Source organism: Trachypithecus francoisi, unplaced genomic scaffold, assembly GCF_009764315.1.
Source record: "Trachypithecus francoisi isolate TF-2019V2 unplaced genomic scaffold, Tfra_2.0 Lachesis_group2, whole genome shotgun sequence".
NCBI lineage: Eukaryota > Metazoa > Chordata > Mammalia > Primates > Cercopithecidae > Trachypithecus > Trachypithecus francoisi.
This window is the reverse complement of record NW_022681465.1, coordinates 172914617-173146213: the sequence shown is the minus strand read 5'-3', so window position 1 is coordinate 173146213 and position 231597 is coordinate 172914617. Positions and strand designations below refer to the sequence as shown.

At 41.1% G+C, this 231597-nt stretch overlaps 2 protein-coding genes, 1 long non-coding RNA gene and 1 pseudogene across 7 annotated transcripts in view; 2 read left to right on the top strand and 2 right to left on the bottom strand.

The window, feature by feature from the left end:
• Positions 1-9886: 9886 nt before the first annotated feature.
• Positions 9887-141533, top strand: TNFAIP8 (TNF alpha induced protein 8). 3 transcript variants are annotated; one of them, XM_033181469.1, is made up of 2 exons: positions 9887-10094; positions 140405-141533. In XM_033181469.1, coding segments are annotated over exons 1-2 (567 nt in total). In that variant the 5' UTR covers positions 9887-10093; the 3' UTR covers positions 140971-141533. The 3 variants fall into 3 exon arrangements, with proteins under 3 accessions (XP_033037360.1, XP_033037359.1, XP_033037358.1); XM_033181468.1 differs by lacking the exon at positions 9887-10094 and adding an exon at positions 71351-71996; XM_033181467.1 differs by lacking the exon at positions 9887-10094 and adding an exon at positions 96496-96912.
• Positions 89718-96613, bottom strand: LOC117065974. 2 transcript variants are annotated; one of them, XR_004430117.1, is made up of 3 exons: positions 96488-96613; positions 95047-95158; positions 89718-89976 (listed from the first exon to the last, which is right to left on the bottom strand). It is a non-coding gene; the product is annotated as an uncharacterized LOC117065974 (long non-coding RNA). The 2 variants fall into 2 exon arrangements; XR_004430116.1 differs by lacking the exon at positions 89718-89976 and having other exon boundaries at positions 93533-95158.
• A 38048-nt stretch (positions 141534-179581) lies between the features above and the next one.
• HSD17B4 (hydroxysteroid 17-beta dehydrogenase 4) overlaps positions 179582-231597 on the top strand; it is a 97437-nt gene continuing 45421 nt past the window's right edge. The window contains exons 1-13 of one of the 2 annotated variants that reach the window (XM_033181465.1): positions 179582-179769; positions 183417-183470; positions 205468-205575; positions 205957-206016; positions 207249-207270; positions 207365-207411; positions 208960-209044; positions 210745-210932; positions 220090-220181; positions 223101-223125; positions 224723-224851; positions 227450-227550; positions 230220-230456. In XM_033181465.1, coding sequence (XP_033037356.1) covers positions 179712-179769; positions 183417-183470; positions 205468-205575; positions 205957-206016; positions 207249-207270; positions 207365-207411; positions 208960-209044; positions 210745-210932; positions 220090-220181; positions 223101-223125; positions 224723-224851; positions 227450-227550; positions 230220-230456 — 1206 coding nt within the window. In that variant the 5' untranslated portion in view covers positions 179582-179711. Of the gene's footprint in view, positions 179770-181557; positions 181577-183416; positions 183471-205467; positions 205576-205956; positions 206017-207248; positions 207271-207364; positions 207412-208959; positions 209045-210744; positions 210933-220089; positions 220182-223100; positions 223126-224722; positions 224852-227449; positions 227551-230219; positions 230457-231597 lie in introns of those variants that run through there. The other variant, XM_033181466.1, reaches the window with a different exon arrangement.
• LOC117066297 lies at positions 200467-200592 on the bottom strand (annotated as a pseudogene).

Below are 231597 nucleotides of genomic sequence, written 5' to 3'. Positions count from 1 at the left end.
TTCTAAAACACTTTGGAAGAAAAGATTAAAGAATTTAAAGACATGGCAAGTGAAGCTATTCAAGAGAAAGCAAACATAGTAAAAAAACATAGTAAAAAAATTGAAAAAAATTAGAAAAAAATACAAGAGAGCAAGGAACACTGATCAATTAATGATTCTATAATACATCTACTTAGAGACCCAGGAGAATGAAAATAAGAGGAAGAAAAAATACTTCAAAAATAGCTTTAGGCCAGGCGCGGTGGCTCAAGCCTGTAATCCCAGCACTTTGGGAGGCCGAGACGGGCGGATCATGAGGTCAGGAGATCGAGACCATCCTGGCTAACACAGTGAAACCCCGTCTCTACTAAAAAATACAAAAAACTAGCTGAGCGAGGTGGCGGGCGTCTGTAGTCCCAGCTACTCAGGAGGCTGAGGCAGGAGAATGGCGTGAACCCGGGAGGCGGAGCTTGCAGTGAGCTGAGATCCGGCCACTGCACTCCAGCCTGGGCGACAGAGCAAGACTCCATCTCAAAAAAAAAAAAATAGCTTTAAAATTTTCCAAATTTGGTGAAAACTATAAACCTGAAGATACAGGAAACTCAAAAACCCATAGTTGAGACAAGGTCTGGCTCTATTGCCCAGGCTGGAGTGCAGTGGCATGATCTCAGCTCACTGCAACCTTCCATCTCCCAGGCTCGAGTGATCCTCCCACCTCAGCCTCCTGAGTAGCTGGCAATACAGGCACACACCACCATGCCTGGCTATTTTTTTGTATTTTTAGTAGAAATGGGGTCTTGCCAGTTGCCCAGGTTGATCTCAAACTCTTGAGTTCACGGGATCTGCCCGCCTCAGCCTCCCAAAGTGCTGGGATTACAGGTGTGAGTCACTGTGCCTGGCCTCCATAACTGGATTAACACACACACATACCGCCATGATGCTTCATAATGGCATTGCTGAAAATCAGTGATAATGAGAAAATGATAAATGTAGACAGAGAAAGCAATATATTATGCAAAGAAAAACAATATAAACAAGTCTTTTCTCAGAAACTATGCAAGTCAGGAGACAATGGAACAATACCTTTAAAGTGCTGAGGAAACAACAAAGACAAACAAAAAATCTATATCCAGCAAAAATATCCTTCAAATATGAGGGCAAAACAAAGCCCTTTTAGACAAAAGAAACTAGTGAATTTGTAATTTGTTGCCAATGCATCTGAACTACAAGAAATACAAAAGGATATTTTTTAAAGATTCAATGCTATTCCTGTCAAACTACCAATGACATTCTTCACAAAACTAGAAAAAAACTATTTTAAACTTCATGTGGAACCAAAAAAGAGCCCAAATAGCCATGGAAATCCTAATCAAAAAGGAGTCAACTAGAGGCATCACATTACCTGACTTCAAACTATACCACAGGGCTACAGTAACCAAAACAAGGGAAAGGACTTCCTGTCAATAAATGGTGCTGGGATAACTGACCAGCCATATGCAGAACATTGAAGCTGGACCCCTTCCTTACACCATATTCAAAAACTAACTCAAGATGGATTAAAGACTTACATGTAAAAACCAAAACTATAAAAACCCTGGAAGACAACTAGGTAATACCATCCTGGATATAGGAATGGGCAAAGATTTTATGACAAGGACACAAAAAAACAATTGCAACAAAAGCAAATATTAACTACGGTGATCTAATTAAATGTAAGAGCTTCTGCACAGCAAAAGAAACTATCAACACAGCAAACAGACAACCTATAGAATGGGAGAAAATATTTGCAAACTATGCATCTGACAAAGGTCTAATATCCAGGATCTATAAGGAACTTCAAAAGATTTACAAGAGAAAGACAAACAACCCCATTAAAAAGTGAGCAAAGGACATGAACAGACACTTTGCAAAAGAAGACATACATGAAGCCAACAAGCATATGAGAAAAGCTCAGTATCACTGATCATTTGAGAAATGCACATCAAAACCACAATGAGATCCCATCATCATTTTTTGACTGTTTAATAAAGTAAAAAAATAACATGCTGGCAATGTTGCAGAGAAAAGGGAACACTTATACACTGTTTGTGGAAGTGTAAATTAGTTCAACCATTGTGGAAAGCAGTATGGCGATTCCTCAATGAGCTAAAAACGAACTATCATTTGACCCAGCGGTCCTATTACTGGGTATATACCCAGAGAAATATAAATCATTCTACCATGAAGACACATGCACATGTATTCACAGCATGTGAATTATTCACACAGCAGCATTATTCACGATAGCAAAGATATGGAACCAACCTAAATGCCCATCAATGACAGAATGGATAAAGAAAATGTGGTATACATATGCCATGGAATATCATGCAGTCATAAAAAAGAATGAGATTGTGTCTTTTGCAGAAACATGAATGGAGGAGAAGGCCATCATCCTTAGCAAACTAACGCAGGAACAAAAAACCAAATACTGTATGCTGTCACCTATAAGTGGGTGCTAAGTGATGAGAACATGTGGACACAAAGAGAGGAACAACAGACACTGCGACCTACTTGAGGATGGAGGGTAGAAGAAAAGAGAGGAGCAGAAAAAATAACTATTGGGTCCTAGGCTTATACCTGGGTGATGAAATAATCTGTATGACAAACCCCTGTGACACAAGTTTGTCTATATAACAAACCTACACAGGTACCCCTCAACCTAAAATGAAAGTTTAAAAGGAAATGTTAAAACCAAAAAAAAAAAAAAGCTTCTTTTTTAGTTTTTTTTTTTTTTTTTTTTTTTTGAGATGGAGCCTCGTCTGTCACCCAGGCTGGAGTGCTGTGGCACAATCTTGGCTCACTGTAACCTCTGCCTCCTGTCTTCAAGCGATTCTTCTGCCTCAGCATCCTGAGTAGCTGGGACTGAGGCACCCGCCACCACGCCTGACTAATTTTTGTATTTTTAGTACAGACAGGGTCTCACCATATTGGCCAGGCTGGTCTCGAACTCCTGACCTCGTGGTCCTCCACCTCGGCTTCCCAAAGTGCTGTCACGGTGCCTGGCCAAGAGTTCCTTTTTTTAAGGAGTCAAATTTTTTTAAAAAAGAAAAAAAAAAAGGAATTTCTTGGACGCTTGGATCTACATTAAAAATTAGCAGTCCCAAATACACTAAATAAGTGAGTATATATTTTAAAAATGTTTCTTAATTTTTTCAAAAGATGGCTAGGCACAGTGGCTCACGCCTGTAATCCCAACACTTTCAGATGCCAAGGTGGGCAGATTGCCTGAGGTCAGGAGTTCGAGGTCAGCCTGGCCAACAGGGTGAAAACCCATCTCTACCAAAAATACAAATATTAGCTGTGCATAGTGATACGTGCTTGTAGTTCCAGCTACTTGGGAGGCTGAGGCAGGAGAATTACTGGAACCCAGGAAGCAGAGATTGCAGTGAGCTGAGATCACACCATTGCAGTTCAGCCTGGGTGACAGACCAAGACTCTGTCTAAAAAAAAAAAAAAAAAATTATATATATATAATTGTTTAAAGCAAAAAATAACTATTTTTACAGTTATATGCATAAGTCAAAGTAAACTGTATGGCAGTCATAATATAAAGGGCTTTATTTTTTAATATCCTTTGCAAAGATGACTCTTACGACTTGAATTATGTCCCTGACAGAATTCATATATTGGATCCCTAAGCCCTACTGTGACTGTATTTGGAGATAGGACTTTAAAGAGGTAATTAAGGTTAAATGAGATCCTACAGGTGGGGCCCTAATTCAATATGACTGATATCCCTATAAGAACAGAGACTAAAGAGAGAGAGATATTTGACATGTGCATGCACAAACCAAAGACCATGTGAGGATACAGCAAGAAAGTGCTCATCTGCAAGCCAAGGAGAGGCCTGTAGAGAAATCAGATGTATTACCTCGATCTTGGACTTCCAGTCTTCAGTACTCTGAGAAAATAAATTTATGTTGTTTAAGCCACCTGGTCTGTCGTAGTGATCATGTAGTTTTTTTAGTTGTGCCAGAACAAACCAAAAGCGCTTCCACTGGTTAAATTTACAATAATTTGATCATCAAATGTAATGTTAATTAAATGTTGAACTTTGTATGCTGTGTAACCAACTACTCTCTAATTTAGGGGTTTAAAATAACACAAATGTATTACTTTACAGTTCTGTAGGCCATAAATTAGTATTAGTCTCACCAAGATAAAATTAAGGTATCAGTAGAGCTCAATTACTTTCTGAAGACTCTGAGGGAGGATCCATTTCCTTGCTCATTTGGGTTATTGGCAGAATTCAGTTTCTGCTGTTGTAGGACTGTGGAAGAAATGCAAATCTAGACAGATAAAGAAAGTCAATTTTTTGTTGGCTGTCAGCTAAGGTCTTTTCCCAGTTCCTGGAGGCTATCCACAGTCCTTGGTTCATGGTTCAGGTTGAGTCCCTCTCACGCTTTGAATCTCTTTGACCCACCCTTCTTCCATTTTAGGGGATTCATGTGATTAGATTGGACTCACTGAAATAATCCAGGATGATCCCCCATCTCAATGGCATCAATCTTCATCACACCTGCAAAATTTCTTTATTTTCTTTTTCATGACCGAATGAGAAGGTAATACCTGCAATAATTATTTTGCATGTAAGGTAACGTATTTACAGATTCCAGGGAGTAAGAAGTGGACTTCTTTCTGTAACTCTACTAATTCTGCCTACTGAAGTATCTCACCCTGACATATTTCAATATTTCCTAAGCAAGTTTCTTGGTTCTGGGATCTTCTATGTTTCCAGATTAAACTTTCTAGAACCACATCTGACATATCTCCTGTGCTTAAAACTCTTCTGGCTTCCTACCTATCAAAGGTCAAATTCATGTTGTTTAGTTTCTATAGGAAAACAGCCCTTGAGTTTCGTCCTGTTTTACTGTTTTAGCTTCATTCCGGCCACCATTCCACTTCTCCTCCATCCTTATTAGGGCTTGAAAAAGTTTTCCGTGATTCTTCTTCACTTATAGCTGCCTTTGAAGCTCCCATTTCTTCTTCCAAACCCAGCTCAGATATCACCTACTCCAGGAAGATCTCCCTGACGCCCTTCCCCAAAGTTACAACCACAGGACAAAGTCCTCTTTTAAAAATCTCTGTACCTTGTGTATGTTTCTATCTTTTGCATTAAACCCAAATGTGTTGTGATTTTGTCTATTTCATCTATCAAGGGTTTACTTTCTTCTCTCCAAGCCAAACTTGGCCATTTCCCAAACGTCTTTCTTTGGGAGGGATATTTACTTCACGATGTCTCCCTTTCCCTTTGTAAACCAGGGATAGCGACAGGATCTATATCACAGATTGTTGTGAGGAGTAGAACGGTGACTTACACATATTAAGTTTTACTAGTATTGAGGAAAGAGAGAGACCCTCTCATATTGTTTTATACTCAGTACCTGTTTTAAGAAAAAACAAGGAAGTAAAACCAAAGACAGGCAGCCCAGCACCAGGCCTGAAACCAGGCCTAGGCCTGCCTGGTCTAAACCCAGTAGTTAAAAATCAACTCATAACTTAGAAACCGATGTTATTCGTAGATTCCAGACATTGTATAGAAGAACATTGTGAAACTCCCTGCCCTGTTCTGTTTCTCTCTGACCACCGGAGCATGCAGCCCCGTCATGTACCCCCTGCTTGCTCAGATCAATCACCACCCTTTCATGTAAAATCTTTAGTGTTGTGAGCCCTTAAAAGGGACAGAAATTGTGCACTCGCGGAGTTCGGATTTTAAGGCAGTAGCTTGCCCATGCTCCCAGCTGAATAAAGCCCTTCCTTCTACAACTCGGTGTCGGAGAGGTTTTGTCTGCAGCTCGTCCTGCTACATTTCTTGGTTCCCCGACCGGGAAGTGAAGAGACTGACAGACGGACGGCCGAGGCAGCCCCTTAGGATGCTTAGGCCTGCCCTGTGGAGCATCCCTGCCAAGGACTCCAGCCAGCTTGAGGGGCACGATCCAAAGAGCGCTCCCGCCTCGCCAGAGAAGCATGTAGCAGGCCTCCGCAGAGGATTAACACAGTGGCTGAACACCATGAAAGAACTGGCACTTGGAGTCCAGACATCTGAAACTTGGCAAGACTGGTCTTTGGAACTTGCCCACTCCATTTGAGTGGAAGCATGGCCTGATCACCCACGGCGTGCCTTTAGTGGCACGTTGTTATTGGTTTTGGTTTTGACTTGGTTTGAATTGCTTGACAGGACTGGTCTTGGGAACTTGGCTACTCCATTTGAGTAGAAGCATGGCCTGATCACCCATGGCGTGCCTTTACTGGCACTTTGGTGGACCGGTCTTGGGAACTTGCCTACTCCATTTGAGTAGAGGCATGGCCTGATCACCCACAGTGTGCCTATACCAGCACTTTGGTTTTTGTTTTTGACTTGACTTGGATTGCTTGATACTTTGGTTTTGGTTTTGACCTGGCTTGGATTTCTGGATACTCTGATTTTGGTTTTGATTTTGGTTTGGTGTAAACTGCAGAAGTGTGTGTGTGCCCTTTCCTATCTTTTTTGTTTTGTTTGGTTTTGTGGTATGCGTGTGGTATGAGCGTGGTGTTTTGTCTCGAAGCAGCATGGGTCAGGCACAAATAAGCTCCCCCCGCAACTAGGAACAATGTTAACAAATTTCAAGAAAGGGAAAAAAGGGGGAGGCAGAATTTGTATAAAAAGAATGTTACATGGTAAATTCTTGTTTTGAAATAAATTAACTGGTTGTTTAAAAAAATGTAGTAAGTCAGAAAGTTGAAACATGTCGAAAAATTGTCTGCAAAAGTTGTAAAAGAAAAAAGTTTTTAAAAAAATTTTTATGCAAAAAATGTTGTATAATTGAAAAGTAATTAGGCCTCCTGCGTACTATTGAAGAAACAGTTTATGTGCAAGCTGTATAAGAAAAGTAAAATATACCTTTGGTAAAAAGATTATAAGGAGGCATAAATAATGTGGATTTTTACCTACATTAAAAGGCTAACAAAATTATTGTTTTAAAAGTTTAGGCAAGTTTTAAAATGTTAATTGTAAAGAAAATTCTGTGTGTAAACATATTGGCTAAAGTTAAAAAGATATCATCCAGTTTTTCTGTGAACTGGACATTAAAGTAAAATGCAACAGGTTTTTCTTAAAGCATCAACCTGCTCTTTAACAAAAATTATAAAAGGTTAAAAAGAGTCTATAAAACCTTACCTTATGGTCAAACATAAAAAATTGGAGAAATATGTCCATAAGGTTTTATTAAAATTAAGTTTAACATTAATAACACACTAATATACAGGTAAAATTTAGCTTATCTGGTATAAAAATCATACAGGAAGCATTATTAAATATAAAATGGTGTTTAACTTTCTTTGATCTAAAAACTAATAAAAATAGGTCTAAAGGAAACGTTCATTTTACTAGAGGATCATAAAAGTTAAAGACTTAAACTTTGCCAATTAACACAACATACCAAGATGCAAATGCCTGGTTGAAATGGATCAAATATTCCATCTGCACGTTAAATAAAAGCAATTGTTATGCTTGTGCACATGGCAAGCCAGAGGCCCTGACTGTCCCCCTTCCATTAAGGTGGTCCTCCAGTCGACCAGGCGTGGGCTGCATGGTAGTTCTGTTACAGGATTCTACAGCCTGAAGTAATAAGTCGTGCCAAGCTCTCTCTGCTATATCCTGAAGTCCCTGTGGGTCAGCCCCCAAGGGACATCCAGCTTCCATCTCCCAACACTAAGTTCATTTCGTGTCTCTCACAGCAGGGAGGAAACTTAGCATTCCTTGGAGACCTGAAGGGATGCAGTGAGCTTAAGAATTTTCTTTTTTTTTTTTTTTTTTTTTTTGAGATGGAGTTTCGCTCTGTCGCCCAGGCTGGAGTGCAGTGGCCGGATCTCAGCTCACTGCAAGCTCCGCCTCCCGGGTTTATGCCATTCTCCTGCCTCAGCCTCCCGAGTAGCTGGGACTACAGGCGCCCGCCACCTCGCCCGGCTAGTTTCTGTATTTTTTAGTAGAGACGGGGTTTCACCGTGTTAGCCAGGATGGTCTCGATCTCCTGACCTCGTGATCCACCCGTCTCGGCCTCCCAAAGTGCTGGGATTACAGGCTTGAGCCACCGCGCCCGGCCAAGAATTTTCAAGAGCTTATCAATCAGTCAGCCCTTGTTCATCCCCGAGCAGATGTGTGGTGGTATTGTAGTGGACCTTTACTGGGCACTCTGTTGAATAACTAGAGTGACACTTGTGCTTTTGTCCATTTGGCTATCCCTTTCACCCTGGCATTTCATCAAGCAGAGGAAAAAATAATAATAATAAGACATTGTAAAGCGAGAGAAGCCCCTTATAGGTCTTTCAACTCTCACATCTATTTAGATGCAATTGGAGCCCCGCAAGGAATACCAGATCAATTTAAAGCTTGAAATCAAATAGTTACAGGATTTAAGTCAGTATTTTGTTAGATGACAGTCAATAAAAATGTAGATTAGATAAACTATATTTATTACAACCAACAGCAACAAGCTTTTCATGAGTTAAAAAGAAAAACTCACATCGGCCCCAGCCCTGAGGCTACCTGACCTGACAAAACTCTTTACACTCTATGTGTCAAAAAGAAAAAAAAATGGCAGTTGGAGTTTTAACCCAGACTGTAGAGCCCTGGCCAAGGCCAGTGGTCTATCTCTCAAAACAACTAGATGGGGTTTCCAAAGGCTGGCCCCCATGTCCAAGGACCCTGGCAGCAATGGCCCTGACAGCACAAGAAGCAGATAAGCTAACTCTTAGGTAAAAACTAAACATAAAGTCCCCCCATGCTGTGATAATTTTAATAAATACCAAAGGACACCAGTAGCTCATGAATGCTAGACTAATTAGATACCAAAGCTTGCTCTGTGAAAATCCCTGCATAACTACTGAAATTTACAACACCCTAAACCCCGCCACCTTGCTCCTGGTATCAGAGAGCCCAGTTAAACATAACTATGTAGAAGTATTGGACTCAATTTATTCTAGCGAGCCCAACCTCCGAGACCATCCTTAAACATCAGTAGGCTGGGAGCTGTATGTGGATCAGAGCAGCTTCAGCAGCTCCTGCAAAGTGACTCTGAAGAAGAGGACAAGCGAAGCTGACTGGTCCACACATGGCCGAAGCATGAGGAAACTCATCGCGGGACTCATTTTCCTTAAAATTTGGACTCACACAGTAAGATTCTACTCCGTCCTGGCGGTCACGGGTGGCCCCTGAGAAGGGCAAGCCTTCGGCTCCCCAGGCAAGGACAGTCACAGCTAAGTCCGCACAGGGGCGGCAGAGAGCCAGGGCTTTCCAGGAGCCAATGAGTCTTTAACTCCAAGAGGAAGCCCTGCATTGCCCGCCAATGTAAACCAGGAATCAGGAGTGCGTCAGCTGTCATCGGGTAGACTTAAGGCCAGCAGAAAACGAACAGCGAAAGAGCAGGCGGAATTCAGGGGCTTTCACGGATCATCATCGTAGTAGTCAATAATGATGGCAGCAGACACTAACATCCACGCGTTCTTAAGTGCAAGGCACAATGCAAATGTGTATGGCCCCATTTTACCATCTCAACACACTACGAGGGTTGGCGTCTCATTTTTACAACGGAAGAAATTGAGGGGCTAAGGAATAGCGTATCCTCTGCCTATCTCCCAAGCGGGTGCTGTTCTCCAGCGCCCCAGCGGTCTGGGTCTCGCGGTCCGAGTCCGGTTCCCAGGCCGCCGCCCAGCCCTTCTCCGCGCTCTCCTGCGCCTGGGCCACTCCCGACCCCTGCTGTCCCCACTCCTGCTGTCCCGACCCCTGCCGTCCTCAACCCCGCGGTCCAGACCCCTGGCTTCTCCTCTCCCACTCCGCCCCGCCCCAGACGCTGGGCTCCTCCTTCCCTGCACGCTCCGCCCCCGACCTCCCGGCTCCTCCCTGGCCTGCCCGCCACACCCCTGGACCCTCCTGTAAGTTCCGCCCCTGGCTCCTGGCTCCTTTTCTCCCGCCGGCTCTAACCCGCGCTTGGCTAAGGTCCGCGGGAGCCCGCGAGCCACCGAACGAGTGAACTCGGCGCCGCCAAACAGCCCAGCTCGCGCCTCAGCGTCCCGGCGCCGCCGCGCCAGTCCTCCGAGTAAGTGGCTCCTGGGCGCTCCAGTCCCGCGCACACCCCGCGCGCCTCTCCCGCCGCTGGGCTGCGGGCTGTTCTCGGGGCGCCTCCGGCTCAGAGAGTTTCTGAAGCGAGTGTGAGTGAGTGTGAGTGGGTGCGTTTGAACAACTTGTGTAGGTGGGTGTGCGTACGAGTGTGTGCAGGAGCGCACAGCCTCGGAAACTCCCCGTAATTTTACTCAGTTCCAGTGCCGCACTGAGGATCCAAGACCCCTTGCTAGGAACAGTTCCCTATTCAGGGCGACCTCTTCACCACCTCCTGCTCTGAGCCTCATTCCTTCCCTCGCTTTGTAACTCGGCTCCCGCTATTTGTCACGTCCTCTTGTAACCGCACATGCTGGCGAAAGCACTGCCTGGGTTATCAGGGTGCCCCAGATTGCAGACTGAGATGCTGGCCTGAGATTGTAATACAACCTTGCATTGTAAAACTGGCAGAGACCAGAGCCCTGCTTTCAGATCATTCGATGGAGACTTCCTTTGAGGAAGAAAGTGTGTGTGTGTGTGTGTGTGTGTGTGTGTGTACATGACTGCACATGTGGCACTGCAGCCCTCAGCACCTGCTTCAAAGACACCTGATGAGCGCCCAGGCTCCTCGGACTCCGGGCGACTGATAGGCACGTTCAAGACCAGGCTGACCCAACAGGCTTAGGCACCTTGAATATGTTTATTGCTTCAGTGACACTGTATTGCTAAACCAACAGATTTTCTAAAACACAGAAGCTCTATGTAGAAAGAGCAGTATCCCTAGAGGAATCATGGAAGGAATCAAACAGTAGTTCAGTGCCCAGTGTTGAAACAAGAAAATCCTTGGATTGCTTAAGACTGATAATTCTATCCCTACATAATTATTTTTGTAGGGGGAGGTGGAGGGGTCAGTACTCCCTTAGTGCAGAACATATTTCTACGTTTAAAAAATTAACTGGAAGCTTTACTATCATAACAGCAGTATTATACAAATGGTTTCTTCATCTATAAAGTGATTGCCTGGTTGTTGGGGTCCTATCTAATTTTAATAGTTGCTCTGAGTTCTTCTACATTTCAGTCTATTCTTGCTACTTTCTTGCTATGAAAGTAGAATATTCTCCTACTTCCTTGATAATAATCCATTTGAGAGATGCTCAAATCACATTCTAATTAGAAACTACTCGTTGAGGGTAAGGATAACAAAGCTGTGTGGCCAAAGGAAATAACCAAAAAGGGTAGGCTTTAAGAAGCCATTGTGCATTGGCATATGAAAGGTAAGAGTTGATAAATCACTGTTAAGTGCTGCTTATCGCAGCCGATATTTTTATCCTGGTTTGAATCCTGTGTTACACAGAAGTGTTTCCACACTCTTTTAACTAAGGAAACATTATGCTTTGCAGTGTAAACATATGACTCCATCTCTCTTTAAGGAAAGAAATAATTATCACATTTAATTAAACACTTAGACACATTTATTGCCACTGTCTAATTAGATCTGTCACGAGGAGTTAAGTCAGCAAGCTATTGTTGTTGTTTTTAGAGATAAGGTCTCGCTATGTTGCCCGAGCTTGTCTTGAACTCCTGGGCTCAAGCGATCCTCCTGCCTCAGCCTCCTGAGTAACTGGGACTACAGGGGCCCTCAAGTAATTGTTAATATTCTAACTAATAACACAATTTGCTTTTTTGTGGATTTTTGGATGCCTTTTCTCCTCCATACACATTTAATTGCCTCCCCCATTCGCTGCCCATCTTTTGAGGTTTTTTTTTTTTTTTTTTTTTTTTGAGGCGGAGTCTCACTCTGTCGCCCGGGCTGGAGTGCAGTGACCGGATCTCAGCTCACTGCAAGCTCCGCCTCCCAGGTTCCCGCCATTCTCCTGCCTCAGCCTCCCGAGTAGCTGGGACTACAGGCGCCGCCACCTCGCCCGGCTAGTTTTTTGTATTTTTAGTAGAGACGGGGTTTCACCATGTTAGCCAGGATGGTCTCGATCTCCTGACCTCGTGATCCGCCCGTCTCGGCCTCCCAAAGTGCTGGGATTACAGGCTTGAGCCACTGCGCCCGGCCTAATCTTTTGAGTATTTACTTGTAATCTGAGTAAATAAAGTTTAGGGAAGTAGACTACCACCTACTCCTCTGTAAAATATGAATCCCTTAGATATTGAATGTGTTGTATTAAGCTCTTTGGTTTGACATATGTAGACTTATAAACCATTATATTAATTATATTATGTGATGATTTAAGAATCATTAATAAATCAATGAATAAAACAAGGTTCTACCAAAAGCACAGTGATCCTGCACAAATGGGCCTTTTAAACATTTTCTTTAAGGGCAACTTTTACTCTGTGTGCCTTTTGTTCCAGTGTGTTTAAACTCACCAAGAAAAGTTGGTGTGAGTTGAGAAATCTCATGTTTGTTGTCTCTTGATTTTCTATGTCAGACTACATTGCTAGACATAGTCGTTATGTATGTGTTGAGCTGTTGTGAGGACAGGCTGTCCTGGGATCCTAAACAGAACAGCAGAAACCTGGGGGTGAACAAACGGCAGAGGCCAGGAACAGAGTATTTTATGAGGCCAGTTCTTTGCAATTCTCATTCTGTCGAAATGGAGGAAAGGGTGTGTGGAGAGGAATGATTGCATCCAAACAGTACTAATTAGGACATGCTGAGTTGGAGGAGGAGTGAATTTCTATGTGACTTATGGCTTGGAGAACTTCACAGAGGTAATCTTTAAAGTTGAGTCTGCTGCATGCCAGGCACTGCAGAGGTCTCATATTGAATTGATCCAGTTAATTCTCTTCTGCAGGAGATAGCCCAGTGTGGTAGTAACACCCTTCCTGGAGATTTCATTCGCTCTCAGAATTGAGCTTTGCTCTACATCATGTAGAGTGGTCCATTCCCCACCCCTCCATTTATGCCTGATAGCAAGTGAAGAGGCTGAACATGAGATAACCTCCAGGAGACAGGGGAGAAACAGTGATGATAAATAAGCCCTATGTGCTTTTTCACATAGGGCTATTAGTACAATCCCAGTGCCAGGGGCATTGACTTTGGCAATGGTTACATGCACAGGAGCCAACCTGGATAACCAAGTGGACGATTTCCTCTGCTTTGGCATCCTCAGGGATCTCTGCCTCTGATACAGAAGTTAAGGGAAGGAATTGTGTGGTGCCAGATTAACTTTTATCAGCTCACCCGTCCTCATACTGCCCGCATCCTGCATTTAATACCAAATGCACACAACAAGAACTCAACAAACACCGAAAAGGCCCTCGTAACACCCAATGTTTATGTTTCCCTGTGGCTAAGAATTTTCTTCCCATACTCTTGTCTCTGGTTTCGATGACTGGCCCCGGAGTCTGAGCCCACTGCAGTTTCTGAGTTTTTATACTTCAGTTGTGCTGCCCAGTAGCTGAAAATGAGTGATTTGTAGAGGATAAAAAACAAAAACAGAGACAGAGAACCATGTTGCAAAATGTAAAGGAGGTCAGTTCATTTTTAGCCTACAGTTTGGCCTGAAGAGGAGGAAATGAGCTACAAGTGGAAGGTAGATAATTCTAGAATGGCAGAGCCAAGGGGCATCTTGGAAACCACCTGGTCTGTGGCCTTATACCCTATGGTTGCTGTTCCTCAACTTTAGAGGTGTCCACCTCCTTAGTCCAGCTTGCAGGAGGAGAGCACCATTCATTTACACAGCAGGCATTTATTGAGCTCCTGCTCTGTGCCTGGTACAGCACACCCTTCTCATGTTTACATGAAAGCCTTGGGATTTGAGAAGGCAGGTAACTTGCGTAAAGATGCCTGTTGATAAGAAGGAGTCCCCGAAGGTAAGTTGCTAATGGCAAAAATGGGTTTGGAAGTCTCTTGTGTTCCACCAAGGAAAGTAAAGGGACTTCCTTAGTCAGGACAGTAGAATGATACTCAAAATATTTGTCTTTCTCAACAATAAGAAACTCAAAGAAGCACATTTCTTCCAACATCTGTTTCAAATAACCAGTGGTATTACTGAAGCAAACCTGATGCCATAGGATTTTGTTTTACATCAGACAGAAGTTACCTGAGAATTGTTTGAAAATGTCACAGGCTCAGCAATAATCAAATCATACCCAGCCCATCCTTTTAGAGAGCAGTTGCTTTATCTCTGGAAGCAAGTGTTTATGGTTCAGAACCAAGGTGGCTGAGGTTCAGAACCGGCTGCAAAGCTGGGTGTGTGCCAAAAAGGTTGTTTTCCGAGGCTTGCCCTTTTCCGTATAGGACAAGGGGGGATTAAAAAGCAACATGGTGATGTTTCTGGCAAGGCGACTGGGGGCTAGGTGTACAGATCTTTTCCACTAAAAACAAAAAACAAGGGTTGCGGGGAGGTGGTCACAGGAATGAGACTCCAGGTTAACTTGTGAACACCTCTGGGTTAGTTTCTTTAATAACAGATAATGAAATTAAGTTCAAAATTCCACTCGTAGTTTCCTTAAACATCGGGAATAAAGATGGCTTTAGTCAAGAAGTAGTTGGTTCAAATGACTTTGCTGGAATCAGCACCTCATGTCTCAGCCCCTGCTGGCTGTGTGGCTTTGGACAATCTACTTTGCTCTCTGAGCCTGTTTCTTCACCAGAGTAAAAACTGGGGATAGTATTTACATTGTAGGATTGTTGTGCAGATTAAAGCAGATGTTCCTCTGCTGTGTCAGTGTGCAGAAGGCTCCTATTAAGTGGAGGACTTGGTTAGATTGGCTAAATAGGTCTCATTCCAGTAAGCCTTAGTACTGAGCCACAGTGGAGTAGAGAGGGAAAGTAGTAACTTGTGTCATATGTGATTTTAGCATGAATTCTTTTTTCCTTTAACGATGCCAGAGGAGCCCAGAGAATGGGGTGAAGGGAGCACAACTTCAATGATTGCCAGCTGCAGGGTCACATGATTATATAAGGGAAATGTTGCCGCTGCTGCCAAAGATAAGTGAGCCAAAGCGGGGCATTGGAGTTTTATGTGCCTGAGAACGAAGAAGAGCCATAGAACCCATTAAGCTTCTCTGCATGAGGGAAGCTTTCAAAAGACCTATTACAGTTGAATTGTGAGCAGTGGGTTGGCCTTTCACAACTCCCATGTTTAAAACAGGTAGTGAAGGAAACTAGGTTATCTAAGACAGACAGCTGCCCTTGGTGTTGCAAAGGGAATCGGGCTGGCATGTCTTCAGGGGAAGCTGCGTGAGTTCCGGGAGGCCCAGGACAGGGACCACATCTGCAGGGTTAGGCACCAGGGCAAGGTCTTTTGGGAACACAGTAATCAGCAAGGCACACAGTGACTCTTGAATATTTTAAAGGAGCCAAAAAGTAAGCAACAGCCCACTCAGTCCATACCCTCTTTAAGCCTGGCTTCAAACCAAATTCATTTAGCTCAAGCCTTCCTCATTCCCAACTCTTATTTATTACTCTTATTTATCATTTGTTTAACAAAATGAGGTTTGTTTTGTTTTTTTGTTTGTTTTTACAACATGACTGTCAACAAAAACAGGGGAGACGGAGACTGTGGTGTGTGCCATGTAGGCCTAACTACACTCATCCTTTCCTGTCCTGAGCTCTCATCTGACTGTGTTCAGACCCTCACACCCATGCAGACACGAAAAGGAATGCCACGGTCTTCTGAGAAAAAAATGCATGGACAGTGTTGGTGACAGAATGAAAGTTACAGAACAAACTTTGGTCACGTAAATCTTTGGGAAGTAAGTGCAGTACCTCATTCCATCATTCAGTGGTCAGGAAACTACTCTCTTATTTTTCCTTCTTCACTCTTTAAAGGGTTTTTTTTTTTTTTTTTTTTTTTTTTGAGACGGAGTCTTGCTCTGCCACCCAGGCTGGAGTGCAGTGGCCGGCTCTCAGCTCGCTGCAAGCTCCGCCTCCCGGGTTCACACCATTCTCCTGTCTCAGCCTCCCGAGTAGCTGGGACTACAGGCGCCCGCCTCGTCGCCCGGCTAGTTTTTGTATTTTTTAGTAGAGACGGGGTTTCACCGTATTAGCCAGGATGGTCTCGATCTCCTGACCTCGTGATCCGCCCGTCTCGGCCTCCCAAAGTGCTGGGATTACAGGCTTGAGCCACCGCGCCCGGCCAAGGGTTGAGATTGTTTTCTGGAAAATGGCAGGTGTTTGGTTAAATCCTGTTTGACTACTCTTGAAAGGCAGAGCAGTCCTCACTTAGTGATGGAATTCCTTTTGTCTTGAGGCAGAATTAGGCTGCTAGTGACTCATGAAGTATACCTGGAAGAGGTGAATGAGCTCAGGCCTTCTCAACATCCGGTGATGACCTCTGTTTGCACACACGTAGCCACTTTGCGCCTTCGCTTTTATGACCTGGAATGACTGATAGTGCCTGAAGAACAGCTGCTATTACTTGCCAGGGTAAGAGACCCAGTGTAAATAGGGAGCCTCCTGAAGAAGCAAGGATTCCCTGCCCTGTGTACCTGTGGTGCTTATCACCTCCCTGGCAAGGAAGCTCTGCCCAGGTGGGGTAGTTTGAGGACATCATTTTCTGGGCAGCCACAAAAGTGATACACCAAATGAAACTTTGAACTTATCCAATGTGCTATATTTGAGAGCTCTTCTGGGACTATAGCTCTGAACCTGACTGTAAGTCAGAATCACCAGTGAAGCTTGATGCAAATTGAGAACCCCTAGCCTGGGATACTTATGTGACTCATTTTCCTGTCTTGTTCTAGAAAGAAGCTTATTCAAGCAGCAGCTAGCTGTAGGGATTTTTTTTTTTAATTATTATTATTATTTTTTGGCAGTGGAAAGAGCTCTTGAAAGTACAGAATGACTTTAAAGTTTAAAGATTAAAATGAACGGCCGGGCGCGGTGGCTCAAGCCTGTAATCCCAGCACTTTGGGAGGCCGAGACAGGCGGATCATGAGGTCAGGAGATCGAGACCATCCTGGCTAACACGGTGAAACCCCGTCTCTACTAAAAAATACAAAAAACTAGCCGGGCGAGGTGGCGGGCGCCTGTAGTCCCAGCTACTCGGGAGGCTGAGGCAGGAGAATGGCGTGAACCCGGGAGGCGGAGCTTGCAGTGAGCTGAGATCCGGCCACTGCGCTCCAGCCTGGGCGACAGAGCGAGACTCCGTCTCAAAAAAAAAAAAAAAAAAAAAGATTAAAATGAACACAACATATAAAATGAACACAACATATAAAATGGACACCTGTGTCCCCATCTTAAGAAATAACAAAGTTGTTTTTATAGGTCTTCACTGGCTGGCAAAATATTGACAAGCAACCAAGTCAAGAACAAAAAATAACAGCCAAAACAATTAGTGGTGTCCCACAGATAGATCCAGGAACTGAAGGCCATGAAACAGAGACATTGGAGAGTCTGCCCAGTGTTCATTAGTTGAAAATCTAGACTTTGAGTCACTGACAACGCTGACATCAGAAATCCAGTATGGCGGCTGCCTTAAGGATAACTCAGGTGGTTTGTAGATACTGAACTGGGATGGGCGCCCTTATTTCAACAGCGGCACATGTTTGGAAGAGCCCAGACCCAACTCAGGACTCAGAGTTGCCAAGCGGACCGTTTACCCTACCCCAGGCCTGTTCCCTATCCTGAGGTCCTGGTACCTCCAGGAATCTATTCTGTTCTCAGAGTGTCCCCCTCATTTTATAATGGTAGAAAATGAGCAAATGAAAAACAGACCATTTTTTTTATTTGAAGCCATATTCTGTAACTTCCTCCGTCTGCTTTTGCATTTTGGGTTTTGCCACTACTTGAGACTTCTCTATTTCTGAATTTTAGTCAGTTTTTAATTTATTCTTACAGGGGCCATGGAAATTATGAATAATAAAGGTCTGCTACTGATGATACATAGTACTAATTTTAGAAGAATGACAGCTTTTTTTTTCCCTCCAGATTTAAATATTTGAACAGAGAATGACAGGTATGAAACTGACTAATTCAGGTCTGGCCTGTGCCTTCCTCTGTAGTCAGCCATCCCCCAGTTTGCTGCCCTGGAGTTGAGCACACCAGGACCTTCCAGCCTCACCAGTAGGGAAATGAGGCAGATAGAGGAGGTTGGGCAGTGACTTGTGGAGACAGGTGGCAGGGGCAGAGGATTAACCACCCAAGTCCTATAAGCATATCCACACTTAATTTTACCCTTTAATCAGTCTTTCGTAAGTTCTGCTTTCTTTTTCTCTCTCTCTCTTTTTTTTTTTTTTTTTTTTTTTTTGAGATGGAGTCTTGCTCTGTCTCCCAGGCTGAAGTGTAGTGGTGCACTCAGCTCACTGCAACCTCTACCTCCCGGGTTCAAGCGATGCTCCTACCTCAGCCTCCCGAGTAGCTGGGATTATAGGCACACACCATCACGCCTGGCTAATTTTTGTATTTTTAGTAGAGACAGGGTTTCACCATGTTGGCCAGGCTGGTCTCGAACTCCTGACCTCAAGTGATCCACCTGCCTTGGCCTCCCAAAGTGTTGGGATTACAGGCGTGAGCCACTGCACCTGGCCTGAAAGTTCTGTTTTTTTATGGTTGCCTTTAGTGATGATAGGGTACCATGTAAGTGTATTAGTTTGCAAGGGCTGCCATAACAAAATACCACAGACTGGTGGCTTAAACAACAGAAATTTATATTCTCACAGTTCTGGAGAGTGGAAGTTCAAGATCAAGACGTCAACAGATTTGGTTTACCTGCGGCCTCCCTCCTTGCCTTTCAGATGGCCATGTTTCTGCGGTATTCTCACAAGAACATTTCTCTGTGCACATCCCTGGTGTCTCTCCCTCTTCATAGGGTATCAGTCATATTAGATTAGGGTCCCACCCTTATGATCTCATTTAACCTTGATTCTTTATTAGAGGCTGTCTCCAAATATAGCCATCAGGGAGATTAGAGTTTCAGTATATGAATTTGGGGGTTATATTTCAGTCTGTAACAACTGCCTTTATAAAGGATATTAGTTGTTCCCCTTTACACAGGGAGGATCATTTCAAGACCTCCAGTCTATGCCTGAAACTGCACGTAGTTCTGAGCCCTATGTAAGCTATACTTTTTCCTATACATGTGTACCTATGATCAAATTTAATTTTTAAATTAGGCACAGTAACAGATTAACCGTAATACCAAATAATAAAATAGAACAATAATAACAATATATTGTAATAATAGTTATGGAAATGTGGTCCTTCTCTCTTCACTTGCTCTCAAAATATCTTGTATACTGCACTCACCTATTTTCAGACTGCGTGCTCTATGATCACACTGCAACTGTGGAAACCGAGACCATAGATACGGGGGCCTACTGAGGAGACCACACCGTTTGTGTTGTGATTGTCATATGGTTTATTTCTATATATATGTATAATCCCCACAAATTATTGTTATTTTTTTCTTTAAACAATGATGTTTTGAAGAAATTAAAACAGAAGAAAAATACCCACTTCCTGTGGGTGGGGCTTTTGATTTTTTAGTGTACACTCAAGTTTCTATCAGGGATTTTTTTTTTTGTCTTTCAGGCTGAAGAGTAAAAATTTTTAATATTTTAGCTCACATCTGCTGGCCACAGATTCTCAGCTTGTTGTGTGCGCACACCTGGGGTCTGTGTGTCCAGCTCTCCTCTTACAAGGACACCAATCAAATTGGATTGGGGCCCACCGTAAGACTAATTTTAACTGAGTCACCTCTTTAAAAATGCTGTTTCCAAATGCATTTGCTTCCTGAGGTATTAGGAGTTAAGGCTTTAGCATATGAACTTTTTGGTGTTTCTTAGTCTGTCTGTACTGCTGTAACAAAATATCTGAGACTGGGTAATTTGTAAATAACAGAAATTTATTTTCCACAGTTCTGGAGGCTGGGGGTTCAAGATCAAGGCACCCACAGATTCAGTGTCTGGTGAGGGCAGCTCTGGGCCTCTAAGATGGTGCTTTTTTGCTGTGTCCTCACATGGTAGGTGAGACGGGAGGTGGAGGGGCAAAAGGCACTGGGGTAATCCTTTCAACCTCTTTTGTAAGAGCACTAATCCACTCATAATGGTGAGGCCTTTATGACTTAATCACTTCTAACCACCTCTTAATACCACCACCTTGGTGTTAGGTTTCAACATATGAATTTTGAGGGGACATACACCTTCAAAGCCATGGCAGGAGGGACGCAATTCAGATCATTACAATCAGGGTGCTTTAGGCTGCAGTTAAGCGAATGCCAATGAACAGTGATTTGATAGTAAAGACATTAAATTATCTTATATGAAGGGCAATCTGGGATTGGGTAGATTCAGGATTGGATCCTTGGCTAAACAGTGTCATCAGGGATCGGTTCTATCCATTCTCATCCTTAGCGTGTTACATGTTTATCTGCAGACTTGCCACTTTGTGGGCAGAAAATAGCTTTGTCAGCAACAGGTATCACAGGTTCCTGCCAACCTCTTTTTAAGACAGGAAGATGTGTGTGTGTGTGTGTGTGTGAAGGGTGGACACAGAGGGCAGCAATAAAGTGGTTCTCCTGTAGTGTTTATCCCTTTTCCTCCAGGAGTAAAATCTTTCCTAAAGCCTCCTTAGGCCTCATTGGCCAGAACTGAGTCATAGCCTTAAGGGAAGCTGTAAAAGTGAGTATTGGGCATTGAGGGAGAACCTCTATTGTGGGAGGTTGGCTGTGCCCATAGAAGAAGGGAAGGGGCATGGTTACAGGGTGGACAAGAAGCACCTATACTAACCCTGAGCTCCCGTTCCCTAGAGGCCAGTTACAGCCATCAGTATTCCTGATACTAATACTCCCAGGTTTCATTGGAGTTAAAACTAACCACCCATGATGGTAGTTGGGAGGAGAAAACAAAATAATGATATGGAAGTTGTTGAAAATCACATATACTTAATTACTAGTAGCTGTGACTTTTTCTTATTCTTTTTCATTTTAAAACTGACTGGAAGTATCTTGAAGCAGTGATTTTTTAATGTTAAAGATCATAGGTTTATAAAATAGCACTACTTACTTTGGAGAAAGCATCCTGCATTCCAACCAGAAAGGTATCCATCATATAGAGAGTTCCTTAATTTTCCGGAAATGTTTATCATCCCAGTAATCATGGCAAACACTTATTGAGTACTTAGGGTGGGCCAGCAGGTACTGTGCCGAGTACTTTCTACACATTATTTAATTTCATCTTCAGAAGGGATCTGTGAGAAAGATACTATTGTTAATCTTTATTTACAGATAAGGAATTGAGGCTTAAGGAGTTAAGTAACATGAGGTTAAGTAACATGCTGTGAGTGCCTGGCCATGCTGGGATTTACACTCTGGTGGCATAGCTCTCCCCTCCCATACTTGTGCTATAGGGTGTTACCCTTCAATAATAGTGCCACAAACACCCTCCTTTTCTGTGAACTCTCAAAGGCTGTCACCTCTCCAACCAGCCTGGTTCTGCTACAAAGCTTGTCTCCATGTTTCATTCAACAACAAAATAGTAGAAGGATGAACCATGGGGTGTGCAGAGCTGCTCACACCACATCTCATGGAGTGTGAGATGTGTCATCTTATATTTGTGAGAACCCAATGCCCAGCTGTTCGTTGCAATTCTGGTAGGTATCTAAGAGGTTTTTTTTAATTTAATTTTATTTATTTGTTATATGTGTTTTTTTTAGAGATGGGGTCTTACTCGTTGCCCAGGCTAGAGTGCAGTGGCTATTCACAGGTGCAATCCTAGCACACTACAACCTCAAACTCTTGGCCTCAAGCAATTCTCTTGCCTCAACCTTTTGTGTAGCTGTGAGACTACAAAGGTCCATGCCACCACACCCAACTCTAAGAAGTCATATTGAATTGAGATTGCTCTTGAGGTATTTTGGAGCATATCATTTGTTGTACACTTTTTAAAATAATTTGAAGTGTTATAAGGCAAATTTTAATTAAACAATGTAGATTCAGTTATTTACCTTCAAAGTGAAAAGTTCATTGAAACAGAGTTCATAAGATGCTGGTTCCTGTCTGATTTATTGCTGGGTCCCTGCACTTTCCACTTAGCACTGAGAGACACTTTGCAGCTTTTTCCGTCAGTTGGCTACTGTGCAGATATGCCTAGATTTTCTTAATGCTTTTTTTGTACTTTTATTGTAAAATAAAACATAAATATCAAAAAGCCACACAAAGCAAATGTACATAACTTAGTGAATTATTACAAAGCAAACACTCATATATATCACTAGCATTTAGGTCAAGAAATAGAACTTTGCCAAAGGGACCAAAATCTTACATCCCATCCTGATCACATTTCCCTCTGTTCCTCCAAAGGTAAATGCCATTCTGACTTTTATAGTAATTACTTCCTTGCATCTCTTTATGGTTTTATTACCCAGATGAGCAGCCTGACCCACTGAGTTTAGTCTTACTGATAAAGAAAAAAAAAAAAAAAGATGTATTTTAAGTCTCTTTTAATCTACAGATCCCTCTACCGGAGTCTCCTTCCTTTAATTTTTTTTTTTATTTGTTGCAGGACCTGGGCTGTTTAATCTGTAGAGTTTCCCACAGTGTTGATAACAAGCAAGGTGCACACTCATGGTGCAGTTTAACTTACTACTTTGCCCTCTGTTTCCTGTATCTGGATCCAGACTCTTGATCAGATTCAGGTCTGATCCCTTTGGCAAGATTACAGATGATGGTGTATTCTTTCACTGGGAGACACATGGGGTCTGGTTTTTCCACTCTTTTGATGTTAGCAGCTGTTGCTCCTCAGTGTCTAAATCTGTTAATTCAGTGGGGCAATTGCAGAATGGGGATATTCTATCATTTTGATTTTATTTATTAGCTGGAATAATTTTATAAGGATAGATGCCTTTTCAATCTGTTATTTGATTGCCCAGTGGTACAATTCACATAGGAAAGGGGTGATAAATGCTTGATTCTTTCCTTTGATTTACTCAGTTTTCAAGAATTGATTTCATGTCATTCTTAGAAGATCACTGATTAGGTTGTTTTTTTTTTTAATTGTTATAAGCTCATGGAATTAAATCTATTTTATAGGTTTTATTCCATTGAAATTTTAGTTTTTACTGAGACTCAAATTGTCTGATCTTTGATGAATGGGAGCCTCTTCAGTTGGCCCCTAAGTCCTCCTGACCTGACCTTAGTATTCTTAGTTTCCTGCTGTTTGATTTGTTAAGGTGGTCCATGCTTGTCTTGTACATTTCTTGCCTATACCTGGAGTCAACCATTTTCCCAAGAAACCCTGGCTTTTTTTTTAGTAAGAAATGGTATTTCAAGACTATAATCCAGACACTGGGAATCCTCATTCACTGGAATGGTTAGTATAGGCCTTTCATTGGTCAGAGCTGGGAAACACATACACACACACACACACACACACACACATACACACACACATACACACATACACACGCACACATACACACACACACACACATACACACACACATACACACATACACACGCACACATGCACACACACACACACATACACACGCACACATGCACACACACACACACATACACACGCACACATACACACACATACACACACACACATACACACGCACACATACACACACACACACACACACGCACACATACACACACACACACACATACACACACACACACACGCAAACATAAATACTCATATAAAGATAAAATACTTGGTGAGTTCATAATGCTATTTCCAATTCAAATTCAAGACTATAGGGTTTCTGTTTAACCTCTTATATATTACATTTTTATTCCTTTCCTTCTGCACTTAAAATCCTGGTTTTTTGGTCACAAGGGAAATAGACTATTATATAATTACCTATTTGATTACCCCATATTACACACACAGTAGTCTCCAAATAATGACATTAATACTACCATTACCAGCTATGATTAATGAAAACAATAAAAATAATTTCTTTGGCATATGCCATACTAATTCTGCCCCACGTTAAAAAAAAAGGTTTAGTACTTCTGCATCATCAGATCTTATTATTGTTATATATTAAAATATCTCCCTTTTAATACTCATTTGGTCTTATTTGTACAGGTTGTTGTATACATCATGCTTATCACTTGTCCTCATATCAGTGTCTCTAGACATTTTGATTGAAGCTCTCTCTCTAGTAGATTTAATAGGAAGGGATCATGGGAACAATATTCCCTAATTTCTTGATAAAACTTGGTCTGTGACCTTTATAATTAAGGGTCACTGTTGTCTGATATAAAATCCTTGGCTCGCATTTTCTTTCTTTGAGAATTTTAAATATGTCACTCCATTTTCTTCTGATGTAAACTATTGTTGTGCGAAAGTCTAATGATGATGATCTCAATGTTTTCCCGCTATACGAGCTACTCTTTTAGCACTTTTCAGAGTATCAACTATATATCATTTCATTCAATTGACAGAGTGTGAGCATTTCAGTACTGTAACTAGCGAGCTGTTATGTTACCAAATCTGAGTGTATGACTTGGTCAACTCTGGTGCCAAATAATCTCTTTCTGCTCTTGACCCAGAATAAGCCACTTACTCTCAATAACTGTAGGTTTTTTATCTTTGTAACCTCCGCTGGACCTTGTCAATATACTTGCTTCTGAAATAAATGCTGTGGAAGGATGTGGGCTTTTTTCTTGTTCTTATTAGCCTGCTGGGAACGGTCCCATCCCTTTGCCTCTTTTCCTCTGATCCGGTGAGGCTTTGCCTTTGTGCTCCTTGAGATAGGCCCTCCCCCTGAGCAGAAGGTATGTGGGTACAGCACCCATCGGTTCTGGGTTGTCCTGTGTCAGGTTTTCAGACTGTGTTCTTGTGGTATTGCATTTTCAGTACTAGCATGTTGGGAACTCCTGGCTTACAGAGTATCTGACTCCACAGTAAGGCCACTGTGGTCCCCATGCCTGCTTGTCCTTTTCTTTGTCTATACCTTGATCTATTCTTTCCTGGGTTTCACAGCCCAGGCCCCTGGCGTGTGGGACATAGATCTCAGCCTCTCTGTGACCTTCCTTTTCTGGCCACTGCATCAGTGGGTGCTGGGGATTCCACCTGCCCAGACAGGCCCTTTCTTCCTCCCTGCCCTTTCCTTTCTTGACTGATCTTTTTGGTCTTCATTTCTTGCCCATCAGAACCTTTTGCAGGGCACTACAAAATGAGACCCTTGGCCAAGATATAACTCAGATGCATTTTGCTCAACTTACACACTGTGTTCAGCTTTTAAAATTTCCATCTCACTTAGCGGGGCATTTATGCCAGTTTGGCCAAAGACTCTGCTGCTCCCTGTTGTGTTCCTCCTGGTAGGTCATGCATTTCGTTTATCTGCCTGGCTTCTAGAGACAGGTGAGTTGGTGACCTCTGAACTTTGGTATCTCTTGCTTCTCAAAGCATTCACCATATGGTAATGACCTTGGGCTGCCCTATTTTATTCATGGCCTGCACTAGGTTAGTAAGACATTCTTGCCCTGATTCTCTCACGCTGTTAGGTCCTGGCCTGTGGGCCATTCCGACTTTTCTTTCATCCTCTTGAGTATCCCAATCACATGTAATAATAGGAAAAAACCAATCGTACGACACTTAGCTTTTAAAAGCATTCACTCTACAAAAGCAATGATGAAAATGATCAAGGAGTGATAGGCTAGGCATAGTGGCCCACACCTGAAGTCCCAGCTACTCCAGAGGCTGAGGTGGGAGGATCCCCTGAGCCCAGGAGTTTGAGACCAGCCTGGCAACATAGCAAGACCCTGTTTCTATTAATTTAAAAAAGGTAATGGAATAGTGGTTCTTCCCTGATGGATGTAAATGCTTAGGTGATATCTTATTGCAGGTATAAAGAAAAAGGGAAACTCTTAGCCTTGGTCACACCAAGGAGATCTTGCTGTAAGAGAGTCAGGGATATGGAAAAGCTGCCTGTGACTTGAGAAATTGCTCTTACTCCCTCCTTTTCTGTTCCTGGTCAGTGCCCTGAAGTGAGGAGCTCTACAGAGAACTCTACAGAGTTGGGCCCTTCCCTCTGTGGCCGGGCCTGTGGGAGGCAGCTCATGATCCTGACTGCTCTAGTGAATTTCTTCCCAGATCTAGTTTTTCAGGTCACAATTGAAACAGTCCTGGAGATGACTCTTTGCTCCTAAGAATCTTTGAGACAAATAAGTACTTGAGTTAAAAAACAAAACAAAACAAAACTGTTTCTATTCTGTTTTATTAGTTCAGCAGAAATCATACTGAAGACTTGTTCTTCTTCTGTTCTCAGCTGCCTGTCTTTTTGCCTTTTGCCTCTGGTTGGCCCATGTATGTGCCAAGTGTGGCAGTAAAGGCTCAGTAGTTTTTGACCACTTACTATGTGCCAGGCACTGTACTAAGATCTCTCTATACATTGCCACATTCTTCAATGACAGTTTGAAATAAGTTCTATCATTATTATCCCCATTTTAAAGATGGGAAAACAGACTGCAAGAGCTTAAGTTTTTACCCAAGGTCAGAGGAAATTTGATATTCAAATCCGGTGGTTTCTAACCATATTGCCGTAGTTCCTCTTGCAGGAACTATGCCACCCAGCCAGCTTGAAGGGGCTTGCTGTAGGGCAGTAACAGAGCTGGGATCCAGGGGTTAAGGGATGGAGATCTTAAATATTGTAGAACAGTTCTTCAACCGAAAAAAAAAAAAAAACTTTTGAACAGATTTTTCTCAGAGCTTTTTAAAAAATCCCTGATTTAGACCAGGTGCCTGTAATCCCAGCACTTTAGGAGGCTGAGATGGGTGGATCACTTGAGGCCAGGAGTTCGAGACCAGCTTGACCAACATGGCAAAACCCCCTCTCTACTAAAAATACAAAAATTATCCCGGCATGGTGGTGCATGCCTCTAGTCCCAGCTACTTGAGAGGCTGAGGCAGGAGAATCGCTTGAACCCAGGATGAGGAGGTTGCAGTGAACCAAGATTGCACCGCTGCACTCCAGCCTGGGTGACAGAGCTAGACTTCATCTACAAAAAAAAAAAAAAAAAAAAATTCTGTAGCATAAAAACATGACTCCAAGTATCACAGCCTGAGTAGCCCCAGGTTTATAAATCCATTGTCAGGGCTGCAGACAACTTGAGAGCAACCTGTCTTGCTAATAGCAAGTCAGCAGTGTTACTAGCATTTGCTTATTAACAATACCTCAATAAGGGACAAGAAGAAGGGAGGTGAAAATTAAATGTGCCAATTTTGAAACTTGCTGGCATTCTAGTAGTGGGTTTCATAGAGAAAGAAGTTAAAATTATCTAAAAATGAGGTTTTTGAATTTCTTTTTTTTTTTGAGACGGAGTCTTGCTCTGTCGCCCGGGCTGGAGTGCAGTGGCCGGATCTCAGCTCACTGCAAGCTCCGCCTCCCGGGTTTACGCCATTCTCCTGCCTCAGCCTCCCAAGTAGCTGGGACTACAGGCGCCAGCCACCTCGCCCGGCTAGCTTTTTGTATTTTTCAGTAGAGACGGGGTTTCACCGTGTTAGCCAGGATGGTCTCAAACTCCTGACCTCGTGATCCGCCCATCTCGGCCTCCCAAAGTGCTGGGATTACAGGCTTGAGCCACCACGCCCGGCCTGAATTTCTTACTATCTGTGCTATCTCTCCATATGTTGTCAGAATCTTTTTTTTTTTTTTCTAATTTAAAGCATCATTTATACCCAGAGGAATATCATAGAGAAATTTTGCTTACATGGTCTTTTTGAAATAGTTAAGCAAAGGATGCAGCAATTATTTGGTACTAGGTAATAGGAAAAGCTCTGGACAGGTGAGCAGGGGTTGGTCTGTGCAGAGACTGGGTATGTAATATTGCTGAGATGCTCAACCCCTCTGGGCCGTAATTGGTATATCTAAGAAATGTGAGTTGTCAACTATAAATCATCTCTAATCCCTCAGTGTGAAAATTCTGTATTCCGATAATGATCACATGTACTTTTCATTGTCATTTGAAGCATGGGAACCAGGGAGTCCGAAGCTACTGGTGGAGCCAGAAGAGTAGTATCCTGGGTCCCTGTGGGAAGGAGTGCTGACTGCCCCACTGTGGAATGAGAAATTCTGCATAAGTGGCTTTGGGTGGGAAGCCAGGAAGAACTCTGGCCCCAGAGTCTTCCCAGGAGGCTCCAGAACTACAAAATGTTTGCCTTGAGATAATCTTGTGAGTAGGTTTATTTTTAGGCTATATTTGTGTTCCCTCTCATTGCTAAGATAAGTGACTGTTAACTCTACTAACATACAAGGAAACTTTGCTAAATTATGTTTTACACAAGAGAGCCTATCTGTGAAAGTATCCAAGAAGCTGATACAAGTGACCACAAGTGAATTCATTTTGATACCAAAAGGGTTCATTACAGCATTGTTTTTAAGAATGAACGAAACAAAAACTCAAACAACTTAAATATGGGTCAGCTGCTTTTCCATACATGAGGGCGCTTCCTTGAGATGAAACACTGCAGCTTTAGAACGAGTTGGTCTCTGTGCACTGATATGGAAAGATCTCCAAGACAGATTAACTCAAAAAACAAAATACTGATCTCATCATGTGTAAAAAGCATATTGTAAGTTTATGAGTACATAAGCTTTTTCTTTTTTTTTTTTCAGAAGAATGAACAATATACTGTTAGTAGTGGAACTATGAGTTGAAAGAGAGGAAAAGAGTTTAACTTTTCATTTTATACTGTCTCTGTGTTTAAATTGTATAATAAAAATATATTTGGCAAAGGAGGGAATTTAGATTTCAGTTGAGGTTTTGAGGCATTCTAGTACTTTCTTAGAAAAATCTGTATAAAAAGTGCATGCTGAGAAAAGGTAGGCGTTGTCTGGAAACTCTTCAGGTCCCAATGTTGGGTAACTCCCACACTGCACTTCCCCAGCCTTTACTATCCTCCTCTCAAAACACAAATCTCTGTTATTGATTCCTCTAAACCAGAATAGTCAATGACTCCCAGTGTCCATTTTAGAAAGTCCCGGCCGGGCGCGGTGGCTCAAGCCTGTAATCCCAGCACTTTGGGAGGCCGAGACGGGCGGATCACGAGGTCAGGAGATCGAGACCATCCTGGCTAACACGGTGAAACCCCGTCTCTACTAAAAATACAAAAAACTAGCCGGGCGAGGTGGCGGCGCCTGTAGTCCCAGCTACTCGGGAGGCTGAGGCAGGAGAATGGCGGGAACCCGGGAGGCGGAGCTTGCGGTGAGCTGAGATCCGGCCACTGTACTCCAGCCCGGGCGATAGAGCGAGACTCCGTCTCAAAAAAAAAAAAAGTCCCAAAGAGCATCATGGCACAGCAGGCAGGAGCTGGGCCTGGCCTGTGAGTTTGTTATCTTGCATTTGGGCAATGTTTGTGGTGGCTCTGCCATGCCCCAGTCGCAGTGTTAGTGCGGGAATACAGAGGGGACCTGCGTGCTGTGAAACTGGACGCAACTTCCTCTAGCCTCGGCCTTCCCACTTACAAGACAAGTTGTTAGGATTAAATAGAACAACAAATGCACGGAGCCCAGAGGACAGTCTTGGCTCGCCTGCCCCATCCTTCTCTCCATGCCCAAGGCCAGATGTGATGCCTACTCTTCCTCGGAGTGTTTCCCTTGGTTCCCATTTCTAAACCCTGCATGGTTCCAGAACACGTCGCACGCATCCCTTCCTTTGCCTGATTGTATCGCCGCGTTCCTGCACTGCTCATTGCTTCTCTTTCCTGAACCACATTAGCCTACCCTTTAGGAGCCAGTTCAGATGCTGCCTCCTCCAGGAAGCCTTTTCTGGTTCAGAAGTCATCTCTTCCTCTTAAGGTTCTGTGTAGTTCTTTCTAGTTTCCTTTCTTTATATTGATTCTATCACTTCTAGCATTCCACCTTAGTTTGCAGCCTTCTGTGCCTTACTTACTAGGATAGCCTCCCCGGGGGCAGTAACCGAGTCTTTGTTTTGCTTTTTTTTTTTTTTTCCAGCTTTACTGAGATATAATTGACAAATGAAAATTGTATATATTAAAGGGGTAGAATGTGATGATTTGATGTGTAATGATTACCACAGTCAAATTAATTAACAAATCTTTCACCACACATAGTAACCACGTGTGTGTGTATGTTTGGTGGGAACACTTAAAATCTGCTCTATTAGTAAATTTCAAGTAAACAATACAGACTTATTAACTATAGTCGCCGTGCTGTATATTAGGTCCCCAGAACTTACTCATCTTATAACTGAAGGTTTGTATCAACATCTCCCCATTCCCCACCCTCCAAACCCAGCCCCTGGCGGCTGCTATTCTGCTGTCTGCTTCTAGGAAGTAACTCAGTTTTGTTATCTCTGGAACTCATCTTTGTGCCCATGTTCTCAGTAAATATGTGTTCATGAATGACTTCATTTTTAGGATTTGCCTAAATATCATTTTTACTTAAGGGGTTATTTTAGTTTCAACTAAAAATGAGAACATTTCCTTGAAATCCACTCTGTTTAGCGGGCTAGACACAGTTTCTTTCCCCCTGCAGGGATTAAACTTGAAAATTGTGGCTTTACTAACCCTGAGGAATTTTTAGGAGGAGACCAGGCAGGCGTCTTATCTCGGTTGGTCTAGACAGTCACCACCTTGTATGTGAGTAATTGGCCCATAAGCTCTTGTCTGATGAGGTGAGATGTTAACCTGATAATTTAAAAAGCAAACATACTACACCCATTACTAAGACAACTCCCAACAAAAGTAAAGGAAATTTATAAAGAAAAAAACAGTAAGGTTATAGAGGTGTGTGTGAAAACATATGTTTCATTTCTCATATTCCTTTCCATCCTCATCTATGGTTATATATAGCTGTGACCATAGAATATACACAATTTAATGTTCTGTTTCCTCTTAACATTATTTTGTACACCGTTTTGCATGTTTTTATGGACACTTGATATGTTTCTAAATGAAACAATTGGAGTTCAGTTGATTGTTGCCTTTCCTGAGAAATAAATGGAGAGTGTGAAACAAAGATGTACCTTGAGGGAATGTAAGCATCATATATTCCTAAAAGGCATGGTCTTATTCTGATGTTGCTAAATTTTACGGGAGCAAAAACATTAACAAATGATTTGATTGATGTTTGCAGCACAATCAATGGGATTAAGGTCTTCAGCCACTGAAAAAAGTTTTCTTTAATTAAATACACATCTTTAAGAGATTAGACAGTTTCACTCAAGCAATGGCTCTTTATTTAGAAAAGCTGTTGGGAACAGCTGCAAGGCAGTCTTTCCTTATCGACAGGCTTGTATAAGTAGCCCCAAGTTGTTTGCTAATAAATTTCAGGTCTCTAACACTAATAGGATGAAATAATTTTACATAGAAGGATCAATCTCTAACCTCCATTTTCAGAAGAAACTAATCTGACTGGTGCCTATAGGCAATGAGGTGTGTTTAACATATGGAAAGAATTAGACTAAATACCAGAATCTCTTTGAGGTTTGTGGACATAGTCTCCAAAGAGAGAGAAGGGCATTTAAAATTAAACTGCACAGAATTATAACAAGCACTAACTACTCATTCTTGGAATGAATCTTGCTTTGGCCCTAGGCTAAGTTGACTGGATTTGTGTTCCTTTTGTTGGCTTAAAGCCACATTCGCTCCTTTTTACAATAAGAACCAACTGCTTCCTAGCACAGTTTTGTAGCTTTCTTTTATGGAGGTTCTTAATTGTTTTGCTATTTCTTTCATCATGCAGAGTCATTAATACAAATGTTGATTCAAAGTAAACTTACCTTCTGGGCCAGCTTACCTGTTAGGAATTAGTGTATTTTATATCATGATCACACCTTACTATACTTATTGTATACAATCAAATCTCCTATAATTTCACAAAGGGATGCTTATCAGACTTGTGTTCCCAGTAGTGTGTATCTTTGTGTGGTATCTATGGTTTTATTTATGAAAGAACTGCCGAAAGATTGGTCCAGGTTTGTTTCTCTTTTTATTTATGACTTAGAGAGGCTTTCGGTCTTACTAGTCACCCAGACCAGTGTCACTGGATCCCGAGAAGACCTAAGAGGACTGTTAAGTTTGTAAGAGAAGGACTCTGCCAGGCTGTAGCTTAGCCATGACTTCAAGAGCAGACCTGTGTTGGGCTGGAAACCTCTTTTAAATATTGGAGAATTCAGAATAAATCTTCTCAAATAAAAACTTATGAAATGCTATCAGTTTCTGGGACTGGGACCGGATGCCTGGCACAAGGGAATTCTAGAAGGTGCAAGCTGCTTAGACATGGCTGACACCAAATCCTTTATGTGGCTGCTGTTTATTGTCACCAGCCTCTTCCTCCCATTCCCATCACTAACTTTTGCCTTGCTCCAATGCCCATAAAGTTAAATGTCCTTAAAGTTAAAAATAAATTACAAAATCATTCAAAACCAATATGAAGTCAGTCCAAGACACAGCTTCACCAACGATTTCATTAAGTTTTAAAATGCTCTTATTCAATCAACTAATGATTACTAAATGTCTTACTAAAGCATGCAGAGTTGAAAATATTAAAGTCTCTGCCCTCTAGGACCTATTAATCTAGTTGTAAGAAAAATGTTAGGACAGAAATAATTGGAATGCAATACAGAATACATAAGTGAAGTGTATTAGTTGTCTGTTGCTGCATAACAGATTACTAAAACTTAGTAGCTAAAAACAACAATAAACATTTATCGTTACATATATTTTCTGTGGGTCAGGAATTTGAGAGCTACTTAGCTGGGTGGTTCTGGCTTGAGGTCTCCCATAGGACTATAGTCAGTGAGCTGGCCAGGTCAACAGATACCTGAACGTTTTCTGCGGCTGGAGAATCCAGTTCCAAGCTGGTTCACTTATACAGTTGGCAAGTTGGTAGTCACTCTAGGCAGGAAATCTCAGTCCCTCAATACAAAAACCTCTTCATAGGTTTATTGGAGTGTCCTCATGACATGGTGGATGACTCTCCTTAGAGTGAGTGATCCAAGGGAACATAAGGTGGAAGCCTCAGATGTCTGCTGTGATCAAGCCTTGGAAGACACAATTCTGGTGTGTGACTTATTGGTTACACAGGTCATATGGGAGGGAATTACACAAAGGAATGAATATGGAATCATTGGGGGCATCTTGGAGACTGGCTGTATAAAGAGGCGGAGATCTGCATAATAATGGAAAGAAGTGTTGGGATGCCTCAAAGGAAGGAGGCAGAATGTAAAATTGATGGATTTTCAGTAGCTGAGGCTGAGGGAAAGGGTGTTGGTTGGGATAGGGCATCAGGAGCAAAGCAGGGTGGACAGCAGCAGGTGTCTGTGTGTTCAAGGGACATTAATGGAGCAGTGTGGCTGGAGTAAAACCCAGTCAGGTAGGAAGGGGTCAGGGCCTGTAGGGTCTTGCATGCCGAGCTCAGGAGTTTGGACTTTCTTTGTTTATTAGTGATTGGTATTTGAAGGTTTTTGAGCAGGCAAGTGACATAATCATTGGCATATTTTAGCTTTAGTTTGTGTGTGACCTTTAGGGTTTTGGTGCCCTTGTCATTTGTTCCTGGTATTATCCAAGCAGTCAGCGCTCTAATTTCTAAAAGTGTGTAACACTTTTGCCCATGTCCCTTGATCACATACTACCTTGTACTGTTTTAACTTTTCATGTATTTATCTTGTTATCACAAGTGGATTGCAAGGGCTATAGGGCCATATCTTTATCTGTTTCTATTTCCCCTGCTGTGTCTAGCACACTGGATGCCCAATAACTACTTGCTAGCTGCTTGGATAATAGCAGCCAATTACTACATGTGTGTACAGCCACTGTTTCCAGCCTGTCGTGCATAATTTACAGTTAAGCATTTTTCAAAAGAGGGAGCAGTTGCAGTGGATTTGATTTATGTAAGTGGAAAAAAGTGTTCAGAATCATTTCTGTGTGCTTGGCATTTGCCATAACATTTTTAGGAAATTTGGAATAATAATTTTCTTTTTAAAAACTCATGGATTATTTTTAGCTTCAAAGAGTGTTCTTGTTTTGCTTAAGTTAAACTAATGGGGTAGTACCAGCCAGAGTGTGCAGGAAGGGCTGCTTTCATCCTTGACTAGTGAAAGGTAGCCTCTTTCATGCATACATTTATGGGATAAAATTCCTTTTTAGGATGTGGGGCAGAGTTTTTTCCCTCTTGTGCCCCTTAGTTTGAATGGAATTGTCATTCATTGTCCTTGTGTTTTCATTGACTGTGTAAGTATTTCACTCAAGAGATAATTTCAAGAAAGTTGGAGATTTTTTGTGTCAAAATAGCAAAGACATTTTTGCTTTTGTCTCTTGAAAATCTCCCTCAAACGAAAAGAGTGAAAACCAGGAATGCAGACTATATCCTTATAAACCTTGGAGACATCTGTAACCCTGACCCATACAGGACCTAAAGATAGAAAGCAGATGAAGTGATGGCAAATGCATTGGCAGAGAGAAGTGGAATCAAGAATAAAATACCTGCAGGGCTCACAGGGAGAGGACCAGAAGTGATTGATTTGCTCACAGAATGCCAGGAAGGCTCAGAAATGAGAGTTCCCAGGTTCCGCAGAGGCACAGGTGAAGCAGAGGCTTTAGGATGGGAGTAGGGGTGGGAAAGTCTGCAGGAGGTAAAGGGGAGCCCCAGAAGGACTTGAGAAAGGAAGTTCCTTATTGCAGCTCTGGCCCAGTGAGAAAAGCCCATCTAGAATAGAACGGAAGGAGGAGGGCTCCAGGGGGAGTGTTTCTGGGGGGTGTGGGAATGAAACTGATTACAAAAGAAGAAAAAAGGAAGAATGTTAAGTCCTGGGTTTGAATTCTGTCTCTGTCACCAATGAACTGTGAATATGAGGAAATTAGTTCATGTCTTTGGACTTTTCATTTCCTCATTCATTAAACAAAATGTTGGATCATATGGTATTTTGTTATTCTGTTGGGTAAAAGACAGTACAAAACCCAGCAAGTCTACTTCTAGGTGTCTACCCAGAAAAATGAAAACATGTCCATACAAACCTTATAAGCAGGTGTTAATACAAGATTATACATAAGAACCAAAAACTGGAAACAGCTCAAATATCCACCAGTTAGTGAATGAATAATCAATGTGGCATACATATACAATGAAATACTATTTAGCAATAAAAAAGAACAAAGTACTGTACCTACTACAGCATGGATGAACATTGTGCCAGGTAAAATAAACCAGATGCAACAGGCTACATATTGTGTGGTTCTGTTCATGTGAAATGCCTAGAAAAGGGGAATCTATAAACAGCAAGTAGACTAGTGCTGCCTCAGGCTGAAGTCAGAATGGGAATTAACTAAAAATGGGTGCTGTGGGATGGTGAAATGTTCTTTTTTTTTTTTTTAATAGTATTTATCTTTATCTGTGTGACTTATTTTACTTAGCATTATTCCAGATTCATCTGTGTTGTCACCAATGGCAGGAGTCCTTTTTAATTTTGTTTTTAAATTTTACTGTAATTGACAACTAAAAATTGTATATATATGTGTGTACAAGATGATTTTTGATATATGTGTATGTTGTGGAATGGCTAAATCAAGCCATTTAACACATGCATTGCCTCACATCCCTTTTTTTCATATGTGGTACAAACACTTAAAAATCTACTCTTTCAGCAGTTTTCAAATATACAATAGATTGTTATTAACTGTTGCTACCATGATGTACGTAGATCCTTTTGAACTTGTTCCTCCTGTCTAATTGAAATTTTATGTCTTTTGACCAACATCTCCCCATCTCCCCACCTTCAACCTCCTCCGGTAACCACCATTGTACTCATTTCTGAGTCCAACTTTTTTACTACACAAATGAGTGAGATCATGTGGTGTTTGTCTTTCTGCACCTGGCTTATTTCACTTAATACAATGTTCTCCAGGTTCATCCGTGTTGTCACAAATGACAGGATTTCTTCTTTTTTACGGCTGAACAGTATTCCATTGTGTATGTATACTATATTGTCCCTATTCATTCTGTATGAGGAAATGTTCTGAAAATTGGATTCTGGTAATGGTTACACAACTTTATACACTAAAAAATCATTGAATTGTACACTTACAATGATAAATTATTTCTCAATAAGGCTATGGGGAAAAACGGTAACAAAACAAGAGTCAAGGGGTAGAGAGGTACAAATGAAACAAGATTGGCAAAATACTAGTTATTCTTGAAGGTGGGTTACAGATGAGAGTTTATTGTACTCTTTCTACTTTCATGAATGCTTGAAAATTTGAATAATAAAAAATTTTTAAAAGGGCAGTCACATGCCTGTTATTGTGTGGATGTCAGATAACACTTGCAACGTTTTACAATGGTGGATGTTCTAGGCACTCTTGGAACATAATTTTACCTCCATTGGAACCAAATCTGTAGTATATCAATTCATTTTTAATGTGTTAGCTCTTCCCAATACCTTAGCAGGAACTTGAGAAAATCATGGTAATCACATCCTCAGAAAGAAAGTTAAATTTTCTTCAGCGTATTCTCTTTAAGTGTGGTACATTTTAGAAAGGATAAAATTACAATGAGCTTTACTGCTTTACAGGAGAATCTTCAGTCTTAAAAAATAGACCATCTAAAACAAATGTTATTTGTAATAGCACTGAGTAAAGGAATTTTTTTTACATGTCCTTGAAACTTAGAAGTAATATTGCATTCCTGACTCAGTCTGTTGTCAAAGTGTATATAAGAGTGATAGTTACCATTTTTTCTGGCTTACTATGTACTTGTCTAAGGATCTGTTTTCCAATCTCATAATTAACATCTTAAAAAGGTAGTTTTTTTGTTCCCATTTTACAGTGAGGAAAGTTGAGGCACAGAGAAACTGATAACTTGCCTGAGATACAGCAGCTAGTCAGTGTTAGTGCTGGCACTGCTTGACTCTACAGGCTATGCTGTTACCCCTTTACGGTGCATTGGAACATACTTTTCATTAAAAGCCTTTTTCCCACAAACTTCAGTTTAATGGAATCTATGTGAGCTAGGTGAGAAAGAGGAGGTGATGTTTTCCTAGGGGGAGGAATTGCAGGTGCAGATGAGAGTTAAAGGCAGTGACCATCTCCGAGTCACAGTTTTAGGGTGTCTCATGCTAAAAACATTACAAGTGGGCCCCAAGCTTTAATTTGAAGGTAGTGGAAGCAGTTGTTTGTAATTCAGAATTCAGATCTTTATTCATTAGCAAGATTATCATAAGTCTCCTAACCAGTCTCCTAGCTTCCGGTCCATTCCTGGACTTGCCACCCAGTTGCATTACTTCTTATGTAAAAACCCCCAATGAATGGCCTTACATTCCTACAGATTAAAGTCTGAACTTAGTAGTTTGATGTTCAGAGCTCTTCATGTCTTCCTTCGTGCTGTTTTTCTATCCTCCCTTCTACTATTCCCCATTGGACACTCTATACTTATGCCATCCAGAATATTCCACAATTCTTACCCCTCTGTCAATTGGCTTGTTCCCAGTGACTATAATTCCCTTGTCCCCCTTCTTTACTGGCCAGATCCTATTCAGTCTTCAAAACCCCAATTAAAAAAAAAAAATCATCTCCTATGGGAAGCCCTCTCTAGTCCTCTCTCAGCAGCACCAGCTGCTTCTTTCCCTGGGTTTTCATGACACTTTCTGCACACCTTGATTATATGTGGTGTTGCCATTATTTATATGTCATAGTTTCTTCAGGCTGGAGACCTTGGAGTCCCACCTATATCTCATCACTCAGATCTGAGTCTAGCACGTGGTAGGCCCTCAGGGAATATGGGTGGAATTAACTTTTTTGTAGAACTGTGATTTATGATTTTTGAAATGAACAATCTTAAAGAGAGAAAATAAAAATACATTTACCAAGTCATCTTCATATGAAAAAAACAACCAGGAATCAACCTGAAAGTATTAAGGCACATATTTGTAATGGACCAGAAGCGTAGTCCTATTTCTTAGGATGAAATGTATTCCAAGTGCCAACCCAGATACTAAGGATATTCCCACTGTACCTTCCCTACTCCAAGATCTCATTTAACATTTTTGTATTGGGGAAGATATAGGAGAAATGAAAGTCTAGGACCTGAAGAGGTATGAAACAGATGTTCCTATAAATTTTCTAGTTTATCTTCAGGAATGAAGGTACTACTTTGATTACATAATTTCCAAGGTCCTGTCATGCTCTGAAATAGTTTTAGTTGTTTCAGTCTCCATCTTTTAGCAAATAAGGGAGGTGTTGGTTATTCACTCACCAGATATTTTGAATCATAGGACCATTATTTAGTTGTCCTAGTTGGGGTCAGGGTAACTGTCCAGTGCATTGAACTTGACCTTCAAACCACCTGTTGAATTCACATCATTTGGTTTTAAGGTATAGCTTCCCTGTAATTGCTCACTGGTACTTTATGAGATGGAAGATCTGTGCTCTCAAGGGTGACAACCTCAAAAAACTTACATTCCAAGAGAGATAATCCAGAAATATGGACATCCTTTTATTAGAGAAAATGATTTCTAGAGAACACTAAATAGTTTTTTCTCCTCTATTTTTAGTATATTTCCTGCTAGAATCCCATTTTATCTTCTGCTTCTAGTATGTTTCCAGTTAGTCACTGGGTAAATGTAAAAGTAAAAATTCACCTGTCTTTGGGAAGGTTGCTTTGAAAATGATTTATTTTTCTCTTGAGAATTGGCTCTGCTGAAGTGTCAAATTATTCACTTTTATCATGTTGAACAACATCGTCTTCTGCCACTCCTTTACCCCATAGTCTTTCAGTGGACATTTTATGGGCTCATCTGGAGGGTGTTGCTCACTTGACCATCATCTTTTCATTAGGTTAGCTGGATCAGTGTGTTAATTTCCATTCATAATTGACACTTAAAGCTTATGATCTAAGATCGTTCACCTGACAAAACAAGCAAAACCCCCAGACAGCAAACTCTCTTACCATATGGTGAGATGAAAAGGAGAATGCTTTTTATTATATTCCTGGACTTTCTCCCTGCCCTAATTTTGCATCAGTGTTGAAGGAGAGGTGCTTCCTAATTGGGATTTCCCACTCCTGAGTGGAGACATTATTGTGAATTGTTATGCAGTCAGCCATTAGAAGTACAATTTCTGCCTTCATTCATTTGATTTTATCATGTGTTAGAACTTTGCTTGGAAGGACCTTTCATGTCTGCCACACTCTTCAGCTCCTCCTCCCTCTTAGAAAGACTCCCTTCATGTGCCCTAGTGCCCTGAAAAAACCACACACTAGGAAATGAGGAAACCAGAGCCTGGTTTCCCCACAGATTCCTTTAGGGAAGCAGCTATGCAGCCAGTGTAAACATTCCAATTCAGTTAGAGATAACTTCTTGGTTTTCCATTACCCATGCCAGTGAGATCATGAAGAATATGCTTACTTTAATGAATATTGTGTTTTGTTTAAAGTGTATGTCATCTGGTAGAAAATGCTCAGAGTTTGGAAGCCAGAGGCTTGGGTCCCAGTTAATGTTTTGCCATTGACAACATGTTAGGCAGAAGGTGCTTCATTTCCTTCCTCCTCCCTCTGCTCTCTCATTCCTAGTACAGTATGAGCAGTGCTGTATGCTCTGTAATGGGCTCAGTTAGAGGGACCTGTGCCTCTTGTGGGTCAGTAAAGCTACACACCTTGACTTGTATCTCAGAGCTCTCAAAGGTTGGGGACAGGGCTTTTGCTTCCCTCATCATGTGGGTGGAAGTGGGTGTAGTAGATCCAAAAAGATGTGTAATGGCATATTAACCAGAAAGTTTGAATGCCTGCTTCAGGCAAGTAGAACATAACATAAAAACAAGTTGAATTCAAGTAGAAGTTCCATGCAGCAACCACGAGCAGCAACACAAACAATAGGGAAACAGAGAGAGCCTCTTCCAAGCAGTGCCACACAGATTCATGAGACAGTTCCCCTTCCCAGTTTTTTAGTCACATTGTTTAAGTGAACCCAATAGTAAGAAGTAAATATAAGACAGCCACACTTAGTTTCTAGAACCTTGTACAATAGTTCCCCACTATTGTAAAGGGTAAAATATTTCACCTAAGTAAATGTACCAGGTAAGTGAGTTCTAAATGTTAGTATTTGAATGGAGGTTTTCTCAGCCTTTTCTCCCTCTGTCTTCTAAGTATAAATGGAGTGACTGCCCTCCTGAGTTTCCTTTCTTATGGCTTGAGCGATCTTTCTATAATACAGATCGGATCCTGTCATCCCCCAGCTTGAAATTCTTTTTGATTTTCTTAACTTTTTCCTTTTTTTCAAATTTAAATTTAGTTTTTTTGTTTGTTTGTTTGTTTGTTTTTTGGTAGAGATAGGGTCTTGCTCTGTTGCCTAGGCTGGAGTGTAGTAACATGATCATAGCTCACTGCAGCCCCAGATACCTGGCCTCAAGCAGTCCTCCTGCCTCAATCTCCTGTGTAGCTGGGATTACAGGTGGTTTGGCTAACCCAGCTTGACATTCTTAAAAGTGCTCCTCCTGCTTTCAGGATCAAGTTCAAACTGTTTCACCAAACATATTAAAGGCCTCTTTATCTGGTTCCTGTCCAACTTTGCAGCCTTATTTCCTCCTGCTTTTCCAAAGGCACTCATTCTGTGCTTTTGCCATTCTGAACTGTTTCTTACCTCTAAACTAAATACACAATTCTCTACAATGGTCCCTCAATGACCCACAGGGAAACCTGATCCCCTTCCCTGCTACCATGCACACACCATAGGCAAAGTCCTTAAAGCTTGCACCTTAGAATTATTATCTGAATATGATGTGTAGTCCTCACAGTTACTCTCCTGTGGGAATGTTGTGCAAAGACCACGATTGCATGAGCTCACTTGTATGAGATGAAAGTAACTATTCCTGTTTTCTTTTCAGGGGATAATTTCCTGTCAATGAAACTGATACTATCCTTTTAGAAATTATTTTCAGTTATCTTCTATATCAACTTTGTAGCACAGGTTTCCCTTTTGGATGCATCAGGAAGCAAATCAGCATATCTCTGTTTAATACAAATTAATTGAAGGGATAAATTCTAACTCTGTGTTTGAAGCTGCATTGTACCAGAACAGAAAAGTCCCAAAGGAATGGTGAGGTGAAAATTATCTTTGAAAAATGATATATAATTAAAATCATTTATGAATGAGTCCGTGTAATCTGCGTTCTGCTTGACATAAAGAGAAAATACCACATTCCTGGGAGGGAGGAGGGAGGGGAACATCAATCTGTAAACTCCAAACTGGAACAACAGAGGAAGAGCTATTGGAAGTGTAGATTACAGTGCTGTGAACTCCCAGTTATAAGATCACTCTATAAGCAGAATCAAAATAAGCTGATTTACAAAGGAAAATAAAAGGTTTCAGAAAATATGGGGTATCTTATAAAACCTCTTGGATAGTCATTTTAGGGCTTCCTCCCCTCAAAAATGAACCGATTTTTCAAATGACTATTTTCTTAATTGAATATGTTGGGGAAGATACATGTTTTCTAATTCTCAAGGAGCAGATGAAATTTCCAAATATCTGTTTCAGTTTCTAACAACTATTAAAATATATAGGGTTTAATCTGAGAATATGTAGATGCATTTTATTTGAGTGGTCGTATCAATTCTAATTTTAAAGGTCATTTGGGCCTGGGCGCGGTGGTGTACACCTGTAGTCCCAGCTGCTAGGAAGGCTGAGGCAGGAGGATCACATGAGCCCAGTAGTTCAAGGCTGTAGTGCATTTGATCACACCTTTGAATAGCCACTGCACTGCAGCCTGGGCAACACAGTGAGATCCCATCTGTAAAGAGTCTTTTTTTGAAGTCATTTGAAACAAAATTTATCAAACTCCATTGCCTCAAATCTACTTTTCACACATTATAAAGGTTATCTAAATTTCTAGACCTCGCTTTATAAACGACACATTACACATACCCAAATCATGATAGCTCAGGTATACTGTTGGAATGTTTGTGGAAATTACTTTGCTGTGGTATGGGTAGGCCAGAGGAACCTGCATTTTAATAAGGGTTCCTTGTTCATTCTTTGATGGAGGGCCACAGGGTGAGAAACACTGCCCTAAAGTCTTCATCCTCTGAGGGCTCTTGAGGGTTCCCACTTACCTGTGCTGTGGACCTGACTCCGGATCCTTCTGGCCACCCTCCAGTGTTGGGTGTGGTTGGCCTTGGCAGGGACTGTGTGCACCACACCCCGCCCCCGCCAACCCTGCTGCCCACCACCTCCCAGATAAGGAGACTATATTAGTTTCACATCTCCCAGAAAACAGGACTTCCTATGAATTCCTCTGAATTACCAACCCCCTCTACCTCTAGTGTGGAAAACAAGCTATACCTTTTGGCAAAACTTGCCTGAATGATCAGAAAACAGAAAAGAAGCAAAAGAGCTAGGTGCTTAGGATCTCCTAGTGAATGTCTTCTTCCTTTGATCCTTACATTTCCTTCTTTGATCCTTGCTTTGCTTTTCTTTTTTCTTTCTTTCTTTCTTTTCTTTTTTCAAGATGGAATGTCTCTGTGTTTCCCAGGCTGGAGTGCAGTGGCTGTTCATAGGCGCAATCCCACTACTGATCAGCACGAGAGCTTTGATCTGCTCTGTTTTTGACCTGGGCCAGTTCTACCCTCCTTAGGCAACCTGGTGGTCCCCTGCTCCTGGGAGGTCACCATATTGATGCTGAACTTAGTGTGGACACCTGATTGGCATAGTGCACTACAGCCCAGAACTCCTGGGCTCAAGCGATCCTCCTGTCTTGGCCTCCCAAGTAGCTGGGACTATGGGCACTTGCCACTGTGCCTGGCCTTGCTTTTCATTTTTTATGAAATATATTTTTTAATGAATAAAAATTTTTCCTAGGAGTGATTTTCCCAAAAGGTATACCCTGTCTCAGTGATTATCCAAGCCACTGCCTTTTAGGAGCCTAGAATGGTGTATACTTGGTTTGTTGGTTGATTGGTTGATTGGTTTCAGAAGTAATATGTATTCAAGGAAACACCTCATACTTAAATAAAGGCTATAGGGTAAAGTAAAATAAAACAAATAAGACATCTTTCTCTTTTTCTGCTTTACAGTTAAAAGTAGCTTCCCAGAAATTTCCTATGCATATTAAGGCATGCACATTTTATGCATATATATACAAATAGAATCAAACTACTGTTTTTTGTGGACTCTTAAGATGCCATTGATTGGTATACTCCAATTTCAAAGATGTTAAAATATGAAGTAATGTACATTTTATAGTTGATGACATACAGAAAATTACTCTTTGGGACTCACCTTTTTTCCACATTAAATACTTTGAACATCAGTTCATATTAGGAAGGAGAGAAATCTACTTCATTCTTTTTCCTTCATAGTATTCCATATTCTAATATGTATTCTGTATTCCAAGTCCACAAATATACTATGGTTTATTTAAGAATTCCCTTATTGTTGAACATTCTTATTCTTTACTGGTTTTTATATTATAAATAATACTGCAATAAACAACCACGTTTATATGTCATTACATACAAGCAATTGTATTTATAACTTTCTGGAAGTGTAATTGCTGAGTCAGAAGGTGTACACACAGTACTTTTCTTGTACAACTTAAAAAAAATCTTTTGCTAGCGTCTGTGTTTTTCAGCGTTAGAAAGAAACCAAACACACAAATGAGCAGCTTCTGCCAGGGTTCCTTGTAGAGAAAAATTTCTGGAAAGAGATAGATACGTATAGTTAAGCATCTATATGTATCCATTCATACCATCGTGTTTCAATTCTAAGGTGCACATTTTTCATTTTTTAACAATTCTCAGTTGGAGATATGTTGTATAATGGATGTGCACAGATAATGCTACAGTCTTTTCCCCCAAAAAATCTGCTGTTAAATTGTGCATCTTACAATCAACTGTATTTTAGAATCATGGAAATGCAAGTGTATTTTAGTAAGACTGTGTGTGTGTGTGTGTATCCTTCAAGATTTATTTGGAAATTATTCTAATTTAATGGTGAAAATATAGTTTTAATTGCTTTGCCATTGGAGCAGTCTTGGAAACAAGCCAGAGTTTTGCAGACACGCCATGTTTATCGGTAGCTAGTACTGTCCTTTGGAGTCTGCACATGTGATTTAAATGCCAGCCTTCATTTACTAAAGAGCCTCATATCAAGGAAAGATCAAATCACAAACAGCACCTTGAAAAATACTAATGTCATGTTACTTAGAATTAGAGAAGTTAGAAGTTTATTCTAACCCCTGTAATTTGCAGGTGAGCAAACTTCTTATGGTGCAACATGTGGCATTTTGTACCTCTTGCCCAACTGATAATTGATATTAAAATAATATTAGATACATATTACAGGAAGGCACACTAGTTGTGAATTGATAGCTTTCTTGCAAATGACAGCGTTCCCTCTTCCCTGCAGCTTTTCCAGCAATCTGCCACCTGTGAACTCTCCTAGGGCAATCTGTATCATTTTCCAAGGGCTTGGTGTTGGCAAGTTTTGTCCCTCACATCTGTTTCTCTCTTTCTGTTTAATTAGATTTGAAATCTGTATTTTTCTCTCCTCGATGTTGCCCACCTTGTTTTTTTGTTTGTTTGTTTGTTTCCCAGCTGTGTGTGCAGTACGTCATGCAGGCTATGCCTTCCAGCCTCTTGGCACTGAAAGGTTTCCATTGCATCAGGAATGGCCTTGGGAGGAGGTCTTAAATAGTTGGCACTTAATAAATGGTCTTGACTGTATAAGCTTTTTTGGTCTTTCTTAAGACCGTTCTGGGCTGGGTACGGTGGCTCACGCCTGTAATCCCAGCACTTTGGGAAACCGAGGCGGGTAGATCATGAGGTGAGGAGTTCAAGACCAGCCTTTGAAGATAGTAAAACTCCATCTCTACTTAAGCTACAAAAATTAGCCAGGTGCAGTGGCAGGTGCCTGTAATCCCAGCTACTCGGGAGGCTGAGGCAGGAGAATCTTTTGAACCCAGGCGGCAGAGGTTGCAGTGAGCCAAGATTGTGCCACTGCACTCCAGCCTGGGTTACAGAGTGAGACTCCATCAAAAAAAAAAAAAAGAGAGAGAGAGACTGTTCTGATATTGCACTGGAAGAGCGTCTGAGCCAGCATGCTCCTTGTTGCTCCATTTGACTCATGCTCTCTCCAGTTATCTATCATAGCCTGGTAAAAAGGCAAAAGCAGTTGTGCATGTGTGTGATAAAATTGCTAAACTGTTTCTTGTTAACTGTCAACTGGCATTGAAGGAGACAGTTATTTACATTTTCAGTTGCTTTTTGTGAAATACAAAGATCAAAGACCTTTTCTGCAGTTTCCTCTTCGACTCAAACCACAACTTCCTTCCTCTGTATTAAAAGCCTCTGCCACATGCATTAGTATTCTACTTTCTCACCTTCAGTGACAAATAATAATTTTATTGTACCAAGTTGAAATGTGGTCAGTTGAGGGCTTTTCTGTGGGTGCCTCTGCGTCTCTGAATGGACACCTTTGGAAGACACTTACCATGCTTTCAGCAGCATTTTTTGTGTTTATTTGTTAAAGGAAAAAAAGACTGTAGAAGTGTTCCTGACTAGATTTCAATCCTTTTTTGATTTTTAGACCCTTTTGAAAATCTGATGAAAGCTTGAGGGTGGTGACGCTTGCCACAGGGGCAGCGGTGGCTCACTCCAGCACATTCTCCAAAAGTGATTCCCTTTCAACAGTTGTTTAAATAAGATGGCAAGAAGATGGCTCTCAAGACTATAATGAAAAGATAACAGTAGAGGAAATGGCAGAAGAGCAGGGTGGGTAGTTCTGCACATGATTGAAGCATCCGTGTTCAGACTATGGGAGGAGCAGGGGAGGCAACCTGGGAGCATTCAGAGTGACTCCCCACTCACAAAAGGCACATCGCCCCAGTCTCAGGACATTCTGATAACCCCAAAGCCCATCTAGGGGCTGCTAGGGGGTCTGTGGGCCTCAGGTTGGAAAATTCTGCTCTCGTCTTATTGGCAGTTAACGTGTGGGCTCAAGAAGTCTGGGGCGGACCATTACCTGAATTTCAGCTCTAATGCTTCCCAAGTGTGAGGCCTTGGCTAGTCAAATCATTTGCTTCTTTAGGCTGCTGTTTGCCCACTGAAAATGGGAAGAAATAAAACCAGACACATAGGACTGTGGAGGGCCAATTGGGATGACCTGAATAAAATGTCTGGCACATTGTCACATAGTAGGTCCCCAAAAAGTGGCTGTTCTTTTCCCTTCTTCTGTCCATCTTTGATTTCTTTTATGGGGAGAGGTTTTCTTCCCTAAGGAGATGGATTTTAGAGCTGTGGAAATCAGCTGCATTGAGGCTAATTGTATCTGTCAGAACTCAGATGCATTTGCAGATGTAGAGGTTAGGAAGCAGATGCCACTCTCCCACTCCCCCACTCCCTCCACAAGATGTGGTACTAAGTGGTGGACGCTGGGCCGAGGCTAGAAACATGGTAAGGTCGTCCTGGGAGAGCCCTGAGTGGAGGGAACTCTGTGCTAATTCTCAGAAATGGAACTTCTCCTAGGACAGTTACCCCAACAGGGAGACCTCGCTGGAGAAGGTCAGAGGCTGTAGGCCAAGGCAGCGCCCACTGGAGGACTACAGGGCACCTCTCACACTAGGGTCAAGGAAAAAGGTCTCAGAAAACTTGGAGAGGAGAGAGAGCAAAACCTGGTCTGGGCCAAAGCCTAGTCCTGAAGGCTTATTAAAGTGCTCTGAGGCCAGGTGTGGTGGCTCACACCTGTAATCCTAGCACTTTGGGAGGCTGAGCCGGGAGGATCACTTGAGGTCAGGAGTTTGACACCATCCTGGCTAATATGGTGAAATACTGTCTCTAATAAAAATTAGCCGGGTGTGGTGGCACGCATCTGTAATCCCAGTTACTTGAGACGCTGAGACAGGAGAATTGCTTGAACTGGGAAGGTGGAGGTTACAGTGAGTGGAGATCGTGCCACTGCACCCCAGCTTGGGCGACAGAGCGAGACTCCATCTATAAATAAATAAATAGCCTGGGCATGGTGGCTCATGCCTGTAATCCCAGCACTTTGGGAGGCCGAGGAGGGCGGATCACGAGGTCAGGAGATCGAGACCATCATGGCTAACACGGTGAAACCCCGTCTCTACTGAAAATACAAAAAATTAGCCGGGTGTGGTGGCGGGTACCTGTAGTCCCAGCCACTCCGGAGGCTGATGCAGGAGAATGACGTCAACCTGGGAGGCAGAGCTTGCAGTGAGCCGAGATAGTGCCACTGCACTCCAGTCTGGGAGACAGAGCCAAACTCTGTCTTAAAAAAAAATAAATAAATAAGTAAATAAATAAATAAATAAATGCTCTGAAAGCAGGGGTGGCCTTTCCCTCCCCTGTCTGGTCCCCTTCTCCTTCCCCATACTCTTAAAACCTACTTAAGAGTTTTCAAACAAAAGCATTATACTCCAAAGCCTTAAATATTCCTAGCTTTGTTTTGGTGTTCATTTTTCTGTTTTTTTATTTTATTTTATTTTTTTAGACAGGGTCTTGCTCTGTTGCCCAGGCTGGAGTGCAATGGCATGATTATAGCTCACTGCAGCCTCAGCCTCCTGGCCTCAAGCAATCCTCCCACTTCAGCCCCCAGTGTAGCTGGGACTATAGGTGTGCACCACCACGCCTGGCTAATATTTAAAATTTTTCATAGCAATGGGGTCTTACTATGATGCCCAAGCTGGTCTTGAACCCTTGGGCTCAAGTGATCCTCCTGCCTTGGCCTCCCAAAGTGCTGAGATTACAGGCGTGAGTTACTGCGCCCGGCCTTGGTGTTCATTTTAAAGGAAACAAAAGGTTGAAATGGCAGTGTGAATTTTGAAAGGTCAAATAAATATTAAAAACCCAATGAATGGGCCGGGGATGGCGGCTCATACCTGTAATCCCAGCACTTTGGGAGGCCGGGGTGGGCAGATCACGAGGTCAGGAGATCAAGACCATCCTGGCTAACACAGTGAAATCCCGTCTCTACTAAAAATACAAAAAATTAGCCGGGTGTGGTGGCGGGTACCTGTAGTCCCAGCCACTCCGGAGGCTGATGCAGGAGAATGACGTCAACCTGGGAGGCAGAGCTTGCAGTGAGCCGAGATAGTGCCACTGCACTCCAGTCTGGGAGACAGAGCCAAACTCTGTCTTAAAAAAAAATAAATAAATAAGTAAATAAATAAATAAATAAATGCTCTGAAAGCAGGGGTTGGCCTTTCCCTCCCCTGTCTGGTCCCCTTCTCCTTCCCCATACTCTTAAAACCTACTTAAGAGTTTTCAAACAAAAGCATTATACTCCAAAGCCTTAAATATTCCTAGCTTTGTTTTGGTGTTCATTTTTCTGTTTTTTTATTTTATTTTATTTTTTTAGACAGGGTCTTGCTCTGTTGCCCAGGCTGGAGTGCAATGGCATGATTATAGCTCACTGCAGCCTCAGCCTCCTGGCCTCAAGCAATCCTCCCACTTCAGCCCCCAGTGTAGCTGGGACTATAGGTGTGCACCACCACGCCTGGCTAATATTTAAAATTTTTCATAGCAATGGGGTCTTACTATGATGCCCAAGCTGGTCTTGAACCCTTGGGCTCAAGTGATCCTCCTGCCTTGGCCTCCCAAAGTGCTGAGATTACAGGCGTGAGTTACTGCGCCCGCCTTGGTGTTCATTTTAAAGGAAACAAAAGGTTGAAATGGCAGTGTGAATTTTGAAAGGTCAAATAAATATTAAAAACCCAATGAATGGGCCGGGGATGGCGGCTCAAGCCTGTAATCCCAGCACTTTGGGAGGCCGGGGTGGGCAGATCACGAGGTCAGGAGATCAAGACCATCCTGGCTAACACAGTGAAATCCCGTCTCTACTAAAAATACAAAAAATTAACCGGGCGAGGTGGCGGGCGCCTGTAGTCCCAGCTACTCGGGAGGCTGAGGCAGGAGAATTGCTTGAACCTAGAAGGGGAGGTTGTAGTGAGCTGAGATTGCGTCACTGCACTCCAGCCTGGGCGACAGAGACTCTGTCTCAAAAAAAAAAAAAAACACCCAATGAATGAACTCATATCAATGGAACAGGCAAATAAGGTGATTAGCAAGAGCAGAGTAAAATTATTAGGAAGTGCTGAGGAAGGGACACTGTGGGTGTTCACCTGTGAAGGAGGAACGGTTTATAGAGTTTGAGTGTTAAGCAGAGGAATAAAAGTATCCTTAGACCTGTGGTGCTTAACAGCCCAAATATTCATCAAATTTAACCAAACCTAGTTTAACTAAGGTTAACTTTGTTGTGGTACTACCACAGGATGGACTAGTGTGGAACTATGACAGAAAGAAAAAAGAGCTATATATATATTGATTTTGAAAGATACACTATATGGGCCGGGCGCGGTGGCTCAAGCCTGTAATCCCAGCACTTTGGGAGGCCGAGACGGGTGGATCACGAGGTCAGGAGATCGAGACCATCCTGGCCAATACGGTGAAACCCCGTCTCTACTAAAAAATACAAAAAACTGGCCGGGCGAGGTGGCGGCGCCTGTAGTCCCAGCTACTCGGGAGGCTGAGGCAGGAGAATGGCGGGAACCCGGGAGGCGGAGCTTGCAGTGAGCTGAGATCCGGCCACTGCACTCCAGCCTGGGCAACAGAGCGAGACTCCGCCTCAAAAAAAAAAAAGAAAGATACACTATATGATTAACTTTAAACTAATGTATATAATATGGTCTTGTTTAAGTAAGAGGGAAGGTGGTAGGGTAAAGGGTAGGCATGTTTATTTGGTATTTAAAACTTTGGAAAAAATAACCAAATTATTATTTGGGATTCTAGCTGGGAATGGATTGGGGAAGAGTCTAGTTTGACACAGCGGTTTGAGCTAGGGTTTGGAAACAGAGCTGGATTCAAATTCTGACCCTGCCCTTTCTGCTATTGTAACTTGGCAATTTATTTAACTACTTTCTTATGTAAAATGGAACTCATCAGAGCACTGACCTCATGAGGATGAAAATAAGATTAAAAAAATACTTAGTTCAATGCCTGGCACATAGTAAGTGGTAAGTGCTCACCATATTTTAATTTTCACATAGAACATGTCTGACTTTTTCATTAGAAAAAAAGAAAATAGAGTTATTTCAGTGGGAAGTAGTGCTTGAGGTTAAGAAACTTAATGACATACACTGGGACTCAAATGACATGCCAAAGGGGGCAGATTTGTTTAAAGTGAGGAGTGTGAACTTGTAAAGTTTACGAAATCAGAATGTGGCTGGGTGCGGTGGTTCACGCCTGAAATCCCAGCACACTGGGAGGCCAAGGCAGGGTGGATCCCTTGAGCTCAGGAGTTTGAAACCCCATCTCTGCAAAGAATACAAAAAAAAAAAAAAAGCCGGGCGCGGTGGCTTAATCCCAGCACTTTGGGAGGCCGAGGCGGGCGGATCACAAGGTCAGGAGATCGAGACCATGGTGAAACCCCGTCTCTACTAAAAATACAAAAAAATTAGCCGGGCGCGGTGGCGGGCGCCTGTAGTCCCAGCTACTCAGGAGGCTGAGGCAGGAGAATGGCGGGAACCCGGGAGGCGGAGCTTGCAGTGAGCTGAGATCCGGCCACTGCGCTCCAGTCCGGGCGACAGAGTGAGACTCCGCCTCAAAAAAAAAAAAAAAAAAAAGAATATGAAGATCTACATTCAGAAGGAAAATGTTGGGTAATTATAGTGAAATAATACCAAAGGGCAGAGGTTAGCTGTCAGATTATGCAGAGTAGGCAAATGTGGTAATTAAAAGTTCTGTAGATTCTGAATAGAATGTACATTTTTAAAAGAGAAAATGAAGTTCACTAGGACAATCTGTACTTGGGAAAATAGACTATCTAATGAAAACCAGGACAAATACTTGTTTTGATTGTTATTATAATCTTTACTTTGGCTTAATATTAAGAAGGTTTAAATTATATTAAAAGAACCTCAATGAAGATGGGGAAAAATTACATTGAGAAGATATTATATGCAGTGAAAATGATGGACAATGCTTCAAAAATTTCCAGAACAATTAGGTAAGAGTGGTCAGCTTCATATTTGTCATTTTTGTTACAGATAATTAGTTCAAAGCCAATAATTTATATGTGAGTTCAAGACTACTTAACAGCTCCAAAGAAAATTCTTCTTCTGCATAGTATTTTAAAAGCCCACTTTTTGAAATCTGCCACAAACTCAAAGGAGTTTTACAGAAACCTTAAAGGCAATTAGAAGTCTGAGGGCACTCAGTTTGTAATGAAACATGAGGCTTTGGGGGCCAGGGTGGAAGGAGAGAAGGAAGGGGGGGTAGGTTTTGCTTTCACTTTCTTGAGACCACCATTGCCAGAGCTGCCAAACCCCCAAATCCAGAGAGGTGATACTGTTCCTAAGGGTCTCATAATAGGCACAGGCTTTGACATTTTATTTTATTTTAAAGATACCCTACAACAGGGAAGATATACATTTGCTAAAGTTTCGTACTCTCCAGAATATGATAGCCTCCTTTTTAACAAATGATGTTTATTATTAGAATTGTCAGTACCTTTAATAATTTCATGGAAGTACAAATCATGTGTGCTTATTTTACATTCTGGGACTGGTATATTGTGAAGCAGCCTTAAGATGGAATGCTTTTATTTGGTACCCATAGACATAATGTGATCCTTGTGCTTAAGAAGTTTCTACACTAGCTGGAGCAACAAGACTGCATATGAAACATTTTGCATCTAGCTTAGTTTTTGAATTAAGTGCTATAGTGTATGCTGCTGACCAATTCATTTATTCAGCAAATATTGAAGTGCTTATTATTCACTAGGCATTCATGTGTTAGGTTTTAAGGTTAAAGGGACAAACAAAATTAAGTTAGTTTTCCATGCTGTGGACAGAGTAAATGCATCTAGCATAAAAGCTAGTGGGCTGGGTGCGGTGGCTCAAGCCTGTAATCCCAGCACTTTGGGAGGCCGAGACGGGCGGATCACGAGGTCAGGAGATCGAGACCATCCTGGCTAACCTGGTGAAACCCCATCTCTACTAAAAAAAAAAAAATACAACAAAACTAGCTGGGCGAGGTGGCGGCGCCTGTAGTCCCAGCTACTCGGGAGGCTGAGTCAGGAGAATGGTGGGAACCCGGGAGGCGGAGCTTGCAGTGAGCTGAGATCCGGCCACTGCACTCCAGCCTGGGCGACAGAGCGAGACTCCGCCTCAAAAAAAAAAAAAAAAAAAAAGACCCTTGTCTGTCATCTGTTTCGTTCATCATTTGTGAATCTCCAGCACATGGGACAGGGTCTAGCCAGTGGTAACCACCCAGTATTAGTTGCTGACTGAATAAATGTTGATAGAAATAGTTCAGGTCCTCTTGGAACTTACAAACTAGTGGTAAGACCAGGTTTTCCCAATATGTTCATATGTTCTGTGAGATGTTTCCTCTATCTGTCATATACAGATGCACACAAAAAAACAGACAGATTCAAAGACATACACAGTGTCCTGTGGTCTTGTTGATGGAGTCTGGAAGAAAATTTGTGTATCATGCATCTTGTCCATATCCAGTAACTTTTCTTCTAACCTAGTCCAACCCAAATCAATGAAAACTTGAAACACTCACAGGTTGTAGAGTTCAGTTCATATCACTGATTGGAATTTGTTTTTTTGTTTTTGAGAACCAGAGACAGTATTGCGTGGTGGTTAAAAGCATCAGCTTTGGGACCAGAGAGAAATAGGTCCAGGTCCCGGCTTTGCCTTAGATAAGTTTCTTAAGACTGTGTAAGCCTCAATTACTTTGTCTATAAAATGAGGACATTAATAGCACCTGCTTTTCAGTGCTGTCAGGAGTTAGTGAGATTAAAGCATGTATGGCGCATAGTAAAGTACTGTACTCATCCTAAGCACTTCATACAAGTTACCGATTATTTATTTATTTTTTATTTTTTTCTGTTGCCTAGGCTGGAGTGCAGTGGCATGATTTCGGCTTACTGCAGCCTCCACCTCCCAGGTTCAAGCAGTTCTGCTGCTTCAGCCTCCCCAGTAGCTGGGATCACAGAGACCCACCACTACACCCAGCTAATTTATATATATATATAATATATATATATATTTTTTATTTTTTTAAATTTTTTAATTTTTTTTTTTATTTTTTGAGACGGAGTCTCTGTTTCCCAGGCTAGAGGCTAGAGTGCAGTGGTGTGAGCTCGGCTGACTACAAGCTCCGCCTCCCGCGTTCTCACCATTCTCCTGCCTCGGCCTGCCGAGTAGCTGGGACTATAGGCACCCGCCACCACGGCCAGCTAATTTTTTGTATTTTTAGTAGAGATGGAGTTTCACCATGTTGGCCAGGCTGGTCTTGAACTCCTGACCTCAAGTGATCTGCCCACTTTGGCCTCCCAGAGTGCTGGGATTACAGACATTAGCCATCTCGCCTGGCCATAAGTTACTGATAATTCTTGTTCCTGAAATGGGAGAAGAATCCTTATCACGTGTGTATGCATGTGTGTGTCTCCTTACTTTTTTCTTACTCAAAAAAACAACAGTGTGTGTTGGCATAACCAGTAGGCTGGCACACAGTTGATGAGAATACTATAGCCACAGACTAGCTCTTAGGGGAACAGTGCCTTCAGGGGCAGTGCTGTGCCACTGTCTGAAAAAACTGGAATCAGGCCCTGTGTTGTTGAACACACTGAGGAAGCTGGCAGAAGACACTGAGGTGTAATGGGCAGGAGGGAAGCATGTGGGCTGTTCATGACTATGGAGCTTTTTCACAGGAATCAAGCTTTTCTGTCAGCTCCTGGGAGGTTCCTGGTAGTGTCGTCTATCTGAAGATAAACCCCACCTCCACCACCCACAAACAGAGAAGTCTTGATTGCAGTTCCTGTGTGGGTCCTCTGGGCGTCTTCACACTCACAGATTTGTTTATTATTTTTAATGAACTTGGCATTTCTCTGAGGCTGATTTAATGGTGCCCATTAAAGAGATGGCAGCTCCAGAGTTTCTTCATTGTAAAGCTGGCATTTCACCATGTGAGGAGGTAATTCTGTCTTCCTACCTGTGAGGCTTATTTTCTAAATCTCCCAAACTGGAGTGTTTTTAGTTGCAATGTTAAAGTTGAAATAAATCTTTATGCACTAGTTTCTGTTCACCTTAAAGGGTAAAGAACTTTGCAGATTAGAGCTACAGTTGACCTTTTCCTAGATCTTCCACTTTTCTTTTTTTTGAGGCAGGATCTTCCTGTGTCACCCAGGCTGAAGTGCAGTGGTCCAGTAGTGAGATCATGGTTCACTGCAGCCTTTAACTCCTGGGCTTAAGCCATCCTCCCACCTCAGTCTCCTGAGTAGCTGGAACCACAGGTTTGTGTCACCACACCCAGCTAAGGTTCATATTTTTCGTGAGAAATGGTTTTGCCGTGTTGCCTAGGCTCTTTTCCGAACCCCTGGGTTCAAGTGATCCTTGCATCTGGACCTCCCAAAGTGCTGGGATTACAGGCGTGAGCCACCACGCCTGGCCTTTTCCATTTCTTTCTGTGTCCTCTAATCATGTTGATTCTGGTACCAAGATAAAGTAGACCCTAGTTTAGAAAGATATAATGCATTTTTGAGTTGGGTTAAATTGATTAAATGACTTGCTTGATGTCATTGATAAACTCTAGGGCAGAGATTCTTACACTTGGCTGCACATTAGAATCTCTTTCAAAACTCCAGGTGCCTCAGGTGCCCCAGGCCTACTCCAGACTAATTCAGTCAAAATCTCTGAGGATGAGACTCAGGTTTAAGTATTTTTAAAACCTCCGTAGATGCTTCTAACATACAGCCAATTGAAGAACCAGTGCTCGAGAACATGGCCCTCAACTGGGGGCAGTTTTGCCCTGCCGGCAGGAGACATTTGGCAATATCCAAAGACAATTTTAGCAAACTAGGAGGGGTTTTATTAATTTAAATTTAGTGGGAGGGGTTATTCAGTGGGTAGAAGGCAGAGATGCTTCAAAGCACCCTACAATGCACCCAAAAGCTCCCCATAACAATTCTGTGGGCCAAAATATCAGTAGAACCAAGGCTAAGAAACAATGCTCTAGAAAAATCAGGCTAAAGAAATGCCAGAGCAATGTATATGCCTGTTGTCAGGAAATAATAGCATGTAGAAGTTTACATTTTTAACCGCCTGGCAAGATAATAAAAAGGAAGTGGTTTCGCCTTGCCCTTTGAGTCTCTTCTGCGTCTGCCATCACGGAGGCCTTGCCTTGTGGCTGGTGCACCTCCTGGTTCCAATTTCTTGGGTAGGACTTCTTCCTGTAGTTCCATAAGTTTATTCTACTTGAATGGCTTGGAAGAAGACCAAAGTTAAGAATGTTAACTTTGTATGTAACCCATAGAAATTAGCCAAGATAAATAATTTTTAAATAAGCTTTTAAATTGTTTGGCCTGATATAAAGTTTTCTAAAATTACAGAATTAACCATTTGAAAGTGATGATATAAGAACTTATATAAGAAATCTGAGTTTGTGTGCTATGGAGACTTCTTTTTCTTCTTTCTTCCTTTTCATTAGATAAGAGGAGTCTAAGAAAGACATTTTTTAATTGTATCAACATCAGTTTTGTTTAATTTTGAGATATTCAGGAATGCTTTCATAGCAGGTTATATTGACCTATATCATCAAATATTTACCTTATATAATAATAATAATAATTAATATCATCATTTGAGATGGAGTCTTGCTCTGTCACCCAGGCTGGAGTGCAGTGACATGATTTTGGCTCACTGCAACCTCCACCTCCCGAGTTCAAATGATTCTCCTGCCTCAGCCTCCCAAGTAGCTGGGATTACAGGCACAGGCCACCATGCCGGCTAATTTTTGTATTTTTGTAGAGACGGGGGTTTCACCATGTTGACTGGGCTGGTCTTGAACTCCTGACCTCAGGTGATCTGCCTGCCTTGGCCTCCCAAAGTGCTGGGATCACAGCCCTAGTTCTAGAACAAAAAGCTGATATAGGGCATTAAAGGTACCCAGCCTGCCTTATATAATTAATATCATGATCTTTATCTCCTCTGGACACATCCACTTTTCTAGAGTGTGGGACACATAAAAGATCTTTGTCATAAATAAGTTATTTTTTTTTTCTTGTATGCAGTTGTCAAATTTAGTGTTTAATCAAGGTGGTGAATTTAATTGATTTACCACCTTGATTAATTATATAAATTATAGTCAAACATTAATTATAATCGAACTGTTTTCTTCCCAAAACTGATGAAAATAGATGGTCACAGCTCTCGAAATACTCTGAATTCATTGATCTTTCGCAGGTGATTGATTGACACTTCCTTTTTTTTTTCAATTTGTCCCTTTAAACGGGGATTTCAGGTGATACTTTTAATGCTCTGTATCAGCTTTTTGTTTTTTTTTTTTTTTAAGATAGGTCTCCCTCTGTTAGCCAGGCTAGAGTCTGGAGTGCAGTGATGTGATCATAGCTCACTGCAGCCTTGACCTCCTGGGCTCCGGCAATCCTCCCACCTCAGCTTCCTGTGTAGCTGGGACTATGTGCATGTGCCATCATGCTTGGCTAATTTATTTTTATTTTTATTTTTTTGTAGAGATGGAGTCCCCCTATGTTGCCCAGGCTGGTCTTGAACTCCTAGGCTCAAGTGATCCTCGTGCTTCGGCCTCCCAAAATGCCGAGATTACAAACATGAGCCACTGTGCCTAGCCTACAACTAAATTGATGTACATATGAATCTGGGGTGATCCTGTTACAGTTTTTCAGGTTTTTTCCTCTTCCCCCCATCCTCCTGCCCCCTCCCCTCTCCTATCCCTCTTCCTGCTCCTCCGCTTCCTCCTCACCATCTCATGAACCCTTGACTCCAGTGTAATGCAGTTTATTAATTCAGTAAACATTTTAGAACCTACCGTGTGCATTTTGCATTAAATACTATACTGGTTTTAAAAATTGTTTTAGCCTATTATAGGGTTATTTGAGACACTAAGCCAATACTCTTACGTGTTCAGGTCCCTTTGACTTCCAGTGGTTGGAGTGTTTTAAAATAAGACTAGAAGAATAACAGTTCATATAATATTTGGCTTGAATACTCCTTCAGTTTTGGAACAACAGACCTGTTTCTTCATTGAATGTTAGCAGTGACTACATAATTCAAGGGATACTTTAATTGTAGTCTAATCCTGGCTTTTGTCGCTGTGCTTTTAACTTAATTTATAATTGCATTAAAAGTATTCCTGGCCAGGTGTGGTGGCTGACGCCTATCATCCCAGCACCTTGGGAGGTGAAGGTGGGAGAGTCACTTGAGCCCAGGAGTTCAAGGCTGCAATGAGCTGCGATGGCACTACTACACTTCAGCCTGGGCAATGAAGTTAGATCCTGTCTCTGAAATAAGATAAGATGAAATAAAATAATACTTTTGGATATGTAAACATTTGGGGTTTTCTTCTGGCTTTGGAGTTTGTATTCCAACATGAGGTTTTGAGAAAATAATCAGTTAATGCTATAGAGACTCTTTCCTAAAAACTTGATTTAATGAGAACCATTACAAGGTGTACTTCATAACAAGGCAGCTGTGGATGGTCAAATTTTCTCCTATGTGAGAGTCTGAGTGAGTGTGCATCTGTTGAGTGTGTGGTGTGTGTGTGTGTATGTACATACATGTTGTGGGAGAGTTCTCTGCTAGAACTGGGTAACAAGATGGAGAGAAACATAATTAAATGAGTGCTTAAGGATTGAGTGGATTAAGCCCAACTATCCTGGAACCTCTCTGGTTTCTTGGTAACCAGGCTTAGTATGATTTATTTCTATATATATTGGTGCACCTTTTATTCTGTTGTGCTTGACAATACGTTCTTTATGTGAAAGCATGCCGAGGTGGATTTGTAGCCCCTGTCTAGATATTTTCTAGAATAGGATCTATTTGTCTATGCATGTGAAAAGAACTGGTTTCATTTAGGGAGTACATAATTAACAAGGTGGGACAGGAGTTACTAGTTTTCAATTGTTTGAAAGATGTGAAAGAGGGATTGGACATACTCCGTGTATCCCGAAGGCACAACACCAGAGCCAGTGGATTGAAGTACAGGAAAACAGATTTCTGTTCAGTTCAAGGAGTGTGCGAAGAGATCACGAACCATGGGTTTGTGGTGGGGTGGATGGAGTGCAGAAATTGCCTTTCAGTGGAGGTTGTCATGATGACTACTGGGAGGGGACACAGGGCATTCAAGTAGTAGACTGGGAATAGACGTTGGACTAGATGATTTTTAAGGTTGATTTCTATCTAGCCACTCCGTGATTTTTAGGATGTATTATATCCCCTGGAAAATGAAACATGAAGATACATCTGGCATTTGAAGGGGAATTTCAGATTCATTGGCTCAGGGTCCCTAATGGCTTTTTCTCTCCAACTTCTTCAAGTCCTCCTGCAATTATACTCTTTCTCTTGTACATCACTTTCTTTCCATGTATGGAAACATCCCTGTCACCATCAGAACATGCCTTTTTATCACCCTTCTTAAAAAACAAGTTAAAGAAATTTCTGTACTCGATGTAGCCTTCCAGCTCTATGGCAGTTCTCTCCTGCCCATTCTGGCAGAACTTCTTGAAGACTTGTCTCCTGGAGTGTATGCAATCTCCCCTTCCTGCCACCCCTCCCCACTGCACCACGCCTCAAAAACCCTTTCTATTAAGGTCCCCAAAGGCCTCCATTGTAACAAATTCCGTGGCCTGTTGTAGTCGTCATCTTTTTCAGCCTCTCAGTAGTAGTTGGCATCATCCATCCCGGCTCCTTCTTTTTCTTTTTGCAGTATGCCCTTGTAACCACCCCTGCCCACTCACTGCCCCTTGAAGTGCTGTCCTGACTTGTCTTCCAGGGCATCACATCCCCTTTTTTTCTCCTACCTCAATAACTGTTCTCTCCAAGGGCCTCTACAGATGGAATTACCCCAGGGCTCAGTCATTGACTTTCTTCTCCATACTACACTGTTTCTAGGGTTCTTAACCTGCTAAAAACAAACAAACAAAACAAAACAAAAAAAAACTAAACTAAAAAAGAATAGACTTTATCCAAGTCTAGTTAATTCAGAACCTTTGGAGAAGACTTGTGAGCATCAGTTTTTGTTTTGTTTTGGTTTGAATTGGTTTTTTTGTTCATTTTTTGTTAGTGGGCATACCAGCGTACAGCCAGGATTAAGAATAGCGATGATTTCTAGTCCTGGGGGATAAATACCAAATACTAATAACTTCCAAATTAATGTACTTAACACATTTTTCCCAAACTCCAGACGTGATAATTCTGTTGTCTGTTTTACATTTCCAGTAGAAATAGGCATCTTAATTGCATGCCCCTTCCCCGACACTGGCTCCGTCTTGCGTTTGCCCTTCATGCACGCAGCTCTCAGGCCACAAGCCCAGGAGACATCCTGATTCCTCTGTTACCTCATGACACAGCTCACCAGGCAGCAAGTTCTTTCCACTGGCCCTAGCAAATATGCACATCCTAAATCTCACTGCTTCTCCCACCACCACTTCTCTTCTGGGTATACTCAGGAGCCTCCTAACTCCCCCATGCTCTTGCCCTGTCACTCTCAGACAGTCCGTATGCAGTCAGAATGGTCTTATCACTGATGACAGTCATTCCCTTGCCCTGCCATGGCTTTCCATTCCAACGGACAAACTCCCCACTCCTTACCAGGAGCTACAGGCTACCCTTCATGTGGCCTCTGCCTGATTCTGCGAACTCATTTCCTCCCACTCCCTCCTTCCCTGCCCCAGTCAGGCCACACTGACCACCATGCTGTTCCTCAAACTTCCCAAGCCCGTTCCTCCTACTTCAGAGCCTTTGCACACACCCCTCCCTCTGCCTGGAAGCCCCTTCCCCATAGATTGTTCCTTGGCTCTCACCCTAATTTTTCTCCAGTTTCTGCTCAGATATTACCCCAGGAGAAAGCCCATCCAAAATGCTCCTCTCTCCCACCCACTCTCTAGCCCCTGCCTCTGGTTTATTTTTTCCCTCCACAGCATTTATCTCACTCAAAAATCCTGTTTTTCCAGCTATTTTGTTAGAACTTTTGTCACTGCTCTATCCCCAGGACCATCGGCAGTGCTCACACACCGTAGGTGACGTATACATACTTGTGGCTGAATGATGAAGTGCTACTCCTTAAGGAGTGGTCCCAGGACCTAGGCGTTTCATCACTTCTCTGGCCCTTGACCCCTTTTCCAGCCTCTGAGCAGACCATGCTGGCTATGGCCAGGATCTCCTGTTAAGTTTATCTCAGAACCTACCCTCTTCTTGCTGCCTCCCATTTGGCCCCCTGCTGTTTACCAGCACAGGCATGGAGAAGTTGAGCAACCTCTGGCATTTTAGTGCTAGGTGGGAACCTTTCACTCCTCTTCCTGACCATTCCAAACGAGTCCACGCTGCTCCCGTTTTCTGTAGACAGACTGGTCCTCGATAATCCACTTTCCTGATTTTCCTCCCCCTTTTCTCTTTGCCCGTCATCGGTCTTTGCAGGCTCCTTCCCCTTTGTCCAATATCAAAATGTTGATATTTCTTGGTCTCTACCTGGATTCTCTGCCCTTCTTATTCCACTCTCTCCCTGGTGACCCTGCCCATTCCTAGGGTTTCAGATTCTCTACATGTCAGTGACTCCCAAACTTATATTCCAGCCCCAAGCTCTTGTCTGAGTTCTAGACCTGGGTGTCTAGCTAGAAAATGCTCTTTGGTGTCTCGCAGGCAACTCAAATTTGATGTGAAGAAAGCTGAACTTGCCTTCTCTTTCACTTTTCCCCTTAGTCAATGACCCAGGTAACTATCTCGAAACCTGGAAGGCTTATTCTTCTGGCCTTACCCCTATGCCCAATGATTGCCAGAATTGTCAGTTCTCCCGGTGAATAGCTGTACACTCTATGTACTGCCAGTCACTGTGCACTGCTAACTAAGACCAAGCCACTGCCGCCATCTCTTTCCTAGGTTACTTTAAGGGCAGTTGCATCTAGTCTAACGTCCTGTGCTGCTATTGGCCTTCATAAAATGTCCATCTCATTGCATCATCCTTTGCTTAAGATGCCTCATTAGGCCAGGCGCGGTGGCTCACGCCTGTAATCCCAGCACTTTGGGAGGCTGAGGTGGGCAGATCACGAGAGTCAGGAGATGGAGACCATCTTGGCTAACACGGTGAAACCTTGTCTCTACTAAAAATACAAAAAAATTAGCCAGGTGCGGTGGTGGGTGCCTGTAGTCCCAGCTATTCGGGAGGTTGAGGCAGGAGAATGACGTGATCCCGGGAGGCAGAGCTTGCGGTGAGCCAAGATCGCGCCACTGTACTCCATCCTGGGCAACAGTGCCAGACTCTCTCAAAAAAAACAAACAAAAACAAACAAAAAAGATGCCTCATTAGAGTTTTGATAAAATCTAAACTTTTTAACAGGGCTTATAAGATCCTGAATAACGTGTTCCCAAACTGACTGCATTTCTTGGAGTTTCTCGGAAATATCTGCCTCCCTCAAACACACCCCCACCCCACCCTGCATACATACACATCGCTCTTCTGGCCACTTGTTTGTCATTTACCCTAGAGTCTAACATGGGGCACAGTAAGGCCTCAATAAATATTTGTTGAATAAATATAGGAAGGCAGTGGTCCTGGATTGTAATTGTGTGTCCTCAAATTTTAATTTAATTTACCTTAAAAATGTAAAGGCTTCCAGAGTCAAAAGTTGCTGTTTTTTTTTTGTTGTTGTTGTTTTTTTTTTGAGACAGAGTCTCGCTCTGTCGCCCAGGCTGGAGTGCAGTGGCCAGATCTCAGCTCACTGCAAGCTCCGCCTCCCGGGTTTACGCCATTCTCCTGCCTCAGCCTCCCGCGTAGCTGGGACTACAGGCGCCCGCCACCTTGCCCGGCTAGTTTTTTGTACTTTTTAGTAGAGACGGTGTTTCACCGGGTTAGCCAGGATGGTCTCGATCTCCTGACCTTGTGATCCGCCCGTCTCAGCCTCCCAAAGTGCACTGTTTTGTTTTATAGTGCTGTGTATGTTTCCCTCCACTCTGTAGTTTCCAGAGGGTTATTAAAAATGGAACTAAACGAAGTATGTGGGCTTCTGTTAGCAAATCAGTTTTAATCTGTGCTCTTTGGCCGTTGAGTGCTGAGCTTAGGAGGCTGCCAGATGGGGACACAGGAACCAAATCACCTTTGCTTCCCAGTGAGGAACAGGGGCGTAAATTGGCTGAATGGGCTTCTGCAGTAAAACTTCTTCAACTTGAGCTTGTGTAAGCCAGGATCAAAATACCTGAGACTTGTTGAGACTTGTCTAGACTGTTTATTAAACTTTCAAACCTGTTTGGGAAGAAGGCTTGGAACAACAGTAGGTTTGGGCTTGTGAAGTAAATCTTATTTAAAGGAAATAAACAAAAGCTTAATCATGTTTACTTTGTAACAATATAGGTAAAACTGTTGGTTGCTGTTGTAATGAATCTAAAAAAGAATCGAGAATTTTTTTTTCCTTAGAAGTTCCAGGTTCAACAACGAAACCCCAAAAATACAAAAATTAGCCAGGTGCATTGGCTGGCGTCTGTAATCCCAGCTACTCGAGAGGCTGAGGCAGGAGAATCACTTGAACCCGGGAGGTGGACGCTGCAGAGAGCCAAGATCGTGCCACTGCACTCCAGTCTGAGCCATAGAGCAAGATGCCATCTCAAAAAAAAAAAAAAAAAATTCCAAGTTCACTATTCCCAACTTCCCCCTCGGGGCTGGGAGCTCCTGGGTGAGGTTTCTAAGTCTCCATCCTCTCAGAACTCCTATCTTTAATTTCTTTTTGCATAGATCAGAGGGGCCTCCGAGTCACTGCCGAGTCACAGGGATAAGCAGAAAGGGAATGACACACTTCCTGCCCCAAGTTCTAGGGAGTTTTTATGGTTTGTTTTTCTGTTTCGCTTTGAAGATTCCCTGAAAAGACAGAAGATTGCCCCAGCTGCCTCCTGATTGGCAACCTCTATTTATTTATATGATTTCATAGGATATCCTCTCTGCTATACCTTGTAACTCACAGGATTTTTGAAACCTTTTTTCCTTCTCACAGCAGTATTACATGTTTGTGTAGTGTATTTATCAACTACAATTTGACCAATTAAAAAAAAAAAAAAGAGGCACTCGTTATTGTCACTACCCAGAAAAAAATATATTGTGAATATCATCATTCCAGGCTCTTTTCTGTGTGCTTCTAGTTTTCTCTTGAAAAATTACATATGGCTGACTGGGCGTGGTGGCTCATGCCTGTAATCCCAGCACTTTGGGAGGCCGAGGCAGGCAGATCACAAGGTCAGGAGTTCGAGACCAGTCTGGCCAACATAGTGAAACCCTGTCTCTACTAAAAATACACAAAAAATTAGCTGTGGGTGGGTGTGGTGGCGGGTGCCTGTAATCCCAGCTACTCAGGAGGCTGAGGCAGGAGAATCTCGTGAAGCTGGGAGGTGGAGGTTGCAGTGAGCCAAGATCGTGCCACTGCACTCCAGCATGGGCAACAGAATGAGACTCCATCTCAAAAAATAATAATAATAATAATAATAAATAAAAATTATATATGGTTTTATGGTTAATTTCTTTGCTTTTATATATTATTTTTTAGCCTTTGTGAAGAGTTCTCATGTTATTAATACTCTGCAAGTTCGGTTTTAAAGATTGCATTACTGGCCAGGCGCAGTGGCTCACACCTGTAGTCCTAGCCCTTTGGGGGCCTGAAGCAGGAGGATTGCTTGAGGCCAACGGTTCAAGACCAACCTGGCCAACATAGCAAGACCCTGTCTCTTAAAAAATAAAAAATAAAAGACTGCATTACATGCCATTATATGGATGTGCCGTAATTTACTTACCCAGTCCTCATGTGGATACTTAGGCTCCAAAAGTTTTCATACAGGGTCATTGTCATAACCCCGTGCAGCTTCCTTGCACTTGTCCACACTTCTGTCTCTTTCATGGGATATATTCCTGTAACTGGTTCAAAGGGCCTGTGAAGTTTTCAGGTTTTTGATCTTTATTGTCACTTTGCCTTCCAGACGTTTGTCCTGTTTTACATTCCCACCATATAATATAAACTCGTTACCATGTCTTGTATGGTCTACATATTCTGGCCTTTGCCTAACTCTCAGCTGCTTCCTGCACCTTTCCTCCCCTTGCTTCCATCACTGTAGCCACACCAGCCCCTATCCCCTCCTTCCCCTGAAGCATGCCTGGCTTGTCCTGTCTTGGGCTGTGGCACTTGCTCTTTCTGCTGCCCAGACCATTATTCCTGTGGCTTTCAGCCTATACCGCCGATGCCACTTCTGCTAGAGTGGTCTCCATCAGAACCCCCTGTTTATTTTTGCCCTAGCACCTTTCATCATCTGTCCTTTATTTATGTATATGCTTACTGGTCTGCTGCCACTTTTTCCCACTGAATGTCAGTTTTGTAAGACAGGCAACCCCTTGTATTTCATTTCCCATGTCCCCAGCATCTAAGTCAGTGCCTGCCATTCAGTAGGTACTGGGTAAATGCAGGTGGATTCATTCATGCTGAATGAATGAAGAAATCTCCCTGTCGTCTAGGAATGTGTGGTGTAATAGGGTAGGGCTGATGAGGTGTATATAGTGATAGTTACCTCTTGGAGCCAAACATGGCTGTCTCTTGGAGCAAAATGTGGGAAATGCTGTAAGTGTCCAAATATCACGGAGATGCAGAAGTGGGAACCAGTGACTGGCTACAGTGTCACGAAAGGCTTCGTCTGAGCTGAGCCTTGGGAGACTGGCAGTGTTTTGCAGCTGGTGAGGATGGAAGGAAACCAAGGGGCTGAGGAAAGTGGATGAGCAGAGGCCCAGAGGCAAAACGGTGGGGGCAGGACTGGGGATTGCTTTAAATCCTATGTTGACTCATGGACTCGGACCCCTGAGCAGCAGGGAAGCATTGCATGTTCCTCATCAGAGGGTGACATGGTGAGTGAGGATATGGAAGTGCTTTTTAAACTTAATTCTAGGTACACATGGCAATGTTAAGGGTGATCAGGCTGTGCTTTGGGAAGCATGAGGACAACTAAGTAAGAGGCACAGGAAGTTCAGGCCAGAGGATGAGCCTGAAGGAGGTTGGGGTGCTGGGGCTGGAGATGAGGAGAAGGCAGAGGAGTGTTTTGGAGGTGAGGAAGAGGGAGAGTGGGACCCACAATGACACTGACTCGGAGAGTTTTAGTTTGAATGACTGATGGGAAGATGAGATATGGAGCCCTAGAAGAGCTGTTTGGAAGTAAGAACACTTATGAATTTAGTTTTGACCCATCCCTTTACTGAATTAGTGAGCCTCTTCCAGATTAAACCAGCCCATGTGCCCTCCTTTGTCCTGAAGGGGCTTGGGTAACAAGAAGATAGAAAAGAGGAGACAGAAGTATATACCACAGGATGGAGGCTCGGGCTCCCATGGCCTCTTCCTCCTTTGTAAGAAGAGGACTGCATTTGTGGAAAGGGGAAATGAGGCTCCAACTCCTTTCCCTCCTAGAAATGTTGTTTCCTGGAAATGTCTGACGAGATGTTGTTTCCTGGAAATGTCTGTTCCCAGGCCCCCACTGGGAATGATTTGCCGCCAGCCTTGTCGTTGAGTAAATTTGTTCGTGTTGTTAGCCTGAGGCAGATGGGGGCGGATGGGTGTTTACTGTGGAGTACATGAACATGTGGGCTCAGGGTATAAATGGGAAGAGGCCCAGAACTGGGTGACATATCATATTTCCCCCACAAACATTCAAAAATTATGTGTGCTTTTCTTAGGGAAAAAAATCAAAGGGAAAGTACTCAAGACATGTTATAATTCTGATTGCTGTCTAAATTGAAAAAGGTTTTTTTGTTTTGTTTTTGTTTTTGTTTGTTTTTTGGGACAGAGTCTCACTCTGTTGCCCAGGCTAGAGTGCAGTGGCACGATCTCTGCTCACTGCAACCTCTGCCTCCTGGGCTCAAGCGATTCTCCCGCCTTAGCCTCCCAAGTAGCTGGGACCACAGGTGCCCACTACCACAACTGGCTAATTTTTGTATTTTTAGTGGAGACGGGGTTTCACCATGTTGGCCAGGTTGGTCTCGAACTCCTTGCCTCAGGTGATCCACCCACCTCAGCCTCCCAAAGTGCTGGGATTACAGGTGTGAGCCACCATGCCCAGCCGTGTTATCTTACTTAAGCTTTACAGCAACCCTAGGAAGGAGGTTATTATTATTCTCATTTTACAAATGAAGTGACTGAGGCCCAGAGAAATTAAGTTACTATCTCAAGGTCATACAGTAAGTGGCAGAGATTAACTTGAACTCAGATATGTCCAACTCTAGGCTGTTACATTATAATACATGAGCTTAAGAAAAGAAACTTCTTCTTGAAAGATATGAGAAGATATATTAATGTCCGGCTAAGTGAAGTAAGATGAAAGAAAAGAAAGGGAACAGGTCTCCCTGCAGGGAAGAAACAGACCATAAGGAAGATCAACCTAGCTGGGCTTGAAATAGCTTCCAGGGAAGAACCTGAGCAGTTTCTAAACATTTTAAAATGTAATCTAAAACTACAGTATACTTACATTGTTCAAAAGTCAGAATGTAAATATATGGAGTGGAAAAGCTCTTTCTCTTCTTTGCCACCCACTGCAGTTCTGACCCTCGACCCTTGCCCTTGCTTCCAACAGACAACTTGGCCTCCCAAAGTGCTAGGATTATAGGCATGAGCCACTGCGTCCAGCCTGGAAAAGTTTTTGAAACTTATTTTTCAAAACAAAAATTTGGTGTGAAAATACCCACATGAGTAAAACTACATAATGAGAAAGCTCTCTGTCCTCTAGAGAGGGAGTGGAGATTAGAAGTGCTTGGCTAGCATTCTCTGGAATGTTGTCTTTTCAAGAAACCACCTTCTGCTACCTTAAAAACAAAAGAAGGTTTAACAGAATGCAAATGGAAGTGAAAATGGGAGAGGCACAGATGAGAAGCCAGCAGAACTTGGTGAGTAAGTGACTACCCAAACCAAGGGAGGAATCCGTGATGACTGAGTGACAAGGTTGTGAAGGGAGCCAGAGAGATTAAAACAGAGAGAAAAAAATAACAGGTTGGTGATGGAGGGAGGATGAGAAATTTAACTTGGGAAATATCATATGTTGCCTTATTAACCAGAATTTCTAGAAATTTACAGAGAAATATACCTTACAATTGGATAGTTTTTCTTGGCAAATTGAGAGTTTAATTAGTTTAGTATTTTACTACTAGGGATCATGTTCAGTTTTACATGAGGTTTTGCAATGGAAGAATGCTATAAAATGTCAGGACTCTGTTTATATTCAGTTCAGTAGAGAATAAACCACATTCAAGTGCCAGCATGTTTATTGCAGCCAGCACTCAGTGTTTCTTTGCTTTCTAAATGCTGATTTAGTGTTTTCATTGGTGGTGCAAGTGTGAAGAGAGACTTGAGCATGAATCATAGGAAGAGAGACGTAGATGCTCATTCTGCAGGCTTAGGACCCAGTGAGTGCCACAGCTGTGCTGCTCGCCGCTAGTGGTGGGATTCTGGGCAAGCCTTTCGGCCTCCTTGGATGGCCTTGTTTTCTTCACTTGTGAAAGGAGGTTAGATGGTATCAGCAGTCTTACCAACACCCAAGTTATCTGATTCTAAGAGAAATTAGAAGACAGTCTTCTTTTTTTGCTTCTAACAATAACATTTTTACACAATTTATACTTAAAACATAGAAACAAGTACTACATGATAGAAAGGCCTACCTTCCCACACTTACCTTTTGTGCGGCCCATTTGGGTGGGCAGCCTGAATGGCAGCTGTGGTGATGACAGACCTGAGCAGTCTCTGCCCCAGTGCTGGCCCTCAGCAGCAGCTGTCCACACTGCTTAACTCATCACTCTACCTGGCCTTAGGAGGACTTTTGACTTTCTATTAAATAGAAAGGTGTTCTTTCTACTTTCCATACAGTTTACTTTTTGTGCTTTCTGTCTGGTGAAGCATGGATGCTTTTGCGATATGATATGAAGAGAAAAAAGCCAGCAGACATAGGTTCATATCCCAGCATTCTGCTGAACAGATACGTTAACTTTATGGAGCTGGCTTTCCACATCTGTAATCCAAGGATAATGATGCCCACCTCCCAGGGTTTTGGCGAGGACTGAGCGGATCACAGTGAGAGCACCATGCACACTGTGGACATCTCCAGGTGCTTAGCAGCAGGATTTCCCCAGCCTTGTCTAGACATGGACCATGCAAGGCCATGTCTAGACAAGGTTGGGGAAATCCTGTGCCATGCAAGGCCTCCTCCTTTATGTGAGAAGTGAGTCTGACCATCCGCCGTCTCTGTTAGAACATCTGGAAAATGCTTCTGAGCATATTGTTTATCTCAGTCACCGAGTCTCCTGGAATAATTCCTTCTCAGCCTGCCTTCCTCCCTGCTTCACCAATGACTCTTTCCTCTTTGAAGAAGAGGAGAGAGACAAAGAAGAGTAAGTTAAATAGAGGAGGGGGAAGCTCTGATTAGCACCATGGTTTAGGGAGGCCCTTGAAAGAGGTCGCATGGGTGGGATTCAGCATTTGGAGGAGGGTACAGAGAGGACTGATGGGAAGAGAGAAAGGTTGAACAGAAAGAAAATGAAGTTAATCTTGGCAGCCATGGCATTAAGCACTAGGGATTAGGGAATGTCCTGGGAATGCCAAAGCATAAAGGCCAAGGTGTTTTGTAGACATTTTCAGTTCTGTCTGAAGCTGGAGAATTAGATGAAATAAACAAATGAAAGTATCTTTTTTTTTTTTTTTACAGACACAAATGTCATCACTCTTTTGATGATTTGTTGAATGTGTTGCTGATAAGGATGTGGGTAACTATAAAGGAAACATTTTTCTTGGGGTATGTGACAAGCAGTGGATGAAACTAGGCCAGCGAGAGCATGTGTGTCTAGTGATTGTTCTGGGAGGGTAGGGGTTAGGCCTCATGCCTCTCCTCTCAGCCCTGCCCTATTGTGCAGGGTCCTGTTGAATATGCTGCTTAACCTCTCTGCTCTGACACTCACTTTGGAAACTGGGATTGCCACCCACTTTCGCTGGGTGTGGAGAGAGTGAAATGATGTAAATGATAGTCTCGCTCTGAGATGCTGAGATAATGTGGAGCACACACACACGGAAGAGAAGGATCTGATTTTCTCATGGCCGCCATCATGTGTTTGTAGAGAGATAGAGAAGTACCAGATAAGATGGCCACAGACTTCCCTAATGACAGCTTATTTGCTGTTATTGTGACACTCCAGAGTGCCTCCATGACTGGCAGTGGCAGTTGCACTCTCAGGGGCTGGGGGTTAGGGGTTGGGGTACAGATTAGCCCTGCGCTTCTGCTGCAGAGCTGTGCTCACCAAGAAAAAGGCCAAGAGCCACCTATATTCCTGAGCACAAATTGCTTTCACAAAGCTGGGTCTGGACAGATTCTTCAGCCACTAGGCCACCAGGCAGGGCTCCTAGGGCTGGAAGTTCTGGCTGCCTGCTCTCTCCTCCTTGCCTTGAAGCACGGGTGATGCATTCACATTGGGCCACCATCACAATGTTGATCCCCGAACCTACCTAGCGTGTCTTAATTCACAAGTCCTATGGAAGCATGGAAGTGCTGTGCATAGTCATATCTACAAAGAGATATTAGCTTTTTTTTTTTTTTTTTTTTTAACATAAGGCTATTCTGTAACGTTTGGCTGCTTCACAAATACTTACTTGAGAATCTCCCTGCTGTGTAGCCTGTGTCTATGACTCTTCTTTCTTCCCAAATAGAGTAGGGTAAGCAGGATGCTAACTGCTGGGACTGGTTTAAACAGCACACTTTGAATAGATCAGGGGACATCCTGGGCACTCTAGTCTCAAGTGAGAGAAGAGGATGTCTTAGGGAAATGCTTGTGCAGATGCTTTGCTTTTTGTTCTCCTGTTTTTGGAGAGCTCTCTCCAAAACCAGGAGTTTCCTGCTGGGTGTAGAGGTGCCCACTGGATACATGAGGCTACCATGTGCAGCCTCCTCTGCCCTTGCCTGGTGTTGGCACCTTGCTGGTGCCTCCCCGACTGGGCCTGGAGCATGTGTAAAGATGGCAGTTGTTTTCACGTAGGACTGCAGGATTCTTCCTCCAGCCTTCTCTTCCTGCAGCCTCACTGCACTGCCCCATCCTCCCCCAGCAGAACTGGAAAGAGTGGTTTCTGGTGACCACCTAGCCATGCGGCCACGACTGAGGTCACATTTTAGGGAAATGTGAGAGGCCTGTTTCTCTGTTTAGATGCAGTATTTCTGCTCTTTGTAACTTACCCTTGGAATTGCCAGTGAGTCATGGCCTGGGAAGTCCTTGTGATTTAGAGTCCTGCACTTCCAGGAAGAGCTTTCGCTTGACATCTTCTTTGACCCTTAGTCCCTGATGAAGTTTACATGGCATGAAAGACCAGTCAGAATTTGGGGAGATAACCCAAAAGAACACAAAAATATGGTTTCTAAGGTATAAGTGTCATATTGCTCTGAGTTAGTCACATGATAATGTAGGCCAAAGAAAATAAGAAATGTAGAGATATGTTTGTAAACTGATGTTGATTTGGTATCTCTTTTGGCCTCCTTCCCAAATTAGTATTGGGCATTTGATTTTAATTTAGGTCAGTAATAATGCTCATTACTGCTTGAGAACTCTATGTGCATCAGGCAATATGTTACTTGCTTCACGTGGTTCTCTTTAAATCTTAATAGCAGTTCTGTGAATTTGATGATGTTATTCTCATCTTAAGAAGTGCAAAATTGATTGGCCAGGAGTGTTAAATAACTTGCACATCTACACAACCAGAAAGTGGCATAAAGAGACTGTGAACCAGGCCTTGGAGAGTTTGTCTATCTTCCACTTTTTTTGCCAGGTGCCTGGTATATTCAAGGCAGAGTGTTATTGTTACAGAGTATAAAAATAAAATCAAGAAGCTTACCAGATAGGGAGAGTAAGATAGATAAACAACCAAAGATCATATACGGACAGCTGTGATAGATACCAAAAGTGTTTACCAAGAAAGGTCAACCAAGGTGCAGCAGGGGCTAAAGGAAGAGGTTGAGATCATACATACCTAATTGGGGTCACCCAGGAAAAGCCTTCTTAGAAGTGGTGCACTTGAGGTGGATCTCATAGGACTGGCTGAATCTTACTTGGGGGAGTGGATAAGGAAAGATTTGTGGGTGGCAGTGACTGCCAAATGCCCAGGTAAATAAACAGGCTGCTAAAGAAACTATTAGATTGTATATATGCATGTATGTGTATGTGTATGTGTGTATTGTGTATGCCTGGATACACTCACACTTACATTCATTATGAAAACCTCATATAGTCTTCCAAAGCAAAAAACTAATGATTTTAAGTAGCAGTGTTGTCCAAACTGTGTTCTCTAGTTCTCCTGAGAACAGAAACACCTCTGAGCAATACGTATTATTAATAGACGTTCATGTTTATACAGGTAGGAATGAGGTGTTTTTTTAATTTTCTTTTTTTCAGGCATCTGCGAATGGGGCCTCTCCCTGTTTTTTTTAGTTGTTTTTTTTTTTTTTTGGTCTAAGTATCTGTTTCTTTTTTCTAGCATGTTGAAACGTTAGACTTCCTGTTTCTGCTTGATTTTGAATATACTCCTGTTTGCTTGTCACAGGTAATCTTGCATTTCTAGGTAGTTGTAGTTTACAGGAAGCAAGTGCAGGCAGCAACCAGTCCATCCCTGTTGTGAATGTGGAGACCTCTCTGGACTCACAATTAAAGGCTACATAGTGCATTCCACTACAAGTGACGAAACCTGGCTCCCAGAATAACAAGCAAGACAACTTTCAAAGTGACTGTTGACCAGTGCCTTCTGTGCGTTTATGTAGTAAACTTATGGTACATTTTTCAAAAGGATAGTATACATTATTTTGAATTATTCTTGAGAAGGACTGAGTCTCCCTGAAGGTGATGCAGGTGCCATAGTGTACACGTCAACAGGGTGGTTGCGTGCATTCCTCAAGTCTGTATGACTACCAAGATACTGTGAAGTTGTCCTTCTGATTGTATACGGGGAGAAAATGCTGAAACTAGGTGAGTTAAAACGGCCCTCAGAATATGTTTAGATGTAATGTCTTTGTTGAAATCTGATAAAATGTTCAGATGACTAACATGGTCTTGCTTTCTTCAAGGAAATAATGTTTGGTCGTGGCTTTAGAGCTACTGTGTTCAAAAAATCACTGTTTTGTTTTGCTGTGGCTCTGGGTTTGAGGAGCCTGTGTTAAGCTGAGGGAGGTATGAGTACTGTGGGTAGAAAAATGGCACTTGAAGTTTGCATGTAGCAGTTTCATTTGTAAAAGATAAAGGTTTGAAATGTTTCAGAGATGGGACTCTGAAAAGATTGGATGGCTTTTTCACCCAGAGTTTCTCTTTTACATTTTCCATGCATTTATTAACTGTAGGACACCTCTGGTTCCCAGTGGTCTGGCAGCAGTGGTAACACCGTGGGGCAACCCGTAAACACAAGGGTGTTTATTTCTATTATCTCATTGGATAATTGTTTGAATATTGCTGTTGCCATTTTCTCTAACAACCAAAAAAAAAAAAAAAAAAAACTTACCTTACATATAAAGCATTTTGTACTTTTAAAATAACACCCTAGGTTTGTTTTTAGCCATACTTAATACTCCACAAGTAGACTTAATTTTATTTTTAAAGTAAATTGAAAAAGTTATCAAGGATTGGAATAGAGTGTTTTAAATAGCCCTTAAAGTTATATTGGTATATATACACTTTTGTTCAAGTTAATGTATAATATTTGCTTAGGTTTACTTAAAATTGGTCTGCTCAACAGATTTTTTGGAGCTTAAGTTTAATACTAGGAAAAAACTAGAACTTGGAAGACATAGGTGGGTGTTGGTATATCTAGTCTTTTGGTCCATTATTGAACCCTTGGCAGCCAATAAATATTATTTCATAGAGTCCTGACTTCTCTTGTATGGAATGTGGTCACCTGCATATCATTTATAGTAAATGTACGTTCGTCTACTAGATGCCTAGAGCTGTGCATGTGATCCTGTCGTGTGTGTGTGTGTCTCTCTGTGTGTGTGTGTGTGTGTGTGTGTATACTCGAGAGTCTGAGGCAGGACAGTCGCTTGAACCCAGGAGGCGGAGATTTCAGCGAGCCAAGATTGTACCACTGCACTCCAGCCTGGCGACAGAGTGAGATTCTGTCTCAAAAAAAAAAAAAAATGGTTATGTGTCTGTGACTGTATGTCATTGCATATATACAGTTGAGATCAGAGCCAGCTTTGCTTGGGAGGGTTTTGTGGAAGAACTGAGTTTTGGGTAGAGTTCCAAAGGGAGGGTAGGTAGCATACTTTGGCAGAAAGACGTGTACATAAAGCTTCCAAGGCTGGAGTGATTCAGTCATAAGCATTCAAGGGTAAGCATGAACCATTTGAGAACCAACTGTAAATTAGTGGTTGAAAATAGCCAGGCTAGAAGTGAAGGGGAGGCAAGGTTGTGCACGCCGAGCTGAGAACCATAGCGACAGAGTGGTAGGTAGGAGCTGGTCTATTCTGTTCCTGGTAAATTTCACTCTTGGATATCAGCACATCCTGACCAGGTTGCCATCTAGTGGAACTGGCTGAATTGCCTGTGGGAGCATCACCACCTTTTCCCACTTCAGGATAAACTCTAGTGTGATATTTTGGCAATAGGGAAACTTACTTCTCTTTTACCTAGGGATTTTAAATGAGGAATGAGAGAGAGGAGGTGGGTGTAACCATGCTCTCCCCAGATGACATTAATTTAGTTTCTGGAAATGTGGAGCTGAATGCTAATATAAGGAATTTCTCATAGACAATGTCTGGAGTCCAGGGTGTGACTGCTGAGAGTGCCGGGTGTACATGTTCGTCAGCTTAAGGCATGGAGCGAGCAGGAAGCGGTGCTTGGGAGGTTCTGCAGTGCAGTGGAAGCATACCGCATCTGGCTCTGGGCCCTTTATGTTTCACCTGGGTGGGCTTGTTTTCGTCATGTGGTTACAGAGTCCATCCCAGTGGCAGAGAGAGCCCTCTGACCATAAGCACCACAGCCCACAGACCCCAGACTGAAGACACTGTAAGGGTCTGTAATCCTTCTGCCCTCCCTTCTAGCCATCCATGGACGTATCTATTCAGCAAATACTTCTTGAATTATGTCCCAGGCACCTTCCAGGTACTAAGGCAGTGAACAAAGCAGATAGAAATCTCTGCTCTTGGAGAGCTGATATTCTAGGTGGGGGCAATAAACATCAACAAAATAAATAAGTAAAATATATAGTAAGTGGAGAACCAAGTGCTAAGTAGAAAAAAGTATTTTCAAGCTGAAGAGGGAAATAGGGGTTGTTGCAGTGGGTGAGGGGGTAGAGGCAGGTAATTGTGGTTGCAATTGTGAATGAATCCTCACTGAGAATGTGATTGATATTAGATTCACCTGAGAAGTGTGAGGAAGCCAGATGTGAATATCCTGGGGGAAGAACTTTCCAGACAGAGGACAAGCGACCGCAAAGGCCCTGAGGTGAGAATGGGCCTGATGTGTTCCAGAAACAGTACAGAAGCTTAAGGGAGGGAGAGAGATGAGTCAGAGAGGTGGTGAGGGGCTAGATATTGGGGCCTTGTGGACAGTTGTAATGAATTTGACTTGCACTGGGCATGAGAGGAGAAACCATTTGATTTAGTCCAGTCTTCTCATTTACAAATGCAACGTAGGCCAAAGAAATCAAGGCAGGTATCCGTGATCATCCAGCCTCATGGTGCGAGAGCTGGGATAAAAACCTGCCTCCTGCCTCTGGCACTCTTCCGGCCACCCTGCCTGCCCTGGGGATACATAGCCACGTGCAGGTGCAGACTTCCAAGTGCAGTGGTCTGAGAGGAAGAAAAGTGCTGTGGGCTCCTCCAGCCCAGCTGTATTTCAACATGGTTCATCTTAGTTGTTCCCCTGCTGTGTCCCTATCTACCTAGAGAGGCCTCGTAGCGAACACAGAAAGGCTCAGACCTCTTATTTCAGAGGAATACTCTGCCGAATATTGCCTTCCTTTGTTTTGCTATGGAGATAAATCCTTCAGATTTTCCCAGTGTCCATTAGCTGTGCAGTCTCATAAGGCCTCCTGTATTTCTTATTTGCATTCATTTTTAAGCTATTTGGATATAATAAACATAAAATAAAATTTCTACAGTCCTAAGAAGTTTGGTCACCATTCTCAGTATTACCCCCTCACCCTGAAAGTTAGTAAGACTGAATATTAAATGTTATTTAAAATTAATTTGAAAACAGGATTAGTAGTTGAGGAGAGAATGTGAACGCGCCACCAAATACAGCTTAACCTGGACCATTTTGGCCCAATACTCATTGTCTTCTTGTTTTACTTTGAACAAGCTCAAGCCCTTTTCCCCCCTTCTATCTCCTTTAGATCTTATGACCGCTGTCCTCTGGACACAGGCCAAATCCTCTAATATCACTTTATGATGAAGGTCAGACCAGTGCTAAGTATAGAAGAAAATGACTCTGTGTTGTCATCTGCATTGTCTCCTCTTGTTTAATCGTCGCCTAGCCTGTATCCAGTGGACAAAGTGACTTGAAATAATTTGCTTGTGGAGAGAACTCATCCTGAATTCTCTTGTCTCATTCTTACCCTTCCTCTTATAGCAGAGCTCCCATTCTAGACTATATGAGATTTACCTGATCATCATATCTTGCACTCACATTTGTTTGTATAGCACTATTTCTTTTTTGCCAGCCAAAGTGATTTCATGTTTATCTGTATATGTTGTCTATAAATGAGCTTGATATCCCACCAGCTTGAGCCATTAGGGATAGTAAAATTGTCTGTCACTAGAACCTGAGGGCATAAAAGACCACAGAGGTCTTTTGGTTTCTATTTTTAGGAGAGTGGTGCTCCTCGGGGAGCTATCTGAGCTGGATTTGATGAGAAGCTAAGAATGAGTGCTTGCTGGAGGTAATTTCGTTATCAAAACTCAGGGTCATGTGCTTGGGAGTTAGCAGCCAGAAAAAAAATAAAAATAAAAAATGTCAAAGCTAATAGGACAGCAAAGCATATGCAGAAACGCAGATATGAATGGGGGACTGCCATGAGCAGTAGGCCATAAGAAAGCTTGACAAGAAGCATTTCTGCAGTTCCTGTTTACCATCTAAACTGGAGCATTACAGCATTTGCTGCATGTGGGAGATGGAGAAGGAGAGTGCTCAAAGTTGCCACAAAAAAAGCCTCATTAACACCCTAACGGATTTCCCCAGCTTCCAGAAAGTCTTTGTGTTGGAATTCAGCATCTCAGCTGTAAGACTGCCGAGTGGAAGTGCAGAAATGCGATTTGCTGTCTGTGGAGCCGCAAGTGGACTTTGAGCATATTCTAAGACAAAAATTTGGCCAGACCTTAATAGGCCAGGGCTTTCCACTGATTTGCCCCTCTCCTGCTAACTGCTGAATAATGTTCTTCCCCTTCACCACGTGTGCCCCTGAGCTCCTCACCACACCTTCAGCTCCTGGCAGAGATCCCGGAGCAAACCTGACCTCCTCATTCCTGGCTCCTTATTCCAGATTGGAATCTGGAGCTTTGACATACACACACCTTCTCGGCACCTTGTCCCACCCTACAAGTCTTGTCCTTTTTGCTCCTGTCAGGCAGGCAGCCACCCCCAATATGACAAAGATATTCTCACATGGGGTGTATCAGGAAGTGCCGTCAGGGAGGGTGGGGCAGCACCAAGCTGTGAGTCAGGGACTCAGTTCCTGCCTTACAGACCCCCTACCCCATCTGTGCCTCTGTGGTGTCTTAGCGTCCACCCACTTTTCCCCAGCCTTGGGACTCTGCTCTCTGTTATCACTGTCACCGGACAGGCCAGACATGGCCCTGCTGGAGAGGAGGCTTTCGGGCTATCCTCTGGCCTTTGTTGGACAGCAGGCTTGAGGACATGGGCAACAGCATTGATCAGCTGTGCATCCTTGGGCTCCTTCACCCACTGTCCTTCAGGTGTTGGGAATGTTGTAAAGCCAGCAGCAAGATTAGAAATTTTCATGCGCTATTCCTCCTTAGCTGTCCAGGATATTACATCCATTGTGGCTTTTACTGTACAAGAAAGAGAAACCCCAGGTTAGACTTGTTCATACGAAAGGTATTTTTTTGTTGGCTCACATAACTGGAACAAAGTTTTGATTTAGCAGGTCAGTGAAGTCAAGAACCTATTTTCTAGCTTGGGCAACATCGTGAGACTGAGACCCTCTATCTACAAAAAATAAAAAAGAATTAGCCTGGTATGGTGGCGTGTACCTGTAGTCTCAGCTACTCAAGAAGCTTAGGCGGGAGGATGTCTCGAGCCCAGGAATTCGAGGCTGCACTGAGCTATGATTGTGCCACTGCACTTCAGCCTGGACAATAGAGCCAGACCCTGTCTCTTAAAACAAAAGGCCCCATTTTTCTGCCTTCTCTGATTGAGCTTCATCCTAAATTGCCTTCTCTGATGTTGATAAAATTCTACAGCAATTCTAGACTTCATATCCACCATACACTGCCCAGAAGGAGAGAGAGAACTGGCTTCTTGTGGTCGTGTCAGAGAAGCAAGCGACTTTTTCCAGAAGCCCCAACAAATTTCTGATGTCTCAATGGCCAGTTTATTGACTATGGCATCTGCTGTGATGATTGGCTTAGGCTTGGGTTGCCTAAACCCTGTCCCTCTATGGCAAGGGGGTATGGGATTTCTGTGATTTATTTAAAATGGTCAGGATTGCTACCCAGGGAGAGAGAAATGGACATGATGTTGGGTCAGCCACGATGTCTACTACACAGGTCTCCTCTTATGGTGTTTTTTTGTTTGTTTGTTTTGTTTTGTTTTTTTACTGAGTTTCTCTAATTTGGTGACTGGCTGTGGTATGTAGTCAATGGGGCCCTGTGTATGGGATTGCCAACCCCTGATGACCAATGTCAGATGCTATCAGAGAGAGCAAGAACACAGATTTTGTGAACCATAGTAGCACTACAGATCACAAAGGGATTCTCAGAGGTCGATAAAGTGTCACCAGGGTACTAGTAGGTCTGGTAAGTTGAACAATGAGAATAAGAAGTGGAGAAAATTAATTATAGACAGCTCTTCAATCTATGGTAATTATATGCTCTGATAAAACACTGAAGTCCAATATAATTTTTGTTTAAAAATGGTTTAATAAGGCCATATGTTTCTGCAAAGAATGGCCTTAACATTTCATAGCTATGACTTTAATCACCATATTTGATTAATTATTTTATCTATTTTAATGGAAATAAATGGGCTGTGGATAATGTAAAGCTTTGGAAGCTACACACAAGTAAATGAAATGGGGCAATCAGTCATAGAGAGTTTCATTTAGTTTTCTCTAGATGAGTCCTCCAGGAGGATGGCTGTCTAGAGCAGGGGAAGGGGCTGGGGCAACATTCAGAAGGCTGGTGAAAACGAAAGTCACAGTGACACCAGAAAATACCACCTTGTGGTAAGTCAGTTGGAGCAGAAGAGGTAGCCGTTTTAGATGAAATCTGTGGCTGGAGTATAGGATTCCAGACTCCAGAGCATTGTCCCTAGCCAGCCAGTCTTCCCCAGCACATGAAATATATGGAAATACAAGCCAGAGCAGAGGAACCCTTTGTTACCAGGGGCCTTTCACCCAAACCCTAACAGGAACTTGAGTGAGCTAGACTGCCCATGTGGGTCATAGAAATTCGATTCAGGAACATTGAGCTAGGCTGCAGAGGACCACTGTGCCCGAAGGCATGCCCTGCTCCCAGGAGGCTGGTTGCAGAAAGGAGCCCTGAGCTCCTGAGGCCACCATGGAGGTCCTGGAGATTTAATTCTATTAATAGTTCCTCTTAAGGTACTCATCATATGAACTTGCTGGGGCTATTTTCTCATTTGTGAACAAGTTTGAGGAACGGGGAGATTGAATAAGACAACCTCAAAACCTTCCTTTGAGCATTAGCTTTCTGATTCTTGGGTTCTGGGCAGGGTGTGGCAGGAAATGTCATGGAGAGCTGACGTGGGGGTAGGAGTGTGGACTTTAGTCCTCCGTATCCGGACATATGAACAGACAAGTGATGGCACACGTTCTGTGGTATGTGCTGCAGATGTCTTAAATAGCCACCAAGTGGCTGGACTGGCTGAGTGGTGGTTTGAATTGCTCCAAGTTGAGTATTTTTAGTTGAATACCACAGATAGTGCATTTATGGCCTCAGTTCACCGAATAGAGGGATCGTTTCCTTTGCCAAGCCAGAACTGGATATTGGCTGCCAGACTTGTGTTCTGGGACATCCAGATGTCGGGGTACTGTAAACGTGGTGCACGTGAAGGAAACTCAGTGACTCCTGGCAGGTACTTCTGTTGTAAGGTGGTTTCAAAGCTGTAGACACATTTTCTTCAGGGCTGGTGAGCTTCACTGGTGTTTTTGGTCTCCTGCTTTTTTTTTTCTTTTTTAAGCTGATTACGGTGGTGTTGCACACTGTTGTGGTTTATTGTTTTTTAGTGATCCTGTTGCTCAATAACCTTCCAGTGCTCTGCTCTGAAACGGTTAGCACCAGAACTCCACATAAGCGAGAGGTCGATTATTTGTTTTTAATATTAGTCTATATAAGTCAATGGTCCCAAACTCAAATGTCCACAGGAACCAGGCAAGTAATATGAATGTGTAAATAGTGCCCTATGTGAAAAATCTCAGGTCGTGAGACCTGTGGTAAATTTAGAAACAACAGGTCTCATCTAAAGGCACTGAAGTTCAGTTGAAAAACTTAAACAGACAAACAACCTACATGAGCTAGATTCAGTCCCAAAGCTACCAGCTTACCATCCTTGGGCTATAGGCCAACTGACTTCGGCTATCACTGCTATGTTTGCTCAGTCTCAGAGATACTGTATTTATGGATGTGAGCCTTTTATAATTTCATTTATAGAATTGATTTCAGCTTTTACCTTAGATGAGAAGACTGGCTATCTCTGGGATAAGAGTGCCACCAAAATTTTCACCCACAGCTTGGAAGCACATCAAAAGAAATCATATCTTCATGGAAGTCATTTTTTTTTTGGTTCCTGGCCTTTAGAGGCAGAATCTGTTTAGAGAAGTAGAGATGGAAATCTGAATCAAAACAGTTCTGAGGATTTTAAATCATTTAAAAAATTTTGCATCACTGAAGATAAGGAACCCTAAGCATTTGAAACTCTCACTTCTGCTTTGCAAGTTGTCTACTGGGTATATTCAGTCTTCTTTGTCTTCTTGGTCTTAGGCAGGCATGGGGTTAGTGGCCAGGGCAGAATTGGGAATGGGACCAGTTTGTGTTCATTCTCCTCCCAACCCTTCTAACAACCTTAATTTCTGTATCTCTGTTTCCTATCTAGGGTGCCCTCTAGTCCTCATCTCTGAAGGGAAGGAACAAAGAAATGAGTGAATTCTTTACTCTTAGCTGTTAGTCATCCACCGGCTTTTCCTCCAAGGGATGTTTGTGTTTTTAAAAGAGCCTGCTGGTAGAACAGAAAATCAGAGTTTAACCGAAGGTATCACCCTTCTAATGAGAGTATTTCCTGTACTGCTAAGAGCATCATCTGGGCTTTGGTAGCCCCTCAGAGATAACACCTTGTGTTGTCCCCTTTAGGTTAGAGCTGCGGAACCAGCACCAGCCACTGAACATGAAGAAGGTTTTGACTTTATCTTTTTAAATTTGCATTATTCAAACTCATGTCAGAGTCCACACAAATTCTTGCACATGTGTTTTTGTAAGAGCTAGATGTCACCCTGCTTCCCTGTGTTTGGTATTGGCCAATGGGAGAGTTATGGGAATGTCATATTCCTTCCTCAAAGCCACTTAAAGCTGTGCTAGATTTGTGGGGGCTTTTTGTTAATGCTTTCTCCTCAGGGTACTCTTTCAACTTACTACCTTCAGGAAAACTTCTTGAATGAATAGTCCACCAGTGCTGTCTCTGCTTTCTCAACACCAGATCATTCTGCAACCTCTTGCAATTTGGCTGCTATCTCTAGTCATTTTACTAAGTTTTCTTTCTCGAAGAATCTCCAGTGGTCACTCAACCATCATAGCCATTGGTCTTCAGCCTTAACTTCTGACCAGTTATTCTCTACCTGGGGGCATTTTTCTTTCTTTTCTCCTTCTCTTCCCCTTGTTTGGCTGGTGGTCACTTCTTGCAGGAACCCTTCCTTCACGACTTCTTCCCTCAGGCCTGATTGAAGTACTTCTCCTGTGAGCTTTCATAACACCTCCTGCTTTTCCGCTACTAAACTTACTGTACTATATTTTAATTAGTATGTTATATGTTTCCTCTTCCAACCCCTTCCCCACCCTCACCCATGACTGGCTCTGGAGGGCAGATATCATGGCTGTTGTATCTACATCATTTACCTTGTACCTGTACATGGTAGGTGCTCAATAAATGTTTGTGAAATTAACAAATACATAAATAAAGATGACATCTGAACAGTGACATCTACAGGTTCCTCTAGAGTAGACGATGAATCCCTGGTTTCCTTCACAACCTTTGATTCTCCTTAGTTCCCATCGACCTCCAATTAGAAACTGTAGAGGGGACGTTACATGCTGTCAATAAAAAGTGACATCCGGCTCTGAGGAACAAGACAGTTGTCAGGAAATCCTGCCCATTCATATGCAGCCACTTCATTACCAGGCAGGGACTCTGCATTGCTTATGCTGAACAAGTAACCGCTACCCGTTCATACAATGTGTGAAGTGGATGAGTTTTAAGGATCCTGACCATCAGCAGAATGGGAAGCACATTGTTCAGAAGACCAGGCACGTGGGCTATAATGAATTGATCATCATTATGAAGGGAGAACTTGAATATCTGACTGACCACTATAGAGAAACATAGACTAACAGTTAGAGAAACTGATATAGTATTGTGTATATTCAAAATCATGTAGACAGTACTGAATTTTCTGGGTCATTTAAATAATTTTAAAAGTAGTTTTCACTATATGCGATTTTACTTTTCAGATTTTAGAATGCAAGGTCCCTTCCCTTACCTCTGAAAACCAGACTCTGTTATATTCAGGGAGTTACATCTATTCTGTCGATCTACCACGTATGGGGACAGGCTTTCTAGAGCATTTAAAAATAATGTGGAATCCTGATCACATGCATCTTATCTCTTGAAATTGGGCAGAAATTGTTAACTGGGTGTAAGGGCAATGAAAAAGCACAACTTTATTAGGCAGATTTAGTGAGCAAATGTAGGTTCATATGTATGTCATAAAACAGTGTGATTAACAACAGTCTTTTTTTAAAAGTATGTTCTATAGCTTTCGTGTAGTTAAGAGTAGATATTCTACGTAATCCGTTTTAGAAATATTTTCATTGAAGACTGTGGACTTTATAGCAGACCCAGTGCTCCCTGGAAGAGCTCTGGTTATATGAGAAACAGATCTGATAGAAGATGCTCAAGCTCGTCCCACATCAGTTACCCCGCTGAGACCTCAGGCTCAGATGTGTGAAGTGGAGCTCCTTGCCCTCCCCCTTGGCCACACCTGTTCCTCCACTGGACTTCCCCTTTTCTATTAATGTCTGCCTCCCTCTTTCCTCAAGTCAACCAAGCTCAGAGCTTCCCAATCAGGACTACCCTCTGACTTCCCTTACTTCTGTTATTGCCTGACCCCTTCTCTTTTTTTGCATGGGGTTTTGCTATGTTGCCCAGGCTGGTCTCAAACTCCAGGACTCAAGTGTTCCTCCCACCTCAGTCTCCCAAATGGCTGGGATTATAGGCATGAGCCACCACACCCAGCTTTATTTATTTATTTATTTTTGAGACGGAGTTTCACTCTTGTTGCCCAGGCTGGAGTGCAGTGGCGTGATCTCAGCTCATGGCAACCTCTGCCTCCCGGGTTCAAGCACTTCTCCTGCCTCAGCCTCCTGAGTAGCTGGGATTACAGACATGCGACACCACACCCAGCTAATTTTGTACTTTTAGTAGAGACGGTGTTTCACCATGTTGGCCAGGCTGGTCTCGAACTCCTGATCTCAGTGATCCACCCACCTTGGCCTCCCAAAGTGTTGAGATTACAGGCATGAGCCACCGTGCCCGGCCACCTGGCTCTTATTTCCTATTCTCTTGGGGCATATGGCAGATTTGCCTTGAAGTATAATTTTGTGCTGTTCAGAGACACCATAGTGTAGAGAATATATAGCGTGGAGTGAGGTCAGAAGACCCACAGTTACTCTCAGCTCACACTCAATCCTAGCTAGGTGACCATGGGCCAGCCACTTAATTTCTCTGAGGATCTGTATCCTTATCAGGAGCAAACAGAGTCAGTAATTCCCAAGATACCTTCCTTATAGGCTTGTTATGAGGGTCAGTGGCAACGTATGCAGCAGTACTTCATGAGCTAGAAAACACCGCTATGCTGATGCATAGTAAGAGTAACATTATATTATGTGCCTAGGATTGTACTTAGCACATAATAGGTGCTTGATCAATCATGCTTATTATTTCTAAGGATATTAAGATATATCTTAATATAAATGCATACATTGTTGGGTTCTATACTGGAATGCTGATTCAGAATTTGGGGCTATGGCCAAATAGTATACTTTTGTCTTTCTCTGATCCCATAACAACATATTAGGAACAACCAAGGTGCTGCCTTTTTACATTCAAAGATTAATTTCATCCATTAAAAAACAGGTGACAAAATTAATTACACATTGTGCAATGAGGGACCCAAACTGGCTTTAGAAAACACAGTATGTTGTAAATGAAAACAGTCTCTGAAGGGAAGCTCACCCCTAGGAGACTTGCTTAATAGAATGTTTATCGCCAGCATGTCTTTAGTAAAGAGGTGTCTGGAATTCCCATCTGGGATTTATTAGTCTAAATATTCAGGTGGTCCAGTGCAGGATGTTAGTTCTTAACCTAAAGGAAACAACGTTTCCAATCTCAGGACGGTGAAACTGCTACTCTTTTACAGTGGGCAGCCGCTGCTGGTGTCTTGCTTGCCCTGGAAATGCCATCAACTGAAATGGAATTTTGTTCAATCCATCTTATTAATGGTTCCTAAAGCAATTGTGATGGGGTTGATAGGTGGCCAGTAAGGTTGCCTCTGTAAAGATAAGCACAATCCATTAGTTAAGTCCTGGAGTCCACTGAACTTCTACCGGGGTTGTTTGCATTTGCTCGGCACTCTGTTGATGAGGATGTCCAAGGAAGTGCATCCATTCTGTGCACGTTGTAAAACAGAAGGTTTGCAGCTGTCAGATTTATTTTTTTTCTTGGCTCCTTTTCTGATAGAACTTTTGTAAACTTGATAGTTTTATAGATTGTCGAAAATGACTAACCTCGGTTCTGCAGATGCCATGCAAATTTTCTTGTCTTGTTTTCTTTCTTTGAAGATAGCAGATAGTTATGTACACAGTTTCTTGTAAGGTACTTTTTGGGAAAGAGGAAATTAAGATTATTCTTATATGCTATCATAATATTATGAAATGATTAAATGATTATTTTATTAGTTATATAGTGCTTTGAAAGTATCCAACATGCATTGTACGCTCTGGAAAGAACAAACAAATGCAGAGTATAGTCTTGTGTTTAAATAGCTTATGGAGCTGCCTCAGAAGACAACTAACATCAAGATTATCAACTTTAAGTATAGCACAAGTTCACTGTAGAAGTATAGGTCCACTGTGGGCTTCAATAGGCTTTTAAGAGGAGTTGGGACCTGAGTATGGCTTTGGGAGGGGTAAAAAGAGGATATAACAGCTGAAAAAATACACCAGCAGCAGCTGCCCCCACTGTGTGGCCACACAGGGTGTCATGATTCATCATAAGGTTGGTCTCAAGTAATTTCCAGTTAATGAAAACAAGTGTCAAAAATTTCTGAATGATTCCTTTTCAAACCACTCATTTATCTACGTGTGTGTGTGGGCGGGCGCACATTCATGATTTTGCCTCTAGTAGCATCATTCACACTCACTTGCGTTGCCGTTGCTTTCTTTGGGAGAGAGAAGTTGGTATTTCAGCTGTTGTATTAGTCTGTTTTGTTTTGCCAAAAAGAAAAACCTGAGTCTGGGTAATTTATAAAGAAAAGAGGTTTATTTGGCTTCTGATTCTGCAGGCTGTTCAAGCATGCCACCAGTAGTATCTGCTTAGCTTCTGTTGAGGCCTCAGGAAGTTTTTCCTCATGGCAGAGGTGAAGAAGGAGCAGAAGTGTCACACAGAGAGGGAGCAAGAGAGAGGGAAGGAGGTATCAGGCTCTTTTAAGGAACCAGCTCTCGCATGAACGAATAGAGCAAGAACTCACTCATTACCATGGGGAGGGCACCAAGCCACTCATTAAGGATCCACCTCCATAACCAAACACCTCCTATCAGGCCCCACCTCCATCACATTTCAACATGAGGCTTGGAAGGGACAAACATCCACACTGTAATAGCTGGCATCCTGGGAATGGGGCCTCACCCACAGCCTGTCCTATCGGTGTTGCCCTCATGGGTACAAGGACTGGGGCAGCCAATTGTTGTGTGGCAGGTATGAATTAACATATTTCTAGCCACAATGAGCATTTGAATTTTCAACCCATGGTCTTGTTTAAGGGAAACTAGCTTAAAATCTGTTAGGCAATGCTAACTAGAGATGATGACTTTACTGACTGCTGCAGGAATGGAGAGAAAAAAAGGCCAGTCATTTTGATGTGAGGATTAGAAATAAGGGGAGACAGAGCAGGATACATCAAAGATAATTGTAAGGTTTGTAGCCCCCAGTCCCTAAGTGAGAAAAACTTAATATTATAAAGAGAGATAATATTAAGTACGATTAATATTAAGGTCCCATCTGTGCCTTCAGGGATACCCCTAGATAGGGCGAGCCTAAGGAATCGTTCAAGCAAACAGTTCCTAATGGCAGCTGGAAACATGTAGGCTAGAGCAGAGCCTTCCAAATGTTCTTGGCTCATGCACCCTTAGTGGTCTCAGTAATTTAGTGGTCTTAGTAATTTTTTTCATGCTATTTCTAGAACAAAAGAAATACTTAGCAGTTTCATTTGTTAAGTGCTTAGTTCCAAACAACTTAGTATTTCTGTATTAATAACTTTGTAGTTGTGAAACATAATACATATATATTGAAATATTTAAAAATAATGTTTTTATGTTACTCTTCATTTCTTAATGGAATGTATATACCTGTTGGGCATTGCATATATTGGTCAGGGTCTAATGAGAATATAAAGTATACAATAATTTAAAGGAAAGTTTAAAGAAGTATTAGCTAGGAAAATAATATGACAGTTCCTCAAAAAATTAAAAATAGAATTACCATATGATTTAGCAGTTTTACTTCTGGGTATATACTCAAAAGAATTGAAAAGGCATCTCAAAGAGATATTTGTAAACCAATACCCAAAAGGCGGTAACAATCCAGTTATCCATCTACAGAAAAATGTATAAACAAAATGTGATATACACATACAATGGAATATCACCCAGCCTTAAAAAGGAAGGAAAGTCTGACCCGCTACCATATGGATGAACCTTGAGGATATTATGTTAAGTGAGATAAGCCATCACAAAAAGACAAATACTCTTTAATTCCACTTATGTAAGTTACCTGGAGTAGTCAAAATTATAGAGACAAAAAGTAGAATGGTGGTTGCCAGGAGCTGACAGGCGCAGAGAATGGCAAATTAGTCTTCAGTGGGTATAGAGTTTCAGTTTTGCAAGATGAAAAAAGTTCTAGTGATGGATAGTGGTGATGATTGTACAACAATGTGAATGTACTTAATGCTCCTGAACTGTGCATTTAAAATTATTAAGATGGTAAATTTTATACTGTATGTATTTTACCACAATTTTTTAAAAATACAAAAGAAAACAAACTGTTAAGAAAAAGAAAAATAGTTAACTATAATGGGAACTAGGTAATAGGAAGTAAAGAGAACTTTAGATAACAGAGGAATAGCAGACATAAGGAGCAGCCTCTACCTGTGCTCTGATAGAGCACCCAAACATATGCTTCTCTCCGCTCCAGACCCTGCTGGAGATGTCATGGCCTGCGGTGGCTCCCTGGCTGGCAGAGAAGTCACTGGGGTGCTGTACTTGCTAGAAATCTACCCTGTAAGATGCTGAGGAAAGCTATTCATGTGGAGGTCTTTCACTGGTTGCACTCTGCTGCAAAAGCAACCAAGAGGAATGTCAGTGGCAGCTGCTGGAGGCTGCAAGGTGCTGACCATCATGTTCAGCAGGAGCCGGTGACTGAAGAAGGTGTGAATGCTCTAGGAGCCATGCATGTTTGCAGCAGCGTGCAGAAAGAGTGTACCAGAATCAGGAAGTAAAACTGCTTCTTTCTGTAATGTCTCTACAGTACTCTCCACTGATGAAGCTCAGAATGGTACCAGCTAACAAAAGAAAAAATATGTCAAGGTCCCTTTTACGTCTTCACATAGTGGGTAATGAAGGGTGAATTTCATGCTGTGAGGCAGTAAACTTATTACAGTTCCTCAAACCTAGAAATTGGGTTGAATCCCAATACCCTAATTTCCTGTTCCGCATCACTTTTCAACTAATACTTGCCTTTAACACAGCAACTACCAACTACCTAGCTTTGCAAAGAAATGACATCATCAAAAGGAAAATAACACAATATAATGTTAAACTGTGAATTCGCTTGAAATAGTCATTCATGCAAGCATCTGAGAAATGTTGTGTATTGCTTTGTTTCCCTCAAAGACAAAACATCCTGCACACCTCTGTGACTTTGCTATAGTGCCCTGAGGTACACCGGCACATAATTTGGGGACCTCAGAGCTAAAATCGTATCTTTTTCAGCGACTCTTGACCACATCACTCTAACATGAGACTGTAAGATGCCAGTTTGGTTAAGAGTACGAGCAATGTGTAAAGTGAAAATTGTATGGGGTCAGTATTATTTTAAAAAAACTTCTTAGGAAGTTACCAGGTTGGAGACTGATATACCATCTCCTATTAAATATAAGATTTACTCCCACAGTTTCCTTAGCATTGAAACAGGTTGCTATTTCTTTAAGACCAGATACTAGAGTTAGCTTGTCTTTGAGGCATTTTGCTATGAAACAATACATGGCCTTAAACACAACATTCATCATCAGTGTGTGAGATGCTCACAGTGTAAAAGTCCATACAGAGACTAGAGGGAGAGAGGGAACAGCAAATTTCCAGCTCCTTCTCATGCTTACTCTGCAGCATAAAATCATTAGGGGGAATGGTAGCCAGCGTACCCATTTAGATCATTTCTTTGTCCGATGTGGGCTGACTGTATATCATTGAAATTGAGAAAATTAAATGGCATATGATGGGGCTTTGCTGAGTTCAGTAGTAAAATATCTGTTGAAACAGACCTCCGATTGAAAAGGTTAGTGAATTTTAGATCTTCTGTTTCTACTAGGAAATTTATGGACTTAATATTATCTTTTTTAGGTAGGCCAGCACATTGTTCAGGTGAGCAGTTTCTCAAAAAATGCATTCATTTTCATGATGCCTACAACTTTGTGAATCCAAACTAGTACATATTTCTGCAGCTCTTCTTTAAGGAGAGGCTGAGTAACTTAAATTTTGTAATCTGATCTATTCAAGAGGAAAAACTTCTGATGCATGCCTTTCACTGCTTACCTGCAAAAATAACCTCCCGTTTTCCCTGAAGTCCTGTTTGGATAAGTTCTGCTTCAGTTCACATTTTCACCACCTGCTGAGTTTTTCTGTTGAGTGTCAGCCTTGGCTACTCTCAACTGCAAGCCTATGTCAGCCTTTTCTGTCTCCTGAGCAGTCACCAGTTGGCACAATTGTTAATAGATTCTACCCATGTCAGAAACTCAATGCCAAAATCAAATTATGGCAACTAGAAGTGGGTTAGACTTCCAAATAGATCTCAGACCAGGAGTCTGTGGTCCAGATTCCACAAATGGAACACTACGTTTGTCTTCTTTGTGCATTTCACATTTCAAATTTTGTTCAGAAACTTAAATAAAGCTCTTAACTGTTCAAATGCAGTCAAGTAGGGCCCGTTACTCAATCTGTCTTGGCATTGTTTTCTGCCCCCTTGGAGTGAGCACACTGAGGAGAAAGATGATCACAGGGCATCTCGAGCAGAGCTTCTTGCTTCTGAATGCTCACGATCATCAATAGCAGATGCGTGGCAAGCACTGGAAAGTTGCATAACTGTCTCACGCTGAATTCAGCTGCATCAGCCAATGTGAGGGGTCTCCACTAGGTTGTTGAAAATAAAATTTAGTTAAAAACCTATGTTTATCTCGTCACAAAATTGTTTCCTTGCTGTAAGGAGTAAAGGCAGTGGTTAGAGTGGAAATCATTTGACAATGACTGCCCTTAGACTTGAATTTTAGTTTGGTATACAGAGGAACTTTCTAACGGTTAGGATGGATGTGGGGTTGTTTTTTAAGGAGGCTGTCTCTGGTAATGAAGTTTGTCAAGGCAATTCTGGGTGAATGTCTTGCCGGTGATGACAAGAGATTGCTTCATCAGCCAGGTAGAGGATTAAACAACCTCTGGCCGGGTGCGGAGGCTCACGCCTGTAATCCCAGCACTTTGGGAGGCTGAGGTGGTTGGATCACCTGAGGTCAGGAGTTCGAGACCAGCCTGGCCAACATGATGAAACCTCATCTCTACTAAAAATACAAAATTAGCCACGCATGATGGCACATGCTTGTAATCCCCGCTACTTGGGAGACTGAGGCAGGAGAATTGCTTGAACCCGGGAGGCAGAGGTTGCAGTGACCTGAGATTGCACCACTGTACTCTAAGCGACAAAAGCAAAACTCCATCTCAAAAAAAAAAAAAAAAAAAGAACAGAAAGCATCTAAGGCTTCTTTCAAGCCTGAGTTCCACACTGTGACTTTTGATCCCTTTTTCCTTCTGCTGCTTTTCTGAAGGAAGGCTGAGGATGCCTTGGTCAGATGTGATGTCGTGCCATCCTGGCCACCTCGGCTTGCCTTTCCTCTTCTTCCTGGTGAATCCCTTCTGTGGCCCTCTCCTGCTGTTTCCATGGTGACCCCATTCACCTGAGCACAGGAAAGAAAGTCAGCCCTTTTGTTTTCTTTTCCATTGCTAGACCACACACATTAAATTGCCACACCTATCTGGAATATTTATAGAGCCAGCATTTAGGGCCTCCCGATAGACACTCTTAAACAATCTGGGACAATCTGGCCTTCATCATGATTATATTTGGAAAAGTGATGAGGGGAACCTCATGATTTTCTGTGTTCCATCATGTTCTTTACTCATTTCATCATTATAACAACCTTGTTAAATAAGTGATGTCATTTTTACGGTACAGATGTGCAAACAAAAGCACAGAGAGGTTAAATGACTTTGCCTATTTTTAGAGGAAAAATGAAGAAATAATGAATAGGAAGAAAACTCATCTTAATGCAAATGAGGCATAGCCAGTGCTTGCTCCACTGACGGTGGTGTCAGGAATCAGGCCCAGGTCTCCCAAATTGAGTCTGGTGTTCTTTTCCTTGCTCCTGGCAGCCCATATCCGATGAGGCTTACTGAACTTTTAATTAAGGTCCTTACTGAACTTTTAATTTAAAAAAAAGATTCATAATTTCAGGCAGCTGAATAAATAGAAGCTATTGAATTTATAGCATATTTAAAGCATTGAATATCAGGAATTGAATGGCTTCAGTTTAAGGCTGTGATCAAATCATTTGAACAGAGAGATTTGACGATGGTTCAATGCTAGAACCATGGCCAGCCATAAGCTCTATGGGGACCTCCCAATATTAGCAATCTTTGAGTTACTCCTCTGCAAAATAAGGGACTTGGATTTTATAGGAACAGTTTAATAGAGTGAGAAAGTCTGGATATAGGAGACAGGAGGCTTAGACTGCATTCATTGTGGTTTAAAGAACATTATTAGTTTTGTGACCTTGAGCAAATCACGTAACCTCCATTTCTTTAATTACATATCTGTAAAATGAGTATGACGACCCGAGGGGGCTAATTTGGGAGTCTAAATAAAACCTAATACAAGACGCTATTGCTAAGTACATCCAGCCCTCCGTATCTGTGCATTCCATATTCATGGATTCAGCATCTGTGGATTCAGTCAACGGCAGATCAATAATATTCTGAGGGAAACAAAATCCCACAAAGTTCCAAAAGGCAAAACTTGAATTTGCTACTTTCCAGTATTATGTTGAATTTATGTGAATGAAGTGATATGTAGGCATTGTATTAGGAATTATAAGCAATCTAGAGATAATTTAAAGCATATGGGATTATATATGTAAGTTATATGCAAATACTTCATCATTTTATATGAGACTTGAGCATCTCTGGATTTTGGTATCCTCAGGGGTCCTGGAACCAATCTCCCACAGATGCTGAGGAATGACTGTGTTATAAAAGAAGGACCGTGAGTCATAAATTGTTCAGCTAATATTTTCTGAACTGATTTTGAGAGTATGCTTGTGTTTTATCATCTGCTAAAAACTTTTAACAAGGAAGATTTCTTAGGAGAGAAATACACCTAGAAAGCCTAGGAAACAAGTACATCCCAGATGTATTGTTGTCTCCCTATGTGTGCTCATCTCCAATGTCAGCAATTCTTCCCATTCTCTCAGAATTAGGCACTCACATCTAGAGCATTAGTGAATGTGTAGAATGTATGGGAGAAGTCACTGGGCAGACTGAGGAGAGGGATTACCCATAACTTCAAAGGACTTGGACCTGGACCCTAGTGGCCTTCTCCCTGCCTCATCTCCACACTCATCCTCAGCGTCTTCCTCTCACGTGGTTCTGCCTCAGCCCACCTCAGCCTCCCCAGTCTTATCCCAGTGCAGATGGTCCCTGGCTTACAATTTTTTAACTCTGTGTGTAGTTGTGCATGTGTGTGTATAGACAGAGGGGTCTCACTGTGTGTGTGTGTATGTGTGCACAGAGAGGGGTCTCACTCTGTTGCCCAGGCTGGAATTCAGTGTATTATCATAGCTCACTGTAGCCTTGAACTCCTGGGCACAAGTGATCCTCCTGCCTCAGTCTCCCAAGTGGCTAGGACTACAGGCAGGCACCACCATACTCGGTTAATCTTTTAAAACTTTTTTTGTAGAGTCAGGATCACTCTATGTTGTCCAAGCTGGTCTTAAACTTCTGGCCACAAACAATACTTGCACCTCAGCCTCCCAAAGTTCTGGGATTAAATTCATGAGCCAGTGTGCCCAGCCTTACTCTATTTGTATTCTACTAAAAGTGATACACATTCAGTAGAAACTATACTTTGAACACCCATACAACCCCTCTGCTTTTTTTATTTTCAGTGCAGTGTTAAAAAGTTACATGAGATAGTCAACATTTTATTATAAAATAGGCTTTGTACTAGATAATTTTGCCTAACTGTAGGCTAATGTAAGTGTTCTGAACACATTTAAGGTGGGCTAGGCTAAGCTATGGTGTTCAGTATGTTAGGTGTATTAAATATAAATATATTTTCAACTTATGATGGTTCTATCCTGATGTAGCCTCACTGCCAAGTTGAGGAGCGTTTGTACTCAGCACTTAAGGCCACTTGAGGCACAGAGCTTGACTTTCTGCAAAGGTGCATAAATGACTCCACTATCATTTTAGCATCTTCTTCTTCAATTCTACTAAATACAATTTTCTTTTTTCTTTTTCTTTCTTTCTTTTTTTTTTTCTTTTTGAGACGGTGTCTCACTCTGTTGCCCAGGCTAGAGTGCAGTGGCACAATCTCAGCTTGCTGCAACCTCCACCTCCCAGGTTCAAGCGATTCTTCTACCTCAGCCTCGCAAGTAGCAGGGATTACAGGCACCTGCCATCGTGCCCAGTTAATTTTTGTATTTTTGGTAGAGGCAGGGTTTCACCATCTTGTCCAGGCTGGTCTCAAACTCCTGACCTCATGATCTACCTGCCTCAGCCTCCCAAAGTGCTGGGATTACAGGCATGAGCCACCACGCCAAGCCATAAATACAATTTTCTTAAGGCTAAGACAGTCAAACAGCCTGGGCCAGGGAGAGGCCATGGAGATATACCCACTTAGTCCTACTTGTGTTACGAAAGGGTAAATGTAAACGTGTCTGAGGGTAATAGGAAGAACTCAAAGCCTACAGGCCTCACCAGGTGAGACCAAGACACAGATCTCTCCCTCATATGGTGAAACAGGAGTGAAAGCCAACTTGTTGTATAGATCATGGAAGCCTTTGAAGGCTTTCAAGGGTGTAGACAAAAATGATACAAGAAAAGTTGAAGAAGGTCTCAAAGTCAAATTGAAGGAGGCAAATTTAGCTTCATATCAGCAGGACAGAAAAAGAAATGACCGTTTTTGCGAGCTAGAGGCTATAGTTCTAGAACTAACTTCAATAGAACTAGCGGCTAGTTTACAGAGATGCTTCATATTTTTCACTGCAGAGAACACAACATTCTTCAAGGTAAGTGGAATATTTGATACCTTCTGATTAAAAGGTACCTTGTCTTCCCAGTTCTGCCGGCCGGCCTTCCAGTTTGTGTGAGTCTGAAAACTCACTGATCTCCCCTTTTCTTAACAGACATCTGGGGGGCTGTGAGCGAAAGGCCTAAAAGTCAGGCCTTTAAAAAAATTCTTTTGACAGCTTTATTTAAGGCATAATTTGGAAAGAGATTTTTCTGCTGCTCTGTGATAAAGTTCAGTCGAGAGTTGGTGTTAATAAACCTTCCTTAGAACCAAGGTGACTTGGAAAGTTGAGTTCTTTAGGTCTGTGGTCAGATGAACAAAATTATATCAATAAGCCCCAGGTGAGTAGGGTCCATTTAGATATGACACATACAAATGTATTTGATTATACCTCAATGAATGAATAAACCTTCAGAATCTTAGCCAGCATTTTCATTCTTCCATCTTGACACAAAAGGTGGGAGTTCCATTATTAGACACTTGTATTTAAGTACAGTCTGTTATTAAATGAGAAGTGTTGCTAACTTAGTTGCAATTTTGTATCAGGCGGGCCATAATAGATTGTTGTCATGCAAAGGATGTTGGGGTGTTTCTTAAACATACAAGAATCAACAAGTCCCACCTACAGGAGATAACAAATCATTATGATGTACTGGACCATTATTCACTGGGGCTAAAAAGTAAATTATCCCGTTTTGAATAAAAGCACAACAAAATCAAGATGACCTGGTATATATCTGAGAGCAGCAGAAGAGCAGCAGAAGGCCAAGGGGAGCCCTAGAGAATCAGCTGCCCTTTGTCACCATGTTGCAGGGTAGGGGTATGGGGCAATGTAGCTTGCCCAGAGCAGATGGCTTTGAGGTTATACAGGAGACTGAGGAATGTCCTTATTCACATAAAGCCTTTTAAAATAAGCTGAGCATTCATTGCTCTTGAGCTAAAACAACATTCTTCCCCAAGGTGACTGCTTGCTTGCATTTAAATACAAAAGAACTTTCTCTCCAGGCTTCCTGAGGCCGGTGGTGAATGTTCAAAGATCGATGAAGCTGCTGACAATCTGAAATGAATTATAAGGCTGACGTGGGGGCGCTTGAACTACTCATTCAGCAGTTGTAAAACAAGTAGCACATTAAAGGACATGTATTTTAACATATCTTATGTGATTTGTCCCCAGTTGGACTTGCAAAATGACATTTAATAAATTTTTCTTATGAGGGTACTTTCTAAAAGAAGAGAGTGAAAGTAATTCTGCTGTGGGCAGACTGGGCCTGAAATTTGGGTTTTCTGGATTTGCATAATCATCACCTTGAAAAGTTTTTGCTTTACCCCAATTATAGATCCGTGGAAGCTCTCTTGTGTAGCACACAGCCCTGGTGAGATCCCTTAAGATCCCTTGTGGGCTATCTGTGGACATCTGGGTTGCAGTGAGGAAGGGCAAGGATAGATGGTATAGGGAGAGAGGGAGCAGAATGATGACTTGGGCAGGACAGGAAAAGCCACTTGTGACTAGTGAGGGAGCATTTCTTTGGGTTCAGAATCATCCTCATCTCAGGCTGTCTCCCCATGAGTCTGAGATTACCGAGTGCAAGGTATACATATCAGCAGCTCCTGACTCAGGATGTGTGGCAGAGGGGACCATGAAGTTAACTGTGACTTTCAGAAGGGTGCAGGCTGTTACCCTTTCGGTGGCGAGGTCAGTTTCCGGGAGGCTCTGCAACACTGATACTTTCCAGATGTTTCTCCTCTTCTCCCTTCTCTGGCTGGCTGTGTCTTCCTCCCTTCATCCTGCTCTTTCAGTGAAATTGAGATAACATGTTAGAATCTTAGGCATGTTAGAATCTCTCAGCAGTAGGATGTGATTTAATATCTAGACCTCTTACATTAATATTTATAATAGCCTTCACTGCTTGTGAATAGCATAAGCACTCTTTTCTGTTCAAATTCAATCCTGAAATAAAACCCAAGAGTATCTTTTATAAAAATTTACTTTTAATGGTGCAATAGTAATAATCTATGTAGTCCTTATGGTTTTCAAATCGCTTTGTGCTTATATTACCTTATTTAATACAGACATAAATCTGTGAAGTAAATAATACTATTTTTATCTTCATTTTACAAATGAGGAACTGGAGGCTCAGAGAGGTTAATTTGCATAAGATCATACAAATAATAAATGGCAGAACTGGATTTAAATTCAGACTCCTTAAAATCCATGTCTTTTGTATGTTCTTTTCACTAAATTTGCCATAGTGTTTCTGTTGGTTTCTGCCGATACAAAATGGGAAATGAAGAAAAAGAAAGGAGCTGGAAAATAAATTTGTCAAAACAATATATTTTTTCTCATAATTTCCAAGCGGATCTTTCAGATATGTTATTTGGGGCTTTATGCGTGAGACTGGCGATAAAACAAGTGTTCTACAAGATACCTTCATATGACAGGCCTATCAGTGGCAGCTCTTGTCCCCGCTTTGCAGAAGGGAAAACCAAGGCTCCACAGAGCTAAGGGGACTTCCTCTCAGCCAATTTGTAGGGGCCTGTGGGCCAGACCCGGGGGCAGAATAGAGATCTGTTGTGAAGGCTCTCCTGCTTCTTTATTCTATAAGCATTTCAAAGCCTGAAAACCTCCCCTTGGGCGTTTTGAAGGAATTCATCCCCAGTTGTTGCTAGTAGCCGGGAGGGAGGGAACCGTCTCTCCCCCTGAGGATGGCCCGTGGGAGTAAGTGCAGCAGTGAGCGCCCGGGCTGTGGCTTGAGTAACAGTGCTCGCCCGGGGCTATACTGAATGAGAAAGCAGCCTCGTCTGCTTTTGCTGTGCAAAGGTAAGGGTGGAGGCCGCTCCACTTTCTTCAAAAGGCCCCGCTCTGGGACTTGTGCAATTGTGCTCTGTTAAGCTGGTCCTTCCAACCTCATGGGCGATATCCACGCGACTTGCCTACAAAAATAACATACCCAAGCTGCTTTAAAATCCGTAATTTTTGGCGTGCAAGACAACAAGACGAAGTCAAATGGGCATCAAAAAATGTAATCCAAAATACACAAGCATTGCTTCTCCCCTATATACATTTATTATTTATGTAAAACTACAGTGTGCTCCGAGATGAGACTTTTTCTTTGTTATACCTTTTTTTTCCGCCCGTCTGGTGCGTTTGCCGACGGCCCCTCTCGGCCCTGTGTCTCGGGAGAATCGGCTGCGGTCTGGGCCTGCGCCCCACCTGCGTGCGCCCGGGCCGAGCCGGCCCCGCCAGGTCGCCTCCGCCCCGCGGCCGGCCCGAGCGCGCGGCTCCGGGGGCGGACTCCCGCCGCCCAGCTGAGACGCGATTCGTCACTCTTGCAGAACTTTCCCCCTGAAAATCCCTGCACCAGAACCCGCTCTCCCGCCCCGGGGAGGTTTTGATTTTAGTGGCTTTCTTCCTTTTATTTTCCGTTGTGTGCGGATTTCGCTGCAGAGCGAACTTGGGGCTCGTCCGAGTACATGTGAGCGGTAGTCGCGCCTGCAGCTGGTCACCCCGACACTATGCACTCCGAAGCAGAAGAAGTCAAGGAAGGTAGGATTCTGGTTTCTCCTGGGGGCCGGCCAAGTGCTGCGGAGGAATGTGGAGGAAGGCAGTAGTAGGAGCAGATGAGGGCTTTAAAGTGAGCGGTGGGCACTTTGTCCGCTTCCCCTGCGCCTTCGAAGCCCAGTCGGAGCTGGAGAAGCGGAGCCCAGGTCTCATCTCGGGCTCCCTTCTCCCCCGCAGCCTTTCAGAGGGGAGGGGAGGGGAGGAAGAGTCGGACCTAGTTCAGCCAGCCCACTAAAGTCTGCTTTTTAGCTTTCTCTGGAAACGAAAGAGCCCCACTTGGACTCCAGGAATGCAAAATGTGCTTGGAAAAGGGCTGCCTGCCTGCATCAGGACGACTGAAAGCGGGATCCCCTGGAAGAGCCCTGAGTCGAGGGTCCCTTGAAAAGGGGTTTCAGAAACTAGAAACGCTGTATGTTTCCGGCTAAAAGGGGAAGCTGAGTGAGGGGAAGCGAAAATGTGTATTTGAGAAATAGATGAGTTTTTTTTTTCATTGCTGCCTTTCAGCAGTGAGCTCATTTCGTTGGGGGTTTAAGGGGGCTTGAAAGATAGGAGGGGGTCCTTGTGCACCTTGAAACTGAGGAGAGTTTGTCTGTTTCTGACTTCGCAAAAGCAAAGGGTTTCATTTACTCCTAACAGAGAACGGGTGACAGGGCTGGAAAAGCTCCAACCAAAACACAATTATACGCTGGTGTTCGTTTGGGGAGTTTATTTGTGTGTGAGTGTTTGTATGCTTTGTTCCTTGAAACTTTATGTATACAAAAGTCCTCTTGTAAGTGGGGGGTGGGAGTAAGGGTGGTTGGGGAAAATTAGAGAGTAAGAGGGGAGACTGTTGAAGATTGTGAAATCCTCTTTCTTTTCATGTCTCTTGGAAAGCTGGTTCATTTCAAGTCAATCACAGCAGCTCTGGCAGACAGAGGAGCAGCCCCATCCTTTCTCCATTTGGTAGACACCAGTTAGGAAGAGCCCTTGAAACTTCTCCCCTTCTGCCTTTTACTGATTCCCCTCCCAGAGTAAAGCTTGTGTTTCACCATAGAGTCTTTGTGGGCTCACATTTACCGTATTGTGCTGTGTGAGGGAAATAGTCAATAAAAAGGAGGTTCATTTAATAGAAATATGAGGCTGGCATGAATGAAAAAACAGCCAGGAGCATTGTTTCTGAGCTTGATGTGGAGTATGGGGGGAGTAATGCTTTCTTGCCGTGGCCTCTGTTCTGATAGAGCTGTGTGCTGATAGATGCTTTTCTTTTCTATGTCTTGATAACAGCAGTTTATTCAAAGTCAAAGGTAGTTGAAGGCAAATAGGAACCAGGCTGAGAGAACTCAAGGGTGAACTTCTGTGTGAATTACAAGTAGCACTTAAGTTGGCGTTTTCTCCCAGGTGTGTTTTCCCTGTGTTTTGGGAAACAGGGAGTGGGAGAGAAAGTGGAAAAACAGTATCCCAAAGTATGTATTATACATTCCCCTAGCAACATCCACAGTCTTCCCTCTGCGAGGGCCCAGCTCTCTGGTTGTAAGTTTGGAAGCAGCCTGCAAACTGGCCTTTGAAGAGGTTAATGTTCCTCACCTTCCTCCACTTGTCATCATTTCCATTCTGCAGATCGACCACAAATGATCTGGCTCTCTGCTTTTTAAAGAAAGCCCAGAATGTTTATTTTAAAAATAATCTGAGGTACTAGAATTTTAAATTGATAGCAATTAGGGTGGGATACTGAGTAACTCTTGAGGGAGATTGAACACTTTATTAATCAGATAGAATCATCATAGCTTCTGCCAGGAAATAAAGAATAGGTGTCTGTGTGTTTTGTGTGTGTTTTCTCCAAGGCCGGTTTATTGGCTGTAATCTAGAACCTTCCAGTTGGCTACCACCACTCAGATGTCTATGAAGTGAGCTATGTTGTGTAAATAACTCAAGCTGTCTTCTCTATCGTTACTAATCCTTACCCTCTTATACATAGCTTCCCCCCTCCCCCCAATCCTGGTGAACTTATGTATCCCATTTAGTGTGAGATCACCATGAGTTCTTAAGAATGTCTGTATTGCAAGAAAACCGCCTTTGGATGCTTCATGCCTGATTCGCTGTAAGGGGAGATAATTTTAAGTCATTTTTCTGAGCTGCAATGAGAGACTAGTATACTTTGGGGTTGAATCTTACGTCCTTGGAGGCCAGCATATTTTTGCGTATGCGTGAATGTAGAAGCAAATGACTGGGGATATTGTTAAGCCATCAGAGCTTAAAACGTACTTGACTCTGTGCCAGGAGTGCTGGATCTTTGTCCCCAGCCTATAGCTACCTCCTAAATAATTGATTTAATTTTTCCTGCTTACCAATGAATAAGTGATTGTGCTTGAGTATTAAACAGAGAAAAATAATCCAGGTCTTGCTTTATTGAAAGCTGAATGAGTTTAAATTATTCAGACATAGAATGAATAGGAAAGATGGGGAAATGAAGGAAGAAACTCACTCTATTAAAAAGGTGACTACCATTAAAAAGAGGATATCAGCGGTTTCCAGTGGATGGGGCTTCCTGAGGAGATGGCTGATAGCCATGTATTTGGCACTTAGTTGCTTCCTGAGTAAATTGCTTAATTATGAAGTAGTTAAAGTGAGTGGCAGTTGAGATCTCTGAGAATCTTTCTAGTGCTAAGTATCAAGGCACCCAAGGCTCATTTGCTCTGGTTGTCGAAGCTTTGGTACCAGAAATTGAGAAAGCCACTGTTAAGGGGTGGGTGAGGTGTCACTTTGTGGGGACTTGGAAAAGAGTGAGGGTTGAGAGGTGAGTGAGTCCAGCTTGCTCCTCCATTGCCCATAATAGCCATTTCCCACCACCACCTTACCCAGTTCTTACTCTGATGCCTCACTAGGCCTGCTATTTCACAAAGAAAACAGTAGCCATTAGATAACTCCCTCAACTTCCTGTTCCCAGACTGACAGACTCACCTCCATCCACACCCACCCTCTCTGTGTCTGTGGAACAGGTGTCATTTCTTCTGCAGAATGGCCCGCCTTCCACCTTGGGCTCCTCCTATACCAGTCAGTCCATGTCCTTCCTGGCTCCTTCTTTTCTACATAGAGAAGAACTCAAGCTCCCCAATCTAGGACGTTGGCACTTGCTGGTCTTCCTGCCCAAAATATCCTTCTCTCCACCTGATCTCCTTTTCTTGGTCAGCTCTTTAGAGAGGCTTTTTCTGAACCTAAACTCAGATCCCCTGTTGCCTTCTCTCAGAGCACCTGTTCCTTTCCTTGCTGGCTCTCCCCACACTGCTTAACATCTCTTCTACACCACAGCTCTCCAGGGAAAAACAATGTCTGTTTTATTCCCCGCTGTATGTACAGGACCTACAGAGTAAAAGGTGCTCATTAAATGTTGTAGATTGAATGAGTGAATGGTCTCCATTTTTTAAAGTTAATCCTTGGCCAAAAAAAAAGTTGAGTTGTTGCCTAGTGATGATTAATATCCTCCTCTATAATAAAGAATCCCAATGATACTGTATAAGCTGCCACACTGTGTGGTGTTGTGTTTTAACCTCCTATGGTGTGGCAGCTTATATAATATCAGTCATTGCTAAGGACTGTTTTGTAAGTTTTATCCCCTATTCCTGCCCTTCCCCAGCCTTTGCTTTGCAGAGGGAATGAAGAGAAAAGGAGTTTAAAGCAGTGGTTCATCTCTGATGCAACCAAGGGGTGCAGCTGACCTTGATGTCATACATAATGTAAAAGGTACAACATACGCTCTTAAACACCAGACTTTGACGTGCTTATCTGTTTCCTTTTATGTAGTCATTAGGCTTGGAGTATTGTGTGCTGACAAGGACTAAAAGTGGAAAATCCATTTAGAGATCTGTCATACTCTCTTCTCTACAGTGGACATCACTTGATAACTTGGCATTGCCAGACACCTCCAGCTCTATAAACTTAAATGCATTTGGAGCTTTTTCCCCTCACTTCTGAAATTTTTATCATATTGAATATGCATCCTACCTTTCTGGCCCCCAGATTATGCTGTTCAACAGTCAGGATTATATGGATGATTAAATTTCCTGCTCCTGGCTGTTGGTGATCCAGGAAGTAGCCAAAAAGTGAGTGGGTGAAAGATAATGCAGTAGAGCCAGAAAAACTCAGGACCCAGTGATTTCATTTCAGAATACTGCAGAATTGCTGGATCTACCTATAAACTATTTTTTGGTCAGCATTTCTCTCTTTATGCTAGCAGCTTGGAAGTCAGTGAGATTAGTGTGGTTATAGACCTGTCTTCATTTAGAGAAGATTGTTCTTTGAAACATAGTATAAGCTGAATTAAAACAAAACCAAATCATGTGTGTATCTTTAATGTTTAAGGAAGGTCTGTAGTGAGAAGTCTTTTGTAATTTAAAGTCCCCGTCCCCCAGCCAAATACACATAGAATCACCATGATTTAAAGCTAAAAGCAACTTTGCTGATCCTTCTTTCTGACCTCTTCATTTTAGAGGTTGAGGCACCGAGGCCCAGCAAGGTAATTGCCAAGCCCTTTCTACCCTCTTTAATACATGTTCTGCAAGCAAGGATTTTTGTAAACACAGGTTTTAGCATCCTGGGTATTTGTGTACAGTCTCCTTGAAGTAGGACAGACTTAGTCTGTTTATATAGTTGTCATTCACTACCTTTTAGGGGGATTTATGAAACCCAGATGAGTGTTTGAACAAATGGAGATTTCCTGTTTCACCTTCTCCTACGTGTAACTCGAGAATAAAACATGAAACATTGTGAAATAAAATTTAGCTCTGCAAGTAGATCCTATTAGATCCCAGGTTTTGAAAGTTGTAGACCAAGTGAGAGGCAGGTAAACAGTGAGGTCACTTGTTTTCATTCGTTTGAGAATATCATTCAGGAAAAATTAGCTATTGAGGGTGCTGGTTGGGTAGAGACACTCTTCCTTGGGGAGAAGGTGTGTTATGTGTGTGGGTGGGAAGGGAGTCAGCATTCTGATACAGAACGTGCTGTTGCAAAAGCAGTTGAATATCCCACAGCCTCACTTTCTCTGGAGCACATTGCAGCAGGCCTGGTGCATTCTGAGAGTCAGGACACCTTTCTCAAGAAGCACTTATGGGGCTGCAGCCCACTGCTCCCCCAGCCATTGACCAAGATATCTGAAAGAGCAATTGCTTAAATTTTATTCTAAAAGTTTATAAACCTTGAAGAAGAGTTACAGGGATGTAGTATGTCCTGAGTGACTAACTGCTGAGTTGGGAGTAAATTGCCTAAGGGAGCGCTGCCCTGGGAATCTCTAAGACTGGATAAAGCCTGTTAGTTAGGTTGGTGTTTATCTGGTTTTGAAGATGGGGGAGGGGAGGAGTTGTGTTTATGTATACAGTATCATCTGTGAACTTAATACATTCTCCAGCTTTGTAGTGAATAATAATTTTGTAAGTAACTAGAAACAGAGTTTCTTCTAAGAAGGTGATGAAGCAAACAGACTACTAAACAGAATTCCCTACGTGACTCTTGAGAGCTTTAGGTGCCTGAAGTCTCCAGACCACATTTGTTGAAGTCAGGGTTGACTATCGAGAAGTGAATAAGCAGTTCATGAATTTTCCTTCCAGTTTTACCTGCCATTTATGTTTGGTGCCAGCTCACCTGGCTCCAGTATATGTTTTCATGTGGCCTACTCAGCCAGGTTGAGAAGCTGGGGACCAGGGGTGTCCCCAGAAGCACAGGCTGTTCTACCTGTCATGGACTGTCCAGTAGACTCCCGCTTCCAGTGTGCAGCCCCTCTCCCTTGCCTGCTGCTGCCTTCTTTGGGCCTCAGGTACTCCTAGCAACAAATGTTAACTGAGCTAGCACCTCCTCTGCAGGGCGTGGGGAAGCAAACATGTGTGTGTAGATAACCCCATTTTCAGAGAATTTTTGGTTCAGGGCATCACACACAGCAGACGTGCATCCATAGGACAAAAATACGTGATAGGGAGGGTTGAGCACAGCTCAGAGGATCAGACAGTGGACCCTATGAAAGTCTACAAGAGCGGGTATTCACCAGAAGTCATGATGGATAGAAGTGACTTCAAAGAGGGGTAACTTGTATTCCAGCTAGATCTTTTAAGCAAATGGAGAAGAGAAAAGAAAGTGTAATTGACAGGGAACCTGCTTGTGCTGTGTGCTGGGATCAGGAAGAAAGTCTACAGCAGTGTGGAGAGCAGTGTTCATGGAGGGCATTTGTGGTGATATTGTAGTGGTACATGGGGTCAGACTAGAAGCTGGGTATTCCCAGGGCATAAATAAGACCCTGGGAATCAGGAGACTGATCCTACTCATGACTTCGTTCCTGGTTGTCTGTGCAACCTTCAATAGCTACATAATCTTTCTAAAGTTTGGTTTCCCCATTGGAAAAGTTAAGGCTAGGCACAATGGCTTGCACCTGTAATTACAGCACTTTGAGAGGTTAAAGGAGGTGGGTCAGTTGACTCCAGGAGTTTAAGACCAACCTGGGCAACAAAGTGTGACCCCTATCTCTACAAAAAAAAATTAAAAATTAGGCACAGTGGAATGTACCTGTAGTCCCAGCTACTTGGGAAAATCAGGAAGATCACTCGAGCCCAGGAGTTAAGGCTGCAGTGAGCTGTGGTCGTGCCATTGCATTCCAGCCTGGGTGTCAGAGCAGGACTCTGTCTCAAAAGAAAAGAAAAGAAAAAAAGAAATTGGATGGTTTTCAGCTGGATGGAGGAGGGCAGATGCAAAGTAGTGTTTTAGTAATGCCAAGCTGGCAAGAACCATGAGTTGGTCTGGAGGGCAAGATCGAACCTGGGTATCAGGAGCCTCTCCAAGAAAGTGTGAGAGTAGCCAGTCCCAAGGGGAGAGTTGATTCCCCGTATGTAGTTTCTCAGGGCAAGACTATAGAGAAAGGAGGGGGCTGGGCCATGGATTTAGCTTCTGAGAACATCCACTTTTACAAAGGAGAGAGGTAGATGGAACCAATAAAGGAAATAGAAATGGAGTAGCTCGAGAGGTAGGAAGAAACAGGGAGAGCATGGCACCTTGGAAACCAGAAAGGTGAGAGCCCCGTGGAGGCAGTGGCCAGCCTGTTTGTAGAGAAGAGCTGCGGAAGACGGCTTCATTTTCCTTTTGGGCCTCAGCTAAAGCCAGGAGCCTGGGTTTGAGGAGCTCATCTTCTAAGGGGTGGTAATACATCATCGGTCTTCAGTCAGTATTTAGCAGATGACCAACGGCATGAAAGAAGGCATGTGGGGCCCGGGAGGTGACTGCCCTGCTGAGAGCAAGTGCCCCAGCCTCCTAAGAAGCTGGCCATCTCCATTTCTGCATGCTTTCCAAGTCCTAGTTGCCAGTAGATTCCTTTACAGATTGTCACACCATCACCTCCGACCAGTGTTTGGAAGAGCATTTGCCTACAGGCCTCTTCCTGTGGCATCACACAAAATATGCAGTGGTACATGAGGGTAACAAGTGAATATGGACAGGAAGTTTAATTCACCTTAAAAAGAAAAGTAACTGGTTTCCTATACATTCACAACATTGCTGACACTGAATATGGGAGGGTCTTTCCTACACCAACCAGTGTTCCAGATATCAGCGAACATTGACTAGACTAGACGTCTTATAACTCATTTCTGACACTAACTGTCCAGAGTTAGGGCAGACCCCACAGGTTAAGGGCTCGGTCCCACAAGACTATCCTCCGACTTGAGACAGCAGTTGCAAGGCCAGGCATCCCATACTTTTGACCAACTGGCTATAAATTGGGGGTTTGTATGACACCCCCTCAGCTTCAGTAATTTCCTAGAACAACTCATGAAACTCAGGGAAACATTTACTGATTTATTCTAAAGGATGCAACTCAGGAAGAGCCAACTGGAAGAGATGTATAGGACAAAATACAGTGGAGGGATGCAAGCTTCCATGCCCTGTCCAGGCAGGCCACCCTCCTGGCACCTCCAGGTGACATGAAATAAATCATTGGCCATTGGTGATTAAACTCAGTCTCCAGCCCCTCTCCCCTGCCCAGAGTGGGGGAACCAAAAGTTTTAAACCTCTAATCACCTGATTGGTTCCTCTGCTAACCATTCCCCATTCTGGTTTATGAGTCATCTCATTAACATAAACTCAGGTAAATTTGAAAGCAGCTTATTGGCCAGGTACGGTGGCTCATGCCTGTAATCCCAGCACTTTGGGAGGCCGAGGCGGGCAGATCACGAGGTCAGGAGATCAAGACCATCCTGGCTAACACAGTGAAACCCCGTCCCTACTAAAACAGAAAATACAAAAAATTAGCTGGGCATGGTGGCGGGCGCCTGTAGTCCCAGCTACTTGGGAGGCTGAATGGTTTGAACCTGGGAGGCAGAGCTTGCAGTGAGCAGAGATCACGCCACTGCACTCTAGCCTGGGTGACAGAGCGAGACTCCATCTCAAAAAAAAAAAAAGGGACTTAAAAAAAAAGAAAGGTACTTATTATGAGTAACAAAAGGCACCCCTCTTACAACTATCACTCAGGAAATTCCAAAATTTTAGAGATTCTGTGCCAGGAACTAGGGACCAAGACCAAATATTACAACAAAAGATGTGCCTATCACTCTGTTGTTTTAGAGATAGTCTCACTCTGTCACCCAGGCTGGAGTGCAGTGGCAGGGTCATAGCTCACTGCAGCCTTGAACTCCTGGGCTCAAGCAATCTTCCTACCTTACCCTGCTAAGTAGCTGGGACTACAGGTGCACACCACCTGCCTAGCTAATTTTTAAATTGTTTTGTAGAGTCAAGGTGTCCCTTTGTTGCCTAGGCTGGTCCTGAAGTCCTGAGCTCAAGCAGTCCTCCCACCTTGGCCTACCAAAGTGCTGGAATCACAGGGATGAGCCACCGCGCCCAATTATCACTCTTACCATTTAGGAAATTCCAAGAGTTTTGAGAGCTGTAGCCAGGAGCTAGGGATGAAGACCAAATGTGTATTTCTTATTATATAACAGTATCACACAGCTCTTCATACTGGGGGAAAGCTTTGGCCACTCAAAATTAGATAATTTTTTTTAAAGTAATGAAGGATTTTTTGCCCTTTTTTTTCTTTTTGGATGGAGTCTTGCTCTGTCACCCATGCTGGAGTACAGCGGCGTCATCTCAGCTCACTGCAACTTCCACCTCCCGGGTTCAAGTGATTCCCCTGCCTCAGCCTCCCGAGTAGCTGGGATTACAGGTGTGCACCACCACGCCCAGCTGATTTTTGTATTTTTAGTAAAGATGAAGTTTCACCATGTTGGCCAGGCTGGTGGCAAACTCCTGACCTCAGGTGATCCTCCCGCCTTGGCCTCCCAAAGTGCTGGGATTACAGGTGTGAGCCACCATACCCAGCCAAAATTAGAGAATTTTTATCTCCTTCCTTTGGCTTTCACTTCCTCTCTCCTCGTGTTTTTTTCTTCCTGTGACAGGAGTGCATGTCTTAGAAAACCACTGATGTTTCTGCTGGGGTACCCTAGATTTGGCATACAATTTGGAACTCTTAGGACTTTAGTCTTATACATAGTAACTAGGATTTCGGCCACACTAGTAAGCTGAGTCGTTTTGAGAAATTTTAGATTTCCTCTGAGATGGTAAGCAGTTGTTACACCGGTGGAAATATGCTAGATGGCTTGTTCCTTGTGAGAACCAATGAGATAATGTTAGTGTAAAGCTCAGTGCTCAGACAGCTTCACTCAGAAGGTACTGTATAAATAAGGAGGCTTATAATCACACCCAAAGACAGAGCCCTGCCCAGGCCTGCCTATTCATTCAGTTAAGAAGTCCTCATTTCATGTTCTCTAAAAAGCAGGGAAGAGTTGACTTTCTCCAACAAACTTTTTCCTCCTGTAAAGTTGTTTGATAGAGAAATATTAGTGCATGGAGTGTTCTTATTTTTAAGCACTTACAAAACTATTTTCATCTTTCAAGGATTAATATGAGAATTACATCAGTTATGAAATATCTAGAATGAAAATGCATGCCTCCTCAATATCACAAGTCTAAACATTCGACTCAACATCTTCAGAGAAAAGAGAAAGAGGAAACATCTCAGGAGAGTTTTCCAGGAGGTAGACAGAATTCAGGGGCAAGTAGCACCCACTGAAAGGGAAAGGAAATAATTATTGGTAAATCAAAATAGCAAAGAAAGTTAAGGGAGTGGCAGTTTGGCAGATTGCACAGTTCTGCGGGAACAATGAGGGAGACATAGCAGTTGGGAGCGATGGGGAGTAGGAGGGTGTGAGAGCCACAGAGTGGGATCCAGGCCTGAGGAGAGCCTCCGAGGGAAGAAGTAGGAGTGGAGAGAGAAAGAGGAAAGGAGGAGTAAGTAAATAACTCTAAAATGGGGGGAAAAAAAAGTAATCAGTGCAAAACTTTAGAGGTAAGCAGCAGTATAATAGGCAAGAGACAATTGTAACTGGGTTAAGTTTTGGCAGCTTGCTTATTTTGTTTGATTTTGTAGTTAACAGGAGAGAAAGTGGGGTCCTGGTCTCCAAAGCACTATGCAGACTTGGAGCCAATGAAATGTGGCATTTGGATGACACAGAAGCTCTCCAGTGCTTCTCAGGCAGGATTAATGCAGGGGCCTGTAAATAAGGATGTGACATTGAGGAACGCTGCTGCTCTTCCAGCTGCTCAATTGGGACCAGTCGGAAGCCAGGACTGTGTTATGTTGGCTTGGATTTCTAGCACCTTTCTTACTGGGTTATGAAAATGATTTCCTCAAAAAAACTTGAAAATGGCAGATGATGAAGTAGAAAAGCAGTGGTGTCCACCTGCAGGCATCATTTCAAAGCTGCCTGTGACATCGTGCTGGCCATTTCTGGCTCCGGCCAGTGGAGAGTGGTTGTTGGATGGTTAAAGCCATCACTTCCAACCAGTGAAGATGTACCTAACTTCCGGGGGTTTCCCCTCGTTAACAAGTCTGATGGTAAGCAGGCTTCCTGAAGGATTTCAGGCAGAGGATTTTTAGGGGTAGAACTGGTTTAAATTACTTGGCTTACTTGGCGATAGCTCTGACTTGGTGATCAGGCTGATGACCCTACAAGTATAGGGGTGATTACTTGACATTCCTGTCCTTGCCACCTACCTATTCCAGCATGCTTTGGGGTTGCCCCTCCATGCAAATAGGGAGGGACATGAGGGAGAGGAGATGTCGATTGTAGGTCTCAGCAGTGGAACTTTAGCTGGCTTGTTTCAACATGTGTAAGGGTTAATCAGGTAAATTATAATTGCTGCTGGGAGAGGCAGCCTAGCTGAGCCGACCCAGCCCTCAGGGTTGCTGGGGAAAGGATCATTCTTGCAATCCTTAATTGTTTTCCTCTCTTTCCCAAAGATGAGTTCTTAATGTAACATTATGGTCCATAGACCCGTTAATAAAGTTTACATTCCTGATTTGTTTTAGTCCTCTGCATGTCTATTTCTTTAAATTCTCAGATAACCCTTCCTTAAAAAGGTGATTTGACCAAATTAAAAGAAAAAAGGAATAATTTGAATTTTTGTTGTTGTTGTTGAGTTATTTGAGTAATTCTACAGTCTTAGGCAATTTTCTAAATGAAATGTAGAATGTCAACTGGACTGTTCAGTCGTAGAGGATGGGAGGAAGAGAAATGTATATTTGGTAGTGGTACTAGAATAGTATAGAACCTACCAGCAAAAGTATCTTAGGGTAGTATCATCTGTTGTTTCCTTTCTATTTTTTAAAATGGCACCATCTATCCCTGTCTTGTGAACTAGTTAAACATGTTTTAATTGTATATCTTTTAAAGCTTCAGTTAGCCAGATTAAAAAAAAAAGTTTGATGTTGTTTTTTATTCCATGAATGACTCAATTGACTACATGTAGGCAGCTACTAAACTTGGCAGTTTGTTGCCATTAGCATGCCCTTGGACAGGAAGTATTCAGTATAGATATGACCAACCAGTTTCCAGGCTTAAAAATAAAGTGGGGATTTCTGGACAGAATAGGTCTTTGTCACTCATTTCAACATGTCTGATGAGTGTTAAAGTTCAAAGCCAACCACTTTGCCTTCTCATTTTTTTCCAGGCCATCACTTTACCTGACATATTCTGTTATACAGATTGAAACTTACTTCATGATGCTGGTGTTTTGTTTGGTTTTTCAAAATGAAATAAAAGGATATTTGAATAGTCATGAGAATCAGCTAGAGTCCGTATTCTCTCCTTGTTATCTCTTTTATGTTTAGTTCCTTTTAAGTCATCACCCCACTGAGATAGATAATGATGAAATAATGTTTCCCTGCCTATAAAGCAGCTTAAATTAAAAGTAGCAAGTATGTGCCAGGTATACTACATGACTTGTCTTCTTGAATCTGTGGTCCACTTGAAATAGCATGTTTTCCCCCAAAAGTTACTTCCCATCAGTCTTGTCATTCTTAATCTCATTTGTCAGGTAGCGCTTAGCAACTCGGGAAAAATCATACTATTTTGACAGATACTGACAGATTTTTTGGCATCTTGTTGCCTACAGCTATTGCTTTATGACTTTAAAAGTAAGTTCATTTTTTTTTTTTGCTATCTCCCTAAATAATATAATTTTCCCTCCTGTCTGTTAAAAAAAAAAAAAACCCACACTTTCCCTTCTTTCTTTCACTTACCTATTCTAAGCAGCGTGTGTGTGTGCGTGTGCGTGTGCGTGTGCGCGTGCGTGCGTGCGCGTGCGTGTGCGCGCGTGCGTGCGTGCGTGTGCGTGCGCGTGTGCGCGTGCGTGCGCGTATGTGTGCGTGTACGTGTGTGTGCGTGTGCGCGTGTGTGTGCGTGCGTGTGCGTGCGTGTGCGTGTGTGTGCGTGTGTGTGCGTGTGTGTGCGTGCGTGTGTGTGCGTGCGTGCGTGTGTGCGTGCGTGTGTGTGTGTGTGCGTGTGTGTGTGTGTGGTTTAAGAAGCCTTGACACCACATTTCCTGGAAACACTAAATTAGACACGGCATTTATTAGATGAGAGTGTCTACAACAACAAAAAAACTTGTTTCTTTTTCTGAAGCCTCAATTCCACGCAGGCATCAATCTCTTGAGTGTCTGTTTGTTTTTCAAATAAGAAACTGTGCCAGGGAAAGATGATTTGAAATACAAAATGCATGCAAGTATTTTTAGTTTAAGGTAAAGTCAATAATGATTCTTTGGGACATTTTTAGGGACCCAACTAAGTTTCATTTGCCAAACTTAGAAATAAACCATGTTTATAAAGAATGAGGTTAAGTTCTTGCTCTCGGGCAGGACATAGCTGTGACCCTGAGGTGCTTGTGCTCTGGAACTCCTTGACTCTTTTTCATGATGGGGGCAGGCCTGAGTATCCCCTGCTATGCTGTAGATTGAGCTTGATAAAACTCTGGCCTTTTGAAAATACTGGAAACCTCTACCTAAAAACCTTATACTTATTCTAATAGGTTGCTTTTAGGGAAAAAGGGAACTGTTAACATAAGCCAAACTTCCTTTTTTTTTTTTTTTTTTTTTGAGACGGAGTCTTGCTGTGTTACCCAAACTGGAATGCAGTGGTACGATCAGAAAATGTCTGATAACCAGTGAAGTGTGAGGACAGGCATACGGTTCAGAGTGTAAAATATTGTGTGGAATTAAAACTGACGTAGTTTGGTCAGGAGATCGAGACCATCCTGGCTAACACGGCGAAACCCCGTCTCTACTAAAAAATAGAAAAAACTAGCCGGGCGAGGTGGCGGGCGCCTGTAGTCCCAGCTACTCGGGAGGCTGAGGCAGGAGAATGGCGTAAACCCGGGAGGCGGAGCTTGCAGTGAGCTGAGATCCGGCCACTGCACTCCAGCCTGGGCGACTGCGAGACTCCGTCTCAAAAAAAAAAAAAAAACTGACGTAGTTTTTCATGAGATTCATACATCATCCATACATTGATATTTCTTGTGCCTCTGGCCTCATCATCTGGTGTTTAGGTGTAGGAATGTGTTTCACTCAGTAGGTACTTGTATGGTCCATGGTCCACAGTCTGTCAAAACCACACCAGACGTTGATAATGTTTTGTGCATATGGGGTGACATTTAGGAAGGCTTGTAGGACCTTTTTCTTGCTGGCTCCCTTTGAGCCAGTGTGAGTGATATTCCGTCACCTAGTCTGTGTTTTGGATCACTGTGCTCAGGCCTAAACTCAGAACAGACAGACCGTGGGAAAGGCTTAACCAGGTTTGTCTAGGCTGATGGAGGGCTCTGATGGGGTCACTTCTTACTCTTTTGAAAAGAGAGGCCGGGCGGGGTGGCTCAAGCCTGTCATCCCAGCACTTTGGGAGGCCGAGACGGGCGGATCACGAGGTCAGGAGATCGAGACCATCCTGGCTAACACGGTGAAACCCCGTCTCTACTAAAAATACAAAAAAAAAAAACTAGCCGGGCGAAGTGGCGGGCGCTTGTAGTCCCAGCTACTCGGGAGGCTGAGGCAGGAGAATGGCGTGAACCCGGGAGGCGGAGCTTGCAGTGAGCTGAGATCCGGCCACTGCACTCCAGCCTGGGCGACAGAGCGAGACTCCGTCTCAAAAAAAAAAAAAAAAAAAAAAAAAGAAAAGAGGTGGAAACTGAAATGAATTGTCGTTCAAATTTGGTCCAATCACACTTTATTGTCTGAAAACTTCTGGCATATCTTGCAGTAGCCATGGAAAAGGGAGTATTTTAGGTAACCCTTGTGTTTGAAATGCCTGCTTTTCTTTTATTGTTTTTTAAATGACTTTTTGTTTGTTTAGCCACAAAAGAAGCTCTCTGTTTTAACATCTTTGGAGTTCTTCCTGGATTCTAGCCACTGGAACACAAATCAGTCCAGAAGATTATTACTAGTTAACTCTAATTTAAAATAAAAATAAAATTTCGGGAGAAAGATTGGAGAATAGAATGGTATTACTTGATTGAGGAACACAGAAACAATGCATGAATCCAGACATAAAACTCTTTAAGTTCAGTAAAGGAGGCTTTTAAACCCTAATTAATGCATTTAACAACTAAAATCCCAGCTTTTCCTGTGTTGAGTTTACACAGACAAATTAAAAAATAAATAGACTTTATCAGACTTTGACAGTAAATTAAAGACCCTTTATCTTCCTGCCTGGAAGTTCTATAAAATAATGGGTAATAAAGGCAAGCTATTGATCAAAATGGTCTGAATTATGCTTGGAAAGAAAATCTTGCCTCTAAGAACAGAAGGGCCCACAACACTGGCCCCTCCTGGGCTTGGGCCCAGAGACAAAGCAATAGCAATTACTATGACCTTTACTGATCCAACATCAGTCTGCAGCCAGAGTTCCAAGCATCTTCTCTGCTATCTCTAATGATTTAAAAATATATAAAAATGTTTCACATTCTTTACCCTCCATCAGAATGCAGTGAGCAGTAAGTCAGCTCAAGAAAACATGACCCAGTGCCTAACCCGATGATACTTTGTTAGATGCCATTAAAACTTTAGAGAGCTGGGAGATTATTAAGGCCTACATTTGGAACCTGGAATCTTTTCTTTTGGGAACCTGGAATCTCAACTCAAGGATTCTGTAGCTTCCTTTTTTTGCCTGTATCTAAGATTGCTCTGTTTTGTGATAATGTAAACTTAATGGAAGAAAATTACTTCATAGATGTTAGACATTCAAGAATTCCGTACCCTTTTCATGTTAGCTAGTGTCAAAACATTTGTTTAAACATGGTTTCTAAATTTTGGTGGGGTAGCATAAATGGTTTTATTTTATTCTGTAGATGTAGTGAAAAAAATATTTTATTTTGATTCATTAGCAAGGAAGAGATGAGAGCATTCATTTTGAGTATTTGCTATAGAATATACCCTGCATTGGAATGTGGGTACAGTTCTGGCATTTGTGTATTTGTATGTTTCAAGGAAATAAAGGTACAGAGAAGCACTTGTTCGTTGCCTATATAAAGACTAACTGTACAGCTGACAGCTTAAAAATACTGTATGACACTGCATTTCTTGTCCAACAGTAGCATCTGTTTCCTTCATTCCCAAGCCAACAAAAAGCATTAAAGATGAATGCTGAAAATGTGATAGAAAAAGACCTTCCTTTTTGGCAAGTCCATTAACTGCCCTCACTGTTCTTCTCAAAGTATAACTGCTAGACTGGATGGCATAAATGAAACAACAGGATACTAGTTCAAGGGGAAACTCTCCAGTTAGGGTAGATTTAATTTTCAGATTTGGAAAATGAATCCAATTACCCATTCAAAAGACTTGATTCATTTTTTTCCCCAAGCATGTACTTTTTATAATATACATTGTCTAACATCTGAGAGAGAAATTCAGTATTATTTTCCTAAGATACTTTCTGCCTTTTGTAGCGGTGCGAATACTAGAAATCGGCTGGGCATGGTGGCTCACGCCTGTAATCCTAGCACTTTGGGAGGCCAAGGTGGACAGATTATGTGAGTCCAGGAGTTTGAGACCAGCCTAGGCAACATGGCAAAACCCCATCTCCACCAAATTTTTTTTTTTAAATTAGCCAACTGTGGTGGCAGACCTGTAGTACTAGCTACTCAGAAGGCTAAGGTGGATCACGTAAGCCTGGAAGATGGAGGTTGTGGGGGAGCTGAGATCGTGCCACTTCACTCTGGATTAGCAACAGAGTGAGACCCTGTCTCAAAAAAAAAAAAAAAAAAGAATACTAGAAATAATATCAAGAAGAAAATTTCAATAAAATAGGTTGTCTTTCTTCACAGAAATGATGTTTTGGGGTTTATTATTTATGAGAACTTATGTAAAATAACTGCTAGATATGATCAATAATATAATATTTTCCAAGAACAAAGATATGACCATAAACCTTGCTAATCATTTGACTAAGTAAAATAAATTCCTAGCCTTGTAAAATGGACACCACTATGTATGCAGATTTTATAAAGCCTCCAGTCTTTTAGAAAAAAGTAGCCTACATACCATAAAAATACAAGTTGACCATCATAAATGGTATCTTAACATATTTTTTTAAAGTTATGTTAGTGGCCAGGCTCTATGGCTCATGCCTGTAATCCCAGCACTTTGGGAAGCCGAGGCAGGAGGATCACCTGACGTCAGGAGTTTGAGACCATCCTGGTCAACATGGTGAAACCCCATCTCTCCTAAAATACACAAAAATTAGCCAGGCGTGGTGGCGCACACCTGTAATCCCAGCTACTTGGGAGGCTGAGACAGGAGAATTGCTCGAACCTGGGAGGCGGAGGTTGCAGTGAGCCGAGATGGCGCCACTGCACTCCAGCCTAGGTGAAAGATTGAGACTCTATCTCAAAAACAAAGTAAAATAAATAATAAAGTTATGTTAGTTAACACTGCAATTTTTTTTATTTTATTTTATTTTTTTATGATCTTTGTCCTATATCTCTACCATGCTGACCTTGGTAGTGTGAATGGATTCTTCTTGGGCATGTATGACACCTGAAGTCATTACAGAAGGCACTCAGCCCCTTCATCCACCCCAGACACAAAGCCTAAAAACCGTACCCAACTCCTTTCCAACAGCCTGCTGGCCACACTGACTTTCCTATAAGATAAAAACTGCCCTACGTGGGATAGCTCCTGTTAGTACACCAAGAAGGACTTCCCCATAGTCAAATAACTCTTACCCCAAAATGTAAGAGAAAGTAAAGAGATGCAGATATTTTCCCTGTGTTAGGCACTTCATCTGCTAAGATGTGTTTCATTCACTTCATTTAGAAGTTTGTTTGGAATTTTAAAAAGTCACGTCAAAACCTTCCTCACCAGGACGTCAAGATAGGCATACAACGGGAAAGTGACTAGGGATAAGTTAATACTGGTACCTTCACCAGGGGAGGAGTAGGCAATGTGGAAGACCTGTTGCTGCTGTTGAGTATTTTCAGTCTAGAGAAGTTAACATGCACATAAGAAAGTACACATTACCTGGGGGTTAAAGAGGTTTCAGAAGGGCTGTCTGTGGCTGAGGTCTTTGAGGCAGAACTGTTGAGATGGAAGGGATTGGCATGAAGCTTTGGAAGATTCGATGTGTGGTTGTTTCCCAAATGTGTGCGTATGCCACTGGTAGTACAGTGACTGATTTTAGGAGGTCCCAGGCATAGTGCCAAATCATCTTTAATCGTATCACAAGAAAATTAGTTCCTTTTCAGTGTCCTTGGGATTCTTGACATTCATGGAGAATGTCTGTGTTTTGGGCTATGTGATCTCTGCCACCTCACACTAACTTACCTCCTTTTGTGCCATGTAGGTAGATAGGGACTCATAACCTTTGGCAGGCAACAATATCTGGCTAGAAACTAATAGCATTGGTGTTTTTTTTTCTCACTGAATTATTTCTTATGGTTTTAGACAATTTTTAATGATTTTTAATGATATATTTAGGGGAGTATCAGTTTCCATTCACATAGTATATAGGGTTTCCTTTTATGTGAATCAATTATTTAATACAAATACATTAAGTAACCATAAGTTAAAGTAAAATACAGATAGAGTATCCCTTATCCAAAATGCTTGGGACTGAAGTGTTTTAGATTTTGGATTTTTTTTTTCAGATTTTTGAATATTTGCATTATACTTACTGGTTGAGCATCCTATGTCCGAAAATCTGAAATCTGAAATGCTCCAACGAGCATTTTATTTTAGTGAGTGTTATGTCAGCTCTCAAAAACTTTCCAATTTTGGAGTATTTTGGATTTCGGATTTTCAAATTTTAGATGCTCAACCTGTACCGATAGTAAATAGAAAACAAGGTAAGTGGGTTAGGATGTTCCTCACGTAGATACAGCCTGACTTTTCAGGGGAAGAGAGATTCCAGCAAAGATCCTGGGATGGAGAAGGTAGCATCTTGAGAGAAAGGTGAGCAAGAAGTTGGCAGAAGCCCAGGGGATCCTGTTGACGAGTCAGAGCTGGAGGCCTTCTAGTTCAGCTTGGTGGCCAGCGCAGGGAACAGAGGGCTGTAGCTCTTTTTATGTTATACTCTAGGCTCTCTGCAAAGTGATTGAGAATGATTTGAGCCCCTGATCATTTCAGTGTGGGGTAGCTAAGGCATATCCCTACAGGAGCCAGGAAATTACCCAAGTGCTGGGATGGCCAGGGGGCTAATTGGAGAGGACCCTGCGTTTCCCACTCTCCTCCATCAGTACTACCAGAAGGTCAGATTTTTTTCTGAGAAGCCAGAAATGTGAGTTTTTATTGAAAGTTCCCAACTTCTACAAGTTGGTTTTTTTTTTTTTTTTTTTTTTACTAATTACAGAAATAAAACTTAGAACATTTTGGTGGCCCATTTTGGGGGTGATGGACACATCCTGGAGTTAGATAGAGAGAATGGTGGCACAACATTGTGAATATAATAAAAACCACTGAACTGTAGACTTTTTAAATGCTCACAGTGGTGAATTTTATCTTAATTAGAAAAATAAAAAAACACTATGAGGGCCTAGCCAAAACATGTTGCCTGCCAAAAGTTTGTAAGCTTTGTTTCAAACAGAGGAATTGTTATTTGCTGCTTTTGATAATCCCAACAGAAAGCACCTTTCCACAGGAGAGCAAGTGATTGGGAATTAATGGGGGTCATGTTGTGATCCCTACATTAACCTCTAAGCCTCTGTTTTTCTTCCTGTGGTCTCCATGGCTGCTTCTATCTCTTAATAGGACCGATGATAGAAATGGTGAGATATAGAGTGGTGGCCTTTCTTCTAGAGTAATGAGTGAGTGGGCGAAAAGAGACAGCTACAAAAGGTGGGGGCTGCTCAAGTATTTTAGAGAAGAGATTTATTTTATTTTGCAACTATTATAAAATTGATTGGTTGTGTTATGTTACTTGCCAAAGTTTATTTTACCAAGATATTAACCATTAGGGAAGTAATTCATCTTCAAGACAGCAAGTTCGTATATTTTGGAAAACATTTTTCAGTTCTTACCAGGGAACAACTATAATGATCTTTTTAGTTATTTTCTTCAAGTGAAAAATGAGTTTAATATAGCAAGTATATATCATCAACATCAAAGGATTAAAAGTATTTTAACAAAACAATTTGTCTTTATAACTTTTGGGAGGCTCTATTAAATTTTAAATATAATTTTAAGTTTGCCAATTTCAATAAAGGCAAAATGTACAATTTAGGATCTTAAAGTAAGGATTATATCCTTCCTTAATCTTAAAACTTTTTTTTCTTTCATAGCAAACTAGCAAAGATAGAGTTTCTGCCTTTTTCTTATGACTTAAACCTAAAGAACATGCCTTTTTAAAAATATTGAACCAACATTTGTACTAAAAACAATTATTATTTTTCAGAGTGTGGGTTATTCAGTAGTTTTTACCAGCTCCAAATGTTATCAGATGATTTTTTGGATGCCTATCTTTTTTTTTTTTTTTTTTTTTTTTTTTTGAGACTGAGTCTCGCTCTGTCGCCTGGGCTGGAGTGCAGTGGCGGTATCTCAGCTCACTGCAACCTCCGCCTCCCGGGTTTACGCCATTCTCCTGCCTCAGCCTCCCGAGCAGCTGGGACTACAGGCGCCCGACACCTCGCCCAGCTAGTTTTTTTTTTTTTTGTATTTTTTAGTAGAGACGGGGTTTCACCGTGTTAGCCAGGATGGTCTCGATCTGCTGACCTCGTGATCCGCCCGTCTCGGCCTCCCAAAGTGCTGGGATTACATACAGGCTTGAGCCACCGCGCCCGGCCTGGATGCCTATCTTTAGTAGTGAAATGACCCATTTAGAATAAACACCTTCCACCCAGAGAACACTAAAATTAAAATGAAAAAAAATACATAACCTTTCTTTTTTTTTTTTTTTTTTTTTTGAAATGGAATCTTGCTCTGTTACCCAGGCTGGAGTGCAATGGTGCAATCTCGGCTCACTGCAACCTCCCCCTCCCGGGTTCAAGAGATTCTCCTGCCTCAGCCTCCCGAGTAGCTAGGATTACAGGAGTGTACCACCATGCCCGGCTAATTTTTGTATTTTTAGTAGAGATGGGGTTTCGCCATGTTGACCAGGCTGGTCTTGAACTGGTCTCGATCACCTCAGGTGATCCGCCCACCTCAGCCTCCCAAAGTGCTGAAATTACAGGCGTGAGCCACTGCACCCGGCAAAAATAAACTTTTTCAAAAGGACTATATTGGAGGATTTATTTCTTATGTAAGAGTATTTGAAATATAATTAAATCTAATGTTATTTATTTGTATCCTCTTATTTTGTGTTTTATAAAAAACAGTATTCATTCCCTTCCCACCCCCCACGTCTTTCTGCTCCCCCTAAAACAACCTGAGAATGCTTTTAATCCAGCAGATACATATTAAAGATTAATTGAGCATTTATTATTGCAAGGAATAAATAATAAATTGTAACCAACCACTAGGATTTACTTTCAGGGAGTATGGAAACAAAAGTATGATAAGCAGTTTCCAACAACAGTTAGAGACAGGATAGAGCATTTCTGAATGGGATGGTCAATGAGGACTTCCTGATATTTGGAAGGTGATATTTGGGAGGGACTGTGGGAGACTTCACCAGCTCAAGACAGCTCCCCCTTGGTTCCTTCATGCCTCTGCTCAAATATCACCTTTTCAGAAAGGCCTTCCCCAAGTATATCAAGTACCCTAGATAAAATAACATAGTTCCCCCTCCCATACACACATTTCATTTTTCTTTTAGCCTATATTGCTGCTTGACATATTTATATGTGTTTGTTTGTTTGTTTATATGTTAAGAACCCTTCTGCTAGAATCTGTGCTTCCTGGGAGTAGGCACTTTGCCTGGCACACAACAGTTGCTTAATAAAAATGTGTTGAATGAGGCCAGGTGTGGTGGCTCATCCAGTAATCCAGCACTTTGGGAGGCCAAGACAGGAGGATTGCTTGAGGCCAGGAGTTGGAGACCAGCCTGGGCAACATAGCGAGACCCCGTCTCTACCACAAAATACAAAGATTAGCCAAGTATGGTGGCATGCACGTGTGGTCCCAGCTACTTGGGAGGCTGAGGTGAAAGGATCACTTAAGCTTAGGAGGTCAGAGTGACATTACACTCCAGCCTGGGCAACAGAGTGAGACCCTGTCTCAAATAATTAAATAAGAAGTAAAAAAAATAAAAAATAAAAATTTGTTGGAGAAAGAATGAGGGAATGAATGGGGGAAAGTTTTTCTGCCATAAGTCTCTTGACTGTGTGGAGCTCCAAACTGGTATGGAGAATCCAAGTTCCATTTTCTCCTAGGATCATTATAAATTTGGCAAATTTACCACCGCTCTGTCACTTAGTTGACACATTCTATAGAAATAAGGAGATTTTGGTACTCAAATGTAGCTTCCTGAAGTCTACGACAAGTGTTACGAAAACAAATCATGATCACTCTTAACCTTCCCACCACTTCACCTTGCAAACCCTTCCTTAGAACCTCACTGTCTATACATAAGTTGTGTTTAAATTATTTCACAAATCCATAGAACCCACATGTGCCCCTCAGTTTCCAACATACAGGTACACTGCTGGCCCAGATTTTAAGTTCCTGACTACCCAGTAGGAGTTGAAATACAATCACATTTATTTCTGTAAGGCAGTGATCACCTATGCAAGTGCCTGCAGAACCCAGGAAGTGAACAGAAATGTGTAGATGGCCAGGAGGGATGTGGTAAGCTGGAAAGGGTTGTCTTCTAAAGGAGGCAGCCAGAATTTAGCTCAAATCCATTGTTGTCATGTGCAAACGTGGGCCCATTTGGTCAGATTTGATCAAAGAAAATCAGACACACACATTTTGAGGCTAAATTTCCCAATTTTCTAACATGGACCACTAATCCTAAAATACAATCCTGGATGGGCCAAATAATATGGTATCCAGGTTACAACTTCTGCAAGGCATCCTGATCTAAATAAAACGGGATGCCTGAGCATGCGGAGAAGAAAGGTTAGAAAGAGAGGTAACAACTACTTCACAGAAAACATAAAGGCTGTGCTGGTGGTGGGCACCTCTGCTGCTATAGAACTCTGGAGTTTTTTCCCTAGAATTTCAGAGCTTCAGAGTGTCTTGATATTTAAAATGAGATAGTTTACATTAAAACCTAGTAAATTCCGTCTTACTCTTTGCTTACCTTTAACTGGATCTAGCCTCCCGACATTAACATGGCTATAAAGTGCCTGACTAACAACATTTGGATACAGTTATTGAGGAAAAATTGTGACAAGAATGTTGAGAGATTGTGCCAAGATGCATATTTGAGAGATGCCCAAGCTGAGGCCAAGAGGTTACTGCTCCTAAAATATTCAAACAGATGGGTTTGGGATATTTGCATGGAAGATTCTAGAACATTTGCTATAAGAATTGAATTAACTAAATATGGTCACTTCTCCAAACAAAAGTATCTGGTTATTCTGTATGTTTTGGCAAAGGGCAGGAAAGAAAAGCAATAGATTAAAAAAATGAAAATGCATTTCTTTTACATAGGTTCCTCCCCTTTAAAGCAAAAAGTGGCTGGGCACAGTGGTTCACGCCTGTAATCCCAGTGCTTTGGGAGGCTGAGACAGGAGGATCACTTGAGCCCAGGAGTTTGAGACCAGCTTGGCCCACATAGTGATAACTCATCTCTACAAGGAGAGCCTGGCATAGTGGTGTGCGCCTGTAATCCTAGCTGCTCAGGAGGCTAAGGTGGAGGATCTCTTGAGCCCAGGAGTTCGAGGTTGCAGTGAGTTATGATTTCACTACTGCACTCCAACCTGGGTGACAGAGTGAGACATTGTCTTTTAAAAATAAATAAAACAAAAGATAGTTTGTATCCATATTTAGTGTTATGTGTTTATTAATGGAGTACAAATAAATTCATTTATTAAGCTCTAAATAGAAGAAATCGTATTGATTTCCTGATACACCTCCATGAATTGCTGTAAAAGAGAGTGAAGGGTTCCATGGAGGCAGATTAGAGCATAGGGTTTAGTGCACCCCACGATAGCTGGAGGGCACGTGTTAAGCACTTGGAAGAATATATAGAGATAAAAAGGTGTGTACCTGTACCTTACTCATCAAGGATCCTAAATAGATTAAGAGAGGAATTTAACTCTCTCACAAGACAGAAAAGCAGTTTAGGAGAGATTTATTCTGGCCATTGGATTTAGAAAAGCCTTTTGGAAGAGGCGGCATTTACACTGAGCTTTACGGGATCAATAGCACTCTTTCAGGCAGGGATGGAGGGGGAAGGCAGATATATAGCTTTTCTTTAATTTCTGTTCCCTGATGTGTTTGACCTGTGCTCCTCCATATTTTATTTATTTTATTTTAATTTGATTTGATTTGAGACAGGGTCTTATCTGTCACTCAGGCTGGAGTGGAGTGATGTGATCTGAGCTCACTGCAACCTCAACCTCCCAGGCTTGAGCAATCCTCCCAGCCCAGCCTTTTGAGTAGCTGAGCCCACAGGCGTACACAACACCTGGGTAATTTGGGTTTTTTTTTTTTGTATTTTTAGTAGAGATGGGGTCTCTCCCTGTGGGCCAGGCTGGTCTCAAACTCTTGACTTCAAGTGATCTGCCCGCCTCAGCCTCCCAAAGTGCCGAGGTTATAAGCATGAGCCACTGTGGCTGGCCTGTCCTCCTCCTTTTTAGTTCGAGGAGTTGCTTTATCTGGGGGAGCAGGCAGGCTCTAAGAAGTGGGATTCTGCAGCTGGCTAGCAGCATCATGGCATTTGGTAGGCAATTTATAAACAATGAACATTATCCTAATCTCATTTTTCTTATAGAGCAGCTGTGTGCTATAGTAAGAAGTAATGGGCCTCAGCTTTGCCACTATTTATGCACCCTTAGATAAGTCACTTGACTTCTGAGCCTCACTTCTCTTATCTGGGTCCCCCAGGGTTAAGTAATAACAGGACCAAACCAGAAATGCATTTGAAAGTGTTAGTGAATATGTCTTGCAAACTGTAGAGTGCTACACAAAAATCAACTGTAAGTTTTGTTGTCTTTGTTATGTGGCCAGGAGCAACCTGATGAAACCAGAAAGGGTGTGTTGACCATTGATGCCAGCTGTGGGTCTGGTTCAGTAACTTCACTCTAGTGTGCTGGATTTTAAAATGTTACTGGTTTTCTAAGCCCTGCATGAATATAAATATTCATCAAGAGTCAGGGCCTCTGGCAGGATGGGAGAATTTAGGGATGGAAATGTGTAGAAAATCACAGAGCTATTTAGAGGATTTTCCTCTACATTCTGGTAAATGATTGGATTATTTCAACATTGGAAAGGTTTCATGTCTTCAAGAAAATATGTAAATAAATACAGCTTAATTGAAAACTCTTTAGAAAGACTGATGTATCCTAATTCAACATAATAAATAAGGGAAGGGTTCATTTAATTTAAAAAGACAAAGGATGGTTCACTAAGTTCAGTTTTGTATAAATAATTATAGGATATTTTAATTTAATTTCAAACCCATTTTGTAGCCTAGCGGTATAGTTAGGCCCTGTTCAAACTTTGGTTTAGAGTTATCTAGAATGGTTTAACTTTTCTATTCTCTTGGACATTCTATCAAAATTTTTTAAATGTTTAATATAATAAGCTCTGTTTAGAAAACATTTTATTTGGATTCCTTGCACAAGCTGACACCTGTATTTTTGTGGGAAAAAAAAATCTTGAGAGGAAATTAAATCTGTCCATAGTCTACTCACAGCATGCCTTTATAGCCAGAGTATGTCTGAAAATTTTAAGTACAGCATTCCAGGAGTACAGGTCAGAGCAGGCATGGTCTAACTTTACTATATATTAGAATCAGGTAGGGTGCTTCTTACAAATGCTAGCTCTCAGACTGCAATCCTGGAGATTCTGATTCAGTTGGTTTAGCCTTTTCTAAGAGGCCTCCAGCACTTCTGTGGTAGATGGCCCATGGCACTAAGAATTCTGCCTCAGATACCTGCTATGTCTATCCTCTCCCTGCCAAACAAAGCCTTCTTGAAAACCAAGTATTGGCTGGGTGCCATGGTTCACGCCTGTAATGCCAGTACTTTGGGAGGCCAAGGATGGCAGATTGCTTGAGCTCAGGGGTTTGAGACCAGCTTAGGCAACATGTTGAAACCCTCTCTCTACCCAAAAAATACAAAAAAGTAGCCAAACATGGTGGTGTGCCTGTAGTTCCAGCTGCTTAGGAGGCTGAAGTGGGAGGATTACCTGAGCCCAGGAGGTTGAGGCTGCAGTGAGCCATGATTGCACCACTGCACTCCAGCTGGGCTACAGAGCAAGACCCTGTCTCAAAAAAAAGAAGAAGAAAGAAAAAAACAGAGTGCAGAAACTATATACCACACTACAGAGGCCATTCCCCTGCGTCCTTTTCCTAGGATGTAGTAAGAAGGTCCACTCCTGTGACAGTCCCAGGGTCCCAGCCAAGATTTCTTGGTTATACTTCCAATAAGGGTGGCACTTTGGCCAGAGGAGTTTCTCTAGGGACAGGGTGGCCAATATGGTGAAACCCCATCTCTACTAAAAATATAAAAATTAGCCGGGCGTGGTGGTGGGTGCCTGTAGTCCCAGCTACTTGGAAGGCTGAGGCAGGAGAATCGCTGGAACCTGGGAGGTGGAGGTTGCAGTCGCCCGAGATGGTGCCTACAAAAACAAAAAACAAACAAAAAACAGTACCTTTGTAGTATTTCCTGGGTCTTAACAAGCTATATATAATGTTTCAATTTTTTCTAAAATCCACAGGACACACATACATCCTTGGGTTTCTGACATATAGGTACACTGATGAACAAAATTTTTAATTCCTAATTAGCCAGTAGGAATTCCGCAGATCTGCTCTGGAATACAATCATATTTATTTCTATAAGGCAGAATCTTCTTTTTCCTTGAGGTCAATCTCCTTTTGTGAAACTTTCCTGAAACCTAACCTCCCTCTATCACCCCCTCAGCAAAAACTGATGTTTCCACTTTTTGCTACCATTGCATTTTTACATGTTCTTGTTACATAATTTATGGTGCATTCTGCCTAGCTGTGCACTCATCTATCCCCAGACCAGTCCCTGGGAGTCTGAGTGGAGAGGAGGGATAGTGTTATTTGTCTTTGAAACCACAGTATCTTATACATTATAAACACTCAACAAAAGTTTTTGTTGACAGACTCACGTCTTTGGGTTTATGTTCTCTCTTTCCCCACGCTCCGTTCATAAGACCTGATCATAAGACCTGTGGCATCCTATACCAGCAGAACGTCCACAGTATCTACCATAATAATGATAATAATGATTGCTTACATCATTTGACCCAATTATTTTATATTTGATGCTGTTCTAAGCACTTTATATGGATTACTTTCATTTAATCCTCATGGTAGTCCCATTTGCAGATGAGGAAAGTGAGGCATAGAGAGGTTAGATAATTTGCTCCAGGGACATGGGCACTCAGTAGCAGGGCAAGGCCCCTGACCCAGTCTGACTCTAGAGCCGGTGCTTGCAATTACTGTAATGCCTGGGTTTACCGGACTGCCTGTCTTGTATTCCCCTATTTACATCTGATAATTGTGAATTCATTCCAGAGGAATACCAAGAACCCCAGTTAATTTATTAGCCAATTATTTTCACTGACTTTATCCTACAAATTTGTTATTGTATCCTCTGTGAAATTAATTTGCAAAACTTGGGTAAGCAAAGTTAAAGTGTTTCTTTATCGCGCTAATCCTCAAAGCCTTTAGTATTATAAAAGCATTTTGTGCATCTCCAAAGGGAACCTTTGTGTACACTGTTCCCCAAACTTATTTAACTAGAGATAATTTTTCCCCCATAAGACTCCTTTAGCTTATTAAAGAATTAGGGTTTTTGTTTTTTAACGTAGTTTGTAAGAGAAGCTAGCTAATGCCCTTGTGCGGTGCCCAAGAAATTTCTCAGGTCTTTTATATTTAGGTAAATCCTTACTTTTGACCGTTTCTTATTTAGTCTTAAATAGGGTGACCACTTACATTCTGGGTCCGTCACAGATCTGTTGTCATGGTGTAATTACTGACAGCACTGTTTCCAAAGGTATTCCATTTGGATGATAAATTATATGATCACTCTAATCATAATACTTGCCCCCCAACCGTTAAATAAAGACCTACTTTACATACCTGCTACCTTCTCATCAGTCATTGAAGGACTCTTACTGATAATGTGTGTGTAGGAACAAAGGTCATAGCCCATATTTCTCCAGCATTTCACCATTTTATGTCATAGTTTTATGTGGAATTATGGACACATATACAGTTAATATTCTTTCATCACTCAAAAGTTGCATTTCTTAAGAATTGCAAGCCTCCAAGGTTTCTTTGCACTGCTCAGTATCTGTTCATGTATTTGCTTAGTTATGCAGGGAGGAAAAAAACAAATCTAAGTTGTCTCTTGGAAGCAAGGGCAAGGGTCGAGGGTCAAACCTGCAGTGGGTGGCAAAGATGAGAAAGAGCTTTTCCACTCCATATATTCTGACTTCTGAACAATGTAAGTATATTGTAGTTTTAGATTATATTTTAAAATGTTTAGAAACTGCTCAGGTTCTTCCCTGGAAGCTATTTCAAGTCCAGCTGGGTTGATCTTCCTTATGGTCTGTTTCTTCCCTGCAGGGAGACCTGTTCCCTTTCTTTTCTTTCATCTTACTTCACTTAGCCGGACATTAATATATCTTCTCATACTTTCAAGAAGAAGCTTCTTTTCTTAAGTTCATGTATTACAGTGTAACAACTTGGAGTTGGACATATCTGAGTTCAAGTTAATCTCTGCCACTTACTGTATGACCTTAAGATAGTAACTTAATTTCTCTGGGCCTCAGTCAGGTCATTTGTAAAATGAGAATAATAATAACCTCCTTCCTAGGGTTGCTGTAAAGCTTCAATAAGATAACGCGGCCCGGCACGGTGGCTCACGCCTGTAATCCTAGCACTTTGGGAGACCTAGGTGGGTGGATCACCTGAGGTCAGGAGTTCGAGACCAGCCTGGCCAACATGGCAAAACCCCGTCTCTACTAAAAATACAAAAATTAGCCGGGCATGGTGGCATGTGCCTATAATCCAAGCTACTTGGGAGACTGAGGCAGGAGAATCGCTTGAAGCTGGCGGGCAGAGGTTGCAGTGAGCCGAGATTGTGCCACTTCACTCCAGCCTGGGCGAAAGAGCGAAACTTCATCTTAAAAAAATAAAATAAAATAAATAAGATAACGCAAGTTCTAGGCAGTTCCAGGGATAATGTAGCACAAATTCAAAAAATGGGGGCTGCTGTTATTATTATTATCACTTATTATTATCATCACTGTAGTCATTATTGCCTAGGGCAACCAATGAGTCTTGTGGATATAAACCTCTGGCTCTGACTTTGGGTAACCAAAAAATTCATTTCCCATAACCTCTATCCTAATTATTGTTGAGACTGACAGTCTTTGAGGTTCAACCATACTGCTTTATAGAAACATCAGCAAACTTTCTTCCACTCCTGGTATCAGAAACCTAGAAGCAGCAGGGACATTTTGTCAGAATTTATGCCATAAAGAAGGTATCATATGATTTCTGGGGCAAATGGATAGAAAAAGAGCAGAGATGGGGTCTGATAGGAAGTTAGAGGAGTTGAAACTCAGGAAATGACATTTGCAAAATCATCACAAAATTAAGCCACAGGAATAAAAGATACACAGTTGAACTCAAAATCATGATGAAGAGATTCCAGAATTAAAGCCTGAGATCACACAGGGAAAGGCTTCATCCTGTTTTCTTCAAGGCATAATTTTTCTTGTCCACGAATTTGGCAAATAGGGGACGTAAGGAGAAATGGCCTAGTACGCTGCTGGATCTTTTTAGATTTATAAGTCATTAAATCTCATTTAAGCCACACCAACTTGAAATGACCTCCAATGTAGAAGATGAGAAAACTGTGTTTTAAATAAATTAAATTGCACCCAAGTTTACAACCTGGGACTGTTGACTTGGAGCCTTTTGTTTCCACCCATGCTGTTCTTTCTTACTTGGCTTCACCGCTGCTGTTGGGTCTCTGGTTCTCTGAGAGGCTTCGGAAACTCTACGTGAGAACGCTGTGACTTCTAAAGTGACCTGTCAGCCGCTATGCCTTTAACTGTGGGTTTTCACTTTGGCTTTATTTTTGGCCCATTATCTTTGCATCTTGCTGCTGTTGCATAGCTTTTCATGGATGTTGACTAGGCTTCTCTTGTCTTGTAGTCGACTTTCATTTCGTGATAGACCAGTTTTCTCTAGGCAGAATACCGCTATATTGACTATCAGAGTCCTCGTAGTACTAGATCTATTGCTAACAAGAAGGTAAGCACCTTAAAAAAAGAGAAATTCCCTTCTAAAGAAGGTTTTTAATATGTTATATATTTTAAATGTCATTATGAAAGAGAAAATGTAACTCCTTGTTAACTGAACTATGTGAGGTCTCTGTTTTCATCCAGCCGTCTGACATCTTGAATTTCTCAGTTCATGATACTACCAGAAGGAATTGATTTTGACCAAATGTGATTCTGTACTAAAGAGCATCAGTATGTATTTGAAGTTTGATTTGTTGTGTTCCTTAACCTATGAAGAAGGCTGTTCTGTGGCAGGGATTGTGTGAAAGACATCTGTGTGGTCCATGTCCATTCATCTCTGGAACACCTCCAAAAAGTGGGGACGGTTGTAGTCATCTTACCGATGAGGAAGCCGAGTCCCAGTAATATGCCTGAGCAGTATGGCAGTTCCTGGAACCATTAGCTACAGAGTGTTTGTACCTTTATAAGTACACTGTAGTTTTCCAGGACCCTGGGGAAATAAGTTGCCACAGAAAACGAACACTAGAGCATTAAAGGTTCATACTGCAATCTTTTTTAAAAAAATGTTCTTGGTGGAAAACATTCTAATATGTGGTTACAGGTATGTTTTTTAAGAGGATAAACTCATGACTCTCATATAAATACATATTGCACATATTGAAGATTTTACTTAACTCTATTTATTAATGAGGGAACCAGTAAGCTCTTACATTTGGTTCAAAGGAGAATCTTAAGAGCAGGCAAACAAGAAAATCAGGAATCAGTCGCAGCTCCACTGGACACATTTTATTTGCGTCTGTATGTAGAAGAGCCATTTGCAATATTATCAGTTTTCTGCAATTTACAAATAGCTAAGCGAAGCACAATAAAGGGAATCTGGAAGAGTGTGTTAGACAATTCCTGATACTCCCTTCAAAAGAACCCAGTGTTTTTTGTTTTGTGTGTGTGGGGGAGGAGCATTTCAAAGTCACCATTTTCTCTGACATGTCTTCTTTACCATGTTGCCTTTTAAGGTGAGCATGTATTCTTCTGCAGTATAAGACACAGAGTGAATGACTTAGCTTGCCCCGTGATGGCGCCTGTCACTGGTTCTTAACCACTTGGGAGGATGTGCATATACCCCCAAAATGTGCATTCCATATCAGGTTAAAGACTTCAGATGTATTGATTCTCCCAAGACTGTGTTCTATGTGACAGCCTCCATCTGTGTGGCATAAGGCCAGTTTTGGGATTAAGGTGCCTGGCACTTGTCTTCTCTCTCTAGATGATAAGATTGCCAACAGCTTGCTGCCGTGATCGTTGCTTCTGACCCTTCCAGGGCAGCCCCCTTTAGAGTTCATATCTGTGCTGCTTCTACTGGGGCTCCCTCCCTCCCTCCCTTCCTTCCTTCCTTCTCCCTCTCTTTTTCCTTCTGTTGTTTCTTCTCTGTGCTGTTGAATTTCTGACTTTGGGATTTTGAGTGTGAAAGCTGGTGACACTGACACATCACTAGCCACTCCCAGCATTCCTTGCTCTTCTCTGGAGCACTGCCAAATCTCCATGTAGGGAGGTCAGCTGTTAGCCTGCTGACTTCTTATGACAGGCAGGGTTCATGGTTCGTAGTTTGTTCTGGCCACTTTCTTATCACCAAAGCTGACTTTTTACTAAGTCCCATTAGATTTAGAATTATTTAGATGCAAGAGAGCTAAGGTTTTATATATTTAAAGAACTTTTATTAACAGATAACAGCCAGACATGCTTTCCAAATTATTATCTTTTCTATCCTTCCTAATATTAGACCCCTGGATCCAATTTTAACTAGGCAAGAATTTGCAATATAGGTACATCTGTTGTCATCACTGTTAAAGAGTCCCAAATATAATAAATTTGAGGGGAAATAATTATGTATTTACTGGTAAGACTGTAAAGAAAATGATTTAAGTACTTTATTAGAAAATTCTCAGTGGGAGTAGTTATGTTATGGGGCATTTTTGTTAATTTTCATAAAACTAGAGGTATTAATATCAAAGGACTTTTTTCTCCTTCTGAGCACATTTTTTCTTGCATATTTGGGTCAGTATATTTTTATCATATTTATCTCTAACTTTACAATTTTGATTCTAAAGCCAGAATTCCCTAAATATCACTTTGCCTTATAGCAAATGTTGCTGAAATGGCCAAGGGAGGAGATACAGAGACAGGGAGGGAGGTAAGATAAGTAATGTAAAATAGCATGTACATCTTATTTCTAGAAAACAGTCTTAAACAGTTTTAATGTGGTGGTAACGCTTTGTATTTTTTTTTTTTTAAATACAGCATTATTCTTCATTAATGAACAATTTACATGTCTGTTTCCAAACACAAGTGAATTCATCTTAAGAGGCAAAAAACCGAATGAATATTTTCAGCACTTTCTCCTTCGGGAACATCTCCTGTTTACATCTTAGTTGTTTCCCAGGACATGCCTTAGGTCTATCCCTCTGGCACATGTTTAAACATAGATTCAGCCGGAAGCAGAGGTGGGCCTGTGTTTAATCTCCTACTACAGTTCAAGTCAGAACTACACCTTGCTTTTACTCTAAATATTTGCATTATTGTCCTTGGATATTTTCCCATTGTGCACATCAAATCTCTCCTCTTTAAAAGAATTGGTTGATCAGTAAGAGAAATCATACTCTGGAGTGCACTTAGAGGGAAGAAAAACCACATGTTTAATGAGGTAAAACAAATACCTGTTTCTCTACCTTTTAATACAACAAATAAAAACATCCACTAATGTATTTACAACTCTCGTTTTACAGGCCAACATGTTTTCATAGAGAAGTATTTAACTATATTGTGGATGAGATAGGGAAAATTGATTTCTGTTTCTGGACCAGCCACTTTCTAGGCCTGCAGGATGACACAGTGAATATGATACACAGAATTTTTGCTCTCAGAGTTTAAATCCCAGTAGGGAGAAGCAGGCAATAAAAATGTAGGCAAATGATGAGGATTTAAGGAACAAGGAGGTGCGATAGTTAGCAAAGAACTTAAGTGAAGCATCTTTTTTTTTCCTTTTCTTTTTTGAGAGAGGGTCTTGCTGTGTCACCCAGACTGGAGTACAGTGGTGTGATTATAGTTCACTGCCGCTGTGTAGCCTTGAACTCCTGGGCTTAAGCAGTCCTCCCACCTCAGCCTCCTGAGTACATAGGACTACATGCCCAGCTAATTTTTTTAAAGTTTTTTTTGTAGACACAGGGTCTTGCTATGTTGCCCAGGCTGGTCTCGAACTCCTGGGCTCAAGTGATCCTCCCACTTTATCATCCTAAAGTGCTGGGATTACAGGCATGAGCCACTGCGCCTGGCCCCATTTGCAAATTTCATTTCTTGAAACTGGCTGATATGTGAAAATAGATGAAAAGGGGTTTGGACTAGGCTGCTGTCCATGGAGGTGGAGGGAAATGGATAGAATTCAGAGAAATGCGGGAGGAAGGTGGAATGGAAAGAACTTAATAATGGACTGGGTAAGGGAGAGAATGGTATGGTGGGTGATCCCTAAGTCTCTGATTTGATTGAGCAAAAGGTTGGAGGGGATGCTGTTAATTGAGATCATAAAGAGCGAAAGAGGAGCACTTAGTAGGGAGGCAGGAAAGAATCAAAGATCAGTTTTGCATATGGTACATTTGAGATGCCTGCAAAATAGCCAAGGAAAAGAAAAATCTTGAATGTATTTACAAAATGAGTCCAGAAAAGAGATCAGGGCTGAGTTATAGCTATGGGAGTCATTGGCACATGGATGGTATCTGAAGCTGTGGGAGTGGATGAGATCACACGGGGTGAGGATAGACTGAAGGAGAAAAACTGGGTCCAGTACTAGCTCTGAGATACACCAGACTTTTAAGGGATCTGGTAGAGCATGTGGAACTGACAAATGAGCCTGAACAGGAATGACTAACAGCAGTTAATTTGCAAGAAAAAGTAACATACTTCATGAGCACAGACCACACATCCCTGGCCAGCGACTCTCAGCCACAAGCCCCAGTTGGCTCCAAAAAAGCTTTCTCTAATGCTGGAAAATAAATCTACTCATGCATGTCTTCTTGGTGGAGGGGGACAAAGAGCTTCAACCTCATTTAAAAAGACAACTTCATTGGAATAACCCGAAGAATAAAAGGAAAGTGTGACACAGCTGCTGTTTCTGGAACGGGGTTTGGAGTTCCTCTAGGACAAATATGAAAGCCTCAGAGATGAACTTCTCTATCTGTATTCATACTTGATTACCAGTAAACGAGGAATGATCTTGCTTAGTTGGCAGTAGATTTGCCTTTTACACACTCTCTTGCAGGAAGTTGAAGTGCTGTATCATAGAGTTTTTGTTTTCCATGTTTGAAGTTAAATGGAATATTGAGATTTAATCAGAAAAGTAGCTGAGAAGAGGTGCAAACGTGAAAGTCCAGCCTTGGATAAAGGAGAAATCTTATGAATATCTCTCCCTCTGGTTTCAATATTTCACAACATAAAGTATGTCCAACTGATAGACTTGTAGTAAATCCCAGGTGAGATATCTGTAGACTGTGCCATGTTCTAAAACATTAAAAACACAATAGCATTTCAACTTTATATGAAGTATATTACTGAAATCCTACTTATTTGCTGTGTAGCTGAAAATGGTTGGGTATCCCTATATAATAAATCAAGTTTATTGATTTTTTTCAAGGTCTATATCAGGAGTTCTGAGATGAAATATGGTCCCTGGTTTTAATGTGGTACTGTTAGCACTGTGGGTGCCATTTCTTTTGACATAAATTCTTTAGTGTGAATTAATCTTTACACTCTTTTGCAAATAACTGAAGAACAGAAATAGAAACAGACTTCTGCTTAAATGATAAAAACATAAAACATTAAATGATGGAAACTTCTACATAAAGTTGGCTGTTTCTCACACATTTTCACTTTCCTTCTCTTTTTCAAAATATATTTTAGTTCTTCTGCAGTTTCAGTTCATGTTTCAGAAGTGTAAATTTCGACATTTGTGAGGGGACCCTTTCTCAGTCAGTGAAGACATTCTTTCAGTGGATGGCACTGTGGATGGCGCTGTGTATTTCTAAATGATGTTTGGGTCATAAGGAACCATTTTGCAGCTACCTCTACTATATATCACGAACTACTTTGGTCCAACTTTCAAATCTGATTTGGTTCTTCTTCTCCTCAATTTTACTGAATTTTATTTAATTTTTTTCTGAGACAGGGTCTCACTCTGTTGCCCAGCCTGGAGTGCAGTGGTACAGTCAAGGCTCACTGCAGCCTCAACTTCCCAGGCTCAGATGATTCTCCCACCTCCGCCTCCCTAGTAACTGGACTACAGGTGCACACCACCCCACCTGGCTAATTTTTCTTTTTTATTTGTAGTTTTTTGTTGCGATGGGGTTTCACTATGTTGCTGAGGCTGGTGTCAAACTCCTGGACTCAAGCGATCCTCTCACTACCTTGGCCTGCCAAAGTCCTGGGATTGCAGGTGTGAGCCACCACACCCCACCTTTCCCCAATTTTAAATCCAACATGGCAGTTCTGGATTAAGGGAGCCACTCTTCTTATACGTCCTCCCAGGCTGGATTTTGAAGCAGCTGCCTTTTTGCTTCCTGATGATGCTAGCCCATCCAAACTAGAAATAATCTTATCTAATCATTGATGCCTTCACTCATTTGTATGTATCTGTCTTTTTAAACTTTTTAATCTTTCATTACCAAATGACTGCTTTCCGACACCCAGGCCTAGGCTTAAACACCGGCATATATGGAGAGAACAGTTGCCACTCAACTCAGAGATGAAGTAGACACCCAAAGAACTGCAGTTCTTAAGCCTTAGGAGAAGCAGGAGAAAGCACAGTTGTAGAGTAGTTTAAAGATTGCTACATGGGCCAGGTGCAGTGGCTCATGCCTGTAATCCCAGCACTTCGGGAGGCCGAGGTGGGTAGATCACCTGAGGTCAGGAGTTCAAGACCAGCCTGGCCAACATGGTGAAACCCCGTCGCTACTGAAAATACAAAATTAGTCGGGCATGGTGGAGGGCGCCTGTAATCCCAGCTACTACGGAGACCGAGGTGTGAGAATCACTTGAACCTGGGAGGTGGAGGTTGCAGTGAGCCAAGATCATGCCATTGCACGCCAGCCTGGGCAAAAATTGCAAAACTCCATCTCAAAAAAAAAAAAAAAGATTGCTGCATGCATGGAGTGGGGAAAATTGTGGTAGAAAAAAGTAAACTTGGTTTGGAGAATAAACATTTATTGAGCATTTTCACTTGACCAGCTCTAAGCTAGGAAGATTACATATAGTGTCTCTTTAATATTTAATATGTACAGCCATTATTATGTATATTGTAAACATCTGTCAGAAGTTATAATTCCAAAAGTAAACTCTAAGCAACAGCTTTTTCTTTTTTTTTTTTTTTTTTTTTTTATTATACTTTAAGTTCTAGGGTACATGTGCATGACGTTTATATCATGTATAACTCCCCAATGCAATCCCTCCCTCCTCCCCCCTCCCCATGATAGGCCCCAGTGTGTGATGTTCCCCTTCCCGAGTCCAAGTGATCTCATTGTTCAGTTCCCACCTATGAGTGAGAACATGCGGTGTTTGGTTTCTCTTCTTGTGATAGTTTGCTAAGAATGATGGTTTCCAGCTGCATCCATGTCCCTACAAAGGACGCAAACTCATCCTTTTTGATGGCTGCATAGTATTCCATGGTGTATATGTGCCACATTTTCTTAATCCAGTCTGTCACAGATGGACATTTGGGTTGATTCCAGTCTTTGCTATTGTGAATAGTGCCGCAATAAACATACGTGTGCATGTATCTTTGTAGTAGAGTAATTTATAATCCTTTGGGTATATACCCAGTAGTGGGATGGCTGGGTCATATGGTACATCTAGTTCTAGATCCTTGAGGAATCGCCATACTGTTTTCCATAATGGTTGAACTAGTTTACAATCCCACCAACAGTGTAAAAGTGTTCCTATTTCTCCACATCCTCTCCAACACCTGTTGTTTCCTGACTTCTTAATGATTGCCATTCTAACTGGTGTGAGATGGTATCTCATTGTGGTTTTGATTTGCATTTCTCTGATGGCCAGTGATGATGAGCATTTTTTCATGTGTCTGTTGGCTGTATGGATGTCTTCTTTTGAGAAATGTCTGTTCATATCCTTTCCCCACTTTTTGATGGGGTTGTTTGTTTTTTTCTTGTATATTTGTTTGAGTTCTTGGTAGATTCTGGATATTAGCCCTTTGTCAGATGAGTAGGTTGCAAAAATTTTTTCCCATTCTGTAGGTTGCCTGTTCACTCTGATGGTAGTTTCTTTAGCTGTGCAAAAGCTCTTTAGTTTAATTAGATCCCATGTGTCAATTTTTGCTTTTGCTGCCGTTGCTTTTGGTGTTTCAGACATGAAGTCCTTGCCCATGCCTATGTCCTGAATGGTACTACCTAGATTTTCTTCTAGGGTTTTTATGGTATTAGGTCTAACATTTAAGTCTCTAATCCATCTTGAATTAATCTTCGTATAAGGGGTAAGGAAAGGATCCAGTTTCAGCTTTCTACTTATGGCTAGCCAATTTTCCCAGCACCATTTATTAAATAGGGAATCCTTTCCCCATTTCTTGTTTCTCTCAGGTTATCAAAGATCAGATGGCTGTAGATGTGTGGTGTTATTTCTGAGGACTCTGTTCTGTTCCATTGGTCTATATCTCTGTTGTGGTACCAGTACCATGCTGTTTTGGTTACTGTAGCCTTGTAGTATAGTTTGAAGTCAGGTAGCGTGACGCCTCCAGCTTTGTCCTTTTGACTTAGGATTGTCTTGGCAATGCGGGCTCTTTTTTGGTTCCATATGAACTTTAAAGCCGTTTTTTCCAATTCTGTGAAGAAAGTCATTGGTAGCTTGATGGGGATGGCATTGAATCTATAAATCACGTTGGGCAGTATGGCCATTTTCACGATATTGATTCTTCCTATCCATGAGCATGGTATGTTCTTCCATTTGTTTGTGTCCTCTTTGATTTCACTGAGCAGTGGTTTGTAGTTCTCCTTGAAGAGGTCCTTTACATCCCTTGTAAGCTGGATTCCTAGGTATTTGATTCTCTTTGAAGCAATTGTGAATGGAAGTTGATTCCTGATTTGGCTCTCTGCTTGTCTGTTACTGGTGTATAAGAATGCTTGTGATTTTTGCACATTAATTTTGTATCCTGAGACTTTGCTGAAGTTGCTTATCAGCTTAAGGAGATTTTGGGCTGAGACAATGGGGTTTTCTAAATATACAATCATGTCATCTGCAAACAGGGACAATTTGACTTCTTCTTTTCCTAACTGGATACCCTTGATTTCTTTCTCTTGCCTGATTGCCCTAGCCAGAACTTCCAAGACTATGTTGAATAGGAGTGGTGAGAGAGGGCATCCCTGTCTTGTGCCAGTTTTCAAAGGGAATTTTTCCAGTTTTTGCCCATTCAGTATGATATTAGCTGTGGGTTTGTCATAAATAGCTCTTATTATTTTGAGGTACGTTCCATCAATACCAATTTATTGAGCGTTTTTAGCATAAAGGGCTGTTGAATTTTGTCAAAAGCCTTTTCTGCATCTATTGAGATAATCATGTGGTTCTTGTCTTTGGTTCTGTTTATATGCTGGATTACGTTTATTGATTTGCGAATGTTGAACCAGCCTTGCATCCCAGGGATGAAGCCCACTTGATCATGGTGGATAAGCTTTTTGATGTGCTGCTGAATCCGGTTTGCCAGTATTTTATTGAGAATTTTGCATCGATGTTCATCAGGGATATTGGTCTAAAATTCTCTCTTTTTGTTGTGTCTCTGCCAGGCTTTGGTATCAGGATGATGTTGGCCTCATAAAAAGAGTTAGGGAGGATTCCCTCTTTTTCTATTGATTGAAATAGTTTCAGAAGGAATGGTACCAGCTCCTCCTTGTACCTCTGGTAGAATTCAGCTGTGAATCCATCTGGTCCTGGACTTTTTTGGTGGGTAGGCTATTAATTGTTGCCTCAATTTCAGAGCCTGCTATTGGTCTATTCAGGGATTCAACTTCTTCCTGGTTTAGTCTTGGAGAGTGTAAGTGTCCAGGAAATTATCCATTTCTTCTAGATTTTCTAGTTGATTTGCGTAGAGGCATTTATAGTATTCTCTGATGGTTGTTTGTATTTCTGTGGGGTCGGTGGTGATATCCCCTTTATCATTTTTTATTGCGTCTATTTGATTCCTCTCTCTTTTCTTCTTTATTAGTCTAGCTAGCGGTCTGTCAATTTTGTTGATCTTTTCAAAAAACCAACTCCTGGATTCATTGATTTTTTGGAGGGTTTTTTGTGTCTCTATCTCCTTCAGTTCTGCTCTGATCTTAGTTATTTCTTGCCTTCTGCTAGCTTTTGAATGTGTTTGCTCTTGCCTCTCTAGTTCTTTTAATTGTGATGTTAGAGTGTCAATTTTAGATCTCTCCTGCTTTCTCTTGTGGGCATTTAGTGCTATAAATTTCCCTCTACACACTGCTTTAAATGTGTCCCAGAGATTCTGGTATGTTGTATCTTTGTTCTCATTGGTTTCAAAGAACATCTTTATTTCTGCTTTCATTTCGTTATGTACCCAGTAGTCATTCAGGAGCAGGTTGTTCAGTTTCCATGTAGTTGAGCGGTTTTGATTGAGTTTCTTAGTCCTGAGTTCTAGTTTGATTGCACTGTGGTCTGAGAGACAGTTTGTTATAATTTCTGTTCTTGTACATTTGCTGAGGAGTGCTTTACTTCCAATTATGTGGTCAATTTTGGAATAAGTGCGATGTGGTGCTGAGAAGAATGTATATTCTGTTGATTTGGGGTGGAGAGTTCTATAGATGTCTATTAGGTCCGCTTGGTGCAGAGATGAGTTCAATTCCTGGATATCCTTGCTAACTTTCTGTCTCGTTGATCTGTCTAATGTTGACAGTGGAGTGTTGAAGTCTCCCATTATTATTGTATGGGAGTCTAAGTCTCTTTGTAGGTCTCTAAGGACTTGCTTTATGAATCTGGGTGCTCCTGTATTGGGTGCATATATATTTAGGAGAGTTAGCTCTTCCTGTTGAATTGATCCCTTTACCATGATGTAATGGCCTTCTTTGTCTCTTTTGATCTTTGATGGTTTAAAGTCTGTTTTATCAGAGACTAGGATTGCAACCCCTGCTTTTTTTTGTTCTCCATTTGCTTGGTAGATCTTCCTCCATCCCTTTATTTTGAGCCTATGTATGTCTCTGCATGTGAGATGGGTCTCCTGAATACAGCAGACTGATGGGTCTTGACTCTTGATCCAGTTTGCCAGTCTGTGTCTTTTAATTGGAGCATTTAGTCCATTGACATTTAAGGTTAATATTGTTATGTGTGAACTTGATCCTGTCATTATGATATTAACTGGTTATTTTGCTCATTAGTTGATGCAGTTTCTTCCTAGCCTCGATGGTCTTTACATTTTGGCATGTTTTTGCAATGGCTGGTACCGCTTGTTCCTTTCCATGTTTAGGGCTTCCTTCAGGGTCTCTTGTAAGGCAGGCCTGGTGGTGACAAAATCTCTAAGCATTTGCTTATCTGTAAAGGATTTTATTTCTCCTTCACTGATGAAGCTCAGTTTGGCTGGATATGAAATTCTGGGTTGAAAATTCTTTTCTTTAAGAACGTTGAATATTGGCCCCCACTCTCTTCTGGCTTGTAGAGTTTCTGCCGAGAGGTCTGCTGTTATTCTGATGGGCTTCCCTTTGTGGGTAACCCGACCTTTCTCTCTGGCTGCCCTTAAGATTTTTTCCTTCATTTCAACTTTGGTGAATCTGGCAATTATGTGTCTTGGAGTTGCTCTTCTGGAGGAGTATCTTTGTGGCGTTCTCTGTATTTCCTGAATTTGAATGTTGGCCTGCCCTACTAGGTTGGGGAAGTTCTCCTGGATGATATCCTGAAGAGTGTTTTCCAACTTGGTTCCATTTTCCCCCTCACTTTCAGGCACCCCAATCAGACGTAGATTTGGTCTTTTTACATAATCCCATACTTCTTGCAGGCTTTGTTCATTTCTTTTTCTTCTTTTTTCTTTTGGTTTCTCTTCTCGCTTCATTTCATTCATTTGATCCTCAATCGCTGATACTCTTTCTTCCAGTTGATCGAGTCGGTTACTGAAGCTTGTGCATTTGTCACGTATTTCTCGTGTCATGGTTTTCATCTCTGTCATTTCGTTTATGATCTTCTCTGCATTAATTAATCTAGCTGTCAATTCTTCCACTTTTTTTTCAAGATTTTTAGTTTCTTTGCGCTGGGTACGTAATTCCTCCTTTAGCTCTGAGAGGTTTGATGGACTGAAGCCTTCTTCTCTCATCTCGTCAAAGTCATTCTCTGACCAGCTTTGATCCGTTGCTGGCGATGGGCTGCGCTCCTTTGCAGGGGGAGATGCGCTCTTATTTTTTGAATTTCCAGCTTTTCTGCCCTGCTTCTTTCCCATCTTTGTGGTTTTATCTGTCTCTGGACTTTGATGATGGTGACGTACGGATGGGGTTTTGGTATAGGTGTCCTTCCTGTTTGATAGTTTTCCGTCTGACAGTCAGAAGGACTGTCTGTTGGTCTGTTGGAGATTGCTTGAGGTCCACTCCAGACCCTGTTTGCCTGGGTATCAGCAGCAGAGGTTGTCGAAGATAGAATATTGCTGAACAGCGAGTGTACCTGTCTGATTCTTTCTTTGGAAGTTTCCTCTCAGGGGTGACTCCACCCTGTGAGGTGTGGGGTGTCAGACTGCCCCTAGTGGGGGATGTCTCCCAGCTAGGCTACTCAGGGGTCAGGGACCCACCTGAGCAGGCAGTCTGTCCGTTCTCGGATCTCAACCTCCGCGTTAGGAGATCCACGGCTCTCCCCAAAGCTGTCAGACAGAGTCGTTCCCGTCTGCACCGCCCCCGCTCTTTCCCCTAATGGACTGCAGCTGTGCGCTGTCCGCAGCGGTAGAGTCTACAGAGACAGGCAGGCTTCCTTGAGCTGCTGTGAGCTCCACCCAGTTCGAGCTTCCCAGCGGCTTTGTTTACCTACTTAAGCCTCAGCAATGGCGGGCGCCCCTCCCCCAGCCTCGCTGCTGCCTTGCGGATAGATCGCCGCAGATGGCTGTGTTAGCAGTGAGGGAGGCTCCGTGGGCGTGGGACCCTCCCGGCCAGGTGTGGGATATATTCTCCTGGTGTGCCTGTTTCCTTAAAGCGCAGTATTGGGGTGGGAGTTACCCGATTTTCCAGGTGTTGTGTGTCTCAGTTCCCCTGGCTAGGAAAAAGGGATTCCCTTCCCCCTTGCGCTTCCAGGTGAGGCGATGCCTCGCCCTGCTTCAGCTCACGCTGGTCAGGCTGCAGCAGCTGACCAGCACCGATTGTCCGGCACTCCCTAGAGAGATGACCCCAGTACCTCAGTTGAAAACGCAGAAATCACCGGTCTTCTGTGTCGCTCGCGCTGGGAGTTGGAGACTGGAGCTGCTCCTATTCGGCCATCTTGCTCCGCCCCAGCAACAGCTTTTTCAAAGTATATTTTTCATGTAGCACATTTCATTAGCTCATGAAAAAGGTCATTTCTCCAAAATGTATAAAAATGTAAAGCAAACAATGGCCATTCATCAGAAATAGCAAGTGACAATGAGCTCTCCAAGGAGCACTTCTTTCCAGCACTCGACTTCTGGAGGTTGAAATTCAAGGTACTTAGGACAGCCAGATTGGTAGGCACTGGCCAATGTCTTGGGAAATTTGACTTTTTGCAACTGGATTATAAAACAAGGCTCTCCTTTTGATTTGCTTAATCTGCCATTTTACTCAATATGGCTTTGCCATTTGTTCTTCTTCCATTTAAATGAATTTCTTTTAAATCGCTTCTGGTTGCTGTTGCCCAGATGACAGGTGTAGAGTTGATTTTGTATTTTTTGTTTGTTTTGAGACAGAGTCTTGCTGTGTCACCCAGGCTGGAGTGCGGTAGAGCAATCTCAGCTCACTGCAACCTCCGCCTCCTGGGTTCAAGCAATTCTTCTGCCTCAGCCTCCTGAGTAGCTGGGATTATAGGCTCCCGCCACCATGCCCATGTTGGCCAGGCTGGTCTCAAACTCCTGATCTCAAGTGGTCCGCCCACCTCGGCCTCCCAAAGTGTTGGGATTATAGGCGTGAGCCACTCCACCCAGCCAAAAATTCTTTTCTGAACAGAGACTAATGTCAGTAGATGGAAGACAAACCACAAATGGCGGGAAAATGAGGAAAAAAGTGCTCCCTAATACCTGTTTTTAGTTCGCTTCGCTTGCTGATATTTACAAATTGTTAATTCTTTTCCTCGCTCTTATTTTTTTAGTGGCCACAGATGTCTTTAATTCCAAAAACCTGGCCGTTCAGGCACAAAAGAAGATCTTGGGTAAAATGGTGTCCAAATCCATCGCCACCACCTTAATAGATGACACGAGTAGTGAGGTGCTGGATGAGCTCTACAGAGTCACCAGGGAGTACACCCAAAACAAGAAGGAGGCAGAGAAGATCATCAAGAACCTTATCAAGACGGTCATCAAGCTGGCCATTCTTTACAGGAATAATCAGTTTAATCAAGATGAGCTAGCACTGATGGAGAAATTTAAGAAGAAAGTTCATCAACTTGCTATGACCGTGGTCAGTTTCCACCAGGTGGATTATACCTTTGACCGGAATGTGTTATCCAGGCTTTTAAATGAATGCAGAGAGATGCTGCACCAGATCATTCAGCGTCACCTCACTGCCAAGTCACACGGACGGGTTAATAATGTCTTTGATCATTTTTCAGATTGTGATTTTTTGGCTGCCTTGTATAATCCTTTTGGGAATTTTAAACCCCACTTACAAAAACTATGTGATGGTATCAACAAAATGTTGGATGAAGAGAACATATGAGTGCATGAGTTAAGATTGTGACTGATCGTGATTGATTTGAAGATGGAGCACTGCTGATTTATGAAGGAAAAAAGAAGAATTTTCTAAAGATTACACATATTTCAGAAAGACTTTGCCCAATTCAGTTGTCAGACATAATGATTTATTTGAAGGCTTGTTTTATTTGAAGAAAAGCATATTGCCAAAAATTCTGGTTAAAAGTTTCCTAACGGGTAACAGACCATGGGAGAGATGTGTGGTTGGGTAATGCAAATGTAGTTATACAAAGAAAAATATAGATAGCTCCAGACCTGAGGACTTTTGTATAGGGCAATTGTTGTGTTGGTGGCACATTGGATATTTCTAACATGTACAGAGCTATGTATTTTGATTTACTTTCATTTCTTGCTATGTATATGTACTTTTCTTAAAATGCCAAGAACTTTCTCTTGCTATCATTGCTCTTTTTGAAACAATTCAATTTTTATGTCTACAGCTGACTGTTTTGTTAAAGATTGAGTCATTGACATTCAAGATTTAAGTCTGAGGTAGTCAATCCTCGACAAAAAAAAAAACAAAAAAAACGCTTATCTGAAATCAGTACTGTGGAAATGAAGTATATTATCTATTATGAATAATGTCCAATATAAGAATATGCTTCTGGAATTGAGTTCTACTTTTAAGTACCAATGATACTTAAAATTTTCAGAAATGTAATGGTGTGTCATTGCCTTGAAGTGCTTGCTTGGGGCTTCTTTTATGTTATCTTAAAATGTGCTGTTGAATTTTTCATTTTTTACATCCATTTCATATGTAAGAGACAAAAAATCTAGATTGGTCTTGATACTGAGATAATAAAAAGTAAGTAGCATTAAGAAAGATGACGATCTTCATTTTACAGATGAACTCATTGAAACAGTTTAGGGGAATGAGGGGCAAAAGGGGAGAAATGATATTGCTAAAGAACATGAGCACAAAAATGAATGCATTTCAATGTTTAAGAAGTTTTGATAAAGAATGTCACTTTTTTATTTAACTGATAAGGTTTTTGTTATTTTTTACTTTGATGAGTAAACCAAAAAATATTTGCATTTCAAGCAGTTTGTGTGGTGTTTCTATATAATTTTCTGTGTGTAAATAATAAAGTAGGCATTTGCTTATTTTGTAAAAAAGAAATGAAAATCTGCTGGCCAGCTATGTCCTCTAGGAAATGACAAACCCAACCAGCAGCAATAAGTATTTCCATTGTCACTGTGTCTATGATTTTTTTTTTTTTTTTTTGAGTCTCGCTCTGTCGTCTAGGCTAGAGTGTAGTGGCATAATTTTGGCTCACTGCAACCTCTGCCTCCCAGGTTCAAGCGATTCTCCTGCCTCTGCCTCCTTAAGTAGCTGGGATTACAGGCATGCACCACCACACCCGGCTAATTTTTGTATTATTAGTCGAGATGGAGTTTCACCATGTTGCCCAGGCTGGTCTTGGACTCTTGACCTCAAGTGATCCGCCTCCCTTGGCCTCCCAAAGTGTTGGGATTACAGGTGCGAGCCAGTCTGTCTATGATTTAGTGTACTCTCTTTTCTTAAATTTGCCTGCCTTCCAGAGTATTGATGTTAAAATAATAGTTTACCCGGAAAGGTTCCACAACTAAAAATTCCAGAAGTTGAGATCTGCTCTAAGCCATTTCAGCCTACAGGGGGTGGTCAGTTTCTCTGACACCCTCATTTGATTGGCTAAGACAAGCAGCAAAGGTGTAGAGTTTCTTCCTGTTTGATACTAAATCCTGACACTAAGATTTGAACTGAAAGTATCATTCTCGCTTCCTAGAGCCAGTAGGTGATCATTGTATACTGTAACAGTAACACAGTGACCACAGAAATGACCCTTCTAGCTTCATAACTTGCTAAGTGGCTTATAAATGCAATTCAGCAGTGTTCCTTGATTAGCTGTTTTCCTCACATGTGAAGGCTGAGAATGTGATGGGGGGTGTCAGCTACTGACTGGATGTGTTCTTTTCTCCAGATCTCACTCAGCAGAGGTATGGGAAATGAAGGGCCTGGGCAGCCGATGGATGCTTCTTGCTCATCACTAGCTATAGACAGGACCAACCAGAGAGAGAAAATGTACGGAGGGAGCAATCTGGATCTATCTGGACACACTGGATCATAGGGTTGTGCCAGCAGGCTGGCAATCAAATGTGCATGGGATGCGGGGAGCAATGCTTCATCTCCCACAGAGGGAAGGCAGTGAGGAGCAGACCGAAGAAGGGAATTCTGTTTGCTACCATTTCTCAGCATTTTCTGGAGGGGACCCATCTCCTTACCAGTCCTGTGCCTGAAAAGCATGCCTTGGAAGGATCAGGTCCAAAGTCGTGATTAGCAAGTTCATTTCTAATACAATAGGACTCCCCTTGAGCATTTAGGGTGGCAAGGAGTGTGGGAGCTGGGAAGAATCTCCATGTGCTTAGGGTAGATAAATCTGCGCCAAGTTTATATTAATTTGGGGAGTCCTATGAACCTTTTTATAAAATGGTATCTCTTCACATTTTGAAAAAAAATGGGTTGTAATTGATTTTATTTTGTGCTGATGGTTTCTCTGCAAAAATTATGAGTGGATATGATAAGTGGATGGAAATACTAATGGACAGCTAACAGAGTAGTTTGTATTATGTGCCAGGCACATTAACTCATTTAATTCCTGCCATACTCTTCACCATTTTATACATAAGGAAACTAAGGGAAGAGAAGTTCAGGAATTTCCCGAGGTCACATGTGCCCGAGGTGTCCCAGCCGGAATATGTATAAAACCTTATTTTCACTTCAAGATGGTAAGACTAAAGGCAATGCTAGGAACATCCTTGGCTCAGAGAAGCGTGGGTAGTACGCTGCTGAAATGGTTCCTCCTATAGTGACGTTTTAGGCAGTACCTAAGTCAGCACAGGTCTGGCCTGTTCTCTAAATATCTGTGTAGATTTTGTACAAAGACGTTTTTCCAAGTTTTCAACATGACTCCCACCTTGGGGGCATCCTGTGCCTGAGCTTTGTGTGTCTCGTGGAACTTCACTTCCAGGTCCTCACAGTGACTTTGAACATTGACTTCTGAGGTGCAGTGAGCTCCTCCCCCATAGCAGTCCCTAGCGGTGGGGGGTTCAGAGGACGACAAGGCACTCAATGTGCATTCACCAAGACAAGGAAGCAGCCGTTCAGTACTGTGCTCCCCAGAGATGGCACGGCATCAGTTTCAAACTTCAACGTTATTTTCCAGATTCGGAGGCTCAAAATATTTGAGCAGGTAAGTTAAAAAATAGTCTTTTTCTGATTATTAGGCCTTTCATGTACAACTCAAAATTAGTTTAAGACTAAAGCATGGAGTGGGTGCAGTGGCTCACACCTGTAAGCCCAGAACTTTGGGAGGCCGAGGTGGGAGGATCACTTGAGGTGAGGAGTTTGAGACCAGCCTGGCCAATGTGGTGAAACCCCATTGCTACTAAAAATACACAAAATTAGCCAGATGTGGTGGCGGGCACCTGTAATCCCAGATACTTGGGAGACTAAGGCAGGAGAATTGCTGGAACCTGGGAGGCAGAGGTTGCAGTGAGCCGAGATTGCACCACTGCACTCCAGCATGGGCAACAAGCAAAAACTCCGCCTGAGATATCCTGAAACTAACAGTATAAATACATCTCCACAATAAAAATTGCAAAAGCCTAAAAAAAAAAAAATGTAAAGCATGAGTTAGGAACTTCAATTGTACAGAAATAGTGCTTTTTTTAACTCTTATATAACAGTGTCCCATTCACAATTACCTGGAAAGTTCTTTTTCTCCCACCATGTAAATAAACACAGACACACACACACAATTTTTAAGCCCCCAAAGGCTTAATAGTACTTTTTGTGGTCTGTACCAGTCAGTTGGATTTTTACTAAGAATTTTAATTTATCGTGGCCGGGCGCGGTGGCTCAAGCCTGTAATCCCAGCACTTTGGGAGGCCGAGATGGGCGGATCACGAGGTCGGGAGATCGAGACCATCCTGGCTAACATGGTGAAACCCTGTCTCTACTAAAAATACAAAAACTAGCCGGGCGAGGTGGCGGGCGCCTGTAGTCCCAGCTACTCGGGAGGCTGAGGCAGGAGAATGGCGTAAACCCGGGAGGCGGAGCTTGCAGTGAGCTGAGATCTGGCCACTGCACTCCAGTCTGGGCGACAGAGCGAGACTCCGCCTCAAAAAAAAAAAAAAAAGAATTTTAATTTATCCTTGAGATACTTGATGAGCATATATAAGCAGTTGCAGTTTAGCATACAAAACCTGACAAATGGTAAATAAAAGAATATGTTTATCCAAATGATGAAATATTTATAGTAAAAAGTGCTATTCAATTGCTAGGAAATGAAAATACTCCAATAAAATGAACTTAATTAGCATGTTAATAGGAATGATAATATTTAAAAGTTTTAGTCAATCTTGCATTTCCACACTTGCATTATCTAAATTAGTTGAACTTTTCAGTGTTTTACTTGATATATTGCATTCTTGAGCATTAGACTTCTAGGTGATTTGTTAAACTCATAGCAGGTTTTAGTACACAGTGCTGTTTATGACAGATAAAATTTTATCCTACCTCTGAAATAATTGTACTTTCTGTGATTCAGATAAAGACTTTATAGAAACTCCCTAATGAAAATATTGAAGCATTAACCAGAAAATGAGTCAACTTTTTGTTTCCAAAATGATACAACAGGAAAATCTTTACTTATAATCCCATAAAATCACCATCACCACAAAGTATTGAAAATCTGTTTTCTCTTTTACTAAGTGTCCTCACGGTCACTTATGTATACCCAAAGCCAGAAAGATATTTTTATCTCAGGGAAATTCCAGAAATGGAAACATTTTTGTGTAATATTGATTCATTTCTGTCTCACCAAAGATGTGTTTTCCACGTAGCAAAGAACATCAGCCTCACGTTATAGGGAACAAGTCAGTCCCAAATCGTACCATCTGCTGAGCACTGGGAAAGGATATGGACAAGTCAGCCAGCATTCACAATTAAGAGAAAACATCTATGCTTTGGAAAATGTTCTTCGAGGATAGAGGATTGTGCTCTACGTCCACCATATCTCCATGAGATCTTTCTAAGATTTGACAGCCAGCGGATAAGGGCCCCCTTATCTTTCTTCATGAGTGGCTAAGGAAATTCTCCACCTTCCCTGACATCAGCTGCATAACTGTATTTCTCCCTCATGGAAACAAAGTAGCTGATCAGGCACTTGGAGTTTGTTCTCAACACAAGAAAGACAATTTAAGTATGTTTTGATTTGTTAAATGATGTAAGACAATATGCTTCTTTCTACTTTGATTTTTCCATTCAAAAGCTTACAGATGAATTCATTCATTTAAAACTGCCAGGCCAAGTGCGGTGGCTCACACCTGTAATCCCAGCACTTTGGGAGGCTGAGGCGGGTGGATCATCTGAGGTCAGGAGTTCAAGACCAGCCTGACCAACATGGTGAAACCCCATCTCTACTAAAAGTACAAAATTAGCCAGGTCTGTAGTGGCACATGCCTGTAATCCCAGCTACTTGGGAGGCTGAGGCAGGAGAATCGCTTGAACCCGGGAGGCAGAGGTTGCAGGAGGCCAAGATGGCACCATTGCACTCCAGCCTGGGCAACAAGAGTGAGACTTCATCTCACAAAAAAAAAGAAAGAGAGAAAGAAACTCCGTCTCAAAATAAATAAATAAATAAATTTTTAAAAACCTGCCTGATGTGAAGTTGAAACACAAGGCATGGAAATCAAAACCCAGAGTATAAATATCTCTATTGTTACCATTATCTGGGATAATTGATGATTTATAAGAAGCTCAGGTTTCATCTTCCTAGAAATGGACTTTTATTAGGCCAGCAAGAGTAACCACTTAGCCGTTTAAATGACTTGTCAGCATCTTTTGCTGCTGTCTTCGAAGACCGCTGGTTTTCACTAAAGGATAAATACCCGCTAAGCAAATTATAAAATATTATAAGACATTTAATCTCCTGGAAGAGGACTTGCTGATAATTAGATCAAAGTTCCAGCATTATTGCTGTTTTCGAATCATATGGATTTAGTGTTCTCATGACTGAGGAGTCACATTTTTAGCTTGCTAAAACACTCACTGGAGAACATGGTGAAATCCACGAGTGGAAACGTTCCATGGTATTTTCAAACGCCATGTGTCAGGAATTTGGCATGCGTCCTCCGGGAGAGGCACTGGAGTGTGGCCAGGTGGAACCCAGCAGGGTACAGAGGGCATTTGTGGGAGCAGTCAGGAAACCAGGACATCCAGCTTCTGCCTGCCAGGGAGCTCGCTCATGTTGTCTCTGAAATTTGCATAAAAGCAATTACCTTGTATTCTCATTTTAAAGATAAAATTTTTAAAAACACGGAAGGCTCTGAGGCCTCCTGAAGGCTATTCCTATGTGAGGTATTGTTTACTGGTGGCCTTTCACTGTTTCCAAATCAGCGAGGAAAAGAAGCCTGAGTCTAAAAGAAATGAAGCAACAGACTTCAGCAGCCTGAGAGAATTTTGTTCAATTCCAGTCTCCTTAAGAAAAAAACTGGTTTTTACTTTCAATTTAGGAAAATTGTTTTGGGTTGACTTGTTGAAAGTAATGATTTCTAGCAGCTACTTATGTATAATCTCTTAACCAGTTAAATTCTGAATCTCTTAAATCATTTGATTCTTCATGCTGGTTTTAGTTATCCACTGCTGTGTTACAAGCCACCCCAAAATTTAGTGGTTTAAAACAACAACCATTTTCTTCCCTCTCATGATTCTGTGGATTGAATGGGCTTACCTGGGCAGTTCTCTGATTTGGGGTCTCTCATGTGGTTGTAGTCAGATCATGGCTGGGACTGGAGTTTTACAGAGATTTGGATGCGACACCTGGATGTCTGGGCCTCTCCTCTCCCCATGGTCTCTACTTACTACTTATTAAGAGCACCCCAAAGTGCAAGGGCAGAAGTTTCCAGGCATTCTTAAGGCTTATGCCCAGAATAGGCACAGTATCATTTCTGCCTCATTCTACTGATCAAATCAAATCATAGGCTGTACTGGGGTCCCCAAACACCCTCAGGTTTGATGATTCTCTAGAAGGACTCAGAGATCTCAGAAAAGCTATTATACTCATAGTTATGGTTTATTATAGCAAAAGAATGCAGATTAAAATCAGCAAAGGAAGAAGGCACATAGGGCAGAGGCCAGGAGAGACCAAGGTGCAAGCTTCCAGCTGTCCTCGACCATAGAATTTTATAGATAACACAAAATTTTCCTAGCAATGATGTGTGACAACATGTACAAAATATTGCCAACCAGGGAAGCTCAGCCAAGCCTTGGTGTCCAGGGTTGTTAATGAGGCATGGAGCACTCACATGACTAACCTTAGTTACTCAGGCTACAGCCCCTCCAGAAGTCAAACTGAAACAGGATGGCCCAGAGCTCCAGGTGAATATCATAAATCACATTGTTAGCATAAACAATGTGTCACGGCTCAAGCCCCAGGTATACAAAGGCATTCTTATCAAGCACTATATTCCAAGGGCTTAGAGATTATCTACCAAGATCTAGTCAAGGGCCAGTCCTTTCTTTGGAATTTGCAGGGTTGGAACTTCCCAGTCTTGTTGAGTTAATCCTTTACTGCACACAGGCTCAACCTTGGTTTAGTACGGGAGGAACTACACACGGGTGTGAATTCTGGGATGCATGGCTCTTTGAGGCCATCTTCGGAGACTAGATGCCATATGTTGGCTCCAGCAAAGACAGAATACTTAGGGAGTCTGGAGTTCTTCAGGACAATTGTTTGTTTTTAATTGGAAACAAATATATAAAATAAGTGTGGACTCACCTGAATGTAGTTAATAAATACATTCTTGTCCATGTGAACATGTGAGAGTCCTGACAAGTTAATCTATATAATTCAAGAAATGATGATTGAACAGCTACTATGTGCCTAATGCCAGGCTGTACCCTGGAACTACGCAGTGACACCTAGTTCTTTATGGATTGGTGGGGATGCTGACAACGCACAAGTAACTTAATACCATATGGGGCTTCCCGTGATGTAGATGAACCTAAGAAAGGCTGTCTTAGCCCAGCACAGGCTTTCTGATGTAAGAATTTTCAGACAGTGTTTTGAGCTTTAAACTGATATTTTAAAAGCAATACGTTCAAAGCAGTGACCAATTTATTTTTCAAAATCAATGGCAAGTATGTGTGTTGGGGGCAGGTGGGGGAGGTGGTATATGAGACACAGTATAAGATTACAGGTGGCTCACACCTGTAATCCCAGCACTTTGGGAGGTGGGCGAGTCACCTGAGCCCAGGAGTTCAAGACCATCCTGGGCAACATGGCAAAACCCCATCTCTACTAAAAATACAAAAATTAGCTGGGTGTGGTGACATGCACCTGTAGTGCCAGCTACTCTGGAGGCGGAAGTGGGAGGATAGCTTGGATGACTTGAGCCTGGGAGACAGAGGTTGCTGTTAGCCAAGATGTTGCCACTGTACTCCAGGCTGGGCCACAGAGTGCAACAATTATCTCAAAAAAAAAAAAAAAAGATTTACAAGTTGTTTTTTTCATTCAAAATAATAATGGTTATAAAAAGCCCCTGGCAAAATGTAGATTATAAATTCTACTGAATGGAAGAATGTAAAATAACATTTTAATCACTTGTTTTGGTTTGATTTGTTAAAAAACAGGGTTTTGCTCTGTCGCCCAGGCTAGAGTGCAGTGGTGTGATCATAGCTCACTGCAGCCTTGGCCTCCTGGGCTCAAACAGTCCTCCTGCCTCAGCCTCCTAGGACATTAGGCACTTGCCACCACACCCAACTAAATTTTAATCAACATTTAAGTAACATCTTATTTAACATTCTGATTCTTGGGACTATCTGAGTAATAGCAACATGAGAGATGCTTTTAACATTTTAAAATCATTTATCTAGAAATTAGATTGCAGCCTGATTTGTGAAGCTGCATAAACTCTGACTTCATATTCTTGTGCCCAGTGAAGCATATGTGTGTCCCCTGACCCCTCAGGCCAGGACACGGAAGTACATGGTTGAAGAGGTTCAGTCTGTGACTAGCCATGCCATCAACTCAGATATCAGTGGGTACTGCTCACCATTTGGTTCTGTCTGTTGGCTTGTCCCTATGACTACCCTGAGCTCCCTGAGTCTTGCAGAAGAAACATTAACAAAACAATCCGTCCTCTTGCTGGCAAATGATTGGCGATCAAGCCCAGGAACACAGCCCTGAGGAGGAAGGGCAGTGTGGGGCTGAGGCTGTATCTTATCCCTATTGGCTTTCCCTGGGGCTCTAGACAAGACAAGGATCTTTTTCTTTGCATTCTCCCGTACATTCAGAGAGCTGGAGTGTAAGGTTCTTTTTTGAGTCAATTACAATACTTCCTGACACTTGCTAATTCATGAAAGAATTTTACAAAAATATGGGCTTTTGTAGTTTCAGTTTTAGTTTTAAAAATTGTAATCTCTTGACTAAACTGTGTAATTTCAACCAAGAACAATAATATAAACATGGCTGGTTGCTTAAAAACCTACCCTATGTTGGTGGGGCGTGGTGGCTCACGCCTGTAATCCCAGCACTTTGGGAGGCGGAGGCGGGTGGATCACAAGGTCAGGAGATCGAGACCATTGTGGCTAACACGATGAAACCCCGTCTCTACTAAAAAATACAAAAAATCTAGCCGGGTGAGGTGGTGGGCGCCTGTAGTCCCAGCTACTGGGGAGGCTGAGGCAGGAGAATGGCGTGAACACGGGAGGTGGAGCTTGCAGTGAGCTGAGATCGCCCCACTGCACTCCAGCCTGGGCGACAGAGCTAGACTCCGCCTTGCCTCACTCCCCTCCCCCAGACTCTAAAAGAACCCCACCAACAGGACGTTGGCTCCCCACTCCTTTCAGCTTAAGGAAAGGGAAAGCTACTGTCTTGGTAAGAGGCTCTGACTTCCTAATTACTGTCAGCAAGAACTGAGTTTGGAATTCAAGACAAACTAAGCTTTTCAGTCTTTTTCCAATGGTAATTTCAATACATCTGTTTTCCCTAAATAGCTCATCTTTAATTCCTCTGTTTAGTTCTCATAACATCCAAGAAAATCTTCCCATTCATATATAAAGATTCCTATTTTAGGAAAAGAGCCTTAAGTTCTAAGTTGATGTGGTTCTCATCACATAAATCATCGCCAACCCAAGGAGCAAGAGATCAACCAGAATGTCTAAGAAGCATGGTTTGGTTGCTCCTTTCCCTTATCGTTTCAGAGTATTTTCTGTAAATATACTTCCAAGTAAGACTTGTGTTTTCCGCTGACCATGCTTCACATTAAACTACAGGAGTTGGGGAGTTCCAGCCCTGCCTGAGGGGAGCGGCATTCATAAACAGGTGTGTGCCTAATTCAAACTGGACAGGGTCAAAGATTCTTCTTTTTCCTTTAAACTTAAAAAAATTATTATAGACTCATAAGAAGTTGTAAAAATAGTACAAAGAGTCCTGTTCCCCTTCATCCAGCTTTGTCAAATGGTGACCTGTAGTGTAGTACAATATCAAAACCAGGAATTGGCACTAGTATATTGGTGCTAGACTACAGCTTATTTAGTTTTCACTGTTCTATAAATGGAACCACATGGTTGTAATCTTTTCAGACTGGCTGTTTTTTTTTTTTTTTTTTTTTTTACTAAGCATAATACCCTTGTGATGCAGCCAGGTTGTTGCATGTATCAGTAATTGATTTCTTTTTATTGCGGAGCAGTATTCTATTGCATGGGTGCACTACAGTTTCTTCAACCACTCACCCACTGAAGGATATTTGGGTTGTTTCCAGTATTCTTCTAGCCTGAATAAAACTGCTATGAATATTCATCTATAGGCTTTTGTGTGAACATAATTTTTCATTTCTCTGGAATAAATACCCAAGAGTGTGATTGCTGAATCGTATGGTAAAGACTGCAAAAATTATTTTCCAGGGCGGCTGTGCTATTTTACATTCGCACCAGCAATGTATGAGAGACTGTTTATCCATGTCCTTGCCATTATTTGACATGACCATTATTGTTTGCTTTAGCTGTCCTAATAATTGGGTAGTGATATCGCATTGTGATTTTTAATTATGATATTGAATGTCTTTTCAGGTGCTTACTATTTGCATGCTTTTTGTTTTAAACTCCATGCATTTCCTTTAGTTCTTTCTTTCATTTATTTCCCTCCTCTTCCTCCTTGCCTCCTCTTTCTCTTCTTCCCTTTTCTTCTTTCTCTTCCTCATCTTCTTCTTCCTCTTCTTCTCAGTAAACTGACTGAAGTACAATATACAGAAAATCATAAGTGTACAGTTCGAGAAATTTCTCACAGAGTAAACATACCTATTAACTAGCAACCACATTAAAAAGCAGAACATTTCTGTCACCCAGAAGTCCCCCACCCAAGGTAACCACTATTTTGACTTCTAGAGATTTGCTTTGCCTATTTTTGAACTTCATGTAAATGGGATCATTCAGTATATGTACACTCTTTTGTGTCTGGTTTCTTTTACTCATAAGATTCATCAAATATTTTTAAAATCTCTAAGACTGACTGACTGCCAATTTTAGGCAGCAAACACCATGAGGATGCTCTCCCAGGTATGTTGTAAAGTCAAAGATAAGAGTGTAATACCACTCTCAGCTCCTTACTCACTTGAGCCTAATGTCAGCAATCAAGCCAACAATAGCTCTGAGGCTTGATAAACACCAAACACCAAATACTGTGTGGGATGATGATGATCATAGTGCTTATAAGTATATGCTGAAATGCAACAACTGAACCGATCCCCTACCCTGTATAGTTTCTCCTTGGTCCATCTTTTTTTTTTTTTTTTTGAGGAGTTTTGCTTTGTCACCCAGGCTGGAGTGTAGTGGCGCAACCTTGGCTCACTGCAATCTCTACCTTCCGGGTACAAGCGATTCTCCTGCCTTGGCCTCCTGAGTAGCTGGGATTACAGGCAGATGCCACCATGCCCAGATAATTTTTGTTTTTAGTAGACATGGCATTTTGCCATGTTGGCCAGGCTGGTCTCAAACTGCTGACCTCAGGTGATCAGCCTGCCTTGGCCTCCCAGAGTGCTGGGATTACAGGCGTGAATCACCACGCCCACACTTGGTTCATCTTTTGAAGGGAGGAAGAGCTGTTTTTAGGGATCACTTTGGTGATGGGGAAGCAGACATGATCAAGAAGACTAATGAGCTTGAACAGGGATGGTTACATACTGTTTCCCCAAGGTGCAATGAACCACCACCATCAGCTTTTCAGTATCTCAAGAAGTGACATTTCTGAAATCATTTGCGTGATGATAGAGGCCAGTTGTCCTGCCTGTTCCACCCTCTGCTTTTTCTCACTAGTAGCAGGGCTGCTGCAAGTTGCAGTGTGAAACCTTTTTACAAGTGAGAGTGTATCAAGGGACACTTTGACGTGAGTTCTCACAGATGATAAAATTATTCTTTGTTTCAGAAAAGACAAAGTGGCACATCTGAGGTAGTCAAGATTAGTTCTCACAGAGATAAAATTAGTATCTCTAACTTTCATCCTTTCCTGTCTGCAGTCGATTCCGTTCCTTCTGCAGTTATCTTGTCATAGTGATATTGGGATTCAGACATCCCCACCCTGAGTACGATGCCATTATCACGAACCGTGTGCTGTGTGCTAATATAAGGCTGCTAGATGTTATAGACAGCACCCTCTTACCATGAGATCTCTGGTATCATTCCATTTTACAGAAGAGAAGCTGACACTGAGAAGATTACACATTTTCTCAACAACACAGCTGGTCAGTGGGCAGAGCAAGGGCTTGACCCCAGGACTGACACTGAGACCCCAGCTGTGTGCACAGCACCCTAGCACTCCCAGAAGGGTGGGTGGCTCAGGTGAATCTTCAGTAGTCTCTTCTGGTTCCAGATGTTCAGTTGCAGAATGTTCTATGGTGGGTCAAAGAAAGCTGTCATCAAGAAATTATCTAACTCACCTTAGTCTTGTCTTTACCTATGTGTGACTTGCTTATGCAAATATCCAAGTTAGAATGCTGATATCTATTAGACGTAACAACTAGCTTGTTGCTGAAAGTCAGAAAATTGAGATCCCTACTATCATATCCACAGATCAGATGATTGTTAAACATAGGGAGGGGGAGCCCCTTACTGGCTGTGATCTTGTTCAGGTGTCTTATTTTCTCTGCCCCTCATTATTTTCATCTGTTAAGTAGAGATCATTGTAGTATTTGTATATAATCCACATGAAGCACTTGTGTAAAGGATAGTGCCTTGCATACAGCAAGTGCTCAATTACTGTTACTACCACCACCATCATTGTCATTGCCCGGAGGATGTGGATGGGGATGTGGAGGTAACGGAGTGGTGCTGAGTGTGGGCTGAAGCCAGGTCTCTGGGCTGAGATACCTCTATAGTTGGCAGCTGCTTTTCCTAAGGATATGCTAGTGGTTGAATTTTAGATTTGAAATGCACTTTGGCAATCATCCAGACTGTTAAAGAAGAAATCTGATGCAGAGGGAATTTATTTAGGAGACTTGCTTAATCCTTGCACCATTTTAAATGAGCAGTTTTTATGGGAAGAAGATTCAGATTTGGAATGAAATGTTCATCTTAATTTTGAAAATATTCACCAATTATCATTTTTCATGTCTTTCTCTTTACTTTGGAATAGAATAACACATTATATAATAACACACAACAGAATAACCAGGGCTGTGCTAACAGTTTCATCCGACCAAAACCAAATTCCGTCTTAACATTCTGCTGGCTCCCTTCAACAATGACCCTTCTCATTCCCTGATGTCTGGCTGAGAGCATGTTCTTGGTGGATTCCAGCTCCAAGAAAGGTGATTGGTCGGTTCCTTCTGCATCACCCTTGTCTCTGGCTGTAGCTTTGACATAAATTCCATGTACACAATATGTAAACCAGCCATATGGGCACCATCTGACACGAGTCTTTCTCCCCTGTTAACTCTTTAGGACAAGCTGAAACTTATCTGCTTACCTCTGCCCCTTTAGTCTCTATTACGGCTCCTCTGTTTAAATCTTGGAATTTCCAAGGTCATGACCAAGTGTGTGGGGGTAGCGGGGTGGGAGGGGAGAGGGATGATTGGCACTTGTTACATTACTCTGGATTCACATATTAATTCTGGCATAATAATTCCTGAGTGGAAGGTGCTTTATATTAACGGATTAAATCAGTACTTTCCCAGAACATAGGACCTCTGCCCATATATTGGCATTGGTCATCTGGCCTGCATTTTAGGGACTGTCCTGATTTCTAATGTTATACATTGTTGTTCTTCCGTATGCCTGGAGTTTAGTTAAAAATATATATGGTTGAATCCCTAGACTTATAGGGCATTTGGGTCTATAGTCATGTACGTTTGTGGTTGTTTACATTTACTATTCACTATCTGTTCCTTGTTCTATTGTTAAAAACATCCTGGACTGGGCATAGTGGCTCATGCCTGAAATCCCAGCACACTAGGAGGCCAAGGGAGCAGATCACCTGAGGTCAGGAGTTCGAGACCAGCCTAGCCAACACGACAAAACCCTGCCTCTACTAAAAATACAAACAATTAGCTGTGCATGGTAGCTCATGCTTGTAGTCCCAGCTACTTGGGAGGCTGAGACACAAGAATCACTTGAACCCGGGAGGTGGAGGTTGCAGTGAGCCAAGATCTTGCCACTGCACTCCAGCTTGGGTGACAGAGTGAGACTCTGTCTCAAAAAAAAAGAACAAAACAAACCCATTCTGGTTTTTCTTTAGAGCTATCATCCTTCCCCAACTCTCTATCCGTGTGCTGATGTCACCTCTGGTAACAGTTGGGCACATGAGCTGGATCTGGCCAATCACAGCATTTCATCCCTTTCACCACAGGGATTGACTCAGGGGTGAATACATAATGCATCAGGATAGGCTGTAGAGCACCTAGGACTTCTGCTTGAGATACAGGTAAGAAAACATGCTCTCTTCCCACTGGACTTGAAACTATGAGGTTAGGAACCTGGAGATTCTTGCGGTCAATGTGCTCCCATGAAAAAAGAGCCAACCTGAGAAAAAAGTGAATCTGGAAGGCAGAGCCAAGAGAGGGGCAGAAAGGGAGTCCTCTGAGCTGCGCTGTCAGCCATGTCTGCAGTCAGCCTTCCCCTGGGAGTCTTCAGGTTCAAGAGACAATACATTTTGCTTCTTTTGTTTCACTTAAGCCTATTTGAGTCAAATCTCTTTACTGATACAGGATGATTGCTAGGTTGATTTTGCATTCCTGTGGAAAGTTCTTGCTTTTTTTTTTTTTTTTTTTTTTTTTTTGCGATGGAGTCTCGCTCTGTCGCCCAGGCTGGAGTGCAGTGGCCGGATCTCAGCTCACTGGAAGCTCCGCCTCCCGGGTTTACACCATTCTCCTGCCTCAGCCTCCCTGGTAGCTGAGACTACAGGCGCCCGCCACCTCGCCCAGCTAGTTTTTTGTATTTTTTAGTAGAGACGGGGTTTCACCGTGTAGGCCAGGATGATCTTGATTTCCTGACTTCGTGATCCGCCCGTCTCAGCCTCCCAAAGTGCTGGGATTACAGGCTTGAGCCACCGCGCCCGGCCTTTTTTTTTTTTTTTTTTGAGATGGAGTCTAGCTCTGTCCCCAGGGGGAGTGCAATGGCGTGATCTTGGCTCACTGCAACCTCCGTCTCCCGGGTTCAGGTGATTCTCCTGCCTCAGCCTACCAAGTAGCTGGGACTACAGGCACGTGCCACCATGACCGGTTAATTTTTTGTATATTTAGTAGAGACAGGGTTTCCCCATTTTAGCCAGGATGGTATCGATCTTCTGACCTTGTGGTCTGCCCGCCTCGGCCTCCCAAAGTGCTGGGATTGCAGGCATGAGCCACTGAGCCTGGTCAGTTCTTGCTCTTTTAGAGAAGAGAGAGGGAACCTAAGAAACCTCTAGTCCATGAACACTTTGCCTAGAAACAGACTAGAGAGCACCTGGCATGGTCAGTGGAGACAGACCAGCCAGAACTCAGAATTAAAGTCTGTCCAGAAGTATAATGAGAATGTATGGATTCAAATCAAGATTTGTCACTTTTAAGCATTTGTGATCATTAATTTAAAGTATTTTGTAAGTCTGTGAAGTGTCCTCAGGTTAAGAAAACAAGCCTTGTATTAATAGCTGGAGCTTGAGAAAGTTACTCATTTATTTGACCCTCAGTTTTTTCATCTGTAAAATGACCTATCTCAAAGGATCATTAAAGGAGATGATTTATATAAAACATTCAGAATAGGATGTCAAGTACATCCTCAATAAATAGAAGCTATTGCTATCAGTAATGCTTTAAATTTTTCCTTTTCGGATTGAGTGATAATGGATCATATCATATCTTTGAGTCAGAATTAGAGTCAAATGTAAACTAGAAGCTCCAACTCTCTAGAAAGAGGATTCTGGATTTTTGAAACATTCCTTAGATTCACAGATTTGTTTTCTAGCTCTTCTAAGTTGGTAGGCAAAGGGAAACCTACATACTGGCTGTTTCTTAGTCTCAGTGAGGGGCCAGGTTATCCAATGGTGTTTCCCTTGCTCAGTTAAGTTGTCAGTGACAGACCTTCTCCTGATGGAACGAAGGGGTCAGGTCAAGTTTTGCCTCTTGGTCACAAATGAAAAAAAAAACCCAACACAACACAAATCAAAAAGCCTAATCCAGACTAACACTCGTTTAGTACCACGTGCCTGGCAGTATGCTAAACACTCTTGTGGACTGTCTTGTCTCTATCACAACTGCAGAAGGTGAGAACTCTTACCATCATTTTACAGAAGAGAAAACTTGGGTCAGAAAGAAAGAATTTGTTAAAGGACACCCGCTGGTAAATGGTGGCAGCTGGTTTGAATCCAGCACCTGTTCTTGTAGCCACTGTGCACACTGCCGTCCCCCTCCCTGTGCACACTCAAGTCTAGCAGGATTCAAGTCCTAAGCCCCTGCTCATGGCCCCTGTGCTCACAGTAGTCCACTGAAAGTCTGAGCTCATCAGGAGACCTAGTTTCCAGGAGTCAGCACTCCCAGAATCACCCACAAGGCTGACAGTGGGATTTTCCAGGGACAAGCTACAGAGGACGGGACAGAACTGAATCACTTTGAGGAAAAGGGATGTCATTCCTGGGAAGAATTGTTACATTTTCATTATCTCTGCTGGTTGCTCTGCAATTTTGGAGAAGATGACTCATTAGGAAGGACAATTGCTTCTTTCTGATGAACCACTTAATAATTGATTTGATTACATGTAGTTAATATGAGAACCAGATGGGAGCAAAAGGTAATTACTCTATTTTATTGCAATGCTCAAAGAGGGAACTCAATGTGTTTACCTGAAACAAATGACTTATTTTATGTAAATTTCATATTGATAACATGCCTTGTATGACAGTGAATTAAAGACAGTGGTAATAAATATCTTCTATCACCCCAGGGATTCCTGAAGCTTCCCTTATCACCTTGACAGTTATTATCTGAGATCTGTGTTGTTGTCGTCAAATGTTGTCACTGTCTTGGCTTGTCTCTTTGAGATTTGTGTGTGTGTGTGACTTGGTGACTATAGAAATTAATGAAAGATACGGGCAGAGACTGAAACAGTGCTGAGCAAATGAATACTAATGATCCTCATCACAGATCAACCAGCACATGATTGCTGAGAGTCAGGGCCCCACACCGCACAATACCAAGAGCTCCATTTGCTCTCTATTCAAATACACAAGGTTCCATAGTCACTGGGCTGTGCTAGACTGTGGACAGGGAAGGGCTGAAAAGTGATTGAGGTGGATTTGTCTTGCTTCTTGCTGCCCAGCACCCGCTTACTCTGTTTAAAATAGCCTCCAACCTTCTCAGGGAATCTACGCTTCTACTCTCAAGGCAGGGAGTTCCAGTGGAGCTGATTTCCAGCTCTAAGGGTGGCATGTGACCCACGTTTGACCAATCAAAGCTTCACATTCCCTTGACTGCAGTGATTCGTTCAGAGATGGATAATGACAAGCCACCAGGACTTCATCCTCTTTTGCTGAGACTGCTGAGATGAGTCTACTTGACACAGCGACTTCTCAGCCAGAGTACAAGGTTGGCCTGCTTCTCAGAAGTCCCTGAGCTTTTGGGTGCAGGTGTAAAATGATACTGATTCAAGCAGGTCTCACCTGGAAAGGAACATATACCATGGCAGGAATACAAGTTTACAGTGAGCTGGAGGCCCAGATTTCTCCATAATAAATAAGCATTGTGTAGGAGGGACCAGTGTTAAGAGCAGAAGGGTGTTAGGGAGGGGCAGCTGGGGGTTTGAGGAGTCTGGATCTTAACTCTGCTGGAGGATTACAAGATGCGGGATGTGATGAGTCTCCAAAGTTGCAATACACTCCTCTAAGCTTTCAATATCGCTGTAGTGAAGAGCCTTGACTGCATCCTCCTTCCTTTAGCCAGCTGCATGTTGCACGCTGAAGAATTTAGCCATTGCTCTTTCTCCAGTCCTCTCTGCTTTAAGGTATCTTGGTTATTGTTTTTTCCTTCTCCCATCTTTCCTCCCACCATCAAGGTGAGACTTCACTTCATCTCTGGCAGTGTTTAAAAGAAATTTCCATTCAGCACAACTCTTTGAATCCTTTGGAGAAGAGTTATCAAAGAAATGTAGTAGGAAAATTAACTCTGTGGCAGACATTTGGCAATTTATTTTCAGTTTTTTTCCCCTTGTACTTTGGCAACCTGTTCTGATGAATCCATGTGTGTGAATAAGCGACAGCCAGGACTCAAGGAATTGTATTTCTATTGTCTCAGTCATAACTTATCTCCCATTGTGTTGCCTCCTCCCTGTATTTTTTACCTTACATACTGCCTGCAGCTTCTGAGTAACTCTGCTGAGGGACTGAATATCTTACTCAGCTCTATTCATCACTCCTTTGTTCAAGCTGAACTAACAGCAACAACAAAAAACAAATCCCCAAACACCCGGATGGTTATTAGGTATAACATGCCACCATTTATGGGGCTGAGTTTTAGAACGTCCCCCGTTGCGAAGGACTTAGGAATGATGGGGAGTGTCATTGAGGGATTTCCATTGATGTCATTCGAGGAAGGTGCGTTTCCCCACACGCTCAGTCTGGCTTTTCTCCTCTTACTGAGTGCTTACTGCAGCCTTTGCAAGTGATTCATGGGTCTGTATATCATCTAATTGCTTCAGTGCCATGATAAATCAATTTAAGAAGCGATTGAAGCGTTCAACCTAACAAGTCTTCCCATAAACCAGATATTTGGGCTCTGGTGGCAAATCGGAGAGCAGAGACAGGCACCAGAGGGTGCCCTCAGCACGGAGACAGGAGCCCACTGCTGGTACTTTGGTCTGGGCAAGTGTTCCTTGGGAAGTCAGCCAGGACAGCAGCGAGAGAAGCTACCGCTCCCGGCTCACTTTGCCTCCCCGTAACAGCGAGATCTGTAGATACTAGCTCTGCCTTTGGGCAGAAGAAAGTCTCCGAATTCTTAGAAGGAAAAAGAGAGAGGGGGAAATAGGAACAACAAAAGTTCTCTACTTCCTCGGGAATGGTAGAGCCTAGCCTTAAAGACGCTAATGTTTCTGTGGCTCTTTACTCCCTCTTGCGGCCCTATGGTGCCAGTGGTTTTTTGTTTTTGTTTTTTGTTTTTTGTTTGTTTGTTTGTTTTTAAATCACAGACCATGTTTGCATAAATCACTCCGTTGTTTACCATGAGAATATAATCAGTTTGGATGTAATAATCTAAGGACACAAAGAAAAGAGGGTCTATGTGCATCTGGACACACTTCTCAGAGAGTTAAAGAATTCGGTTGTAAAAAGTCATAAATTAGCACGTAGATCCATTGTTCCCACCAATATATAGGTTCACAAACACCTTTTTCACCAAATATTGGGCTAGTATAGGGATTATACGACTTGGGAAGGAAAGAAAGCAAAAGGATTTTACTCTTTTACTTTAGCTGAGGGTAAATAATATAAAATTTCCCTACAAAAATTAAAATGTAGGATCTGAATTCATACATTCATACATACAATTCAGCGATGTAATGTATGTTTGTAATATTTTTGGAATTGTTTTACTTATTGCCTACTGTATTCTCTGTAACGTGCTCTCCTCTACAGCATAGACAGGAGTGGGACAAATGACAATTTAGATGAAAAGTCCCTTTTTTGAAAACTTGAATAGGATGGGCAACTCCCCAAGAAAATGTACCAGAAATAGATTCTGTTTTCCAAGGAAAATGAGCTGGCAGCAATTTTTAAAGTGCTATGCATTGCCTTAGTATTATTCTCAATAGGGCCAAGTACATCTGCAATGTGGCTTAAAGTTTTCAGTACTTTGGTAAATTATGCGACATTAAAACAAGAATACTATACTCTTTTCACAGGTACAGACTCTGTACAGGGCATTGTTTAACTGGCCTGGCTGCTTGGGCATGGTCAAGGTGCTGTAAACATTTGTCTCTCCTGGTGTAGTGGGCAGCCTCTACAATTGTCCGCACGATTTTTCCCTCTTCGTATCCATGCCCTTGTACAATCTCTCCCCTTTGACTATGGGGTTCACTTATTGACTTGCTTCAAATGAAGACAATATTGCAAAAGTCATGGGATATCACTTCCTTAGGTTACAAAATGACTATGGCTTGTCAAAAATGGAAGCAACCAAGATGTCCTTCTACTGATGTGGCACATCCACACAATGGATTATTATTCAACAATGAAAAAGAAAAGAGCTTCATCTTCACGGTTGAAATTGACAGTATGGTAGATCATAAAGCCAGTTTCCCTATATTTAAAAGGCTTGAAATCAGAAAATGTTCTTTGATAATAATGCATTTTGCTCAAAATCATTAACAAAAAGATTACTAGGAAATTTCCTTGTTTGATATTAAGAAGCAAACTTGTAAATGATTCACGCATCAAGAAGAAATGTTAGAAGCTGGAAACCATCATTCTCAGCTGTTGCGGGAAGTCAGGGACCCCGAACAGAGGGACTGGCTGGAGCTGCGGCAGAGGAACATAAATTGTGAAGATTTCATGGACATTTATCAGTTCCCAAATAATACTTTTATAATTTCTTTTGCCTATCTTACTTTAATCTCTTAATCCTGTTATCTTCATAAGCTGAGGATGGACGTCACCTCAGGGCCACTGTGATAATTTTGTTAACTGTACAAACTTATTGTAAAACGTGTGTTTGAACAATATGAAATCAGTGCACCTTGAAAAAGAACAGAATAACAGGAATTTTTAGGGAACAAGGGAAGACAATCATAAGGTCTGACTTCCCGCGGGGTCGGGCAAAAAGAGCCATGTTTTTCTTCTTGCAGAGAGCCTATAAATGGACGTGCAAGTAGGGAAGATATTGCTAAATTCTTTTCCTAGCAAGGAATGTTAATATTAATACCCTGGGAAAGGAATGCTTTCCTGAGGGGAGATCTATAAACGGCTGCTCTGGGAATGTCTGTCTTATGTGGTTGAGATAAGGACTGAGATACATCCCGGTCTCTTGCAGTACCCTCAGACTTACTAGGGTGGGGAAAAATCCTTCACTGGTAAATTTGTGGTCAGACCAGTTCTCTGCTCTCAAACCCTGTTTTCTATTAAGATGTTTATCAAGACAATACATGCACCGCTGAATATAGACCCTTATCAGTAGTTCTGCTTTTGCCCTTTGCCCTGTGATCTTTGTTCTGCCTTTTGCCCTTTGAAGCATGTGATCTACTCCCTGTTGTTATACCCCCTTCACTTTTGAAACCCTTAATAAAAAACTTGCTGGTTTGAGGCTCAGGTGAGCATCACAATCCTACTGATATGTGATGTCACCCCTGGTGGCCCAGCTGTAAAATTCCTCTCTTTGTACTCTTTCTCTTTATTTCTCAGCCAGCCGACACTTATGGAAAATAGAACCTACACTGAAATATTGGGGGCAGGTTCCCCCAATACTCAGCAAACTATCACAAGGACAGAAAACCAAACACCACATGTTCTTACTCATAGGTGGGAATTGAACAATGAGATAACTTGGACACAGGACGGGGAACATCACACACTGGGGCCTGTTCAAGGGTGGGGAACTGGGGGAGGGATAGCATTAGTAGAAATACCTAATGTAAACGATGAGTTGATGGGTGCAGCAAACCAACATGGCACATGTATACCTATGCATCAAACCTGCATGTTGTGCATATGTACCCTAGAACTTAAAGTATAATAATAATTAAAGAAAAACTACCAAAGGAGAAAAAAAAAGAAGTTAGAAAACATTTTAAACTGGAAAACTTCAAAGTTTTCTTTGAAAACCAGGAAGGCATGATAAAAGGAAAGGACAAGCAAGGTTGTGGATTGTAATGGTGGATCACAGAGTCTAAGCAAGAGGAGAAAGTAAGACAGAAAAGGGTCTGGGTATTAGGAGAGCCAATGGAGTCAATGCACTTCCATGAAAAGGCATGGAAGAAACTGAAATTCATATTACTACGTGAAGAAAGCCCATCTGAAAAAGGCAACATAGTGTAAGATTTTAACTAATGACATTCTGGAAAGGAAAACCTATGGATAAAATAAAAAGATCAATGGTTGTCAGGTACTAGGGGACAGTACCTCACCCCTAGGGAGAGGGAGGAATGAATAGGCAAAGAAGAATTTTAGGACAATGAAATACTTTGTGTGATATTATAATGATGGATATATGTCATTACACATTTGTCCCTAATGTATACCATGGACTTTGAGTGATAATGATGTCAGTGTAGGTTCACTGATTGTAACAAATGTACCCCTCTGGTAGGGATGTTGATAGTGGGAGAGTTTGTGTGTGTGGTGAGGGAAACAGAGTGTATATGGGAACTCTGCACTTTCTGCTCAATTTTGCTATGAACCTAAAACTGCTCTAAAACATAAAGTCTATTTTTGTTTTACGATGGTGGCTTCTTTTGGGGAGAGTATTCTCTTGCTCTCTCATTTGCTCACTCTGAATTGCCAGTTGCATGCTGTGAGTGGCTTTATGGAGTGTCCAGGTGGCAAGGAACTGATGTCCCCAGCCAACAGCCAGAAAAGACCTGAGGTCTGCCTATTGCCACAGAAGTGAACTCAGAGTGGGTCCTCCCCCAGATGAGGCTTGAAATGATTGCAGTTGAAGTGGACGCCTTGATTGCCTTGTGAGACACATTTTGAGAGACTGCAAGCTTTAGGTAGCTGGCTAAGCTATGCACAGATTTCCCACCCACATAAACTGAGATAATAAAGAAATGTTTGTGATTTAAGTGTCTAGGTTTTGGAGTAATTTGTTAAAAAGCAATAATGACTAATATACCTATTAAGCCACCTCTCATATCCAAATGTTGAAGAGATTCTTTAAAACTGAGAATTAGAAGGATTAAACCCATAGTTTATACTTGAGCTCTATGCATAATTAGGCATAAATATGTCCAATCATCTACAAATATAAAGTTATAATCACTGTGGTGTCCTAGAGGAAACTCTCCCTCCTTATGAAGGAAATTAACCTTTACTGAGCAGTTAGTATTTACTAGGCACTTAAATTATATCTTTCAGAAGGGGATGAGAGTAGGTAAATAATTTATATATGTTTATATAGATAGGGAAGGTGTTGAAATTCAAACTGAGGTGTGACTTTTAAGTAAAAGTAACTTGTATCACTCATTCCAGAACTTTTCTTGCATTTTCTGATTCTATATTCTCTGCTAATCTATGTTAAATACTTAGGCCCCTCCCATGGTCTACATTGGACTGGCTACTGTTTTGAATCCGAGTTGCTAACGCTAACTTCAAAGAGTTGTCATCCTGTCTATTTACAATTGTAAAAAGCCGGTTGCAGTGAAAATGTATTGTCTGTGCAAAACAGTAGTCCACTTTTTTTTTTTGAGGAATTTCTCCACGTTTTTTGTGCAAGCTGACAGTCTTAGGTCTTGCCCTAAAGAATTAGCTTATGACTCAGCATTGGCTTGTCAAGACACTCCTTGACCATGGTGATTGTATTCCAGTGAAGCACCAAACAGACAATTTCTCCAGAATTTAACAAAGTAAACCTGCGAAGGTCCTCATGTTCCTTGGGAGGGTGTAGATAGTTTCCTGGGGTCTGGTCTTCTGTAGTATGAAGTGGATGACAGGACAATAGCAAACCTTCAAATGTATATAAAGCAAAAAATGGAAAGAATGACAGGAGATTTAGAAAAACCCTGAATCATAGTGGGGTATTTTAAACATATTTCTGTTTAGTAGCTGATAGTACAAGCAGATAAAATATCCGTAAGGATATAGAAGACTTGAACAATATGATCTGCAAAGTTGACCTAATGACCACATATGGAATCCTGAGCCCCAAACTGCAAATACACATTCTTTTCAAGTATACATGGAATCCCAGTTAAAATTGACAGTATGGTGGATCATAAAGCCAGCTTCCTTATATTTAAAAGGCTTGAAATCAGGGAATGTTTTTTGATAATAATGTATTAAGTTCAAAATCATTGACAAAAAGATTACTAGGAAATTTCCTTATTTGATATTAAGAAGATAATTTGTAAATAACTCATGCATCAAGAAAGAAAGGTTAGAAGTTATAAAACATTTTAAACTGGAAAACTGCAAAGTTTTCTAGGAAAGCATGATAGAAGGAAAAGAGAAGCAAGGTTGTAGATTGTAATGGTGGATCATAGAGTCTAAGCAAGACGAGAAAGTAAGACAGAAAAGGGCCTGGCTATTAGGAGCGCCAAGGATGCACTGGAGGTCATGGTCCTGGAGCCTTCTGCAGTGGGAGCACTTGTGCTAGAAAGGCGGGACATTCGGACAGGAGATTTCAGAAGTGGTAAGATTCTTGGTAATGAACACATTCAGGGTGTGAGTATGGGCGAGAGTTCTAGCTGTTGTTTAAATTTAAAAAGTCACTGGAAATGAGAGCATTAACTCGGATACAAGTACTGGATGGGTCCAATTCAGTGGGTCCAATGCACATGGATTCTGAAGTCTCTAAGCAGAATAAAACGAGTTGAGGTGGAGAACAAGACAGCAGGAAATAAACTAAGTGATAAAAGAGGGGTTATGAACAGGAAGTTGGAAGACTGAACATAACAAAATTGTGAAAGTGGGTGGTAAATCCCAAGTGGCTTCAGTGTCAAAGGAATAGGTGAATGAGGTCAGCCAGTTTTACTCCTAATGCACATTTCATCGGGTACATTCTGTAAAGACACAAAATGCTGGCAGTAGCTCAACTTTACACTGAAAGTGGTTTTCATAGTTTATACAACGCACAGATCATCCATGGCTTTCCAGTTAGAGAAACCAGCTAAGTTCTTATTCCTAAATTGCAATTTCTCAGCCTCAGCATGCAGCTTTACTTAGCATGCTTCTCCTCAGGACTCCCAACTTCTCTGCTTCCTAAGCTGATTGGCTCATTATGCAATACACATGGCTGCTTGTGGTTTCTCTAAGGGAGATACACATCATACAACTCAGGCTACACAAGCTGCACAATATTGCGTTTTCTTTAGCATGCTGCATCTGCTTGCAATTGAGTAGATTTTATGCTATGCAATACATGGCATTTTAAGGATCATAACTTGTTGTTTTAAAAATTATTCATTTGCATAATTACACAAGTACATTTTCATGTGAAAAGATAAAGTGAAAGTCTCTTTGAACACATCTCCAGAACTAACCACTGTTATCAGTAGGTATGCCTCTCCCTGGGCTTTTCTCTATGCACATACATTCTTACAAGTATGTGTAATGAAATTTGTGGTTTTACATATCAGATTATTTTACTCCCTGGCTTTTCAAGGGCTTTCCATTATAATTAGAAGAAAATCCATACTCGTAACTGTTGCCTACAAGGCTCCACCAATCTGGTCCTTGTCCACTTCTTTGACCTCCTCATGGACCACGAAGTCAAGGTGTTTTCCCCACAGAGCTTTTGTGTGTGCTGTTCATTCTGCCCAGAAGGCTCTGTCCTAATCCTTGCTTGACTGGTTCCTTGTTGGCATTCAGGTCTCAGCTCAAAATTCACTTCCTTGTAAGCCTTTCCAAGATACCTTCTGTAGATTTGTACCTCCCCTCCCTGCCTCTGCTTCCAGTCTCTTTTGAATCGAATTATCCTGTTTTAGGCAAAAATCACTGGGGTTTGAATTCTCACTTCACTATATGCTAGTGGTTATTTAACCTTTTTGTGCAAGGGTTTCTCATCTGAAAGTGAGGATAATTATAGCATCTACTTTTTAGGTTGTTATGAAATCAGATAAGTTAATATTTGTAAAATACTAAGAAAATGCCTAGAAAATAATGACATCTGTTAAATTAATAAACATTTTCCCTTAGCAATTGCAGTTATCTGGAATTATTTATTTATCAACTCTCTTTTCTGTCTAGAATGTAAGATCTATAAATGCAGGGACCTTGTCTATTTTGTTTGTAGCACTAACAGCAGTGCCTGACCCATAGCAGCTCTGATATGGTTTGACTGTGTGCCCACCCAAATCTCATCTTGAATTGTAGCTCCCATAATTTCCATTTCCACATGTCGTGGAAGGGACCTGGTGGGAGATAACTGAATCACAGGAGCGGTTTCCCCCATACTGTTCTCCTGGTAGTGAGTAAGTCTTAAGAGATCTGATGGTTTTATAAATGGAATTTTTCATGAACAAACTCTCTCTTGCTTGCCGATTTGTAAGACATGATTTTGCTTTTCAATCACCTTCTGCCATGATTGTGAGGCCTCTCCAGCCATGTGGAACTGTGAGTCAATTAAACCTCTTTCCTTTATAATTACCCCGTCTTAGGTATGTCTTTATTTAGCAGCATGAGAACAGACTAATACGGTAATTGGTACCAGTAGAATGGGGCACTGCTGTAAAGATACCTGAAGATGTGGAAGTGGCTTTGGAACTGAGTAACAGGCATAGATAGAAACGGTTTGGAGGGCTCAGAGGAAGACAGAAAAATGCAGGAAAGTTTGGAACTTCCTGGTGACTTGTTGAATGACTTTGACCAAAATGATGATAATGATGTAAACAATGAAATCCAGGCTGAGGTGGTCTTAGATGAAGATGAGGAACTTGTTGGGAGCTAGAGCAAAGGTCACTCTTGTTATGCTTTAGCAAAGAGACTGGTGGCATTTCTCAGCCCTAGAAATCTGTGGAACTTTGAACTTGAGAGAGATGATCTGAAATTGGAACTTTAAAAGGGAAGCAGAGCATGTAAGTTTAGAAAATTTGCAGCCTGACAATGCGATAGAAAAGAAAAACCCATTTTCTGAGAAGAAATTCAAGCCGGCTGCAGAATTTGCATGAGAAATGAGGAACCAAATGTTAATCACCAAGAGAATGAGGAAAATGTCTCCAGAGCATGTCAGAGGTCTTCACAGCAACCTCTCTCACCAGAGGCCTGGAGGCATAGGAGGAAATACTGGTTTTGTGGGCCGGGCCCAGGCTCCCTCTGCTGTATGCAGTCTAGGGACTTCATACCCTGCACCCCAGTCACTCTAGCCATGGCTAAAAGGGGCCAAAGAATAGCTTAGGCCATGGCTTCAGAAGGTGTAAGCACTAGGCCTTGGCAGCTTACACATGGTGTTGAGCCTGGGGGTGCACAGAAGTCAAGAATTGAGGTTTGGGAACCTCTGCCTAGATTTCAGAAGGTATGTGGAAACTCCTGAATGTCCAGACAAAGTTTGCTGCAGGGGCAGGGCCTTCATGGATAACCTCTGCTAGAGCAGGGCAGAAGAGAAATGTGGGGTTGAGGCCCCCACACAGAGCCCCGATCAGGGCACTGCCTAGTGGACCTGTGAGAAGAGGGCCACTGTCTTCCAGACCTCGGAATGGTAAGTCCACTGACACCTTGTACGGTACGCCTGGAAAAGCCACAGACACTCAATGCCAGCCCGTGAAAGCAGCCAGGAGTGGGGCTTTATCCTGCAAAGCCAGGACAGAGCTGCCCAAGACCATAGGAACCCAACTCTTGCATCAGCATGACCTGAATATGAGACATGGAGTCAAAGGAGATCATTTTGGAGCTTTCAGATTTGACTGCCCCTCTGGATTTTGAACTTGCAAGGGTTCTGTGGCTCCTTTGTTTCAGCTGATTTCTCCAATTTGGAACAGGTTTATTTTCCCAATCCCTGTACCCCAATTGTATCTGGGAAGTAACTAACTTGCTTTTGATTTTACAGGCTCACAGGCAAAAGGGACTTGCCTTGTCTCAGATGAGATTTTGGACTGTGGACTTTTTAGTTAATGCTGAAATGAGTTAAGACTTTGGGGGACTGTTGGGAAGGCATGATTGTTTTTTGTTTTTCTGAGATGGAGTCTGACTCTCTCACCCAGGCTGGAGTGCAGTGACACAATCTCGGCTCACTGCAATCTCCTCCTCCCAGGTTCAAGCAATTCTCCTGCCTCAGTCTGCTGAGTAGCTGGGACTACAGGCATGTGCCAAGATGCCTGGTTAATTTTTGTATTTTTAATAGAGGCAGGGTTTCGCCATCTTGGCCAGGTTGGTCTAAAACTCCTGTCCTCAGGTGATCCACCTGCCTCGGCCTCCCAAAGAGCAGGGATTACAGGTGTGAGCCACCACACCTGACCAGCATGATTGGTTTTGAAATGTAAGGACTTGAAATTTGGGAGGGGCCGGGGTGAAATGATATGGTTTGGCTGTGTCCCCATCCAAATCTCATGTTGAACTGTAGCTTCCATGATTCCCATGTGTCATGGGAGGGACCTGATGGGAGATAATTGAATCATGGGGGCGGTTTCCCCCATACTGTTCTCGTGGTAGTGAATAAGTCTCACAAAATCCGATGGTTTTATAAGTGGGAGTTCCCTTGCACAAGTTCTCTCTTGCCTGACGACATATAAAATGTGACTTTGCTCCTCATTTGCCTTCCACCAAGATTGTAAGGCCTTCCCAGTCATGTGGAACCATGAGTCAATTAAACCTCTTTCCTTTACAATTACCCAGTCTTGGGTATGTCTTTATTAGCAACATGAGAACAGACTAATACAAGCCCTTAATAAATAAAGGCTGAATGTATGCATGTTCAAACCTTACCTCCTGCATAGGGATCTGTGTGCCCAAGAGGTAAGTTTAAAATGGAAAACATGGTACTGCTTTTATTAAAACCACCACTTTTTAAAAATGTGGAAAATTTATTCATTTATTTTTATTTTACTTTAAGTTCTGGGATACATGTGCAGGACTTGCAGGTTTGTTACATAGGTATACATGTGCCATGGTGTTTTGCTGCACCCGTCAACCCGTTATCTAGGTTTTAGGCCCCACATGCATTAGGTGTTTGTCCTAATGCTATCCCTCCCCTTGCCCCCCATGCCCTGACAGGCTCCAGTGTGTGGTGTTCCCCTCTCTGTGTCCATGTGTTCTCATTGTTCAGCTCCCACTTATAAGTGAGGATATGCAGTGAAAGCATCCCTTTTATACACTGGCCGCCACTGGATGCTATCACTGTATCTTGTGCTGTTACACTAGAGTGAATGCTAGCTCCTCTTGCACCTCCAAAGTAGGATGAACTCAACTGCAATTCTCTCACGTGTCTTATTTTTCCAAAGAGCACAGGATGCATAAGACCAGTGTAGCAGCAGCCATACACCCACAATACTTAGAAAACATGAGCAGCAGTCATCACAAGCAGAAATGATATTTCCCAGATCCCAGCACAATTTAGATCTATATTGCAGTTGCCATCCAAGTGACTTAGGATAATTTGCAGAATGGAGAAAAGAGAAGAACTTGTTTGAGCTTGTCAGGTTGCTTGCCAGGTTACTGGTGACACTGTGCCAGTTGACCAGGGTCTGTGAGCCTACACTCAACTGGGAAATATCTTGTGCAATGAGACTAGTTGTGCTTCTATGTACTCCTTTTTTTTTTTTTTGATAGAGTCTTGCTTTGTCACCCAGGCTGGAATGCAGTGGTGTGATCTTGGCTCACTGCAAGCTCCACCTCCTGGTGAAGAAAAAAAAAAGAAAAAGAAAAAAAAAAGAAAGAATGGATAATTAAATACCCCACATCAAATACATTATAATAAACATTTCAAAGATAAAATTATAAAATGTTCCAGAGATAAAATTGCTCAGTAAAGATGAATAACTCTCAGATTATTATCAGACATTTTCTATAGCAACACTATAAAGGTAAGGAAACAATAAAAAATGTTCAAAAAATTTTTAAAAAGAATGTTATATGGTAAATTCTTGTCCTAAAATAAATTAACTGGTTGTTTAAAGAAAGGGATGTTTGCAACAAGTCAGAAAGTTGAGGCATGTCGAGGAATTGTCTGTGAAAGTCATGAAAAAAATATTATAAAAGAGAATTTATGCAAGAAATGTTGTATAATTTAAAAGTAATTAGGCCTCCTGAGTGTAAAACTATTAAAGAAAACACTTTACGTGCAAGGTGTATAAGAAAAGTAAAATATACTTTTAGTAAAAGGATTATAAATATGTGGCATAAGAATGTGGATTTTTACCTACATTAAAAGGTTAAAAACTATTTCATTTTAAAGGGTTAAGCAAGTTTTAAAACATTAATTGTAAAGGAAATTCTGTATATAAATATATTAGCTAAAGTTAAAGGGGTATCATGCAGTTTTTCTGTGAACTGGACATTAAAATAAAAGCACAATGGGTTTTTCTTAAGACACTAACTGATCTTTAACAAAATTATAAAAGGTTAAAAAGAGTCTATGGAAATCTTACTTTACGGTCAGACATTAAAATTCGATAAATATGTCTACAGGGTTTTATTAAAATCAAGTTTAACATTAATAACACACTAATATAAAGATAAATTTTAGCTTATCTGGTATAAAATCATACAGGAAGCATTGTCAAATGTAAAATGGTGTTTGGCTTTCTTTGGTCTAAAAACTAATAAAAATAGGTGCTAAAGGAAATTTCTCAGCAAGGAGGCACTAAGGAGTATAAAGTCCACTGCTGGTGTTCCCAAATTTAAAACAAAAGATCAGTTTCTCAGAAATTATATACTTGGTTTATCTTCCACTTTCTTTTCCCTCAAAACTCAATGTCTTTTAGCACAGGTACCACCCCTAGAATTTCCAGTAAACCAGCACCAGCCTGGGGATCATGTTCTCATCAAAGGGTGGAAAGAAGGAAAACTCGAGTCAGCCTGGAAAGGACGCGACCTTGTGCTGCTAACCACCGAGACTGCTGTTCATACTGCAGAAGGGGGAGGGACACATCACACCCGAGTCAAATACGCGCCATTATCATCAGAATCATGGGCCATTGTTCCTGGATCCAGCCTTACCAAATTAAAGCGAAGAAAAGCTTAATCTATCTATCTTTTCCTTTCCTTTCCGAACCCAGTGCCTATATCCACTACTACTCCTACCACTAGCAACTCTAACCCCCCACTTTAGAGCGTTTCTATGGTTTAGGAGCAGAAGTCACTGGAAAGGATCCTATCGGTTTCTTTAAGATGTGTTTTGTTCTCCCTTCTCCACCTCCTACAACTGCCCCTTTCCCAAACCTATGAAATCAAACTATGCCTCGCCTCATGCCAAATGACAAAAGCAAGCTCTCAGTAGTAGAAATAGGAGACCCAAGGCAAACCATAGCCATTGAAAGAGGGTATAAAGATGTCAATGACTGGTTAAAATGGATTAAATATTCCGTTCGCACTTTAAACAAAAGCGACTGTTATGCTTGTGCGCACAACAGGCCAGAGGCCCGGGTTCTTCCCTTTCCACTGTGATGGTCCTCAAATCAAGTGGACGTGGAGTACATGGTAGCTCTTTTTCAAGATTCTACCACCTGGAATAACAAATTGTGCCAAGCTCTTTCTCTGCTATTTCCTGAAGTTCAACACCCTGTGGGTCAGCCCCTGAGGGGCATCCAGCCTCCATCTTCCAAAACCAATTTTACCTCATGTCTCCAATGACAAGGGAAAAAATTTGGCATTCCCTGGAGACTTAACAGGATGCAGTGAAGTCAGGCACTTCCAAGAGCTGACCCATCAGTCTGCCCTAATTCATCCCTGAGTGGTTGCATGGTGGTATTATGAAGGACCTTTACTGGATACTCTGCCAAATAATTAGAGCAGTACTTATGGTCTAGTTCAATTGGCCATCCCTTTTAGTCTGGCATTTCATCAACCGGAGGAAGGAAAAATAAGACATCGTAAAGTGAGAGAGGTCCCTTATGGGTCTTTCAACTCTCACACTTATTTAGACGCAATTGGAGTCCCATGGGGAATACCAGATCAATTTAAAGCCCAAAATCAAATAGCTGCAGGATTTGAGTCAGTATTTTGGTGGGTGACAATTAATAAAAATGTAGGTTGGATAAACTACATTTATTACAACAGTGACTTAATAACTACCCTAGAGATGCTGTTAAAGGAATAGCTCAGCATTAGGGGCTACTAATTGGGATGACTTGGGAAAATAGCATAGCCTGAGAGATGATATTAGCAGAAAGAGGAGGAGTTTGTGTCATGATTAAAACTCAATCTTGTACCTTCATCCCAAACAACACCGCCCCTAATGGAAGTATGACAAAGGCATTGCAAGATCTGACTGCTCTGTCCAATGAGTTAGCCAGCAACTAGGGGTAAATGACTCCTTTACAGGATGGCTAGAAAAGTGGTTCGGTAAATGGAAAGGAATAACAGCCTCAATTCTTACTTCTCTTGCAGCCATAATGGCTGTACTTATTCTTGTTGGGTGCTGTGTCATACCATGCATCTGTGGGTTGGCGCGAGGTTCATAGAAATGGCACTTACTAAATCCTCCCTTAACTATATTCCAGCTTATTCAGAGAAGCTTCTTCTTTTGGAAAATCAACAGAACAACTAAGCCAAGACATGTTAAAGAAATTTGAAGAGAAAGAACTGTAAGGAAATGCAAGAGGAGGGGTTGTTAGATATGAGTTCTAAATTTCTTTTAAAAGAATCGATACGTCAATGTGTTCAATTATTTGCCTTCTACTTTTAAACTTAACTTCCTCGTAAAGCAGCCTTTTCCGATTACCTGCTCCACCCTGTCTCATTCTGATTACCTGCTCATTCTCCACCCTGACTCATTCTGATTTCCTCCCTGCCATAACCATTTTTCCTGCCAAACCACTCACCCCATCACTTTCTTTAAATTAGCCAATCGGAATTAGTTTAGCCTGTGTAGACTAACCTTAGTTAATAGGGGAACAACACAGCAGCAGAGACCACGTGTGTCAGGGATAAGAACCCCTTCCCCTCCCCTGTCCAGGTGTGTGCTCACCATTGCTCCATCTGTGAGAGTGCAACCTTCTATAGAAGTAAACTGCCTTGTTGTGAAGAAAAAAGAAAAATTTATATTCAAGTGCTATTTCTTTTGTGGCACTGAAATTTATTTATAACAGAAACCAAGCTGTCAGAGCTCTAGAACCATAGCTGTCTGCTAGACATCTCTAACCATAGTTTCACTTCCCCTTCCCAGATGCAGTTTGTCTAAAATTGGAGCCATAACCCCTCCAAAGCTGCTCTTTCTCCACTTTTTATTTTGATGAATGGCCCATCATAATCTAGATGCTCAAATCAAGAATATGGGACTATTTCAGTTGCTCTTTCCTCATATCTACATCTAATTAATCAAAAAGACTAGTTCTGAAGCAGGAAATTTTCCTGACCGCTTCACGGGTGGGGGCAGGAACTGGAGTGCACAGGATCTAGAACTAGCTGGCTGCTTTGGTTATGGCCGGGGTGGACTCCACTCATTGGGTCCTGCTGCGTTCCACTCCTCACAGGAGGGGGAGCACAGGTGAGTGGGTGCAGGGGCCGGGGCCAGCGCATGCAGGACCAAAATTCTGTGTGGCCCTTGGCAGTGTCTAGAGGGGTACCTGAGGCCCCTGAAGCCCCAGAGGCTGTGTGTTACAGTGCTCTTTTAGCTTTGCCATCCACTGACAGCTTAAATGTTAAACAACTGAGTGGGCCCTTTGTTTTTTGGTGTGAGGCAGTTGCTCTCTGCCAGTGAGGGCAGAGGGCCAGTGTGACAGCCTTTAGTGTCGCACTTGTGGCACCTGAGCTCTTGTTTGGCATCCAGGAAAAATCAGGTCACAGGAACAAATTGAAGAATGGTGAATGCAGAGGATTTTATTGCTGATGAGAGTGGCTCTCAGTGGAAAGGGGAGCTGAAAAGGGGATGGAGTGAGAAGGTGATCTTCCCCAGGAGCAATGCCATCAAGCCATACCTCTGAAGTCAAGCTGTTTCTTCTCTCCTCTCCTCTCTGCCAGTAGAGCCTGGGGTTTTTATGGGCACAGGATGGGGGGCAGGGGGACCATAGGTGTTTTTGGAAAAGGCAACATTCAAGAAGGAAAACAAGGATGCATGTTCTCACTTTGGGCCGTCGTTCCAGGCTTGAGGGTGAAGCCCTTGCTGGGGACCTGCCCTCTTCTGCCCAGAATTTCCCTGCCTTCTGTCCATGTCAGTTCCATTTTCAAATATAATATATCTCAACATTTCTTCTTCAACATTTCCTCTGCGTTACTTCTGGCCTCCACAATTTCCCCCAAATCTTTTCTATGTTCTTCTTGCCCACCTCCAATCATCAGGGGAACCCGCCCGCAATATTTCAACATAGGTTCTTTCTATTTTCCATAAGTGTCAGCTGGCTGAGAAATAAAGAGAAAGAGTACAAAGGGAGGAATTTTACAGCTGGGCTGCCGGGGGTGACATCACATATCGGTAGGACCATGATGCCCACATGAGCTTCAAACCAGCAAGTTTTTTTTAAGGGTTTCAAAAGGGGAGGGGGTGTAAGAACAGAGACTAGGTACAAAGATCATATGCTTCAAAAGGCAAAAAGCAGAACAAAGATCGTATGCTTCTGAGGGAACACAACAAAGGGAAAAAGCAGAACTCCTGATAAGGGTCTATGTTCAGCAGTGCACGTATTGTCTTGATAAACATCTTAAACAACAGAAAACAGGGTTTGAGAGCAGAGAACGGGTCTGATCACAAATTTACCAGGAGAGAGCTTTTCCCCACCCTAGTAAGCCTGAGGGTACTGCAGGAGAACAGAGCATATCTGAGTCCTTATCTCAACTGCATAAGACAGACATTCCCAGAGCGGCTGTTTATAGACCTCCCCCCAGGAATGCATTCCTTTCCCAGGGTATTAATAATAATATTCCTTGCTGGGAAAAGAATTTAGCGATATCTTCCCTACTTTCACATCCATTTATAGGCTCTCTGTAAGAAGAAAAACACAGCTCTTTTTGCCTGACCCTGCAGGCAGTCAGACCTTATGGTTGTCTTCCCTTGTTCCCTAAGAATCACTGTTACTCTGTTCTTTTTCAATGTGCACTGATTTCATATTGTTCAAACACACGTTTTACAATAAATTTTATAGTTAACACAATTATCACAGTGGTCCTGAGGTGACGTACATCTTCAGCTTATGAAGATAACAGGATTAAGAGATTAAAGACAGGCATAAGAAATCATAAAAGCATTATTTGGGAACTGATAAATGTCCATGAAATGTTCACAATTTATGTTCCTCTGCTGCGGCTCAAAGCTGGTCCCTTGGTTCAGGGTCCCTGACTTCCCGCAACATCCAATCAATCCTCCATAATGGGCAAAGTGATCTTTCCATAATGTAAATGTGTTCTGACCACTCTCTGGAGTAATCCTACTTAAAACCATTTTCTTTGTTTTCTTTTTTTTTTTTTTTTGAGACGGAGTCTCGCTCTAGCCCGGGCTGGAGTGCAGTGGCCGGATCTCAGCTCACTGCAAGCTCCGCCTTCCGGGTTTACGCCATTCTCCTGCCTCAGCCTCTGGAGTAGCTGGGACTACAGGCGCCCACCACCTCGCCCGGGTAGTTTTTTGTATTTTTTAGTAGAGACGGGGTTTCACCGTGTTAGCCAGGATGGTCTTGATCTCCTGACCTCGTGATCCGCCCGTCTCGGCCTCCCAAAGTGCTGGGATTACAGGCTTGAGCCACCGCGCCCGGCCCTTAAAACCATTTTCAGCACAAAATTCAAGTATCTAAACATGATCTTGCTGGCTTTGCTTACTTTTGTGGCTTCACCCTCTTTCTCCCCAAACGTAGCTAGTATTTGTGCTGCCTGTAATGTCCTTCTTTCTTTGTAGGGGTCACCACTTTAGGTCTTGCTTCACCTCCTTCAGAAAGCTTTTCCTCTTTCTCCCCAGCGGGGATAGGGCCTGTTTGACACCATTAGCACACTTACACACATTTGCCACAAGTCTTAGGCTGCACTGTCATTGAAAGTTTACCATCTTTGGGGGCCGGGCGCGGTGGCTCAAGCCTGTAATCCCAGCACTTTGGGAGGCCGAGACGGGCGGATCACGAGGTCAGGAGATCGAGACCATCCTGGCGAACACAGTGAAACCCCGTCTCTACTAAAAATACAAAAAACTAGCCGGGCGAGGTGGCGGGCGCCTGTAGTCCCAGCTTCTCGGGAGGCTGAGGCAGGAGAATGGCGTAAACCCGGGAGGCGGAGCTTGCAGTGAGCTGAGATCCGGCCACTGCACTCCAGCCTGGGCGACAGAGCGAGACTCCGTCTCAACAAAAAAAAAAAAAAAAAAAAAAAGAAAGTTTACCATCTGACTCTGAGTAGCTCGAGGACCCTATCAAAACTTAGTAGATGCTCAATAAATGTTGCATGAACTATGACTGTTCTCAACATACAAATGCAAGATCATTTAGGAACACTTGTCAAAATGTTTTTGTCCCTTGAGATTCTATTTTGGAAGGTAAGCAGTAGGGGTCCAGGACTCTGCATTTTGACAGTTCCCTGATGTTTGCGTGTAAGAAGTGCAGAGATTATTACACTGATAAATCTTTACCATCGCTAAGGGAGACTTTCCTTCACGGGGATATTGTGTCTGGAACTGGTGGCTTCTTGGTCTCATGACTTCAAGAATGAAGTCGCAGACCCTCGCAGTGTTACAGTTCTTAAAGATGGTGTGTCTGGAGTTTGTTCCTTCTGATGTTCAGACGTGTTTGGAGTTTCTTCCTTCTGGTGGCTTCGTGGTCTCGCTGGCTTCAGGAGTGAAGCAGCAGACCTTTGCTGTGAATGTCACAGCTCTTAAGGCAGTGCGTGTGGAGTTGTTCATTCCTCCCAGTGGGTTCGTGGTCTGGCTGGCCTCAGGAGTGAAGCTGCAGACCTTCGCAGTGTGCATTACAGCTCATAAAAGCAGTGTGGACCCAGGGTGAGCAGCAGCAAGGATTATTGCAAAGAACGAGAGAACAAAGCTTCCATAGCTAGAAGGGGACCCTAGCAGGTTGCCACTGGTAGTGCTGGCAGCCTGCTTTTATTCCCTTATCTGACCTCACCCACATCCTGCCGAATGCTCCATTTTACAGAGAGCTGATTGGTCTATTTTACAGAGAGCTGATTGGTCCATTTTGACAGAGTGCTGATTGGTGTGTTTACAATCCCTGAACTAGACACAGAATGCTGATTGGTGCGTTTACAATCCTTTAGCTAGACACATCCTACTAGACAGAAAAGTTCTCCAAGTCCCCACTAGGTTAGCTAGATACAGAGTATGGATTGGTGTATTTACAAAACCTTGAGCTAGATACAGAGTACTGATTAGTTTGTTTACAAACCTTGAGCTAGACACAGAGTGCTGATTGGTGTATTTACAATCCCTTGGCTAGGCATAAAGGTTCTCCAAGTCCCCACTAGACCCAGGAGCCCAGCTGGCTTCACCTAGTGGATCCTGCACCACAGCGGCAGCAAGAGCTGCACGCCAGTCCCAAGGCATGAGCCAGCACTCTTCAGCCCTTGGGCGGTTGATGGGACCTGGCGCCGGAGCAGGAGGCGGCGCTCATCGGGGAGGCTCGGGCTGCGCAGGAGCCCACCGTTGGGGCATGGCATGGCGGGCTGCCGCCCCCAGCCCTGCCCCGCGGGGAGGCAGCTGAGGTCCGGCAAGAATTCGAGGGCTGGCACTGCTGGGGGACCCGGCGCACTGTCTGCATCTGCTGACCCAGGTGCTAAGCCCCTCACTGCCGGCGGGGCCCGCGGCGCCGGCTGGCCGCTCTGAGTGCGGGACCCCGCTGAGCCCACGCCCACCCGAAACTCGCGCTGGCCCGCGAGCTCAGCGGGCAGCTCCGGTTCCGCCGGCGCCTCTCCCTCCACACCTCCCACCAAGCAGAGGAAGTCGGCTCCGGCCTCGGCCAGCCCAGAGAGGGACTGCCACAGTGCCGTGGCGGGCTGAAGTGCTCCCCATGCGCCGCCAGAGTGGACGCCGAGGCCGAGGGGGCGCCGAGAGCCAGGGCTGCTAGCATGTTATCACCTCTCACTATCTCTGGAAGCCCCTCAAGGAGAGGGGCCGCAGGCTGTTTCTCTAGGTCAGCAGCTAAACTCAGAAAACGTTTACTGAGTGAATGATGAAACGAGAATAGGTGAATGCAGGGTGTCGGAGTCAACGATTCTTTTACACAGGTCCTAGCAGCTCCCATTGCTTCCAACCGCAGAAATGGTCCTTTCAAGCCCAGACTCTTTGGCAGGTCCTTCCAACTATTGGAGTCACGCTGAACTACATTTCCCAGGATTCCGAGGGAGCCACGCGCACTGCGCCCGTCTTCCTCCCAGAAATTGGCAAGTCACTGACCTTCGTCCCGCCCCCGCCGTTCCCCGCCTCCTCCTGTCCCGCAGTCTGAGCTCGGCCGCTCTGCTTGTGCTTGTGTGTGTGTCCCTGCAGGCGTTATTCATGGGCTCACCGCTGAGATTCGACGGGCGGGTAGTACTTGTCACTGGCGCAGGGGCAGGTGAGCTTGCGAAGGTTGGAGGTGGCACGCCTTGCTCTCGCGCTGCTGGCCGCCCTTTTCGGGCCGGGATATGCGCGCAGCCGCAGCTGAGGTCGCGCAGTTGAGGTGGTGGGGTGGGGAATGGCTCTTCTTGAGGCACCGAATCTGTTGAGGAAAGAGCCAGACACACCTGGTCCTTCGGGCAGGTACAGCCTGCTTCTCCCCAGCACCCCGGTGTGGGCTTCCCAAGGTCCTAACTTAGGGGAGAGGCCGGGCTGGGCTGCTGGTTGCAAAACTGGGTGAAAGTTCTCCCTGACGCTTATCTGTGGTCATCGATTGTTAGTCTTCCTGCAATTAACTTTTAGATCTTTGCCTAGTGTTTTAAAGGACTGAAAAGCCGCGAGGGGCGGGGGCTGGAATTCGCCCCCTGAAGCGCAGAGCTGTCAGCTCCTGAAAAGTCATTCAGTCGTTCACTGTTTCCCTCTGTCGTCCGCTTTTAAGTTCGTGAGAGGGCCTTCTTTAAAGAGGGCGTCTGATAAGAGCCCTCCCCGTTGGACTTTGTATGCTTAGCAAGTCACAAACTGTACTCGAAATCCGCTGGAGTCTTGGCAGAGGTTGTAATCTCAACTGCGCACAGGGGTCAGGCGTATGATGGAGAAAGAAAATGGGAGTTGGATGGGCACATTGAACTGGAGAGCACAGACTTCCGAAGTGGCCCAGCCAGTGGGAAAGTTGCCTGTATTTCAGGAGCGGCAAAATGGAAAATTGTTATGTGAAATAACCTCATTTTTTAAAGTACAAAAAATTAAAACAAACCATACCAACATAGATGCTGTGCAGTGAGATTTTACCCTAGTTTCTCACCAGTGGGTGACCTCTGTAACCTCCAAGTGCAGGGATCTTGACGTTATGCACCGTTGATTCTCCACTGGTACTACCTTATACCTGGAAAGGCCCTAATGTGTGAATTGAGTTGTATATTAAACGTTGCAAACTGTAGAATTCTGTCAGTTAATTCCTATGTACTTTCATGTCTGTATTGATAAAGTGGACTCTTATGCTGCCTTTCAGAAAATGCTTTTAGTATTGATTAGTAGCCAAGTATTTTATACCCATAGCTGTCTGGTTATGTCTGCATGGGCATGTATTTGGGTGTACCCATACTTTCTAAATGTTTTTAGCAAAACATTTTGTTTACACTTTGGTTTTGATGTAAATAATGTGTTTTACAACACTTGGTGTTTTTAAATCTTTTTTGACAGTTCTTGGATAGTTTTCATGCAGGAGGTCCAGAGATTACATTCTAAGAAGTTTTTACCATCGCTAAGGAGGCTTTCATTTTCAGGGGCTATATCTGAAAATTATTCAAGGATAGGGACCGCTTCCTTTGACACCATTAGCATACTTACACATGGTATGCAGTACATTTTACACGAGGACTCAGTACACTTACACATGCACATACATCTGTATTTAAAACCAGTTCATGATACTGTGTGTAGTACAGGCAGTGCATCCTGAAATTTATTTTCTATTCTGTTTTATTTATAAATTTTAGTTGCAACCCACAAAATTGATTTTGTGAAACAATGAGTTGTGACTAGACAGTTATGAACTTAGCACCTTACTTGCTGTTGGTAAACTGGTTAAATTCTCTCTTACCCATTCAGAGTGGATTAATTTTTAAAAAAATTTTTTTTCCAGAGGAAAAAGTCTTACTCTGTACCCAGGCTGGAATGCAGTGACCTGATCATGGCTCACTGTAACCTTGAACTCCTGGGCTCAAGTGATCCTTTTACGTCAGCTTCCAGAATAGCTAGGACTATACGTGTGTGCCACCACGCCCAGCTAATTTTTAAATGTTTTCAAGAGATGGAGTCTCTCTTTGTTGCCCAGGCTGGTCTCAAACTCCTGGCCTCAAGCAATCCTTCTGCTTGGATTAAATTCTAAAATAAGTTATTTGGTGAAATTTTCTAGTTTTGGAAAACTGTGTGTTTTCTTGTTTTTGTTTGAGAGGGAGTCTTGCTCTGTTGCTGAGGCTGGAGTACAGTGACATGATCTTGGCTGACTGCAACCTCTGCCTTCTGGGTTCAAGCAATTCTCCTACCTCAGCCTCCCAAGCAGCTGGGGGTACAGGTCCACGCCACCACGCCTGGCTGATTTTTGTGATTTTAGTAGAGACGGAGTTTCACCATGTTGGCCAGGCTGGTCTTGAACTCCAGACCTCAAATGATCCGCCCACCTCTGTCTCACAAAGTGTTGGGATTACAGGTGTGAGTCGCCGCTCCTGGCCTTGGGTTGTTTTTGGCAGGGCCTAATAATTTATGCATCTCAGTTTATTTGTATACTTATTGATTAATTTATACTAAATATAAATTGTTAATTACATTTGTTCATTTGTCAATGAAATTTATCAATTATCTTAAAATGTAAAAAATATACACATATTAAAAAATGTAAACAATATGGAAAAACAGTCCAGAAGTAAGTCTTCCACTCCTACTCCTTGTTTCTAGCCACATAGTTCTGTTCTCCAGAGGTAACCGCTAATTGCCAGTTTCTAATGTAATTTTCCTGAGATGCTCTATGCCTGTAAAACTTTTCTCTTGGCCAGGGGCAGTGGCTCACACCTGTAATCCCAGCACTTTGGGAGGCTGAGGTGGGCGGATCACGAGGTCAAGAGATCGAGACCATCCTGGCCAACATGGTGAAACCCTGTCTCTACTAAAAATACAAACATTAGCTGGACATGGTGGCATATGCCTGTAGTACCAGCTACTCACGAGGCTGAGGCAGGAGAATCTCTTGAACCTGGGAGGCGGAGGTTGCAGTGAGCCGAGATCACGTCACTGCACTCCAGCCTGGGCGACAGAATGAGACTGCATCTCAAAAAAAAAGAAAAAAAGCAAAACTTTCTCTCTCTCACTGTATATATATATATATAATTTCTTTTTGTATATATAAATTTATATCTTATAGCTTTGAGTCAGAATTAAGTATTTTTTGTGTTTGATGACTGTGTAGTCAAGGTTCAGTGTAGGATACAGAAACCACTAGATATTTTCAGCAGTGAAGGATTAAATACAGGTAATTAGGTTTTAGGCAGGTCTTCTTAGAATGACTTCTGAAACAATAGGAATTTGATCCATTAGAGGAGGCAATACCGCTGAGGCTGTCATTGGAGCTGTGCCACAGCCCAAGTAGCACTGGCACTAGGGACCTGAAGTATGGAAGCTGCCATATTAGGGAGCTAAATGAAGACGTTGCCGCTATAGTCAGTTTCTGAATACCTAGGAACTTGCAAGAAAATTAGCTTCTTAACAACAACAGCCGGAACTCCCAGTAAGGTAGCCTCTGTCTCACTTCCACCTTCTAAATTTTATGCAGATGCATCAGATGGTGGAACCCAACTCACAGCATCCTAGCAGCTAAGTAGAATGGTAGGAAATGGTAGTAGAATAGGTGGAAAAATATAGTTTTAAGCTTTCCAACCTCTGCAAGCAGAAGAGAGTGGATAGGTTGAGAAGGTCAGTGATAGGATAGCTTGAGAATGTCATTAAAGCTTAATTAATTGTTCGCCAATTTCTTTAAATGGGGATTGGGTTGAGTGGACCCAAAAAATTGTGCTGACATTTCTTCAACTTTCTGATTATTTTGTTTTTGATTAGGATTGGGCCGAGCCTATGCCCTGGCTTTTGCAGAAAGAGGAGCGTTCGTTGTTGGTAAGTCGGTGCGTCTTTCTTTTTAATCCATAGCTGATAACTGAAATACAGTCTTCACAAGCTATCTTTGTCTTTCTATCAAATAATTTTTCAAGGTTGAATTTTATTATTTTTACTTCTGCCAGAAGGTTTTTACCCCAACTAAGGCTGTCTTTTTAACTTACTTTTAAAAGTGAACCAGTTTCACAGAATTCTCAACTTCACAGAATTGATGACGAAGGGCTGGGGGTGGGCATGGTGACTCGTGGCTGTAACTCCAGCGACTTGGGAGACTGAGGCGGGAGTATCGCTTGAGACCAGGAGTTCAAGGTTGCAGAGAACTATGATTATACCATTGCACTCCAATCTGGGTGATGGCGCAAAACCCTGTTTCTCACAGAAAAGGGTGGGGACAAGCATTTATTGTATAAAAGGAGATTCTTGACTTTAGTAAATTGTAAGCTGTAATTTTTTGAGACAGGAGGTTCATCTACTGGTGTGAGATCAAAAGAGAGCCTCTGTAAGTGTATTGATAAAAGTAAGAAATAACTGAGTTTTGAGAACTGAAAGTTTGGAGTCAAGGAATCTGAAGTATGAGTTTCTTGTTTCTTTCATCAAAACTTTTCAACTGGAAGCTTTTTAAAAAGATTTAATTGAGGGGGTGGTTACATGAGTTTTTGTTAAGTGGTGGAGGGGTCAGATGGAAGATACTGTATTAAAGAATCCCAAAGGTGGGAGGTTTTAGTAATCTACATGGTTTGGACTGACCTAATGTGCTTGGACACAGAAACGAATTTGTCCACAACTGAGCCTTTGTGGGGAATAACTAAGTGAGTGCTAAGTGCAAGGGTATATGTAGGACCCAGTACTTATTAGCACTTTTCTTGGGATAAGATTGTAGTCCCACAATGACCTTCTAATTTCAGCTTTCTGACATCTTACGAGGCAATACAGAGAGACGAATTTTCATCAGTTTGTTCAGGGAGACACATACAACAAAAGAGTAAGCAAGCAACCAGGAGGTTTTCTAAACAAGACCTAAGCAGAGCACTTAAGATTCTTTTCTCCTTCCTTGTGGATGTGTAGCTTATCTTTATGGAAGGAACACTGACGCTTTGGATGTTCCTTGTTTAAGGTCATAGCCACTATCTACTAATCCAACCTGCTGCTTATGGCAGGGATGGATTTTAACATTGTATTATTTGGACGGCGGGTGTATATTTCAGGCCCACTTTGTCAGATTTTCCCAAGAATAGCTCATGTTGAGGCCTAAAGACACATACTGTTACTGTTTTTAATTTTCCTTCTCTTTTTATGTTGCTATTTAGTTCTTAATATTTTTACCTTATACGTTTTTGTTTATTTGCATCTTTTCTGCTCAATTCCATAATGGCAAGGATCTTGTTTGATCTTTTGTATCTACTAAAGGACCTAGAATATTGCTTTGTGCAAAGAAGGTACTTTATTCATTGGTTCTTTTATTGTTGATACACTTTTTGGAGGAAGGGCTGGTGTGTATGAGATTGGTTGAATACATTTCTTGCTTTTTTTGTTCTTGACTAAGACAGAAACTTAGTTTATAAACCTGTTTTATAAAAAATTTTATAGCAATGTGTTCCTGTGCATCAGTTTTCCTTTATTTCCCTGTTCCCTCTGAATTTCTTAAATTCAGATTAGGAGTATTTGAATTCTAAGAAAAAAATTAAACAGAGATGCTGTATCTTTTCTGTCATTGCATTATTATAGTAGAGATGATAATTGTGTCAAGTCCTGATAAAAGTCCAAGAATATAGAAGAAAAATATTTCCTAAACTTGAATGAAGAGCCAGATTTAGTTTAGTATTAAAGAGGAGAATTCAATCTATGTAGAAGTGCAGAAATTTTAACTGATGTTTTCTATTCCTTTTTAAAGTCTGTGTCTTACCTGTTAGCCGTTTTATGCGTATACCATAGACACCCTGTTTCCAAGTTGCATCACACACTAGTTTTTTTTCTTTTCTTTTTTTTTTTTTGAGACGGAGTCTCACTCTGTTGCCCAGGCTGGAGTGCAGTGGAGTGATCTTGGCTCACTGCAACCTCTGCCTCCCGGGTTCAAGCAGTTCTCTGCCTTAGCCCCCCAAGTAGCTGGGATTACAGGTACCTGCCACCACGCCTGGCTATTTATTTATTTATTTATTTATTTATTTTTAGGTAGAGATGTGGTTCACTATCTTAGCCAGGCTGGTCTTGAACTCCTGACTTCTTTTTAGAAGTGGCATGTCATTTCTACTCACATTTCACCGGCCAAAGGAAATCACTTTTCTAAGCCGGAAGTTAGGGGCATCATTTAAGATAGTCTCCAATTTTGTGTTAATATGATGCTATGTTTTATATTCCATTATATAAAGCTTATGGATTATAAAATTTGGTATAAGAACTGCTAAGCTTTAGGCTGATACTGTAAAAAGAGACATTTGCTTTTGTGTAAATTACATTTTTCAGGAAATACTTGTGCATATCTTAAGCAGGATATTGGGAATTTAGTAGTTTTGAGGTTTCCTCAGTAGGTGAACTATATCTTGTTCTCTGAGTAGTAAGTTTTATTTTGAGGACATAAACACGAGAAAGACTGACAAAAAGGAGCAAAAAGAAGTCCTTAGGAAAAGAAAGGGAGTTCTACTCTTGAACTGAAGTAACACCTTTGGGTAAATTAAATTACAGTCTTTTTAAATAAGATTGACATGACTTTTCCGTGCTGCGGTTACCTAATAATGGTAAAGCTGAGTCTTAACTTCCTGTGGGCTGATGCTAGAGCCGGTGCTTTTAACCACTATGGGATCTTGACAGCTGGAAGGTGAACTGTAGTGGGCAAGGTACATTGCCTTTGAAGTCAGGCCAAGCTTTAAATCCTGGCTCTGCTGCCTAATTATATGACCTCTCTGTTTGTAGCTGTCTTACCTAACTTCCAGGATTATGATGAGGGTAAATGACAAAAAATTAAAGGCTTTCAGAAAGGGAAGAGAAAGGAACCAATATCAGTCCCTGCTTACCATATATGGGTCACTTTGCTCAAGAACTGGATGTATCAAAGTGAACCTGAGGTCTTGTTGACTCAAGGCACATCCCAGCCCCTCATACATGTTTCTCCTAGATGCTTAAAGAAAAAGCTCTGTGTCTTAGTCTATTTTCTGTTGCTTATCACAGAACACTTAAAACTGGGTAATGTATTTTAAAAAAGGAATTTATTTCTTACACTTATGTAGGCTGAGTAGTCCAGTGTTGAGGGGCTACATCTGCCGAGGAGGGCCTCCTTTCTGGTGGGGACTCTGTACAGAGTCCCGAGATGGCACAGGGCATCACACGGCAAGGGGCTGAGTGTGCTGGCTCTGGTCTCTTTTCCTCTTCTTTTTTTTTTTTTTTTGAGACTGAGTCTTGCTCTGTCGCCCGGGCTGGAGTGCAGTGGCCAGATCTCAGCTCACTGCAAGCTCCGCCTCCCGGGTTTACGCCATTCTCCTGGCTCAGCCTCCCGAGTAGCTGGGACTACAGGCACCCGCCACCTCGCCCGGCTAGTTTTTTTTTGTATTTTTTTTAGTAGAGACGGGGTTTCACCGTGTTAGCCAGGATGGTCTTGATCTCCTGACCTTGTGATCCGCCCGTCTCGGCCTCCCAAAGTGCTGGGATTACAGGCTTGAGCCACCGCGCCCGGCCTTCCTCTTCTTATAAAGCCACTTCTTACTCCCATGATAACCTTTTAATTCATTACCTGATGAATCCATTAGTCCATGAATGGATTAATGCATTTGTAAGGGCAGAGCCCTCATAATTCAATCATCTTTTAAAGGCCCCACATCTCAATACTGCCACATCAGGGATTAAATTTCAACATGAGTTTTGGAGGGGATAAATATTTAAACCATAGCAGGCTGCTTTAGGCACTGATGACTCTCTGCAAGGGTAAGTATAGTATTTAGTGATCAAGAATATATACCGATTGAATAAGTTAAACTGATATAATACAGGGAGAAAGATCATAAGAAGGCATATGTGAATTCCAGCTTATAATAAATGAGCCATACATAAAATACCCACATTTCCCTTAGATACCTCCATGACTATCACCATCCTGGGTTATGCGGGAAAACCTTTGAATAAATTTAGAGTAGCTCTTAGCTATTTGTCATTTTAAGAACTAGAGTAGTTCTTAGCAATTTGTTATTTTGTCATTTGCCAGTTTTAAAAAAAGTAATAAAGTTAATAGACTTAACATCAAATAGATTCATTTATTCATCTAACCAGTATTTATTAAGTGTCTATTATATAGCAAACACTGTTCCAGATGCTGGAGGAATATAGTGGGAATAAAACAGGGTCCCTACTTTCATGGTGCATATATTCTAGTGGGGGGCAGTGGAGGGACAGAGAATCAGCAAATACATGTGTAAAACTATAATAGATAAAGGTAGGTGCTATGGAGGAAAAAAATGAGTTAAAGGAACAGAAAATGCTGAAATAAGTGTTTTAAAGAGAGACTGCAGGAAGTGAAGGAAGTGAAGGAGTGCGCTTTGCAGACATCTGCTGCTTCAGCATCCCTGGCAGTGGAAGCAGCTGAAGCCAGGTTACTGAGGCTGGTGTAGGCATGGTATATTTTAGGGTTAGGAAGGGGCCAGTGTGGTTGTAGTGAGCAAGGTCATAAGGGAGACAAAAGAGAGATGAGGGCAGAGGGGTCCTAGAAGACCAGATCACATAGGACCTTTAGTTCAGAGGAAGGACTGACTTTTACCCTGAGATGGGGAGCCATTAGAGGTTATGAATAGAAGAGGAATGTGACCTGATTTAAGGGTGAAATAGATCATTCTCATTGCTGTTTGGAGACTAGATTGTAGGGGAACATGAGTGGAAGTGGAGAAAAAAGATGGGCACATTGGGATTTATTAACTATTAATTCATTTGTATATTCTTTGTTATTTTCCATAAAAAGAGAAGAAGCAGACCAGTTGGAGGCTTTTGCGTAATCCACCTAAGAGACAGTGGTGGTTTAGACAATGTGATGGGGATGGAGGTGGTGCAAATAAGTTAAATTCTGGATATATTTTGAAGAAAGCTATGGCAAAATTTTTTGATGGTTTGTATGTGGATTATAAGGGAAAGAGAAGTCAAGATGGTTCCAAGATTTTTGAGTCAAACATCTGGAAGGATAGAGTGTCCGTTTACTGAGACAGGAAAGACTGAAGGAGGAGGAGATTGGCACAGTAGAGACAATCCTATTAGACCTTCAGATGGCGATATTAAGTAGGCAGTGGGATATAGGACACTGTAGTTGAGGGGACAGGTTGAGGCTAGACAGAGAAATCTGAATATTCTCTGTTTATAGATGTTATTTAAAGCTAGGAGACTGAATCAGATTATCTGGGTAGTGAGTACAAATAAACAGGAAAAGAGGTTGAAGGACCGAACTCTGAATGACCCAGTCTTTCATTTTCAGTTTTCTTCTCCCATTAAGGATACATTTGATGCCTTATTGTTGAGGTAAAGTCAATGAAAGGGACCTAATTTAAGATACTGCTCTCTAAACTACCATCATATTTTGGAGTTTTTCAAATATTTAGATAGTTATGGCCATTCTGGAAAAGATTCCTGATGAACTAAGGTGATTGTATCTTTCTACCAAAAGTGAAAACAGTGTGGCAGTCCTGTGTTTTCCCATTTTCTTGGCGGTCAAGGAACTTAAGGGTAAACCTGACATTGTCCTCAACTAGAGTAACTACCTTTAGCTTATGCTTTTAGTATGCTGTCTTTCCCTGACATAACATGCTGTTTAATTTTTCCCATCTTTAATAGTCCTATTGCACATTCATTTTTAATTTAAATCAGTTCAAATAGTTTTGATAGCAGTCAGGACATAAACATAATACAGGAATGAAAACCTCCATTGGACCCACAGTTCTAAAATCCATGAAATAATTTTTTTTTTTTTTTTCTGAGATAGAGTCTTGGTCTAGTCACCCAGGCTGGAGTGCAATGGCGTGATCTCGACTCACTGCAACCTCCGCCTCCTGGGTTCAAGTGATTCTCCTGCCTCAGCCTCCCAAGTAGCTGGGATTACAGGCACCCGCCACCACACCTGGCTAATTTTTTCTATTTTTAGTAGAGACGGAGTTTCACCATGTTGGCCAGGCTGGTCTCGAACTCCTGACCTCAGGTGATCCACCCGCCTCAGCCTCCCAATGTGCTGGGATTACAGGCGTCAGCTACCACGCACTGCCTCGATGAAATAATTCTTGGTGCTATTGTCTGCCATAGGAAACATTATCAAAATGGGAGGAAATACGTCAAGCATAGAAAATAGGAGGCTGGGTGTGGTTGCTCATGCCTGTATTCCCAGTGCTTTGCGAGGCTGAGGCAGGAGGAATGCTTCAGGCCAAGACTTTGAGAAGAGTCTGGGCAACATCGTGAGTCCCCATCTCTCCAAAAAAAAAAAAAAAAAAAAAACAAAAAGAGAGAAAATGAGAAAGTATGGAAGGGCATCCAAGAAATGGTAATAGCAGGTAGCTAGGTATCTCTGGGAGATAGTAGAGTAAGCGCAAGGGGTGAAAAAGGACTTCTTGAATGTACATGGCTTGAATTTCTTTAAAAGTATATGTATAAGGTAAACCCTCCAAAAAGGAAATACGTTTCTAATATAGTATTACCCTCTCATGCTTAAATATACTTCTTAGATTAATCAGCGCAAAGGATGTCACAGTTAGTACATATAAAAACTATCCCGGTTTTGTAGCATTGGAAGCAACATTTTACTTTGGAAATAAAATGGTTTATATATATGTCATTGTTAATAGATACAACTTTGTTGGTGACAGATCCTTGGATTGAGTGTCTCTCTATATGAACATGAATATGCATAAATGTTATTATAGAGCACTCTTCAAATATAAAGCTTTGTAACATTGTTACTCTTGGTAATAATGGTAAGTGGTAAGTTAGAAATTGGTGTATAAACCATTTCCCACATTGATCTACGCAAAAAGAAGGAACTCTTTGGTGAATTAAAGCATTAAAGTGAGGCAAGGCTACGAGATCTCTTTTAAAGTTATGCTGTGGATAATAGGAAAATCCACTGCGGATTATGAGCAAGGGGCTGACATAGTATAAAGGCCTCCCCTAGTATAAATGGGCAGCAACTGCAGTAATCTAGGAATGAGATTATAGAATAGGGAAGAAATGGAGATAGCTAATTTCTCAAAAGAACTGGCAAATTCTCACTGCATAAACTATCTAAGTCCAAAGCACCCAGCACAGTGCTGGATACAGAATGGGAACACAGTAGATATTTGAAGAATCCTAATGAAATTGATGACAAGACCTGATGACATAGTGGCATGTGCTTTTCAGAAATGGAAGAAGAGAAAGAGTGCCTGGGACAAGTCTCACCCAGCGGAGAAGTGACAGAAGTGGGTGGGGGGCAGTATGAGGAAGATGATGTTTGGTTTGGTTTGCTTTTGTGTGTGTGTGTGTGTGTGTGTGTGTGTGTGTGCGCGCGCGCAAAGTACAAGATACATTCCCTCAGCTAGTTTAGCAGCCCTGATATCAGGAGACTCCAAGCTTGTTTCTTGCTATAGTCTTTGGAGCCAATAGTCAGAGAAAGCTAGGGTCAAGGACAGAAAGAGCAAGAAAACCTGCTTCTAAGAATAAAGACCTGTGTAGCAAATATAATTATTAAGGACAAATCTAGACTTCTTAATCTAGTTTCTACAAAACACTGAAAAGCAGTGTGCATAATACTCATCAAGTAATATTGATGCTCAGATATGAACTTTATTTTTCTTTCAGCATTTCAGTAAAGGAATTTATGATTCATATCATATGTAACAAAGAATGAACATCTTTTATAAATAAAGGACATTTACAAATCTATAAGAAAGACAAGTATCCCAAATAAAATGTGAACTAAACAGGCAAAACAATAATAAATATAAGCCCATGAAAATAAAATATTACTTTACTAGCGCTAAAAAAAATGTAAACTAAAATAATGAGCTACAAATTATAATCATTTAATTGTCAGACTGAAGGCAATGCTAATAACCAGTGTTGTGAGAATGTGGGATAACAGGCATTCTCACAAACACGTGGTTCTATTTTCAGGCTATCGATGCCTGATAATTTGGTACCTTGTACTTAGTTATCTATTTACCTTCTTATAGAATACTTTTTATCCGATCTAAGTTTGTTTTAGAATTCTTTGGATCCTGGCTGGGTGCAGTAATCCCAACACTTTGGGAGGCTGAGGCAGGAGGATTGCTTGAGGCCAGGAGTTCAAGACCAGCCTGGGCAACATAGCAAGATCCGCTGTCTTTGCCAAAAAAATAAAAATGAAAATAAAAAAGCCAGGTGTGGTGATGCATGCCTGTAGTCCTAGCTACTCAGGAGGCTGAGGCAAGAGGATGGTTTGAGCCTGGGAGTCTGAGACTTTAGTGAGCTATCATTGTGCCACTGCACTCAGCGTGGGTGACAGTGACACCCTGTCTCAAGAAAAAACAGAAAGGATTTCCCAATATACTTACATTCCCAATATAGCATGTATTTGATAAAATTCTGGGAATGCTTTTTAGGAAAAATCTTCTGTAGTTAATAGACTGTCTGAGTCACTGTTTTATTTAAAATGACAGAAATGAGGAAAAGCTTTATGCTAAAAAAAGCTCTTCAGGGTTATGAACTGGATTTTATATGGAAAATGTGCAAATGTATCACACTTTGGAACATTTTGATCATTTCAGCTGAAAAGACTTGACCCTTGACTATCATAGTCTTACCATTTTTTGCTACCTATATGAAAGCTATTTGTTTGAGTTGGGTGGTTCATTTATCTTTTCCTTCATATCCACAAAAAATGTGATTTTTTTTTTTTTACCTTAGTGGAAATAATGATCTTTTTAGGGTAAAAGAAACTTGTTTAAAGCATTAGAGGAGCAGAGTGGTATTGTAGTAGATCCAGTTTCTAGTGTAAATTTTGCCATTTCTTACAGACTTAGGGACCTGTGGTAAGATAATCTTTTCCAAACGCTTTTCTTATCTGTGAAAGTAGGAACAATTGTTACTGCCAACCTCTTAAAAAGCTACCTGGAGATTAACGGCATCAATATACTTAGTGGTTTTATTGAAATGTGAAGTACACACATATCGGTGTAAGTTGTTATTATTACTACTAGAATTTTAGCCACACATTTAAGTGGTAAGTGTCACATGTTATGGATACAATTCTCTTTGTATATAATTGCAAAACGTATTTTTAATGTTCTTTCTATATCTAAGCTTTTCAACATGTAGCCAATGGTTTTCTTTTCTTATTGTCTTCTATTTATAGGGTACAGTGTGATATTTTGATTCCTTTATACAGTGTATAATGATCAAATCAGTAATTAGCATATCCATCACCTCAAACATTTGTCCTTTCTTTGCATTGGGAACATTCAGAATCCTCTCTTCTAGATATTTGAAAATATAGTATAAATTGTTGTTGGCCATAATCACCCTAAAGTACTATACACTAGTAGAACTTATTCCTTCTATTTAGTTGTAATTTTGTATTGGTTAATCAATCTCTTTCTATTCCTCTCTTCCCTGCTACCCTTCCCAGCCTTCAGTAACCAGTATTATACTCTGTACTTCTGTGAGATTAGCTTATTTAGCTTCCACATATGAGTGAAAACATGCTGTATTTATCTTCCTGTGCCTGGCTTACTTTACTTAACATAATGTCCTCCAGGCTCATCCATGTTGCTGAAAATGACATTTCATTTTTTTTTAATGGCCAAATAGTATTCCATTATGTATTGTGTGCCACATTTTCTTATCCATTCATCTGTTTTTTTTTTTTTTTTTTTTATTATACTTTAAGTTCTAGGGTACATGTGCATAACGTGCAGGTTTGTTACATATGTATACTGATGCCATGTTGGTGTGCTGCACCCATCAACTCGTCGGCACCCATCAATTCATCATTTATATCATGTATAACTCCCCAATGCAATCCCTCCCTCCTCCCCCCTCCCCATGATAGGCCCCAGTGTGTGATGTTCCCCTTCCCGAGTCCAAGTGATCTCATTGTTCAGTTCCCACCTATGAGTGAGAACATGCGGTGTTTGGTTTTCTCTTCTTGTGATAGTTTGCTAAGAATGATGGTTTCCAGCTGCATCCATGTCCCTGCAAAGGACGCAAACTCATCCTTTTTGATGGCTGCATAGTATTCCATGGTGTATATATGCCACATTTTCTTAATCCAGTCTGTCACAGATGGACATTTGGGTTGATTCCAAGTCTTTGCTATTGTGAATAGTGCCGAAATAAACATACGTGTGCATGTGTCTTTGTAGTAGAGTAATTTATAATCCTTTGGGTATATACCCAGTAGTGGGATGGCTGGGTCATATGGTACATCTAGTTCTAGATCCTTGAGGAATCGCCATACTGTTTTCCATAATGGTTGAACTAGTTTACAATCCCACCAACAGTGTAAAAGTGTTCCTATTTCTCCACATCCTCTCCAACACCTGTTGTTTCCTGACTTCTTAATGATTGCCATTCTGACTGGTGTGAGATGGTATCTCATTGTGGTTTTGATTTGCATTTCTCTGATGGCGAGTGATGATGAGCATTTTTTCATGTGTCTGTTGGCTGTATGGATGTCTTCTTTTGAGAAATGTCTGTTCATATCCTTTGCCCACTTTTTGATGGGGTTGTTTGTTTTTTTCTTGTATATTTGTTTGAGTTCTTTGTAGATTCTGGATATTAGCCCTTTGTCAGATGAGTAGGTTGCAAAAATTTTCTCCCATTCTGTAGGTTGCCTGTTCACTCTGATGGTAGTTTCTTTTGCTGTGCAGCAGCTCTTTAGTTTAATGAGATCCCATTTGTCAATTTTGGCTTTTGCTGCCGTTGCTTTTGGTGTTTTGGACATGAAGTCCTTGCCCATGCCTATGTCCTGAATGGTACTACCTAGATTTTCTTCTAGGATTTTTATGGTATTAGGTCTAACATTTAAGTCTCTAATCCATCTTGAATTAATCTTCGTATAAGGGGTAAGGAAGGATCCAGTTTCAGCTTTCTACTTATGGCTAGCCAATTTTCCCAGCACCATTTATTAAATAGGGAATCCTTTCCCCATTTCTTGTTTCTCTCAGGTTTATCAAAGATCAGATGGCTGTAGATGTGTGGTGTTATTTCTGAGGACTCTGTTCTGTTCCATTGGTCTATATCTCTGTTGTGGTACCAGTACCATGCTGTTTTGGTTACTGTAGCCTTGTAGTATAGTTTGAAGTCAGGTAGCGTGACGCCTCCAGCTTTGTCCTTTTGACTTAGGATTGTCTTGGCAATGCGGGCTCTTTTTTGGTTCCATGTGAACTTTAAAGCCGTTTTTTCCAATTCTGTGAAGAAAGTCATTGGTAGCTTGATGGGGATGGCATTGAATCTATAAATAACCTTGGGCAGTATGGCCATTTTCACGATATTGATTCTTCCTATCCATGAGCATGGTATGTTCTTCCATTTGTTTGTGTCCTCTTTGATTTCACTGAGCAGTGGTTTGTAGTTCTCCTTGAAGAGGTCCTTTACATCCCTTGTAAGCTGGATTCCTAGGTATTTTATTCTCTTTGAAGCAATTGTGAATGGAAGTTCATTCCTGATTTGGCTCTCTGCTTGTCTGTTACTGGTGTATAAGAATGCTTGTGATTTTTGCACATTAATTTTGTATCCTGAGACTTTGCTGAAGTTGCTTATCAGCTTAAGGAGATTTTGGGCTGAGACGATGGGTTTTCTAAATATACAATCATGTCATCTGCAAACAGGGACAATTTGACTTCTTCTTTTCCTAACTGGATACCCTTGATTTCTTTCTCTTGCCTGATTGCCCTAGCCAGAACTTCCAAGACTATGTTGAATAGGAGTGGTGAGAGAGGGCATCCCTGTCTTGTGCCAGTTTTCAAAGGGAATTTTTCCAGTTTTTGCCCATTCAGTATGATATTAGCTGTGGGTTTGTCATAAATAGCTCTTATTATTTTGAGGTACGTTCCATCGATACCGAATTTATTGAGCGTTTTTAGCATAAAGGGCTGTTGAATTTTGTCAAAAGCCTTTTCTGCATCTATTGAGATAATCATGTGGTTCTTGTCTTTGGTTCTGTTTATATGCTGGATTACGTTTATTGATTTGCGAATGTTGAACCAGCCTTGCATCCCAGGGATGAAGCCCACTTGATCATGGTGGATAAGCTTTTTGATGTGCTGCTGAATCCGGTTTGCCAGTATTTTATTGAGAATTTTTGCATCGATGTTCATCAGGGATATTGGTCTAAAATTCTCTTTTTTTGTTGTGTCTCTGCCAGGCTTTGGTATCAGGATGATGTTGGCCTCATAAAAAGAGTTAGGGAGGATTCCCTCTTTTTCTATTGATTGGAATAGTTTCAGAAGGAATGGTACCAGCTCCTCCTTGTACCTCTGGTAGAATTCAGCTGTGAATCCATCTGGTCCTGGACTTTTTTTCGTGGATAGGCTATTAATTGTTTAGCTTTTTAATAACTTTTGAGTTGATTTTTGTATATGGTGAGAGATGGGGTCTCGTTTCATTCTTCTGCATGTGGATATCCAGTTTTCCCAGCTCCATTTATGGAAGACTGTCCTTTCCCCCATGTATGTTCTTTGCACCTTTGTAGAAAATCAATTGGGTTTAAATGTGTGGATTTATTTCTGTGATATCTATTCTCTTCTATTGTTCTAGGTATATATTTTTATGACAGTACCATTGCTGTTTTGGTAGCTATAGCTTTATAGTATATATTGAAGTCAAGTAGTGTGATACTTTCAGGTTTTTTTCTTTTGCTCAGTATTGCTTTGGTTATTTGGGATCTTTTGTGGTTTCATGTGAATTTTAGGATTTTTTTTTTTTTTAATTTCTTTGAAGAATGTCACTGGTTCCCTGGTTGTCTAGTGGCTAGGAACAACAGCAAACAAAGAATGCCACAGGCATTTTGATAGAGGTTAAATTGAACCTGTAGATCACTTTGGGTGGTATGGCCATCTTAACAGTACTAATTCTTCCAATCCATGAACATGGGATGTCTTTCCATTTATTGTGTCCTCTTCCCATTTCTTTCATCAGTGTTTTATAGTTTTATGGTAGCGATCTTTTGCCTCAATGGTTGATTTATTTCTAGGTATTTTATTATTTTTTTTCTGGTGATTGTAAATGGGATTGCTTTCTGGTTTCTTTTTCAGCCAGTTTGTTATTGGTTGATATGGTATGGATGTTTTTCTCCTCCAAATCGTGTTGAAATGTGATTGGCTTAACACCAACCCATTGGTGATAAGTGAGTTCTTACTCAGTTCATGTGAGATCTGGTTGTTTAAAACAGTCTGGGACCTCCTTCTCCCTCTTGCTCCCACTCTTGCCATGTGATGCACTTGCTCCTCCTTTGCCTTTTGCCATGACTGGAGGCTTCTTGAGGGCCTTACCAGGAGCAGATGCTGGAGCCCTGCCCGTACAGCCTGCAGAATTATGCTCCAATTAAACTCTTTTCTTTATAAATTACCCAGCCTCCGGTATTTCTTATATATAACAATGCAGAAGTGGCCCAACACATTGGTGTATAGAAATGCTACTGATTTTTGTATGTTAATTTTGTATTCTGCAACTTTACTGAAGTCATTTATCAGTTCTAAGAGTTTTTTGGTGGAGTCTTTAGGTTTTTCTCTATATAGTATTGTATCATCTGTAAACAGGAACAGTTTGATATCCTTCTTTTTAATTTGGATGTCCTTTCTTTCTTTCTCTTGCCTAATTGCCCTGGCTAGTACTTTCAGCACTATGTTGAATAAGAGTGGTGAAAGTGGGCATTTTTATTTTGTTCCAGTTTTTAGAGGAAAAGCTTTCAGCTGTTCCCTATTGAGTATGATGTTAGCTGCAGGTTTGTCATATATGACCTTTATTGTATTGAGGTACATTCCTTCTGTACTTAATTTGTTGAGAGTTTTTATCCTGAAGGAATATTGAATGTTATCAAATGCTTTTTCTGTGTCTCTTGAGATGATCAGATGGTTTTTTCTCCTTTATTTTGTTGATGTGATATATCACATTTATTGATATGCATATATGTAACCATCATTACATCTCTGGCTAAATTTCACTTGATTATGATATATAATCTAATTGGAATCAGTTTGCTAGTATTTTGTTTAGGATTTTTGTGACTGTGTTCATCAGGGATATTGGACTTTAGTTTTCTTTTTTTTGTTGTTTTGTTCTTGTCTGGTTTGGGTATCGGTGTAATGCCCGCCTCATAGAATGAATTTGGAAGAAATCCGTTCCACCCCCTTCAATTTTTTGAAATAGTTTGAGAGGAATTTGTATTAGGTATTCTTTAAGTGTTTGGTAAAATTCAGCAGTGAAACTGTCTGATACTGCTCTTTTCTTTCCTGGAAGAGTTTTTATACCTGCTTCAATCTTGTTCCTTGTTACTGACCTGTTCAGATTTTCTAATTCTTCTGAGTTGAATCTTGGTTGTAGGTCATATGTCTATGTCCAGTTTTCCTCTAGTTTGTTGGCATAGAGTTGTTCACAGTAGTCTTTACCGATCTTTTTTATTTCTGTGGTATCAGTTGTAAATGTATTTTTTTCATTTCTGATTTTGTTTGTGTCTTCTCTTTTTTCTTAGTCTAGCTAATGAATTGTCAGTTTTGTTTATCTTTTCAAAAACCAACTTTTTGTTTCAGTGACCTTCTGTATTTTTTTTTAGGCCGAATTTTGTTTATTTCTTCTCTGATCTTTATTCCTTCTATCTACTGATTTTGGATTTGATTTGTTCTTGCTTTTCTACTTCTTTGAGATGCATTTTTTAGATTGTTTATTTGAATTCTTTCTACTTTTCCAGTGTAGGCGTTTACTGCTATAGGCTTTCCTCTTAGTACTGCTTTTGCTATATTTCATAGGCTTTGGTAGGTTGTGGTTTTATTTTCAGTTGTTTCAATAAATGTTTAAATTTTCTTCTTAATTTCTTTGCTATCCATTGGTTATTCAGGAATATGTTGTTTAGTTGCATGTATTTGTACTGTGTCCAAAGTTCTTGTTAATTGATTTGTAGTTTTATTTCATTGTGGTTAGAAAACCAAAATCATATCAAATAAAAAATTTATTAAGACTTATTTTGTGGCCTAACTTATGGTCTGACATGGAGAATGTTCCATGCGCTGATGTGTGTCTGCAGCTGTTGGATCAAATGTTCTATTAACTTCTGTTAGGACCATTTCATTTCTGGAGCAGTGGTCTTTTTGGTCCATTTTGTTTATAGAGCAGTTTATTAACTTCTGTTAGGACAATTTCATTTCTAGAGCAGCGGTCTTTTTGGTCCATTTTGTTTATAGAGCAGTTTAAGTCCAAAGTTTCTTTGTTGGTTTTCTTTCTTGATGATCTTCCCAGTGCCACAAGTGAGGTATTGAAGTCCCCAACTATTATTATATTGAAGTCTATCTTTCTCATTAGATCTGGTAGCATTTGCTTTATATATCTGGGTGTTCCAGTGTTGGGTGCATATATATTTACAACTGTTATGTCCTCTTGTTGAAATGATACCTTTATCTTTATATAATGACCTTGTTTTTTCTCTTTGCACTGTTTTTGACTTAAAGTCTATTATATCTGATGTATATAGTTGACTCTTGAACAACATAGGTTTGAATTGTGCAGGTTCACTTATACATTTATATTTTAAAAGCCACATATCAATAGAAAACACAATGTTCATAGGATGTGAAATTTGCATATATGGAGGGCCTACTTTTTGTATACATAGGTTTCACAGGACCAACTTCAGGACTTGAGTATACACATATTTTGGTGCACATGGAGCATCCTGGAACAAATGTCTTGTATACGCTGAGTTGTGAATGTAGTTATCCTGCTTATTTTTGGTTTCTATTTGTGTAGAATATCTTTTTCTATCCTTTTGTTTTCAGTCTATGTGTGTCTTTATGGGTAAAGTGAGTTTCTTGTTGGTAGCATATAGTTGAGTATTTAAAAAAATCTATCCAGCCAATCTCTGTCTTTTAACTGGGAAATTTAATTCATTTATATTCAAGATAAATAGGTAAGAACTTCTGTCATTTTGTTATTATTATTTTTTTTTATGTTCTTTGTTCCTTTCTTTATCTTTTATTGTCTGTCTCTTCAGTTTGGTGTTTTTTTTTGTAGTGATAAATTGGATTCTTTTCTCTTTCTCATTTGTGTATCTGCTCTGCCAGTGAGTTTTAAGCTTTCATATGTTTTCATGATGGTAGTTCATCCTTTCACTTCAGATGTAGGACTCCCATAAGCATTTCTTATAAGACTAGTCTAGTGGTGATAAAGTCTCTCAGTTTTTTCTTGTCTGGGAAAGACTTTGTTTTTCCTTTATTTCTGAAGGATAGCTTGCTGGAGTTGTATTCTTGGCTGGTAGGTCTTTTTTTTTTTTTTTTTTTTATTTCAGCATTTTTGAATGTTATCATTCCATTCTCTCCTGGCTTATAATGTTTCTGCAGATAAATCTGCTTTTAGTCTAATAGGGATTCCCTTATACATGACTTGATGCTTTTTCTTGCTGTTTTTAATATTCTCTTTTTGTCTTTGACTTTTGACAGTTTTACGAGAATGTGCTTTGGAGAGGACATTTTTGGGTTGAATACATTTGAAGACCTTTGAGTTTCCTGGATGTGGATGTCCATCTTTCTTTCAGGACTTGGGGAATTTTCAGCTAAAATGTTTTCTACACCCAACTTCACTCCTTCTGTAACTCTCAATATGTAAAAATTTGTTTACTTAATGGTGTACCATTAGTACCATAGGTTTCTTCATTCTTTATGATGTTTTTCTCTTTCCCCCTTTTTTTTTGTCTGACTGGGTTATTTCAAAAGACCTGACTTTGAGTTTAAATACTCTTTCTTTTGCTTGATGTAGTCAGTTGTTGAAGCTTTCAATTGTATTTTTAAATTTCATTCATTAAATTCTTGTTTTTTCTTTTTCCTATCAGATGGGCAATGTGATTGTTTCAGGACAAAGTTTGAGGGAGGCACATCTTACACATAAGTGTGAACATTCAATCATCACACTTTATTCATTGAGTTCTTAAGCTCTGTTTTTTTAAAATGATATATATATCTTTTTGTAGAATTTCTCATTTAGATCATTAATTGTTTTCCTGATTTTCTTGTATTATCTATTTATATTTTCTTGTATCTCACTGGATTTCCTTAAGATCATCATTTTGAATTACCTTTCAGGCATTTTGTAGATTTTCTTCTATTTAAGTTTGTTACTGGAGAGTTGTGTTTCTTTGGAGGTGTCATGTTTCCTTGTTTTTCCATGTTTCTTTTTTTTTTAACTTAAAAAAAAGTTTAAATAAAGGTATCTATTTATTTATTTTTTAAAATTTATTCACCTGGAGACAGGGTCTCCCTCTGTTGCCTAGGCTGGAGTATAGTGGTGCTATCTCAGCTCACTAACCTCTGCCTCCCGGTTCAAGCGATTCTTCTGCCTCAGCCTCCTTAGTAGTTGGGACTACAGGTGCCCACCACCACGCCTGGCTAATTTTTGTTATTTTTGGTAGAAATGGAGTTTCATCATGTTGGCCATACTGGTCTCGAACTCTTGACCTGAAGTGATCCACCTGCCTCAGCCTCCCAAAGTGCTGGGATTGCAGGCGTGAGCCACCTCACCTGGCCTGTTTTTCCATATTTCTTTTGTTCCTACATTGATATTTGTGTGTCTAGTAGAACAGTCATATCTTCCATTTTTATGAAGTAACTTTTGTAGGGAAAGACTTTTTTCTCTATGTATCAGTTGGGTTGGGTGTTTGGTTTAGCTTCTGGTTGGGCACAGAAGTATAATTGCCTTGTGATTTTTTTGGCTGTAGTCAGCATCAGCAACGTCTGTATGTGCCTCAGTGGCCTTGACTTTGGTGTTTGTGGAGACAGTGGCACGGTTTTGCTGGGAAGAGGGATTGCCAGATGGGTTGGTTCTCAGTCCCTGGTGAGTGAGCGTGGTGCATGGTAGATCCTCCATGGGAGGGGGAGGGGTTGCTGGTGGTGTCAGTTGTCTTGGTCCATATGGGGCTCATGTGGCACATGGTTGCTCTCTACTGCTAGATAGATCATGGTTGCTTGAGGCGACAGATGCTGGCCAGGCTAATTCTCAGTCTCTGGGGAATGCATATGTCAGCCTTCTCTTCCCGGTGGCAGTGTCCCCATTGTACTTGAATATTTGTTTTTGTTTTTGGAATGTAGAGTGCTACATGGACTAAGGTCATAGTGGTACCACTGAAACTAGCTGGGGTTATGATCCTGCAGCCTTCTGTGTGGACATGGTGGGATGATGACAGACGGCACCCCTAGGATGTGGAGATGTTTGGGTTATTGGCCTCCAGGTCGGAATGCACACCAGCAGTGGTTCCATTCCTAAAATGGGGTCATACTGTAACAGCTTGGGTCTCATGGGATGGGGAGGACTCAGCTTGTGTTCCTTTTCAGGAGCAGTTCAGCTGTCTATACTCCAGGAAGGTGGCTATACTGAGCTCAGGGTCTGTGAGAACTGTGGAACTCTGCGGTAGTTAAGATTGCAGGTATCTGTGATGGTAATGGTGACACTTAGGTATCTCCACTTCACCTTTTACCCACAATAGGAAGTCCCTGTCAGCTCTAAGCTGATTACTGGAGGCTTCATTCCCCCTCTAAGCTGCTGAGTTTCTGTGCCTCAGAAGGTTTTTTGTCACCTCCTTGCTGAATTGTCATGTTCTCCCTTAGACATTCTACCTGAAGCGCTGTTATTTGTTGTTTTGGTCCTTCTTTGCAGAGGAGACAAGGATTGGGCATCTCTAGTTGGCCATCTTGATGACGTCTAACCAGTGTTTTTCTAGTTAAGATTTTAATTTCTGTGATTTTGCTCTGGTGATAGTGGGATTGCTGAATGGGTCAGTGTCAATTTAGTGGTCTCTAATGTGGAGATTTGTTTGAGATAAATTTACGCCAATATTATTTAACTGCCCGTGATTGATCTCAATAAATTATTTATCCAACTTTCAGTGCTTGCCTGCCTGGTTGTGCTTTGTAAAATTTCCACTTGGGGGTAGTGTTTCATTGCACAATCAAACAATGCTTTCTTCACTTAAGTATCACATATTCTAACTTGCTTTTGAACTTCCTTGTGCTTAAAAAGGGTCATAAAAGACTGTTAGCCATCTTAAAATCTTGATATTTTTTAACTGGTTGTTTCCTGTCGTTTGAATAATTGCATTGAAATGAACAGTTAATAAGAATTCGGTCTTTTGAGAATCTTAACACTTTTTTCTGTCTGTTAAGGGGTAATATAAGCCTCTTTCTATTATTTTTGTGTCTTTGTAACATTTTTATTTGCCATAAGGCATCATATTATACTGTCAGAAAAAAATCTCAGTCCGCATTTTGAAAAACGAATTTCCTGTTTTCAGAAAGTTAAGTGAAAGTATATATATGCCTTAGCTGGCTTCAGGCGCTGGCTTTTTCTCCGTATTATCCCATTACCTGTTTATCCAATTCCACCGTCAACCCTCACTCCAGTTTTAAAAAGAGCAATTTTTTCAGAAGAAAAAAAAATCTTGTTTCAAAAAAATTGTGTTAATCATAACTATTACGTTTTCATGTATACCATTCTGCTATTTATTGATTAGTAACTTTTTTATTGATATAGTTTTCAAAATCTATGCAGTAACCCTATGGAGAAGATCATTTCACAATGCAGAATCTTTGTTTCAAATAATTCTCTTAAGTTCTGTTTTTCCAAGTTATTTTCAAATAATTCTCTTAAGTTCTGTTTTTCCAAGTTATTTGGCTTTTATCTGTGTATCTCTTTATTAGTTTTTGCATGTCATTTTGTAAATTTTTTCATAAATTATTGTGTAAATTAACTTTGTTATTTATTCTTATTTGATTATGTTGGCTTGGATATATGCTTTATGCTAAAATCTGTGTATTACTGTCGCCATCACATACTTAACTTTCAATAAATAATACACTCTTTGAGGGCAAACACCATTCTTACACATTCGTGTGTTCCTCTGTAGATTTTCTTGCAAGTAGTAAATGCTCAATGTTTGTAAATATATACTTGGGTATAGGGAGATGTTATATGGTAAGTGTGATCAGGTGTTAAACATACGAACATGGAGTTATGGTATAAATTAGTGACTAAACATGTACTGGTTCTGTATGTAATTTTTGACCTCTTTTGATAAATAGTTTTTATTTCTTTCATTTTAGACACTGTGTATGTCGTAAAAACTTAAAATACTATTTTTTAATATTTTAAGCTCATGCCTGTTGCTTTTAAAATCACCATTCTTATACATAAAGACTTTCTTATGGAGAAGATGTTTTAACATTGTATGCTTAATCTTTAAAAACTTTTTTATTGTGGTAAGAATACTTACGAGATCTATCCTTTTCACAAGGTTTTAAGTGTACAATATAGTATTGTTGCAGGTATGTTGTATAGCTGATCTCTAGGACTTATTTATCTTGCATGATTGAAACTTTTTTTTTTCTTAAGACAGAGTTTCTACTCTGCTGTCCAGGCTGGGGTGCAGTGGCGTGATCTCAGCTCACTGCAACCTTTGCCTTCTGGGTTCAAGCGATTCTTCTGCCTCAGCCTCCTGAGTAGCTGGGATTGCAGGTGTGCGTCATCACGCCCAGCTAATTTTTGTATTTTTAGCAGAGACGGGGTTTCACCATGTTGGCCAGGTTGGTCTTGAACTCCTGACCTCAGGTGATCCCCCACCTCAGCCTCCCAAAGTGTTGGGATTACACGCGTGAGCCACCACACCCAGCCCAATGTAATTGAAACTTTATACCCATTGGTTAGCAACTCTCCATTTCCAGCATCTCCCTAGTTCCTGGCAACCATCATTCTGTTTTCTGATTCAATGATATTTTAGATACCCCACATAAGTGGAATCATGCCAGTATTTGTCCTTTTGTGACTCACTTATTTCTTTTAACATAGTGTCTTCAGAATTTATTCATATTATCACATATTGCAGTATTTTATTCTTTTTAAATGCAGAATACTATTCCATTGCATGTATATACCCCATTTTCTTTATTCATTCATCTATCCATGGACATTTAGGTTGTTTCCACATCTTAGCTATTGTGAATTGTGTTGCATCGAACATTGGAGTGCTAATATCCTTTGATATTTGGAGAGAATTTCAAGTCAGTTTTTCTTCTGATTTCAGTTGTTTTGGATAAAGTCGTGGAAGTAGGATTGATCGATTTTATGGTAGTTTTGTTTTCCCGTGTATTTAATCTTAAAGTGATTTTCACATTTTTTTTTCTTTTGCTGAAAAGTGGGTTGAATCTTTTTTTTTTTTTTTTTTTTTAACTTTTCTTCCCTGCTCCTTTTTTTTTTCTGGATAGAATCTTGCTCTGTTGCCCAGGCTGGAGTGCAGTGGCATGATCATAACTCACTGCAGCATTGATTTCCCAGGTTCAAGCAATCCTCCCACCTCAGCCTCCCAAGTAGCTGGGACTACAGCTACATGCCATAATGCCCAGCTAATTATTTTGGTTTTTAGTAGAGATGAAATCTTGCTATGTTGCCCAGGCTGGTGGTCTTGGATGCCTAAGCTCAAGCAGTCCTCCCACCTTAGCCTTCCAAAGTGCTGGAATTACAGGTATAAGCCACCATGCCCAGGCTTTTTTAGTTTTTGAAAGAGGAAAAACACTGCATAGTTAAAAATGTTGTGAGAAGAACTCGTGTTTACATATTTTTGCTGTTTCTTTATGTCTGTATTCAAAAATGAAGAGGAATGTTTTGAAAATGCCTGTGGTGTGTTTAGTAAGATGGGATAGGGTAGGAAGGAATTGGGCAGATGACTGAAGAGAAGTGCTAGTAATTAGAATTTCATTTTCAACACACGCACACACACACACACACACATACACACTGAAAGTCTAGAATAATTAATTGTTGTTTGCTTGTTTTTGCATTACAGTGAATGATTTGGGAGGGGACTTCAAAGGAGTTGGTAAAGGCTCCTTAGCTGCTGATAAGGTTGTTGAAGAAATAAGAAGGAGAGGTGGAAAAGCAGTGGCCAGCTATGGTATGGTATTGGAGAGAACTATCCTATTTATTTTCCTTCAACTAATGCTGTTTGCCACATTAATAATCTTTGAGCAAATATCTTGGTATTCCAGTGTAATTATGATTTTCTAATTCTGCCAAAATTCTCTGACTACATATTTTATATATGGGAGAATTTTTAACACTTTTGATGTAGACTCATGGTTCTAACCTTTGTTCTGTTGTTTACTGTTTTTCTTAGTGAGCACATGATACAATTAATAAATCATTGTAGATATGGATATGTTCTTCTAAGTTCTGTTGGGTGAATAGTATCTGTCGTGTACTCTGACCCACAGAATTTAGAAGTCCTTTGGAAGGGAGATTGCTGAAATTTCATACAAATTTTCATTTCCCTCAGATTCAGTGGAAGAAGGAGAGAAGATTGTGAAGACAGCACTGGATGCTTTTGGAAGAATAGGTGATGTTTCTTTGTGTTATGGCTCTTATGGAGCAACTTCTACCTTCCTAATAAAATATTTTTAAGTTGACTTTTATTTACTAAACAGATACCTCTTTCCTCATAATCACATTTTAAAATTTGATTTATAAGTTAATTATTTTACTTATTTCATAAAGGGCTTCATTGAGGTGGCAATTTTATGGCTATAGTGTTGAGTTTGTTTTTTTGCACCTTAAGTGCTTTAAAAAACTTGTATTTACTCAGTGCCCTTTTTAAAATAATTCAGTTAAACCTCAAAGATGTTTATAAGATAAAAAATAAACCAATAAACCAATAGAGGACCCAGTGGATTCTTTTGGATAATTATAATAATTTGGATTAAAATGATCCAATATCTTGCAAATTACTTAAGGTGATTTCTCTGTAATAAAAATCTTAATTTTTAAGAAGTATTTGAAATAAATTGTTTAGTCTGTTATTTCTCTAGCTAATCTTCCCAGTTTAGTCCCACATACCCTTAATAGATTATTTAACTGCTAGATGGAGACATCACAGAAGATAAGCCCAACATGTTTACAATCTGAAAAACATTACTTATTCTTAATTGAGTGTGCTCTCCCCTACTTGTTTGGTCTGTCACATTTATTTTTCTTATTCTGTTTGATGGAACTCATAAGAACCATGTTCACATATCATCTGACAGGGATAGAAACCACAAAAATATGAAACCATAGGGTGAAAATAGCCACAAGAGGGCTGAACCTTAAAACGTAATTATTTTCTTTCATAGTGAGAAAATAATTATGTATCAAGATAAGGCATCAGTTTGTAACTCTAATGGTTTTCTTTTTGGGCCTTTTACTTTTGAGTGGCAAGGAAAAAATCTAACTTTAACTTGCTAAGTGAATTCTGAGGTTAAGTGTAGAATGGCTTATGATTCTGATTCCTTAGAACCTAAGAGTTGTACCGTGGCTAATTCTATAAATAAGTGGATAGAATTTTGATAGAGAGGTGGGAAAATTTATAGATACTAGTTTGAGAGGAAGGTGCTTGATGTAATGTGATACTTAGGCTTTTGTGAGTCAATTTTTTTGATGTAGGTATAGACTTTTGTTTTAATAGCACTCTTTACCTATTACATTTACTTTTTCATGGTTAAAAAAGCCAGTTTTGAGAGAAATGTGAGCTGTAAGCAAATGCAAACTACTATGCTTGCTTTTATATGTGACTTGGATCTTTTTATATTGTAGATGTTGTGGTCAACAATGCTGGGTGAGTATTTCTTTTTCATTTTTAGTGATGTCATATAATTTTAAAAAAAATATAACTTTCCTCTTCTTACCCTATACAACATTGATTTTTTTAGAATTCTGAGGGATCGTTCCTTTGCTAGGATAAGTGATGAAGACTGGGGTAAGTTGATTTTAATATGTCTCTGTGGAACATACTTATCCATTTAGCCTTTTTAATATTTGATAAATTTATACATTTAAGGAAAAACCTGCTTCTGCCTACTTTTGCTGCTAGTATATATGATGAGTAAACTGTGTACTAAAAACAATAAATAGTTAGAAGTAGCCTCTTTTAGAAAACATTTAATACGTTTAAAAAATGTTAAATCATTTGTTTAGAAGTTGTCTAAAAGGATTCTATTTCTTCAGGTTTCCCTCTCTCTTTTTTTTCCTCCTTAAGAGGTTGTCGGCATTTTCTAGCTGTATTAACTCTAACAGCCTTTAATGTGCTTATCCAGCTGTGTGAATCTTTCTCAAGAGCAGGAGCAGGATATGTAAGGGAGTCTAGTGTACTAAAAGTGATGGCGATCTTAGAACAGGTTAGGACAAAACCTGGATATAATTTTGAAGCTTCTAGTAAATAGGAAAGTTTTCCATTCTGTCTGAATTGGAAAGATTGAGTTTAGATAATGAACAAATCACAGTTAAGAGTTTTGTTTTTCTTTTGCTCTTCTTTGTCCTTGCTTCCATTGGCCATCAGAACTAAAATGGAGAGTGGTGGCTGAGGCAGTAGGAGGCATGGCAGCTGAGGCGAAGCACTTACATCATTGTTTATAGATGTGTTTTGGGGGAATAGTGCCTGACTGTCTTTTGAAAGAAGAACTAATATCTTTGATTTAGAATTAAGCTAAGAAGAGCTTTTAGTTTCTGCTTCCTTTGTAACAACTGGGATAAAAAAGAAGCTAAGAAAGATAGGATTTGCTGCCAAAGGGGGCCTATGTTGGTGCTTTTCTTGGTGCTGCGATGGGACTGAGGTATTTCCTTCTCTGATGCCATCCTACTAAGCCCACGACTCCTGACTACCCTTCTCTCTCTCTTTTTTTTTAGTTCCTTTTTTCACTCTTACATTCTTCTTCTAATATACACAAGAAAACATTTGTTTTAACAAAATTAAGAATGCTTAAAAAATTTGACAGTTAAAATCTAGAGTTGTCTGTCTGAATGTTTCGTAAGTGGTCTTCATTAGATTGAAATCTGTGAAAACAGGCCTCTCTTTCACTAATTTACTCATTTGCAAATGGTAACAATAGGGATCTAGTGAGTATTTTGTAAATATTTCTTAATGAGCTATGTGGTTTATGATTATGCTTTAACTGATGTTAGTGTTGAGTGCCAGTTATATTTGTAAAAATCTTGGATTTTATATTAGCAAATTTTTATATAAAGTTGGCATAAATTAAGGGCGTAGCATTATATTTAGATGTATATAGGTGTTACATTAATTTTACAAATTACGAGGAAAGCTGTTGTAGTTCTAGGTGTGAACTATTGATTAGTAGCATAACTGGAACGAAGGCAAAATACTCATTGGGGTGTGACAGTAGGTGATGTTATATATTAGGTATAAAATGAACATCTTTATATAAATACAACATTGCTTATGTTGATTCTCAGACATGCTTATCTAAGTTTTTACAAAATATTCAATAAAAATAATTTATTGTTTTAGATATAATCCACAGAGTTCATTTGCGGGGCTCATTCCAAGTGACACGGGCAGCATGGGATCACATGAAGAAACAGAAATATGGAAGGTAGAGTTGCATGTGGTTGTCAAGGGGGATTGAAGATGTTGTGTCTGATGGTTCTTGTGTACAGGGAAAGATTATGTGAAGTGTTGTGAAATGATTTATGATATTGAGGAAAACATCTTTAGATATGGCTTTTAACATATGGTTTTGACACATACCCTCATTAAATTGGTATCACTTGGTCACAGATTGGCTGAGCTGGACAGCTTTATATTTATTTTTTACCTCTTTTTGTTATTAAAGATTTTCTTGCTGTTCTCTGGCAACTTTTATTTTATTTTGAGACATGATTTCATTCTTGCCCAGGCTGGAGTACAGTGGCATGAACATGGCTCACTGCAGCCTTACCTCCTGGACTCAAGCAGTCCTCCCACCTCAGCCTCCCAAGTAGCTGGGACTGCAGGTATGTGCCACCACACCTGGCTAAGTTTTTAATTTTTTGGTAGAGATGGTGTCTCATTTTGTTGCCCAGGCTGGTCTCAAACTCTTGGGCCCAAGTGATCTTCCTGCCTTAGTTTCTGGCATTTTAGAAGGTAGTACACACATTGAGGATTCAGCTATACCTTATTCTGTAACGTGAATATTATTTCATGTCTTCCCAACTGGGGAGAGATGAATGGCTATTTCCTGCTGGCTGGTAGTAGTCAGACATGAGTTAGTCTTTATCAACTCTTTAAGAATTGTAGGACCTCTCATGATTGCTCCTAGATAAGTAACTTATTGTGGCAGTGCTAGTACACTTAATCCATGTTCTCTTTTGCACTCTAGTGTTGAGGTCATTCCTCTTAATTTAGTGCTCATACATACCTAATAGAAGCAAATTGCTTGTGATGCCTGTTTTTGTTGGAGATTTCTAGTTTTTCCTGGTCCTGACAGTTTCTGAGAATAAATGACATGATTTATTTTACTTAGCCTAAGTAGAGTTAGTGAGGTTGGGTCAGATTTTGAGATGATTGTTTTAACGAGGCATTTAATATTATTCAGAAAAGGAGAGAGGCAAAGTGATGAGGACTGAAAAATTAGAACTGTTCGATTTAATATTTCTTGCTAAAATTTTAAGCTGTATGTTACCAGGTTATTTTATGGTTGTAAATATTTATTGTTGTTTTTGATAGATAATGGATATACATTCTTACATTTAAGTGTAAGTGTAAGATCATTTGGTTCTGGCCAGAAAATCTTTTTTTTTTTTTTTTTTTTTTTGAGACGGAGTCTCGTTCTGTCGCCCAGGCTGGAGTGCAGTGGCCGGATCTCAGCTCACTGCAAGCTCCGCCTCCCGGGTTCACGCCATTCTCCTGCCTCAGCCTCCCGAGTAGCTGGGACTACAGGCGCCCGCCACCTCGCCCGGCTAGTTTTTTGTATTTTTTTAGTAGAGACGGGGTTTCACCGTGTTAGCCAGGATGGTCTCGATCTCCTGACCTCGTGATCCGCCCGCCTCGGCCTCCCAAAGTGCTGGGATTACAGGCTTGAGCCACCGCGCCCGGCCCAGAAAATCTTTTTAAAACAGTTAAATCTTGTAGTTGAATTTTGAGAGATTACTTATATATTAATATTATTTTAGATACATGAATCATGATTGTAAGAAGCTAATGACAGTATACATAGTTGCTTTTGATAGGTGCAATAGTACCAAAACAGAATTAGAGTTGCAACGTTATCAAATTATGGAAAAGATGATATTAAGAGATTGATTTTCCTTTTAGAATTATTATGACTTCATCAGCTTCAGGAATATATGGCAACTTTGGCCAGGCAAATTATAGTGCTGCAAAGTTGGGTCTTCTGGGCCTTGCAAATTCTCTTGCAATTGAAGGCAGAAAAAGCAACATTCATTGTAACACCATTGCTCCTAATGCTGGATCACGGATGACTCAGACAGTTTTGCCTGAAGGTTAGTAAGCAAGCTTATATTTTTCAGTGCTGTTCTTACAAATCTATGTGGAGTGAGCTTTGCCAAAGTATTTAATTTTCTGAATACTTAAAAATTATTATTTTTTTCAATTTCAAAAGCATTATGTGTAAATTGTGTTCATTGTGGAAAATTTAGAAAAGCACAAAGGAAAAAATAAAAAATGACCCATAATTCTACCACATTGATAAAAACTTTCATTTTTTTTCTCTGTATAGTCTTTTTTTTTACAGAATGGGGTAATATTCTTCCTGTTTCATAATAATTATTGTAAAAATAGATTATTTTTTAGAGCAGTTCTAGATTTACAGAAAAATTGTACAGAGAATTCTTATATACTTTACCTCCCAGTTTCCCTTGCTATTAACATCTTTGGTCAGAGTGGTATATTTATTACAATTGATGAACCAGTATGGAACCATTGTGATAAGCTAAAGTTCATCATTTACACTGGGATTCACCCTTTGTGTCGTACAATTGTATGGGTTTTGACAAATGCATAAAGTTATGTATCCACTGTTACAGTGGCATACAGAACAGTTTTACTTCCCTAAAAATCCCCTGTGCTTCACCTGTTTCTCTCTCCCCTTTTCTTCCTGAATTCTCAGGGATTGAAGCTCACTTCTTCTTATTGTTCAGTAATATTCCATGGCATGAAAGTACTACAATTTGTTTATTCATACACCTATTGAGGGAGATCTCGATTGCTTCCAGTTTTTGGCACTTATTAATAAAGCTGCCATAAACATTCATGTGCAGGTTTTTGTGTAGACATAAGTTTTTAAGTCATTTGGGCACATACCATGGAGTGTGATTGCTGGATGCTATGATAAGACTAGGTTTAGCTTTGTAAGAGATTGCTAAACTGTCTTCCAAAATGATTGCATCATTTTGCATTCTCACCAGCAATTAATGAGAGTTCTTGTTGCTCCACATCCTGGCCAGCATTTTTTGTTGTCAGTACTTTGGATTTTAGGTTTTCTAATAGATATGTAGTGATATCTTATTGTTTTAATTTGCACTTACCTAGTGACGTATGGTATAGAGCATTTTTTTCCTATGCTTATTTGGCATTTATTTGTCTTTTGTTGAGACGTCTTTTCACATCTTTCACTCATTTTTAAATTGGATTGTTTGTTTTCTTGAATGTTAAGGGTTCTTTGTATATTTTAGAAACAAGTCCTTTATCAGATACATGTTTTAGAAAATTTTTTTTCAGTCTGTGGCTTGTCTTTGTGTTCTCTTCATCTCCTTTACTTTTGAAGGATACGTTCATTGGATACAGAATTCTAGGTTGGTGGCTTTTTTCTTTCAACGTTTTGAATACAGGCATATCTTGGGGATGTTGCAGGTTTGGTTGTAGATCACCACAATAAAGCCAAGATTGCAATGAAACAAGTCATATAAATTTTTTGGTTTCTCAGTGTATGTTTACAGTATACTGTAGTTCATTAAATGTGCAAGAGCATTATGTGTAGATCTAAACTATATACATGCCTTAATTAAAAACCACTTTGTTATTAAAAAATGCCAATATGGATAAATGAAGCGAGCACATGCTGTTGGAAAAATGACGCTGATAGACTTGCTTCATGTAGAGTTGCCACAAGCCTTCAGTTTGTGAAAAACGCAATATTTGCATAGCACAATAGAGTGGAATATAATAAAATGAGATATGCCTGTATTTCACATCACTTTCCTCTTGGTTACGTGGTTTCAGAAAGGAAGTGTGACATAATTCTTATCCTTATTCCTCTATAGGTAAGGCGTTTTTTTTCCCCTCTGGCTTCTTGCAAGATTTTCTCCTTATCTCTGGTTTTCCGCAGTTTGTGTATGATGTGCTTAGGTGGAGATTTTTGATATTTATGCTGCCTGTTATCCTCTGAGATGCCTGTCATTAATTTTGGAAAATTCTCAGCCATCATTCCTTCAAATATTTCTTCTGCTTATTCTCTTTTTCTTCTTCTCGGATTCTCATTGTCTGCAGGTTCTATCTTTTGTAATTGTCCCACAGTTCTTAGATATTTATTCTGTTCCATTTTTCTCATTCCTTCTTTGTGTTTCTGTTCAGGAAGTTTATATTGACATATCTTCAAGCTCACTGATTCTTTCTTCATTTCTTGTACAATGGTTTTGATTTCTAGTAGTTTCTTTTGATCCTTTTTTAGAGTTTTATCTCTCAGCTTAAAGTAACCATCTGTTCTTGTGTATTAATCACTTTTTCCATTAGAGCCCTAAGCATAGTAATCATAGTTATTTTAAATTCCTTGTCTGTTAATCTCCAAATCTCTGCCCTATATGAATCAGGTTCTAATGTTTGTCTCTTTAGCCTGTGCTTTTTCTTACCTTTTAACATGGGTTGCAGTTTTTTTGTTGAAAGTAAAAAATAGTGCTATTGAGTAGCAGCAAGTGAGATTAATAGGCCTTTCGTGTGAGGTTTTCTGTTTATCTCGTTAGGAGTTAGGCCGTGTTTATTATTTACTATAGCTATGGGTATCAGCGGCTTCTGCTTCCTCTCTCTTCCTGTTTTTTATACTCTGTTGTCTTTGAGTTTCCTTGGAAATAGAGTTTGTATCTTGAAGCTCTCACTTGTAATTGTTACTATACTGGAGCCCTCTTGACGGAATGGAAAGGTATCGGGGAGGGGAAGTGTTGTGTACTCTTAGTATTAAATCTCCATTTTTTTTAGTGGGTCAGAGTCCTGGGTTGGTACCTTCAGAAGAGTTTTTAAGCCTTTTTTTCTTCTCCTTCCCTTATTTGAGATGGGAAAGCTAGAGAAGTTCCAATTGTCTAATCACTCTTCCCCTAGGTTAGACAAGGCTCTAGTAAAGTAGTGTCTCTTGAGCAGGCCTTAAGTAGAACAGAATACTCTGGGCATATTTCACAATGGTTTCTTTCCCCTTTTCTTCTCCAAAGCATGAGGGGATTTTTCTCTGATCTTCACTATGTGGTGGGAAATTTTGGAGGTAAAGCTTACAGAAGTATTGGAGTCCCCTCCTAAGTTTGGGCGCTCCTAAGATGAAACAAGTCCACATTCAGCCTCTAGCAATTTGTCAGTTACTGTTTAAGTGTTCTAACTGCTTGGGCTCTGGAGGCTTCTGTTCCCAGTAAGCTGGGTTTTCTGCGTTTGCCTGTGTCTCCAGTTTTCCTGATGGTGATTTGCCCTGTGACCTGAATTCTCTGGTGCCAATAAGCAGAGTTGTTGATTTTTAGCTTGTTAAGCTTTTATCTTGGTTTGAGGATGGAAGTAACAACTTCCAAGCTCTTTTTATGTTGGAGTGCAGACTGGAAGTCTAATTATTATCATCTTTTCTTTTCCCATATCATGAACATTTTCCCATTTAATAAAATAGTGCAGGATATCTTTTAATGGTTGCATTATATTTTACCTTATTCATGTTCCATAATTTAAAAAAATGCTTTTTATGGTCATAGTTTATTTGTGTAAAAAAAGACTTTTTTTGTGTAGCTTTCCAATATACATAAGAGTAAAGAAAGTTAAGAACCATTTGTACCCATTATTCAGCTTCAGCAAATGGTCAACAGCCAATTTTGTTTCATTTTTTGATCACCTTCTCCCTTTTCTTCTGCAGTATTTCAAAGTAAATCCTAGACATTGTATTTCACCTAATGAACACTTGGAAATGAATATCTAACAGATATGGACACGTAACCACAATGCCATTATCATAACCAAACAAAATAACTTGCTAATATCCCCTAATACCAAATTCATATTAAAATTTTCTAGTTGTCTTGAAAGAGATATTTTTAGAGTTGGATTATTCCGCTAAGGATCCAAACAAGGTCCACAGGCATTTTTGTTGTTATAGCTCTTAAGTTTCCTTTAACACATAATCGTTCATCTTCCCTTTTTTAAAAAAAAGTCCAGCTGGACAGGGTGGATTGTGCCTGTAGTCACAGCTACTTGGAAGGCTAAGGTGAAAGGATTCTTGAGCCTAGGAATTTGAGGCTGCAGTGAGCTATGGTTGTACCACTGCGCTCCCACCTGGGTAATGGACTGAGACCCTGCCTTAAAAAGAAAAAAAGCTGTTTGTTTGTTCAAGAATCTAGTTCTTTTGTTCTATAGACTATCCCTCATTCTTGATTTGGGTTGTCTTTGCACCTTTGTGGAAAATCAATCGAATACTTACCCCTCGGTCTATTTCTGGCTTCTCTGTTCTATTCCGTTGATCTGTGCGCCTGTCCTTTCAGCAATATCATGATGTTTTGATTATTCTAGTTTTATATTAAGTCTTGGAATGAGATAGTGTGAGTCTTTCAACTTTCTTTAAAAATTTAAGTGGATAATTGAGGGCCTGCCTTTCTTTACATATGTATATATATTAGTTGACTATGGAGAAGTGTAGTTTTTGGTACTCTTGGTTTTTATATATTTCTGAAAAGAAGATTTACATAATACTTTAAAAGTAGCTTCTGTGAAATGGTACAAAATAATTGATGGGATTATTTTAAAATTAGCTACTTGATGGAACACAAATACAGTACCATTTATTTTCCATATTTGAACTAACATTCATTTTAGAACTTGGGATTTGTAATACTACAGCAGTACTTTGCAGCCTTTGCCAAGAGCTGTGTCTAACCAATTTTCTTTAGTGTAGAATACCTATTTGGACCTGAGATCTAATGTTTTTTTCCCGTTTCCTTGACAGCAGAGCCATTTTTAAAGCCTCGTATTCTTTAAAAACTCTTTATGTTCTCATAGTCCTGTCAAGGGAATTCTTGTTAAAGAATCATGTTATGTGAAATATATACACTTTGTTTCCTTTTAAGTATGATACTATATAGGCACAAAACAGTATAGGTTATAGATACAAGAAGTTAAAGCATAAAAATGTATCGAATATTTATGAACTCACTTCTCAACCCAAGAATTGGAACATTGCCAGTAACTTGCATCTAACTTTGTACCCCCCTGCTTCATACCAAGAGACAAATCACTAGTTAGAATTTGTGCTGATCATCCCTTTGTTAGATTTCTACCTTCAGTCACTTTTTCCTGTGGGTTCTAGACTCTTTGGGAAGCAGTACGTTTTCAAGAAAGTACTTAAAACTGTAGGTTTTAAATTTGTTTTTCTTTGGGAATATGCTGCCATTTATTTGAACAGATCTGGACCACCAAGCCATTAAGTAAATGTTTAATCCTTTATGCCTACCATGCTCTAGTAAAAGAAGTTTAGAAAATAAAGTCTACTTTAGACAGATGACTTAATCTTTCTGGATCTGTTTTCTGTTTCACAAAGTAAGAGAGTTATAGATCATTTTAAAATTTCCTTTAATTTTGGGACTATTGTTTCTAGTCCTAAAATTCCATTATTTTTATTCTGCTTTTTTCTTACTCTTTTATAGTTTAGAATATCTGAAAATTTATTTTGACCTGAAGCTTTTCTTTTCCTCTAAAATATTTCCTTATGGGCAATTAAAGAAATTATTTGTTGAAGAACCAGATATTATGAGTAATGTGTGGAAACATTTTTGCTATTTCATTTCCCCTTTGAAATATACTTGATACATGAAAAATAATGTGTATAACTTACATGTTTCTTACGTGAAATAAAATAAAACCCTATAATGAGTATCCAGGAACGAACTTTCTAAGCTGTTTTAGTTATTTCCTGCTGTGTAGTAAACTACTCTAGAACTTAGTGGATTAAAACAGCAAACATTTATTATCTCACTCAATTTCTGGGGTCAGGGATTCAGCCTGCCTGGGAGGTTCTGCTTGTAGGTCTTTAGTGAGGCTTTAATGAAGATGTTTGCTGGCGCTGTAGGCATTTGAAAGCTTGGGTTGGAGGATTTACTTCCAAGATCATTTGTGCACATGGTAGTTGCCAGGAGGCCTCTGTTCCTTCCTACCTGTTGTCAGGAGGCCTCAGTTTCTCACCAGGTGGCCTTTTCCATAGGACTGCTTTTGACTTGGCAGCTGGCTTTCCCCAGAGCTAAGGATTTGAAAGAGAGGGCCACTAAGACAGAAGCTGCAGTGTCTTTTATAACCTATTTCAGAAGAGATGTACCATCACGTTTGTCCTATCCTGTTGATCACACAGACTAGCCTTCGTACACTGTGAAAAAGGACTACAACAAGGGATAAATTAAAGGACATGGGACTCATTGAAGATCATCTTGATGACCTGCTGTCATGGGGCCCCCAAACTGGAGCATTTCCATAGCTTGTATCTATTTTTGTTGCCTTTTTACCTCACCCCATTTCCTCCCCCAAGCGGTAATCACTTAAAGAGAATATTCATTCACTTACCTTTAATTTTTTTTTAACAAAAATTACATGGACAAACACTTTATTGTTTGGTTTTCTTGTTTTTGATCTTTTTGACATTTGTCATTAAAAAAAAATTTTGGGAATTGTACTTTGTCTTTCCAGGCAATTTTAGGGCTCTAAGATTTATATATAGCTGTGGCTCATTCAATTTTATTGCTGCAAGACTATTATGTGAATTTATTTAATTCTTATTAATGAACATATATGTTGCTTTTTAATTAATTTGCTTTTATTCTTGTACATGTGTTCTGGATAACAAGAACAATAACTTTTCTTGGATATGTACTTTGAAGTAAAATCATTGAGTCAGGAAGGGTACAAATGCTAATTAATAGTTAACTTTTCTTTATAATATATTTTAAATTCCAAGATTTCTATTCCATTGTAGTTTAAATCTGCTGTTTCTTTAACTTTTTCTCATAGTGGCTTTCCTTCATGATTTCTAATTACTAGCTCTTTACCTGATCTTATTCCGTGTTTGTTCTGTGTTCTAAATTGGCAATGTTTTCTTCAGAGAGGATCTGTCTTTGCTACTGCTGGTTACCAGGAGGCATAGCCAATTTTGGTCTGCCCAGTCTTCCTTAAAAGTTGAAGTTCAGTGTAGAACAGTTTAGGTTTAGGACCCCATCTTGATGCTGGCCTACCTCTGAGTACCTAGGTATCAGTACTGTTATTTGTATCATTCTCAGGCACTAGGGACTCTTTTCTATTTTTTTTTTTCTTTCTGGTTGGAGGATACCTTTTTTTTATCTCAGTAATGCTTTAAAAGAATCTCATTTCTGGAAGCAGAAGCATTCCTCAAGAGTACTTGGCTCACTGTAATGCTAGATATCTTGACATCTAGTATGGTGGAAGAAACACTGGGTTAAGTATTATCCACTGCTACCAAACAAAACACCCCAGAACTTAGTGGTTTAAAACATCAACCACTTTACTGCCCATACTTCTGTGGGTCAAGAATATGGTCAGTGCTCTGCAGGGATGGTTCATCTCTGCTCCACATGGTGTCAGTTGAGCCATTTCAAATAGGGCTGTGGGATCCAAAGTAAACCTTTCTATTTTTGATTTCATGTAACTTTATATGTTAATAGCTATGGAACTTCTCTGATCTTTTATTTACTCTCTTGAGGTTGGTTTTTTATTTATAAAACTGAGTTTAATAGATGCTGGCTAACCTAGGAGTTTGAGAATGAACTGGAAAGCAAGAATATTTGCTTATATTATTAGTGATAATATATAAAGTAAACTGCAAGACAGACTTATTTTTTTCTATGTGCCTTATGTTCTTTTCTTTTTTCTCACCTAAGGTAATAGATACTCTGTTGCATTTTATAGATGTGCTTATTTTGCATTCAGTTTGAAGTTAGTCAACTCAAATATCCAAATCCCTGTACATAAATATCCTTTAGCATTCAATTTTGTCAATAGATATATGGGAAATGTGAGCAATGTTATGTATTGAAATGAATGGGTATTTAAGTTAATAATTTATTTCATTGTACAATTTGAGATGGCTGGAGTCTTCCTTTCGTTTTTTCCTCATGCATATGATGAAAAATGGAAGACAGGGTGCCATTGGAATGCTTGTGTACTTTGAGAGCTTTTAGAGGCTATAAACTGAAGAATTTTTGCAACTACTTTTTAATTTACAGGGACTATATACACCATCTTTTTTACTTTAACATTAATACAAAATTGTATTTTGTCATTTCACAATTTTTGCATTTATTTGATCTTTTAGATAAAATTCTATGGTATTTAAGGTATTGTAAGATACAAATTGTATCTCATTTGAGCCTTGGAACAGCTTGGTGGAATAGCAAGTGGAAGTATTTAAATTACTAGCTTATTAATGAAGATAGAGGCCTAGGGAAGTTGAATGATGGACTCACGTTCTGAAGTTGCTTGCATAGCAGGTTCAGTACTAGAATCCAACTCTTCATGTTCTTCATGTAGCACCTTTCTGCTTCACCAAGCTACTCACAGAAAGTGCAATGGGAAAGAGAAGTTGGTTAAGGACTACCAAAGTAAAGTTAGATAGAAGGAATAAATTCTAGTATTTGATAGAATAATAGAGAAATTATAGTTAACTATAATTTATTGTGTATTTCAAAATAGCTAGAGGAGAAGATTTGTAATGTTCTTAACCCAAAGACAAGATAAATGTTTGAGTTGATGGATATACCAGTTACCCTGATTTGGTCATTACACATCGTATAAGGCATCATAATATCACACGTACCTTCAGAATATGTATAACTAGTATATATTAATTTTTAAAAAGTCAAAAAAGTAATATATGCAATGGGAAAGTAGTTCTTATACTTTGTGCCCTCATCAGTGATGTCTGCAAGGTCTATTTCAATCATTATCTGCCTTCCCTGGTGGTCTAGTGGTTAGGATTCAGCACTCTCAATCATTTTCTGCCACTATAGTGGTCTAGGCTGTTTTGTGGTTTTCTAGATTCTTGTTAATAGCTGGGAAAATAGAATAATTTTGGGAATGAATGGTACCCAAGTTTCTCATGTTAAATACAGTTTTGCTCACCGATCTTTGTCTAGGCAGTTCTAACTTTTCTTCTTGTGAACAGTATTGATATGTTACTCATCTTGGAAAGGTGTGTCTGATACTTACAATTTTAGAAGCTTGAGAGCCCTTTAGAAATGGCTCAGTTGAGATTAAAAAAAGTTCTTCCCAAAGCCTTAAATGTTAAACTAGTTATGTACATACTAATTTTGTTCTTATTTTAAAGGTCTCTGAATTACCTATAATTTTATAAGTAAGAAATTATTAGAAAGTAAAATGATTGGTGAGATATGTGTATATTCTTTATTTCAGATCTTGTGGAAGCTCTGAAGCCAGAGTATGTGGCACCACTTGTCCTTTGGCTTTGTCACGAGAGTTGTGAGGAGAATGGTGGCTTGTTTGAGGTATTTGCACCTTCCTGTTTTGTCTTATTAGTTTTCTCCAGTTGCTTACATTTGTAAAAATCTGCACCAGTGGACATCACTTGTATTTTTTAAATATTGTGTCTATGTTATAATTAAAAGTGGTGACTAATACCCATTTTTTGGAAAGTAATAGCAACTTTATAAATTCTGTTTTTACTTAGTTCTACATTTGTAACATTCCTACCAAATGGAAATGTGGCTGGTTTGATGTGTTCAGTCAAAATGTGGGAAATTTCATTGTTTAAGTAGCTGAATGATAAGGTGGAAAGATGAAGCTTGGAGTTTAGAGTTAACCAGGCCAGATTTTGAATTCTTATTCTGGGAATTGCTGATTTGACCTTCCTGAACTTTAGTTTCCTGGGGTTCCTTGTGATAGCTACAAGTCATATTTTAAACCCTTGGCATAGGGCCTAATACATAGCACCACCCACCAATTTTAATTATCAGTATAGCAGGAATTTAATCTTGTATGATAGGTCAATAAATGTAACATTACTTATTTTTACATAAATAATAAACTTTTCTATTTTTCTTTATTTCAAAGTTTTAAATGTTTATTATAAAAATAATTATCCACACATAATCCCGTCATGCAGTGAGATCCATTGTTCACTGTTTGATGAAATTTGGCTCAATTTAAAGTGAGGGATATATTAGCTTATTTCATTTGAATGAAAAGCTGATGGGTAAGTTAAGGAAAAAAAAAAACAGTCTACATATCTCTAAGCAGAGATATGCACCTCCACTTTCCTAATCAGACTCATTGAATGTGAATTGTGGCATATTAGAAGTAGAAAGAACTTTACAACTCTATTTTATAGAATAGGAAAGTTTAATAATATCAAGCCATCTGTAATCCAAAATTTTGCCTGCTCTTCTTTTACCTCATTAAGGAATTTTTAAAAACTATTTATCTTTTACAGTTATGTTTATTACTAACTTTGTGAACAAAAATAGTATGTGCTGTTTGTGAAAATTTCAAATATATAAGAACATATAAAAAATAAACATTGTCTACATTATCACTGTCCAGAGAGAACTAGTATTAATATTTTTATGTATTTCCTTCTAGTCTTTTATTAGATATGTGTTTTAATTTTTATTTTTTTTGAGATGGGGTCTCGCTCTGTTGCCCAGGCTGAAGTGCAGTGGCGTGATCTTGGTTTACTGCAGCCTCCGCCTCCTGGATTCAAGTGATTCTCCTGCCTCAGCCTCCTAAGTATTTGGGATTATAGGCATCCACGACCAAGCTCAGCTAATTTTTAAATTTTTAGTAGAAACGGGGTTTCACCATGTTGGTCAGGCTGGTCTCGAACTCCTGATCTCAAATGATCTGCCCGCCTTGGCCTCCCAAAGTCCTGGGATTACAGGCGTGAGCTACCGCGCTCAGCCCAGACAGGCGTTTTATACACCCAAACACACGGACAATTAGAATCATGCTGCAGATGAAGTTTTGTTATGTTACTGTTTCCTTTTACTATATTGTGAACATTTTTAGTGAGGAACATTTGGCATGCATGATTGATAAAATATACTACGAGATGTGCATAACATCCTGACTTAAACCTTGAAAGTAAATTGCCACTTTTTGAAGTTCTGATAGATATCTAGAGTGGCAGATACAAATATTTTTAGCTCAGCTGGAGCAATCGTTTTTAGCACCTGAGAGGAGCTTATAACTTACTACTTCACTTCCAAAATACAGCAAAAAGTGGTGGTTATTTTGCCTGATATCAAAACCACTGCTGATTTGTCTACTGTAACTATATCAAGGCTGACTAGTTGTATCATAAAAGATGTAGGCATATTAATATAGAGGCAAAGGGTGATGAAAAGCCACACCCTTGAACTTAGAGCCACTAGGATGTCTGCTGATACGTTTCTTCTATCTTATGAATGTGACATTTTTGTGGTAAGTTTGGGCACACTGTAGTTGTGGTGTTTGAAGTCATGACAAACAGATTTTCTTTACATCAGACTTTTTTTTTTTTTTAAGGATTTTTCTTGAATGACCTCTAGAAAAAATTATAGAAGTGAAAAATTGGGCCGGGCGCGGTGGCTCAAGCCTGTAATCCCAGCACTTTGGGAGGCCGAGATGGGCGGATCACGAGGTCAGGAGATCGAGACCATCCTGGCTAATACGGTGAAACCCCGTCTCTACTAAAAAATACAAAAAACTAGCCGGGCGACGAGGCGGGCGCCTGTAGTCCCAGCTACTCGGGAGGCTGAGACAGGAGAATGGCGTGAACCCGGGAGGCGGAGCTTGCAGTGAGCTGAGAGCCGGCCACTGCACTCCAGCCTGGGCAGCAGAGCCAGACTCCATCTCAAAAAAAAAAAAAAAAAAGAAAAATTGATCTTCCTGGGTAGCAGTTATTATTTGGTCATTTGTCTTATCTCTGCATATAGATGTTTCATTAAAATGAGTATATGTAGTTCACTAAGTCAAATACTCTTTTTATTTGGCTTTGGTTTTCTTTGTAATTCAGTAGGTCCTTCAAGAGGGACATTTATTTTGATCTCATGATATGCTAGGCAGTGTACTATTTATATTGTTTGCTTCATGGTAACCACATGAAATATGTACTGTCATTTTTATTTTACATTTGAGGAAACTTGGATGTAGGTAGGTCACATAATTTGGCCAGGGTAGTCAGTAGACAAATTTGTGTCAAGTCTTGGTCTCTGACATCAGATTCATTCTTTTCTATTACATGCATTTCTACTTCATTGTGCTGTTTTATGTTTGTGCTCTGATAACATGAACTGTGCAAAGTCACGAGGGCCAGTGGACTTTTATAGAGCTGTATTATTTTCATCTCCTGTCACCTTGCATTGTAATACTCCTAGTAAAGGAGCTGACATTTTTTTAATTAAATGTTTCCCCCCTCTTTTTGGTAGGTTGGAGCAGGATGGATTGGAAAATGTAAGTCTCTCTCAGTTTTTGGTTTGTATAGACTATTTGCTTATCTTTAAACCTGCATATCTAGTTGAGGTAGGTAAGATTTTTGTCACATGCCTAACCATTGGATATAGTGCTTGCATATTCAAACTTAAACATTGCTATAGCAACAGATATTTTTAAACATTGTGACTGTCCTTTAGGTCTGTGGCCCTTTGAAGAGCCTATCTGTTCTTCCGGGAGGCAGTCCTTACTCCGGACTTGTCCTGTCTTCTTCAGAACTGGCTGTTCCTTCAGGCAGCATATATTGATAATCACCCTCCCATGTCTTTGACTTCCCACATGCTTGTTCTTGCTGTTTCAGCAGAGAAATGAGTGGGAGGGAAAGCTGTTTTGGAAAAAGATGGGTTGAGCCTATTCTAGAGCAGCAGGCAAGTTCTCCAATTTTCCCATGTAATTATTTTCTTCCATGAAGTAGGAGATGTCAAGGGGAGTGAGGAATCACATTGGACAACTTTCTGGGACAGAAATTGCAGCTGATCTATGGGAATTATTCCGCTTTAGCCCAATAGTACATTTACTTGGCTTCAACCCTTTCCTACCCCATCTCTCAAACCTTGTGAACTCCAAATTTGAGAATTGCTTTATGGCATTAAAAAAATTGTGAAAATGTCTGTGTCTCAACTTATATTTAGTTGGCTATGGGTATCAGAATTAATCCAATTAACTGCATCATTTAAAAGGTTGCTATCACTGGAGGGCATTGCTGTAGTAGTATAATGTTTTTAGAATTAATGGTCATTTTCTCTGTTAAAGTGGCTTATATTCTTGAAGCATTTTTGAGTGTCTTATTACATTCATTTAAAAAAGGAGCATAAGGTTTTACAGTAAAAGCTCTATCTGGTACTTTATCAGTAGGAAAGCTCTAGACACAGGCATTTCTGTCATTCCCAAATACAAATCTTCAGTTTAACAATCATCAACGTCTGACTATTATGTTTAAATAAGGTTATTAGTAGTTATTTATTCCTCTGGTTTTTAAAAAGAAAACAGTGTTAAAAATTCTCCTTATGCAGCAGTAATGGTTTTTATGAATCTGTGCATTCTAACTGACTTCTTGTGGAAATAGAGGTAGAGCAAAGAGAGGGTAAGGAAGAATTATTTGGGGCCACCTGTTACACTGATTTTTTGTTATCTGAAGTCTTTGACCTATTATTTACTATTAGTCTTCAGTTTGCTAACTCAGCAAAGCTCTATTTAGTTATCTTCGTTTTATAAACAAGAAGAATGAAGTATATTACTTGGGGGGTCTGTGGTCATAAAGTCAGTCTTTTGATGTGATTATTATATAATTAAACCTTTTCACATACAGCATAACATTCTACCTTTAGTACTGTCTAGCATAGTTAGAGGAGAATTTTTTCCCTTCAGCTTCAAATTTATCTTTAAATTGACCTTATCCTAATGCGTTTGTTAGGAAAATTTCATTTTAAGGGTTATAGTAAAACTCTTTAGGGGTTAGAATCCCTTTTTTTCTCAATTTCCTTTATCTTAAAAAATGAATCTTACTTTCTGTGTCTCAACTATGTGCTCAGTATGTTAGTTTTGTTTCTATAACCAGTACGCTGGGAGAGGACTCTTGGAGCTATTGTAAGACAAAAGAATCACCCAATGACTCCTGAGGCAGTGAAGGCTAACTGGAAGAAGATCTGTGACTTTGAGAATGCCAGCAAACCTCAGAGTATCCAAGGTAAAGAGAGTCCCCATCAATGAGCTCTGGTTGGCGAATCAGAGGCAGCAAGCATTTTCTTCTCTTATGGAATTGTCTTCTGTGTTAACTGTAGTGCTAAGACACTTGAATCATCTATAGCATATTTTCTGCTCTAGTAGGTATTAGAACTCTTCACATTTAAGATATTTATGTTATTTCTCACTGTCCATTTTTCAGCTTTATTATTATCCTGTTTTTTGGGTTTATGTGTGATTGGGGGATGGATGGCATAAAATCTTTACTCATTTGTGCTGAATGCACTTACATCCGTGCTGGTGGTTCGTTTCAGAGTCTTCCGTTGTCTACCCATATGCTCCCAATCTTACCATATTTTTATTTCTTTCTTTCTCAAAAAGATGAAGCCTTTTTATTATTTAGGCTCAGCTCTTTTCTGTTTGGGGCATAAATGTGGCTTTGTTTCAGTGCTTTGTTTTTGCTACTGTTTCTCTGCTTTTCTAACATACTGCTTCTACCTTTTATCTCCTCTGCTAATCTTAATGCTTCTTTAGAAAAACTCAAGCCCCAGATGTTGAACAAAACCTGCCCAGTTAGTCTAGGGTATATTGATCTTTCTGTTAGCTGAACTTCTAGCACTTGAGCATGTAATTATAACTGATCTCCACTTCTTTTGTTTCGTGCATGTGTGGTTTCTTAATTGCCTGGCAAGTTCCTTTCAGGCAGAGACTGTATCTTGCATGTACTTCTTGTATATATTTGGTGTTAGCATAGTGCTGAACTCATAGAAGGGACTTAATAATTGCTTATTAACTTGAATTATTTAATCTCCTATAATATGCCACAGAAATAGATAACCAAATAAAAGTCAGATTATTTTTTTCTAGTGTAATTCACATATGCATGTAATATATGAAATTTGAAATATTTTTCTGAAAAGATCATGAGTCAGGGTCATTTTATTAAAAAAAACCTTTTTTTCTCATAGTGATGTAATATTTAAAGTTTGATAGAAGAATATATTTGAAAAATGACTACTCTGTTTTTTTTTCTCCTTATTGATACTTTCCTACCTACTGGAATACTTACTGAAATTTCATTATACTTACTCTCAATCAGATGATAACATGATTGTTATGTCATAAATTGTAACATTTTTGTATTTTATATTTAGACATTCGAGAAATTTATTCTATGAATAACAGTCACTTATCCATGAAAACAAATGTAAGAAAAGTATAGTAAAAGCTTTCCTCTGATATCGATCTCAAAAAGTATTTCTGCCTCAAAAGTGTTAAACTTATTAAAAAGCCAACTACTTGAATTATTATAACTAATTATAAGCAAAAGATACCTCTGTCTGAAGCACAACTTAAAAAAATGATCTTTTTGATAAGAATTGAAGTTCCAGAGCATCTCTTCTTGTATTTTTATTTTACAGATGATGGAACTAAATCCCAGAAAAACTAAACTAGCCAGTGTTTGAGCCAACAAGTAATTCAAGTTGTCTATTTCTAAAAGGAGGTGCCTTTCAAATAAATAGCCTTCCCTCTAGGTAGCAATATGAATGGGATGGTAGGGGGAAGATTAATAGGCAAGAAACCGCTCTACTGCTGTCATCAGGAATGGCAGATATCTCTGGTCTTCTGAGACTCTGTAGTTTGGTTATTTATTTTTTTTAGGATGGAGTCTCATTCTGTCTCCCAGGCTGGAGAGCAGTGGTGTGATCTTGGCTCACTACAGCTTCTGCCCCTCAGGTTCAAGTGATTCTCCCACCTCAGCCTCGCAAGTAGCTGGGATTACAGGCGTGTGCCACCACGCCTGGCTAATTTTTGTAAAATTTCACCATGTTGGCCAGGCTGGTCTTGAACTCCTGACCTCAAGTGATCTGCCAGCCTTGGCCTCTCAAAGTCCTGGGATTACATGGGTGAGCCACTGCGCCCAGCCTTGGTTATGGTTTTGTCTGAGTTCAGAAGGAAGCCCATGTTGCTTAGGTTTGTTAGAAAGGTCCCAGGGCCTTCAGAATATCTTATGGTATGTGGATGCCCCATGAGCCTCCTTTATTAACCTTTTAGACCCACAGAACAGCAGCTTTTGATCCCTGTCTGGAGTCACTGGTTTTGATGATGATTTTCCCTGGAAGAATTTTTGGTACTATCTTCAGAGCTATTACTTGTACAGAGAACTGGGAGCGGGGGTGAAGAGGTAATCTCAGTATTCTTTCATCTTGGGAAGAATGGAAATCAGTTGAGAAGAGGAATCAGTGATCTCTCCACCAGACAAATTGCATGTCTATAGACAAGTATTTCTCTTTAAAGGTTGTAAAATAGCTTAAAGACTTTGGAAAGCTCTAGAGCCCCCTTAGAATCAGATAACCAGGGAAGGATATGCTAGACAATGTTTTGTATTTCATTGAAGATGTCCATTTATGTTTGGTCAAGTTCTTTTGCAATTTTTTTCCTTCAGTAGTCTAACATCATACATTCAGTTCATGAGTGGCATTGGAGGCTCTGTAGCAGGTTTGCGGAATGTTATAGGAATAATTATGTAGCATATTGTAGCTTTTCTTAGTCACATCTTTAACAAAGCTTTATTTTTTTTGTTTTTCATTTTTAATTTTAGAATCAACTGGCAGTATAATTGAAGTTCTAAGTAAAATAGATTCAGAAGGAGTTTCAGCAAATCATACTAGTCATGCAACGTCTACAGCAACATCAGGATTTGTAAGTGGAAAAAAAGCCTAAAGCCTTTGCCTTATCTGGAGACTTTCCCCTCCCTTCCTCCCTCCCTGCTTTCTTCCTCTCCCACTTCTTTCTCTTTTCTTTTGGACACAGTTGCTTTCTTTCAGTCACTAATAATGGAGAGAAGCAGTGGCAGAGATAATTTAAAATAGAGGATTTATTCAGAAATCATTTATGAATGACTTTATAGCATACAGCCTGATTTCAACATACAGAGAATTCAGGACAGTTGAGCCACATGAAGAGATGGCTCAGGATGAATTCTAACACTGTCCAGAGTACTTTATTCGTCTTTTTAATTTCTCCTTCTCCCTCCCTTAGATTTCTCTGGACTGTATACCATACATTTCTTTTCCCTAGTGGGAAAGGAGATCAGAGCGATTGGGTATCAGTCTCCAAGGTTTTACCTAGTAGCTGAGTGGGGCTTGGAGAATGGAGGTAACCCACTTAGCTTCTTCTCCTGGTTGGAAACAGCTGCTGAAAGCTTATCATGAACTTTTCAGAGGGATACTCCTTACTTACATATAATTTTTGGTAGGCTCCATCAGGGGGTGTGATGAGTCAAGTTAGCTGCCTGAGTGGTGCTTTAGCCAACCTCATTTTCACCCTCTGCAGTGCTGTTTGGATATTGACTCACGGAGGTACTGGATAGAAGAGGAAAAAAGGGATTATCTCAACTGTCGATAAAATGACTTGTGGCTAATCTGATATCTAGTCCTGATATCTATGCCTGCCTGGACTGTCTGTCTTCCATATACATTTCTCATTCTACCCATTTATAGTTCTTTATCTCTTTAAGGATAACTTTAAATTGACTTTAAGTAGATTTGAGTTGTATGGGAATTTGTATTTGGGAGGGGAGACTATGACACCATGATTCCTGGAGGTTTTATGCTCCCAGGTTCTTTGTTGTGTTTTTTACCCCTTTACCTAATGCACACAAGGCTTTAAACTTCTATGTTGAAAGTGAAGTGCCTATAATCAGCAATATTTTGTTTGAAATGTAAATAATTTTGCAGCTTTTTTCACATACAAAAATTATTTTCTAAGCTATTTATTGCTAAATGAGTGATGATAAAACTGTATATAAAATATGTACTAAATATTGATAGAATTTGAACATAAGCTCAAATATTAAACTTTTACTTTTTCAGTACAGTTAGATTTCTGTATCTAACTGTATGACAAGTATTTTTTTTTCTTGACCATCAATAATCCTACTTTAGTAACATTTTCTAACTCTTTAGAAAAGGATATCTATCTAGTTTAGTGCTCTTTTGGGTCCATTTCTTTTAAGGGAAGCATCAATATAGTATTTTAGAACTATTTCAACATGGCTGCAAGTAAAATGCTTCCCATTGTGTCAGAAATTCGAGAACAATTGTGATTACAGCTCATGTGAAATTTGCCTATTTACTGTTCCTGTTTGTATCCTTTCTTAAAAAAAAAACTGTACTGGATAAATAGGAAGAAGTAAGTCATTTGCCATATTAGATTCTGGTGTTTTGTAACCTATGGTAGGCATTGTGATAAAGAAAATTAAAATTCTAATTTTAAGCCTGAGAATATGGTCAGTATATAAATGTGATTTTTCCTTAAAGTAAGGGTTGGCAGACCTTTTTGATGAAGGGCCATATAGTAAATATTTTAGGCTTTGTGGGCTGCACAGTGCTTGTATTCTATTACATATTCTTTCTGTTTTTCTTATTTTTAGTCAACCTATATAAACCATTTTAGCTCTTGGTCCTTGTTTGCCAACTTCTACTTTAGAATAAAAATGATTGAAAAATTGGACATTATTCTTTTATAAGCCAATATGTACTTCACTTATTAGCTACGCGTATTATCACTAGGTAGAAAAAGACAATATCCAGTTAGACAAAGGATATTCCTGGGAAAGAAATTCAAGTTAAATTTTATTTTACTTAAAAACATGATGAAGGGCCGGGCGCAGTGGCTCACCCCTGTAATCCCAGCACTTTGGGAGGCCAAGGCGGGTGGATCACGAGATCAGGAGTTCCAGACCAGCCTGGCCAACATGGTGAAACCCCGTCTCAACTAAAAATATTTAAAAAATTTAGCTGGATGTGGTGGCATGGGCCTGTAGTCCCAGCTGCTTGGGAGGCTGAGGCAGGATACTCGCTTGAACTCGAGAGGCAGAGGTTGCAGTGAGCCAAGATCTCACCACTGCACTCCAGCCTGGGCGACAGAGTGAGACTCCGTCTCAAAACAGACAAACAAACCAAAATCATCATGAGGCAATCAAATTTACATTCATTAAGCAGCGTTTTACTCATCTGTTTACAGCGAATTTTATACATTACATCTTATGAGCTAAAATTTCATTATTTTTTAGATTTTTGGGTAGCTAATAATTGCTGAATTAGAGCCAGGAAAGTTGAGTATGAGACATACTGTCTGTTAGCAAGAAGCAAGCAATAAAAAAGTTCTTAACTGTAAAGAAGTCCTTTTCTACAGATTACCTAATTAGTTTCTATTAAAAAAATCAAATATACTTGCAATAATTATGCTCCATCAAATTCACTGACATTATATTCTCATCTATTCAAAAACAAAACTAGGTATGTAAGAAGTTAATAGTTTTGAAAAGTTATCAATGAAATAAATTACTTTTTAAAACTGTCCTGTAGGCTGGAGCTATTGGCCAGAAACTCCCTCCATTTTCTTATGCTTATACGGAACTGGAAGCTATTATGTATGCCCTTGGAGTGGGAGCATCAATCAAGGATCCAAAAGATTTGAAATTTGTTTATGAAGGAAGTTCTGATTTCTCCTGTTTGCCCACCTTCGGAGTTATCATAGGTCAGAAGTCTCTAATGGGTGGAGGATTAGCAGAAATTCCTGGGCTTTCAATCAACTTTGCAAAGGTATGCCTAATAAGAAACCTTTATTTTGCTTTTCTATTTCTGTAAATATTATTCATAAATGTCATACCTTATATGTATATGTGTGTAGTGTGCGTATATATATATTTATATAATTATTTATAGTGGTTAGTTTAGCATATCTTTTAATTTTTCTTTTTAAGAAAAAAAGGGGAGAGTTTGTTTAAAATGCCAGCAAAACGAAGAAAAGAGGAAGTACGTGTAGTCCCATAACCCTGGCATAATGTTATTTATCCTCTCTCTGCCATTTACTTGACAAATAACATCTCTAGGCTTCAGTTTCCTTATCTATAAAATGGATATGATAATTCTCACCTCATGACATTGGTGAAGAAGCAAGCCAGGGAGGAGTATTTAAGGCAAATAGCACATACTTCGTTTGTTTTTGGAACAATAATAGGGCCAGCATAGCTATAGAGTGAGCAAGGGGCCAATGGTAGGAGAAGGCCATGGAGTAATTGTAAAGATTTCAGCATATACTTTGATGAACATGGGAAGCCATTTGTCAGTCTGAGCTGAGTAGTGACATAATCTGGGTATGTTCACACACTGGCTCAAGCTTGCTGTTGTTGGAGAATAGGTTATAGGGGAGCCAAGCATGAAAGCAGAGAAACCACTTAAGAGTCTATTATAGTAATCCAAGTAAAAGTGCTGCATGTGAGGGTTGGAAAAGAGGAGTCAATGATGAAGAAGTTTGTTCTGGATAACTGGAATGATATATATATGCACATATACGGGTGCATATATATACATTGTATATAATTATACATTACACATATCTATATGTAATGTATAATTATGTATAGTGTATTAATATGTAGAGTAGTTACGTATGGCATTATGTATAATTTATACATACACATTTATTTTAAGGTGGGGTTGATCAGGAGTTGGTTTTAAATATGTTTGAGGTGCTTGTTACACATTTAAGTGGAAATGTAAGAATGGACAGTTGAATATATGAGTCTAGAGTTCAGGGAGGGGTCTAACTGGGTCCTTAGCATTTAGGTGATGTTTAAAGACTGGAGATTAGATGAAGTCACCTAATGTGTGAGAGTAAGCAGAGAAAAGGCCTGAGTTTAGAGGCCCTGCAATGTTGAGAGGGTGAAGAGATGCAGAGGAA

What these genes read in the sequence shown, in the direction of transcription:
- TNFAIP8 (XM_033181467.1), top strand. Translation starts at nt 96,882, where the DNA reads ATGCACTCCGAAGCAGAAGAAGTCAAGGAAG. An exon ending in AGCAGAAGAAGTCAAGGAAG is followed by an intron (nt 96,913 to 140,404) that starts GTAGGATTCTGG and finishes TTATTTTTTTAG; the next exon opens with TGGCCACAGATGTCTTTAAT.